Source organism: Lissotriton vulgaris, chromosome 8 (genome assembly GCF_964263255.1).
Source record: "Lissotriton vulgaris chromosome 8, aLisVul1.2, whole genome shotgun sequence".
Taxonomy (NCBI): Eukaryota; Metazoa; Chordata; class Amphibia; order Caudata; family Salamandridae; genus Lissotriton; species Lissotriton vulgaris.
Genome location: NC_141696.1, coordinates 1,530,004,716 through 1,530,220,038, shown reverse-complemented (window position 1 = coordinate 1,530,220,038; position 215,323 = coordinate 1,530,004,716). Strand labels below are relative to the sequence as shown.

General features: G+C 41.8%; 70 non-coding genes across 70 annotated transcripts; all 70 read left to right on the top strand.

Annotated features, from left to right (window-relative positions):
• The first annotated feature begins 8,036 nt into the window (after positions 1 to 8,036).
• TRNAF-GAA (transfer RNA phenylalanine (anticodon GAA)) lies at positions 8,037 to 8,109 on the top strand. Its single transcript has one exon. It is a non-coding gene; the product is annotated as a tRNA-Phe (tRNA).
• A 508-nt stretch (positions 8,110 to 8,617) lies between these two features.
• Positions 8,618 to 8,690, top strand: TRNAF-GAA (transfer RNA phenylalanine (anticodon GAA)). The gene has a single exon. It is a non-coding gene; the product is annotated as a tRNA-Phe (tRNA).
• A 1,095-nt stretch (positions 8,691 to 9,785) lies between these two features.
• Positions 9,786 to 9,858, top strand: TRNAV-GAC (transfer RNA valine (anticodon GAC)). Its single transcript has one exon. It is a non-coding gene; the product is annotated as a tRNA-Val (tRNA).
• Positions 9,859 to 15,024: 5,166 nt separating this feature from the next.
• Positions 15,025 to 15,097, top strand: TRNAF-GAA (transfer RNA phenylalanine (anticodon GAA)). The gene has a single exon. It is a non-coding gene; the product is annotated as a tRNA-Phe (tRNA).
• Positions 15,098 to 15,607: 510 nt separating this feature from the next.
• TRNAF-GAA (transfer RNA phenylalanine (anticodon GAA)) lies at positions 15,608 to 15,680 on the top strand. Its single transcript has one exon. It is a non-coding gene; the product is annotated as a tRNA-Phe (tRNA).
• Positions 15,681 to 17,499: 1,819 nt separating this feature from the next.
• On the top strand, positions 17,500 to 17,572 carry TRNAF-GAA (transfer RNA phenylalanine (anticodon GAA)). Its single transcript has one exon. It is a non-coding gene; the product is annotated as a tRNA-Phe (tRNA).
• A 33,987-nt stretch (positions 17,573 to 51,559) lies between these two features.
• On the top strand, positions 51,560 to 51,632 carry TRNAF-GAA (transfer RNA phenylalanine (anticodon GAA)). The gene has a single exon. It is a non-coding gene; the product is annotated as a tRNA-Phe (tRNA).
• Positions 51,633 to 61,254: 9,622 nt separating this feature from the next.
• On the top strand, positions 61,255 to 61,327 carry TRNAF-GAA (transfer RNA phenylalanine (anticodon GAA)). Its single transcript has one exon. It is a non-coding gene; the product is annotated as a tRNA-Phe (tRNA).
• A 508-nt stretch (positions 61,328 to 61,835) lies between these two features.
• TRNAF-GAA (transfer RNA phenylalanine (anticodon GAA)) lies at positions 61,836 to 61,908 on the top strand. The gene has a single exon. It is a non-coding gene; the product is annotated as a tRNA-Phe (tRNA).
• A 1,089-nt stretch (positions 61,909 to 62,997) lies between these two features.
• Positions 62,998 to 63,070, top strand: TRNAF-GAA (transfer RNA phenylalanine (anticodon GAA)). Its single transcript has one exon. It is a non-coding gene; the product is annotated as a tRNA-Phe (tRNA).
• Positions 63,071 to 63,578: 508 nt separating this feature from the next.
• TRNAF-GAA (transfer RNA phenylalanine (anticodon GAA)) lies at positions 63,579 to 63,651 on the top strand. Its single transcript has one exon. It is a non-coding gene; the product is annotated as a tRNA-Phe (tRNA).
• A 3,415-nt stretch (positions 63,652 to 67,066) lies between these two features.
• On the top strand, positions 67,067 to 67,139 carry TRNAF-GAA (transfer RNA phenylalanine (anticodon GAA)). Its single transcript has one exon. It is a non-coding gene; the product is annotated as a tRNA-Phe (tRNA).
• A 1,672-nt stretch (positions 67,140 to 68,811) lies between these two features.
• On the top strand, positions 68,812 to 68,884 carry TRNAF-GAA (transfer RNA phenylalanine (anticodon GAA)). The gene has a single exon. It is a non-coding gene; the product is annotated as a tRNA-Phe (tRNA).
• A 509-nt stretch (positions 68,885 to 69,393) lies between these two features.
• On the top strand, positions 69,394 to 69,466 carry TRNAF-GAA (transfer RNA phenylalanine (anticodon GAA)). The gene has a single exon. It is a non-coding gene; the product is annotated as a tRNA-Phe (tRNA).
• Positions 69,467 to 74,048: 4,582 nt separating this feature from the next.
• Positions 74,049 to 74,121, top strand: TRNAV-GAC (transfer RNA valine (anticodon GAC)). Its single transcript has one exon. It is a non-coding gene; the product is annotated as a tRNA-Val (tRNA).
• A 2,834-nt stretch (positions 74,122 to 76,955) lies between these two features.
• On the top strand, positions 76,956 to 77,028 carry TRNAF-GAA (transfer RNA phenylalanine (anticodon GAA)). Its single transcript has one exon. It is a non-coding gene; the product is annotated as a tRNA-Phe (tRNA).
• A 1,093-nt stretch (positions 77,029 to 78,121) lies between these two features.
• TRNAF-GAA (transfer RNA phenylalanine (anticodon GAA)) lies at positions 78,122 to 78,194 on the top strand. Its single transcript has one exon. It is a non-coding gene; the product is annotated as a tRNA-Phe (tRNA).
• Positions 78,195 to 78,702: 508 nt separating this feature from the next.
• Positions 78,703 to 78,775, top strand: TRNAV-GAC (transfer RNA valine (anticodon GAC)). The gene has a single exon. It is a non-coding gene; the product is annotated as a tRNA-Val (tRNA).
• Positions 78,776 to 80,448: 1,673 nt separating this feature from the next.
• TRNAF-GAA (transfer RNA phenylalanine (anticodon GAA)) lies at positions 80,449 to 80,521 on the top strand. Its single transcript has one exon. It is a non-coding gene; the product is annotated as a tRNA-Phe (tRNA).
• Positions 80,522 to 82,193: 1,672 nt separating this feature from the next.
• TRNAF-GAA (transfer RNA phenylalanine (anticodon GAA)) lies at positions 82,194 to 82,266 on the top strand. Its single transcript has one exon. It is a non-coding gene; the product is annotated as a tRNA-Phe (tRNA).
• Positions 82,267 to 83,356: 1,090 nt separating this feature from the next.
• On the top strand, positions 83,357 to 83,429 carry TRNAF-GAA (transfer RNA phenylalanine (anticodon GAA)). The gene has a single exon. It is a non-coding gene; the product is annotated as a tRNA-Phe (tRNA).
• Positions 83,430 to 86,846: 3,417 nt separating this feature from the next.
• Positions 86,847 to 86,919, top strand: TRNAF-GAA (transfer RNA phenylalanine (anticodon GAA)). Its single transcript has one exon. It is a non-coding gene; the product is annotated as a tRNA-Phe (tRNA).
• Positions 86,920 to 89,179: 2,260 nt separating this feature from the next.
• On the top strand, positions 89,180 to 89,252 carry TRNAF-GAA (transfer RNA phenylalanine (anticodon GAA)). The gene has a single exon. It is a non-coding gene; the product is annotated as a tRNA-Phe (tRNA).
• A 1,674-nt stretch (positions 89,253 to 90,926) lies between these two features.
• Positions 90,927 to 90,999, top strand: TRNAF-GAA (transfer RNA phenylalanine (anticodon GAA)). The gene has a single exon. It is a non-coding gene; the product is annotated as a tRNA-Phe (tRNA).
• A 1,165-nt stretch (positions 91,000 to 92,164) lies between these two features.
• On the top strand, positions 92,165 to 92,237 carry TRNAF-GAA (transfer RNA phenylalanine (anticodon GAA)). The gene has a single exon. It is a non-coding gene; the product is annotated as a tRNA-Phe (tRNA).
• A 1,675-nt stretch (positions 92,238 to 93,912) lies between these two features.
• TRNAF-GAA (transfer RNA phenylalanine (anticodon GAA)) lies at positions 93,913 to 93,985 on the top strand. Its single transcript has one exon. It is a non-coding gene; the product is annotated as a tRNA-Phe (tRNA).
• A 506-nt stretch (positions 93,986 to 94,491) lies between these two features.
• TRNAF-GAA (transfer RNA phenylalanine (anticodon GAA)) lies at positions 94,492 to 94,564 on the top strand. Its single transcript has one exon. It is a non-coding gene; the product is annotated as a tRNA-Phe (tRNA).
• Positions 94,565 to 96,823: 2,259 nt separating this feature from the next.
• Positions 96,824 to 96,896, top strand: TRNAF-GAA (transfer RNA phenylalanine (anticodon GAA)). The gene has a single exon. It is a non-coding gene; the product is annotated as a tRNA-Phe (tRNA).
• A 510-nt stretch (positions 96,897 to 97,406) lies between these two features.
• Positions 97,407 to 97,479, top strand: TRNAF-GAA (transfer RNA phenylalanine (anticodon GAA)). The gene has a single exon. It is a non-coding gene; the product is annotated as a tRNA-Phe (tRNA).
• Positions 97,480 to 101,480: 4,001 nt separating this feature from the next.
• TRNAF-GAA (transfer RNA phenylalanine (anticodon GAA)) lies at positions 101,481 to 101,553 on the top strand. Its single transcript has one exon. It is a non-coding gene; the product is annotated as a tRNA-Phe (tRNA).
• A 507-nt stretch (positions 101,554 to 102,060) lies between these two features.
• On the top strand, positions 102,061 to 102,133 carry TRNAF-GAA (transfer RNA phenylalanine (anticodon GAA)). Its single transcript has one exon. It is a non-coding gene; the product is annotated as a tRNA-Phe (tRNA).
• A 2,259-nt stretch (positions 102,134 to 104,392) lies between these two features.
• On the top strand, positions 104,393 to 104,465 carry TRNAF-GAA (transfer RNA phenylalanine (anticodon GAA)). Its single transcript has one exon. It is a non-coding gene; the product is annotated as a tRNA-Phe (tRNA).
• A 3,418-nt stretch (positions 104,466 to 107,883) lies between these two features.
• TRNAF-GAA (transfer RNA phenylalanine (anticodon GAA)) lies at positions 107,884 to 107,956 on the top strand. The gene has a single exon. It is a non-coding gene; the product is annotated as a tRNA-Phe (tRNA).
• Positions 107,957 to 108,463: 507 nt separating this feature from the next.
• TRNAF-GAA (transfer RNA phenylalanine (anticodon GAA)) lies at positions 108,464 to 108,536 on the top strand. Its single transcript has one exon. It is a non-coding gene; the product is annotated as a tRNA-Phe (tRNA).
• Positions 108,537 to 109,632: 1,096 nt separating this feature from the next.
• Positions 109,633 to 109,705, top strand: TRNAS-GGA (transfer RNA serine (anticodon GGA)). The gene has a single exon. It is a non-coding gene; the product is annotated as a tRNA-Ser (tRNA).
• Positions 109,706 to 112,541: 2,836 nt separating this feature from the next.
• TRNAF-GAA (transfer RNA phenylalanine (anticodon GAA)) lies at positions 112,542 to 112,614 on the top strand. The gene has a single exon. It is a non-coding gene; the product is annotated as a tRNA-Phe (tRNA).
• A 509-nt stretch (positions 112,615 to 113,123) lies between these two features.
• Positions 113,124 to 113,196, top strand: TRNAF-GAA (transfer RNA phenylalanine (anticodon GAA)). The gene has a single exon. It is a non-coding gene; the product is annotated as a tRNA-Phe (tRNA).
• A 507-nt stretch (positions 113,197 to 113,703) lies between these two features.
• On the top strand, positions 113,704 to 113,776 carry TRNAF-GAA (transfer RNA phenylalanine (anticodon GAA)). The gene has a single exon. It is a non-coding gene; the product is annotated as a tRNA-Phe (tRNA).
• A 2,260-nt stretch (positions 113,777 to 116,036) lies between these two features.
• TRNAF-GAA (transfer RNA phenylalanine (anticodon GAA)) lies at positions 116,037 to 116,109 on the top strand. Its single transcript has one exon. It is a non-coding gene; the product is annotated as a tRNA-Phe (tRNA).
• Positions 116,110 to 117,201: 1,092 nt separating this feature from the next.
• TRNAF-GAA (transfer RNA phenylalanine (anticodon GAA)) lies at positions 117,202 to 117,274 on the top strand. Its single transcript has one exon. It is a non-coding gene; the product is annotated as a tRNA-Phe (tRNA).
• Positions 117,275 to 117,783: 509 nt separating this feature from the next.
• On the top strand, positions 117,784 to 117,856 carry TRNAF-GAA (transfer RNA phenylalanine (anticodon GAA)). The gene has a single exon. It is a non-coding gene; the product is annotated as a tRNA-Phe (tRNA).
• Positions 117,857 to 119,529: 1,673 nt separating this feature from the next.
• Positions 119,530 to 119,602, top strand: TRNAF-GAA (transfer RNA phenylalanine (anticodon GAA)). The gene has a single exon. It is a non-coding gene; the product is annotated as a tRNA-Phe (tRNA).
• Positions 119,603 to 120,111: 509 nt separating this feature from the next.
• On the top strand, positions 120,112 to 120,184 carry TRNAF-GAA (transfer RNA phenylalanine (anticodon GAA)). The gene has a single exon. It is a non-coding gene; the product is annotated as a tRNA-Phe (tRNA).
• Positions 120,185 to 120,691: 507 nt separating this feature from the next.
• Positions 120,692 to 120,764, top strand: TRNAF-GAA (transfer RNA phenylalanine (anticodon GAA)). Its single transcript has one exon. It is a non-coding gene; the product is annotated as a tRNA-Phe (tRNA).
• A 2,260-nt stretch (positions 120,765 to 123,024) lies between these two features.
• Positions 123,025 to 123,097, top strand: TRNAF-GAA (transfer RNA phenylalanine (anticodon GAA)). Its single transcript has one exon. It is a non-coding gene; the product is annotated as a tRNA-Phe (tRNA).
• A 1,092-nt stretch (positions 123,098 to 124,189) lies between these two features.
• Positions 124,190 to 124,262, top strand: TRNAF-GAA (transfer RNA phenylalanine (anticodon GAA)). Its single transcript has one exon. It is a non-coding gene; the product is annotated as a tRNA-Phe (tRNA).
• A 509-nt stretch (positions 124,263 to 124,771) lies between these two features.
• Positions 124,772 to 124,844, top strand: TRNAF-GAA (transfer RNA phenylalanine (anticodon GAA)). The gene has a single exon. It is a non-coding gene; the product is annotated as a tRNA-Phe (tRNA).
• A 5,747-nt stretch (positions 124,845 to 130,591) lies between these two features.
• On the top strand, positions 130,592 to 130,665 carry TRNAV-GAC (transfer RNA valine (anticodon GAC)). Its single transcript has one exon. It is a non-coding gene; the product is annotated as a tRNA-Val (tRNA).
• Positions 130,666 to 131,756: 1,091 nt separating this feature from the next.
• Positions 131,757 to 131,829, top strand: TRNAF-GAA (transfer RNA phenylalanine (anticodon GAA)). Its single transcript has one exon. It is a non-coding gene; the product is annotated as a tRNA-Phe (tRNA).
• Positions 131,830 to 141,710: 9,881 nt separating this feature from the next.
• Positions 141,711 to 141,783, top strand: TRNAF-GAA (transfer RNA phenylalanine (anticodon GAA)). Its single transcript has one exon. It is a non-coding gene; the product is annotated as a tRNA-Phe (tRNA).
• Positions 141,784 to 143,459: 1,676 nt separating this feature from the next.
• On the top strand, positions 143,460 to 143,532 carry TRNAV-GAC (transfer RNA valine (anticodon GAC)). Its single transcript has one exon. It is a non-coding gene; the product is annotated as a tRNA-Val (tRNA).
• Positions 143,533 to 144,623: 1,091 nt separating this feature from the next.
• Positions 144,624 to 144,696, top strand: TRNAF-GAA (transfer RNA phenylalanine (anticodon GAA)). The gene has a single exon. It is a non-coding gene; the product is annotated as a tRNA-Phe (tRNA).
• A 2,834-nt stretch (positions 144,697 to 147,530) lies between these two features.
• TRNAF-GAA (transfer RNA phenylalanine (anticodon GAA)) lies at positions 147,531 to 147,603 on the top strand. Its single transcript has one exon. It is a non-coding gene; the product is annotated as a tRNA-Phe (tRNA).
• Positions 147,604 to 150,439: 2,836 nt separating this feature from the next.
• Positions 150,440 to 150,512, top strand: TRNAY-GUA (transfer RNA tyrosine (anticodon GUA)). The gene has a single exon. It is a non-coding gene; the product is annotated as a tRNA-Tyr (tRNA).
• Positions 150,513 to 151,020: 508 nt separating this feature from the next.
• TRNAV-GAC (transfer RNA valine (anticodon GAC)) lies at positions 151,021 to 151,093 on the top strand. The gene has a single exon. It is a non-coding gene; the product is annotated as a tRNA-Val (tRNA).
• Positions 151,094 to 152,183: 1,090 nt separating this feature from the next.
• Positions 152,184 to 152,256, top strand: TRNAF-GAA (transfer RNA phenylalanine (anticodon GAA)). Its single transcript has one exon. It is a non-coding gene; the product is annotated as a tRNA-Phe (tRNA).
• Positions 152,257 to 175,768: 23,512 nt separating this feature from the next.
• TRNAF-GAA (transfer RNA phenylalanine (anticodon GAA)) lies at positions 175,769 to 175,841 on the top strand. Its single transcript has one exon. It is a non-coding gene; the product is annotated as a tRNA-Phe (tRNA).
• Positions 175,842 to 176,351: 510 nt separating this feature from the next.
• On the top strand, positions 176,352 to 176,424 carry TRNAF-GAA (transfer RNA phenylalanine (anticodon GAA)). Its single transcript has one exon. It is a non-coding gene; the product is annotated as a tRNA-Phe (tRNA).
• Positions 176,425 to 176,932: 508 nt separating this feature from the next.
• TRNAV-GAC (transfer RNA valine (anticodon GAC)) lies at positions 176,933 to 177,005 on the top strand. Its single transcript has one exon. It is a non-coding gene; the product is annotated as a tRNA-Val (tRNA).
• A 1,679-nt stretch (positions 177,006 to 178,684) lies between these two features.
• Positions 178,685 to 178,757, top strand: TRNAF-GAA (transfer RNA phenylalanine (anticodon GAA)). Its single transcript has one exon. It is a non-coding gene; the product is annotated as a tRNA-Phe (tRNA).
• A 508-nt stretch (positions 178,758 to 179,265) lies between these two features.
• On the top strand, positions 179,266 to 179,338 carry TRNAV-GAC (transfer RNA valine (anticodon GAC)). Its single transcript has one exon. It is a non-coding gene; the product is annotated as a tRNA-Val (tRNA).
• A 510-nt stretch (positions 179,339 to 179,848) lies between these two features.
• TRNAF-GAA (transfer RNA phenylalanine (anticodon GAA)) lies at positions 179,849 to 179,921 on the top strand. Its single transcript has one exon. It is a non-coding gene; the product is annotated as a tRNA-Phe (tRNA).
• A 6,105-nt stretch (positions 179,922 to 186,026) lies between these two features.
• Positions 186,027 to 186,099, top strand: TRNAF-GAA (transfer RNA phenylalanine (anticodon GAA)). The gene has a single exon. It is a non-coding gene; the product is annotated as a tRNA-Phe (tRNA).
• Positions 186,100 to 186,609: 510 nt separating this feature from the next.
• TRNAF-GAA (transfer RNA phenylalanine (anticodon GAA)) lies at positions 186,610 to 186,682 on the top strand. Its single transcript has one exon. It is a non-coding gene; the product is annotated as a tRNA-Phe (tRNA).
• A 4,220-nt stretch (positions 186,683 to 190,902) lies between these two features.
• On the top strand, positions 190,903 to 190,975 carry TRNAV-GAC (transfer RNA valine (anticodon GAC)). Its single transcript has one exon. It is a non-coding gene; the product is annotated as a tRNA-Val (tRNA).
• A 2,841-nt stretch (positions 190,976 to 193,816) lies between these two features.
• Positions 193,817 to 193,889, top strand: TRNAF-GAA (transfer RNA phenylalanine (anticodon GAA)). Its single transcript has one exon. It is a non-coding gene; the product is annotated as a tRNA-Phe (tRNA).
• A 1,674-nt stretch (positions 193,890 to 195,563) lies between these two features.
• TRNAF-GAA (transfer RNA phenylalanine (anticodon GAA)) lies at positions 195,564 to 195,636 on the top strand. The gene has a single exon. It is a non-coding gene; the product is annotated as a tRNA-Phe (tRNA).
• A 508-nt stretch (positions 195,637 to 196,144) lies between these two features.
• TRNAV-GAC (transfer RNA valine (anticodon GAC)) lies at positions 196,145 to 196,217 on the top strand. The gene has a single exon. It is a non-coding gene; the product is annotated as a tRNA-Val (tRNA).
• Positions 196,218 to 208,368: 12,151 nt separating this feature from the next.
• TRNAF-GAA (transfer RNA phenylalanine (anticodon GAA)) lies at positions 208,369 to 208,441 on the top strand. Its single transcript has one exon. It is a non-coding gene; the product is annotated as a tRNA-Phe (tRNA).
• A 1,678-nt stretch (positions 208,442 to 210,119) lies between these two features.
• Positions 210,120 to 210,192, top strand: TRNAF-GAA (transfer RNA phenylalanine (anticodon GAA)). Its single transcript has one exon. It is a non-coding gene; the product is annotated as a tRNA-Phe (tRNA).
• The last annotated feature ends 5,131 nt before the right edge of the window (positions 210,193 to 215,323 follow it).

The following is a 215,323-nucleotide window of genomic DNA, read 5'->3' as shown; positions in this document are numbered from 1 at the left end:
TCATTTTAATCGCAAAACCTACACAACATACACCAGTCTTTATTATAATCAACATCAACATGATCCTATCACAACCTGTAAACGAAACAGAAACATAATTATCGATCAACTTTATTATAAACAACTGGCTGTCCTCAGGGGCTGGTGGGTGGGTCAAAATTGGCTCTTCGTTCTGTCCCGAGCTCACGTGTAGCGAGGAGGTGCAGCTTCAGAGCACAAGAACAAGAGGACGTCTTCCAGTCTTGCGTCCCTTTTTATCCGTCTTCAGGGCGGGCGAAAACCCGCCCCTGCCTGCCCTGAGGGCGTGGCTGGCTGCGTCAGTGTCTAGGCCAGCCCACTCTAGGGCGGGAAAAAGCGCGCCCCGGCTACGCCGCTTCGGGCATACCAGCCGAGACGCGCCTCCCGCCCAAAAATGGCTTCCCGGGGGGATCGAGGCACTCCGCCATACGTTCGGGGGGACCGAGTGGTCGCCCCTTTCCATATGGCTGAGATACCCGCCACCCCCTCTCAACACAATCCCCAAAAGGAGGGAAACCGGAAACAGTTCTTGAAGTTTTTGGAAGTGGGAGGGAGTGACCCTCCCGGCCGTATTTATTAAAACAAAATTAAAACATTAAACGTTTCATGTTATGTACAATTTCATTACCACATTGCGCTGTTTGGCTAACTTTAACATATTCTCTAATACAGAGGTTCTCCTAGCCGAACTAGCATCCTACAAAACATTCTCTAGAAATATTGAAATTGTACATCCTAACGTTTAAGGGCCAACGGCAAGGTCATAACCGGTGTCAAGATCCCTAACCAGACTTACCCCTCCCACTTGGGAGGGGCGACAGCACGGAGGCTTACCTCAAGTGCAACTACTACCAATTTCCCTTGACTTGACGGGGGCACTTAAGAACTCGACGCCAGTTAAAGGTCGTTCGAATACTCGTGTGAGGTATCTAGAAGGTATCGTAGACCTCCCCCCAACCCCACACAACTTACCGCATCTGCCGTCGCAGATGTCACTGGCCCCGGGAAATTCCCCCAGGAGGGGGCTGTAACCCCTCCTACACAGGAAGGGGCCTTGACCGCCTTTCCTTTACTTCCGGCGACCCATCCTTAGAAGGGACCGCCTCCCCATTGAGGGGCCAATGGCCACCTCACCCGAGCGCTCCCATCCGTGTTGGGTGACGCCCACTCATAGGGATCTTCTAATTAGTGCTCACCGATCATGACCTTACCGCCACAGGTCCGGATAGTTGACCGGCTATCCGGACCCCCCACAAAACTCCTACCTAAAGGTCATGTTTTAACGTCTTCAACCAAGCTAAGAAGTCTCCTATGAGTAACTCATTCCCCACCCGCGACAAATGCACACCATCCCCCAAATACATACTGTCATCATTAATACAACTATGCGAGATAGAATGCAATGTCTCGGAACGGAACAACCTACTCACTTTGTTATTAAGTTTTCTAACAGAATGGTTCAAAGCAGGAATCGAGATAGCCCCCCGCCACACTTTTCGTGGGATCATATGAGACCACGCAATTATGCACCCCGGAACTTTCCTCGCCAACCAACTTACAGTGGAAAGCATTGCCTCTAGGAGAAGTCGTCTACCGGTGGTGACCAAATCATTGCCCCCTAAATGTACTATGACTATAGACGGCGGTGACCTCGTCCGCCCTAACAAACCCTCAAAGAATGCTTGAAACTGGTCAATACAGAGACCGCCTCTTCCGTAGAAGGACACTCTGTACCCGTATTCCCCAGGTACGTGAATCATGTCACCTGCTTCGAATACGTCTGCGGCACGCCTCACGTATGAGTGGCCCACGACCCACACCTCCTTTCTCACAGCCGGTGATGTCTGACCGCTGGCCTGGTGTTGGGTCGACTGCATAGTCCGCCCTGCCTCGTAGGCTTGCGCAACTGAAAACCAAACAAAAGACAAGAAGCGTGAGTGCATTATTACAGCTTCACAACATGTGCAACCGCACATATCTCTTATAACAATTGGAGGACCAACGCCCCACTCGTTTTACTTGTTCAACATTAAGACCCCTGGCTGTAGCTTCAGTGGCAGCCCCTATTCGAAAGGAATGGGTCCCGAATTCGCCCGGGTCTAAGCCCGCTGCGGTAATAGACATCGCAAGCACCCGCTGAAACTGAAACTTCGTCAGTGGGGTGGCGTCCGCGTGTCTCAACAATGTCCCCCCCCATGATGCCACCCTTCGTGCTAGGTAATCTTCTAAACACTGTACCGGACACATGGAGGACCCGGGGATCCTGCGAATGATCGTGCAGTCCCCCATCCCATCTTGATCGGTCTTGGACCTGACAAAGGAGACAATCATCGCTTCACCCCTGATCTGAACGTGTTCCCGGCACAAACCCCCCACCACATCCTGTTTGTTCCTTGCAACCAGCTCACTTATCCTCATCGCCCCGTGAAATGCCAGCGTAAATGCAGCTCGGAACAAACATGCCTCGAACTGAGACGAGCATGTGGTGGGGAGTGTGGCCAGCAACTGGGACAACCTATCCAGACCTATCGGTCGCCTCTCATCTACTCTGCGACCCTCCAGGCGTTGCCACCCACGCAGCGCCTTCTGTACCACAAAAGACGCCGTCGGGTCCTGGATATTATGGGCCCTGGCAACAAAGGAAATGGCAGCACGATGCCTTTGGGCCGTAGCCACCGATTTCCCAGCCCTACGCAAAGACATCAGAAAATGTACCACCCATTCCTCCTGACTCCAAAGCCCATCTCTCTCAGTCCCCAAAAAAGGCTAAATAGGCCCGAAACGCCCCTTCATATGCCTTCCTCGTCCTTGGCGCTAGACTCTCTCCCACGAGGTGACGAAGTTCGGGGCACCGAGAGACCATAGAGCTTCGGGGAAGGGTGCCGGCTCTGGGTCCGCTGAGGGAAGGAAACCCGAGAAAGCCTGCATTTGAAAACGAGACAGTGCATCAGCCGCCTGATTCATCACCCCTGGGACATGTTTTGCTCTGAATATCACGTTCAGTTGCATACACAGTAAGACAATTTCTTTGAGCAGCCTTAAAATCAGTTTACAACGGGCTGCCTGACTATTGATGCATTCTACAACGGTCATATTGTCAGACCAAAACACGACAGAATGATCTTTGAACCCTTCGGGCCAGGTTCTGAGGGCAACCAGAATGGGAAACAGTTCAAGGAAAGCAATATTACTCGTCAGCCCCTCTTCATGCCACCATGGGGGCCACCTTTGTGCCGACCATTTCGTGCCGAAGATGGCGCCAAAGCCCATGCTCCCCGCTGAATCTGTCCATAGACCAAGCTCTTCAGAGGACACGGCTGGCTTGTTCCAGACGACTCGACCATTGAAGTCCGCCAAAAATGCTAACCAAATACGCATGTCCTGGCGGACCTCAGCCGACAGTCTCGTGCGATGATGACCCTCCTTTAGGCCAACCATCGCTTGGGCAATTGAACGGGAAAAGGGGCGAGCCATTGGGATCACCCTTAGGGCAAAATTCAACTTCCCCACCAATTGTTGCAACTGATTCAGCGTAACCTTAGATGCATTTAAACATACTTGCAGGGCTGCCCTGAATTTCGACACTTTGGTAGCTGGTAAACGAAAACAACCCTCACTAGAGTCCAACTCGATCCCCAAAAACTCGAGGCAAGTCGTGGGACCCACAGTTTTACCCGGTGCCAATGGCACGCCAAATTGACCCATTAACACACAAAAGTCAGCCAAGGCCTGGGCGCATTCGTGATTTCCGGCGGGCCCAAGGAACAGAAAGTCATCAAGGTAATGCATTACATTTCGGAAACCCGTCTTCTTTGTGAATACCCATTGCAGAAAAGTACTGAATTTCTCGAAATATGCACAGGATATAGAGCATCCCATCGGCATACACCTATCCAAATAATATGATCCCTGAAACATGAATCCCAGAAGACGCTGGTCGTCCGGGTGTACCGGGAGCAACCGGAACGCTGACTCGATATCTGATTTCGCCATCAACGTCCCGGGCCCCAGGCGATTCAAAATGGCCACTGCTTCATCAAATGATGCGTACCGCACCGAACATACCTCTGGATCAATTGCATCGTTCACCGAAAGACCATGTGGAGCTGACAGATTATGAATTAATCGAAACTCACCTGGGTCCTTCTTCGGGACCACCCCTAACGGAGAACAGACAAAATACGGTACCGGGGGTACACTAAACGGGCCGGCGACCCGACCCCGGTTAACCTCTTTCCGAATCTTATCTTGCACTACAGTTGTATGCTGCAAGACGGAAAGTTGATTTCTGCACGTCCCGACGCCCTGAAAGTCCCCTACCGGGATGCGGAAACCATATGAAAAACCGTTCCGCAGCACCCCAGCAGAAGTACGATCTGGGTATTCACTGAGCCAGGGAATCATCGCCAAGGTATCAATCGGGGTTGGTAAAGGCGCCCCTCGGACTATATTAGACCTGTTTGGCGCCTCCTCTACCCCCATTCTCACCCGTTCTGGCTCTGCACGAGGACTCAGGATGGGACGACCCACAATTACTACATTCGTGTTTGAACTTACAGGATCCCGGAGGCCTAGTACATTTACCTTTGTTGAAATTGAAGCAGAAACCCCTTTTCCCTGTATTGCCGGCAGGTCTCGAGTAATCGTCGGTACTCGTACCTGACCGAAAGGGCGTCCCTGCATTTTGGCGGGAGTATTCACCAACATTGCTCCCCACCAATGGCATTTTCAACATCCCTGACTCTTTCATTTTATCCCATGTCAAAGAATCATAACAGTCCCAAGTTAAACTTTTGTTATGCTCCTTCTCTTTCCTGAAAAGGTTGTCATAACAGAACCAATGGTTACCTTGATACGATGTCGAGTAAACCATAATTCGTGACTGATAAATTGGAAACTCAGGTAGCAACTCAGGCCTACGTTCCCCCAAAATCGATGTAAAAATACCCCAGGCATTGCCCCAGTTGCCAATATTCTCATTTACCTTAAAGGCGGCCATTTTTGCGCGCCAAACACTCGGATGCATTAGGTCCTTCTGACTCTTAACATGCTCCACTTCATAATGATCGACAAGCAAGGAGAAAATGTTCACGTATTCCCCCGCCCAAATCTTTTCCTTTATTGCCAAAGGAACATGTTGACCCAATTTCTCTCTACGAGAGGGTGCTGATTCATCCCTTGCGATCGGCAATGGCCGCTTACCTGCACCGGACGCTGCTTCCGTCACTTGTGGCTTGTCTATCACTGCCGCCGGTGCGGGCACCTTGGCTGCGTCTCTTTTTTCACGCAACTGTTTCATCAGCGCCTGTGCCTCGGCAGCCGTGGCGCCCTCACTACTATCGCCCAACCACGCTGCTAGCTGTGTCGCCAGCTCGGGGGGCATATCCTCGTTAGATGTCGGGGTGACGACGACGGGGATCGGATTCCCCTCCATCGGTACCGGGGTCGGCGCCTCGAGCGGGGCAGAGGGAACCGGAACGTCTCCCCCGGCCGGACCCCTTCTTGGCCTCTTGGGTTTCCCTCCAGCCGGTGGACGCCCCGATCCCTCCTCCCCGTCTCGCTCCGCCAGTCGCTTCTTTATCTCGGACATCTCCTTGACGAGGACCCGAACCATCTGATCAGTCGTCATTCTCTTCGCGCCTTTCTTGGGCATCTCTCCGACAAAGTATCTGGAAGACAAAAGAAAGGATCAAAACGCTCAAAATTGGCTCTTCGTTCTGTCCCGAGCTCACGTGTAGCGAGGAGGTGCAGCTTCAGAGCACAAGAACAAGAGGACGTCTTCCAGTCTTGCGTCCCTTTTTATCCGTCTTCAGGGCGGGCGAAAACCCGCCCCTGCCTGCCCTGAGGGCGTGGCTGGCTGCGTCAGTGTCTAGGCCAGCCCACTCTAGGGCGGGAAAAAGCGCGCCCCGGCTACGCCGCTTCGGGCATACCAGCCGAGACGCGCCTCCCGCCCAAAAATGGCTTCCCGGGGGGATCGAGGCACTCCGCCATACGTTCGGGGGGACCGAGTGGTCGCCCCTTTCCAGATGACATTGCTTACCTACTCATGCCAAATATATCTGGGTAATATATTGCTAGTCCATTCAGAGTTAAAAAAACAACTACCTAACCTGGATCCCAAAAATGCTATTTACCCATTGCACCAGTTAATTGCGGACTGATACAGGACTCCTTAAAACATATCTTTACCATATGAGGTTAAAAATCCAGGTCCTGCATCTATTTTGTTAAATGGTTTAAATTAAAGTATGAAGACCACAGCTATAAGCAGTTCGAATTAGCTCAGTTGGGAGAGCATTAGACTGAAGATCTGAAGGTGCCTGGTTCAATCCTGGGTTTCGGCACAGTTGAGAGGTTCCTTGCTTCTAACAAAATAGGTCTTGGAATCAGCTGTAGTACTTTTTCTCTATTCATCAAAGTTTTCCAACTGATCTACAACACAATCAATTTAACATAGACTTTGCTTTATGTCCTCCTTCTAAACTTGCTTCCACATCTCTTACCTTCAGGTTTGACAATGAATATTTCCCATTTCATGCTTTTTTGTAAAGTAAACTCTTGTCTGCATTACCTTCCACTTCCGCTTGAACACAGATGTCAGTAGTCAGATGACATTGCTTACCTACTCATGCCAAATACGTCTGGGTAATATAGTGCTAGTCCATTTGGAGTTTTAAAAAAAAATGACCTAACCTGGATCCTAAAAATATTATTTACCCATTGCACCAGTTAATTGCGGAATGATACAGGACTCCTTAAAACATATCTCTACCATATGAGTTTAAAAATCCAGGTCCTGCATCTATTTCGTTAAATGGTTTAAATTAAAGTATGAAGACCATAGCTATAAGCAGGCCGAAATAGCTCAGTTGGGAGAGCGTTAGACAGAAGATCTAAAGGTCCCTTGTTCAATCCTGGGTTTCGGCACAGTTGAGAGGTTCCTTGCTTCTAACAAAATAGGTCTTGGAATCAGCTGTAGTACTTTTTTCTCTATCAACATTTTTATCAACTGATCTACAAAATGATCAATTCAACATAGACGTTGCTTTCTGTCCTCCTTTTAAACTTTCTTCCACCTATCTTGCCTTCAGGTTTGACTATGAATGTTTCCCATTTCGTCCTTTTTTGTAAAGTAAACTCTTGTCTGCATCACATTCCACTTCCCCTTGAACACAGATGTCAGTAGTCAGATGACATTGCTTACCTACTCATGCCAAATATATCTGGGTAATATAGTGCTAGTCCATTCAGAGTTAAAAAAACAACTACCTAACCTGGATCCCAAAAATGCGATTTACCCATTGCACCAGTTAACTGGGGAATGATACAGGACTCCTTAAAACATATCTCTACCATATGAGTTTAAAAATCCAGTTCCTGCATCTATTTTGTTAAATGGTTCAAATTAAAGTATGAAGAGCCCATTTATCAGAAGGCCGAAATAGCTCAGTTCGGAGAGCGTTAGACTGAAGATCTAAAGGTCCCTGGTTCAATCCTGGGTTTCGGCACAGTTGAGAGGTTCCTTGCTTCTAACAAAATATGTCTTGTAATCAGCTGTAGTACTTTTTCTCTACTCATCAAATTTTTTCCAACTGATCTACAACACAATCAATTGAACATAGACTTTGCTTTATGTCCTCATTCTAAACTTGCTTCCACCTCTCTTACCTTCAGGTTTGACAATGAATATTTCCCATTTCATGCTTTTTTGTAAAGTAAACTCTTGTCTGCATTACCTTCCACTTCCCCTTGAACACAGATGTCAGTAGTCAGATGACATTGCTTACCTACTCATGCCAAATATATCTGGGTAATATAGTGCTAGTCCATTCAGAGTTAAAAAAACAACTACCTAACCTGGATCCCAAAAATGCTATTTACCCATTGCACCAGTTAATTACGGAATGATACAGGACTCCTTAAAACATATCTCTACCATATGAGGTTAAAAATCCAGGTCCTGCATCTATTTTGTTAAATGGTTTAAATTAAAGTATGAAGACCTCGGAAATAAGCAGGCCGAAATAGCTCAGTTGGGAGAGCATTAGACTGAAGATCTAAAGGTCCCTGGTTCAATCCCGGGTTTCGGCACAGTTGAGAGGTTCCTTGCTTCTAACAAAATAGGTCTTGGAATCAGCTGTAGTACTTTTTTCTCTATCAACATTTTTATCAACTGATCTACAAAATGATCAATTCAACATAGACTTTGCTTTCTGTCCTCCTTTTAAACTTTCTTCCACCTATCTTGCCTTCAGGTTTGACTATGAATGTTTCCCATTTCGTCCTTTTTTGTAAAGTAAACTCTTGTCTGCATCACATTCCACTTCCCCTTGAACACAGATGTCAGTAGTCAGATGACATTGCTTACCTACTCATGCCAAATATATCTGGGTAATATAGTGCTAGTCCATTCAGAGTTAAAAAAACAACTACCTAACCTGGATCCCAAAAAGGCTATTTACCCATTGCACCAGTTAACTGGGGAATGATACAGGACTCCTTAAAACATATCTCTACCATTTGAGTTTAAAAATCCAGGTCCTGCATCTATTTTGTTAAATGGTTCAAATTAAAGTATGAAGACCCCAGCTATCAGAAGGCCGAAATAGCTCAGTTGGGAGAGCGTTAGACTGAAGATCTAAAGGTCCCTGGTTCAATCCCGGGTTTCGGCACAGTTGAGAGGTTCCTTGCTTCTAACAGAATAGGTCTTGGAATCAGCTGTAGTACTTTTCCTCTATTCATCAAATTTTTTCCAACTGATCTACAACACAATCAATTTAACATAGACTTTGCTTTATGTCCTCCTTCTAAACTTGCTTCCACCTCTCTTACCTTCAGGTTTGACAATGAATATTTCCCATTTCAAGCTTTTTTGTAAAGTAAACTCTTGTCTGCATTACCTTCCACTTCCCCTTGAACACAGACGTCAGTAGTCAGATGACATTGCTTACCTACTCATGCCAAATACGTCTGGGTAATATAGTGCTAGTCCATTCGGAGTTAAAAAAAAAAAATGACCTAACCTGGATCCCAAAAATATTATTTACCCATTGCACCAGTTAATTGCGGAATGATACAGGACTCCTTAAAACATATCTCTACCATATGAGGTTAAAAATCCAGGTCCTGCATCTATTTCGTTAAATGGTTTAAATTAAAGTATGAAGACCACAGCTCTAAGCAGGCCGAAATAGCTCAGTTGGGCGAACGTTAGACTGAAGATGTAAAGGTTCCTGGTTCAATCCCGGGTTTCGGCACAGTTGAGAGGTTCCTTGCTTCTAACGAAATAGGTCTTGGAATCTGCTGTAGTACTTTTTCTCTATTCATCAAATTTTTTCCAACTGATCTACAACACAATCAATTTAACATAGACTTTGCTTTATGTCCTCCTTCTAAACTTGCTTCCACCTCTCTTACCTTCAGGTTTGACAATGAATATTTCCCATTTCATTCTTTTTTGTAAAGTAAACCCTTGTCTGCATTACCTTCCACTTCCCCTTGAACACAGATGTCAGTAGTCAGATGACATTGCTTACCTACTCATGCCAAATATATCTAGGTAATATAGTGCTAGTCCATTCAGAGTTAAAAAAACAACTGCCTAACCTGGATCCCAAAAATGCTATTTACCCATTGCACCAGTTAACTGGGGAATGATACAGGACTCCTTAAAACATATCTCTACCATATGAGTTTAAAAATCCAGGTCCTGCATCTATTTTGTTAAATGGTTCAAATTAAAGTATGAAGACCCCAGTTATCAGAAGGCCGAAATAGCTCAGTTGGGAGAGCGTTAATCTGACGATCTAAAGGTCCCTTGTTCAATCCCGGGTTTAGGCACAGTTGAGAGGTTCCTTGCTTCTAACAAAATAGGTCTTGGAATCAGCTGTAGTACTTTTTCTCTATTCATCAAATTTTTTGCAACTGATCTACAACACAATCAATTTAACATAGAATTTGCTTTATGTACTCCTTCTAAACTTGCTTCCACCTCTCTTACCTTCAGGTTTGACAATGAATATTTCCCATTTCATGCTTTTTTGTAAAGTAATCTCTTGTCTGCATTACCTTCCACTTCCCCTTGAACACAGATGTCAGTAGTCAGATGACATTGCTTACCTACTCATGCCAAATATATCTGGGTAATATATTGCTAGTCCATTCAGAGTTAAAAAAACAACTACCTAACCTGGATCCCAAAAATGCTATTTACCCATTGCACCAGTTAATTGCGGACTGATACAGGACTCCTTAAAACATATCTTTACCATATGAGGTTAAAAATCCAGGTCCTGCATCTATTTTGTTAAATGGTTTAAATTAAAGTATGAAGACCACAGCTATAAGCAGTTCGAATTAGCTCAGTTGGGAGAGCATTAGACTGAAGATCTGAAGGTGCCTGGTTCAATCCTGGGTTTCGGCACAGTTGAGAGGTTCCTTGCTTCTAACAAAATAGGTCTTGGAATCAGCTGTAGTACTTTTTCTCTATTCATCAAAGTTTTCCAACTGATCTACAACACAATCAATTTAACATAGACTTTGCTTTATGTCCTCCTTATAAACTTGCTTCCACATCTCTTACCTTCAGGTTTGACAATGAATATTTCCCATTTCATGCTTTTTTGTAAAGTAAACTCTTGTCTGCATTACCTTCCACTTCCGCTTGAACACAGATGTCAGTAGTCAGATGACATTGCTTACCTACTCATGCCAAATACGTCTGGGTAATATAGTGCTAGTCCATTTGGAGTTTTAAAAAAAAATGACATAACCTGGATCCTAAAAATATTATTTACCCATTGCACCAGTTAATTGCGGAATGATACAGGACTCCTTAATACATATCTCTACCATATGAGTTTAAAAATCCAGGTCCTGCATCTATTTCGTTAAATGGTTTAAATTAAAGTATGAAGACCATAGCTATAAGCAGGCCGAAATAGCTCAGTTGGGAGAGCGTTAGACAGAAGATCTAAAGGTCCCTTGTTCAATCCTGGGTTTCGGCACAGTTGAGAGGTTCCTTGCTTCTAACAAAATAGGTCTTGGAATCAGCTGTAGTACTTTTTTCTCTATCAACATTTTTATCAACTGATCTACAAAATGATCAATTCAACATAGACGTTGCTTTCTGTCCTCCTTTTAAACTTTCTTCCACCTATCTTGCCTTCAGGTTTGACTATGAATGTTTCCCATTTCGTCCTTTTTTGTAAAGTAAACTCTTGTCTGCATCACATTCCACTTCCCCTTGAACACAGATGTCAGTAGTCAGATGACATTGCTTACCTACTCATGCCAAATATATCTGGGTAATATAGTGCTAGTCCATTCAGAGTTAAAAAAACAACTACCTAACCTGGATCCCAAAAATGCTATTTACCCATTGCACCAGTTAACTGGGGAATGATACAGGACTCCTTAAAACATATCTCTACCATATGAGTTTAAAAATCCAGTTCCTGCATCTATTTTGTTAAATGGTTCAAATTAAAGTATGAAGAGCCCATTTATCAGAAGGCCGAAATAGCTCAGTTCGGAGAGCGTTAGACTGAAGATCTAAAGGTCCCTGGTTCAATCCTGGGTTTCGGCACAGTTGAGAGGTTCCTTGCTTCTAACAAAATATGTCTTGGAATCAGCTGTAGTACTTTTTCTCTACTCATCAAATTTTTTCCAACTGATCTACAACACAATCAATTGAACATAGACTTTGCTTTATGTCCTCCTTCTAAACTTGCTTCCACCTCTCTTACCTTCAGGTTTGACAATGAATATTTCCCATTTCATGCTTTTTTGTAAAGTAAACTCTTGTCTGCATTACCTTCCACTTCCCCTTGAACACAGATGTCAGTAGTCAGATGACATTGCTTACCTACTCATGCCAAATATATCTGGGTAATATAGTGCTAGTCCATTCAGAGTTAAAAAAACAACTACCTAACCTGGATCCCAAAAATGCTATTTACCCATTGCACCAGTTAATTGTGGAATGATACAGGACTCCTTAAAACATATCTCTACCATATGAGGTTAAAAATCCAGGTCCTGCATCTATTTTGTTACATGGTTCAAATTAAAGTATGAAGACCCCAGCTATCAGAAGGCTGAAATAGCTTAGTTGGGAGAGCGTTAGACTGAAGATCTAAAGGTCCCTCGTTCAATCCTGGGTTTCGGCACAGTTGAGAGGTTCCTTGCTTCTAACAAAATAGGTCTTGGAATCAGCTGTAGTACTTTTTCTCTATTCATCAAAGTTTTCCAACTGATCTACAACACAATCAATTTAACATAGACTTTGCTTTATGTCCTCCTTCTAAACTTGCTTCCACATCTCTTACCTTCAGGTTTGACAATGAATATTTCCCATTTCATGCTTTTTTGTAAAGTAAACTCTTGTCTGCATTACCTTCCACTTCCGCTTGAATACAGATGTCAGTAGTCAGATGACATTGCTTACCTACTCATGCCAAATACGTCTGGGTAATATAGTGCTAGTCCATTTGGAGTTTAAAAAAAAAACGACCTAACCTGGATCCCAAAAATATTATTTACCCATTGCACCAGTTAATTGCGGAATGATACAGGACTCCTTAAAACACACCTCTACCATATGAGGTTAAAAATCCAGGTCCTGCATCTATTTTGTTAAATGGTTTAAATTAAAGTATGAAGACCACAGCTATAATCAGGCTGAAATAGCTCAGTTGGGAGAGCGTTAGACTGAAGATCTAAAGGTTCCTGGTTCAATCCCGGGTTTCGGCACAGTTGAGAGGTTCCTTGCTTCTAACAAAATAGGTCTTGGAATCAGCTGTAGTACTTTTTTCTCTATCAACATTTTTATCAACTGATCTACAAAATGATCAATTCAACATAGACTTTGCTTTCTGTCCTCCTTTTAAACTTTCTTCCACCTATCTTGCCTTCAGGTTTGACTATGAATGTTTCCCATTTCGTCCTTTTTTGTAAAGTAAACTCTTGTCTGCATCACATTCCACTTCCCCTTGAACACAGATGTCAGTAGTCAGATGACATTGCTTACCTACTCATGCCAAATATATCTGGGTAATATAGTGCTAGTCCATTCAGAGTTAAAAAAACAACTACCTAACCTAGATCCCAAAAATGCTATTTACCCATTGCACCAGTTAACTGGGGAATGATACAGGACTCCTTAAAACATATCTCTACCATATGAGGTTAAAAATCCAGGTCCTGCATCTATTTTGTTAAATGGTTCAAATTAGAGTATGAAGACCACAGTTATCCGAAGGCCGAAATAGCTCAGTTTGGAGAGCGTTAGACTGAAGATCTAAAGGTCCCTGGTTCTATCCTGGTTTTCGGCACAGTCGAGAGGTTCCTTGCTTCTAACAAAATAGGTCTTGGAATCAGCTGTAGTACTTTTTCTCTATTCATCAAATTTTTTCCAACTGATTTACAACACAATCAATTTAACATAGACTTTGCTTTATGTCCTCCTTCTAAACTTGCTTCCACCTCTCTTACCTTCAGGTTTGACAATGAAAATTTCCCATTTCATGCTTTTTTGTAAAGTAAACTCTTGTCTGCATTACCTTCCACTTCCCCTTGAACACAGATGTCAGTAGTCAGATGACATTGCTTACCTACTCATGCCAAATATTTCTGGGTAATATAGTGCTAGTCCATTCAGAGTTAAAAAAACAACTACCTAACCTGGATCCCAAAAATGCTATTTACCCATTTCACCTGTTAATTGCGGAATGATACAGGACTCCTTAAAACATATCACTACCATATGAGGTTAAAAATCCAGGTCCTCCATCTATTTTGTTAAATGGTTCAAATCAAAGTATGAAGACTATAGCTAGCAGCAGGCCGAAATAGCTCAGTTGGGAGAGCGTTAGACTGAATATCTAAAGGTCCCTGGTTCAATCCCTGTTTTCGGCAATGTTGAGAGGTTTCTTGTTTCTCACAAAGTAAGTCTTGTAATCAGCTGTAGTACTTTTTTCTCTATCAACATTTTTATCAACTGATCTACAAAATGATCAATTCAACATAGACGTTGCTTTCTGTCCTCCTTTTAAACTTTCTTCCACCTATCTTGCCTTCAGGTTTGACTATGAATGTTTCCCATTTCGTCCTTTTTTGTAAAGTAAACTCTTGTCTGCATCACATTCCACTTCCCCTTGAACACAGATGTCAGTAGTCAGATGACATTGCTTACCTACTCATGCCAAATATATCTGGGTAATATAGTGCTAGTCCATTCAGAGTTAAAAAAACAACTACCTAACCTGGATCCCAAACATGCTATTTACCCATTGCACCAGTTAACTGAGGAATGATACAGGACTCCTTAAAACATATCTCTACCATATGAGGTTAAAAATCCAGGTCCTGCATCTATTTTGTTAAATGGTTCAAATTAAAGTATGAAGACCCCAGCTATCAGAAGGCTGAAATAGCTCAGTTGGGAGAGCATTAGACTGAAGATCTAAAGGTCCCTGGTTCAATCCCGGGTTTCGGCACAGTTGAGAGGTTCCTTGCTTCTAACAAAATAGGTCTTGGAATCAGCTGTAGTACTTTTTTCTCTATCAACATTTTTATCAACTGATCTACAAAATGATCAATTCAACATAGACTTTGCTTTCTGTCCTCCTTTTAAACTTTCTTCCACCTATCTTGCCTTCAGGTTTGACTATGAATGTTTCGACATTTCATCCTTTTTTGTAAAGTAAACTCTTGTCTGCATCACATTCCACTTCCCCTTGAACACAGATGTCAGTAGTCAGATGACATGCTTACCTACTCATGCCAAATATATCTGGGTAATATAGTGCTAGTCCATTCAGAGTTAAAAAAACAACTACCTAACCTGGATCCCAAAAATGCTATTTACCCATTGCACCAGTTAACTGGGGAATGATACAGGACTCCTTAAAACATATCACTACCATATGAGGTTAAAAATCCAGGTCCTGCATCTATTTTGTTAAATGGTTCAAATTAAAGTATGAAAACCCCAGTTATCAGAAGGCCGAAATAGCTCAGTTGGGAGAGCGTTAGACTGAAGATCTAAAGGTCCCTGGTTCAATCCCGGGTTTTGGCACAGTTGAGAGGTTCCTTGCTTCTAACAAAATAGGTCTTGGAATCAGCTGTAGTACTTTTTCTCTATTCATCAAATTTTTTCCAACTGATCTACAACACAATCAATTTAACATAGACTTTGCTTTATGTCCTCCTTCTAAACTTGCTTCCACCTCTCTTACCTTCAGGTTTGACAATGAATATTTCCCATTTCATGCTTTTTTGTAAAGTAAACTCTTGTCTGCATTACCTTCCACTTCCCCTTGAACACAGATGTCAGTAGTCAGATGACATTGCTTACCTACTCATGCCAAATATATCTGGGTAATATAGTGCTAGTCCATTCAGAGTTAAAAAAACAACTACCTAACCTGGATCCCAAAAATGCTATTTACCCATTGCACCAGTTAATTGCGGAATGATACAGGACTCCTTAAAACATATCTCTACCATATGAGGTTAAAAATCCAGGTCCTGCATCTATTTTGTTAAATGGTTTAAATTAAAGTATGAAGACCACAGATATAAGCAGGCCGAAATAGCTCAGTTGGGAGAGCATTAGACTGAAGATCTAAAGGTCCCTGGTTCAATCCCGGGTTTCGGCACAGTTGAGAGGTACCTTGCTTCTAACAAAATAGGTCTTGGAATCAGCTGTAGTACTTTTTTCTTTATCAACTGATCTACAAAATGATCAATTCAACATAGACGTTGCTTTCTGTCCTCCTTTTAAACTTTCTTCCACCTATCTTGCCTTCAGGTTTGACTATGAATGTTTCCCATTTCGTCCTTTTTTGTAAAGTAAACTCTTGTCTGCATCACATTCCACTTCCCCTTGAACACAGATGTCAGTAGTCAGATGACATTGCTTACCTACTCATGCCAAATATATCTGGGTAATATAGTGCTAGTCCATTCAGAGTTAAAAAAACAACTACCTAACCTGGATCCCAAAAATGCTATTTACCCATTGCACCAGTTAACTGGGGAATGATACAGGACTCCTTAAAACATATCTCTACCATATGAGGTTAAAAATCCAGGTCCTGCATCTATTTTGTTAAATGGTTCAAATTAGAGTATGAAGACCCCAGGTATCAGAAGGCCGAAATAGCTCAGTTGGGAGAGCGTTAGAGTGAAGATCTAAAGGTCCCTGGTTAAATCCTGGGTTTCGGCACAGTTGAGAGGTTCCTTGCTTCTAACAAAATAGGCCTTGGAATCAGCTGTAGTACTTTTTCTCTATTCATCAAATTTTTTCCAACTGATCTACAACACAATCAATTGAACATAGACTTTGCTTTATGTCCTCCTTCTAAACTTGCTTCCACCTCTCTTACCTTCAGGTTTGACAATGAATATTTCCCATTTCATGCTTTTTTGTAAAGTAAACTCTTGTCTGCATTACCTTCCACTTCCCCTTGAACACAGATGTCAGTAGTCAGATGACATTGCTTACCTACTCATGCCAAATATTTCTGGGTAATATAGTGCTAGTCCATTCAGAGTTAAAAAAACAACTACCTAACCTGGATCCCAAAAATGCTATTTACCCATTGCACCAGTTAATTGCGGAATGATACAGGACTCCTTAAAACATATCTCTACCATATGAGGTTAAAAAGTCTAGGTCCTGCATCTATTTTGTTAAATGGTTTAAATTAAATTATGAAGACCACAGATATAAGCAGGCCGAAATAGCTCAGTTGGGAGAGCGTTAGACAGAAGATCTAAAGGTCCCTTGTTCAATCCTGGGTTTCGGCACAGTTGAGAGGTTCCTTGCTTCTAACAAAATAGGTCTTGGAATCAGCTGTAGTACTTTTTTCTCTATCAACATTTTTATCAACTGATCTACAAAATGATCAATTCAACATAGACGTTGCTTTCTGTCCTCCTTTTAAACTTTCTTCCACCTATCTTGCCTTCAGGTTTGACTATGAATGTTTCCCATTTCGTCCTTTTTTGTAAAGTAAACTCTTGTCTGCATCACATTCCACTTCCCCTTGAACACAGATGTCAGTAGTCAGATGACATTGCTTACCTACTCATGCCAAATATATCTGGGTAATATAGTGCTAGTCCATTCAGAGTTAAAAAAACAACTACCTAATGTGATGCAGACAAGAGTTTACTTTACAAAAAAGGACGAAATGGGAAACATTCATAGTCAAACCTGAAGGCAAGATAGGTGGAAGAAAGTTTAAAAGGAGGACAGAAAGCAAATTCTATGTTGAATTGATCATTTTGTAGATCAGTTGATAAAAATGTTGATAGAGAAAAAAATGCTATTTACCCATTGCACCAGTTAATTGCGGAATGATACAGGACTCCTTAAAACATATCTCTACCATATGAGTTTAAAAATCCAGTTCCTGCATCTATTTTGTTAAATGGTTTAAATTAAAGTATGAAGACCACGGATATAAGCAGGCCGAAATAGCTCAGTTGGGAGAGCATTAGACTGAAGATCTAAAGGTCCCTGGTTCAATCCCGGGTTTCGGCACAGTTGAGAGGTTCCTTGCTTCTAACAAAATAGGTCTTGGAATCAGCTGTAGTACTTTTTTCTCTATCAACATTTTTATCAACTGATCTACAAAATGATCAATTCAACATAGAATTTGCTTTCTGTCCTCCTTTTAAACTTTCTTCCACCTATCTTGCCTTCAGGTTTGACTATGAATGTTTCCCATTTCGTCCTTTTTTGTAAAGTAAACTCTTGTCTGCATCACATTCCACTTCCCCTTGAACACAGATGTCAGTAGTCAGATGACATTGCTTACCTACTCATGCCAAATATATCTGGGTAATATAGTGCTAGTCCATTCAGAGTTAAAAAAACAACTACCTAACCTGGATCCCAAACATGCTATTTACCCATTGCACCAGTTAACTGAGGAATGATACAGGACTCCTTAAAACATATCTCTACCATATGAGGTTAAAAATCCAGGTCCTGCATCTATTTTGTTAAATGGTTCAAATTAAAGTATGAAGACCCCAGCTATAAGAAGGCTGAAATAGCTCAGTTGGGAGAGCATTAGACTGAAGATCTAAAGGTCCCTGGTTCAATCCACGGTTTCGGCACAGTTGAGAGGTTCCTTGCTTCTAACAAAATAGGTCTTGGAATCAGCTGTAGTACTTTTTTCTCTATCAACATTTTTATCAACTGATCTACAAAATGATCAATTCAACATAGACTTTGCTTTCTGTCCTCCTTTTAAACTTTCTTCCACCTATCTTGCCTTCAGGTTTGACTATGAATGTTTCGACATTTCATCCTTTTTTGTAAAGTAAACTCTTGTCTGCATCACATTCCACTTCACCTTGAACACAGATGTCAGTAGTCAGATGACATGCTTACCTACTCATGCCAAATATATCTGGGTAATATAGTGCTAGTCCATTCAGAGTTAAAAAAACAACTACCTAACCTGGATCCCAAAAATGCTATTTACCCATTGCACCAGTTAACTGCGGAATGATACAGGACTCCTTAAAACATATCTCTACCATATGAGGTTAAAAATCCAGGTCCTGCATCTATTTTGTTAAATGGTTCAAATTAGAGTATGAAGACCCCAGGTATCAGAAGGCCGAAATAGCTCAGTTGGGAGAGCGTTAGAGTGAAGATCTAAAGGTCCCTGGTTCAATCCTGGGTTTTGGCACAGTTGAGAGGTTCCTTGCTTCTAGCAAAATAGGCCTTGGAATCAGCTGTAGTACTTTTTCTCTATTCATCAAATTTTTTCCAACTGATCTACAACACAATCAATTGAACATAGACTTTGCTTTATGTCCTCCTTCTAAACTTGCTTCCACCTCTCTTACCTTCAGGTTTGACAATGAATATTTCCCATTTCATGCTTTTTTGTAAAGTAAACACTTGTCTGCATTACCTTCCACTTCCCCTTGAACACAGATGTCAGTAGTCAGATGACATTGCTTACCTACTCATGCCAAATATTTCTGGGTAATATAGTGCTAGTCCATTCAGAGTTAAAAAAACAACTACCTAACCTGGATCCCAAAAATGCTATTTACCCATTGCACCAGTTAATTGCGGAATGATACAGGACTCCTTAAAACATATCTCTACCATATGAGGTTAAAAATCCAGGTCCTGCATCTATTTTGTTAAATGGTTTAAATTAAAGTATGAAGACCACAGATATAAGCAGGCTGAAATAGCTCAGTTGGGAGAGCATTAGACAGAAGATCTAAAGGTCCCTTGTTCAATCCCGGGTTTCGGCACAGTTGAGAGGTTCCTTGCTTCTAACAAAATAGGTCTTGGAATCAGCTGTAGTACTTTTTTCTCTATCAACATTTTTATCAACTGATCTACAAAATGATCAATTCAACATAGACGTTGCTTTCTGTCCTCCTTTTAAACTTTCTTCCACCTATCTTGCCTTCAGGTTTGACTATGAATGTTTCCCATTTCGTCCTTTTTTGTAAAGTAAACTCTTGTCTGCATCACATTCCACTTCCCCTTGAACACAGATGTCAGTAGTCAGATGACATTGCTTACCTACTCATGCCAAATATATCTGGGTAATATAGTGCTAGTCCATTCAGAGTTAAAAAAACAACTACCTAACCTGGATCCCAAAAATGCTATTTACCCATTGCACCAGTTAACAGCGGAATGATACAGGACTCCTTAAAACATATCTCTACCATATGAGGTTAAAAATCCAGGTCCTGCATCTATTTTGTTACATGGTTCAAATTAAAGTATGAAGACCCCAGCTATCAGAAGGCTGAAATAGCTTAGTTGGGAGAGCGTTAGACTGAAGATCTAAAGGTCCCTGGTTCAATCCTGGGTTTCGGCACAGTTGAGAGGTTCCTTGCTTCTAACAAAATAGGTCTTGGAATCAGCTGTAGTACTTTTTCTCTATTCATCAAAGTTTTCCAACTGATCTACAACACAATCAATTTAACATAGACTTTGCTTTATGTCCTTCTTCTAAACTTGCTTCCACATCTCTTACCTTCAGGTTTGACAATGAATATTTCCCATTTCATGCTTTTTTGTAAAGTAAACTCTTGTCTGCATTACCTTCCACTTCCGCTTGAATACAGATGTCAGTAGTCAGATGACATTGCTTACCTACTCATGCCAAATACGTCTGGGTAATATAGTGCTAGTCCATTTGGAGTTTAAAAAAAAAATGACCTAACCTGGATCCCAAAAATATTATTTACCCATTGCACCAGTTAATTGCGGAATGATACAGGACTTCTTAAAACATAGCTCTACCATATGAGGTTAAAAATCAAGGTCCTGCATCTATTTTGTTAAATGGTTTAAATTAAAGTATGAAGACCACAGCTATAAGCAGGCTGAAATAGCTCAGTTGGGAGAGCGTTAGACTGAAGATCTAAAGGTTCCTGGTTCAATCCCGGGTTTCGGCACAGTTGAGAGGTTCCTTGCTTCTAACAAAATAGGTCTTGGAATCAGCTGTAGTACTTTTTTCTCTATCAACATTTTTATCAACTGATCTACAAAATGATCAATTCAACATAGACTTTGCTTTCTGTCCTCCTTTTAAACTTTCTTCCACCTATCTTGCCTTCAGGTTTGACTATGAATGTTTCCCATTTCGTCCTTTTTTGTAAAGTAAACTCTTGTCTGCATCACATTCCACTTCCCCTTGAACACAGATGTCAGTAGTCAGATGACATTGCTTACCTACTCATGCCAAATATATCTGGGTAATATAGTGCTAGTCCATTCAGAGTTAAAAAGACAACTTCCTAACCTAGATCCCAAAAATGCTATTTACCCATTGCACCAGTTAACTGGGGAATGATACAGGACTCCTTAAAACATATCTCTACCATATGAGGTTAAAAATCCAGGTCCTGCATCTATTTTGTTAAATGGTTCAAATTAGAGTATGAAGACCACAGTTATCAGAAGGCCGAAATAGCTCAGTTTGGAGAGCGTTAGACTGAAGATTTAAAGGTCCCTGGTTCAATCCTGGGTTTCGGCACAGTCGAGAGGTTCCTTGCTTCTAACAAAATAGGTCTTGGAATCAGCTGTAGTACTTTTTCTCTATTCATCAAATTTTTTCCAACTGATTTACAACACAATCAATTTAACATAGACTTTGCTTTATGTCCTCCTTCTAAACTTGCTTCCACCTCTCTTACCTTCAGGTTTGACAATGAATATTTCCCATTTCATGCTTTTTTGTAAAGTAAACTCTTGTCTGCATTACCTTCCACTTCCCCTTGAACACAGATGTCAGTAGTCAGATGACATTGCTTACCTACTCATGCCAAATATTTCTGGGTAATATAGTGCTAGTCCATTCAGAGTTAAAAAAACAACTACCTAACCTGGATCCCAAAAATGCTATTTACCCATTGCACCTGTTAATTGCGGAATGGAAAGGGGCGACCACTCGGTCCCCCCGAACGTATGGCAGAGTGCCTCGATCCCCCCGGGAAGCCATTTTTGGGCGGGAGGCGCGTCTCGGCTGGTATGCCCGAAGCGGCGTAGCCGGGGCGCGTTTTTTCCCGCCCTTGAGTGGGCTGGCCTAGACACGGACGCCGCCGGCCACGCCCTGGGGGCAGGCAGGGGCGGGTTTACGCCCGCCCTGAAGATGGATAAAAAGAGACGCAAGACCAGAAGACATCCTCTTGTTCCTATGCTCTGAAGCTGCACCTCCCCGCTGCACGTGAGCTCGAGACGGAACGAAGAGCCAATTTTGAGCGTTTTAATCGTTCTTGTTTGTTTTTCAGTTACTTTGTTGGAGAATGCCAAAGAAGGTTGAAAAGCGCATGAATACCGACCAGATGCTGCGTTTTATCATGAAAGAGATGTCCGAGCTAAAAAAGCGGGTGGACAAGAATGAGGAAAGGGGTCCAAAACGCCCTTTGGCGGGAGCAGCCCCGGGAGGGAAAAACAAGAGGCCCAGGAGGGGGGCAATGGGAGAGGAGATCCCCGGTCCCAGTGCTCCGCTCGAGGCTCCAACTCCCGTGCCAGAGGAGGGGAATCCGATCACCCCCGTGTCCGAGGATGATATGCCGCCCGAGTTGGCAGCACAATTGGCAGCGTGGTTGGGAAAAGGTAATGAGGGCGCCACGGCTGTCGAAGCGCAGGAGCTGATTAAGCAATTGCGTGAGAAACGGGAAGCAGCCAAGGTGCCCGTGCCGGCTGCAGTAGGGGACAAGACACCAGGGACGGTTGCGACCACAGAGGCAGCGTCAGGTGCAGGTAAGCTGAGGAAAATTAAATTTTGACCATGATGTGTTCCCTAGCGCGTACCCCACCGACTCCATGTATCAGCTTAAAGTGCATGTAACTTCCCTCCTGTGACAGCTATGAAGACGCAAATATATTTGCGTCCACCGTTAACTTGTCCTCTTTCAGATCCACCATGAATGGATTATATAGTCCACTCCTAAGTATGCTATGCCACCGTCTTTTTGTAGTACACTTTTTCATGTATTCCTGCTCTATCCAGAGTAGGCCCTGAATTCCTGCCATCTGAACCTCTTTTGTGGCTCCTGACTCTGCCCAGGCTACCTCTCTACTCGTGAACTCTGTCCTACTTTCAGCGCGGCCCCTCGCGCTCAGCTCAAGCCTGCTTTCTGCCAAGACTGACTATAACCTTCGAGTTATCTGTTCCGTTCCCCGAGAATACATTCCTGCCTACCAGATCCTGTAAACATCCTCTCCAGCTGCAGAGCCAAAAGGGCCGACCTGTCTCAATGCAAGTAATTCATAGCCTCCGTTACCATGCTTCCATGGAAGGCCCCGTGCCCCCACGCTCCACATGTAGACACTCAGGCGCTTATACACGCATCCACAGTTAGCATAGAATAGCCTCTGCCCTAGAGACCTTTCCGCCCAGATAGTATAGTTCCTAAACATCAGATATCAGATATGATAGAAGTACAAGTTGATCTGACATGCCAGACTTCTGTCTCTTTCCTGTCAGTGTAAATGTCAAGACCCCTGCACCCCGTCAATCACACGTCATGCAGCTGCGTGCGCATCCAAGCTTCCGATTTCTGCTGACATTGCAACATCCTGTTAGCACCACCCCTTGGTGCCACCCCCTTTCGTCACCTATCAGTGACGTTTCTAGCACACACCCCTAGTTCACGCCTAGTTTACGCCTCTTGATGATGTATTGGTACCACGTGTATACTGTTATCTTGTCTTCTCTCAGCTGTTACGCCTCTTACATTGAAACTTATGATGTAAATCAAGTATATAAGCTATGTATTGTCAATAAACGGCAGCGCGCTCATCTATCCCTTCTGACACCCCTGTGGTGGTCAGAACATGATATCCTGATTCCTTTATGAGGAATAAAACCCTTAGAAACTCTAACACCACGGACTCTGTTTTCTTTCCTTCTGATTGAGTTATTATTGATTAAGTACTTACCTGCATAGAAATTAAGAGAGTAAATTAATTATTTACGTCATTTTGGCGCCCGAATAGGGACCCCTCCCCCACCTCACGCGCCGGAAGGTGCGTTGCAATCCGTGTCCCCTGCCATCAGTTAGACGGACTACACGTGTACTGGCAGGATTTCCTGCATCCCCCTCTGACACACGGAGGTGACGAAGACTGCGATCAGTGCCCAGACGAGGCGGTGAGGAGTGCGGAGGATCCCGACCAGAGCCCAGCCGAAAGAAGCAAGGTCCGAGGTGTGAAGAGGCCCACCAGTTTTCCGAAGTTTTCCGAAGTTTTCCGAAAGTTCTCCGAAGTTTTCCGAAGTCCCGAGTCGAGTCCAGTCGAGTTTTCCGAGGCCTTCTGTTTCCGTGCTTCCCGGTGAGTACCATTGCTGGGTCGTATCTAGACGGGTTTGGGTACGCAAGTCCGGTCTGCACTGTTTTTAGGCAGTGTATCTGTACTGTTTAGCAGTATATAAAGTATTCCGAATTTTTGCACTGTTACACCAGTGTATCCGTACCGTTGAGCGGTACATTCAATGTAGGGGGTAGTTAGCTATGTCTCCAATGTTTTCATGTTTTCATGTGATTAATGTCGTGGTATGAATGTGACTGTTTTATTGTGTATTTCTTGTATCAACTAGCAACTCGTATCAAGGAATAAAGACTAGCGTTCAAGTAATAAGCAAACAAGATGCCGTTCCTCAGCAAGTTAAAACAGATAGGAACTAGGAAAGGGTTACTAGAGGAAGAAATTCCCATCCCCCCTAGGGACACTCCAGGCAATTTTATGTATCAGAAGCACGGCATAGATGCCATATTATATCTAGATTTATGGGCCGATTACACCAAGCACCTAGATGAGAGACACAGATGGCCTGTTACCGGAACGTGGGATGCCGAGTGCATCATGAGGGTAGAAGAAGCATTATGGAAAAAGAAAGCCAGGCAATCTCAGAAGGACGCCATAGAATTTTGGCGTAAGGAATCACGTAAGCGTGCTGACAAAGCACTCCGTAGAGAAGACAGACTTAAAGAATCAGATAAAGAGCGAGAAAACGAATTAGTTACTGAAGGGATCCGAGTAAAAACAGAACAAATAGACCGTGCCCGAAATAATCTTGTAAACGGTATGTACCTCGCAGCAGATGGCCCATCCGAAATTGAATCAGAAATACCGAAAAACTTACCGATACCATTAGTTCCAACTAAAGTAATGCACAAGACTACTAAAGACATATTCCTGAATTCGTATCTAGAGGATGTAGCGCCAGCTTACACCAATCTGCCTGTTCGTGCCCTGCCTACTGACAGGGATGGGGGTGGCACTGCGCCCCCAGATAATGTTCCGCCGGTACCGCGACAGACCTCCCCTGTTCCGCCACCTCCGCCACTTCCTCCACTCAAGACGGATCTACCGAAACCAGCACTACCCGATCTTACTAAAAGACAGACTCAAGTCCAGATACAGACTCCGCGGAGAGATAATGCCCAAGCATCCGCCCCAGGAGGTGCGACAGCGGGTCTACAGACCCCGCCACCGACACACAGATTACATTTAAAGGACACACAGAATCCTTCCCAGTCTCCCTATTCAGCCCGGCTAGACGCATTCAAAGATAGGATGTCATTCTGCAGATATGATCCAGTACCCGGAACGGACGATCTGATGGTCTTAGCATCACTACGCTTAAGATCTGCCACCGATAGCTTGTTATGCTATGTAGGAATGCAGGAAGCTCTCGACAGACTATACAAATTCATACAGACGGGGAAAGACCCCGACAGTGTTAAAGCTGCCATGTATAAACAGAAAGTTGACGTTCAAAAACAGATTTTAAGATTCTTCATAAATTGTGTGATAAGAGAACGAGACAGGCCCGGGACAGATCAGAGTGAGTTAGACGCATTAAACAAGTGGGGCCAAAATATAGCAGACGCGAAACATGACAAGGGGACTTGCATAGCCACTATGTCCCAGAAAATTAGAAAGGCAGTATTAACTGCACATCAGGAAGAAAATGATAAAACTTCCTCTGAGGAGGAAGATGAAGATGAAACATCAGAAAAATCTACAGATATAATAGCGTATGTAGGTAGGGGAAACTACCTTAGGAAAGGTGTCCGTCCGGAGAGCAAGAGAGTTCTTTTCTCCGCTTTAACAAATCCGAATTCTTCAGAACATCAGTTCCAGGAAACTGATAAAAGGCTTCGAGATCGAGTAGGGTATCATATACTCAATTCTATGGATGAACAGGAACTAGCCCGGTCCGCCGTGTTGTGGGCCGAAAACGCAGACATATATAATGATGACACGTTAGTGCAGACATTCTTGAACCTTTCCCCGGAAGAGCAGAAAATAGCAGGTGTATACATGATTCAGCACCTCCTCATCAAGTTCAGAAACCATCATTCTGATCCAGGTCCCTTACACGAAACATTAGAAGCACTAATTATGGATAGATGGAGAGGTTTTAGTACCAAACTAATACAAATAATTCTAGAACAACGACGCAAGTATAACACCTTTCTGAGCCCTGAATATGTTCCCGCCCCACCTCCAGAAAGAAAAATGTACCACATGCAATGCGGTAGTGGCATTGAAAGTCAGAATCCCTTACGAGAAGTACATCCAGTTATGGGTGCGGACCAACGTCTGAAACGTGTGTATGTTCACACACCACTGACTAAGTTAGAACTGTTAGAAATGAAGAAATTAGTTCCGTGCCATGATAAAGACCCTGCGGGTTTTCACAGAGAGCTTAAAGACATGTTACTGATGGGAGATTACACGTATGATGATATTATGAAAATGTTGAAAGTACTGTTGCCCACGGGCATTTACGAGAAATTAAAGGAGAAGGATTGGGAAGTGGGAGAGTCAAAGATAGCATGGGCGGAGATAGAAGACGAAGAAAAGAAACGAGTCCCAGGGTTAGGCCTTGGGGATCTGACTAAAGCATTACCAGGTTTAATAGTACAGGTTCTGCCAAGATTATTGACAACTAGAAAGGAAGATTGGGACGCAATCTCGTCCTGCAAACAGAAACAAGATGAAGATACTAGTGACTTTTATTCAAGATTCGAGAAATGTTTCATTATCAATAGTGGTCTAAAAACAAGTAGCGAGTCATATCCACACCTTTTTGTAACGAAATTAGTAGAGAACGCCCTACCACTGGTTAAAAATAGAGTGTACAAGGTTGAAAGTACTTGGCAGGCAAATACGCCATCACAGATGTTACAAATGTTACAATATCACCAGAATAGAATTAGGGAAGAACAAGAGCAGGAACAGAAACGTATGAAAGACACGAAAATGAAAATGTTAGTGGCTCAGACAATTCCAGCCGAGGGTCATAGAAAAGGTGGGGCCCAGACAAATCATTCTGCCGCTCCCGTTAAAGGGACATGTAATTATTGCAAGCAGCCAGGTCACTACGTACATGAATGTCCAGTCCTGAAACATAACATCGAGACAGGTAAAACTAAAGAAAGACCGCGTCCGCCTAGACATGAACAGGGTCAACAACAGACCTCACAGAACGAACAGCCAATGCAGAATACACAGCCTATGCATGATCAGTCCCATACAGTACAGACAGTAGCAGTACCGCAGCCACAGCATGCCCAGACACAGCCCGCTGCCGCAACACGACAAGTATCACAACAGATGTACCAGTATGCCCAGTCGGCATATCCAGATTATCAGCGTTATACATGAAACAGCCTAGGGAGGGAAAGTGATTTGCCTCTTATTGAAATTCCTGTAGATCAAGAAGGTCCTTATGTACATAGTCACGTATTAGGAAAAGACAGAAAGTTTTTAATTGACACAGGGGCAAGTCGCACTACTATAAGTCATAATGAAGTTCCAGGGGCACCCCTCTCAGGCTCACAGAATGTTTCCCTTGGTTTTTCAGGTCAGCCTATTGTAAATGAAGTATCAGAACCAGTACCACTAGCTGTGGGTCCATTATCTCGAGTTACAGACTTGTTACTTACGAAATCATGTCCCGAAAATCTGTTAGGAATTAAAACACTGAAGGCTCTAGGAGCTATAATTTGCTGTTCCCCGGAGGGAGTTAGACTCTTTCTACGAGATTTCAAGGGTCATTATGTTCTACGTGACTTTGATGTCAGATTGAAAAATGTACCAGATCACTTATGGGCAAAAGGCCCAGCTGATGTAGGTTGTATGCATATCACACCATATCGTGTTACACTCAAGACAGGTGTTGTTCTACCCAGAATCAGACAATACAAGTTACCACCCGATGCTGTAGTGGCTTTACTGAAAATCATTGAAGAGCTTATTGCCCAAGGAGTGGTCGTAGAGACCGACTCCAATATCTGTAATTCGCCTATCATTCCAATTCTTAAACGTACAGACCGCAATGCACCGCCAGTATATCGGCTGGTGATTGATCTTCGAGAACTGAACAAATGCATTGTACCACAGTATCCTGTGGTCCCCGATATCTCTTCCCTGTTGACTGCCATTGATTCAGAAGCAACGTTCTTTACTGTAATCGATCTCAAGAACGCTTTCTTCAGTGTACCCATTGACCCGGAGAGCCAATATCTCTTCGGATTCAGTTTAAATGGACGAAGTTTCAAATTTTCCCGCGCACCTCAAGGATTTACAGAAAGCCCCAGCATCTATAGTCAAGCACTGAAAAGACAACTAGATTGTATTCAAATGCCAGTTAATACCGCTTTACTACAGTACGTCGATGATCTACTGATCACCGCACGAAGTGAGCTCGAATGTGAACAAGCATCTCTGATAGTTTTGCATTTTCTGGCCGACAAGGGACACAAGGTGTCTCCTTCGAAGCTACAATTCTGTGTTCAGCAAGTTGTGTACTTGGGTCACTTGCTGTCCAAAGTGGGGAGACAGCTCACTCCCGATCGCATTCAGTTAATTGTAAACATGCCCCGACCCCAGACACAAAAAGAAGTGCGGGCCTTCATAGGCCTCACCTCGTACTGCAGACAATGGATTCCTCAATATGCATTTCTAGCTAAACCACTCATCCAGTTAACGACACAGGAGGCAGCGACTTCGACTGTCCTCCCTTGGACTCAGGAACACACACAAGCCTTTGAGGAATTAAAGAAAGCTTTATGCCAAGCACCAGTTTTAGCGACACCATGTTACAGCAAACCGTTTACACTTTTTGTTACAGAACGTGACGGTACAGCATTGTCTGTCCTCACTCAAGATCAAGCAGGTTCACATAAGCCTTGCGCTTATTTTTCAAGCACATTGGATTCAGTAGCACAGGCACTCCCTGCATGCTTAAAGTCAGTAGCAGCAACAGCGTTAGCAATAAGACAAAGCGATTCAATTGTTTTAGGTCATCAGTTAACAGTACAAGCTCCACATTCTGTAGAGGTTCTGTTAAACAGAACCCAGACTCAACACTTAACTATAGCACGACTGACAGGTTACGAATTGACATTATTCCAGCCACACATAGAAATCAGACGCTGCAGTATCTTGAATCCAGCAACATTGTTACCTACAGTTAAGACAGATCCAGCTCCACATGATTGTATAGAGATTATTAATGCAGTAACAAAGCCCAGACGAGATTTAACAGATGTTCCATTGACAAATCCAGACCTGACACTTTATGTGGATGGTTCATGCATGAGAACAAGTACAGGAGAGTTAGTGGCCGCGTATGCCGTGACCACTGAAACTGAAGTTAAAGAAACACATCGTATTGATACACTGTCTGCTCAAGCGGCAGAGCTCATCGCTCTGACCCAAGCCTGTATTCTAGCAAAGAACAGAAATGTTAACATATACACAGATTCCCGTTATGCGTTTGGAGTCGTACACGACTTCGGCATGCTCTGGCAGGAACGAGGTTTCCTGACCTCTCATGGTACCAAAATACAGCATGGTCCTCTCATTCAAGCACTGTTAGAAGCAATACATCTGCCTTCAGCCATATCAGTCATGAAGTGTAAAGCACATACTAAAGCCACAGATTCTGTTTCCCAGGGTAACGACCTGGCAGATCAAACTGCAAAACATACAGCGCTGACTCACACTCAGACAACTGACACGACAAAGATAACAGATCCGACAAACTGCATGACAGTCAGGGATCCCACACTAGATGTTATTGACATTCAGACACATGCTACTGCAGACGAAATAAAGAAATGGACCGAACTAGGAGGGATCCAGACAGATCAAGGTTGGATGACGGGAAAATCTACATGGTTTCTCCCTGACTCTATGGTTCAAGTCATGATAAATACAGCACATAGTCCTGCCCACCTGGGAGAGAAAGCCATGCTAGACAGTTTACAAAATCTCTGGTACAATAAACACTTACGAGCAGCCGCAAAACAGAAAGTGCGTACTTGCATGATCTGTTGTCAGTTCAATCCAGGTAAAAGCGTCCCTGTAGAACAAGGTGGATTTCATCCTCCCGATCACCCTTTTGAAGTCCTCCAGATGGATTATATCCAGATGGACCGTTGTCGAGGATTCAAATATGTTCTCGTAGTTGTCTGTGCTCTGTCCCGCTGGACCGAAGCATACCCAGTCCCCGATTACACTGCTCCGACCACTGCCAAACAGTTGGTTCGTGAATTTTTCCCACGGTACGGCTTGCCTCGTGTCGTGTACTCAGATAACGGTCAGCCATTCTCATCTGCCCTAATGAAAGAAGTTTCCTTGTTATTAGGATACCAGTGGAAGTTCCATTGTGTCCGACATCCAGAAGCCGCAGGCCTTGTTGAAAGGCATAATCAGACATTAAAGATTCGCCTTGCCAAAATATGTCAGGAAAAGGGGGTCGACTGGATAGTCGCCCTGCCGGTGGCACTATTCTATATAAGAATGGTCGCCCATTCGAGATCAGGGCTATCTCCGTACGAAGTGGTCTTTGGCAGACCACCGAATATGTGGGGGACGCCCATTCCTAAAAAGATAACCGATGTTGATTCTAATATGTTGACAGATTACCTTGCCTCCTTGATGTCTGCACTCCAATCATGTCGTTCACAGGTTGCCGCTGCCTTCCCTGACAACACCGATGTGAAGGAGCATGATGTCCGCCCCGGTGACGTTGTTTTAGTCCGGAACTTCGACAGGAAAAGTCCGTTGGAGCCCCGCTGGAAGTCTCCGAAAACCGTTCTACTAACAACAAGGACCGCCGTCAAGTTGGAAGGAAGAAAGGGGTGGGTCCACCTAAGCCATATCAAAACATTCCCAGGACTGAAACCAGAACAAGACACACCCACCCCCACCAAAGACTCTGATATCAAAGACTTTTCCGAACCCAAACGAGAAAAAACTCCTCAAGAACAATATCGTATGAAGTTGCGATCTAGCAAGTCAGACAGTTTAATTGTTTAAGTCCTCCCCTAGGTGAATCGGTTAAATAGTTTCTGACATGTATCCCCTAGATCGAGTTAGAGAGAGAGAGGAAAAGAAAAGAACATATTGCAAATCACTTCGTAGTCACTGCATAGTGACACTAATAACTATGTTTATTCTAAGTATATTAATAATTGTTGCTAGCATCTTATTACCCATATACTACCCTATCTTCAAGCGTGAACAATCTGCTTACAATGTCTCTGCTGAACACACTTTTAGTGAATTACCTCCTCATGAGCTTTCCTACAGACTTGCGCTGCGCAACAATACATTCATTAGTATGTTACATCATTCTCATCAAACTAACAATGCTACAAATTGCTGGATATGTGGCCGACTCCCTCCCTACCAGAATTACAAGGGAGCCCTGCCTCTCTTTCCGTACCCGTTCACTCACAATGGCTCCTGCGGAGCATGGTTTAAGATAATTAATTCATTAGATCCCGACATTGCTGTTTTCGATGGGGGTTGGGTTTGGGGAAACCTGAACTTGGTCCTACTAGACGTCTGTTACCCGGATAAGGAGGGACTCCCCATTAGAATAGGAACTGATCTAGAAAATGAAGTATATGGATTAGGTAATTACACAATTAGCCTTATGATTCTTACTGTCGAATCCAAAGCCGCACCAGTTCTACCTATTATGTCAGTACTGCCAGTCATTGGTGAATTATGTATCAAGAAGAAAGGTTCCGTACACTTAGGTCATAGTAAATGCACTACTGTGGTCGAATTCAGTGATGATGGAAAATCATCTTTCAAAGCTATCAGTCATTCTTACTTTGTGTGTGGTCATACCGCATACATCTGTCTACCTCCAGATTGGGATGGTACCTGTTACATTGCATTCCTTCTGCCACCTGTTTTTCTAGCTCCTTCTGATTACCATAGAAATAGCAATCTAGTAAAGAATAGACCCAGAAGAGATGCCCCCCTTGTCGACTACACAGAAACGGCATGGGAACAGTACGCTGACTTTAATAAAGGATTCTTTTTCTTCTTAGGTCCTGTCCAGAATAGTAAATTAATACGCAGATTAACTAGAACACTTGAAGCCGTAGTAAATGAAACTACCTCCGCCTTAGGTAACTTAACAGAGGAGCAGTCCGCTATGCGGGTTGTTGTCCTTCAGAATCGTCTCGTAATTGACGTCATCTTGGCAGATAGAGGTGGAGCCTGTAAGGTCATCGGGTCAAGCTGCTGTATTTTCATTCCACAGAATGCACCCTCTGTATATCAAGCTATCACCCGTCTTCATAAAATTGCAAATCAGATACATCAGACTCCAGGCACCTGGACTTGGTCCGGTTGGTTCTGGACAACGTTAACAGCTTGGGGATGGAAGATCCTATCCTTCCTAGGCATTGGCCTAGTCCTAGTATTCAGTTGCTGCCTATGCCTACAGTGTGGGCCAGCGATCTGTGGACTGTGTGCCACTTCTTGTATTGAACATTCCAGTTTACACTCAAAACGTAACCGAAAGAAAGAAGAACAAATGATGTTACAAGAACAGACTGATCGATTCATGAGGATCGATATTTCATGAAGGGTCCGTAGGGAACAAGGAGGGAATGAGGAAAATTAAATTTTGACCATGATGTGTTCCCTAGCGCGTACCCCACCGACTCCATGTATCAGCTTAAAGTGCATGTAACTTCCCTCCTGTGACAGCTATGAAGACGCAAATATATTTGCGTCCACCGTTAACTTGTCCTCTTTCAGATCCACCATGAATGGATTATATAGTCCACTCCTAAGTATGCTATGCCACCGTCTTTTTGTAGTACACTTTTTCATGTATTCCTGCTCTATCCAGAGTAGGCCCTGAATTCCTGCCATCTGAACCTCTTTTGTGGCTCCTGACTCTGCCCAGGCTACCTCTCTACTCGTGAACTCTGTCCTACTTTCAGCGCGGCCCCTCGCGCTCAGCTCAAGCCTGCTTTCTGCCAAGACTGACTATAACCTTCGAGTTATCTGTTCCGTTCCCCGAGAATACATTCCTGCCTACCAGATCCTGTAAACATCCTCTCCAGCTGCAGAGCCAAAAGGGCCGACCTGTCTCAATGCAAGTAATTCATAGCCTCCGTTACCATGCTTCCATGGAAGGCCCCGTGCCCCCACGCTCCACATGTAGACACTCAGGCGCTTATACACGCATCCACAGTTAGCATAGAATAGCCTCTGCCCTAGAGACCTTTCCGCCCAGATAGTATAGTTCCTAAACATCAGATATCAGATATGATAGAAGTACAAGTTGATCTGACATGCCAGACTTCTGTCTCTTTCCTGTCAGTGTAAATGTCAAGACCCCTGCACCCCGTCAATCACACGTCATGCAGCTGCGTGCGCATCCAAGCTTCCGATTTCTGCTGACATTGCAACATCCTGTTAGCACCACCCCTTGGTGCCACCCCCTTTCGTCACCTATCAGTGACGTTTCTAGCACACACCCCTAGTTCACGCCTAGTTTACGCCTCTTGATGATGTATTGGTACCACGTGTATACTGTTATCTTGTCTTCTCTCAGCTGTTACGCCTCTTACATTGAAACTTATGATGTAAATCAAGTATATAAGCTATGTATTGTCAATAAACGGCAGCGCGCTCATCTATCCCTTCTGACACCCCTGTGGTGGTCAGAACATGATATCCTGATTCCTTTATGAGGAATAAAACCCTTAGAAACTCTAACACCACGGACTCTGTTTTCTTTCCTTCTGATTGAGTTATTATTGATTAAGTACTTACCTGCATAGAAATTAAGAGAGTAAATTAATTATTTACGTCAAAGCGGCCATTGCCGATCGCGAGGGATGAGTCAACACCCTCTCGGAGAGAAAAGTTGGGGCAACATGTTCCTTTGGCAATTAAGGAGAAGATTTGGGCGGGGGAGTATGTGAACATTTTTTCGTTACTTGTTGATCATTATGAGGTGGAGCATGTAAAGAGTCAGAAGGACCTCATGCATCCGAGTGTTTGGCGCGCAAAGATGGCCGCCTTTAAAGTAAATGAGAATATCGCCAATTGGGGCAATGCCTGGGGAATCTTTACATCAATCCTGGGGGAATGTAGGCCTGAGTTGCTTTCCGAGTTCCCAATCTACCAATCACGAATCATGGGGTACTCGACATCGCACCAGGGTAATCATTGGTTTTGTTACGATAATATGTTCAGAAAGGAAAAGGAGCATAATAAAAGTTTAACCTGGGATTGTTATGATGCCTTGACCTGGGATAAAATGAAGGAGTCAGGGATGTTAAAAATGCCGTTGGTAGGAAGTAATGTGGGTGAATCCTCCCGACAATATGCGGGGACGCCCTTTCGATCAGGTTCGGGGGCCGATGATCACTCGAAACCTACCGGCAATACCGGAAGGAAGGGTTTCTGTTTTAATTACAACAGAGGAAAATGTACGAGACCGCAGGGATCGTGTAAATTCAAACATGAATGTAGTAATTGTGGGTCGTCCCATCCTGAGACCTCGTGCAGAGCCAGAACGGGTGATAACGGGGGGAGAGGAGGTGCCAAACAGGTCTAATATAGTCCGAGGGGCGCCTTTACCCACTCCCATTGATACCCTGGCAATGATCCCTTGGCTCAGTGATTACCCGGATCGTACTTCTGCTGGGGTGCTGCGAAACGGTTTTTCGTATGGTTTCCGCATCCCGGTAGGGGACTTTCAGGGTGTGGATAAGTGTAAAAACCAACTTTCCGTCTTGCAGCATACAACCGTAGTACGGGATAAGATCCGAAAAGAGGTGACTCGAGGTCGGGTCGCTGGCGCGTTTAGTCTACCCCCAGTCCAGAATTTTGTTTGTTCTCCTTTAGGGGTAGTCCCCAAGAAAGACCCTGGAGAGTTCCGACTAATTCATAATTTATCAGCCCCACGAGGTCTTTCCGTAAATGAGGCAATCGATCCAGAAGTGTGTTCGGTGCGGTACGCATCCTTCGATGAGGCCGTAGCCATTTTGAATCGCCTGGGGCCCGGGGCGCTGATGGCGAAATCAGATATCGAGTCAGCGTTCCGATTGCTCCCGGTACACCCAGACGACCAGCGTCTCCTAGGTTTCATGTTTCAGGGTTGTTATTACATGGATAGGTGTATGCCAATGGGGTGTTCGATATCCTGTGCTTATTTCGAGAAATTCAGTAGTTTTCTTCAATGGGTTTTCACAAAGAAAACGGGTTTCCAAGATGTAATGCACTACCTTGATGATTTCTTATTTCTTGGGGCAGCCGGGGGTCTGGAATGTGGCCGGGCCTTGGCCGAATTTTGTGTATTGATGAAACAGTTGGGTGTGCCATTGGCGCCGGGTAAAACAGTGGGTCCTACGACTTGCCTCGAGTTTCTGGGGATCGAGTTGGACTCCATTGAGGGGTGTTTCCGTTTGCCAGCCGAGAAAGTGTTGAAGTTCAGGGCTGCGCTGCAACTGTGTATAAATGCATCAAAAGTTACGCTGCAACAATTACAGCAAGTGGTGGGACAGTTGAATTTTGCCCTGAGGATAATACCAATGGCCCGCCCCTTTTCCCGTTCAATTGCCCAAGCGATGGTCGGCCTTAAAGAAGGCCATCATCGCACGAGACTATCGGCCGAGATCCGCCAGGACATGCGTATTTGGTTAGCATTCCTGGCGGATTTCAATGGTAGAATCGTCTGGAATAAACCAGCTGTGTCTTCTGAGGAGCTGGGGCTATGGACAGATTCTGCGGGAAGCATAGGTTTTGGCGCCATTTTCGGCACGAAATGGTCGGCACAAAGATGGCCGACTTGGTGGCATGAGAGGGGTCTGACCAGTAATATTGCTTTCCTCGAACTGTTTCCCATCTTGGTGGCCTTGAGAACATGGCCCGATGGGTTCAAAAATCACTCGGTCATATTTTGGTCGGACAATATGACCGTGGTCGAGTGCATCAATAGTCAGGCAGCACGTTGTAAACTGATCTTAAGACTGCTTAAAGAAATTGTGTTACTATGTATGCAATTGAACGTGCTATTCAGAGCAAAACATGTCCCAGGGGTGATGAATCAGGCAGCTGACGCACTGTCTCGTTTTCAAATGCAGGCCTGTGCGGGTTTCCTTCCCTCAGCGGACCCGGAGCCGGCACCCTTTACCGAAGCTCTCTGGTCTCTCGGTGCCCCGAACTTCGTCACCTCGTGGGAGAGAGTCTAGCACCAAGGACGAGGATGGCATATGAAGGGGCGTTTCGGGCTTATTTAGCCTTTTTGGGGAGTGATAGAGAGCAACTTTGGGGTCATGAGGAATGGGTGTTGAATTTCCTGATGTCCTTACGTAGGGCTGGGAAATCGGTGGCTACGGCCCAGAGGCATCGTGCTGCCATTTCCTTTATTGCCAGAGCACACGCTATCCAGGACCCAACAGCGTCTTTCGTTGTACAGAAAGCGCTGCGTGGGTGGCAACGCCTTGAGGGTCGCAGAGTAGATGTAAGGCGCCCGATAGGTTTGGATAGATTGTCCCAGTTGTTGACTACACTTCCTGCCACATGTTCATCTCAGTTTGAGGCAGTGCTGTTCCGAGCCGCGTTTACGCTAGCATTTCACGGAGCAATGCGAGTAAGCGAACTAGTTGCAAGGAACAAACTGGATGTGGCGGGGGGTTTGTGCCGGGAACATGTTCAGATTAGGGGAGAAACGATGACTGTCTCCTTTGTAAGGTCTAAGACTGACCAAGATGGGATGGGTGACTGCGTCGTCGTACGCAGGATTCCTGGGTCCTCCATATGTCCGGTAAAGTGTTTGGAGGATTACCTAGCACGAAGGATGGCATCATGGGGGGGGACGTTGTTAAGACACGCGGACGCCACCCCACTGACGAAATTTCAGTTTCAGCGGGTGCTTGCGATGTCAGTTGCCGCCGCGGGCTTGAACCCGGGCGAATTTGGGACCCATTCCTTTCGGATAGGGGCTGCTACGGAAGCTACAGCAAGGGGTCTTGATGTTGAGCAAGTGAAACGAATGGGGCGTTGGTCCTCCAATTGTTATAAAAGATATGTGCGGTTGCACATGTTGTGAAGCTGTAATTATGTACTTTGTACTCACGCTTCTTGTTTTTTGTTTGGTTTCAGTTACGCAAGCCTACGAGGCGGGGCGGACTATGCAGTCGACCCTACACCGGGCCAGCGGTCAGACATCACCGGCTGTGAAAAAGGAGGTGTGGGTCGTGGGCCACTCATACGTGAGGCGTGCCGCGGACGTATTCAAAGCAGGTGACATGATTCACGTAGCTGGGGAATACGGGTACAGGATGTCCTTCTACGGAAGGGGCGGTCTCTGTATTGACCAGTTTCAAACATTCTTTGAGGGTTTGTTAGGGCGGACAAGGTCACCGCCGTCTATAGTAATAATGCATGTTGGGGGCAATGATTTGGTCACCATCGGTAGACGACTACTCCTGGAGGCAATGCTTTCCACTGTAAGTTGGTTGGCGAGGAGAGTTCCGGGGTGCACAATTGCATGGTCCCAATTGATTCCACGAAAGGTGTGGCGGGGGGCTATCTCTATACCTGCTTTGAATCACTCTGTTAAAAAAACTTAACAATAAAGTGAGTAGGTTGTTCCGTTCCAGGACATTGCATTCTATTTCTCATAGCTGTATTAATGATGACAGGATGTATTCGGGGGATGGTGTGCATTTGTCTTGGGTGGGGAATGAGTTGTTCTTAGGGGACCTCTTAGCATGGTTGAAATCTTTGAAACATGACCTTTAGGTAGGAGTTTTTTGGGGGGTCCGGATAGCCGGTCAACTATCCGGCCTGTGGCGGTAAGGTCATGATCGGTGAGCACTAATTGGAAGATCCCTATGAGTGGGCGTCACCCAACACGGATGGGAGCGCTCGGGGGAGGTGGCCTTTGGCCCCTCAACGGGGAGGCGGTCCCTTCTAAGGATGGGTCGCCGGAAGAAGAGGAAAGGCGGTCAAGGCCCCTTCCTGTGTAGGAGGGGTTACAGCCCCCTCCTGGGGAATTTCCCGGGGCCAGTGACATCTGCGACGGCAGATGCGGTAAGTTGTGTGGGGTTGGGGGGAGGTCTACGATACCTTCTAGATACCTCACACGAGTCTTCGAACGACCTTTAACTGGCGTCGAGTTGATAAGTGCCCCCGTCAAGACAAGGGAAATTGTAGTAGTTGCACGTGAGTACGCCTCAGTGCTGTCGCCCCTCCCAAGTGGGCGGGGTATGTCTGGTTAGGGATCTTGACACCGGTTACGACCTTGCCGTTGGCCCTTAAACGTTAGGATGTACAATTTCAATATTTCAAGTAAATGTTTTGTAGGATGTTAGATCGGCTAGGAGAACCTCTGTATTAGAGAATCTGTTAAGGTTAGCCAAACATCGCAGTGTGGTATGAAATTGTACATTAATGTTTAAATGTTTTAATTTATTGTTTTAATAAATACGGCCGGGAGGGTCACTCCCTCCTACTTCCAAAAACTTCAAGAACTGTTTCCGGTTTCCCTCATTTGGGGATTGTGTTGAGAGGGGGTGGCGGGTATCTCAGCCATATGGAAAGGGGCGACCACTCGGTCCCCCCGAACGTATGGCAGAGTGCCTCGATCCCCCCGGGAAGCCATTTTTGGGCGGGAGGCGCGTCTCGGCTGGTATGCCCGAAGCGGCGTAGCCGGGGCGCGTTTTTTCCCGCCCTTGAGTGGGCTGGCCTAGACACGGACGCCGCCGGCCACGCCCTGGGGGCAGGCAGGGGCGGGTTTACGCCCGCCCTGAAGATGGATAAAAAGAGACGCAAGACCAGAAGACATCCTCTTGTTCCTATGCTCTGAAGCTGCACCTCCCCGCTGCACGTGAGCTCGAGACGGAACGAAGAGCCAATTTTGACCCACCCACCAGCCCCTGAGGACAGCTAGTTGTTTTAATAAAATTGATCAGTTAATCTATTTCGTTTTCAGGTTGTTTTGGTGTTATGTTGATATTTGATGTGTAATAAAGATTGGTATAATGTTACAAGTTGATGATTAAAGAATGTCGGATTTAAGGTCCATTTAGACACAGGTTTTTCGGTAAAAGTGGTCCAATGTAGTTTCGTTTAGTTAGCACTTGTCGTATTTATTTCAGTCGGTAGGCGGTAAGGTCATGATCGGTGAGCACTAATTGGAAGATCCCTATGAGTGGGCGTCACCCAACACGGATGGGAGCGCTCGGGGGAGGTGGCCTTTGGCCCCTCAACGGGGAGGCGGTCCCTTCTAAGGATGGGTCGCCGGAAGAAGAGGAAAGGCGGTCAAGGCCCCTTCCTGTGTAGGAGGGGTTACAGCCCCCTCCTGGGGAATTTCCCGGGGCCAGTGACATCTGCGACGGCAGATGCGGTAAGTTGTGTGGGGTTGGGGGGAGGTCTACGATACCTTCTAGATACCTCACACGAGTCTTCGAACGACCTTTAACTGGCGTCGAGTTGATAAGTGCCCCCGTCAAGACAAGGGAAATTGTAGTAGTTGCACGTGAGTACGCCTCAGTGCTGTCGCCCCTCCCAAGTGGGCGGGGTATGTCTGGTTAGGGATCTTGACACCGGTTACGACCTTGCCGTTGGCCCTTAAACGTTAGGATGTACAATTTCAATATTTCAAGTAAATGTTTTGTAGGATGTTAGATCGGCTAGGAGAACCTCTGTATTAGAGAATCTGTTAAGGTTAGCCAAACATCGCAGTGTGGTATGAAATTGTACATTAATGTTTAAATGTTTTAATTTATTGTTTTAATAAATACGGCCGGGAGGGTCACTCCCTCCTACTTCCAAAAACTTCAAGAACTGTTTCCGGTTTCCCTCATTTGGGGATTGTGTTGAGAGGGGGTGGCGGGTATCTCAGCCATATGATACAGGACTCCTTAAAACATATCTCTACCATATGAGGTTAAAAATCCAGGTCCTCCATCTATTTTGTTAAATGGTTTAAATTACAGTATGAAGACCACAGATATAAGCAGGCCAAAATAGCTCAGTTGGGAGAGCGTTAGACTGAAGATCTAAGGGTCCCTGGTTCAATCCCGGGTTTCGGCACAGTTGAGAGGTTCCTTGCTTCTAGCAAAATAGGTCTTGGAATCAGCTGTAGTACTTTTTCTCTATCGACATTTTTATCAACTGATCTACAAAATGATCAATTCAACATAGACATTGCTTTCTGTCCTCCTTTTAAACTTTCTTCCACCTATCTTGCCTTCAGGTTTGACTATGAATGTTTCCCATTTCGTCCTTTTTTGTAAAGTAAACTCTTGTCTGCATCACATTCCACTTCCCCTTGAACACAGATGTCAGTAGTCAGATGACATTGCTTACCTACTCATGCCAAATATATTTGCGTAATATAGTGCTAGTCCATTCAGAGTTAAAAAAACAACTACCTAACCTGGATCCCAAAAATGCTATTTACCCATTGCACCAGTTAACTGCGGAATGATACAGGACTCCTTAAAACATATCTCTACCATATGAGGTTAAAAATCCAGGTCCTGCATCTATTTTGTTAAATGGTTCAAATTAAAGTATGAAGACCCCAGCTATCAGAAGGCCGAAATAGCTCAGTTGGGAGAGAGTTAGACTGAAGATCTAAAGGTCCCTGGTTCAATCCCGGGTTTCGGCACAGTTGAGAGGTTCCTTGCTTCTAACAAAATAGGTCTTGGAATCAGCTGTAGTACTTTTTCTCTATTCATCAAAGTTTTCCAACTGATCTACAACACAATCAATTTAACATAGACTTTGCTTTATGTCCTCCTTCTAAACTTGCTTCCACCTCTCTTACCTTCAGGTTTGACAATGAATATTTCCCATTTCATGCTTTTTTGTAAAGTGAACTCTTGTCTGCAATACCTTCCACTACCCCTTGAACACAGATGTCAGTAGTCAGATCACATTGCTTACCTACTCATGCCAAATACGTCTGGGTAATATAGTGCTAGTCCATTCGGAGTTAAAAAAAAATGACCTAACCTGGATCCCAAAAATATTATTTACCCATTGCACCAGTTAATTGCAGAATGATACAGGACTCCTTAAAACATATCTCTACCATATGAGTTTAAAAATCCAGTTCCTGCATCTATTTTGTTAAATGGTTCAAATTAAAGTATGAAGACCCCAATTATCAGAAGGCTGAAATAGCTCAGTTGGGAGAGCGTTAGACTGAAGATCTAAAGGTCCCTAGTTCAATCCCGGGTTTCGGCACAGTTGAGAGGTTCCTTGCTTCTAACAAAATAGGTCTTGGAATCAGCTGTAGTACTTTTTCTCTATTCATCAAATTTTTTCTAAATGATCTACAACACAATCAATTTAACATAGACTTTGCTTTATGTCCTCCTTCTAAACTTGCTTCCACCTCTCTTACCTTCAGGTTTGACAATGAATATTTCCCATTTCATGCTTTTTTGTAAAGTAAACTCTTGTCTGCATTACCTTCCACTTCCCCTTGAACACAGATGTCAGTAGTCAGATGACATTGCTTACCTACTCATGCCAAATATATCTGGGTAATATAGTGCTAGTCCATTCAGAGTTAAAAAAACAACTACCTAACCTGGATCCCAAAAATGCTATTTACCCATTGCACCAGTTAATTGCGGAATGATACAGGACTCCTTAAAACATATCTCTAAAATATGAGGTTAAAAATCCAGGTCCTGCATCTATTTTGTTAAATGGTTTAAATTAAAGTATGAAGACCACAGACATAAGCAGGCTGAAATAGCTCAGTTGGGAGAGCATTAGACTGAAGATCTAAAGGTCCCTGGTTCAATCCCGGGTTTCGGCACAGTTGAGAGGTTCCTTGCTTCTAACAAAATAGGTATTGGAATCAGCTGTAGTACTTTTTTCTCTATCAACATTTTTATCAACTGATCTACAAAATGATCAATTCAACATAGACTTTGCTTTCTGTCCTCCTTTTAAACTTTCTTCCACCTATCTTGCCTTCAGGTTTGACTATGAATGTTTCCCATTTCGTCCTTTTTTGTAAAGTAAACTCTTGTCTGCATCACATTCCACTTCCCCTTGAACACAGATGTCAGTAGTCAGATGACATTGCTTACCTACTCATGCCAAATATATCTGGGTAATATAGTGCTAGTCCATTCAGAGTTAAAAAAACAACTACCTAACCTGGATCCCAAAAATGCTATTTACCCATTGCACCAGTTAACTGCGGAATGATACAGGACTCCTTAAAACATATCTCTACCATATGAGGTTAAAAATCCAGGTCCTGCATCTATTTTGTTACATGGTTCAAATTAAAGTATGAAGACCCCAGCTATCAGAAGGCTGAAATAGCTTAGTTGGGAGAGCGTTAGACTGAAGATCTAAAGGTCCCTGGTTCAATCCTTAGTTTCGGCACAATTGAGAGGTTCCTTGCTTCTAACAAAATAGGTCTTGGAATCAGCTGTAGTACTTTTTCTCTATTCATCAAAGTTTTCCAACTGATCTACAACACAATCAATTTAACATAGACTTTGCTTTATGTCCTCCTTCTAAACTTGCTTCCACATCTCTTACCTTCAGGTTTGACAATGAATATTTCCCATTTCATGCTTTTTTGTAAAGTAAACTCTTGTCTGCATTACCTTCCACTTCCGCTTGAACACAGATGTCAGTAGTCAGATGACATTGCTTACCTACTCATGCCAAATACGTCTGGGTAATATAGTGCTAGTCCATTTGGAGTTTTAAAAAAAAATGACCTAACCTGGATCCTAAAAATATTATTTACCCATTGCACCAGTTAATTGCGGAATGATACAGGACTCCTTAAAACATATCTCTACCATATGAGTTTAAAAATCCAGGTCCTGCATCTATTTCGTTAAATGGTTTAAATTAAAGTATGAAGACCATAGCTATAAGCAGGCCGAAATAGCTCAGTTGGGAGAGCATTAGACTGAAGATCTAAAGGTCCCTGGTTCAATCCCGGGTTTCGGAACAGTTGAGAGGTTCCTTGCTTCTAACAAAATAGGTCTTGGAATCAGCTCTAGTACTTTTTTCTCTATCAACATTTTTATCAACTGATCTACAAAATGATCAATTCAACATAGACTTTGCTTTCTGTCCTACTTTTAAACTTTCTTCCACCTATCTTGCCTTCAGGTTTGACTATGAATGTTTCCCATTTCGTCCTTTTTTGTAAAGTAAACTCTTGTCTGCATCACATTCCACTTCCCCTTGAAAACAGATGTCAGTAGTCAGATGACATTGCTTACCTACTCGTGCCAAATATATCTGGGTAATATAGTGCTAGTCCATTCAGAGTTAAAAAAACAACTACCTAACCTGGATCCCAAAAATGCTATTTACCCATTGCACCAGTTAACTGGGGAACGATACAGGACTCCTTAAAACATATCTCTACCATATGAGGTTAAAAATCCAGGTCCTGCATCTATTTTGTTAAATGGTTCAAATTAGAGTATGAAGACCCCAGGTATCATATGGCTGAGATACCCGCCACCCCCTCTCAACACAATCCCCAAAGGAGGGAAACCGGAAACAGTTCTTGAAGTTTTTGGAAGTGGGAGGGAGTGACCCTCCCGGCCGTATTTATTAAAACAAAAAATTAAAACATTAAACATTTTCATATTAATGTACAATTTCATTACCACATTGCGATGTTTGGCTAACCTTAACAGATTCTCTAATACAGAGGTTCTCCTAGCCGAACTAACATCCTACAAAACATTTTCTTGAAATATTGAAATTGTACATCCTAACGTTTAAGGGCCAACGGCAAGGTCGTAACCGGTGTCAAGATCCCTAACCAGACATACTCCCCCCACTTGGGAGGGGCGACAGCACTGAGGCGTACTCAAGTGCAACTACTAACAATTTCCCTTGACTTGACGGGGGCACCTATCAACTCGACGCCAGTTAAAGGTCGTTCGAAGACTCGTGTGAGGTATCTAGAAGGTATCTTAGACCTCCCCCCAACCCCACACAACTTACCGCATCTGCCGTCGCAGATGTCACTGGCCCCGGGAAATTCGCCAGGAGGGGGCTGTAACCCCTCCTACACAGGAAGGGGCCTTGACCGCCTTTCCTTTTCTTTCGGCGACCCATCCTTAGAAGGGACCGCCTCCCCGTTGAGGGGCCAAAGGCCACCTCCCCCGAGCGCTCCCATCCGTGTTGGGTGACGCCCACTCATAGGGATCTTCCAATTAGTGCTCACCGATCATGACCTTACCGCCCGACCAAAATAAATACGACAAATGCTAACTAAACTAAAATTACGTTGGCCACTATGACCGAAAAGCATGTTTATAAATGGACGTTAAATCCGAATTTCTTTAATCACCAAACTTATAAAATTCGACCAATCTTTATAACACATTCAACATCAACACGATACTAACACAACCTGTAAACGAAATAGAATTAGCGATCAATTTTATTAAAATAACTGGCTGTCTTCAGGGGCTGGTGGGTGGGTCAAAATTGGCTCTTCGTTCCGTCTCGAGCTCACGTGCAGCGAGGAGGTGCAGCTTCAGAGCACAGGAACAAGAGGATGTCTTCTGGTCTTGCGTCCCTTTTTATCCATCTTCAGGGCGGGCGTAAACCCGCCCCTGCCTGCCCCGAGGGCGTGGCCGGCCGCGTCAGTGTCTAGGCCAGCCCACTCTAGGGCGGGAAAAAACGCGCCCCGGCTACGCCGCTTCGGGCATACCAGCCGGGACGCGCCTCCCGCCCAAAATGGCTTCCCGGGGGGATCGAGGCACTCTGCCATACGTTCGGGGGGACCGAGTGGTCGCCCCTTTCCATATGGCTGAGATACCCGCCACCCCCTCTCAACACAATCCCCAAAGGAGGGAAACCGGAAACAGTTCTTGAAGTTTTTGGAAGTGGGAGGGAGTGACCCTCCCGGCCGTATTTATTAAAACAAAAAATTAAAACATTAAACATTTTCATATTAATGTACAATTTCATTACCACATTGCGATGTTTGGCTAACCTTAACAGATTCTCTAATACAGAGGTTCTCCTAGCCGAACTAACATCCTACAAAACATTTTCTTGAAATATTGAAATTGTACATCCTAACGTTTAAGGGCCAACGGCAAGGTCGTAACCGGTGTCAAGATCCCTAACCAGACATACCCCCCCCACTTGGGAGGGGCGACAGCACTGAGGCGTACTCAAGTGCAACTACTAACAATTTCCCTTGACTTGACGGGGGCACCTATCAACTCGACGCCAGTTAAAGGTCGTTCGAAGACTCGTGTGAGGTATCTAGAAGGTATCTTAGACCTCCCCCCAACCCCACACAACTTACCGCATCTGCCGTCGCAGATGTCACTGGCCCCGGGAAATTCCCCAGGAGGGGGCTGTAACCCCTCCTACACAGGAAGGGGCCTTGACCGCCTTTCCTTTTCTTTCGGCGACCCATCCTTAGAAGGGACCGCCTCCCCGTTGAGGGGCCAAAGGCCACCTCCCCCGAGCGCTCCCATCCGTGTTGGGTGACGCCCACTCATAGGGATCTTCCAATTAGTGCTCACCGATCATGACCTTACCGCCACAGGCCGGATAGTTGACCGGCTATCCGGACCCCCCACAAAACTCCTACCTAAAGGTCATGTTTCAACGATTTTAACCATGCTAAGAAATCTCCTAAGAGTAACTCATTCCCCACCCAAGACAAATGCACACCATCCCCCAAATACATACTGTCATCATTAATACAGTTATGAGAAATAGAATGCAATGTCCTGGAACGGAACAACCTACTCACTTTGTTGTTAAGCTTTCTAACAGAATGGTTCAAAGCAGGAATAGAGATAGCCCCCCGCCACACCTTTCGTGGAATCAAATGGGACCATGCAATTATGCACCCCGGAACTCTCCTCGCCAACCAACTTACAGTGGAAAGCATTGCTTCCAGGAGTAGTCGTCTACCGGTGGTGACCAAATCATTGCCCCCTACATGTACTATAACTATAGACGGCGGTGACCTTGTCCGCCCTAACAAACCCTCGAAAAATGTTTGAAACTGGTCAATACAGAGACCGCCTCTTCCGAAGAAGGACATCCTGTACCCGTATTCCCCAGCTACGTGAATCATGTCACCTGCTTTGAATACGTCTGCGGCACGCCTCACGTATGAGTGGCCCACGACCCACACCTCCTTTTTCACAGCTGGTGACGTCTGACCGCTGGCCCGGTGTAGGGTCGACTGCATAGTCCGCCCCGCCTCGTAGGCTTGCGTAACTGAAAACCAAACAAAACAAGAAGCGTGAGTACATTATTACAGCTGCACAACATGTGCAACCGCACGTATCTTTTATAACAATTGGAGGACCAACGCCCCACTCGTTTCACTTGCTCAACATTAAGACCCCTGGCTGTAGCTTCCGTAGCAGCCCCTATCCGAAAGGAATGGGTCCCAAATTCGCCCGGGTTCAAGCCCGCAGCGGCAATTGACATCGCAAGCACCCGCTGAAACTGAAATTTCGTCAGTGGGGTGGCGTCTGCGTGTCTTAACAAAGTCCCCCCCCATGATGCCACCCTTCGTGCTAGGTAATCTTCTAAACACTTTACCGGACACATGGAGGACCCAGGAATCCTGCGTATGATGACGCAGTCACCCATCCCATCTTGATCAGTCTTGGACCTTACAAAGGAGACAGTCATTGTTTCTCCCCTGATCTGAACGTGTTCCTGGCACAAACCCCCTGCCACATCTAGTTTGTTCCTTGCAACTAGTTCGCTTACCCGCATTGCCCCGTGAAATGCTAGCGTAAAAGCGGCTCGGAACAGCACCGCCTCAAACTGAGATGAACATGTGGCCGGGAGTGTGGCCAACAACTGGGACAATCTATCCAAACCTATCGGGCGCCTTTCATCTATTCTGCGACCCTCAAGGCGTTGCCACCCACGCAGCGCTTTCTGTACAACGAAAGACGCTGTCGGGTCCTGGATAGCGTGTGCTCTGGCAACAAAGGAAATGGCAGCACGATGCCTCTGGGCCGTAGCCACCGATTTCCCAGCCCTACGTAAGGACATCAGAAAATTTACTACCCATTCCTCGTGACCCCAAAGCCGCTCTCTATCAGTCCCCAAAAAGGCTAAATAGGCCCGAAACGCCCCTTCGTATGCCTTCCTCGTCCTTGGTGCTAGACTCTCTCCCACGAGGTGACGAAGTTCGGGGCACCGAGAGACCAGAGAGCTTCGGGAAAGGGTGCCGGCTCTGGGTCCGCTGAGGGGAGGAAACCCGAGAAAGCCTGCATTTGAAAACGAGACAGTGCGTCAGCCGCCTGATTCATCACCCCTGGAACATGTTTTGCTCTGAATAGCACGTTCAATTGCATACATAGTAAAACAATTTCCTTAAGCAGTCTTAAAATCAGTTTACAACGTGCTGCCTGACTATTGATACACTCGACCACGGTCATATTGTCAGACCAAAATATGACAGAGTGATCTTTGAACCCATCGGGCCATGTTCTCAAGGCCACCAAGATGGGAAACAATTCCAGGAAAGCAATATTACTCGTCAGACCATTCTCATGCCACCATGTCGGCCATTTTTGTGCCGACCATTTTGTGCCGAAGATGGCGCCAAAACCTATGCTTCCTGCTGAATCTGTCCATAGCCCCAGCTCTTCGGAGGACACAGCTGGTTTATTCCAGACGATTCGACCATTGAAGTCCGCCAGAAATGCTAACCAAATACGCATGTCCTGGCGGACCTCAGCCGATAGTCTCGTGCGATGATGGCCCGCTTTTAGGCCGACCATCGCTTGGGCAATTGAACGGGAAAAGGGGCGGGCCATCGGTATTACCCTCAGGGCAAAATTCAACTGTCCCACCAACTGCTGTAATTGTTGCAGCGTAACTTTCGATGCATTTATACACACTTGTAGCGCAGCCCTGAACTTCAACACTTTGTCAGCTGGCAAACGGAAACAACCTTCACTGGAGTCCAACTCGATCCCCAGAAACTCGAGGCAAGTCGTAGGACCCACTGTTTTTCCCGGCGCCAATGGCACACCAAACTGTTTCATTAACACACAAAATTCGGCCAAGGCCCGGCCACATTCAAGATCCCCGGCCGCCCCAAGAAACAAAAAATCATCAAGGTAGTGCATTACATATTGGAAACCCGTTTTCTTTGTGAAGACCCATTGTAGAAAACTACTGAATTTCTCGAAATAGGCACAGGATATAGAGCACCCCATTGGCATACACCTATCCATGTAATAACAACCCTGAAACATGAATCCCAGGAGACGCTGGTGGTCTGGGTGTACCGGGAGCAATCGGAACGCTGACTCGATATCCGACTTCGCCATCAGCGCCCCGGGCCCCAGGCGATTCAAAATGGCTACGGCCTCATCGAAGGATGCGTACCGCACCGAACACACTTCTGGATCGATTGCATCATTTACGGAAAGACCTCGTGGAGCTGACAAATTATGAATCAGTCGGAACTCACCTGGGTCTTTCTTGGGGACTACCCCTAAGGGAGAACAAACAAAATTCTGAACCGGGGGTACACTAAACGGCCCGGCAACCCGACCTCGAGTCACCTCTTTCCGGATCTTATCCTGTACTACGGTCGTATGCTGCAGGACGGAAAGTTGATTTTTGCACTTCCCCACACCCTGAAAGTCCCCTACCGGGATGCGGAAACCATACGAAAAACCGTTCCGCAGCACCCCAGCAGAAGTACGATCCGGATATTCACTGAGCCAGGGAATCATCGCCAGGGTATCAATCGGGGTAGGTAAAGGCGCCCCTCGGCCTATATTAGACCTGTTTGGCGCCTCCTCTCCCCCCATTATCACCCGTTCTGGCTCTACACGAGGAATCAGGATGGGACGACCCGCAACCACTACATTCATGTTTGAATTTACACGATCCCTGGGGTCTAGTACATTTACCTCTGTTGTAATTAAAGCAGAAACCCCTTTTTCCAGTATTGCCGGCAGGTTTTGAGTAATCGTCGGCACCCGTACCTGATCGAAAGGGCGTCCCCGCATATTGCCGGGAGGATTCGCCAACATTACTTCCTACCAACGGCATTTTCAACATTCCTGTCTCCTTCATTTTATCCCAAGTCAAGGAATCATAACAATCCCAGGTTAAACTTTTATTATGCTCCTTTGCTTTCCTGAAAAGATTATCGTAACAGAACCAATGGTTACCCTGGTGCGATGTCGAGTACCCCATGATTCGTGATTGATAGATTGGAAACTCGGAAAGCAACTCAGGCCTACGTTCCCCCAAGATTGACGTAAAAATTCCCCAAGCATTGCCCCAATTGCCAATATTCTCATTCACTTTAAAGGCGGCCATTTTTGCGCGCCAAACACTCGGATGCATGAGATCCTTCTGACTCTTAACATGCTCTACCTCATAATGATCAACAAGCAATGAGAAAATGTTCACATACTCCCCCGCCCAAATCTTTTCCTTAATTGCTAAAGGAACATGTTGACCCAACTTTTCTCTCCGAGAGGGTGTTGACTCATCCCTCGCAATCGGCAATGGCCGCTTACCTGCACCTGACGCTGCCTCTGTGGTCGCAATCGTCCCTGGTGTCTTGTCCACTACTGCAGCCGGCGCGGACACCTTGGCTGCTTCCCGTTTCTCACGCAATTGCTTTATCAGCGCCTGCGCGTCAACAGCCGTGGCACCCTCGTTACCTTTACCCAACCACGCTGCCAATTGTGCTGCCAGCTCGGGCGGCATATCATCCTCGGACACGGGGGTGACCACAACGGGAATCGGATTCCCCTCCTCCGGCACGGGAGTTGGTGCCTCGAGCGGGGCACTGGGACCCGGGATGTCTTCTCCCGCTGCTCCCCTCCTGGGCCTCTTGTTCTTCCCTCCCGGGGCTGCTCCCGCCAAAGGACGTTTTGGTCCCCCTTCCTCGTTCTTATCCACCCGCTTCTTTAGTTCGGACATCTCCTTCATGAGAACACGCAGCATCTGTTCAGTAGTCATGCGTTTTCCCACCTTTTTCGGCATTCTCCAACAAAGTAACTGTAAAACAAACAAGAACGATTAAAACGCTCAAAATTGGCTCTTCGTTCCGTCTCGAGCTCACGTGCAGCGAGGAGGTGCAGCTTCAGAGCACAGGAACAAGAGGATGTCTTCTGGTCTTGCGTCCCTTTTTATCCATCTTCAGGGCGGGCGTAAACCCGCCCCTGCCTGCCCCGAGGGCGTGGCCGGCCGCGTCAGTGTCTAGGCCAGCCCACTCTAGGGCGGGAAAAAACGCGCCCCGGCTACGCCGCTTCGGGCATACCAGCCGGGACGCGCCTCCCGCCCAAAATGGCTTCCCGGGGGGATCGAGGCACTCTGCCATACGTTCGGGGGGACCGAGTGGTCGCCCCTTTCCAGAAGGCCGAAATAGCTCAGTTGGGAGAGCGTTAGAGTGAAGATCTAAAGGTCCCTGGTTAAATCCTGGGTTTCGGCACAGTTGAGAGGTTCCTTGCTTCTAACAAAATAGGCCTTGGAATCAGCTGTAGTACTTTTTCTCTATTCATCAAATTTTTTCCAACTGATCTACAACACAATCAATTGAACATAGACTTTGCTTTATGTCCTCCTTCTAAACTTGCTTCCACCTCTCTTACCTTCAGGTTTGACAATGAATATTTCCCATTTCATGCTTTTTTGTAAAGTAAACTCTTGTCTGCATTACCTTCCACTTCCCCTTGAACACAGATGTCAGTAGTCAGATGACATTGCTTACCTACTCATGCCAAATATTTCTGGGTAATATAGTGCTAGTCCATTCAGAGTTAAAAAAACAACTACCTAACCTGGATCCCAAAAATGCTATTTACCCATTGCACCAGTTAATTGCGGAATGATACAGGACTCCTTAAAACATATCTCTACCATATGAGGTTAAAAAGTCTAGGTCCTGCATCTATTTTGTTAAATGGTTTAAATTAAATTATGAAGACCACAGATATAAGCAGGCCGAAATAGCTCAGTTGGGAGAGCGTTAGACAGAAGATCTAAAGGTCCCTTGTTCAATCCTGGGTTTCGGCACAGTTGAGAGGTTCCTTGCTTCTAACAAAATAGGTCTTGGAATCAGCTGTAGTACTTTTTTCTCTATCAACATTTTTATCAACTGATCTACAAAATGATCAATTCAACATAGACGTTGCTTTCTGTCCTCCTTTTAAACTTTCTTCCACCTATCTTGCCTTCAGGTTTGACTATGAATGTTTCCCATTTCGTCCTTTTTTGTAAAGTAAACTCTTGTCTGCATCACATTCCACTTCCCCTTGAACACAGATGTCAGTAGTCAGATGACATTGCTTACCTACTCATGCCAAATATATCTGGGTAATATAGTGCTAGTCCATTCAGAGTTAAAAAAACAACTACCTAATGTGATGCAGACAAGAGTTTACTTTACAAAAAAGGACGAAATGGGAAACATTCATAGTCAAACCTGAAGGCAAGATAGGTGGAAGAAAGTTTAAAAGGAGGACAGAAAGCAAATTCTATGTTGAATTGATCATTTTGTAGATCAGTTGATAAAAATGTTGATAGAGAAAAAAATGCTATTTACCCATTGCACCAGTTAATTGCGGAATGATACAGGACTCCTTAAAACATATCTCTACCATATGAGTTTAAAAATCCAGTTCCTGCATCTATTTTGTTAAATGGTTTAAATTAAAGTATGAAGACCACGGATATAAGCAGGCCGAAATAGCTCAGTTGGGAGAGCATTAGACTGAAGATCTAAAGGTCCCTGGTTCAATCCCGGGTTTCGGCACAGTTGAGAGGTTCCTTGCTTCTAACAAAATAGGTCTTGGAATCAGCTGTAGTACTTTTTTCTCTATCAACATTTTTATCAACTGATCTACAAAATGATCAATTCAACATAGAATTTGCTTTCTGTCCTCCTTTTAAACTTTCTACCACCTATCTTGCCTTCAGGTTTGACTATGAATGTTTCCCATTTCGTCCTTTTTTGTAAAGTAAACTCTTGTCTGCATCACATTCCACTTCCCCTTGAACACAGATGTCAGTAGTCAGATGACATTGCTTACCTACTCATGCCAAATATATCTGGGTAATATAGTGCTAGTCCATTCAGAGTTAAAAAAACAACTACCTAACCTGGATCCCAAAAATGCTATTTACCCATTGCACCAGTTAACTGCGGAATGATACAGGACTCCTTAAAACATATCTCTACCATATGAGGTTAAAAATCCAGGTCCTGCATCTATTTTGTTAAATGGTTCAAATTAGAGTATGAAGACCCCAGGTATCAGAAGGCCGAAATAGCTCAGTTAGGAGAGCGTTAGAGTGAAGATCTAAAGGTCCCTGGTTCAATCCTGGGTTTTGGCACAGTTGAGAGGTTCCTTGCTTCTAGCAAAATAGGCCTTGGAATCAGCTGTAGTACTTTTTCTCTATTCATCAAATTTTTTCCAACTGATCTACAACACAATCAATTGAACATAGACTTTGCTTTATGTCCTCCTTCTAAACTTGCTTCCACCTCTCTTACCTTCAGGTTTGACAATGAATATTTTCCATTTCATGCTTTTTTGTAAAGTAAACACTTGTCTGCATTACCTTCCACTTCCCCTTGAACACAGATGTCAGTAGTCAGATGACATTGCTTACCTACTCATGCCAAATATTTCTGGGTAATATAGTGCTAGTCCATTCAGAGTTAAAAAAACAACTACCTAACCTGGATCCCAAAAATGCTTTTTACCCATTGCACCAGTTAATTGCGGAATGATACAGGACTCCTTAAAACATATCTCTACCATATGAGGTTAAAAATCCAGGTCCTGCATCTATTTTGTTAAATGGTTTAAATTAAAGTATGAAGACCACAGATATAAGCAGGCCGAAATAGCTCAGTTGGGAGAGCGTTAGACAGAAGATCTAAAGGTCCCTTGTTCAATCCCGGGTTTCGGCACAGTTGAGAGGTTCCTTGCTTCTAACAAAATAGGTCTTGGAATCAGCTGTAGTACTTTTTTCTCTATCAACATTTTTATCAACTGATTTACAAAATGATCAATTCAACATAGACGTTGCTTTCTGTCCTCCTTTTAAACTTTCTTCCACCTATCTTGCCTTCAGGTTTGACTATGAATGTTTCCCATTTCGTCCTTTTTTGTAAAGTAAACTCTTGTCTGCATCACATTCCACTTCCCCTTGAACACAGATGTCAGTAGTCAGATGACATTGCTTACCTACTCATGCCAAATATATCTGGGTAATATAGTGCTAGTCCATTCAGAGTTAAAAAAACAACTACCTAACCTGGATCCCAAAAATGCTATTTACCCATTGCACCAGTTAACAGCGGAATGATACAGGACTCCTTAAAACATATCTCTACCATATGAGGTTAAAAATCCAGGTCCTGCATCTATTTTGTTACATGGTTCAAATTAAAGTATGAAGACCCCAGCTATCAGAAGGCTGAAATAGCTTAGTTGGGAGAGCGTTAGACTGAAGATCTAAAGGTCCCTGGTTCAATCCTGGGTTTCGGCACAGTTGAGAGGTTCCTTGCTTCTAACAAAATAGGTCTTGGAATCAGCTGTAGTACTTTTTCTCTATTCATCAAAGTTTTCCAACTGATCTACAACACAATCAATTTAACATAGACTTTGCTTTATGTCCTCCTTCTAAACTTGCTTCCACATCTCTTACCTTCAGGTTTGACAATGAATATTTCCCATTTCATGCTTTTTTGTAAAGTAAACTCTTGTCTGCATTACCTTCCACTTCCGCTTGAATACAGATGTCAGTAGTCAGATGACATTGCTTACCTACTCATGCCAAATACGTCTGGGTAATATAGTGCTAGTCCATTTGGAGTTTAAAAATAAAATTACCTAACCTGCATCCCAAAAATATTATTTACCCATTGCACCAGTTAATTGCGGAATGATACAGGACTCCTTAAAACATAGCTCTACCATATGAGGTTAAAAATCCAGGTCCTGCATCTATTTTGTTAAATGGTTTAAATTAAAGTATGAAGACCACAGCTATAAGCAGGCTGAAATAGCTCAGTTGGGAGAGCGTTAGACTGAAGATTTAAAGGTTCCTGGTTCAATCCCGGGTTTCGGCACAGTTGAGAGGTTCCTTGCTTCTAACAAAATAGGTCTTGGAATCAGCTGTAGGACTTTTTTCTCTATCAACATTTTTATCAACTGATCTACAAAATGATCAATTCAACATAGACTTTGCTTTCTGTCCTCCTTTTAAACTTTCTTCCACCTATCTTGCCTTCAGGTTTGACTATGAATGTTTCCCATTTCGTCCTTTTTTGTAAAGTAAACTCTTGTCTGCATCACATTCCACTTCCCCTTGAACACAGATGTCAGTAGTCAGATGACATTGCTTACCTACTCATGCCAAATATATCAATCAGTGACACTTATAAAGCGCGCTACATACCCGTGGGGTCTCAAGGCGCTGGGGGGGGGGGGGAGCCGCTACTGCTCGAACAGCCAGGTCTTCAGCTTCTTCCTGAAGGAGAGGTGGTCTTGGGTCAGGCGCAGGTCGGTCGGGAGGGAGTTCCAGGTCTTGGCGGCCAGGTGGGAGAAGGACCTTCCTCCTGTAGTCGCTCTTCGGATGCGGGGGACGGCGGCGAGGGCGTGGTTGGCTGATCGGAGGTGGCGTTTGGGAGCGTAGAAGTTGACTCGGCTGTTGAGGTAGCACGGGCCTTGGTCGTGTAGGGCTTTGTGTGCGTGGGTGAGGAGGCGGAAGGTGATTCTTTTGTTGACGGGGAGCCAGTGAAGGTCTTGCAGATGTCCGGAGATGTGGCTGGTTCGTGGGATGTCGAGGATGAGTCTGGCTGAGGCGTTCTGGATCCGCTGGAGTCTCTTCTGGAGCTTGGCGGTGGTCCCGGCGTAGAGGGCGTTGCCGTAGTCCAGTCGGCTGGTGACGAGGGCCTGGGTGACGGTCTTCCTGGTCTCGGTGGGGATCCACCAGAAGATCTTCCGTAGCATGCGTAGGATGTTGAAGCATGCCAAGGAGACGTTGTTGACTTGCCTGGTCATGGAGAGGGAGGAGTCCAGGATGAAGCCCAGGTTGCGTGCATGGTCTGTCGGTTTGGGTGCGGTGCCCAGGGCGGGAGGCCACCAGGAGTCGTCCCAGGCGGAGGGAGAGGAGCCCAGGATGAGGACCTCCGTCTTGTCCGAGTTCAGTTTCAGGCGGCTGGTCGTCATCCACTCGGCTACCTCTTTCATCCCTTCGTGCAGGTTGGCTCTGGCGGCGGCGGGGTCGTTGGTCAGGGAGAGGATCAGCTGGGTGTCGTCGGCGTAGGAGATTATGCTGAGGTTGTGTTTGCGTACGATGGCCGCGAGGGGGCTCATGTAGACGTTGAAGAGGGTGGGGCTCAGAGATGATCCTTGGGGGACGCCGCAGATGACTTCGGTGGCCTCTGACTTGTACGGTGGTAGGCGGACTCTCTGTGTTCTCCCGTCGAGGAAGGAGGTGATCCACTCCAGCGCCTTGTCCTGGATTCCGACGTTGCTGAGGCGCCGTACTAGGGTGCGGTGGCAGACCGTGTCGAATGCCGCGGAGAGGTCTAGGAGGATGAGGGCCGCTGTTTCTCCATTGTCCATCAGGGCTCGGATGTCGTCGGTGGCGGCGATGAGGGCGGTCTCGGTGCTGTGGTTGGCTCGGAAGCCGGACTGTGAGGGGTCGAGGGATCCGTTCGTCTCGAGGAAAGCGGCCATCTGCTTGTTGACGGTCTTCTCGATGACTTTGGCTGGAAACGGGAGGAGCGAGATGGGGCGGTAATTCTTGAGGTCGGTGGGGTCCGCTGTTGGTTTCTTGAGTAGGGCGCTGAGTTCGGCGTGTTTCCAGCTCTCGGGGAAGATGGTGGTGTCGAGGGATGTGTTGATGATGTCTCGCAGGTGGGGTGCGATGACAGCGTCGGCTTTGTTGAAGACGTGGTGAGGGCAGGGGTCGGTCGGTGATCCGGAGTGGATGGAGTTCATCGTGCGGATGGTGTCTTCGGTGCTGATCGGGGTCCAGGCGCGGAGGGTGGTGGTGGGGGGTGGTTGTTCGGTCATGGTGTGCGTTGGTTGGTTGTTGAAGCTGTTGTGTATGTCCGCGATCTTGTTGTGGAAGTATGAAGCCAGGGAGTTGCAGAGGTCTTGCGATGGGGTGATGTCGTTGTTTCCTGCGCTGGGGTTGGAAAGCTCTTTGACGATGTTGAAGAGTTCCTTGCAGTTGTGTGCGTTGTTGTCCAACCGGTCCTTGAATGCTGTTTTCTTGGCGGCGCGGATCAGCTGGTGGTGTTTCCGGGTGGCAAGTTTGAAGGAGGTCCTGTTGTCCGGTGTCGGTTCCCTTCTCCAGACTTTCTCGAGGGCTCGGCAGTTCTTCTTGGAGCTCTTGAGTTCGTCGGTGAACCATGGGGCTTTCTTGCTGCCGGGTCTGCTGGGCGGGGTCCTCAGTGGGGCGAGTTCGTCCGCGCAGTTGCTGATCCACTTCGTGAGGTTGTCGGCGGCCTGGCTGGGGTTCGCTGAGCTGGCAGGAGGGTGCTGGCTCAGGGAGGTGGCGAGCTGGTCTGCTGTGATCTTGTTCCAGCTTCTGCGGGCGGTCTGTTGCTGGTGGTGGTGGGTCGTTGTTTTCTTGAAGGTGAAGTGGACGCAGCTGTGGTCCGTCCATTGAAGCTCTGTGGTGTGGCTGAAGTTGATGTCCTTGCTGGATGAGAAGACAGCGTCGAGTGTGTGTCCGGCGAGGTGGGTGGGGGTGGACACCAGTTGCTTGAGTCCCAGGTTGGTGAGGTTGTCGAGCAGGGTGCTGGTGTTGCGGTCGTTGTTGTTCTCCAGATGGAAGTTGAGGTCTCCCAGGAGGATGTAGTCAGCGGAGGGGAGGGCATGTGGGCTGACGAAGTCGGCGATGTCCTCGCTGAATTGTGTGCGTGGTCCAGGGGGTCGGTAGATCAGGGTGCCTCTGAGGGTGGTGTTCGGGTTGGTGTGGATCTGGAAATGCAGGTGTTCGGCGGTGGTCAGGGAGTTGTCGGTGCTGGTCGTGAGACGGATGGTGCTCCTGTGGATGATGGCGATGCCTCCTCCCATCTGGTTGGCGTTTCGGTCCCTCCGGACGATCTTGTAGCCCTCTGGGATGGCGATGGCGATGTCGGGAGCTGAAGAGGCGTTCATCCAGGTCTCCGTGAGGAAGGCAACGTCTGGAGCTGTGGTGTCGAGGAGGTTCCAGAGTTCGATGGCATGTCTGTGGATGGAGCGGGTGTTGAGCAGGATGCACTTGAGGTGGGTACTGCTGGTGTTCGGCTTGGTGGGTGCTGGTGCGAGGCAGGTCCGGATGCAGGTGAACTTGCAGGCGTGGCAGCTGAAGGGTCCGTGGGTACGTCGTGGAGAGGCTTGATGGCATTCTGGGAGTCGGCCGGTGTTGAGAGCGGTGAGGGTGGCGGCGGAGTACGTCAGGCGGGTCGGTCGGGGTCTTCGTGGGCCAGGGGTCCTGGCGCTGGTCGTGATCCGGTCGCGGACGGGCGTAGACGGGCTTACCTTTGGCGCGCCTTCGGCGCACAATCGGCGTGCCCGCTGCGCGTCCGCACGGTCGCCATTTAAGGCGAAGTGCGCGGGTGGGCGGAGCAGCTGGGAGGCGGGAGCGGGGAGGGAACAGAAGAGAAAAAGGGGCGGGGCCAATGTCGGTGGCGGGAAGCGAGAGCGGAGGGCGGCGAGGTAGGCGGCCAATCAGGAAGGAAACTGGACACGGCACAGGGGATACAAAGAAATTAACAGGCACAAATTTAGGGCAAAACAAATAAAAACGGCAAAATACGCGAGCAGACGGCAGAAACAGACAAGCACAAATTTAGGGCAAAACAAATAAAAACAGCAAAATACGCGAGCAGACGGCAGAAACAGACAAGCACAAATTACGGGCAAAACGAGGAAAAACAGCAAAATACGCGAGCAGACGGCAGAAACAGACAAGCACAAATTACGGGCAAAACGAGGAAAAACAGCAAAATACGCGAGCAGACGGCAGAAACAGACAAGCACAAATTACGGGCAAAACAAGGAAAAACAGCAAAATACGCGAGCAGACGGCAGAAACAGACAAGCACAAATTTAGGGCAAAACAAGGAAAAACAGCAAAATACGCGAGCAGACGGCAGAAACAGACAAGCACAAATTTAGGGCAAAACAACTGGGAAACCAGAGGGGAGCGACCACGGCGTCAGCGAGGCAGAAGGCAGGCAGAGGGGAACACACGCAGCAGCTGGTGGCCGTGCGGCGCGGGGGTGTCCCACAATATATCTGGGTAATATAGTGCTAGTCCATTCAGAGTTAAAAAAACAACTTCCTAACCTAGATCCCAAAAATGCTATTTACCCATTGCACCAGTTAACTGGGGAATGATACAGGACTCCTTAAAACATATCTCTACCATATGAGGTTAAAAATCCAGGTCCTGCATCTATTTTGTTAAATGGTTCAAATTAGAGTATGAAGACCCCAGGTATCAGAAGGCCGAAATAGCTCATTTGGGAGAGCGTTAGAGTGAAGATCTAAAGGTCCCTGGTTAAATCCTGGGTTTCGGCACAGTTGAGAGGTTCCTTGCTTCTAACAAAATAGGCCTTGGAATCAGCTGTAGTACTTTTTCTCTATTCATCAAATTTTTTCCAACTGATCTACAACACAATCAATTGAACATAGACTTTGCTTTATGTCCTCCTTCTAAACTTGCTTCCACCTCTCTTACCTTCAGGTTTGACAATGAATATTTCCCATTTCATGCTTTTTTGTAAAGTAAACTCTTGTCTGCATTACCTTCCACTTCCCCTTGAACACAGATGTCAGTAGTCAGATGACATTGCTTACCTACTCATGCCAAATATTTCTGGGTAATATAGTGCTAGTCCATTCAGAGTTAAAAAAACAACTACCTAACCTGGATCCCAAAAATGCTATTTACCCATTGCACCAGTTAATTGCGGAATGATACAGGACTCCTTAAAACATATCTCTACCATATGAGGTTAAAAAGTCTAGGTCCTGCATCTATTTTGTTAAATGGTTTAAATTAAATTATGAAGACCACAGATATAAGCAGGCCGAAATAGCTCAGTTGGGAGAGCGTTAGACAGAAGATCTAAAGGTCCCTTGTTCAATCCTGGGTTTCGGCACAGTTGAGAGGTTCCTTGCTTCTAACAAAACATGTCTTGGAATCAGTTGTAGTACTTTTTCTCTATTCATCAAAGTTTTTCCAACTGATCTACAACACAATCAATTTAACATAGACTTTGCTTTATGTCCTCCTTCTAAACTTGCTTCCACCTCTCTTACCTTCAGGTTTGACAATGAATATTTCCCATTTCATGCTTTTTTGTAAAGTAAACTCTTGTCTGCATTACCTTCCACTTCCCCTTGAACACAGATGTCAGTAGTCAGATGACATTGCTTACCTACTCATGCCAAATACGTCTGGGTAATATAGTGCTAGTCCATTCGGAGTTAAAAAAAAATGACCTAACCTGGATCCCAAAAATATTATTTACGCATTGCACCAGTTAATTGCAGAATGATACAGGACTCCTTAAAACATATCTCTACCATATGAGGTTAAAAATCCAGGTCCTGCATCTATTTTGTTAAATGGTTTAAATTAAAGTATGAAGACCACAGCTATAAGCAGGCTGAAATAGCTCAGTTGGGAGAGCGTTAGACTGAAGATCTAAAGGTTCCTGGTTCAATCCCGGGTTTCGGCACAGTCGAGAGGTTCCTTGCTTCTAACAAAATAGGTCTTGGAATCAGCTGTAGTACTTTTTTCTCTATCAACATTTTTATCAACTGATCTACAAAATGATCAATTCAACATAGACTTTGCTTTCTGTCCTCCGTTTAAACTTTCTTCCACCTATCTTGCCTTCAGGTTTGACTATGAATGTTTCCCATTTCGTCCTTTTTTGTAAATTAAACTCTTGTCTGCATCACATTCCACTTCCCCTTGAACACAGATGTCAGTAGTCAGATGACATTGCTTACCTACTCATGCCAAATATATCTGGGTAATATAGTGCTAGTCCATTCAGAGTTAAAAAAACAACTACCTAACCTGGATCCCAAAAATGCTATTTACCCATTGCACCAGTTAACTGGGGAATGATACAGGACTCCTTAAAACATATCTCTACCATATAAGGTTAAAAATCCAGGTCCTGCATCTATTTTGTTAAATGGTTCAAATTAGAGTATGAAGACCCCAGCTATCAGAAGGCCGAAATAGCTCAGTTGGGAGAGCGTTAGACTGAAGATCTAAAGGTCCCTGGTTCAATACCGGGTTTCGGCACAGTTGAGAGGTTCCTTGCTTCTAACAGAATAGGTCTTGGAATCAGCTGTAGTACTTTTCCTCTATTCATCAAATTTTTTCCAACTGATCTTCATCACAATCAATTTAACATAGACTTTGCTTTATGTCCTCCTTCTAAACTTGCTTCCCCCTTTCTTACCTTCAGGTTTGACAATGAATATTTCCCATTTCATGCTTTTTTGTAAAGTAAACTCTTGTCTCCATTACCTTCCACTTCCCCTTGAACACAGATGTCAGTAGTCAGATGACATTGCTTACCTACTCATGCCAAATATATCTGGGTAATATAGTGCTAGTCCATTCAAAGTTAAAAAAACAACTACCTAACCTGGATCCCAAAAATGCTATTTACCCATTGCACCAGTTAATTGCGGAATGATACAGGACTCCTTAAAACATATCTCTACCATATGAGGTTAAAAATCCAGGTCCTGCATCTATTTTGTTAAATGGTTTAAATTAAAGTATGAAGACCATGGATATAAGCAAGCGGAAATAGCTCAGTTGGGAGAGCGTTAGACTGAAGATCTAAAGGTCCCTGGTTCAATCCCGGGTTTCGGCACAGTTGAGAGGTTCCTTGCTTCTAACAAAATAGGTCTTGGAATCAGCTGTAGTACTTTTTTCTCTATCAACATTTTTATCAACTGATCTACAAAATGATCAATTCAACATAGACTTTGCTTTCTGTCCTCCTTTTAAACTTTCTTCCACCTATCTTGCCTTCAGGTTTGACTATGAATGTTTCCCATTTCGTCCTTTTTTGTAAAGTAAACTCTTGCCTGCATCACATTCCACTTCCCCTTGAACACAGATGTCAGTAGTCAGATGACATTGCTTACCTACTCATGCCAAATATTTCTGGGTAATATAGTGCTAGTCCATTCAGAGTTAAAAAAACAACTACCTAACCTGGATCCCAAAAATGCTATTTACCCATTGCACCAGTTAATTGCGGAATGATACAGGACTCCTTAAAACATATCTCTACCATATGAGGTTAAAAATCCAGGTCCTGCATCTATTTTGGTAAATGGTTTAAATTAAAGTATGAAGACCACAGATATAAGCAGGCCGAAATAGCTCAGTTGGGAGAGCGTTAGACTGAAGATCTAAAGGTTCCTGGTTCAATCCCGGGTTTCGGCACAGTTGAGAGGTTCCTTGCTTCTAACAAAATAGGTCTTGGAATCAGCTGTAGTACTTTTTTCTCTATCAACATTTTTATCAACTGATCTACAAAATGATCAATTCAACATAGACTTTGCTTTCTGTCCTCCTTTTAAACTTTCTTCCACCTATCTTGCCTTCAGGTTTGACTATGAATGTTTCCCATTTCGTCCTTTTTTGTAAAGTAAACTCTTGTCTGCATCACATTCCACTTCCCCTTGAACACAGATGTCAGTAGTCAGATGACATTGCTTACCTACTCATGCCAAATATATCTGGGTAATATAGTGCTAGTCCATTCAGAGTTAAAAAAACAACTACCTAACCTGGATCCCAAAAATGCTATTTACCCATTGCACCAGTTAACTGCGGAATGATACAGGACTCCTTAAAACATATCTCTACCATATGAGGTTAAAAATCCAGGTCCTGCATCTATTTTGTTAAATGGTTCAAATTAAAGTATGAAGACCCCAGCTATCAGAAGGCCGAAATAGCTCAGTTGGGAGAGCGTTAGACTGAAGATCTAAAGGTCCCTGGTTCAATCCCGGGTTTCGGCACAGTTGAGAGGTTCCTTGCTTCTAACAAAATAGGTCTTGGAATCAGCTGTAGTACTTTTTCTCTATTCATCAAAATGTTCCAACTGATCTACAACACAATCAATTTAACATAGACTTTGCTTTATGTCCTCCTTCTAAACTTGCTTCCACCTCTCTTACCTTCAGGTTTGACAATGAATATTTCCCATTTCATGCTTTTTTGTAAAGTAAACTCTTGTCTGCATTACCTTCCACTACCCCTTGAACACAGATGTCAGTAGTCAGATGACATTGCTTACCTACTCATGCCAAATACGTCTGGGTAATATAGTGCTAGTCCATTCGGAGTTAAAAAAAAATGACCTAACCTGGATACCAAAAATATTATTTACCCATTGCACCAGTTAATTGCGGAATGATACAGGACTCCTTAAAACATATCTCTACCATATGAGGTTAAAAATCCAGGTCCTGCATCTATTTTGTTAAATGGTTTAAATTAAAGTATTAAGACCATGGATATAAGCAAGCGGAAATAGCTCAGTTGGGAGAGCGTTAGACTGAAGATCTAAAGGTCCCTGGTTCAATCCCGGGTTTCGGCACAGTTGAGAGGTTCCTTGCTTCTAACAAAATAGGTCTTGGAATCAGCTGTAGTACTTTTTTCTCTATCAACATTTTTATCAACTGATCTACAAAATGATCAATTCAACATAGACTTTGCTTTCTGTCCTCCTTTTAAACTTTCTTCCACCTATCTTGCCTTCAGGTTTGACTATGAATGTTTCCCATTTCGTCCTTTTTTGTAAAGTAAACTCTTGCCTGCATCACATTCCACTTCCCCTTGAACACAGATGTCAGTAGTCAGATGACATTGCTTACCTACTCATGCCAAATATTTCTGGGTAATATAGTGCTAGTCCATTCAGAGTTAAAAAAACAACTACCTAACCTGGATCCCAAAAATGCTATTTACCCATTGCACCAGTTAATTGCGGAATGATACAGGACTCCTTAAAACATATCTCTACCATATGAGGTTAAAAATCCAGGTCCTGCATCTATTTTGGTAAATGGTTTAAATTAAAGTATGAAGACCACAGATATAAGCAGGCCGAAATAGCTCAGTTGGGAGAGCGTTAGACTGAAGATCTAAAGGTTCCTGGTTCAATCCCGGGTTTCGGCACAGTTGAGAGGTTCCTTGCTTCTAACAAAATAGGTCTTGGAATCAGCTGTAGTACTTTTTTCTCTATCAACATTTTTATCAACTGATCTACAAAATGATCAATTCAACATAGACTTTGCTTTCTGTCCTCCTTTTAAACTTTCTTCCACCTATCTTGCCTTCAGGTTTGACTATGAATGTTTCCCATTTCGTCCTTTTTTGTAAAGTAAACTCTTGTCTGCATCACATTCCACTTCCCCTTGAACACAGATGTCAGTAGTCAGATGACATTGCTTACCTACTCATGCCAAATATATCTGGGTAATATAGTGCTAGTCCATTCAGAGTTAAAAAAACAACTACCTAACCTGGATCCCAAAAATGCTATTTACCCATTGCACCAGTTAACTGCGGAATGATACAGGACTCCTTAAAACATATCTCTACCATATGAGGTTAAAAATCCAGGTCCTGCATCTATTTTGTTAAATGGTTCAAATTAAAGTATGAAGACCCCAGCTATCAGAAGGCCGAAATAGCTCAGTTGGGAGAGCGTTAGACTGAAGATCTAAAGGTCCCTGGTTCAATCCCGGGTTTCGGCACAGTTGAGAGGTTCCTTGCTTCTAACAAAATAGGTCTTGGAATCAGCTGTAGTACTTTTTCTCTATTCATCAAAATGTTCCAACTGATCTACAACACAATCAATTTAACATAGACTTTGCTTTATGTCCTCCTTCTAAACTTGCTTCCACCTCTCTTACCTTCAGGTTTGACAATGAATATTTCCCATTTCATGCTTTTTTGTAAAGTAAACTCTTGTCTGCATTACCTTCCACTACCCCTTGAACACAGATGTCAGTAGTCAGATGACATTGCTTACCTACTCATGCCAAATACGTCTGGGTAATATAGTGCTAGTCCATTCGGAGTAAAAAAAAAATGACCTAACCTGGATACCAAAAATATTATTTACCCATTGCACCAGTTAATTGCGGAATGATACAGGACTCCTTAAAACATATCTCTACCATATGAGGTTAAAAATCCAGGTCCTGCATCTATTTCGTTAAATGGTTTAAATTAAAGTATGAAGACCACAGCTATAAGCAGGCCGAAATAGCTCAGTTGGGAGAGTGTTAGACTGAAGATCGAAAGGTCCCTGGTTCAATCCCGGGTTTAGGCCCAGTTGAGAGGTTCCTTGCTTCTAACAAAATAGGTCTTGGAATCAGCTGTAGTACTTTTTTCTCTATCAACATTTTTATCAACTGATCTACAAAATGATCAATTCAACGTAGACTTTGCTTTCTGTCCTCCTTTTAAACTTTCTTCCACCTATCTTGCCTTCAGGTTTGACTATGAATGTTTCCCATTTCGTTTTTTTTTGTAAAGTAAACTCTTGTCTGCATCACATTCCACTTCCCCTTGAACACAGATGTCAGTAGTCAGGTGACATTGCTTACCTACTCATGCCAAATATATCTGGGTAATATAGTGCTAGTCCATTCAGAGTTAAAAAAACAACTACCTAACCTGGATCCCAAAAATGCTATTTACCCATTGCACCAGTTAACTGCGGAATGATACAGGACTCATTAAAACATATCTCTACCATATGAGGTTAAAAATCCAGGTGCTGCATCTATTTTGTTAAATGGTTCAAATTAAAGTATGAAGACCCTAGCTATCAGAAGGCCGAAATAGCTCAGTTGGGAGAGCGTTAGACTGAAGATCTAAAGGTCCCTCGTTCAATCCCGGGTTTCGGCACGGTTGAGAGGTTCCTTGCTTCTAACAAAACATGTCTTGGAATCAGTTGTAGTACTTTTTCTCTATTCATCAAAGTTTTTCCAACTGATCTACAACACAATCAATTTAACATAGACTTTGCTTTATGTCCTCCTTCTAAACTTGCTTCCACCTCTCTTACCTTCAGGTTTGACAGTGAATATTTCCCATTTCATGCTTTTTTGTAAAGTAAACTCTTGTCTGCATTACCTTCCACTTCCCCTTGAACACAGATGTCAGTAGTCAGATGACATTGCTTACCTACTCATGCCAAATACGTCTGGGTAATATAGTGCTAGTCCATTCGGAGTTAAAAAAAAAGGACCTAACCTGGATCCCAAAAATATTATTTACCCATTGCACCAGTTAATTGCGGAATGATACAGGACTCCTTAATACATATCTCTACCATATGAGGTTAAAAATCCAGGTCCTGCATCTATTTCGTTAAATGGTTTAAATTAAAGTATGAAGACCACAGCTATAAGCAGGCCGAAATAGCTCAGTTGGGATTGCGTTAGACTGAAGATCTAAAGGTCCATGGTTCAATCCCGGGTTTCGGCACAGTTGAGAGGTTCCTTGCTTCTAACAAAATAGGTCTTGGAATCAGCTGTAGTACTTTTTTCTCTATCAACATTTTTATCAACTGATCTACAAAATGATCAATTCAACGTAGACTTTGCTTTCTGTCCTCCTTTTAAACTTTCTTCCACCTATCTTGCCTTCAGGTTTGACTATGAATGTTTCCCATTTCGTCCTTTTTTGTAAAGTAAACTCTTGTCTGCATCACATTCCACTTCCCCTTGAACACAGATGTCAGTAGTCAGATGACATTGCTTACCTACTCATGCCAAATATATCTGGGTAATATAGTGCTAGTCCATTCAGAGTTAAAAAAACAACTACCTAACCTGGATCCCAAAAATGCTATTTACCCATTGCACCAGTTAACTGCGGAATGATACAGGACTCCTTAAAACATATCTCTACCATATGAGGTTAAAAATCCAGGTGCTGCATCTATTTTGTTAAATGGTTCAAATTCAAGTATGAAGACCCCAGCTATCAGAAGGCTGAAATAGCTCAGTTGGGAGAGCGTTAGACTGAAGATCTAAAGGTCCCTCGTTCAATCCCGGGTTTCGGCACGGTTGAGAGGTTCCTTGCTTCTAACAAAACATGTCTTGGAATCAGTTGTAGTACTTTTTCTCTATTCATCAAAGTTTTTCCAACTGATCTACAACACAATCAATTTAACATAGACTTTACTTTATGTCCTCCTTCTAAACTTGCTTCCACCTCTCTTACCTTCAGGTTTGACAGTGAATATTTCCCATGTCATGCTTTTTTGTAAAGTAACTTGTCTGCATTACCTTCCACTTCCCCTTGAACACAGATGTCAGTAGTCAGATGACATTGCTTACCTACTCATGCCAAATACGTCTGGGTAATATAGTGCTAGTCCATTGGGAGTTAAAAAAAAAAAATGACCTAACCTGGATCCCAAAAATATTATTTACCCATTGCACCAGTTAATTGCGGAATGATACAGGGCTCCTTAAAACATATCTCTACCATATGAGGTTAAAAATCCAGGTCCTGCATCTATTTTGTTAAATGGTTTAAATTAAAGTATGAAGACCACAGCTATAAGCAGGCTGAAATAGCTCAGTTGGGAGAGCGTTAGACTGAAGATCTAAAGGTTCCTGGTTCAATCCCGGGTTTCGGCACAGTTGAGAGGTTCCTTGCTTCTAACAAAATAGGTCTTGGAATCAGCTGTAGCACTTTTTTCTCTATCAACATTTTTATCAACTGATCTACAAAATGATCAATTCAACATAGACTTTGCTTTCTGTCCTCCTTTTAAACTTTCTTCCACCTATCTTGCCTTCAGGTTTGACTATGAATGTTTCCCATTTCGTCCTTTTTTGTAAAGTAAACTCTTGTCTGCATCACATTCCACTTCCCCTTGAACACAGATGTCAGTAGTCAGATGACATTGCTTACCTACTCATGCCAAATATATCTGGGTAATATAGTGCTAGTCCATTCAGAGTTAAAAAAACAACTACCTAACCTGGATCCCAAAAATGCTATTTACCCATTGCACCAGTTAACTGCGGAATGATACAGGACTCCTTAAAACATATCTCTACCATATGAGGTTAAAAATCCAGGTCCTGCATCTATGTTGTTAAATGGTTCAAATTAAAGTAGGAAGACCCCAGCTATCAGAAGGCCGAAATAGCTCAGTTGGGAGAGCGTTAGACTGAAGATCTAAAGGTCCCTGGTTCAATCCCGGGTTTCGGCACAGTTGGGAGGTTCCTTGCTTCTAACAAAATAGGTCTTGGAATCAGCTGTAGTACTTTTTCTCTATTCATCAAAATTTTCCAACTGATCTACAACACAATCAATTTAACATAGACTTTGCTTTATGTCCTCCTTCTAAACTTGCTTTCACCTCTCTTACCTTCAGGTTTGACAATGAATATTTCCCATTTCATGCTTTTTTGTAAAGTAAACCCTTGTCTGCATTACCTTCCACTTCCCCTTGAACACAGATGTCAGTAGTCAGATGACATTGCTTACCTACTCATGCCAAATACGTCTGGGTAATATAGTGCTAGTCCATTCGGAGTTAAAAAAGAAATGACCTAACCTGGATCCCAAAAATGCTATTTACCCATTGCACCAGTTAATTGCGGAATGATACAGGACTCCTTAAAACATATCTCTACCATATGAGGTTAAAAATCCAGGTCCTGCATCTATTTTGTTAAATGGTTTAAATTAAAGTATGAAGACCACAGATGTAAGCAGGCCAAAATAGCTCAGTTGGGAGAGCATTAGACTGAAGATCTAAAGGTCCCTGTTTCAATCCCGGGTTTCGGCACAGTTGAGAGGTTCCTTGCTTCTAACAAAATAGGTCTTGGAATCAGCTGTAGTACTTTTTTCTCTATCAACATTTTTATCAACTGATCTACAAAATGATCAATTCAACATAGACTTTGCTTTCTGTCCTCCTTTTAAACTTTCTTCCACCTATCTTGCCTTCAGGTTTGACTATGAATGTTTCCCATTTCGTCCTTTTTTGTAAAGTAAACTCTTGTCTGCATCACATTCCACTTCCCCTTGAACACAGATGTCAGTAGTCAGATGACATTGCTTACCTACTCATGCTAAATATATCTGGGTAATATAGTGCTAGTCCATTCAGAGTTAAAAAACAACTACCTAACCTGGATCCCAAAAATGTTATTTACCCATTGCACCAGTTAACTGCGGAATGATACAGGACTCCTTAAAACATATCTCTACCATATGAGGTTAAAAATCCAGGTCCTGCATCTATTTTGTTAAATGGTTCAAATTAAAGTATGAAGACCTCAGCTATCAGAAGGCTGAAATAGCTCAGTTGGGAGAGCGTTAGACTGAAGATCTAAAGGTCCCTCGTTCAATCCCGGGTTTCGGCACAGTTGAGAGGTTCCTTGCTTCTAACAAAATAGGTCTTGGAATCAGCTGTAGTACTTTTTCTCTATTCATCAAAGTTTTCCAACTGATCTACAACACAATCAATTTAACATATACTTTGCTTTATGTCCTCCTTCTAAACTTGCTTCCACCTCTCTTACCTTCAGGTTTGACAATGAATATTTCCCATTTCATGCTTTTTTGTAAAGTAAACTCTTGTCTGCATTACCTTCCACTTCCCCTTGAACACAGATGTCAGTAGTCAGATGACATTGCTTACCTACTCATGCCAAATACGTCTGGGTAATATAGTGCTAGTCCATTCGGAGTAAAAAAAAAAATTGACCTAACCTGGATCCCAAAAATATTATTTACCAATTGCACCAGTTAATTGCGGAATGATACAGGACTCCTTAAAACATATCTCTACCACATGAGGTTAAAAATCCAGGTCCTGCATCTATTTCAATAAATGGTTTAAATTAAAGTATGAAGACCACAGCTATAAGCAGGCCGAAATAGCTCAGTTGGGAGAGCGTTAGACTGAAGATCTAAAGGTCCCTGGTTCAATCCCGGGTTTCGGCACAGTTGAGAGGTTCCTTGCTTCTAACAAAATAGGTCTTGGAATCAGCTGTAGTACTTTTTTCTCTATCAACATTTTTATCAACTGATCTACAAAATGATCAATTCAACATAGACTTTGCTTTCTGTCCTCCTTTTAAACTTTCTTCCACCTATCTTGCCTTCAGGTTTGACTATGAATGTTTTGACATTTCATCCTTTTTTGTAAAGTAAACTCTTGTCTGCATCACATTCCACTTCCCCTTGAACACAGATGTCAGTAGTCAGATGACATTGCTTACCTACTCATGCCAAATATATCTGGGTAATATAGTGCTAGTCCATTCAGAGTTAAAAAAACAACTACCTAACCTGGATCCCAAAAATGCTATTTACCCATTGCACCAGTTAACTGCGGAATGATACAGGACTCCTTAAAACATATCTCTACCATATGAGGTTAAAAATCCAGGTCCTGCATCTATTTTGTTAAATGGTTCAAATTAAAGTATGAAGACCCCAGCTATCAGAAGGCCGAAATAGCTCAGTTGGGAGAGCGTTAGACTGAAGATCTAAAGGTCCCTGGTTCAATCCCGGGTTTCGGCACAGTTGAGAGGTTCCTTGCTTCTAACAAAATAGGTCTTGGAATCAGCTGTAGTACTTTTTCTCTATTCATCAAAATTTTCCAACTGATCTACAACACAATCAATTTAACATAGACTTTGCTTTATGTCCTCCTTCTAAACTTGCTTCCACCTCTCTTACCTTCAGGTTTGACAATGAATATTTCCCATTTCATGCTTTTTTGTAAAGTAAACTCTTGTCTACATTACCTTCCACTACCCCTTGAACACAGATGTCAGTAGTCAGATGACATTGCTTACCTACTCATGCCAAATACGTCTGGGTAATATAGTGCTAGTCCATTCGGAGTAAAAAAAAAAATGACCTAACCTGGATCCCAAAAATATTATTTACCCATTGCACCAGTTAATTGCGGAATGATACAAGACTCCTTAAAACATATCTCTACCACATGAGGTTAAAAATCCAGGTCCTGCATCTATTTCGTTAAATGGTTTAAATTAAAGTATGAAGACCACAGCTATAAGCAGGCTGAAATAGCTCAGTTGGGAGAGTGTTAGACTGAAGATCTAAAGGTCCCTGGTTCAATCCCGGGTTTCGGCACAGTTGAGAGGTTCCTTGCATCTAACAAAATAGGTCTTGGAATCAGCTGTAGTACTTTTTTCTCTATCAACATTTTTATCAACTGATCTACAAAATGATCAATTCAACATAGACTTTGCTTTCTGTCCTCCTTTTAAACTTTCTTCCACCTATCTTGCCTTCAGGTTTGACTATGAATGTTTCGACATTTCATCCTTTTTTGTAAAGTAAACTCTTGTCTGCATCACATTCCACTTCCCCTTGAACACAGATGTCAGTAGTCAGATGACATTGCTTACCTACTCATGGCAAATATATCTGGGTAATATAGTGCTAGTCCATTCAGAGTTAAAAAAACAACTACCTAACCTGGATCCCAAAAATGCTATTTACCCATTGCACCAGTTAACTGGGGAATGATACAGGACTCCTTAAAACACATCACTACCATATGAGGTTAAAAATCCAGGTCCTGCATCTACTTTGTTAAATGGTTCAAATTAAAGTATGAAGACCGCAGTGATCAGAAGGCCGAAATAGCTCAGTTGGGAGAGCGTTAGACTGAAGATCTAAAGGTCCCTGGTTCAATTCCGGGTTTCAGCACAGTTGAGAGGTTCCTTGCTTCTAACAAAATAGGTCTTGGAATCAGCTGTAGTACTTTTTCTCTATTCATCAAATTTTTTCCAACTGATCTACAACACAATCAATTTAACATAGACTTTGCATTATGTCCTCCTTCTAAACTTGCTTCCACCTCTCTTACCTTCAGGTTTGACGATGAATATTTCCCATTTCATGCTTTTTTGTAAAGTAAACTCTTGTCTGCATTACCTTCCACTTCCCCTTGAACACAGATGTCAGTAGTCAGATGACATTGCTTACCTACTCATGCCAAATATATCTGGGTAATATAGTGCTAGTCCATTCAGAGTTAAAAAAACAACTACCTAACCTGGATCCCAAAAATGCTATTTACCCATTGCACCAGTTAATTGCGGAATGATACAGGACTCCTTAAAACATATCTCTACCATATGAGGTTAAAAATCCAGGTCCTGCATCTATTTTGTTAAATGGTTTAAATTAAAGTATGAAGACCACAGATATAAGCAGGCCGAAATAGCTCAGTTGGGAGAGCATTAGACTGAAGATCAAAAGGTCCCTGGTTCAATACCGGGTTTCAGCACAGTTGAGAGGTTCCTTGCTTCTAACAAAATAGGTCTTGGAATCAGCTGTAGTACTTTTTTCTCTATCAACATTTTTATCAACTGATCTACAAAATGATCAATTCAACATAGACTTTGCTTTCTGTCCTCCTTTTTAACTTTCTTCCACCTATCTTGCCTTCAGGTTTGACTATGAGTGTTTCCCATTTCGTCCTTTTTTGTAAAGTAAACTCTTGTCTGCATCACATTCCACTTCCCCTTGAACACAGATGTCAGTAGTCAGATGACATTGCTTACCTACTCATGCCAAATATTTCTGGGTAATATAGTGCTAGTCCATTCAGAGTTAAAAAAACAACTACCTAACCTGGATCCCAAAAATGCTATTTACCCATTGCACCAGTTAATTGCGGAATGATACAGGACTCCTTAAAACATATCTCTACCATATGAGGTTAAAAATCCAGGTCCTGCATCTATTTTGTTAAATGGTTTAAATTAAAGTATGAAGACCACAAATATAAGCAGGCAGAAATAGCTCAGTTGGGAGAGCGTTAGACTGAAGATCTAAAGGTCCCTGGTTCAATCCCGGGTTTCGGCACAGTTGAGAGGTTCCTTGCTTCTAACAAAATAGGTCTTGAATCAGCTGTAGTACTTTTTTCTCTATCAACATTTTTATCAACTGATCTACAAAATGATCAATTCAACATATACGTTGCTTTCTGTCCTCCTTTTAAACTTTCTTCCACCTATCTTGCCTTCAGGTTTGACTATGAATGTTTCCCATTTCGTCCTTTTTTGTAAAGTAAACTCTTGTCTGCATCACATTCCACTTCCCCTTGAACACAGACGTCAGTAGTCAGATGACATTGCTTACCTACTCATGCCAAATATATCTGGGTAATATAGTGCTAGTCCATTCAGAGTTAAAAAAACAACTACCTAACCTGGATCCCAAAAATGCTATTTACCCATTGCACCAGTTAACTGCGGAATGATACAGGACTCCTTAAAACATATCTCTACCATATGAGGTTAAAAATTCAGGTCCTGCATCTATTTTGTTAAATGGTTCAAATTAAAGTATGAAGACCCCAGCTATCAGAAGGCCGAAATAGCTCAGTTGGGACAGCGTTAGACTGAAGATCTAAAGGTCCCTGGTTCAATCCCGGGTTTCGGCACAGTTGAGAGGTTCCTTGCTTCTAACAAAATAGGTCTTGGAATCAGCTGTAGTACTTTTTCTCTATTCATCAAAGTTTTCCAACTGATCTACAACACAATCAATTTAACATAGACTTTGCTTTATGTCCTCCTTCTAAACTTGCTTCCACCTCTCTTACCTTCAGGTTTGACAATGAATATTTCCCATTTCATGCTTTTTTGTAAAGTAAACTCTTGTCTGCATTACCTTCCACTTCCCCTTGAACACAGATGTCAGTAGTCAGATGACATTGCTTACCTACTCATACCAAATACGTCTAGGTAATATAGTGCTAGTCCATTCGGAGTTAAAAAAAAAAATGACCTAACCTGGATCCCAAAAATATTATTTACCCATTGCACCAGTTAATTGCGGAATGATACAGGACTCCTTAAAACATATCCCTACCATATGAGGTTAAAAATCCAGGTCCTGCATCTATTTCGTTAAATGGTTTAAATTAAAGTATGAAGACCACAGCTCTAAGCAGGCCGAAATAGCTCAGTTGGGCGAACGTTAGACTGAAGATGTATAGGTTCCTGTTTCAATCCCGGGTTTCGGCACAGTTGAGAGGTTCCTTGCTTCTAACGAAATAGGTCTTGGAATCTGCTGTAGTACTTTTTCTCTATTCATCAAATTTTTTCCAACTGATCTACAACACAATCAATTTAACATAGACTTTGCTTTATGTCCTCCTTCTAAACTTGCTTCCACCTCTCTTACCTTCAGGTTTGACAATGAATATTTCCCATTTCATTCTTTTTTGTAAAGTAAACCCTTGTCTGCATCACATTCCACTTCCCCTTGAACACAGATGTCAGTAGTCAGATGACATTGCTTACCTACTCATGCCAAATATATCTGGGTAATATAGTGCTAGTCCATTCAGAGTTAAAAAAACAACTACCTAACCTGGATCCCAAAAATGCTATTTACCCATTGCACCAGTTAACTTGGGAATGATACAGGACTCCTTAAAACATATCTCTACCATATGAGGTTAAAAATCCAGGTCCTGCATCTATTTTGTTAAATGGTTCAAATTAAAGTATGAAGACCCCAGCTATCAGAAGGCGGAAATAGCTCAGTTTTGAGAGCGTTGGACTGAAGATCTAAAGGTCCCTGGTTCAATCCCGGGTTTCGGCACAGTTGAGAGGTTCCTTGCTTCTAACAAAATAGGTCTTGGAATCAGCTGTAGTACTTTTTTCTCTATCAAAATTTTTATCAACTGATCTACAAAATGATCAATTCAACATAGACTTTGCTTTCTGTCCTCCTTTTAAACTTTCTTCCACCTATCTTGCCTTCAGGTTTGACTATGAATGTTTCCCATTTCGTCCTTTTTTGTAAAGTAAACTCTTGTCTGCATCACATTCCACTTCCCCTTGAACACAGATGTCAGTAGTCAGATGACATTGCTTACCTACTCATGCCAAATATATCTAGGTAATATAGTGCTAATCCATTCAGAGTTAAAAAAACAACTGCCTAACCTGGATCCCAAAAATGCTATTTACCCATTGCACCAGTTAACTGGGGAATGATACAGGACTCCTTAAAACATATCTCTACCATATGAGTTTAAAAATCCAGGTCCTGCATCTATTTTGTTAAATGGTTCAAATTAAAGTATGAAGACCCCAGTTATCAGAAGGCCGAAATAGCTCAGTTGGGAGAGCGTTAGACTGACGATCTAAAGGTCCCTGGTTCAATCCTGGGTTTAGGCACAGTTGAGAGGTTCCTTGCTTCTAACAAAATAGGTCTTGGAATCAGCTGTAGTACTTTTTCTCTATTCATCAAATTTTTTCCAACTGATCTACAACACAATCAATTTAACATAGACTTTGCTTTATGTCCTCCTTCTAAACTTGCTTCCACCTCTCTTACCTTCAGGTTTGACAATGAATATTTCCCATTTCATGCTTTTTTGTAAAGTAATCTCTTGTCTGCATTACCTTCAACTTCCCCTTGAACACAGATGTCAGTAGTCAGATGACATTGCTTACCTACTCATGCCAAATACGTCTGGGTAATATAGTGCTAGTCCATTCGGAGTTAAAAAAAAATGACCTAACCTGGATCCCAAAAATATTATTTACCCATTGCACCAGTTAACTGCTGAATGATACAGGACTCCTTAAAACATATCTCTAACATATAAGGTCAAATATCCAGGTCCTGCATCTATTTTGTTAAATGGTTCAAATTAAAGTATGAAGACCCCAGCTATCAGAAGGCCGAAATAGCTCAGTTGGGAGAGCATTAGACTGAAGATCTAAAGGTCCCTGGTTCAATCCTGGGTTTCGGCACAGTTGAGAGGTTCCTTGCTTCTAACAAAATAGGTCTTGGAATCAGCTGTAGTACTTTTTTCTCTATCAACATTTTTATCAACTGATCTACAAAATGATCAATTCAACATAGACTTTGCTTTCTGTCCTCCTTTTAAACTTTCTTCCACCTATCTTGCCTTCAGGTTTGACTATGAATGTTTCGACATTTCATCCTTTTTTGTAAAGTAAACTCTTGTCTGCATCACATTCCACTTCCCCTTGAACACAGATGTCAGTAGTCAGATGACATTGCTTACCTACTCATGCCAAATATATCTGGGTAATATAGTGCTAGTCCATTCAGAGTTAAAAAAACAACTACCTAACCTGGATCCCAAAAATGCTATTTACCCATTTCACCAGTTAACTGCGGAATGATACAGGACTCCTTAAAACATATCTCTACCATATGAGGTTAAAAATCCGGGTCCTGCATCTATTTTGTTAAATGGTTCAAATTAAAGTATGAAGACCCCAGCTATCAGAAGGCCGAAATAGCTCAGTTGGGAGAGTGTTAGACTGAAGATCTAAAGGTCCCTGGTTCAATCCCGGGTTTCGGCACAGTTGAGAGGTTCCTTGCTTCTAACAAAATAGGTCTTGGAATCAGATGTAGTACTTTTTTCTCTATCAACATTTTTATCAACTGATCTACAAAATGATCAATTCAACGTAGACTTTGCTTTCTGTCCTCCTTTTAAACTTTCTTCCACCTATCTTGCCTTCAGGTTTGACTATGAATGTTTCCCATTTCGTCCTTTTTTGTAAAGTAAACTCTTGTCTGCATCACATTCCACTTCCCCTTGAACACAGATGTCAGTAGTCAGATGACATTGCTTACCTACTCATGCTAAATATATCTGGGTAATATAGTGCTAGTCCATTCAGAGTTAAAAAAACAACTACCTAACCTGGATCCCAAAAATGTTATTTACCCATTGCACCAGTTAACTGCGGAAGGATACAGGACTCCTTAAAACATATCTCTACCATATGAGGTTAAAAATCCAGGTCCTGCATCTATTTTGTTAAATGGTTCAAATTAAAGTATGAAGACCTCAGCTATCAGAAGGCTGAAATAGCTCAGTTGGGAGAGCGTTAGACTGAAGATCTAAAGGTCCCTCGTTCAATCCCGGGTTTCGGCACAGTTGAGAGGTTCCTTGCTTCTAACAAAATAGGTCTTGGAATCAGCTGTAGTACTTTTTCTCTATTCATCAAAATTTTCCAACTGATCTACAACACAATCAATTTAACATAGACTTTGCTTTATGTCCTCCTTCTAAACTTGCTTCCACCTCTCTTACCTTCAGGTTTGACAATGAATATTTCCCATTTCATGCTTTTTTGTAAAGTAAACTCTTGTCTACATTACCTTCCACTACCCCTTTAACACAGATGTCAGTAGTCAGATGACATTGCTTACCTACTCATGCCAAATACGTCTGGGTAATATAGTGCTAGTCCATTCGGAGTTAAAAAAAAAAGACCTAACCTGGATCCCAAAAATATTATTTACCCATTGCACCAGTTAATTGCGGAATGATACAGGACTCCTTAAAACATATCTCTACCATATGAGGTTAAAAATCCAGGTCCTGAATCTATTTCGTTAAATGGTTTAAATTAAAGTATGAAGACCACAGCTATAAGCAGGCTGAAATAGCTCAGTTGGGAGAGCGTTAGACTGAAGATCTAAAGGTCCCTGGTTCAATTCCGGGTTTCGGCACAGTTGAGAGGTTCCTTGCTTCTAACAAAATAGGTCTTGGAATCAGCTGTAGTACTTTTTTCTCTATCAACATTTTTATCAACTGATCTACAAAATGATCAATTCAACGTAGACTTTGCTTTCTGTCCTCCTTTTAAACTTTCTTCCACCTATCTTGCCTTCAGGTTTGACTATGAATGTTTCCCATTTCGTCCTTTTTTGTAAAGTAAACTCTTGTCTGCATCACATTCCACTTCCCCTTGAACACAGATGTCAGTAGTCAGATGACATTGCTTACCTACTCATGCCAAATATATCTGGGTAATATAGTGCTAGTCCATTCAGAGTTAAAAAAACAACTACCTAACCTGGATCCCAAACATGCTATTTACCCATTGCACCAGTTAACTGTGGAATGATACAGGACTCCTTAAAACATATCTCTACCATATGAGGTTAAAAATCCAGGTCCTGCATCTATTTTGTTAAATGGTTCAAATTAAAGTATGAAGACCCCAGCTATCAGAAGGCCGAAATAGCTCAGTTGGGAGAGCATTAGACTGAAGATCTAAAGGTCCCTGGTTCAATCCCGGGTTTCGGCACAGTTGAGAGGTTCCTTGCTTCTAACAAAATAGGTCTTGGAATCAGCTGTAGTACTTTTTCTCTATTCATCAAAGTTTTCCAACTGATCTACAACACAATCAATTTAACATAGACTTTGCTTTATGTCCTCCTTCTAAACTTGCTTCCACCTCTCTTACCTTCAGGTTTGACAATGAATATTTCCCATTTCATGCTTTTTTGTAAAGTAAACTCTTGTCTGCATTACCTTCCACTTCCACTTGAACACAGATGTCAGTAGTCAGATGACATTGCTTACCTACTCATACCAAATACGTCTGGGTAATATAGTGCTAGTCCATTCGGAGTTAAAAAAAAAAATGACCTAACCTGGATCCCAAAAATATTATTTACCCATTGCACCAGTTAATTGCGGAATGATACAGGACTCCTTAAAACATATCTCTACCATATGAGGTTAAAAATCCAGGTCCTGCATCTATTTCGTTAAATGGTTTAAATTAAAGTATGAAGACCACAGCTCTAAGCAGGCTGAAATAGCTCAGTTGGGCGAACGTTAGACTGAAGATGTAAAGGTTCCTGTTTCAATCCCGGGTTTCGGCACAGTTGAGAGGTTCCTTGCTTCTAACGAAATAGGTCTTGGAATCTGCTGTAGTACTTTTTCTCTATTCATCAAATTTTTTCCAACTGATCTACAACACAATCAATTTAACATAGACTTTGCTTTATGTCCTCCTTCTAAACTTGCTTCCACCTCTCTTACCTTCAGGTTTGACAATGAATATTTCCCATTTCATTCTTTTTTGTAAAGTAAACCCTTGTCTGCATTACCTTCCACTTCCCCTTGAACACAGATGTCAGTAGTCAGATGACATTGCTTACCTACTCATGCCAAATACGTCTGGGTAATATAGTGCTAGTCCATTCGGAGTTAAAAAAAAAATGACCTAACCTGGATCCCAAAAATATTATTTACCCATTGCACCAGTTAATTGCGGAATGATACAGGACTCCTTAAAACATATCTCTACCATATGAGGTTAAAAATCCAGGTCCTGCATCTATTTCGTTAAATGGTTTAAATTAAAGTATGAAGACCACAGCTTTAAGCAGGCCAAAATAGCTCAGTTGGGAGAGCGTTAGACTGAAGATCTAAAGGTCCCTGGTTCAATCCCGGGTTTTGGCACAGTTGAGAGGTTCCTTGCTTCTAACAAAATAGGTCTTGGAATCAGCTGTAGTACTTTTTTCTCTATCAACATTTTCATCAACTGATCTACAAAATGATCAATTCAACATAGACTTTGCTTTCTGTCCTCCTTTTAAACTTTCTTCCACCTATCTTGCCTTCAGGTTTGACTATGAATGTTTCCCATTTCGTCCTTTTTTGTAAAGTAAACTCTTGTCTGCATCACATTCCACTTCCCCTTGAACACAGATGTCAGTAGTCAGATGACATTGCTTACCTACTCATGCCAAATATATCTAGGTAATATAGTGCTAATCCATTCAGAGTTAAAAAAACAACTGCCTAACCTGGATCCCAAAAATGCTATTTACCCATTGCACCAGTTAACTGGGGAATGATACAGGACTCCTTAAAACATATCTCTACCATATGAGTTTAAAAATCCAGGTCCTGCATCTATTTTGTTAAATGGTTCAAATTAAAGTATGAAGACCCCAGTTATCAGAAGGCCGAAATAGCTCAGTTGGGAGAGCGTTAGACTGACGATCTAAAGGTCCCTGGTTCAATCCTGGGTTTAGGCACAGTTGAGAGGTTCCTTGCTTCTAACAAAATAGGTCTTGGAATCAGCTGTAGTACTTTTTCTCTATTCATCAAATTTTTTCCAACTGATCTACAACACAATCAATTTAACATAGACTTTGCTTTATGTCCTCCTTCTAAACTTGCTTCCACCTCTCTTACCTTCAGGTTTGACAATGAATATTTCCCATTTCATGCTTTTTTGTAAAGTAATCTCTTGTCTGCATTACCTTCCACTTCCCCTTGAACACAGATGTCAGTAGTCAGATGACATTGCTTACCTACTCATGCCAAATACGTCTGGGTAATATAGTGCTAGTCCATTCGGAGTTAAAAAAAAAATGACCTAACCTGGATGCCAAAAATATTATTTACCCATTGCACCAGTTAACTGCTGAATGATACAGGACTCCTTAAAACATATCTCTAACATATAAGGTCAAATATCCAGGTCATGCATCTATTTAGTTAAATGGTTCAAATCAAAGTATGAAGACTATAGCTAGCAGCGGGCCGAAATAGCTCAGTTGGGAGAGCGTTAGACTGAATATCTAAAGGTCCCTGGTTCAATACTGGTTTTCAGCAATGTTGAGAGGTTTCTTGTTTCTCACAAAGTAAGTCTTGTAATCAGCTGTAGTACTTTTTTCTCTATAAACATTTTTATCAACTGATCTACAAAATGATCAATTCAACATAGACGTTGCTTTCTGTCCTCCTTTTAAACTTTCTTCCACCTATCTTGCCTTCAGGTTTGACTATGAATGTTTCCCATTTCGTCCTTTTTTGTAAAGTAAACTCTTGTCTGCATCACATTCCACTTCCCCTTGAACACAGATGTCAGTAGTCAGATGACATTGCTTACCTACTCATGCCAAATATATCTGGGTAATATAGTGCTAGTCCATTCAGAGTTAAAAAAACAACTACCTAACCTGGATCCCAAACATGCTATTTACCCATTGCACCAGTTAACTGCGGAATGATACAGGACTCCTTAAAACATATCTCTACCATATGAGGTTAAAAATCCAGGTCCTGCATCTATTTTGTTAAATGGTTCAAATTAAAGTATGAAGACCCCAGCTATCAGAAGGCCGAAATAGCTCAGTTGGGAGAGCATTAGACTGAAGATCTAAAGGTCCCTGGTTCAATCCTGGGTTTCGGCACAGTTGAGAGGTTCCTTGCTTCTAACAAAATAGGTCTTGGAATCAGCTGTAGTACTTTTTTCTCTATCAACATTTTTATCAACTGATCTACAAAATGATCAATTCAACATAGACTTTGCTTTCTGTCCTCCTTTTAAACTTTCTTCCACCTATCTTGCCTTCAGGTTTGACTATGAATGTTTCGACATTTCATCCTTTTTTGTAAAGTAAACTCTTGTCTGCATCACATTCCACTTCCCCTTGAACACAGATGTCAGTAGTCAGATGACATTGCTTACCTACTCATGCCAAATATATCTGGGTAATATAGTGCTAGTCCATTCAGAGTTAAAAAAACAACTACCTAACCTGGATCCCAAAAATGCTATTTACCCATTTAACCAGTTAACTGCGGAATGATACAGGACTCCTTAAAACATATCTCTACCATATGAGGTTAAAAATCCAGGTCCTGCATCTATTTTGTTAAATGGTTCAAATTAAAGTATGAAGACCCCAGCTACCAGAAGGCCGAAATAGCTCAGTTGGGAGAGCGTTAGACTGAAGATCTAAAGGTCCCTGGTTCAATCCCGGGTTTCGGCACAGTTGAGAGGTTCCTTGCTTCTAACAAAATAGGTCTTGGAATCAGCTGTAGTACTTTTTCTCTATTCATCAACATTTTCCAACTGATCTACAACACAATCAATTTAACATAGACTTTGCTTTATGTCCTCCTTCTAAACTTGCTTCCACCTCTCTTACCTTCAGGTTTGACAATGAATATTTCCCATTTCATGCTTTTTGTAAAGTAAACTCTTGTCTGCATCACATTCCACTTCCCCTTGAACACAGATGTCAGTAGTCAGATGACATTGCTTACCTACTCATGCCAAATATATCTGGGTAATATAGTGCTAGTCCATTCAGAGTTAAAAAAACAACTACCTAACCTGGATCCCAAACATGCTATTTACCCATTGCACCAGTTAACTGTGGAATGATACAGGACTCCTTAAAACATATCTCTACCATATGAGGTTAAAAATCCAGGTCCTGCATCTATTTTGTTAAATGGTTCAAATTAAAGTATGAAGACCGCAGCTATCAGAAGGCCGAAATAGCTCAGTTGGGAGAGCATTAGACTGAAGATATAAAGGTCCCTGGTTCAATCCTGGGTTTCGGCACAGTTGAGAGGTTCCTTGCTTCTAACAAAATAGGTCTTGGAATCAGCTGTAGTACTTTTTTCTCTATCAACATTTTTATCAACTGATCTACAAAATGATCAATTCAACATAGACTTTGCTTTCTGTCCTCCTTTTAAACTTTCTTCCACCTATCTTGCCTTCAGGTTTGACTATGAATGTTTCGACATTTCATCCTTTTTTGTAAAGTAAACTCTTGTCTGCATCACATTCCACTTCCCCTTGAACACAGATGTCAGTAGTCAGATGACATTGCTTACCTACTCATGCCAAATATATCTGGGTAATATAGTGCTAGTCTATTCAGAGTTAAAAAAACAACTACCTAACCTGGATCCCAAAAATGCTATTTACCCATTGCACCAGTTAACTGGGGAATGATACAGGACTCCTTAAAACATATCACTACCATATGAGGTTAAAAATCCAGGTCCTGCATCTATTTTGTTAAATGGTTCAAATTAAAGTATGAAGACCCCAGTTATCAGAAGGCTGAAATAGCTCAGTTGGGAGAGCGTTAGACTGAAGATCTAAAGGTCCCTGGTTCAATCCCGGGTTTCGGCACAGTTGAGAGGTTCCTTGCCTCTAACAAAATAGGTCTTGGAATCAGCTGTAGTACTTTTTCTCTATTCATCAAATTTTTTCTAACTGATCTACAACACAATCAATTTAACATAGACTTTGCTTTATGTCCTCCTTCTAAACTTGCTTCCACCTCTCTTACCTTCAGGTTTGACAATGAATATTTCCCATTTCATGCTTTTTTGTAAAGTAAACTCTTGTCTGCATTACCTTCCACTTCCCCTTGAACACAGATGTCAGTAGTCAGATGACATTGCTTACCTACTCATGCCAAATACGTCTGGGTAATATAGTGCTAGTCCATTCGGAGTAAAAAAAAAATGACCTAACCTGGATCCCAAAAATATTATTTACCCATTGCACCAGTTAATTGCGGAATGATACAGGACTCCTTAAAACATATCTCTACCACATGAGGTTAAAAATCCAGGTCCTGCATCTATTTCGTTAAATGGTTTAAATTAAAGTATGAAGACCACAGCTATAAGCAGGCCGAAATAGCTCAGTTGGGAGAGCGTTAGACTGAAGATCTAAAGGTCCCTGGTTCAATCCCGGGTTTCGGCACAGTTGAGAGGTTCCTTGCTTCTAACAAAATAGGTCTTGGAATCAGCTGTAGTACTTTTTTCTCTATCAACATTTTTATCAACTGATCTACAAAATGATCAATTCAACATAGACTTTGCTTTCTGTCCTCCTTTTAAACTTTCTTCCACCTATCTTGCCTTCAGGTTTGACTATGAATGTTTCCCATTTCGTCCTTTTTTGTAAAGTAAACTCTTGTCTGCATCACATTCCACTTCCCCTTGAACACAGATGTCAGTAGTCAGATGACATTGCTTACCTACTCATGCTAAATATATCTGGGTAATATAGTGCTAGTCCATTCAGAGTTAAAAAAACAACTACCTAACCTGGATCCCAAAAATGTTATTTACCCATTGCACCAGTTAACTGCGGAAGGATACAGGACTCCTTAAAACATATCTCTACCATATGAGGTTAAAAATCCAGGTACTGCATCTATTTTGTTAAATGGTTCAAATTAAAGTATGAAGACCTCAGCTATCAGAAGGCTGAAATAGCTCAGTTGGGAGAGCGTTAGACTGAAGATCTAAAGGTCCCTCGTTCAATCCCGGGTTTCGGCACAGTTGAGAGGTTCCTTGCTTCTAACAAAATAGGTCTTGGAATCAGCTGTAGTACTTTTTCTCTATTCATCAAAGTTTTCCAACTGATCTACAACACAATCAATTTAACATTGACTTTGCTTTATGTCCTCCTTCTAAACTTGCTTCCACCTCTCTTACCTTCAGGTTTGACAATGAATATTTCCCATTTCATGCTTTTTTGTAAAGTAAACTCTTGTCTGCATTACCTTCCACTTCCCCTTGAACACAGATGTCAGTAGTCAGATGACATTGCTTACCTACTCATGCCAAATACGTCTGGGTAATATAGTGCTAGTCCATTCGGAGTAAAAAAAAAAATGACCTAACCTGGATCCCAAAAATATTATTTACCCATTGCACCAGTTAATTGCGGAATGATACAGGACTCCTTAAAACATATCTCTACCACATGAGGTTAAAAATCCAGGTCCTGTATCTATTTCGTTAAATGGTTTAAATTAAAGTATGAAGACCACAGCTATAAGCAGGCCGAAATAGCTCAGTTGGGAGAGCGTTAGACTGAAGATCTAAAGGTCCCTGGTTCAATCCCGGGTTTCGGCACAGTTGAGAGGTTCCTTGCTTCTAACAAAATAGGTCTTGGAATCAGCTGTAGTACTTTTTTCTCTATCAACATTTTTATCAACTGATCTACAAAATGATCAATTCAACATAGACTTTGCTTTCTGTCCTCCTTTTAAACTTTCTTCCACCTATCTTGCCTTCAGGTTTGACTATGAATGTTTCGACATTTCATCCTTTTTTGTAAAGTAAACTCTTGTCTGCATCACATTCCACTTCCCCTTGAACACAGATGTCAGTAGTCAGATGACATTGCTTACCTACTCATGCCAAATATATCTGGGTAATATAGTGCTAGTCCATTCAGAGTTAAAAAAACAACTACCTAACCTGGATCCCAAAAATGCTATTTACCCATTGCACCAGTTAACTGGGGAATGATACAGGACTCCTTAAAACATATCACTACCATATGAGGTTAAAAATCCAGGTCCTGCATCTAGTTTGTTAAATGGTTCAAATTAAAGTATGAAGACCCCAGTTATCAGAAGGCCGAAATAGCTCAGTTGGGAGCGCGTTAGACTGAAGATCTAAAGGTCCCTGGTTCCATCCTGGGTTTCGGCACAGTTGAGAGGTACCTTGCTTCTAACAAAATAGGTCTTGGAATCAGCTGTAGTACTTTTTCTCTATTTATCAAATTTTTTCCAACTGATCTACAACACAATCAATTTAACATAGACTTTGCATTATGTCCTCCTTCTAAACTTGCTTCCACCTCTCTTACCTTCGGGTTTGACAATGAATATTTCCCATTTCATGCTTTTTTGTAAAGTAAACTCTTGTCTGCATTACCTTACACTTCCCCTTGAACACAGATGTCAGTAGTCAGATGACATTGCTTACCTACTCATGCCAAATATATCTGGGTAATATAGTGCTAGTCCATTCAGAGTTAAAAAAACAACTACCTAACCTGGATCCCAAAAATGCTATTTACCCATTGCACCAGTTAATTGCGGAATGATACAGGACTCCTTAAAACATATCTCTACCATATGAGGTTAAAAATCCAGGTCCTGCATCTATTTTGTTAAATGGTTTAAATTAAAGTATGAAGACCACAGATATAAGCAGGCCGAAAGAGCGCAGTTGGGAGAGCATTAGACTGAAGAACAAAAGGTCCCTGGTTCAATACCGGGTTTCGGCACAGTTGAGAGGTTCCTTGCTTCTAACAAAATATGTCTTGGAATCAGCTGTAGTACTTTTTTCTCTATCAACATTTTTATCAACTGATCTACAAAATGATCAATTCAACATAGACTTTGCTTTCTGTCCTCCTTTTAAACTTTCTTCCACCTATCTTGCCTTCAGGTTTGACTATGAATGTTTCCCATTTCGTCCTTTTTTGTAAAGTAAACTCTTGTCTGCATCACATTCCACTTCCCCTTGAACACAGATGTCAGTAGTCAGATGACATTGCTTACCTACTCATGCTAAATATATCTGGGTAATATAGTGCTAGTCCATTCAGAGTTAAAAAAATAACTACCTAACCTGGATCCCAAAAATGTTATTTACCCATTGCACCAGTTAACTGCGGAATGATACAGGACTCCTTAAAACATATCTCTACCATATGAGGTTAAAAATCCAGGTCCTGCATCTATTTTGTTAAATGGTTCAAATTAAAGTATGAAGACCTAAGCTATCAGAAGGCTGAAATAGCTCAGTTGGGAGAGCGTTAGACTGAAGATCTAAAGGTCCCTAGTTCAATCCCGGGTTTCGTCACAGATGAGAGGTTCCTTGCTTCTAACAAAATAGGTCTTGGAATCAGCTGTAGTACTTTTTCTCTATTCATCAAATTTTTTCCAACTGATCTACAACACAATCAATTTAACATAGACTTTGCTTTGTGTCCTCCTTCTAAACTTGCTTCCACCTCTCTTACCTTCAGGTTTGACAATGAATATTTCCCATTTCATGCTTTTTTGTAAAGTAAACTCTTGTCTGCATTACCTTCCACTTCCTCTTGAACACAGATGTCAGTAGTCAGATGACATTGCTTACCTACTCATGCCAAATATATCTGGGTAATATAGTGCTAGTCCATTCAGAGTTAAAAAAACAACTACCTAACCTGGATCCCAAAAATGCTATTTACCCATTGCACCAGTTAATTGCGGAATGATACAGGACTCCTTAAAACATATCTCTACCATATGAGGTTAAAAATCCAGGTCCTGCATCTATTTTGTTAAATGGTTTAAATTAAAGTATGAAGACCACAGATATAAGCAGGCCAAAATAGCTCAGTTGGGAGAGCATTAGACTGAAGATCTAAAGGTCCCTGGTTCAATCCCGGGTTTCGGCACAGTTGAGAGGTTCCTTGCTTCTAATAAAATAGGTCTTGGAATCAGCTGTAGTACTTTTTTCTCTATCAACATTTTTATCAACTGATCTACAAAATGATCAATTCAACGTAGACTTTGCTTTCTGTCCTCCTTTTAAACTTTCTTCCACCTATCTTGCCTTCAGGTTTGACTATGAATGTTTCCCATTTCGTCCTTTTTTGTAAAGTAAACTCTTGTCTGCATCACATTCCACTTCCCCTTGAACACAGATGTCAGTAGTCAGATGACATTGCTTACCTACTCATGCCAAATATTTCTGGGTAATATAGTGCTAGTCCATTCAGAGTTAAAAAAACAACTACCTAACCTGGATCCCAAAAATGCTATTTACCCATTGCACCAGTTAATTGCGGAATGATACAGGACTCCTTAAAACATATCTCTACCATATGAGGTTAAAAATCCAGGTCCTGCATCTATTTTGTTAAATGGTTTAAATTAAAGTATGAAGACCACAGATATAAGCAGGCCGAAATAGCTCAGTTGGGAGAGCGTTAGACTGAAGATCTAAAGGTCCTTGGTTCAATCCCGGGTTTCGGCACAGTTGAGAGGTTCCTTGCTTCTAACAAAATAGGTCTTGAATCAGCTGTAGTACTTTTTTCTCTATCAACATTTTTATCAACTGATCTACAAAATGATCAATTCAACATAGACGTTGCTTTCTGTCCTCCTTTTAAACTTTCTTCCACCTATCTTGCCTTCAGGTTTGACTATGAATGTTTCCCATTTCGTCCTTTTTTGTAAAGTAAACTCTTGTCTGCATCACATTCCACTTCCCCTTGAACAAAGACGTCAGTAGTCAGATGACATTGCTTACCTACTCATGCCAAATATATCTGGGTAATATAGTGCTAGTCCATTCGGAGTTAAAAAAACAACTACCTAACCTGGATCCCAAAAATGCTATTTACCCATTGCACCAGTTAACTGCGGAAAGATACAGGACTCCTTAAAACATATCTCTACCATATTAGGTTAAAAATTCAGGTCCTGCATCTATTTTGTTAAATGGTTCAAATTAAAGTATGAAGACCCCAGCTATCAGAAGGCCGAAATAGCTCAGTTGGGAGAGCGTTAGACTGAAGATCTAAAGGTCCCTGGTTCAATCCCGGGTTTCGGCACAATTGAGAGGTTCCTTGCTTCTAACAAAATAGGTCTTGGAATCGGCTGTAGTACTTTTTCTCTATTCATCAAAGTTTTCCAACTGATCTACAAGACAATCAATTTAACATAGACTTTGCTTTATGTCCTCCTTCTAAACTTGCGTCCACCTCTCTTACCTTCAGGTTTGACAATGAATATTTCCCATTTCATGCTTTTTTGTACAGTAAACTCTTGTCTGCATTACCTTCCACTTCCCCTTGAACACAGATGTCAGTAGTCAGATGACATTGCTTACCTACTCATACCAAATACATCTGGGTAATATAGTGCTAGTCCATTCGGAGTTAAAAAAAAAAATGACCTAACCTGGATCCCAAAAATATTATTTACCCATTGCACCAGTTAATTGCGGAATGATACAGGACTCCTTAAAACATATCTCTACCATATGAGGTTAAAAATCCAGGTCCTGCATCTATTTCGTTAAATGGTTTAAATTAAAGTATGAAGACCACAGCTCTAAGCAGGCCGAAATAGCTCAGTTGGGCGAACGTTAGACTGAAGATGTAAAGGTTCCTGTTTCAATCCCGGGTTTCGGCACAGTTGAGAGGTTCCTTGCTTCTAACGAAATAGGTCTTGGAATCTGCTGTAGTACTTTTTCTCTATTCATCAAATTTTTTCCAACTGATCTACAACACAATCAATTTAACATAGACTTTGCTTTATGTCCTCCTTCTAAACTTGCTTCCACCTCTCTTACCTTCAGGTTTGACAATGAATATTTCCCATTTCATTCTTTTTTGTAAAGTAAACCCTTGTCTGCATTACCTTCCACTTCCCCTTGAACACAGATGTCAGTAGTCAGATGACATTGCTTACCTACTTATGCCAAATACGTCTGGGTAATATAGTGCTAGTCCATTCGGAGTTAAAAAAAAAAAAATGACCTAACCTGGATCCCAAAAATATTATTTACCCATTGCACCAGTTAATTGCGGAATGATACAGGACTCCTTAAAACATATCTCTAACATATGAGGTTAAAAAATCCAGGTCCTGCATCTATTTCGTTAAATGGTTTAAATTAAAGTATGAAGACCACAGCTATAAGCAGGCCAAAATAGCTAAGTTGGGAGAGCGTTAGACTGAAGATCTAAAGGTCCCTGGTTCAATCCTGGGTTTTGGCACAGTTGAGAGGTTCCTTGCTTCTAACAAAATAGGTCTTGTAATCAGCTGTAGTACTTTTTTCTCTATCAACATTTTTATCAACTGATCTACAAAATGATCAATTCAACATAGACTTTGCTTTCTGTCCTCCTTTTAAACTTTCTTCCACCTATCTTGCCTTCAGGTTTGACTATGAATGTTTCCCATTTCGTCCTTTTTTGTAAAGTAAACTCTTGTCTGCATCACATTCCACTTCCCCTTGAACACAGATGTCAGTAGTCAGATGACATTGCTTACCTACTCATGCCAAATATATCTGGGTAATATAGTGCTAGTCCATTCAGAGTTAAAAAAACAACTACCTAACCTGGATCCCAAACATGCTATTTACCCATTGCACCAGTTAACTGCGGAATGATACAGGACTCCTTAAAACATATCTCTACCATATGAGGTTAAAAATCCAGGTCCTGCATCTATTTTGTTAAATGGTTCAAATTAAAGTATGAAGACCCCAGCTATCAGAAGGCCAAAATAGCTCAGTTGGGAGAGCGTTAGACTGAAGATCTAAAGGTCCCTGGTTCAATCCCGGGTTTCGGCACAGTTGAGAGGTTCCTTGCTTCTAACAAAAAAGGTCTTGGAATCAGCTGTAGTACTTTTTTCTCTATCAACATTTTTATCAACTGATCTACAAAATGATCAATTCAACATAGACTTTTCTTTCTGTCCTCCTTTTAAACTTTCTTCCACCTATCTTGCCTTCAGGTTTGACTATGAATGTTTCGACATTTCATCCTTTTTTGTAAAGTAAACTCTTGTCTGCATCACATTCCACTTCCCCTTGAACACAGATGTCAGTAGTCAGATGACATTGCTTACCTACTCATGCCAAATATATCTGGGTAATATAGTGCTAGTCCATTCAGAGTTAAAAAAACAACTACCTAACCTGGATCCCAAAAATGCTATTTACCCATTGCACCAGTTAACTGGGGAATGATACAGGACTCCTTAAAACATATCACTACCATATGAGGTTAAAAATCCAGGTCCTGCATCTATTTTGTTAAATGGTTCAAATTAAAGTATGAAGACCCCAGTTATCAGAAGGCCGAAATAGCTCAGTTGGGAGAGCATTAGACTGAAGATCTAAAGGTCCCTGGTTCAATCCCGGGTTTCGGCACAGTTGAGAGGTTCCTTGCTTCTAACAAAATAGGTCTTGGAATCAGCTGTAGTACTTTTTCTCTATTCATCACATTTTTTCCAACTGATCTACAACACAATCAATTTAACATAGACTTTGCATTATGTCCTCCTTCTAAACTTGCTTCCACCTCTCTTACCTTCAGGTTTGACAATGAATATTTCCCATTTCATGCTTTTTTGTAAAGTAAACTCTTGTCTGCATTACCTTCCACTTCCCCTTGAACACAGATGTCAGTAGTCAGATGACATTGCTTACCTACTCATGCCAAATATATCTGGGTAATATAGTGCTAGTCCATTCAGAGTTAAAAAAACAACTACCTAACCTGGATCCCAAAAATGCTATTTACCCATTGCACCAGTTAATTGCGGAATGATACAGGACTCCTTAAAACATATCTCTACCATATGAGGTTAAAAATCCAGGTCCTGCATCTATTTTGTTAAATGGTTTAAATTAAAGTATGAAGACCACAGATATAAGCAGGCCGAAATAGCTCAGTTGGGAGAGCATTAGACTGAAGATCAAAAGGTCCCTGGTTCAATACCGGGTTTCGGCACAGTTGAGAGGTTCCTTGCTTCTAACAAAATAGGTCTTGGAATCAGCTGTAGTACTTTTCTCTCTATCAACATTTTTATCAACTGATCTACAAAATGATCAATTCAACATAGACTTTGCTTTCTGTCCTCCTTTTAAACTTTCTTCCACCTATCTTGCCTTCAGGTTTGACTATGAATGTTTCCCATTTCGTCCTTTTTTGTAAAGTAAACTCTTGTCTGCATCACATTCCACTTCCCCTTGAACACAGATGTCAGTAGTCAGATGACATTGCTTACCTACTCATGGCAAATATATCTGGGTAATATAGTGCTAGTCCATTCAGAGTTAAAAGAACAACTACCTAACCTGGATCCCAAAAATGCTATTTACCCATTGCACCAGTTAACTGGGGAATGATACAGGACTCCTTAAAACACATCACTACCATATGAGGTTAAAAATCCAGGTCCTGCATCTACTTTGTTAAATGGTTCAAATTAAAGTATGAAGACCGCAGTGATCAGAAGGCCGAAATAGCTCAGTTGGGAGAGCGTTAGACTGAAGATCTAAAGGTCCCTGGTTCAATCCCGGGTTTCAGCACAGTTGAGAGGTTCCTTGCTTCTAACAAAATAGGTCTTGGAATCAGCTGTAGTACTTTTTCTCTATTCATCAAATTTTTTCCAACTGATCTACAACACAATCAATTTAACATAGACTTTGCATTATGTCCTCCTTCTAAACTTGCTTCCACCTCTCTTACCTTCAGGTTTGACAATGAATATTTCCCATTTCATGCTTTTTTGTAAAGTAAACTCTTGTCTGCATTACCTTCCACTTCCCCTTGAACACAGATGTCAGTAGTCAGATGACATTGCTTACCTACTCATGCCAAATATATCTGGGTAATATAGTGCTAGTCCATTCAGAGTTAAAAAAACAACTACCTAACCTGGATCCCAAAAATGCTATTTACCCATTGCACCAGTTAATTGCGGAATGATACAGGACTCCTTAAAACATATCTCTACCATATGAGGTTAAAAATCCAGGTCCTGCATCTATTTTGTTAAATGGTTTAAATTAAAGTATGAAGACCACAGATATAAGCAGGCCGAAATAGCTCAGTTGGGAGAGCGTTAGACTGAAGATCTAAAGGTCCCTGGTTCAATCCCGGGTTTCGGCACAGTTGAGAGGTTCCTTGCTTCTAACAAAATAGGTCTTGAATCAGCTGTAGTACTTTTTTCTCTATCAACATTTTTATCAACTGATCTACAAAATGATCAATTCAACATAGACGTTGCTTTCTGTCCTCCTTTTAAACTTTCTTCCACCTATCTTGCCTTCAGGTTTGACTATGAATGTTTCCCATTTCGTCCTTTTTTGTAAAGTAAACTCTTGTCTGCATCACATTCCACTTCCCCTTGAACAAAGACGTCAGTAGTCAGATGACATTGCTTACCTACTCATGCCAAATATATCTGGGTAATATAGTGCTAGTCCATTCGGAGTTAAAAAACAACTACCTAACCTGGATCCCAAAAATGCTATTTACCCATTGCACCAGTTAACTGCGGAAAGATACAGGACTCCTTAAAACATATCTCTACCATATGAGGTTAAAAATTCAGGTCCTGTATCTATTTTGTTAAATGGTTCAAATTAAAGTATGAAGACCCCAGCTACCATATGAGGTTAAAAATCCAGGTCCTGCATCTAGTTTGTAAATTGGTTCAAATTAAAGTATGAAGACCCCCGTTATCGGAAGGCCGAAATAGCTCAGTTGGGAGAGTGTTAGACTGAAGATCTAAAGGTCCCTGGTTCAATCCCGGGTTTCGGCACAGTTGAGAGGTTCCTTGCTTCTAACAAAAAAGGTCTTGGAATCAGCTGTAGTACTTTTTTCTCTATCAACATTTTTATCAACTGATCTACAAAATGATCAATTCAACATAGACTTTTCTTTCTGTCCTCCTTTTAAACTTTCTTCCACCTATCTTGCCTTCAGGTTTGACTATGAATGTTTCGACATTTCATCCTTTTTTGTAAAGTAAACTCTTGTCTGCATCACATTCCACTTCCCCTTGAACACAGATGTCAGTAGTCAGATGACATTGCTTACCTACTCATGCCAAATATATCTGGGTAATATAGTGCTAGTCCATTCAGAGTTAAAAAAACAACATTCCTAACCTGGATCCCAAAAATGCTATTTACCCATTGCACCAGTTAACTGGGGAATGATACAGGACTCCTTAAAACATATCACTACCATATGAGGTTAAAAATCCAGGTCCTGCATCTATTTTGTTAAATGGTTCAAATTAAAGTATGAAGATCCCAGTTATCAGAAGGCCGAAATAGCTCAGTTGGGAGAGCATTAGACTGAAGATCTAAAGGTCCCTGGTTCAATCCCGGGTTTCGGCACAGTTGAGAGGTTCCTTGCTTCTAACAAAATAGTTCTTGGAATCAGCTGTAGTACTTTTTCTCTATTCATCACATTTTTTCCAACTGATCTACAACACAATCAATTTAACATAGACTTTGCATTATGTCCTCCTTCTAAACTTGCTTCCACCTCTCTTACCTTCAGGTTTGACAATGAATATTTCCCATTTCATGCTTTTTTGTAAAGTAAACTCTTGTCTGCATTACCTTCCACTTCCCCTTGAACACAGATGTCAGTAGTCAGATGACATTGCTTACCTACTCATGCCAAATATATCTGGGTAATATAGTGCTAGTCCATTCAGAGTTAAAAAAAACAACTACCTAACCTGGATCCCAAAAATGCTATTTACCCATTGCACCAGTTAATTGCGGAATGATACAGGACTCCTTAAAACATATCTCCACCATATGAGGTTAAAAATCCAGGTCCTGCATCTATTTTGTTAAATGGTTTAAATTAAAGTATGAAGACCACAGATATAAGCAGGCCGAAATAGATCAGTTGGGAGAGCAATAGACTGAAGATCAAAAGGTCCCTGGTTCAATACCGGGTTTCGGCACAGTTGAGAGGTTCCTTGCTTCTAACAAAATAGGTCTTGGAATCAGCTGTAGTACTTTTCTCTCTATCAACATTTTTATCAACTGATCTACAAAATTATCAATTCAACATAGACTTTGCTTTCTGTCCTCCTTTTAAACTTTCTTCCACCTATCTTGCCTTCAGGTTTGACTATGAATGTTTCCCATTTCGTCCTTTTTTGTAAAGTAAACTCTTGTCTGCATCACATTCCACTTCCCCTTGAACACAGATGTCAGTAGTCAGATGACATTGCTTACCTACTCATGGCAAATATATCTGGGTAATATAGTGCTAGTCCATTCAGAGTTAAAAAAACAACTACCTAACCTGGATCCCAAAAATGCTATTTACCCATTGCACCAGTTAACTGGGGAATGATACAGGACTCCTTAAAACACATCACTACCATATGAGGTTAAAAATCCAGGTCCTGCATCTACTTTGTTAAATGGTTCAAATTAAAGTATGAAGACCGCAGTGATCAGAAGGCCGAAATAGCTCAGTTGGGAGAGCGTTAGACTGAAGATCTAAAGGTCCCTGGTTCAATCCCGGGTTTCAGCACAGTTGAGAGGTTCCTTGCTTCTAACAAAATAGGTCTTGGAATCAGCTGTAGTACTTTTTCTCTATTCATCAAATTTTTTCCAACTGATCTACAACACAATCAATTTAACATAGACTTTGCATTATGTCCTCCTTCTAAACTTGCTTCCACCTCTCTTACCTTCAGGTTTGACAATGAATATTTCCCATTTCATGCTTTTTTGTAAAGTAAACTCTTGTCTGCATTACCTTCCACTTCCCCTTGAACACAGATGTCAGTAGTCAGATGACATTGCTTACCTACTCATGCCAAATATATCTGGGTAATATAGTGCTAGTCCATTCAGAGTTAAAAAAACAACTACCTAACCTGGATCCCAAAAATGCTATTTACCCATTGCACCAGTTAATTGCGGAATGATACAGGACTCCTTAAAACATATCTCTACCATCTGAGGTTAAAAATCCAGGTCCTGCATCTATTTTGTTAAATGGTTTAAATTAAAGTATGAAGACCACAGATATAAGCAGGCCGAAATAGCTCAGTTGGGAGAGCGTTAGACTGAAGATCTAAAGGTCCCTGGTTCAATCCCGGGTTTCGGCACAGTTGAGAGGTTCCTTGCTTCTAACAAAATAGGTCTTGAATCAGCTGTAGTACTTTTTTCTCTATCAACATTTTTATCAACTGATCTACAAAATGATCAATTCAACATAGACGTTGCTTTCTGTCCTCCTTTTAAACTTTCTTCCACCTATCTTGCCTTCAGGTTTGACTATGAATGTTTCCCATTTCGTCCTTTTTTGTAAAGTAAACTCTTGTCTGCATCACATTCCACTTCCCCTTGAACAAAGACGTCAGTAGTCAGATGACATTGCTTACCTACTCATGCCAAATATATCTGGGTAATATAGTGCTAGTCCATTCGGAGTTAAAAAACAACTACCTAACCTGGATCCCAAAAATGCTATTTACCCATTGCACCAGTTAACTGCGGAAAGATACAGGACTCCTTAAAACATATCTCTACCATATGAGGTTAAAAATTCAGGTCCTGCATCTATTTTGTTAAATGGTTCAAATTAAAGTATGAAGACCCCAGCTATCAGAAGGCCGAAATAGCTCAGTTGGGAGAGCGTTAGACTGAAGATCTAAAGGTCCCTGGTTCAATCCCGGGTTTCGGCACAGTTGAGAGGTTCCTTGCTTCTAACAAAATAGGTCTTGGAATCGGCTGTAGTACTTTTTCTCTATTCATCAAAGTTTTCCAACTGATCTACAACACAATCAATTTAACATAGACTTTGCTTTATGTCCTCCTTCTAAACTTGCGTCCACCTCTCTTACCTTCAGGTTTGACAATGAATATTTCCCATTTCATGCTTTTTTGTAAAGTAAACTCTTGTCTGCATTACCTTCCACTTCCCCTTGAACACAGATGTCAGTAGTCAGATGACATTGCTTACCTACTCATACCAAATACGTCTGGGTAATATAGTGCTAGTCCATTCGGAGTTAAAAAAAAAAATGACCTAACCTGGATCCCAAAAATATTATTTACCCATTGCACCAGTTAATTGCGGAATGATACAGGACTCCTTAAAACATATCTCTACCATATGAGGTTAAAAATCCAGGTCCTGCATCTATTTCGTTAAATGGTTTAAATTAAAGTATGAAGACCACAGCTCTAAGCAGGCCGAAATAGCTCAGTTGGGCAAACGTTAGACTGAAGATGTAAAGGTTCCTGTTTCAATCCCGGGTTTCGGCACAGTTGAGAGGTTCCTTGCTTCTAACGAAATAGGTCTTGGAATCTGCTGTAGTACTTTTTCTCTATTCATCAAATTTTTTCCAACTGATCTACAGCACAATCAATTTAACATAGACTTTGCTTTATGTCCTCCTTCTAAACTTGCTTCCACCTCTCTTACCTTCAGGTTTGACAATGAATATTTCCCATTTCATTCTTTTTTGTAAAGTAAACCCTTGTCTGCATTACCTTCCACTTCCCCTTGAACACAGATAGCAGTAGTCAGATGACATTGCTTACCTACTCATGCCAAATACGTCTGGGTAATATAGTGCTAGTCCATTCGGAGTTAAAAAAAAAAAATGACCTAACCTGGATCCCAAAAATATTATTTACCCATTGCACCAGTTAATTGCGGAATGATACAGGACTCCTTAAAACATATCTCTAACATATGAGGTTAAAAAATCCAGGTCCTGCATCTATTTCGTTAAATGGTTTAAATTAAAGTATGAAGACCACAGCTATAAGCAGGCCAAAATAGCTAAGTTGGGAGAGCGTTAGACTGAAGATCTAAAGGTCCCTGGTTCAATCCCGGGTTTTGGCACAGTTGAGAGGTTCCTTGCTTCTAACAAAATAGGTCTTGTAATCAGCTGTAGTACTTTTTTCTCTATCAACATTTTTATCAACTGATCTACAAAATGATCAATTCAACATAGACTTTGCTTTCTGTCCTCCTTTTAAACTTTCTTCCACCTATCTTGCCTTCAGGTTTGACTATGAATGTTTCCCATTTCGTCCTTTTTTGTAAAGTAAACTCTTGTCTGCATCACATTCCACTTCCCCTTGAACACAGATGTCAGTAGTCAGATGACATTGCTTACCTACTCATGCCAAATATATCTGGGTAATATAGTGCTAGTCCATTCAGAGTTAAAAAAACAACTACCTAACCTGGATCCCAAACATGCTATTTACCCATTGCACCAGTTAACTGCGGAATGATACAGGACTCCTTAAAACATATCTCTACCATATGAGGTTAAAAATCCAGGTCCTGCATCTATTTTGTTAAATGGTTCAAATTAAAGTATGAAGACCCCAGCTATCAGAAGGCCGAAATAGCTCAGTTGGGAAAGCATTAGACTGAAGATCTAAAGGTCCCTGGTTCAATCCTGGGTTTCGGCACAGTTGAGAGGTTCCTTGCTTCTAACAAAATAGGTCTTGGAATCAGCTGTAGTACTTTTTTCTCTATCAACATTTTTATCAACTGATCTACAAAATGATCAATTCAACATAGACTTTGCTTTCTGTCCTCCTTTTAAACTTTCTTCCACCTATCTTGCCTTCAGGTTTGACTATGAATGTTTCGACATTTCATCCTTTTTTGTAAAGTAAACTCTTGTCTGCATCACATTCCACTTCCCCTTGAACACAGATGTCAGTAGTCAGATGACATTGCTTACCTACTCATGCCAAATATATCTGGGTAATATAGTGCTAGTCCATTCAGAGTTAAAAAAACAACTACCTAACCTGGATCCCAAAAATGCTATTTACCCATTGCACCAGTTAACTGGGGAATGATACAGGACTCCTTAAAACATATCACTACCATATGAGGTTAAAAATCCAGGTCCTGCATCTATTTTGTTAAATGGTTCAAATTAAAGTATGAAGACCCCAGTTATCAGAAGGCCGAAATAGCTCAGTTGGGAGAGCGTTAGACTGAAGATCTAAAGGTCCCTGGTTCAATCCCGGGTTTCGGCACAGTTGAGAGGTTCCTTGCTTCTAACAAAATAGGTCTTGGAATCAGCTGTAGTACTTTTTCTCTATTCATCAAATGTTTTCTAACTGATCTACAACACAATCAATTTAACATAGACTTTGCTTTATGTCCTCCTTCTAAACTTGTTTCCACCTCTCTTACCTTCAGGTTTGACAATGAATATTTCCCATTTCATGCTTTTTTGTAAAGTAAACTCTTGTCTGCATTACCTTCCACTTCCCCTTGAACACAGATGTCAGTAGTCAGATGACATTGCTTACCTACTCATGCCAAATACGTCTGGGTAATATAGTGCTAGTCCATTCGGAGTAAAAAAAAAAATGACCTAACCTGGATCCCAAAAATATTATTTACCCATTGCACCAGTTAATTGCGGAATGATACAGGACTCCTTAAAACATATCTCTACCACATGAGGTTAAAAATCCAGGTCCTGTATCTATTTCGTTAAATGGTTTAAATTAAAGTATGAAGACCACAGCTATAAGCAGGCCGAAATAGCTCAGTTGGGAGAGCGTTAGACTGAAGATCTAAAGGTCCCTGGTTCAATCCCGGGTTTCGGCACAGTTGAGAGGTTCCTTGCTTCTAACAAAATAGGTCTTGAAATCAGCTGTAGTACTTTTTTCTCTATCAACATTTTTATCAACTGATCTACAAAATGATCAATTCAACATAGACTTTGCTTTCTGTCCTCCTTTTAAACTTTCTTCCACCTATCTTGCCTTCAGGTTTGACTATGAATGTTTCGACATTTCATCCTTTTTTGTAAAGTAAACTCTTGTCTGCATCACATTCCACTTTCCCTTGAACACAGATGTCAGTAGTCAGATGACATTGCTTACCTACTCATGCCAAATATATCTGGGTAATATAGTGCTAGTCCATTCAGAGTTAAAAAAACAACTACCTAACCTGGATCCCAAAAATGCTATTTACCCATTGCACCAGTTAACTGGGGAATGATACAGGACTCCTTAAAACATATCACTACCATATGAGGTTAAAAATCCAGGTCCTGCATCTAGTTTGTAAATTGGTTCAAATTAAAGTATGAAGACCCCAGTTATCGGAAGGCCGAAATAGCTCAGTTGGGAGAGTGTTAGACTGAAGATCTAAAGGTCCCTGGTTCAATCCCGGGTTTCGGCACAGTTGAGAGGTTCCTTGCTTCTAACAAAATAGGTCTTGGAATCAGCTGTAGTACTTTTTCTCTATTTATCAAATTTTTTCCAACTGATCTACAACACAATCAATTTAACATAGACTTTGCATTATGTCCTCCTTCTAAACTTGCTTCCACCTCTCTTACCTTCGGGTTTGACAATGAATATTTCCCATTTCATGCTTTTTTGTAAAGTAAACTCTTGTCTGCATTACCTTCCACTTCCCCTTGAACACAGATGTCAGTAGTCAGATGACATTGCTTACCTACTCATGCCAAATATATCTGGGTAATATAGTGCTAGTCCATTCAGAGTTAAAAAAACAACTACCTAACCTGGATCCCAAAAATGCTATTTACCCATTGCACCAGTTAATTGCGGAATGATACAGGACTCCTTAAAACATATCTCTACCATATGAGGTTAAAAATCCAGGTCATGCATCTATTTTGTTAAATGGTTTAAATTAAAGTATGAAGACCACAGATATAAGCAGGCCGAAAGAGCGCAGTTGGGAGAGCATTAGACTGAAGATCAAAAGGTCCCTGGTTCAATACCGGGTTTCGGCACAGTTGAGAGGTTCCTTGCTTCTAACAAAATAGGTCTTGGAATCAGCTGTAGTACTTTTTTCTCTATCAACATTTTTATCAACTGATCTACAAAATGATCAATTCAACATAGACTTTGCTTTCTGTCCTCCTTTTAAACTTTCTTCCACCTATCTTGCCTTCAGGTTTGACTATGAATGTTTCCCATTTCGTCCTTTTTTGTAAAGTAAACTCTTGTCTGCATCACATTCCACTTCCCCTTGAACACAGATGTCAGTAGTCAGATGACATTGCTTACCTACTCATGCTAAATATATCTGGGTAATATAGTGCTAGTCCATTCAGAGTTAAAAAAATAACTACCTAACCTGGATCCCAAAAATGTTATTTACCCATTGCACCAGTTAACTGCGGAATGATACAGGACTCCTTAAAACATATCTCTACCATATGAGGTTAAAAATCCAGGTCCTGCATCTATTTTGTTAAATGGTTCATATTAAAGTATGAAGACCTCAGCTATCAGAAGGCTGAAATAGCTCAGTTGGGAGAGCGTTAGACTGAAGATCTAAAGGTCCCTGGTTCAATCCCGGGTTTCGTCACAGATGAGAGGTTCCTTGCTTCTAACAAAATAGTTCTTGGAATCAGCTGTAGTACTTTTTCTCTATTCATCAAATTTTTTCCAACTGATCTACAACACAATCAATTTAACATAGACTTTGCTTTGTGTCCTCCTTCTAAACTTGCTTCCACCTCTCTTACCTTCAGGTTTGACAATGAATATTTCCCATTTCATGCTTTTTTGTAAAGTAAACTCTTGTCTGCATTACCTTCCACTTCCTCTTGAACACAGATGTCAGTAGTCAGATGACATTGCTTACCTACTCATGCCAAATATATCTGGGTAATATAGTGCTAGTCCATTCAGAGTTAAAAAAACAACTACCTAACCTGGATCCCAAAAATGCTATTTACCCATTGCACCAGTTAATTGCGGAATGATACAGGACTCCTTAAAACATATCTCTACCATATGAGGTTAAAAATCCAGGTCCTGCATCTATTTTGTTAAATGGTTTAAATTAAAGTATGAAGACCACAGATATAAGCAGGCCAAAATAGCTCAGTTGGGAGAGCATTAGACTGAAGATCTAAAGGTCCCTGGTTCAATCCCGGGTTTCGGCACATTTGAGAGGTTCCTTGCTTCTAATAAAATAGGTCTTGGAATCAGCTGTAGTACTTTTTTCTCTATCAACATTTTTATCAACTGATCTACAAAATGATCAATTCAACGTAGACTTTGCTTTCTGTCCTCCTTTTAAACTTTCTTCCACCTATCTTGCCTTCAGGTTTGACTATGAATGTTTCCCATTTCGTCCTTTTTTGTAAAGTAAACTCTTGTCTGCATCACATTCCACTTCCCCTTGAACACAGATGTCAGTAGTCAGATGACATTGCTTACCTACTCATGCCAAATATATCTGGGTAATATAGTGCTAGTCCATTCAGAGTTAAAAAAAACAACTACCTAACCTGGATCCCAAAAATGCTATTTACCCATTGCACCAGTTAACTGGGGAATGATACAGGACTCCTTAAAACATATCTCTACCATTTGAGTTTAAAAATCCAGGTCCTGCATCTATTTTGTTAAATGGTTCAAATTAAAGTATGAAGACCCCAGCTATCAGAAGGCTGAAATACCTCAGTTGGGAGAGCGTTAGACTGAAGATCTAAAGGTCCCTGGTTCAATCCCGGGTTTCGGCACAGTTGAGAGGTTCCTTGCTTCTAACAAAATAGGTCTTGGAATCAGCTGTAGTACTTTTTCTCTATTCATCAAATTTTTTCCAACTGATCTACAACACAATCAATTTAACATAGACTTTGCTTTATGTCCTCCTTCTAAACTTGCTTCCACCTCTCTTACCTTCAGGTTTGACAATGAATATTTCCCATTTCATGCTTTTTTGTAAAGTAAACTCTTGTCTGCATTACCTTCCACTTCCCCTTGAACACAGATGTCAGTAGTCAGATGACATTGCTTACCTACTCATGCCAAATATATCCGGGTAATATAGTGCTAGTCCATTCAGAGTTAAAAAACAACTACCTGACCTGGATCCCAAAAATGCTATTTACCCATTGCACCAGTTAATTGCGGAATGATACAGGACTCCTTAAAACATATCTCTACCATATGAGGATAAAAATCCAGGTCCTGCATCTATTTTGTTAAATGGTTTAAATTAAAGTATGAAGACCATGGATATAAGCAAGCCGAGATAGCTCAGTTGGGAGAGCATTAGACTGAAGATCTAAAGGTCCCTGGTTCAATCCCTGGTTTAGACACAGTTGAGAGGTTCCTTGCATCTAACAAAATAGGTCTTGGAATCAGCTGTAGTACTTTTTTCTCTATCAACATTTTTATCAACTGATCTACAAAATGATCAATTCAACATAGACTTTGCTTTCTGTCCTCCTTTTAAACTTTCTTCCACCTATCTTGCCTTCAGGTTTGACTATGAATGTTTCCCATTTCGTCCTTTTTTGTAAAGTAAACTCTTGTCTGCATCACATTCCACTTCCCCTTGAACACAGATGTCAGTAGTCAGATGACATTGCTTACCTACTCATGCCAAATATTTCTGGGTAATATAGTGCTAGTCCATTCAGAGTTAAAAAAACAACTACCTAACCTGGATCCCAAAAATGCTATTTACCCATTGCACCAGTTAATTGCGGAATGATACAGGACTCCTTAAAACATATCTCTACCATATGAGGTTAAAAATCCAGGTCCTGCATCTATTTTGTTAAATGGTTTAAATTAAAGTATGAAGACCACAGACATAAGCAGGCCGAAATAGCTCAGTTGGGAGAGCGTTAGACTGAAGATCTAAAGGTCCCTGGTTCAATCCCGGGTTTCGGCACAGTTGAGAGGTTCCTTGCTTCTAACAAAATAGGTCTTGAATCAGCTGTAGTACTTTTTTCTCTATCAACATTTTTATCAACTGATCTACAAAATGATCAATTCAACATAGACGTTGCTTTCTGTCCTCCTTTTAAACTTTCTTCCACCTATCTTGCCTTCAGGTTTGACTATGAATGTTTCCCATTTCGTCCTTTTTTGTAAAGTAAACTCTTGTCTGCATCACATTCCACTTCCCCTTGAACAAAGACGTCAGTAGTCAGATGACATTGCTTACCTACTCATGCCAAATATATCTGGGTAATATAGTGCTAGTCCATTCGGAGTTAAAAAAACAACTACCTAACCTGGATCCCAAAAATGCTATTTACCCATTGCACCAGTTAACTGCGGAAAGATACAGGACTCCTTAAAACATATCTCTACCATATGAGGTTAAAAATTCCGGTCCTGCATCTATTTTGTTAAATGGTTCAAATTAAAGTATGAAGACCCCAGCTATCAGAAGGCCGAAATAGCTCAGTTGGGAGAGCGTTAGACTGAAGATCTAAAGGTCCCTGGTTCAATCCCGGGTTTCGGCACAGTTGAGAGGTTCCTTGCTTCTAACAAAATAGGTCTTGGAATCGGATGTAGTACTTTTTCTCTATTCATCAAAGTTTTCCAACTGATCTACAACACAATCAATTTAACATAGACTTTGCTTTATGTCCTCCTTCTAAACTTGCGTCCACCTCTCTTACCTTCAGGTTTGACAATGAATATTTCCCATTTCATGCTTTTTTGTAAAGTAAACTCTTGTCTGCATTACCTTCCACTTCCCCTTGAACACAGATGTCAGTAGTCAGATGACATTGCTTACCTACTCATACCAAATACGTCTGGGTAATATAGTGCTAGTCCATTCGGAGTTAAAAAAAAAAATGACCTAACCTGGATCCCAAAAATATTATTTACCCATTGCACCAGTTAATTGCGGAATGATACAGGACTCCTTAAAACATATCTCTACAATATGAGGTTAAAAATCCAGGTCCTGCATCTATTTCGTTAAATGGTTTAAATTAAAGTATGAAGACCACAGCTCTAAGCAGGCCGAAATAGCTCAGTTGGGCGAACGTTAGACTGAAGATGTAAAGGTTCCTGTTTCAATCCCGGGTTTCGGCACAGTTGAGAGGTTCCTTGCTTCTAACGAAATAGGTCTTGGAATCTGCTGTAGTACTTTTTCTCTATTCATCAAATTTTTTCCAACTGATCTACAACACAATCAATTTAACATAGACTTTGCTTTATGTCCTCCTTCTAAACTTGCTTCCACCTCTCTTACCTTCAGGTTTGACAATGAATATTTCCCATTTCATTCTTTTTTGAAAAGTAAACCCTTGTCTGCATTACCTTCCACTTCCCCTTGAACACAGATGTCAGTAGTCAGATGACATTGCTTACCTACTCATGCCAAATACGTCTGGGTAATATAGTGCTAGTCCATTCGGAGTTAAAAAAAAAAAATGACCTAACCTGGATCCCAAAAATATTATTTACCCATTGCACCAGTTAATTGCGGAATGATACAGGACTCCTTAAAACATATCTCTAACATATGAGGTTAAAAAATCCAGGTCCTGCATCTATTTCGTTAAATGGTTTAAATTAAAGTATGAAGACCACAGCTATAAGCAGGCCAAAATAGCTAAGTTGGGAGAGCGTTAGACTGAAGATCTAAAGGTCCCTGGTTCAATCCCGGGTTTTGGCACAGTTGAGAGGTTCCTTGCTTCTAACAAAATAGGTCTTGTAATCAGCTGTAGTACTTTTTTCTCTATCAACATTTTTATCAACTGATCTACAAAATGATCAATTCAACATAGACTTTGCTTTCTGTCCTCCTTTTAAACTTTCTTCCACCTATCTTGCCTTCAGGTTTGACTATGAATGTTTCCCATTTCGTCCTTTTTTGTAAAGTAAACTCTTGTCTGCATCACATTCCACTTCCCCTTGAACACAGATGTCAGTAGTCAGATGACATTGCTTACCTACTCATGCCAAATATATCTGGGTAATATAGTGCTAGTCCATTCAGAGTTAAAAAAACAACTACCTAACCTGGATCCCAAACATGCTATTTACCCATTGCACCAGTTAACTGCGGAATGATACAGGACTCCTTAAAACATATCTCTACCATATGAGGTTAAAAATCCAGGTCCTGCATCTATTTTGTTAAATGGTTCAAATTAAAGTATGAAGACCCCAGCAATCAGAAGGCCGAAATAGCTCAGTTGGGAGAGCATTAGACTGAAGATCTAAAGGTCCCTGGTTCAATCCTGGGTTTCGGCACAGTTGAGAGGTTCCTTGCTTCTAACAAAATAGGTCTTGGAATCAGCTGTAGTACTTTTTTCTCTATCAACATTTTTATCAACTGATCTACAAAATGATCAATTCAACATAGACTTTGCTTTCTGTCCTCCTTTTAAACTTTCTTCCACCTATCTTGCCTTCAGGTTTGACTATGAATGTTTCGACATTTCATCCTTTTTTGTAAAGTAAACTCTTGTCTGCATCACATTCCACTTCCCCTTGAACACAGATGTCAGTAGTCAGATGACATTGCTTACCTACTCATGCTAAATATATCTGGGTAATATAGTGCTAGTCCATTCAGAGTTAAAAAAACAACTACCTAACCTGGATCCCAAAAATGCTATTTACCCATTGCACCAGTTAACTGGGGAATGATACAGGACTCCTTAAAACATATCACTACCATATGAGGTTAAAAATCCAGGTCCTGCATCTATTTTGTTAAATGGTTCAAATTAAAGTATGAAGACCCCAGTTATCAGAAGGCCGAAATAGCTCAGTTGGGAGAGCGTTAGACTGAAGATCTAAAGGTCCCTGGTTCAATCCCGGGTTTCGGCACAGTTGAGAGGTTCCTTGCTTCTAACAAAATAGGTCTTGGAATCAGCTGTAGTACTTTTTCTCTATTCATCAAATTTTTTCTAACTGATCTACAACACAATCAATTTAACATAGACTTTGCTTTATGTCCTCCTTCTAAACTTGCTTCCACTTCTCTTACCTTCAGGTTTGACAATGAATATTTCCCATTTCATGCTTTTTTGTAAAGTAAACTCTTGTCTGCATTACCTTCCACTTCCCCTTGAACACAGATGTCAGTAGTCAGATGACATTGCTTACCTACTCATGCCAAATATATCTGGGTAATATAGTGCTAGTCCATTCAGAGTTAAAAAAACAACTACCTAACCTGGATCCCAAAAATGCTATTTACCCATTGCACCAGTTAATTGCGGAATGATACAGGACTCCTTAAAACATATCTCTACCATATGAGGTTAAAAATCCAGGTCCTGCATCTATTTTGTTAAATGGTTTAAATTAAAGTATGAAGACCACAGATATAAGCAGGCCAAAATAGCTCAGTTGGGAGAGCAGTAGACTGAAGATTTAAAGGTCCCTGGTTCAATCCCGGGTTTCGGCACTGTTGAGAGGTTCCTTGCTTCTAACAAAATAGGTCTTGGAATCAGCTGTAGTACTTTTTTCTCTATCAACATTTTTATCAACTGATCTACAAAATGATCAATTCAACACAGACTTTGCTTTCTGTCCTCCTTTTAAACTTTCTTCCACCTATCTTGCCTTCAGGTTTGACTATGAATGTTTCCCATTTCGTCCTTTTTTGTAAAGTAAACTCTTGTCTGCATCACATTCCACTTCCCCTTGAACACAGATGTCAGTAGTCAGATGACATTGCTTACCTACTCATGCTAAATATATCTGGGTAATATAGTGCTAGTCCATTCAGAGTTAAAAAAACAACTACCTAACCTGGATCCCAAAAATGTTATTTACCCATTGCACCAGTTAACTGCGGAATGATACAGGACTCCTTAAAACATATCTCTACCATATGAGGTTAAAAATCCAGGTCCTGCATCTATTTTGTTAAATGGTTCAAATTAAAGTATGAAGACCTCAGCTATCAGAAGGCTGAAATAGCTCAGTTGGGAGAGCGTTAGACTGAAGATCTAAAGGTCCCTCGTTCAATCCCGGGTTTCGGCACAGTTGAGAGGTTCCTTGCTTCTAACAAAATAGGTCTTGGAATCAGCTGTAGTACTTTTTCTCTATTCATCAAAGTTTTCCAACTGATCTACAACACAATCAATTTAACATAGACTTTGCTTTATGTCCTCCTTCTAAACTTGCTTCCACCTCTCTTACCTTCAGGTTTGACAATGAATATTTCCCATTTCATGCTTTTTTGTAAAGTAAACTCTTGTCTGCATTACCTTCCACTTCCCCTTGAACACAGATGTCAGTAGTCAGATGACATTGCTTACCTACTCATGCCAAATACGTCTGGGTAATATAGTGCTAGTCCATTCGGAGTAAAAAAAAAAATGACCTAACCTGGATCCCAAAAATATTATTTACCCATTGCACCAGTTAATTGCGGAATGATACAGGACTCCTTAAAACATATCTCTACCACATGAGGTTAAAAATCCTGGTCCTGCATCTATTTCGTTAAATGGTTTAAATTAAAGTATGAAGACCACAGCTATAAGCAGGCCGAAATAGCTCAGTTGGGAGAGCGTTAGACTGAAGATCCAAAGGTCCCTGGTTCAATCCCGGGTTTCGGCACAGTTGAGAGGTTCCTTGCTTCCAACAAAATAGGTCTTGGAATCAGCTGTAGTACTTGTTTCTCTATCAACATTTTTATCAACTGATCTACAAAATGATCAATTCAACATAGACTTTGCTTTCTGTCCTCCTTTTAAACTTTCTTCCACCTATCTTGCCTTCAGGTTTGACTATGAATGTTTCGACATTTCATCCTTTTTTGTAAAGTAAACTCTTGTCTGCATCACATTCCACTTCCCCTTGAACACAGATGTCAGTAGTCAGATGACATTGCTTACCTACTCATGCCAAATACGTCTGGGTAATATAGTGCTAGTCCATTCGGAGTAAAAAAAAAAATGACCTAACCTGGATCCCAAAAATATTATTTACCCATTGCACCAGTTAATTGCGGAATGATACAGGACTCCTTAAAACATATCTCTACCACATGAGGTTAAAAATCCTGGTCCTGCATCTATTTCGTTAAATGGTTCAAATTAAAGTATGAAGACCCCAGTTATCAGAAGGCCGAAATAGCTCAGTTGGGAGAGCATTAGACTGAAGATCTAAAGGTCCCTGGTTCAATCCCGGGTTTCGACACAGTTGAGAGGTTCCTTGCTTCTAACAAAATAGGTCTTGGAATCAGCTGTAGTACTTTTTCTCTATTCATCACATTTTTTCCAACTGATCTACAACACAATCAATTTAACACAGACTTTGCATTATGTCCTCCTTCTAAACTTGCTTCCACCTCTCTTACCTTCAGGTTTGACAATGAATATTTCCCATTTCATGCTTTTTTGTAAAGTAAACTCTTGTCTGCATTACCTTCCACTTCCCCTTGAACACAGATGTCAGTAGTCAGATGACATTGCTTACCTACTCATGCCAAATATATCTGGGTAATATAGTGCTAGTCCATTCAGAGTTAAAAAAACAACTACCTAACCTGGATCCCAAAAATGCTATTTACCCATTGCACCAGTTAATTGCGGAATGATACAGGACTCCTTAAAACATATCTCTACCATATGAGGTTAAAAATCCAGGTCCTGCATCTATTTTGTTAAATGGTTTAAATTAAAGTATGAAGACCACAGATATAAGCAGGCCGAAATAGCTCAGTTGGGAGAGCATTAGACTGAAGATCAAAAGGTCCCTGGTTCAATACCGGGTTTCGGCACAGTTGAGAGGTTCCTTGCTTCTAACAAAATACGTCTTGGAATCAGCTGTAGTACTTTTCTCTCTATCAACATTTTTATCAACTGATCTACAAAATGATCAATTCAACATAGACTTTGCTTTCTGTCCTCCTTTTAAACTTTCTTCCACCTATCTTGCCTTCAGGTTTGACTATGAATGTTTCCCATTTCGTCCTTTTTTGTAAAGTAAACTCTTGTCTGCATCACATTCCACTTCCCCTTGAACACAGATGTCAGTAGTCAGATGACATTGCTTACCTACTCATGCCAAATATTTCTGGGTAATATAGTGCTAGTCCATTCAGAGTTAAAAAACAACTACCTAACCTGGATCCCAAAAATGCTATTTACCCATTGCACCAGTTAATTGCGGAATGATACAGGACTCCTTAAAACATATCTCTACCATATGAGGTTAAAAATCCAGGTCCTGCATCTATTTTGTTAAATGGTTTAAATTAAAGTATGAAGACCACAGATATAAGCAGGCCGAAATAGCTCAGTTGGGAGAGCGTTAGACTGAAGATCTAAAGGTCCCTGGTTCAATCCCGGGTTTCGGCACAGTTGAGAGGTTCCTTGCTTCTAACAAAATAGGTCTTGAATCAGCTGTAGTACTTTTTTCTCTATCAACATTTTTATCAACTGATCTACAAAATGATCAATTCAACATAGACGTTGCTTTCTGTCCTCCTTTTAAACTTTCTTCCACCTATCTTGCCTTCAGGTTTGACTATGAATGTTTCCCATTTCGTCCTTTTTTGTAAAGTAAACTCTTGTCTGCATCACATTCCACTTCCCCTTGAACAAAGACGTCAGTAGTCAGATGACATTGCTTACCTACTCATGCCAAATATATCTGGGTAATATAGTGCTAGTCCATTCGGAGTTAAAAAAACAACTACCTAACCTGGATCCCAAAAATGCTATTTACCCATTGCACCAGTTAACTGCGGAAAGATACAGGACTCCTTAAAACATATCTCTACCATATGAGGTTAAAAATGTAGGTCCTGCATCTATTTTGTTAAATGGTTCAAATTAAAGTATGAAGACCCCAGCTATCAGAAGGCCGAAATAGCTCAGTTGGGAGAGCGTTAGACTGAAGATCTAAAGGTCCCTGGTTCAATCCCGGGTTTCGGCACAGTTGAGAGGTTCCTTGCTTCTAACAAAATAGGTCTTGGAATCGGCTGTAGTACTTTTTCTCTGTTCATCAAAGTTTTCCAACTGATCTACAACACAATCAATTTAACATAGACTTTGCTTTATGTCCTCCTTCTAAACTTGCGTCCACCTCTCTTACCTTCAGGTTTGACAATGAATATTTCCCATTTCATGCTTTTTTGTAAAGTAAACTCTTGTCTGCATTACCTTCCACTTCCCCTTGAACACAGATGTCAGTAGTCAGATGACATTGCTTACCTACTCATACCAAATACGTCTGGGTAATATAGTGCTAGTCCATTCGGAGTTAAAAAAAAAAATGACCTAACCTGGATCCCAAAAATATTATTTACCCATTGCACCAGTTAATTGCGGAATGATACAGGACTCCTTAAAACATATCTCTACAATATGAGGTTAAAAATCCAGGTCCTGCATCTATTTCGTTAAATGGTTTAAATTAAAGTATGAAGACCACAGCTCTAAGCAGGCCGAAATAGCTCAGTTGGGCGAACGTTAGACTGAAGATGTAAAGGTTCCTGTTTCAATCCCGGGTTTCGGCACAGTTGAGAGGTTCCTTGCTTCTAACGAAATAGGTCTTGGAATCTGCTGTAGTACTTTTTCTCTATTCATCAAATTTTTTCCAACTGATCTACAACACAATCAATTTAACATAGACTTTGCTTTATGTCCTCCTTCTAAACTTGCTTCCACCTCTCTTACCTTCAGGTTTGACAATGAATATTTCCCATTTCATTCTTTTTTGTAAAGTAAACCCTTGTCTGCATTACCTTCCACTTCCCCTTGAACACAGATGTCAGTAGTCAGATGACATTGCTTACCTACTCATGCCAAATACGTCTGGGTAATATAGTGCTAGTCCATTCGGAGTTAAAAAAAAAAAATGACCTAACCTGGATCCCAAAAATATTATTTACCCATTGCACCAGTTAATTGCGGAATGATACAGGACTCCTTAAAACATATCTCTAACATATGAGGTTAAAAAATCCAGGTCCTGCATCTATTTCGTTAAATGGTTTAAATTAAAGTATGAAGACCACAGTTATAAGCAGGCCAAAATAGCTAAGTTGGGAGAGCATTAGACTGGAGATCTAAAGGTCCCTGGTTCAATCCTGGGTTTTGGCACAGTTGAGAGGTTCCTTGCTTCTAACAAAATAGGTCTTGTAATCAGCTGTAGTACTTTTTTCTCTATCAACATTTTTATCAACTGATCTACAAAATGATCAATTCAACATAGACTTTGCTTTCTGTCCTCCTTTTAAACTTTCTTCCACCTATCTTGCCTTCAGGTTTGACTATGAATGTTTCCCATTTCGTCCTTTTTTGTAAAGTAAACTCTTGTCTGCATCACATTCCACTTCCCCTTGAACACAGATGTCAGTAGTCAGATGACATTGCTTACCTACTCATGCCAAATATATCTGGGTAATATAGTGCTGGTCCATTCAGAGTTAAAAAAACAACTACCTAACCTGGATCCCAAACATGCTATTTACCCATTGCACCAGTTAACTGCGGAATGATACAGGACTCCTTAAAACATATCTCTACCATATGAGGTTAAAAATCCAGGTCCTGCATCTATTTTGTTAAATGGTTCAAATTAAAGTATGAAGACGCCAGCTATCAGAAGGCCGAAATAGCTCAGTTGGGAGAGCATTAGACTGAAGATCTAAAGGTCCCTGGTTCAATCCTGGGTTTCGGCACAGTTGAGAGGTTCCTTGCTTCTGACAAAATAGGTCTTGGAATCAGCTGTAGTACTTTTTTCTCTATCAACATTTTTATCAACTGATCTACAAAATGATCAATTCAACATAGACTTTGCTTTCTGTCCTCCTATTAAACTTTCTTCCACCTATCTTGCCTTCAGGTTTGACTATGAATGTTTCGACATTTCATCCTTTTTTGTAAAGTAAACTCTTGTCTGCATCACATTCCACTTCCCCTTGAACACAGATGTCAGTAGTCAGATGACATTGCTTACCTACTCATGCCAAATATATCTGGGTAATATAGTGCTAGTCCATTCAGAGTTAAAAAAACAACTACCTAACCTGGATCCCAAAAATGCTATTTACCCATTGCACCAGTTAACTGGGGAATGATACAGGACTCCTTAAAACATATCACTACCATATGAGGTTAAAAATCCAGGTCCTGCATCTATTTTGTTAAATGGTTCAAATTAAAGTATGAAGACCCCAGTTATAAGAAGGCAGAAATAGCTCAGTTGGGAGAGCGTTAGACTGAAGATCTAAAGGTCCCTGGTTCAATCCCGGGTTTCGGCACAGTTGAGAGGTTCTTTGCTTCTAACAAAATAGGTCTTGGAATCAGCTGTAGTACTTTTTCTCTATTCATCAAATTTTTTCTAACTGATCTACAACACAATCAATTTAACATAGACTTTGCTTTATGTCCTCCTTCTAAACTTGCTTCCACCTCTCTTACCTTCAGGTTTGACAATGAATATTTCCCATTTCATGCTTTTTTGTAAAGTAAACTCTTGTCTGCATTACCTTCCACTTCCCCTTGAACACAGATGTCAGTAGTCAGATGACATTGCTTACCTACTCATGCCAAATATATCTGGGTAATATAGTGCTAGTCCATTCAGAGTTAAAAAAACAACTACCTAACCTGGATCCCAAAAATGCTATTTACCCATTGCACCAGTTAATTGCGGAATGATACAGGACTCCTTAAAACATATCTCTACCATATGAGGTTAAAAATCCAGGTCCTGCATCTATTTTGTTAAATGGTTTAAATTAAAGTATGAAGACCACAGATATAAGCAGGCCAAAATAGCTCAGTTGGGAGAGCATTAGACTGAAGATTTAAAGGTCCCTGGTTCAATCCCGGGTTTCGGCACAGTTGAGAGGTTCCTTGCTTCTAACAAAATAGGTCTTGGAATCAGCTGTAGTACTTTTTTCTCTATCAACATTTTTATCAACTGATCTACAAAATGATCAATTCAACATAGACTTTGCTTTCTGTCCTCCTTTTAAACTTTCTTCCACCTATCTTGCTTTCAGGTTTGACTATGAATGTTTCCCATTTCGTCCTTTTTTGTAAAGTAAACTCTTGTCTGCATCACATTCCACTTCCCCTTGAACACAGATGTCAGTAGTCAGATGACATTGCTTACCTACTCATGCTAAATATATCTGGGTAATATAGTGCTAGTCCATTCAGAGTTAAAAAAACAACTACCTAACCTGGATCCCAAAAATGTTATTTACCCATTGCACCAGTTAACTGCGGAATGATACAGGACTCCTTAAAACATATCTCTACCATATGAGGTTAAAAATCCAGGTCCTGCATCTATTTTGTTAAATGGTTCAAATTAAAGTATGAAGACCTCAGCTATCAGAAGGCTGAAATAGCTCAGTTGGGAGAGCGTTAGACTGAAGATCTAAAGGTCCCTCGTTCAATCCCGGGTTTCGGCACAGTTGAGAGGTTCCTTGCTTCTAACAAAATAGGTCTTGGAATCAGCTGTAGTACTTTTTCTCTATTCATCAAAGTTTTCCAACTGATCTACAACACAATCAATTTAACATAGACTTTGCTTTATGTCCTCCTTCTAAACTTGCTTCCACCTCTCTTACCTTCAGGTTTGACAATGAATATTTCCCATTTCATGCTTTTTTGTAAAGTAAACTCTTGTCTGCATTACCTTCCACTTCCCCTTGAACACAGATGTCAGTAGTCAGATGACATTGCTTACCTACTCATGCCAAATACGTCTGGGTAATATAGTGCTAGTCCATTCGGAGTAAAAAAAAAAATGACCTAACCTGGATCCCAAAAATATTATTTACCCATTGCACCAGTTAATTGCGGAATGATACAGGACTCCTTAAAACATATCTCTACCACATGAGGTTAAAAATCCAGGTCCTGCATCTATTTCGTTAAATGGTTTAAATTAAAGTATGAAGACCACAGCTATAAGCAGGCCGAAATAGCTCAGTTGGGAGAGCGTTAGACTGAAGATCTAAAGGTCCCTGGTTCAATCCCGGGTTTCGGCACAGTTGAGAGGTTCCTTGCTTCTAACAAAATAGGTCTTGGAATCAGCTGTAGTACTTTTTTCTCTATCAACATTTTTATCAACTGATCTACAAAATGATCAATTCAACATAGACTTTGCTTTCTGTCCTCCTTTTAAACTTTCTTCCACCTATCTTGCCTTCAGGTTTGACTATGAATGTTTCGACATTTCATCCTTTTTTGTAAAGTAAACTCTTGTCTGCATCACATTCCACTTCCCCTTGAACACAGATGTCAGTAGTCAGATGACATTGCTTACCTACTCATGCCAAATATATCTGGGTAATATAGTGCTAGTCCATTCAGAGTTAAAAAAACAACTACCTAACCTGGATCCCAAAAATGCTATTTACCCATTGCACCAGTTAATTGCGGAATGATACAGGACTCCTTAAAACATATCTCTACCATATGAGGTTAAAAATCCAGGTCCTGCATCTATTTTGTTAAATGGTTTAAATTAAAGTATGAAGACCACAGATATAAGCAGGCCGAAATAGCTCAGTTGGGAGAGCGTTAGACTGAAGATCTAAAGGTCCCTGGTTCAATCCCGGGTTTCGGCACAGTTGAGAGGTTCCTTGCTTCTAACAAAATAGGTCTTGAATCAGCTGTAGTACTTTTTTCTCTATCAACATTTTTATCAACTGATCTACAAAATGATCAATTCAACATAGACGTTGCTTTCTGTCCTCCTTTTAAACTTTCTTCCACCTATCTTGCCTTCAGGTTTGACTATGAATGTTTCCCATTTCGTCCTTTTTTGTAAAGTAAACTCTTGTCTGCATCACATTCCACTTCCCCTTGAACAAAGACGTCAGTAGTCAGATGACATTGCTTACCTACTCATGCCAAATATATCTGGGTAATATAGTGCTAGTCCATTCGGAGTTAAAAAAACAACTACCTAACCTGGATCCCAAAAATGCTATTTACCCATTGCACCAGTTAACTGCGGAAAGATACAGGACTCCTTAAAACATATCTCTACCATATGAGGTTAAAAATGTAGGTCCTGCATCTATTTTGTTAAATGGTTCAAATTAAAGTATGAAGACCCCAGCTATCAGAAGGCCGAAATAGCTCAGTTGGGAGAGCGTTAGACTGAAGATCTAAAGGTCCCTGGTTCAATCCCGGGTTTCGGCACAGTTGAGAGGTTCCTTGCTTCTAACAAAATAGGTCTTGGAATCGGCTGTAGTACTTTTTCTCTGTTCATCAAAGTTTTCCAACTGATCTACAACACAATCAATTTAACATAGACTTTGCTTTATGTCCTCCTTCTAAACTTGCGTCCACCTCTCTTACCTTCAGGTTTGACAATGAATATTTCCCATTTCATGCTTTTTTGTAAAGTAAACTCTTGTCTGCATTACCTTCCACTTCCCCTTGAACACAGATGTCAGTAGTCAGATGACATTGCTTACCTACTCATACCAAATACGTCTGGGTAATATAGTGCTAGTCCATTCGGAGTTAAAAAAAAAAATGACCTAACCTGGATCCCAAAAATATTATTTACCCATTGCACCAGTTAATTGCGGAATGATACAGGACTCCTTAAAACATATCTCTACAATATGAGGTTAAAAATCCAGGTCCTGCATCTATTTCGTTAAATGGTTTAAATTAAAGTATGAAGACCACAGCTCTAAGCAGGCCGAAATAGCTCAGTTGGGCGAACGTTAGACTGAAGATGTAAAGGTTCCTGTTTCAATCCCGGGTTTCGGCACAGTTGAGAGGTTCCTTGCTTCTAACGAAATAGGTCTTGGAATCTGCTGTAGTACTTTTTCTCTATTCATCAAATTTTTTCCAACTGATCTACAACACAATCAATTTAACATAGACTTTGCTTTATGTCCTCCTTCTAAACTTGCTTCCACCTCTCTTACCTTCAGGTTTGACAATGAATATTTCCCATTTCATTCTTTTTTGTAAAGTAAACCCTTGTCTGCATTACCTTCCACTTCCCCTTGAACACAGATGTCAGTAGTCAGATGACATTGCTTACCTACTCATGCCAAATACGTCTGGGTAATATAGTGCTAGTCCATTCGGAGTTAAAAAAAAAAAATGACCTAACCTGGATCCCAAAAATATTATTTACCCATTGCACCAGTTAATTGCGGAATGATACAGGACTCCTTAAAACATATCTCTAACATATGAGGTTAAAAAATCCAGGTCCTGCATCTATTTCGTTAAATGGTTTAAATTAAAGTATGAAGACCACAGCTATAAGCAGGCCAAAATAGCTAAGTTGGGAGAGCATTAGACTGAAGATCTAAAGGTCCCTGGTTCAATCCTGGGTTTTGGCACAGTTGAGAGGTTCCTTGCTTCTAACAAAATAGGTCTTGTAATCAGCTGTAGTACTTTTTTCTCTATCAACATTTTTATCAACTGATCTACAAAATGATCAATTCAACATAGACTTTGCTTTCTGTCCTCCTTTTAAACTTTCTTCCACCTATCTTGCCTTCAGGTTTGACTATGAATGTTTCCCATTTCGTCCTTTTTTGTAAAGTAAACTCTTGTCTGCATCACATTCCACTTCCCCTTGAACACAGATGTCAGTAGTCAGATGACATTGCTTACCTACTCATGCCAAATATATCTGGGTAATATAGTGCTAGTCCATTCAGAGTTAAAAAAAACAACTACCTAACCTGGATCCCAAACATGCTATTTACCCATTGCACCAGTTAACTGCGGAATGATACAGGACTCCTTAAAACATATCTCTACCATATGAGGTTAAAAATCCAGGTCCTGCATCTATTTTGTTAAATGGTTCAAATTAAAGTATGAAGACGCCAGCTATCAGAAGGCTGAAATAGCTCAGTTGGGAGAGCATTAGACTGAAGATCTAAAGGTCCCTGGTTCAATCCTGGGTTTCGGCACAGTTGAGAGGTTCCTTGCTTCTGACAAAATAGGTCTTGGAATCAGCTGTAGTACTTTTTTCTCTATCAACATTTTTATCAACTGATCTACAAAATGATCAATTCAACATAGACTTTGCTTTCTGTCCTCCTATTAAACTTTCTTCCACCTATCTTGCCTTCAGGTTTGACTATGAATGTTTCGACATTTCATCCTTTTTTGTAAAGTAAACTCTTGTCTGCATCACATTCCACTTCCCCTTGAACACAGATGTCAGTAGTCAGATGACATTGCTTACCTACTCATGCCAAATATATCTGGGTAATATAGTGCTAGTCCATTCAGAGTTAAAAAAACAACTACCTAACCTGGATCCCAAAAATGCTATTTACCCATTGCACCAGTTAACTGGGGAATGATACAGGACTCCTTAAAACATATCACTACCATATGAGGTTAAAAATCCAGGTCCTGCATCTATTTTGTTAAATGGTTCAAATTAAAGTATGAAGACCCCAGTTATAAGAAGGCCGAAATAGCTCAGTTGGGAGAGCGTTAGACTGAAGATCTAAAGGTCCCTGGTTCAATCCCGGGTTTCGGCACAGTTGAGAGGTTCTTTGCTTCTAACAAAATAGGTCTTGGAATCAGCTGTAGTACTTTTTCTCTATTCATCAAATTTTTTCTAACTGATCTACAACACAATCAATTTAACATAGACTTTGCTTTATGTCCTCCTTCTAAACTTGCTTCCACCTCTCTTACCTTCAGGTTTGACAATGAATATTTCCCATTTCATGCTTTTTTGTAAAGTAAACTCTTGTCTGCATTACCTTCCACTTCCCCTTGAACACAGATGTCAGTAGTCAGATGACATTGCTTACCTACTCATGCCAAATATATCTGGGTAATATAGTGCTAGTCCATTCAGAGTTAAAAAAACAACTACCTAACCTGGATCCCAAAAATGCTATTTACCCATTGCACCAGTTAATTGCGGAATGATACAGGACTCCTTAAAACATATCTCTACCATATGAGGTTAAAAATCCAGGTCCTGCATCTATTTTGTTAAATGGTTTAAATTAAAGTATGAAGACCACAGATATAAGCAGGCCAAAATAGCTCAGTTGGGAGAGCATTAGACTGAAGATTTAAAGGTCCCTGGTTCAATCCCGGGTTTCGGCACAGTTGAGAGGTTCCTTGCTTCTAACAAAATAGGTCTTGGAATCAGCTGTAGTACTTTTTCTCTATTCATCAAAGTTTTCCAACTGATCTACAACACAATCAATTTAACATAGACTTTGCTTTATGTCCTCCTTCTAAACTTGCTTCCACCTCTCTTACCTTCAGGTTTGACAATGAATATTTCCCATTTCATGCTTTTTTGTAAAGTAAACTCTTGTCTGCATTACCTTCCACTTCCCCTTGAACACAGATGTCAGTAGTCAGATGACATTGCTTACCTACTCATGCCAAATACGTCTGGGTAATATAGTGCTAGTCCATTCGGAGTAAAAAAAAAAATGACCTAACCTGGATCCCAAAAATATTATTTACCCATTGCACCAGTTAATTGCGGAATGATACAGGACTCCTTAAAACATATCTCTACCACATGAGGTTAAAAATCCAGGTCCTGCATCTATTTCGTTAAATGGTTTAAATTAAAGTATGAAGACCACAGCTATAAGCAGGCCGAAATAGCTCAGTTGGGAGAGCGTTAGACTGAAGATCTAAAGGTCCCTGGTTCAATCCCGGGTTTCGGCACAGTTGAGAGGTTCCTTGCTTCTAACAAAATAGGTCTTGGAATCAGCTGTAGTACTTTTTTCTCTATCAACATTTTTATCAACTGATCTACAAAATGATCAATTCAACATAGACTTTGCTTTCTGTCCTCCTTTTAAACTTTCTTCCACCTATCTTGCCTTCAGGTTTGACTATGAATGTTTCGACATTTCATCCTTTTTTGTAAAGTAAACTCTTGTCTGCATCAAATTCCACTTCCCCTTGAACACAGATGTCAGTAGTCAGATGACATTGCTTACCTACTCATGCCAAATATATCTGGGTAATATAGTGCTAGTCCATTCAGAGTTAAAAAAACAACTACCTAACCTGGATCCCAAAAATGCTATTTACCCATTGCACCAGTTAACTGGGGAATGATACAGGACTCCTTAAAACATATCACTACCATATGAGGTTAAAAATCCAGGTCCTGCATCTATTTTGTTAAATGGTTCAAATTAAAGTATGAAGACCCCAGTTATCAGAAGGCCGAAATAGCTCAGTTGGGAGAGCGTTAGACTGAAGATCTAAAGGTCCCTGGTTCAATCCCGGGTTTCGGCACAGTTGAGAGGTTCCTTGCTTCTAACAAAATAGGTCTTGGAATCAGCTGTAGTACTTTTTCTCTATTCATCACATTTTTTCCAACTGATCTACAACACAATCAATTTAACATAGACTTTGCATTATGTCCTCCTTCTAAACTTGCTTCCACCTCTCTTACCTTCAGGTTTGACAATGAATATTTCCCATTTCATGCTTTTTTGTAAAGTAAACTCTTGTCTGCATTACCTTCCACGTCCCCTTGAACACAGATGTCAGTAGTCAGATGACATTGCTTACCTACTCATGCCAAATATATCTGGGTAATATAGTGCTAGTCCATTCAGAGTTAAAAAAACAACTACCTAACCTGGATCCCAAAAATGCTATTTACCCATTGCACCAGTTAATTGCGGAATGATACAGGACTCCTTAAAACATATCTCTACCATATGAGGTTAAAAATCCAGGTCCTGCATCTATTTTGTTAAATGGTTTAAATTAAAGTATGAAGACCACAGATATAAGCAGGCCGAAATAGCTCAGTTGGGAGAGCATTAGACTGAAGATCAAAAGGTCCCTGGTTCAATACTGGGTTTCGGCACAGTTGAGAGGTTCCTTGCTTCTAACAAAATAGGTCTTGGAATCAGCTGTAGTACTTTTCTCTCTATCAACATTTTTATCAACTGATCTACAAAATGATCAATTCAACATAGACTTTGCTTTCTGTCCTCCTTTTAAACTTTCTTCCACCTATCTTGCCTTCAGGTTTGACTATGAATGTTTCCCATTTCGTCCTTTTTTGTAAAGTAAACTCTTGTCTGCATCACATTCCACTTCCCCTTGAACACAGATGTCAGTAGTCAGATGACATTGCTTACCTACTCATGCTAAATATATCTGGGTAATAAAGTGCTAGTCCATTCAGAGTTAAAAAAATAACTACCTAACCTGGATCCCAAAAATGTTATTTACCCATTGCACCAGTTAACTGCGGAATGATACAGGACTCCTTAAAACATATCTCTACCATATGAGGTTAAAAATCCAGGTCCTGCATCTATTTTGTTAAATGGTTCAAATTAAAGTATGAAGACCTCAGCTATCAGAAGGCTGAAATAGCTCAGTTGGGAGAGCGTTAGACTGAAGATCTAAAGGTCCCTCGTTCAATCCCGGGTTTCGGCACAGTTGAGAGGTTCCTTGCTTCTAACAAAATAGGTCTTGGAATCAGCTGTAGTACTTTTTCTCTATTCATCAAAGTTTTCCAACTGATCTACAACACAATCAATTTAACATAGACTTTGCTTTATGTCCTCCTTCTAAACTTGCTTCCACCTCTCTTACCTTCAGGTTTGACAATGAATATTTCCCATTTCATGCTTTTTTGTAAAGTAAACTCTTGTCTGCATTACCTTCCACTTCCCCTTGAACACAGATGTCAGTAGTCAGATGACATTGCTTACCTACTCATGCCAAATACGTCTGGGTAATATAGTGCTAGTCCATTCGGAGTAAAAAAAAAAATGACCTAACCTGGATCCCAAAAATATTATTTACCCATTGCACCAGTTAATTGCGGAATGATACAGGACTCCTTAAAACATATCTCTACCACATGAGGTTAAAAATCCAGGTCCTGCATCTATTTCGTTAAATGGTTTAAATTAAAGTATGAAGACCACAGCTATAAGCAGGCCGAAATAGCTCAGTTGGGAGAGCGTTAGACTGAAGATCTAAAGGTCCCTGGTTCAATCCCGGGTTTCGGCACAGTTGAGAGGTTCCTTGCTTCTAACAAAATAGGTCTTGGAATCAGCTGTAGTACTTTTTTCTCTATCAACATTTTTATCAACTGATCTACAAAATGATCAATTCAACATAGACTTTGCTTTCTGTCCTCCTTTTAAACTTTCTTCCACCTATCTTGCCTTCAGGTTTGACTATGAATGTTTCGACATTTCATCCTTTTTTGTAAAGTAAACTCTTGTCTGCATCACATTCCACTTCCCCTTGAACACAGATGTCAGTAGTCAGATGACATTGCTTACCTACTCATGCCAAATATATCTGGGTAATATAGTGCTAGTCCATTCAGAGTTAAAAAAACAACTACCTAACCTGGATCCCAAAAATGCTATTTACCCATTGCACCAGTTAATTGCGGAATGATACAGGACTCCTTAAAACATATCTCTACCATATGAGGTTAAAAATCCAGGTCCTGCATCTATTTTGTTAAATGGTTTAAATTAAAGTATGAAGACCACAGATATAAGCAGGCCGAAATAGCTCAGTTGGGAGAGCGTTAGACTGAAGATCTAAAGGTCCCTGGTTCAATCCCGGGTTTCGGCACAGTTGAGAGGTTCCTTGCTTCTAACAAAATAGGTCTTGAATCAGCTGTAGTACTTTTTTCTCTATCAACATTTTTATCAACTGATCTACAAAATGATCAATTCAACATAGACGTTGCTTTCTGTCCTCCTTTTAAACTTTCTTCCACCTATCTTGCCTTCAGGTTTGACTATGAATGTTTCCCATTTCGTCCTTTTTTGTAAAGTAAACTCTTGTCTGCATCACATTCCACTTCCCCTTGAACAAAGACGTCAGTAGTCAGATGACATTGCTTACCTACTCATGCCAAATATATCTGGGTAATATAGTGCTAGTCCATTCGGAGTTAAAAAAACAACTACCTAACCTGGATCCCAAAAATGCTATTTACCCATTGCACCAGTTAACTGCGGAAAGATACAGGACTCCTTAAAACATATCTCTACCATATGAGGTTAAAAATGTAGGTCCTGCATCTATTTTGTTAAATGGTTCAAATTAAAGTATGAAGACCCCAGCTATCAGAAGGCCGAAATAGCTCAGTTGGGAGAGCGTTAGACTGAAGATCTAAAGGTCCCTGGTTCAATCCCGGGTTTCGGCACAGTTGAGAGGTTCCTTGCTTCTAACAAAATAGGTCTTGGAATCGGCTGTAGTACTTTTTCTCTGTTCATCAAAGTTTTCCAACTGATCTACAACACAATCAATTTAACATAGACTTTGCTTTATGTCCTCCTTCTAAACTTGCGTCCACCTCTCTTACCTTCAGGTTTGACAATGAATATTTCCCATTTCATGCTTTTTTGTAAAGTAAACTCTTGTCTGCATTACCTTCCACTTCCCCTTGAACACAGATGTCAGTAGTCAGATGACATTGCTTACCTACTCATACCAAATACGTCTGGGTAATATAGTGCTAGTCCATTCGGAGTTAAAAAAAAAAATGACCTAACCTGGATCCCAAAAATATTATTTACCCATTGCACCAGTTAATTGCGGAATGATACAGGACTCCTTAAAACATATCTCTACAATATGAGGTTAAAAATCCAGGTCCTGCATCTATTTCGTTAAATGGTTTAAATTAAAGTATGAAGACCACAGCTCTAAGCAGGCCGAAATAGCTCAGTTGGGCGAACGTTAGACTGAAGATGTAAAGGTTCCTGTTTCAATCCCGGGTTTCGGCACAGTTGAGAGGTTCCTTGCTTCTAACGAAATAGGTCTTGGAATCTGCTGTAGTACTTTTTCTCTATTCATCAAATTTTTTCCAACTGATCTACAACACAATCAATTTAACATAGACTTTGCTTTATGTCCTCCTTCTAAACTTGCTTCCACCTCTCTTACCTTCAGGTTTGACAATGAATATTTCCCATTTCATTCTTTTTTGTAAAGTAAACCCTTGTCTGCATTACCTTCCACTTCCCCTTGAACACAGATGTCAGTAGTCAGATGACATTGCTTACCTACTCATGCCAAATACGTCTGGGTAATATAGTGCTAGTCCATTCGGAGTTAAAAAAAAAAAATGACCTAACCTGGATCCCAAAAATATTATTTACCCATTGCACCAGTTAATTGCGGAATGATACAGGACTCCTTAAAACATATCTCTAACATATGAGGTTAAAAAATCCAGGTCCTGCATCTATTTCGTTAAATGGTTTAAATTAAAGTATGAAGACCACAGCTATAAGCAGGCCAAAATAGCTAAGTTGGGAGAGCATTAGACTGAAGATCTAAAGGTCCCTGGTTCAATCCTGGGTTTTGGCACAGTTGAGAGGTTCCTTGCTTCTAACAAAATAGGTCTTGTAATCAGCTGTAGTACTTTTTTCTCTATCAACATTTTTATCAACTGATCTACAAAATGATCAATTCAACATAGACTTTGCTTTCTGTCCTCCTTTTAAACTTTCTTCCACCTATCTTGCCTTCAGGTTTGACTATGAATGTTTCCCATTTCGTCCTTTTTTGTAAAGTAAACTCTTGTCTGCATCACATTCCACTTCCCCTTGAACACAGATGTCAGTAGTCAGATGACATTGCTTACCTACTCATGCCAAATATATCTGGGTAATATAGTGCTAGTCCATTCAGAGTTAAAAAAAACAACTACCTAACCTGGATCCCAAACATGCTATTTACCCATTGCACCAGTTAACTGCGGAATGATACAGGACTCCTTAAAACATATCTCTACCATATGAGGTTAAAAATCCAGGTCCTGCATCTATTTTGTTAAATGGTTCAAATTAAAGTATGAAGACGCCAGCTATCAGAAGGCTGAAATAGCTCAGTTGGGAGAGCATTAGACTGAAGATCTAAAGGTCCCTGGTTCAATCCTGGGTTTCGGCACAGTTGAGAGGTTCCTTGCTTCTGACAAAATAGGTCTTGGAATCAGCTGTAGTACTTTTTTCTCTATCAACATTTTTATCAACTGATCTACAAAATGATCAATTCAACATAGACTTTGCTTTCTGTCCTCCTATTAAACTTTCTTCCACCTATCTTGCCTTCAGGTTTGACTATGAATGTTTCGACATTTCATCCTTTTTTGTAAAGTAAACTCTTGTCTGCATCACATTCCACTTCCCCTTGAACACAGATGTCAGTAGTCAGATGACATTGCTTACCTACTCATGCCAAATATATCTGGGTAATATAGTGCTAGTCCATTCAGAGTTAAAAAAACAACTACCTAACCTGGATCCCAAAAATGCTATTTACCCATTGCACCAGTTAACTGGGGAATGATACAGGACTCCTTAAAACATATCACTACCATATGAGGTTAAAAATCCAGGTCCTGCATCTATTTTGTTAAATGGTTCAAATTAAAGTATGAAGACCCCAGTTATAAGAAGGCCGAAATAGCTCAGTTGGGAGAGCGTTAGACTGAAGATCTAAAGGTCCCTGGTTCAATCCCGGGTTTCGGCACAGTTGAGAGGTTCTTTGCTTCTAACAAAATAGGTCTTGGAATCAGCTGTAGTACTTTTTCTCTATTCATCAAATTTTTTCTAACTGATCTACAACACAATCAATTTAACATAGACTTTGCTTTATGTCCTCCTTCTAAACTTGCTTCCACCTCTCTTACCTTCAGGTTTGACAATGAATATTTCCCATTTCATGCTTTTTTGTAAAGTAAACTCTTGTCTGCATTACCTTCCACTTCCCCTTGAACACAGATGTCAGTAGTCAGATGACATTGCTTACCTACTCATGCCAAATATATCTGGGTAATATAGTGCTAGTCCATTCAGAGTTAAAAAAACAACTACCTAACCTGGATCCCAAAAATGCTATTTACCCATTGCACCAGTTAATTGCGGAATGATACAGGACTCCTTAAAACATATCTCTACCATATGAGGTTAAAAATCCAGGTCCTGCATCTATTTTGTTAAATGGTTTAAATTAAAGTATGAAGACCACAGATATAAGCAGGCCAAAATAGCTCAGTTGGGAGAGCATTAGACTGAAGATTTAAAGGTCCCTGGTTCAATCCCGGGTTTCGGCACAGTTGAGAGGTTCCTTGCTTCTAACAAAATAGGTCTTGGAATCAGCTGTAGTACTTTTTCTCTATTCATCAAAGTTTTCCAACTGATCTACAACACAATCAATTTAACATAGACTTTGCTTTATGTCCTCCTTCTAAACTTGCTTCCACCTCTCTTACCTTCAGGTTTGACAATGAATATTTCCCATTTCATGCTTTTTTGTAAAGTAAACTCTTGTCTGCATTACCTTCCACTTCCCCTTGAACACAGATGTCAGTAGTCAGATGACATTGCTTACCTACTCATGCCAAATACGTCTGGGTAATATAGTGCTAGTCCATTCGGAGTAAAAAAAAAAATGACCTAACCTGGATCCCAAAAATATTATTTACCCATTGCACCAGTTAATTGCGGAATGATACAGGACTCCTTAAAACATATCTCTACCACATGAGGTTAAAAATCCAGGTCCTGCATCTATTTCGTTAAATGGTTTAAATTAAAGTATGAAGACCACAGCTATAAGCAGGCCGAAATAGCTCAGTTGGGAGAGCGTTAGACTGAAGATCTAAAGGTCCCTGGTTCAATCCCGGGTTTCGGCACAGTTGAGAGGTTCCTTGCTTCTAACAAAATAGGTCTTGGAATCAGCTGTAGTACTTTTTTCTCTATCAACATTTTTATCAACTGATCTACAAAATGATCAATTCAACATAGACTTTGCTTTCTGTCCTCCTTTTAAACTTTCTTCCACCTATCTTGCCTTCAGGTTTGACTATGAATGTTTCGACATTTCATCCTTTTTTGTAAAGTAAACTCTTGTCTGCATCAAATTCCACTTCCCCTTGAACACAGATGTCAGTAGTCAGATGACATTGCTTACCTACTCATGCCAAATATATCTGGGTAATATAGTGCTAGTCCATTCAGAGTTAAAAAAACAACTACCTAACCTGGATCCCAAAAATGCTATTTACCCATTGCACCAGTTAACTGGGGAATGATACAGGACTCCTTAAAACATATCACTACCATATGAGGTTAAAAATCCAGGTCCTGCATCTATTTTGTTAAATGGTTCAAATTAAAGTATGAAGACCCCAGTTATCAGAAGGCCGAAATAGCTCAGTTGGGAGAGCGTTAGACTGAAGATCTAAAGGTCCCTGGTTCAATCCCGGGTTTCGGCACAGTTGAGAGGTTCCTTGCTTCTAACAAAATAGGTCTTGGAATCAGCTGTAGTACTTTTTCTCTATTCATCACATTTTTTCCAACTGATCTACAACACAATCAATTTAACATAGACTTTGCATTATGTCCTCCTTCTAAACTTGCTTCCACCTCTCTTACCTTCAGGTTTGACAATGAATATTTCCCATTTCATGCTTTTTTGTAAAGTAAACTCTTGTCTGCATTACCTTCCACGTCCCCTTGAACACAGATGTCAGTAGTCAGATGACATTGCTTACCTACTCATGCCAAATATATCTGGGTAATATAGTGCTAGTCCATTCAGAGTTAAAAAAACAACTACCTAACCTGGATCCCAAAAATGCTATTTACCCATTGCACCAGTTAATTGCGGAATGATACAGGACTCCTTAAAACATATCTCTACCATATGAGGTTAAAAATCCAGGTCCTGCATCTATTTTGTTAAATGGTTTAAATTAAAGTATGAAGACCACAGATATAAGCAGGCCGAAATAGCTCAGTTGGGAGAGCATTAGACTGAAGATCAAAAGGTCCCTGGTTCAATACTGGGTTTCGGCACAGTTGAGAGGTTCCTTGCTTCTAACAAAATAGGTCTTGGAATCAGCTGTAGTACTTTTCTCTCTATCAACATTTTTATCAACTGATCTACAAAATGATCAATTCAACATAGACTTTGCTTTCTGTCCTCCTTTTAAACTTTCTTCCACCTATCTTGCCTTCAGGTTTGACTATGAATGTTTCCCATTTCGTCCTTTTTTGTAAAGTAAACTCTTGTCTGCATCACATTCCACTTCCCCTTGAACACAGATGTCAGTAGTCAGATGACATTGCTTACCTACTCATGCTAAATATATCTGGGTAATAAAGTGCTAGTCCATTCAGAGTTAAAAAAATAACTACCTAACCTGGATCCCAAAAATGTTATTTACCCATTGCACCAGTTAACTGCGGAATGATACAGGACTCCTTAAAACATATCTCTACCATATGAGGTTAAAAATCCAGGTCCTGCATCTATTTTGTTAAATGGTTCAAATTAAAGTATGAAGACCTCAGCTATCAGAAGGCTGAAATAGCTCAGTTGGGAGAGCGTTAGACTGAAGATCTAAAGGACCCTGGTTCAATCCCAGGTTTCGTCACAGATGAGAGGTTCCTTGCTTCTAACAAAATAGGTCTTGGACTCAGCTGTAGTACTTTTTCTCTATTCATCAAATTTTTTCCAACTGATCTACAACACAATCAATTTAACATTGACTTTGCTTTATGTCCTCCTTCTAAACTTGCTTCCACCTCTCTTACCTTCAGGTTTGACAATGAATATTTCCCATTTCATGCTTTTTTGTAAAGTAAACTCTTGTCTGCATTACCTTCCACTTCCCCTTGAACACAGATGTCAGTAGTCAGATGACATTGCTTACCTACTCATGCCAAATATATCTGGGTAATATAGTGCTAGTCCATTCAGAGTTAAAAAAACAACTACCTAACCTGGATCCCAAAAATGCTATTTACCCATTGCACCAGTTAATTGCGGAATGATACAGGACTCCTTAAAACATATCTCTACCATATGAGGTTAAAAATCCAGGTCCTGCATCTATTTTGTTAAATGGTTTAAATTAAAGTATGAAGACCACAGATATAAGCAGGCCGAAATAGCTCAGTTGGGAGAGCATTAGACTGAAGATCTACAGGTCCCTGGTTCAATACCGGGTTCCGGCACAGTTGAGAGGTTCCTTGCTTCTAACAAAATAGGTCTTGGAATCAGCTGTAGTACTTTTCTCTCTATCAACATTTTTATCAACTGATCTACAAAATGATCAATTCAACATAGACTTTGCTTTCTGTCCTCCTTTTAAACTTTCTTCCACCTATCTTGCCTTCAGGTTTGACTATGAATGTTTCCCATTTCATCCTTTTTGTAAAGTAAACTCTTGTCTGCATCACATTCCTCTTCCCCTTGAACACAGATGTCAGTAGTCAGATGACATTGCTTACCTACTCATGCTAAATATATCTGGGTAATATAGTGCTAGTCCATTCAGAGTTAAAAAAATAACTACCTAACCTGGATCCCAAAAATGTTATTTACCCATTGCACCAGTTAACTGCGGAATGATACAGGACTCCTCAAAACATATCTCTGCCATATGAGGTTAAAAATCCAGGTCCTGCATCTATTTTGTTAAATGGTTCAAATTAAAGTATGAAGACCTCAGCTATCAGAAGGCTGAAATAGCCCAGTTGGGAGAGCGTTAGACTGAAGATCTAAAGGTCCCTGGTTCAATCCCGGGTTTCTTCACAGATGAGAGGTTCCTTGCTTCTAACAAAATAGGTCTTGGAATCAGCTGTAGTACTTTTTCTCTATTCATCAAATTTTTTCCAACTGATCTACAACACAATCAATTTAACATAGACTTTGCTTTATGTCCTCCTTCTAAACTTGCTTCCACCTCTCTTACCTTCAGGTTTGACAATGAATATTTCCCATTTCATGCTTTTTTGTAAAGTAAACTCTTGTCTGCATTACCTTCCACTTCCTCTTGAACACAGATGTCAGTAGTCAGATGACATTGCTTACCTACTCATGCCAAATATATCTGGGTAATATAGTGCTAGTCCATTCAGAGTTAAAAAAACAACTACCTAACCTGGATCCCAAAAATGCTATTTACCCATTGCACCAGTTAATTGCGGAATGATACAGGACTCCTTAAAACATATCTCTACCATATGAGGTTAAAAATCCAGGTCCTGCATTTATTTTGTTAAATGGTTTAAATTAAAGTATGAAGACCACAGATGTAAGCAGGCCAAAATAGCTCAGTTGGGAGAGCATTAGACTGAAGATCTAACGGTCCCTGGTTCAATCCTGGGTTTCGGCACAGTTGAGAGGTTCCTTGCTTCTAATAAAACAGGTCTTGGAATCAGCTGTAGTACTTTTTTCTCTATCAACATTTTTATCAACTGATCTACAAAATGATCAATTCAACGTAGACTTTGCTTTCTGTCCTCCTTTTAAACTTTCTTCCACCTATCTTGCCTTCAGGTTTGACTATGAATGTTTCCCATTTCGTCCTTTTTTGTAAAGTAAACTCTTGTCTGCATCACATTCCACTTCCCCTTGAACACAGATGTCAGTAGTCAGATGACATTGCTTACCTACTCATGCCAAATATATCTGGGTAATATAGTGCTAGTCCATTCAGAGTTAAAAAAAACAACTACCTAACCTGGATCCCAAAAATGCTATTTACCCATTGCACCAGTTAACTGGGGAATGATACAGGACTCCTTAAAACATATCTCTACCATTTGAGTTTAAAAATCCAGGTCCTGCATCTATTTTGTTAAATGGTTCAAATTAAAGTATGAAGACCCCAGCTATCAGAAGGCTGAAATACCTCAGTTGGGAGAGCGGTAGACTGAAGATCTAAAGGTCCCTGGTTCAATCCCGGGTTTCGGCACAGTTGAGAGGTTCCTTGCTTCTAACAAAATAGGTCTTGGAATCAGCTGTAGTACTTTTTCTCTATTCATCAAATTTTTTCCAACTGATCTACAACACAATCAATTTAACATAGACTTTGCTTTATGTCCTCCTTCTAAACTTGCTTCCACCTCTCTTACCTTCAGGTTTGACAATGAATATTTCCCATTTCATGCTTTTTTGTAAAGTAAACTCTTGTCTGCATTACCTTCCACTTCCCCTTGAACACAGATGTCAGTAGTCAGATGACATTGCTTACCTACTCATGCCAAATATATCTGGGTAATATAGTGCTAGTCCATTCAGAGTTAAAAAACAACTACCTAACCTGGATCCCAAAAATGCTATTTACCCATTGCACCAGTTAATTGCGAAATGATACAGGACTCCTTAAAACATATCTCTACCATATGAGGATAAAAATCCAGGTCCTGCATCTATTTTGTTAAATGGTTTACATTAAAGTATGAAGACCATGGATATAAGCAAGCCGAAATAGCTCAGTTGGGAGAGCATTAGACTGAAGATCTAAAGGTCCCTGGTTCAATCCCGGGTTTAGACACAGTTGAGAGGTTCCTTGCATCTAACAAAATAGGTCTTGGAATCAGCTGTAGTACTTTTTTCTCTATCAACATTTTTATCAACTGATCTACAAAATGATCAATTCAACATAGACTTTGCTTTCTGTCCTCCTTTTAAACTTTCTTCCACCTATCTTGCCTTCAGGTTTGACTATGAATGTTTCCCATTTCGTCCTTTTTTGTAAAGTAAACTCTTGTCTGCATCACATTCCACTTCCCCTTGAACACAGATGTCAGTAGTCAGATGACATTGCTTACCTACTCATGCCAAATATTTCTGGGTAATATAGTGCTAGTCCATTCAGAGTTAAAAAAACAACTACCTAACCTGGATCCCAAAAATGCTATTTACCCATTGCACCAGTTAATTGCGGAATGATACAGGACTCCTTAAAACATATCTCTACCATATGAGGTTAAAAATCCAGGTCCTGCATCTAGTTTGTTAAATGGTTTAAATTAAAGTATGAAGACCACAGCTCTAAGCAGGCCGAAATAGCTCAGTTGGGCGAACGTTAGACTGAAGATGTAAAGGTTCCTGTTTCAATCCCGGGTTTCTGCACAGTTGAGAGGTTCCTTGCTTCTAACGAAATAGGTCTTGGAATCTGCTGTAGTACGTTTTCTCTATTCATCAAATTTTTTCCAACTGATCTACAACACAATCAATTTAACATAGACTTTGCTTTATGTCCTCCTTCTAAACTTGCTTCCACCTCTCTTACCTTCAGGTTTGACAATGAATATTTCCCATTTCATTCTTTTTTGTAAAGTAAACCCTTGTCTGCATTACCTTCCACTTCCCCTTGAACACAGATGTCAGTAGTTAGATGACATTGCTTACCTACTCATGCCAAATACGTCTGGGTAATATAGTGCTAGTCCATTCGGAGTTAAGAAAAAAAAATGACCTAACCTGGATCCCAAAAATATTATTTACCCATTGCACCAGTTAATTGCGGAATGATACAGGACTCCTTAAAACATATCTCTACCATATGAGGTTAAGAATCCAGGTCCTGCATCTATTTCGTTAAATGGTTTAAATTAAAGTATGAAGACCACAGCTATAACCAGGCCGAAATAGCTCAGTTGGGAGAGTGTTAGACTGAAGATCTAAAGGTCCCTGGTTCAATCCCGGGTTTTGGCACAGTTGAGAGGTTCCTTGCTTCTAACAAAGTAGGTCTTGTAATCAGCTGTAGTACTTTTTTCTCTATCAACATTTTTATCAACTGATCTACAAAATGATCAATTCATCATAGACTTTGCTTTCTGTCCTCCTTTTAAACATTCTTCCACCTATCTTGCCTTCAGGTTTGACTATGAATGTTTCCCATTTCGTCCTTTTTTGTAAAGTAAACTCTTGTCTGCATCACATTCCACTTCCCCTTGAACACAGATGTCAGTAGTCAGATGACATTGCTTACCTACTCATGCCAAATATATCTAGGTAATATAGTGCTAGTCCATTCAGAGTTAAAAAAACAACTGCCTAACCTGGATCCCAAAAATGCTATTTACCCATTGCACCAGTTAACTGGGGAATGATACAGGACTCCTTAAAACATATCTCTACCATATGAGTTTAAAAATCCAGGTCCTGCATCTATTTTGTTAAATGGTTCAAATTAAAGTATGAAGACCCCAGTTATCAGAAGGCCGAAATAGCTCAGTTGGGAGAGCGTTAGACTGACGATCTAAAGGTCCCTGGTTCAATCCCGGGTTTAGTCACAGTTGAGAGGTTCCTTGCTTCTAACAAAATAGGTCTTGGAATCAGCTGTAGTACTTTTTCTCTATTCATCAAATTTTTTCCAACTGATCTACAACACAATCAATTTAACATAGACTTTGCTTTATGTCCTCCTTCTAAACTTGCTTCCACCTCTCTTACCTTCAGGTTTGACAATGAATATTTCCCATTTCATGCTTTTTTGTAAAGTAATCTCTTGTCTGCATTACCTTCCACTTCCCCTTGAACACAGATGTCAGTCGTCAGATGACATTGCTTACCTACTCATGCCAAATATATCTGGGTAATATATTGCTAGTCCATTCAGAGTTAAAAAAACAACTACCTAACCTGGATCCCAAAAATGCTATTTACCCATTGCACCAGTTAATTGCCGAATGATACAGGACTCCTTAAAACATATCTCTACCATATGAGGTTAAAAATCCAGGTCCTGCATCTATTTTGTTAAATGGTTTAAATTAAAGTATGAAGTCCACAGCTATAAGCAGGTCAAAATAGCTCAGTTGGGAGAGCATTAGACTGAAGATCTAAAGGTCCCTGGTTCAATCCCGGGTTTCGGCACAGTTGAGAGGTTCCTTGCTTCTAACAAAATAGGTCTTGGAATCAGCTGTAGTACTTTTTTATCTATCAACATTTTTATCAACTGATCTACAAAATGATCAATTTAACATAGACTTTGCTTTATGTCCTCCTTCTAAACTTGCTTCCACCTCTCTTACCTTCAGGTTTGACAATGAATATTTCCCATTTCATGCTTTTTTGTAAAGTAATCTCTTGTCTGCATTACCTTCCACTTCCCCTTGAACACAGATGTCAGTCGTCAGATGACATTGCTTACCTACTCATGCCAAATATATCTGGGTAATATATTGCTAGTCCATTCAGAGTAAAAAAAAAAACTACCTAACCTGGATCCCAAAAATGCTATTTACCCATTGCACCAGTTAACTGCGGAATGATACAGGACTCCTTAAAACATATCTCTACCATATGAGGTTAAAAATCCAGGTCCTGCATCTATTTTGTTAAATGGTTCAAATTAAAGTATAAAGACCTCAGCTATTAGAAGGCCGAAATAGCTCAGTTGGGAGAGCGTTAGACTGAAGATCTAAAGGTCCCTGGTTCAATCCCGGGTTTCGGCACAGATGAGAGGTTCCTTGCTTCTAACAAAATAGGTATTGGAATCAGCAGTAGTACTGCTTCTCTATTCATCAAATTTTTTCCAACTGATCTACAACACAATCAATTTAACATAGACTTTGCTTTATGTCCTCCTTCTATTTTTTTTTTAAATTATATTTTTATTGCAGAGTTATAAACCACAGGATAACAGTGAACAGCCAGCACACTCGTGGCCCCCCCCGTCCAATGACAATTCACAGTGGTACACAGCCATTCAGCCCGCATCCCGGAGGCCGGGCGGCATATCACTTCGCTCGAAAGGAACACAACACAGTGTACGTCCCGTTGGGACCCTGGCGATAGATCGTTTTGCGTATCTGCTTTTACCCCCCCACCCTCAACAACATTCCCGTCAGCCATCTCCGTGCAAGTAATGTGATCGCCCCTGTCGGGGCCTACTCTAGGCTATGCGGCCTACTTACCAGGCCGTTCCACCCATTCAGTCGATCCACCACTCAATACCCCCTGTCCCAGTAGGTCCTAGGTCTCAGCCCGCAACCCTCCAATGGCTTCCGGCCCTCCCCAACCCCCCCACAACTAACCCCCCCAACTCCCCCCCCCCCCCGGGCAACTGCTAAGGTGCGCGTTTCGCTCCGCTGAACTGGATGGGTCCAATACAGTGCGTGGTTCCGTATTCTTGTATACGCCCCGTGGTGTCCAGCGGGTCAGTTCTCGCCGTCTTCATCCTCAACCAAAGCATCACGCAAAGCCTGTACCACTAACTCCCATGCACGCGCCGCATCCAATACCTTCTCATTCCCCAACTTTACCGCTTGCTTCATCCGGAGCACGCTCTCGCAGTCAGACCACCGCAGCAACTCATTCTTCCATCTACGCAGTGAGGGACCGCCCCTAGACTTCCAGTGCCATGATATTTCCCTCTGTGCCAATATCAGAGCCAGATCTATGAATTTGCTTGTCACCTTGGTGCGCTTAGTATGCGGGAACCAAAGCAACAGGCACGCTGCCATGTCGAATTCTACCTCCCTGTCGGTGACTTCATTCAGAAGTTCCCCTACCTCTGCCCAATAGGTTCCCAGTTGTGGACACCCCCAAAACAAGTGGTCCATATCCGCCCCTCGGGACGAGCACCGGGGGCAACAGGCATCCGGCACCCGAAAGTACCGTTGTAATTTCTCTGGGGTCAAGTAGGCCCTATGAAGCACATAGAAATGGACCTGCTGAAAGCGGGCGTTCCTGGTGCCCTTCCACGTGCGTCGCAGGATGTGGCCCCATGCCGTATCCGGTATGGGCCGACCAACACTCGCCTCCCATTTAGCTCTGAGCCCATGGAGCGGTTCCAGCCCTTCTGTCAGCATCCTATTATGGAGGCATGTCACAGCTTTGAATGTGCCAGCCGCCATCACCACATACTGGCACGCCATGGTTGTCGTGGGCTCCAGGAGCCCCTCTCTCCAATGCTTTTGTATGGCTGCCACCACCGCTGCGTGCAGGAGGAAGCCCCCCTCAGGCAGGCCAAACTGGTCCCGGAGCACGTCAAACGGCGCCAGAGCCCCATCTATGTACAGATCGCCCACCACCTGCAACCCCGCCTCTTCCCAACCCAACAACGGGGACCAATCTCCTCCGTGCGGCAAAGCCGTCAACATCCCGATCGGAATCTCCGGGGCGTAAGGCCTTGATGCCCGCGCTCTCCGAAGGCTCCTTTGCCAGCACAGCCGGAGCGTCCGTTCCTCCATGGAGAGGGCCCGCAGCTCGAGCCGTTGCTGCATAACGATGTACGACAGCACGTGGCGCTGTATCCCCCGATCCCGGTCGTCCTCCGGCCCCCGGAACACCCTGGCTACGTTCTGTGTAAGGACCTGCAGCTGCGCCGCTAGGTAGTACAGTTCTAGGTCAGGCACAGCCATGCCCCCTTCCATCTTGGGGCGAAGTAACGTGCTCAAGGCTATTCTGCGACGGCCATGCCCCCAGAGAAAGCCAGTAATCATAGACCGCAATTCCCTAAACACCCCCTGAGGGATCCAGACAGGTAGCGTTCGGAAATAGTAGAGGAAGCGGGGGAGCGCCACCATTTTCAGCAGTGCTATCCTGCCCAGGACTGTCAGCGGGAGGGTCGACCAGAAAGACAGGCTGCCCCGCAGTGATCGAACACAACGGCCAATGTTACCCTCCAAAAGGTCAGCAGCCGAGTGGTAAATGCGGACACCCAAGTAGGTGATGCAAGAGGGTTCCCATGCCACACCCAAGTCGCTGTCGGGGGCTGGCGATCCCGCCCTCAGCGGGAACACGCAGGTCTTCGCCCAGTTGACGTTAAGGCCCGATAGCCGGCCGAATTCGGACAGCAGAGCCATCGCTCCAACCAGGGCCCCCGAGGTATCAGCCAGGTACAGGAGCAGGTCATCCGCATAAAGCGAAATATGATGCCACTGTCCATCACCCTCTATACCCGAGTATCGGTCGCCCGACCTCGCATGGACCGCCAAGGGTTCCATCGCCAGGGCAAACAACAGAGGGGAGAGAGAGCACCCCTGTCGCGTTCCCCTGCTCACCGGGTACGCCGCTGAGACCAGACCGCCCAAACGAACTCTCGCCGTCGCTGAATTATACAAGACCCTCGTCCACCTTCGAAACCCGTCACCCATGCCAAACCTCTCCAGCACTCCATCCAAGAAGGGCCATTCCAAGCTATCGAAGGCCTTCTCGATATCCACGGACAGAACCGCCGGCGCTCCTTCCCCACCCAAGATGGCGTCCATTATTCCCACCAGGCGGCGAATATTCATCGCCGTGCTCCTCGTGGGTATAAACCCGGCCTGATCCCTGTGTACCAGGCCCGTCATGTGCGGAGCCAGTCTAGTGGCGAGGATGCGACTCAGGATCTTATAGTCCACCGTCAACATGGACAGCGGGCGATAAGACCTCACGTCCGCGGCATCCCGGCCAGGCTTGAGGAGCGGCACTATCAAGGCCTCCCGCATGGAGCCAGGCAAGGCCCCCTTCTCGAAGGCTTCCGTGTACACCACCAGCAGCCTGGGCACCAGAACGTCCACATAGTGCTGATAGAACTCGATCGGCAATCCGTCCACCCCGGGCGTCTTGTTACGGGCCATATGTTTGATAGCCACTCGGATTTCCGTAAGCGTGATGGGGCTACCCAGGTCCCTCGCGTCCTCCTCATCAAGGACCGGAAGCGGCCTCTCCCCCAGGTACTCCACGATGTCCTGCATCCCCACTTCCAACTGACTCCGGTACAAGTCCTCATAATAACCCCTGAAGCGGTCCAGTACAGCCGCCTGGGAGTACACCAACTCACCTTGCGCATTAGTGATGCTGAGGATCGGGCAACCCCTAAGCTCCGGGTTCGCTAGTCTGGCCAAAAGGGTTCCCACCTTGTCCCTTTCCGCGTGTGCCCTGATAATGTACTGCCTATAATCATAACATCTCAAGCGTTCTGTCCCAGCAGCCACCATTTCCTTCGCCTCCAATAACTGGGCCTGTAAGCCAGGCCTGGTCGGCCTGCGGCGCTCCAGGTCCCTCAAGGTGTCTTCTGCTTTCATTAGATCATTCAGCACAGTCGTTCGAGCATTCGAAAACCTGCCCAGGCACACCCCTCTCACCACCACTTTCATTGCATCCCATTCAATAGACCTACTCGCTGCCGTGCCCTCATTCACACCAAAATAACTAACAATGCCCTGCCGGACCGCATCCTCAAACACAGAATCCTCCAGCGTCTCTGGCCGAAGCCGCCATGTTGGTATCACTGAGCGCTCCCTCTGCCACTGAATGTGCACCAATAGGGGGTTATGATCGGATATAGTCCTAGCTAGGTATTCCGCATGGGTAATCAATGGGGATAGAGCGCTCCCGCAAAGCACCGAATCAATCCTGACATGCAGATCATGGAGAGCGGAATAAAAGGAGTAATCCCTGGTTCCCCTGTGCCTCTCCCTCCAGACATCCAGCAACCCCCACCGTTCTTGCCAGTCCTTCCTGTGCGCGGCCAGCCTGCGCACAGGAGAGTCCACTAGGGGGGGATGGGACCTAACCAGAGCCACATCCGTAATCGAGTTGAAATCCCCTCCTAGCACTATCGGACCTGCCAGGAAAGAGGCCAAGGACCCCGAGAGGTTATCAAAGTACCGGCCTTGGTCAGTGTTCGGTGCATAAACACAACAGAATACCACATCGCGTCCATATAACCTCCCCTCCACCGCTACAAACCTGCCCTCCGGATCCACCACCTGGTGCAGCACTTGAAAGGGTATCCCCGCCCTCACCCAGATCAAAACCCCCCTGGCGTACGCCGAATAGGTGGTGCCAAAGACCTGGCCCCGCCATCTTTTTTGCAGGGCAGCGCACTCTTTTTTGGTGAGATGGGTTTCCTGGAGCATAGCTATCTGAACCCCCCTGCGTACCAGGAATGCATGCACTTTGTGACGTTTTACCATAGTCCGCAACCCCCGGACATTCCACGTTAGGCACTTCAGATTAGGTAATGTCCCCATTCCAGTCCCGTGCAGTCCGAATCAAAAGACAACGGTCAATGCCCCCCCCAATGCAGTTGCCCCCCCCAAACAGCCCCAAAACTGAAACATACCCCAAACCCCACACCCCAGGACAGAGCACACGAACCCGATGGCCGCCCCCATCCAAACCTCAACCCAACTTCTCGCACACTTATCCTGTGGTCTCCACCACAGTCGACCTTAAGGGCCTAGGGGGGTGAGTCGCCGCCGACCCCAGCAAGCGGAGCCCGCGTCCCACTCATCATCCCCACCAAGTCACTCAGCTCCCCCACCCGGCAACCCGCCTTCCAGCGACAGGATATCATCCTACCATGAAGTCCCGATCTAATCCCAAGTCTATCTCAGCCGCAGATGATATCATCCGAAGTCTGTGGGGTAACATCTGGCCCCTTCTGGCTCTCCGCCTCCGAAAGTTCCCCTCCTGTTCTGCTGCCTTCCCCACCCGAGTCCGTTTCGGTCCGTACACTGTTCTGCTGTGACCCTGTTATGGCCGCCGTCGCTGCAAGGGCATCCCTCTTCTCCGCCGCCATTTGAGCCTCCCGTTTCTCCCGCTGGCGCCTGTTGCGGGACCTGATGCGTTGCGATTGCCGCACCCGGGGCTGCTTGGGCTGGTCCCGCCGACTTTGGTGCGTTCTGTCCGTCCCCGCTCTGTACAACTCTAGCCATTGCCAGACCTCATCCGGAGTCTGGAAAAAGTGTGTGGTGCCATCCATGATAATCCGCAGCTTGGCCGGGTAAAGCAAGGAGTACTGGATGCCTTCCTCCCTGAGCTCCTTCTTTACAGCGAGGAACGAGGCCCTGTCCTTCTGGACCGCCTGTGTATAGTCCGGAAAAATCGTCACCTTGCTGTTCTCCACCTCATAAGGGCCCGACATCCTGGCCCGCTGGATGAGGAGGTCTCGGTCCTTGTAGTGGAGGAGCCGTACCACCATCGGCCGGGGGGGGCGGCCAAGCCCCGGAGGGCGAGCGGGCACCCGGTGAGCTCGCTCCAAAGTGAAAAATGGAGTAAGCCCCTCCGGCGCCACCACAGTACGGAACCAGTTCTCCATGTAGGCCACCGCGTCCTCCCCCTCAATCCGTTCCGGCAGGCCTACTACCCGCACGTTGTTCCGCCTATTACGGCCTTCGGCATCCTCCGCCCTCCGCTGCAGAGTGTCCAGTCGAGCCAGTATGTCTGTGATCCTGTGCTCTGCGGTCACCACCGAAGGCTTCAGGTCCAGCAACAGTTGATCATGGTCCTTGACCCGATCCGCCAGCTTCGCGTGATCCGCGCGTAGCAGCCCCAGGCCCGTGGCCACTTGGGCAATGTCATTGTGTAGCGCCTCCTTCGTGGAGGTGATCGCCTCAAGGATGGCATCCAAGCGCCGGTTCAGCCGCTGTTCCTGGTCAGGCTCCGGGGAGGGACTTCCATTCAGTTGGGTAGACGGTGCCGAGTCCCCCTCGCGGCTCCCGGGCATCGATCCTCCGATCGCCGCCATGTTAGGGCACTGCGTCACAGATCCAGTCGTCCGTCCTGCTGGCACGGCCGTGGGTCCGCCCCGGTCTCCAGTCACCAGACAGTACTACGTCCCCACCGACGGTCTCAGGAGCAATGGCCAGGTGGATGGGCTCCGTTCCGTCACCCCCCTGCAGCCTGCTGTGGGGAGGATGAGTCTTAGGGCGGTGGCCAGCGAGGGTCCCCGAGCTCCTGGGTGGATCGGGTCAGCGTCCCCTGATCTCAGTGCACAGCACCGCCAATTCTAGTGCTTCGGGCAGCCGAGTGCTGGATCTCTTGCCACTCGGTGACAACTTGGCTCAGGGCTGGAGATCGGGACCGTCCGACCTCCTCGCCGCCATTTTCTTCTCACCCTCGGCAACACCTCGGCCGCCTCTTCTCTCGATCTTCTCAGGGCCCGCAGTCCCCCAGCGATTCTCCGATTATGCCCAGCTGTCCCCTTACACTTCAGAGGGCAGGAACGTCGTTTTCGGGTCGCCTAGGGTCCCAAAAACAGGAGAATTAGCGGGGTTCCGAGCGGAGCTGCGAGCTCACGCCGCCATCCCGATCGGCGTCCAAGCCACGCCCATTATGTCCTCCTTCTAAACTTGCTTCCACCTCTCTTACCTTCAGGTTTGACAATGAATATTTCCCATTTCATGCTTTTTTGTAAAGTAAACTCTTGTCTGCATTACCTTCCACTTCCCCTTGAACACAGATGTCAGTAGTCAGATGACATTGCTTACCTACTCATGCCAAATACGTCTGGGCAATATAGTGCTAGTCCATTCGGAGTTAAAAAAAAAATGACCTAACCTGGATCCCAAAAATATTATTTACCCATTGCACCAGTTAACTGCTGAATGATACAGGACTCCTTAAAACATATCTCTAACATATAAGGGCAAATATCCAGGTCATGCATCTATTTAGTTAAATGGTTCAAATCAAAGTATGAAGACTATAGCTAGCAGCAGGCCGAAATAGCTCAGTTGGGAGAGCGTTAGACTGAATATCTAAAGGTCCCTGGTTCAATCCCGGTTTTCAGCAATGTTGAGAGGTTTCTTGTTTCTCACAAAGTAAGTCTTGTAATCAGCTGTAGTACTTTTTTCTCTATCAACATTTTTATCAACTGATCTACAAAATGATCAATTCAACATAGACGTTGCTTTCTGTCCTCCTTTTAAACTTTCTTCCACCTATCTTGCCTTCAGGTTTGACTATGAATGTTTCCCATTTCGTCCTTTTTTGTAAAGTAAACTCTTGTCTGCATCACATTCCACTTCCCCTTGAACACAGATGTCAGTAGTCAGATGACATTGCTTACCTACTCATGCCAAATATATCTGGGTAATATAGTGCTAGTCCATTCAGAGTTAAAAAAACAACTACCTAACCTGGATCCCAAACATGCTATTTACCCATTGCACCAGTTAACTGCGGAATGATACAGGACTCCTTAAAACATATCTCTACCATATGAAGTTAAAAATCCAGGTCCTGCATCTATTTTGTTAAATGGTTCAAATTAAAGTATGAAGACCCCAGCTATCAGAAGGCCGAAATAGCTCAGTTGGGAGAGCATTAGACTGAAGATCTAAAGGTCCCTGGTTCAATCCTGGGTTTCGGCACAGTTGAGAGGTTCCTTGCTTCTAACTAAATAGGTCTTGGAATCAGCTGTAGTACTTTTTTCTCTATCAACATTTTTATCAACTGATCTACAAAATGATCAATTCAACATAGACTTTGCTTTCTGTCCTCCTTTTAAACTTTCTTCCACCTATCTTGCCTTCAGGTTTGACTATGAATGTTTCCCATTTCATCCTTTTTTGTAAAGTAAACTCTTGTCTGCATCACATTCCACTTCCCCTTGAACACAGATGTCAGTAGTCAGATGACATTGCTTACCTACTCATGCTAAACATATCTGGGTAATATAGTGCTAGTCAATTCAGAGTTAAACAAATAACTACCTAACCTGGATCCCAAAAATGTTATTTACCCATTGCACCAGTTAACTGCGGAATGATACAGGACTCCTTAAAACATATCTCTACCATATGAGGTTAAAAATCCAGGTCCTGCATCTATTTTGTTAAATGGTTCAAATTAAAGTATGAAGACCTCAGCTATCAGAAGGCTGAAATAGCTCAGTTGGGAGAGCGTTAGACTGAAGATCTAAAGGTCCCGGGTTTCGTCACAGATGAGAGGTTCCTTGCTTCTAACAAAATAGGTCTTGGAATCAGCTGTAGTACTTTTTCTCTATTCATCAAATTTTTTCCAACTGATCTACAACACAATCAATTTAACATAGACTTTGCTTTATGTCCTCCTTCTAAACTTGCTTCCACCTCTCTTACCTTCAGGTTTGACAATGAATATTTCCCATTTCATGCTTTTTTGTAAAGTAAACTCTTGTCTGCATTACCTTCCACTTCCTCTTGAACACAGATGTCAGTAGTCAGATGACATTGCTTACCTACTCATGCCAAATATATCTGGGTAATATAGTGCTAGTCCATTCAGAGTTAAAAAAACAACTACCTAACCTGGATCCCAAAAATGCTATTTACCCATTGCACCAGTTAATTGCGGAATGATACAGGACTCCTTAAAACATATCTCTACCATATGAGGTTAAAAATCCAGGTCCTGCATCTATTTTGTTAAATGGTTTAAATTAAAGTATGAAGACCACAGATATAAGCAGGCCAAAATAGCTCAGTTGGGAGAGCATTAGACTGAAGATCTAATGGTCCCTTGTTCAATCCCGGGTTTCGGCACAGTTGAGAGGTTCCTTGCTTCTAATAAAACAGGTCTTGGAATCAGCTGTAGTACTTTTTTCTCTATCAACATTTTTATCAACTGATCTACAAAATGATCAATTCAACGTAGACTTTGCTTTCTGTCCTCCTTTTAAACTTTCTTCCACCTATCTTGCCTTCAGGTTTGACTATGAATGTTTCCCATTTCGTCCTTTTTTGTAAAGTAAACTCTTGTCTGCATCACATTCCACTTCCCCTTGAACACAGATGTCAGTAGTCAGATGACATTGCTTACCTACTCATGCCAAATATATCTGGGTAATATAGTGCTAGTCCATTCAGAGTTAAAAAAAACAACTACCTAACCTGGATCCCAAAAATGCTATTTACCCATTGCACCAGTTAACTGGGGAATGATACAGGACTCCTTAAAACATATCTCTACCATTTGAGTTTAAAAATCCAGGTCCTGCATCTATTTTGTTAAATGGTTCAAATTAAAGTATGAAGACCCCAGCTATCAGAAGGCTGAAATACCTCAGTTGGGAGAGCGTTAGACTGAAGATCTAAAGGTCCCTGGTTCAATCCCGGGTTTCGGCACAGTTGAGAGGTTCCTTGCTTCTAACAAAATAGGTATTGGAATCAGCTGTAGTACTTTTTCTCTATTCATCAAATTTTTTCCAACTGATCTACAACACAATCAATTTAACATAGACTTTGCTTTATGTCCTCCTTCTAAACTTGCTTCCACCTCTCTTACCTTCAGGTTTGACAATGAATATTTCCCATTTCATGCTTTTTTGTAAAGTAAACTCTTGTCTGCATTACCTTCCACTTCCCCTTGAACACAGATGTCAGTAGTCAGATGACAATGCTTACCTACTCATGCCAAATATATCTGGGTAATATAGTGCTAGTCCATTCAGAGTTAAAAAACAACTACCTAACCTGGATCCCAAAAATGCTATTTACCCATTGCACCAGTTAATTGCGGAATGATACAGGACTCCTTAAAACATATCTCTACCATATGAGGATAAAAATCCAGGTCCTGCATCTATTTTGTTAAATGGTTTACATTAAAGTATGAAGACCATGGATATAAGCAAGCCGAAATAGCTCAGTTGGGAGAGCATTAGACTGAAGATCTAAAGGTCCCTGGTTCAATCCCGGGTTTCGGCACAGTTGAGAGGTTCCTTGCTTCTAACAAAATAGGTCTTGGAATCAGCTGTAGTACTTTTTCTCTATTCATCAAAGTTTTCCAACTGATCTACAACACAATCAATTTAACATAGACTTTGCTTTATGTCCTCCTTCTAAACTTGTTTCCACCTCTCTTACCTTCAGGTTTGACAATGAATATTTCCCATTTCATGCTTTTTTGTAAAGTAAACTCTTGTCTGCATTACCTTCCACTTCCCCTTGAACACAGATGTCAGTAGTCAGATGACATTGCTTACCTACTCATACCAAATACGTCTGGGTAATATAGTGGTAGTCCATTCGGAGTTAAAAAAAAAAATGACCTAACCTGGATCCCAAAAATATTATTTACCCATTGCACCAGTTAATTGCGGAATGATACAGGACTCCTTAAAACATATCTCTACCATATGAGGTTAAAAATCCAGGTCCTGCATCTATTTTGTTAAATGGTTTAAATTAAAGTATGAAGACCACAGCTCTAAGCAGGCCGAAATAGCTCAGTTGGGCGAACGTTAGACTGAAGATGTAAAGGTTCCTGTTTCAATCCCGGGTTTCGGCACAGTTGAGAGGTTCCTTGCTTCTAACGAAATAGGTCTTGGAATCTGCTGTAGGACTTTTTCTCTATTCATCAAATTTTTTCCAACTGATCTACAACACAATCAATTTAACATAGACTTTGCTTTATGTCCTCCTTCTAAACTTGCTTCCACCTCTCTTACCTTCAGGTTTGACAATGAATATTTCCCATTTCATTCTTTTTTGTAAAGTAAACCCTTGTCTGCATTACCTTCCACTTCCCCTTGAACACAGATGTCAGTAGTCAGATGACATTGCTTACCTACTCATGCCAAATACGTCTGGGTAATATAGTGCTAGTCCATTCGGAGTTAAGAAAAAAAAATGACCTAACCTGGATCCCAAAAATAATATTTACCCATTGCACCAGTTAATTGCGGAATGATACAGGACTCCTTAAAACATATCTCTACCATATGAGGTTAAAAATCCAGGTCCTGCATCTATTTCGTTAAATGGTTTAAATTAAAGTATGAAGACCACAGCTATAAGCAGGCCAAAATAGCTCAGTTGGGAGAGCGTTAGACTGAAGATCTAAAGGTCCCTGGTTCAATCCTGGGTTTTGGCACAGTTGAGAGGTTCCTTGCTTCTAACAAAGTAGGTCTTGGAATCAGCTGTAGTACTTTTTTCTCTATCAACATTTTTATCAACTGATCTACAAAATGATCAATTCATCATAGACTTTGCTTTCTGTCCTCCTTTTAAACTTTCTTCCACCTATCTTGCCTTCAGGTTTGACTATGAATGTTTCCCATTTCGTCCTTTTTTGTAAAGTAAACTCTTGTCTGCATCACATTCCACTTCCCCTTGAACACAGATGTCAGTAGTCAGATGACATTGCTTACCTACTCATGCCAAATATATCTAGGTAATATAGTGCTAGTCCATTCAGAGTTAAAAAAACAACTGCCTAACCTGGATCCCAAAAATGCTATTTACCCATTGCACCAGTTAACTGGGGAATGATACAGGACTCCTTAAAACATATCTCTACCATATGAGTTTAAAAATCCAGGTCCTGCATCTATTTTGTTAAATGGTTCAAATTAAAGTATGAAGACCCCAGTTATCAGAAGGCCGAAATAGCTCAGTTGGGAGAGCGTTAGACTGACGATCTAAAGGTCCCTGGTTCAATCCCGGGTTTAGGCACAGTTGAGAGGTTCCTTGCTTCTAACAAAATAGGTCTTGGAATCAGCTGTAGTACTTTTTCTCTATTCATCAAATGTTTTCCAACTGATCTACAACACAATCAATTTAACATAGACTTTGCTTTATGTCCTCCTTCTAAACTGGCTTCCACCTCTCTTACCTTCAGGTTTGACAATGAATATTTCCCATTTCATGCTTTTTTGTAAAGTAATATCTTGTCTGCATTACCTTCCACTTCCCCTTGAACACAGATGTCAGTAGTCAGATGACATTGCTTACCTACTCATGCCAAATATATCTGGGTAATATATTGCTAGTCCATTCAGAGTTAAAAAAACAACTACCTAACCTGGATCCCAAAAGTGCTATTTACCCATTGCACCAGTTAATTGCGGAATGATACAGGACTCCTTAAAACATATCTCTGCCATATGAGGTTAAAAATCCAGGTCCTGCATCTATTTTGTTAAATGGTTTAAATTAAAGTATGAAGTCCACAGCTATAAGCAGGTCAAAATAGCTCAGTTAAGAGAGCATTAGACCGAAGATCTAAAGGTCCCTGGTTCAATCCCGGGTTTCGGCACAGTTGAGAGGTTCCTTGCTTCTAACAAAATAGGTCTTGGAATCAGCTGTAGTACTTTTTTCTCTATCAACATTTTTATCAACTGATCTACAAAATGATCAATTCAACATAGACTTTGCTTTCTGTCCTCCTTTTAAACTTTCTTCCACCTATCTTGCCTTCAGGTTTGACTATGAATGTTTCCCATTACGTCCTTTTTTGTAAAGTAAACTCTTGTCTGCATCACATTCCACTTCCCCTTGAACACAGATGTCAGTAGTCAGATGACATTGCTTACCTACTCATGCCAAATATATCTGGGTAATATAGTGCTAGTCCATTCAGAGTTAAAAAAAAAACTACCTAACCTGGATCCCAAAAATGCTATTTACCCATTGCACCAGTTAACTGCGGAATGATACAGGACTCCCTAAAACATATCTCTACCATATGAGGTTAAAAATCCAGGTCCTGCATCTATTTTGTTAAATGGTTCAAATTAAAGTATGAAGACCTCAGCTATTAGAAGGCCGAAATAGCTCAGTTGGGAGAGCGTTAGACTGAAGATCTAAAGGTCCCTGGTTCAATCCCGGGTTTCGGCACAGATGAGAGGTTCCTTGCTTCTAACAAAATAGGTCTTGGAATCAGCAGTAGTACTGCTTCTCTATTCATCAAATTTTTTCCAACTGATCTACAACACAATCAATTTAACATAGACTTTGCTTTATGTCCTCCTTCTAAACTTGCTTCCACCTCTCTTACCTTCAGGTTTGACAATGAATATTTCCCATTTCATGCTTTTTTGTAAAGTAAACTCTTGTCTGCATTACCTTCCACTTCCCCTTGAACACAGATGTCAGTAGTCAGATGACATTGCTTACCTACTCATGCCAAATACGTCTGGGTAATATAGTGCTAGTCCATTCGGAGTTAAAAAAAAAATGACCTAACCTGGATCCCAATAATATTATTTACCCATTGCACCAGTTAACTGCTGAATTATACAGGACTCCTTAAAACATATCTCTAACATATAAGGTCAAATATCTAGGTCATGCATCTATGTAGTTAAATGGTTCAAATCAAAGTATGAAGACTATAGCTAGCAGCAGGCCGAAATAGCTCAGTTGGGAGAGCGTTAGACTGAATATCTAAAGGTCCCTGGTTCAATCCCGGTTTTCAGCAATGTTGAGAGGTTTCTTGTTTCTCACAAAGTAAGTCTTGTAATCAGCTGTAGTACTTTTTTCTCTATCAACATTTTTATCAACTGATCTACAAAATGATCAATTCAACATAGACGTTGCTTTCTGTCCTCCTTTTAAACTTTCTTCCACCTATCTTGCCTTCAGGTTTGACTATGAATGTTTCCCATTTCATCCTTTTTTGTAAAGTAAACTCTTGTCTGCATCACATTCCACTTCCCCTTGAACACAGATGTCAGTAGTCAGATGACATTGCTTACCTACTCATGCCAAATATATCTGGGTAATATAGTGCTAGTCCATTCAGAGTTAAAAAAACAACTACCTAACCTGGATCCCAAAAAGGCTATTTACCCATTGCACCAGTTAACTGGGGAATGATACAGGACTCCTTAAAACATATCTCTACCATTTGAGTTTAAAAATCCAGGTCCTGCATCTATTTTGTTAAATGGTTCAAATTAAAGTATGAAGACCCCAGCTATCAGAAGGCCGAAATAGCTCAGTTGGGAGAGCGTTAGACTGAAGATCTAAAGGTCCCTGGTTCAATCCTGGGTTTCGGCACAGTTGAGAGGTTCCTTGCTTCTAACAAAATAGGTCTTGGAATCACCTGCAGTACTTTTTTCTCTATCAACATTTTTATCAACTGATCTACAAAATGATCAATTCAACATAGACTTTGCTTTCTGTCCTCCTTTTAAACTTTCTTCCACCTATCTTGCCTTCAGGTTTGACTATGAATGTTTCCCATTTCGTCCTTTTTTGTAAAGTAAACTCTTGTCTGCATCACATTCTACTTCCCCTTGAACACAGATGTCAGTAGTCAGATGACATTGCTTACCTACTCATGCCAAATATATCTGGGTAATATAGTGCTAGTCCATTCAGAGTTAAAAAAACAACTACCTAACCTGGATCCCAAAAATGCTATTTACCCATTGCACCAGTTAATTGCGGAATGATACAGGACTCCTTAAAACATATCTCTACCATATGAGGTTAAAAATCCAGGTCCTGCATCTATTTTGTTAAATGGTTTAAATTAAAGTATGAAGACCACAGATATAAGCAGGCCAAAATAGCTCAGTTGGGAGAGCATTAGACTGAAGATCTAAAGGTCCCTGGTTCAATCCCGGGTTTCGGCACAGTTGAGAGGTTCCTTGCTTCTAACAAAATAGGTCTTGGAATCAGCTGTAGTACTTTTTTCTCTATCAACATTTTTATCAACTGATCTACAAAATGATCAATTCAACATAGACTTTGCTTTCTGTCCTCCTTTTAAACTTTCTTCCACCTATCTTGCCTTCAGGTTTGACTATGAATGTTTCCCATTTCGTCCTTTTTTGTAAAGTAAACTCTTGTCTGCATCACATTCCACTTCCCCTTGAACACAGATGTCAGTAGTCAGATGACATTGCTTACCTACTCATGCTAAATATATCTGGGTAATATAGTGCTAGTCCATTCAGAGTTAAAAAAACAACTACCTAACCTGGATCCCAAAAATGTTATTTACCCATTGCACCAGTTAACTGCGGAATGATACAGGACTCCTTAAAACATGTCTCTACCATATGAGGTTAAAAATCCAGGTCCTGCATCTATTTTGTTAAATGGTTCAAATTAAAGTATGAAGACCTCAGCTATCAGAAGGCAGAAATAGCTCAGTTGGGAGAGCGTTAGACTGAAGATCTAAAGGTCCCTCGTTCAATCCCGGGTTTCGGCACAGTTGAGAGGTTCCTTGCTTCTAACAAAATAGGTCTTGGAATCAGCTGTAGTACTTTTTCTCTATTCATCAAAGTTTTCCAACTGATCTACAACACAATCAATTTAACATAGACTTTGCTTTATGTCCTCCTTCTAAACTTGCTTCCACCTCTCTTACCTTCAGGTTTGACAATGAATATTTCCCATTTCATGCTTTTTTGTAAAGTAAACTCTTGTCTGCATTACCTTCCACTTCCCCTTGAACACAGATGTCAGTAGTCAGATGACATTGCTTACCTACTCATGCCAAATACGTCTGGGTAATATAGTGCTAGTCCATTCGGAGTAAAAAAAAAATGACCTAACCTGGATCCCAAAAATATTATTTACCCACTGCACCAGTTAATTGCGGAATGATACAGGACTCCTTAAAACATATCTCTACCACATGAGGTTAAAAATCCAGGTCCTGCATCTATTTCGTTAAATGGTTTAAATTAAAGTATGAAGACCACAGCTATAAGCACGCCGAAATAGCTCAGTTGGGAGAGCATTAGACTGAAGATCTAAAGGTCCCTGGTTCAATCCCGGGTTTCGGCACAGTTGAGAGGTTCCTTGCTTCTAACAAAATAGGTCTTGGAATCAGCTGTAGTACTTTTTTCTCTATCAACATTTTTATCAACTGATCTACAAAATGATCAATTCAACATAGACTTTGCTTTCTGTCCTCCTTTTAAACTTTCTTCCACCTATCTTGCCTTCAGGTTTGACTATGAATGTTTCGACATTTCATCTTTTTTGTAAAGTAAACTCTTGTCTGCATCACATTCCACTTCCCCTTGAACACAGATGTCAGTAGTCAGATGACATTGCTTACCTACTCATGCCAAATATATCTGGGTAATATAGTGCTAGTCCATTCAGAGTTAAAAAAACAACTACCTAACCTGGATCCCAAAAATGCTATTTACCCATTGCACCAGTTAACTGGGGAATGATACAGGACTCCTTAAAACATATCACTACCATATGAGGTTAAAAATCCAGGTCCTGCATCTGTTTTGTTAAATGGTTTAAATTAAAGTATGAAGACCACAGATTTAAGCAGGCCGAAATAGCTCAGTTGGGAGAGCATTAGACTGAAGATCAAAAGGTCCCTGGTTCAATACCGGGTTTCGGCACAGTTGAGAGGTTCCTTGCTTCTAATAAAATAGGTCTTGGAATCAGCTGTAGTACTTTTTTCTCTATCAAGATTTTTATCAACTGATCTACAAAATGATCAATTCAACGTAGACTTTGCTTTCTGTCCTCCTTTTAAACTTTCTTCCACCTATCTTGCCTTCAGGTTTGACTATGAATGTTTCCCATTTCGTCCTTTTTTGTAAAGTAAACTCTTGTCTGCATCACATTCCACTTCCCCTTGAACACAGATGTCAGTAGTCAGATGACATTGCTTACCTACTCATGCCAAATATATCTGGGTAATATAGTGCTAGTCCATTCAGAGTTAGAAAAAACAACTACCTAACCTGAATCCCAAAAATGCTATTTACCCATTGCACCAGTTAACTGGGGAATGATACAGGACTCCTTAAAACATATCTCTACCATTTGAGTTTAAAAATCCAGGTCCTGCATCTATTTTGTTAAATGGTTCAAATTAAAGTATGAAGACCCCAGCTATCAGAAGGCTGAAATACCTCAGTTGGGAGAGCGTTAGACTGAAGATCTAAAGGTCCCTGGTTCAATCCCGGGTTTCGGCACAGTTGAGAGCTTCCTTGCTTCTAACAAAATAGGTCTTGGAATCAGCTGTAGTACTTTTTCTCTATTCATCAAATTTTTTCCAACTGATCTACAACACAATCAATTTAACATAGACTTTGCTTTATGTCCTCCTTCTAAACTTGCTTCCACCTCTCTTACCTTCAGGTTTGACAATGAATATTTCCCATTTCATGCTTTTTTGTAAAGTAAACTCTTGTCTTCATTACCTTCCACTTCCCCTTGAACACAGATGTCAGTAGTCAGATGACATTGCTTACCTACTCATGCCAAATATATCTGGGTAATATAGTGCTAGTCCATTCAGAGTTAAAAAACAACTACCTAACCTGGATCCCAAAAATGCTATTTACCCATTGCACCAGTTAATTCCGGAATGATACAGGACTCCTTAAAACATATCTATACCATATGAGGATAAAAATCCAGGTCCTGCATCTATTTTGTTAAATGGTTCAAATTAAAGTATGAAGACCATGGATATAAGCAAGCCGAAATAGCTCAGTTGGGAGAGCATTAGACTGAAGATCTAAAGGTCCCTGGTTCAATCCCGGGTTTAGACACAGTTGAGAGGTTCCTTGCATCTAACAAAATAGGTCTTGGAATCAGCTGTAGTACTTTTTTCTCTATCAACATTTTTATCAACTGATCTACAAAATGATCAATTCAACATAGACTTTGCTTTCTGTCCTCCTTTTAAACTTTCTTCCACCTATCTTGCCTTCAGGTTTGACTATGAATGTTTCCCATTTCGTCCTTTTTTGTAAAGTAAACTCTTGTCTGCATCACATTCCACTTCCCCTTGAACACAGATGTCAGTAGTCAGATGACATTGCTTACCTACTCATGCCAAATATTTCTGGGTAATATAGTGCTAGTCCATTCAGAGTTAAAAAAACAACTACCTAACCTGGATCCCAAAAATGCTATTTACCCATTGCACCAGTTAATTGCGGAATGATACAGGACTCCTTAAAACATAACTCTACCATATGAGGTTAAAAATCCAGGTCCTGCATCTATTTCGTTAAATGGTTTAAATTAAAGTATGAAGACCACAGCTATAAGCAGGCCGAAATAGCTCAGTTGGGCTAACGTTAGACTGAAGATGTAAAGGTTCCTGTTTCAATCCCGGGTTTCGGCACAGTAGAGAGGTTCCTTGCTTCTAACGAAATAGGTCTTGGAATCTGCTGTAGTACTTTTTCTCTATTCATCAAATTTTTTCCAACTGATCTACAACACAATCAATTTAACATAGACTTTGCTTTATGTCCTCCTTCTAAACTTGCTTCCACCTCTCTTACCTTCAGGTTTGACAATGAATATTTCCCATTTCATTCTTTTTTGTAAAGTAAACCCTTGTCTGCATTACCTTCCACTTCCCCTTGAACACAGATGTCAGTAGTCAGATGATATTGCTTACCTACTCATGCCAAATACGTCTGGGTAATATAGTGCTAGTCCATTCGGAGTTAAAAAAAAAATGACCTAACCTGGATCCCAAAAATATTATTTACCCATTGCACCGGTTATTTGCGGAATGATACAGGACTCCTTAAAACATATCTCTACCATATGAGGTTAAAAATCCAGGTCCTGCATCTATTTCGTTAAATGGTTTAAATTAAAGTATGAAGACCACAGCTATAAGCAGGCCAAAATAGCTCAGTTGGGAGAGCGTTAGACTGTAGAGCTAAAGGTCCCTGGTTCAATCCCGGGTTTTGGCACAGTTGAGAGGTTCCTTGCTTCTAACAAAATAGGTCTTGGAATCAGCTGTAGTACTTTTTTCTCTATCAACATTTTTATCAACTGATCTACAAAATGATCAATTCAACATAGACTTTGCTTTCTGTCCTCCTTTTAAACTTTCTTCCACCTATCTTGCCTTCAGGTTTGACTATGAATGTTTCCCATTTCGTCCTTTTTTGTAAAGTAAACTCTTGTCTGCATCACATTCCACTTCCCCTTGAACACAGATGTCAGTAGTCAGATGACATTGCTTACCTACTCATGCCAAATATATCTAGGTAATATAGTGCTAGTCCATTCAGAGTTAAAAAAACAACTGCCTAACCTGGATCCCAAAAATGCTATTTACCCATTGCACCAGTTAACTGGGGAATGATACAGGACTCCTTAAAACATATCTCTACCATATGAGTTTAAAAATCCAGGTCCTGCATCTATTTTGTTAAATGGTTCAAATTAAAGTATGAAGACCCCAGTTATCAGAAGGCCGAAATAGCTCAGTTGGGAGAGCGTTAGACTGACGATCTAAATGTCCCTGGTTCAATCCTGGGTTTAGGCACAGTTGAGAGGTTCCTTGCTTCTAACAAAATAGGTCTTGGAATCAGCTGTAGTACTTTTTCTCTATTCATCAAAGTTTTTCCAACTGATCTACAACACAATCAATTTAACATAGACTTTGCTTTATGTCCTCCTTCTAAACTTGCTTCCACCTCTCTTACCTTCAGGTTTGACAATGAATATTTCCCATTTCATGCTTTTTTGTAAAGTAATCTCTTGTCTGCATTACCTTCCACTTCCCCTTGAACACAGATGTCAGTAGTCAGATGACATTGCTTACCTACTCATGCCAAATATATCTGGGTAATATATTGCTAGTCCATTCAGAGTTAAAAAAACAACTACCTAACCTGGATCCCAAAAATGCTATTTACCCATTGCACCAGTTAATTGCGGAATGATACAGGCCTCCTTAAAACATATCTCTACCATATGAGGTTAAAAATCCAGGGCCTGCATCTATTTTGTTAAATGGTTAAAATAAAGTATGAAGTCCACAGCTATAAACAGGTCGAAATAGCTCAGTTGGGAGAGCATTAGACTGAAGATCTAAAGGTCCCTGGTTCAATCCTGGGTTTCGGCACAGTTGACAGGTTCCTTGCTTCTAACAAAATAGGTCTTGGAATCAGCTGTAGTACTTTTTTCTCTATCAACATTTTTATCAACTGATCTACAAAATGATCAATTCAACATAGACTTTGCTTTCTGTCCTCCTTTTAAACTTTCTTCCACCTATCTTGCCTTCAGGTTTGACTATGAATGTTTCCCATTTCGTTCTTTTTTGTAAAGTAAACTCTTGTCTGCATCACATTCCACTTCCCCTTGAACACAGATGTCAGTAGTCAGATGACATTGCTTACCTACTCATGCCAAATATATCTGGGTAATATAGTGCTAGTCCATTCAGAGTTAAAAAAAAAACTACCTAACCGGGATCCCAAAAATGCTATTTACCTATTGCACCAGTTAACTGCGGAATGATACAGGACTCCTTAAAACATATCTCTACCATATGAGGTTAAAAATCCAGGTCCTGCATCTATTTTGTTAAATGGTTCAAATTAAAGTATGAAGACCTCAGCTATTAGAAGGCCGAAATAGCTCAGTTGGGAGAGCGTTAGACTGAAGATCTAAAGGTCCCTGGTTCAATCCCGGGTTTCGGCACAGATGAGAGGTTCCTTGCTTCTAACAAAATAGGTCTTGGAATCAGCAGTAGTACTGCTTCTCTATTCATCAAATTTTTTCCAACTGATCTACAACACAATCAATTTAACATAGACTTTGCTTTATGTCCTCCTTCTAAACTTGCTTCCACCTCTCTTACCTTCAGGTTTGACAATGAATATTTCCCATTTCATGCTTTTTTGTAAAGTAAACTCTTGTCTGCATTACCTTCCACTTCCCCTTGAACACAGATGTCAGTAGTCAGATGACATTGCTTACCTACTCATGCCAAATACGTCTGGGTAATATAGTGCTAGTCCATTCGGAGTTAAAAAAAAAAATGACCTAACCTGGATCCCAAAAATATTATTTACCCATTGCACCAGTTAAGTGCTGAATGATACAGGACTCCTTACAACATATCTCTAACATATAAGGTCAAATATCCAGGTCATGCATCTATTTAGTTAAATGGTTCAAATCAAAGTATGAAGACTATAGCTAGTAGCAGGCCGATATAGCTCAGTTGGGAGAGCGTTAGACTGAATATCTAAAGGTCCCTGGTTCAATCCCGGTTTTCAGCAATGTTGAGAGGTTTCTTGTTTCTCACAAAGTAAGTCTTGTAATCAGCCGTAGTACTTTTTTCTCTATCAACATTTTTATCAACTGATCTACAAAATGATCAATTCAACATAGACGTTGCTTTCTGTCCTCCTTTTAAACTTTCTTCCACCTATCTTGCCTTCAGGTTTGACTATGAATGTTTCCCATTTCGTCCTTTTTTGTAAAGTAAACTCTTGTCTGCATCACATTCCACTTCCCCTTGAACACAGATGTCAGTAGTCAGATGACATTGCTTACCTACTCATACCAAATATATCTGGGTAATATAGTGCTAGTCCATTCAGAGTTAAAAAAACAACTACCTAACCTGGATCCCAAACATGCTATTTACCCATTGCACCAGTTAACTGCGGAATGATACAGGACTCCTTAAAACATATCTCTACCATATGAGGTTAAAAATCCAGGTCCTGCATCTATTTTGTTAAATGGTTCAAATTAAAGTATGAAGACCCCAGCTATCAGAAGGCAGAAATAGCTCAGTTGGGAGAGCATTAGACTGAAGATCTAAAGGTCCCTGGTTCAATCCTGGGTTTCGGCACAGTTGAGAGGTTCCTTGCTTCTAACAAAATAGGTCTTGGAATCAGCTGTAGTACTTTTTTCTCTATCAACATTTTTATCAACTGATCTACAAAATGATCAATTCAACATAGACTTTGCTTTCTGTCCTCCTTTTAAACTTTCTTCCACCTATTTTGCCTTCAGGTTTGACTATGAATGTTTCGACATTTCATCCTTTTTTGTAAAGTAAACTCTTGTCTGCATCACATTCCACTTCCCCTTGAACACAGATGTCAGTAGTCAGATGACATTGCTTACCTACTCATGCCAAATATATCTGGGTAATATAGTGCTAGTCTATTCAGAGTTAAAAAAACAACTACCTAACCTGGATCCCAAAAATGCTATTTACCCATTGCACCAGTTAACTGGGGAATGATACAGGACTCCTTAAAACATATCACTACCATATGAGGTTAAAAATCCAGGTCCTGCATCTATTTTGTTAAATGGTTCAAATTAAAGTATGAAGACCCCAGTTATCAGAAGGCCGAAATAGCTCAGTTGGGAGAGCGTTAGACTGAAGATCTATTGGTCCCTGGTTCAATCCCGGGTTTCGGCACAGTTGAGAGGTTCCTTGCTTCTAACAAAATAGGTCTTGGAATCAGCTGTAGTACTTTTTCTCTATTCATCATTTTTTTTCTAACTGATCTACAACACAATCAATTAAACATATACTTTGCTTTATGTCCTCCTTCTAAACTTGCTTCCACCTCTCTTACCTTCAGGTTTGACAATTAATATTTCCCATTTCATGCTTTTTTGTAAAGTAAACTCTTGTCTGCATTACCTTCCACTTCCCCTTGAACACAGATGTCAGTAGTCAGATGACATTGCTTACCTACTCATGCCAAATACGTCTGGGTAATATAGTGCTAGTCCATTCGGAGTAAAAAAAAAAATGACCTAACCTGGATCCCGAAAATATTATTTACCCATTGCACAGGTTAATTGCGGAATGACACAGGACTCCTTAAAACATATCTCTACCATATGAGGTTAAAAATCCAGGTCCTGCATCTATTTCGTTAAATGGTTTAAATTAAAGTATGAAGACCACATGTATAAGCAGGCCGAAATAGCTCAGTTGGGAGAGCGTTAGACTGAAGATCTAAAGGTCCCTGGTTCAATCCTGGGTTTCGGCACAGTTGAGAGGTTCCTTGCTTCTAACAAAATAGGTCTTGGAATCAGCTGTAGTACTTTTTTCTCTATCAACATTTTTATCAACTGATCGACAAAATGATCAATTCAACATAGACTTTGCTTTCTGTCCTCCTTTTAAACTTTCTTCCACCTATCTTGCCTTCAGGTTTGACTATGAATGTTTCCCATTTCGTCCTTTTTTGTAAAGTAAACTCTTGTCTGCATCACTTTCCACTTCCCCTTGAACACAGATGTCAGTAGTCAGATGACATTGCTTACCTACTCATGCTAAATATATCTGGGTAATATAGTGCTAGTCCATTCAGAGTTAAAAAAACAACTACCTAACCTGGATCCCAAAAATGTTATTTACCCATTGCACCAGTTAACTGCGGAATGATACAGGACTCCTTAAAACATATCTCTACCATATGAGGTTAAAAATCCAGGTCCTGCATCTATTTTGTTAAATGGTTCAAATTAAAGTATGAAGACCTCAGCTATCAGAAGGCTGAAATAGCTCAGTTGGGAGAGCGTTAGACTGAAGATCTAAAGGTCCCTCGTTCAATCCCGGGTTTCGGCACAGGTGAGAGGTTCCTTGCTTCTAACAAAATAGGTCTTGGAATCAGCTGTAGTACTTTTTCTCTATTCATCAAAGTTTTCCAACTGATCTACAACACAATCAATTTAACATAGACTTTGCTTTATGTCCTCCTTCTAAACTTGCTTCCACCTCTCTTACCTTCAGGTTTGACAATGAATATTTCCCATTTCATGCTTTTTTGTAAAGTAAACTCTTGTCTGCATTACCTTCCACTTCCCCTTGAACACAGATGTCAGTAGTCAGATGACATTGCTTACCTACTCATGCCAAATACGTCTGGGTAATATAGTGCTAGTCCATTCGGAGTAAAAAAAAAAAATGACCTAACCTGGATCCCGAAAATATTATTTACCCATTGCACCAGTTAATTGCGGAATGACACAGGACTCCTTAAAACATATCTCTACCATATGAGGTTAAAAATCCAGGTCCTGCATCTATTTCGTTAAATGGTTTAAATTAAAGTATGAAGACCACATGTATAAGCAGGCTGAAATAGCTCAGTTGGGAGAGCGTTAGACTGAAGATCTAAAGGTCCCTGGTTCAATCCTGGGTTTCGGCACAGTTGAGAGGTTCCTTGCTTCTAACAAAATAGGTCTTGGAATCAGCTGTAGTACTTTTTCTCTATTCATCAACTTTTTTCCAACTGATCTACAACACAATCAATTTAACATAGACTTTGCTTTATGTCCTCCTTCTAAACTTGCTTCCACCTCTCTTACCTTCAGGTTTGACAATGAATATTTCCCATTTCATGCTTTTTTGTAAAGTAAATTCTTGTCTGCATTACCTTCCACTTCCCCTTGAACACAGATGTCAGTAGTCAGATGACATTGCTTACCTACTCATGCCAAATATATCTGGGTAATATAGTGCTAGTCCATTCAGAGTTAAAAAAACAACTACCTAACCTGGATCCCAAAAATGCTATTTACCCATTGCACCAGTTAATTGCGGAATGATACAGGACTCCTTAAAACATATCTCTACCATATGAGGTTAAAAATCCAGGTCCTGCATCTATTTTGTTAAATGGTTTAAATTAAAGTATGAAGACCACAGATATAAGCAGGCCGAAATAGCTCAGTTGGGAGAGCATTAGACTGAAGATCAAAAGGTCCCTGGTTCAATCCTGGGTTTCGGCACAGTTGAGAGGTTCCTTGCTTCTAACAAAATAGGTCTTGGAATCAGCTGTAGTACTTTTTTCTCTATCAACATTTTTATCAACTGATCTACAAAATGATCAATTCAACATAGACTTTGCTTTCTGTCCTCCTTTTAAACTTTCTTCCACCTATCTTGCCTTCAGGTTTGACTATGAATGTTTCCCATTTCGTCCTTTTTTGTAAAGTAAACTCTTGTCTGCATCACATTCCACTTCCCCTTACACAGATGTCAGTAGTCAGATGACATTGCTTACCTACTCATGCTAAATATATCTGGGTAATATAGTGCTAGTCCATTCAGAGTTAAAAAAATAACTACCTAACCTGGATCCCAAAAATTTTATTTACCCATTGCACCAGTTAACTGCGGAATGATACAGGACTCCTTAAAACATATCTCTACCATATGAGGTTAAAAATCCAGGTCCTGCATCTATTTTGTTAAATGGTTCAAATTAAAGTATGAAGACCTCAGCTATCAGAAGGCTGAAATAGCTCAGTTGGGAGAGCGTTAGACTGAAGATCTAAAGGTCCCTGGTTCAATCCCGGGTTTCGGCACAGATGAGAGGTTCCTTGCTTCTAACAAAATAGGTCTTGGAATCAGCTGTAGTACTTTTTCTCTATTCATCAAATTTTTTCCAACTGATCTACAACACAATCAATTTAACATAGACTTTGCTTTATGTCCTCCTTCTAAACTTGCTTCCACCTCTCTTACCTTCAGGTTTGACAATGAATATTTCCCATTTCATGCTTTTTTGTAAAGTAAACTCTTGTCTGCATTACCTTCCACTTCCTCTTGAACACAGATGTCAGTAGTCAGATGACATTGCTTACCTACTCATGCCAAATATATCTGGGTAATATAGTGCTAGTCCATTCAGAGTTAAAAAAAACAACTACCTAACCTGGATCCCAAAAATGCTATTTACCCATTGCACCAGTTAATTGCTGAATGGAAAGGGGCGACCATTCGGTCCCCCCGAACGTATGGTGGAGTACCACGATCCCCCCGGGAAGCCATCTTGGGCGGGAGGCGAGTCTCGGCTGGTATGCCCAAAGCGGCGTAGCCGGGGCGCGCCTTTTCCCGCCCTGGAGTGGTTTGTCCTAGACACTGACGCGGCCGGCCACGCCCTCGGAGGCAGGCGGGGGCGGGTTTACGCCCGCCCGAAGACGGATAAAAGGAGCAACAAGCCAAGAAAGCATCCTCTTGTTCCTGTGCTCTGAAGCTGCACCTCCCCGCTGCACGTGAGCTCGAGACGGAACGAAGAGCCAATTTTGAGCGTTGTAATCTTTCTTTTGTCTTACAGATATTCCGTTTGAGAATGCCCAAGAAAGTCGGAAAGCGGGTCGGTACCGATCAGATGCTCCGCATGCTCATGAAGGAGATAGCCGATTTGAAGAAGCAGATGGCGGCTAAGAACGGGGAGGGAGGACCGAAACGGCCTTTGCCAGGAGTAGTACCTGGTGGGAGAGGCAAGAGGTCCAGAAGGGGGGCACTTGGGGGGGAAACCCCGGTTCCCGATACCCCACGTGAGGAGCCAACCCCGGTGCCGAAGGAGGGGAATCCGATCCCCGTGGTGGTCACCCCCGTGACCGGGGAAGATATGCCTCCCGAGTTAGCGGCACAATTGGCAGCGTGGTTGGGAACAGATAGCGAGGGCTCCATGGCTGACGACGCCCGGGCAGTAATGAGACAACTGCGGGAATCTAGAGAGGCTGCGAAGGCACCATCTTCTGTTACCCCGCTGGTTCCGGCGGCGGAAGATGCAACAGGCCCAGGTTCGGCGGCAAATGCAGCTTCTGGTTCAGGTAAGCGGCCATTGCCGATTGCGGGGGAGGGGTCTGTACCTTCACGAAGGGAGAAGGTGGCTCAGCATGTTCCACTGGAAATTAAGGAAAAGATTTGGGCGAATAAGTATGTGAACATTTTTTCTTTGCTTACCGATCATTACGAGATGGAGCATGTTAAGAGCCAAAAGGAGCTCATGCATCCGAGTGTTTGGCGCGCAAAAATGGCCGCCTTTAAGGTTGACGAAAACATTGGTACTTGGGGCAGAGCGTGGGGCATTTTTACCTCCATCATGGGCGAGCGCAGGCCCGAGTTGCTGACCGAGTTGCCTATTTATCAATCACGTATCATGGAGTATTCCGTATCGTACGGGGGCAATCAGTGGTTCTGCTATGACAATATTTTTAGAAAAGCTAAGGAACACGACCCAGTTCTGACTTGGGATTGTTTCGACTCCGTTTCATGGCAAAAAATGGAGAGTTCAGGAATGTTAAAAGTGCCATTGTCAGGGAGTAACGGGGGTGAATCTTCCCGCCAATACTCTGGGACACCCTTTCGGATGGGTGCAGGTAACGAGTACCACTCGAAGCCGAGTGGCAACGCAGGTAAAAGGGGAATTTGTTGGAATTTTAACAGAGGTAAATGTACGAGGCCCCAGGGGTCATGCAAGTTCAGACATGAATGTGGGGGGTGTGGGCAGCCATCCCATCCTGAGTCCATGTGCAGAGCCAAAACGGGTGAAAACGGTGGTAAGGGAAGCGCCAAACAGGTCTGAAATAGTCCGAGGGGCGCCTTTACCTACTCCGATTGATACCATGGCAATGATTCCTTGGCTCAACGAATACCCGGATCATGCTTCTGCTGGGGTGTTGCGAAACGGGTTTTCATATGGTTTCCGCATCCCAGTGGGGGATTTTCAGGGTGTAGCAAACTGTAAGAATCAACTGTCGGTCTTGCAGCATACGGCGGTGGTACAGGTAAAGATTGGGAAGGAGGTGACTCGAGGTCGTGTCGCCGGTCCATTTGATTTGCCACCGGTTGCTAACTTTGTTTGTTCCCCTCTAGGGGTGGTCCCCAAGAAGGACCCGGGTGAGTTTCGGCTGATACATAACTTGTCAGCCCCACGTGGTCTTTCTGTGAATGACGCGATAGACCCGGAAGTGTGTTCGGTGTGGTACGCATCCTTCGATGAGGCCGTGGCCATGTTGAATCGCCTGGGGCCCGGGGCGCTGATGGCAAAATCAGACATCGAGTCAGCGTTCCGGTTGCTCCCGGTGCACCCAGACGATCAGCGCCTCCTTGGTTTTATGTTTCAGGGTCGCTATTACATGGATAGATGTATGCCAATGGGGTGCTCGATATCCTGTGCCTATTTCGAAAAGTTCAGTTGTTTTCTGCAATGGGTATTCACAAGGAAGACAGGTTTTCAGCATGTTATGCATTATCTCGATGACTTTCTGTTTTTGGGGGCAGCCGGGGATTCTGAGTGTGGACAGGCTTTACATGAATTTTGTGTCTTAATGAATCAATTCGGTGTGCCATTGGCGCCAGGTAAGACTGTGGGTCCCTCGACTTTGCTCGAGTTTCTGGGGATCGAGCTCGACTCGGAAGAAGGTTGTTTTAGATTACCCAAGGAAAAAGTGTTAAAATTCAGGTTATCCCTTGAAACATGTATTCGTGCAACGAAAGTAAACCTGCATCAATTGCAACAGGTGGTGGGTCAGTTGAATTTTGCCCTGAAAGTGATGCCAATGGCGCGCCCCTTTTCCCGCTCGATTGCACAAGCCATGGTCGGCCTGAAGGAAGGTCATCATCGCACGAGGCTCTCGGCAGAGGTTCACCAGGACATGCGCATTTGGTTGGCATTTCTGGCGGATTTCAATGGTCGAATCGTCTGGAACAAACCAGCGGTGTCCTCCGAGGAGCTGGGGCTTTTGACAGACTCGGCGGGTGTGAGAAGTTGGCCTGGTATATAATGCTCACTAATTCTAGTGATCACTTTGTACCATGCCAAGCAACCCTTATGATGATGGTTGTAATTCAACCTTGTAGACCAGTTATCCTAGTGGTAACGTGGACAAAGCAGTCTTAGGCTAAACTCTGAAAGGCATGTGAAGCCAGCTGTTATACCATACACAACCCCCTTGAATACCAAATGAAAGGGACACCACACAGATATATATTGAAAATATATATTGATTTATTAACTATTAAAATCCCCTGGACTCTTTATGAGCACAGAAGCACAAGCGTTAAATCACAAGACAGTTTAAAATACACAAAAGTTGCACAATATGGATGAGCCCTAGGGGCCACCTAAACCATATACTAAGAAAGTGGTATAAGAGATACCTAAAGGAAAGTGAAGAGGCCTAGGGCCTTGGGAATCGCTGGAGCTATTCGAGACTGGAGTTAACTAAGTCGGGAAAGGCCCACGGGACTCGGGTGCAGTGTTCAAAGTGCACGCACTTCTCAATACAAAGTCTATGGTGCGTAAAAAGCACAAAGTTAGAAAGTTAGGAACCTTCCGAGTGACCTACGGAGCTGAAACTTAAAACACAGGCCCTTGGGATGTGTACCAGTGCAGGAGCACCGGCGGAGCTGAGTTACCTCACCCACAGGAAGCGGGTGCACAGGGTCGAAGATGTGTCGGGTTTCGTCACGCTGGTCGATGGTGCTTGGAGCTGAAGATGCTGCAGGCGGCTCGATGCGAAGAGTTCCGGTGGATCCAAGGGTGGATCAGAAGAGTTGAAGACCTGAAAGCAGAGGGGACAGTGTTCAAAGTCACTAGCCAGTGACTACCGTGGAACCAGATTGGAACCAGGCGATGTCGGGTGCAAACAGGCGTTGTCGGGTAGCTTCTTTCTGCAGCCACGTGGATACCCGGGGTCGAGGACGTCCAGGAGTCGGTCACGAGCTGTCCCACGTAGGCTTCTCGCTGTTGGCGGTGTCGGCGACCTGATCGGAGCAAACAGGCCTTGGCAAATGCAAGCCACGCAGGAGTTGAAAGTTGCTGTTCACTCGGACCAGCAAGGTCAGAGCGGGTGCTCCTTTTCACAGGAGCTTGGGTAGGTCTGGAGCAACCAGACCTGCTGTTTAAATCTTCGGGTTCGTCGCCAAGATGGCCGCTGACCACGTGGCTAGTGGCCGGGATGGCGCGTCGAGTGGCACAGTGCAAAAGGGCCCCACGCAGATCGTGGAGATGCTGGGGGGCTGATCTTCGGTGCAAGGGCTGCTCGGTGGTGGGGGTTCTCAATCCCCAAAGCACAACGTCGAGGATGCCTCAGAAGCTGCGCAGTCAGCTTTACGAGTGTCTTCCAAGAGGTCCGGTCCCACGTCACTCGGTGCCTCCACGGGTCCCTTCTTCGCAGGGACTGTGGATCGGGCTTTGAGAGGTCTGGGAGTCTGGTTCTTGTCGGGCTCTGGGCTCGGTCTCCGGCGGGAGGCGGCGGCAAAGCAGACGTCGAGTCGCTGGTTGGTACCTGTGTTCACAGGGTGGTCACTCCTTGGCCACAAGGGAGATTCTTCTTCAGTCTTCTGTGCAGCAGAATGTCGAAGTCCAGTCTTCTTCTTAGTTTTAAGTTGATTTCGGGATGATCTGCTGTGCAATGGCACTGCTCCCCCTCTTATTCCCAAACTGGGGGTGGATCACCTACTAGGTCCCTCCTCTGGGTGGAACCAGGAAGGGGGGCGGTTACACCCCCTTTCCTTTGTCCAGCTCCGCGCCAGGACTGGGGCTGGAAGGCCCCAGAACCGGTTTGGACTGGCCTATGCACGGGGACACCTTGTGTGCCCCGGGCATGTCTGATTCTTTTCAGCCCTGTCCTACCTAATACACAAAATCCTGTCTGGGGTGGTGCTCGCACCTCCCAAGGCAGGAAACCCTTTGTCCAGGCCACCATCTGCCGAGTTTTGGTCAGCAGCAGGAGGCCAGACTTGTGTCTGTGGTGGCAGCGTCCATTTTGTGAAGCTGAGGCTCTGTTTAACTTTAACCGGGGTTAAGGCTACACACATGTCGTGTCCCTCTAGAAGGGTGGAATGCTATCCCCGTCGCCAGAATTGGCGAGGGGATAGTATTCCAATTCGTATGACACCTTACTCGACATGTTTTGATAAAGCCAAACCAAAGATAGCATTTAACCGCGAGGATTATAATGCACTTAAGAGTATATGGTATGGCAATATCCCGGAACAGCTTAGGGAGTTGTTCCCGACAGCTGCAGACAGGCTCAGCTCATGCCAGAGCACCATCTCACATATTTCCAAGCACTCTGCCTCCAGGATTGATGAGGCCTTCCATAGGAGTGGCTGATAGGAACATATGTGTCCAGTTTAGGGTTAGGCACAGACATACTGTACCTAAGTAAGAGGTGGTTACACCGACTTACCCCAGCTGAGTGATCAGCCAGTTGTGTCAAATATGGAGGCCAGGCCAGGGGTGGCACAATACATGCTGCAGCCCCTGGCAGGCCTTGGCTACACCTATGCCCTGGGCACCTAGGGTGCACTCTTACAGGGGCTCATAAGGTGAACCAGTTCCAATTCGTAATGCACCTAAAGTGCATTGGCATCAATTTAGAGAGAGAACAGCAGGCTGTGGGTCTGATTAGCAGGCCCACAGCCACATTAAGTCAGAAACCAGTGAAGCAAAAAGCAAAAATTTGGGGTGACCATAGGATAGCAGACCCTACTCTCCTACATAACCCCCCCCCAAACGCAGGGACATTAGACTAACCTTGACCAGTTGTGTCTTCATGTTCTAAGTGGAAGTACCTGGAGAGACCATCTGCGTTGCCATGGTCAGTCCCTGGGCGGTGCTCCACTGTAAAGTCCATCCCCTGTAGGGAAATGGACCACCTGAGTAGTTTGGGGTTTTCACCCTTCATCTGATTAAGCCATAGGAGGGGCTTATGGTCGGTCTGAATCTTGAAGTGAGTGCCAAATAAGTATGGTCTCAGCTTCTTCAGGGCCCACACCACAGCAAAGGCCTCCCTCTCTATAGCTGACCAACGTTTCTCTCTGGGGGTCAGCCTTCTGCTAATGAAAGCAATGGGCTGGTCCTGGCCATCTACATTAAGCTGTGAAAGCACTGCTCCCACTCCCAACTCAGAAGCATCTGTTTGGACAATGAACTCTCTTGAGTAGTCAGGACTCTTCAGGATAGGTGCAGAGCACATGGCCTTCTTCAGGTCATCAAATGCCTTTTGACAGATTTCTGTCCACTGAACCTTTTTGGGCATCTTCTTGGATGTCAGATCATTAAGAGGAGTCACAATGGACCCATAGTTCTTAACAAACTTCCTGTAGTACCCAGTCAGGCCCAAGAAAGCTCTGACCTGAGTCTGGGTAGTTGGAGGGGACCAGTCCTTGATGGTCTGGATCTTACTCTCCAGTGGTTGAACTTGGCCTCCACCTACAAGGTGGCCCAGGTATACAACCTTGCTCTGCCCTATCTGGCACTTGGTTGCCTTGATAGTGAGGCCTGCCTTCTGCAGAGCCTCAAGCACTTCCTTCAGGTGGATCAGGTGATCCTCCCAGGTGGAGCTAAAGACAGCAATATCGTCCAGATAAGCTGCACAAAAGTCATCCAACCCAGTGAGGACTTGGTTCACCAACCTTTGGAAGGTGGCAGGTGCATTTTTCAAACCAAAGGGCATCACCACAAACTGATAATGCCCACTAGGGGTAGAAAATGCTGTCTTGGCTTTAGACTCCTCAGCTAACCTGATTTGCCAGTAGCCAGCTGTCAAGTCAAATGTGCTCAAATATTTGGCAGAAGCCAACTTGTCAATGAGCTCATCTGCCCTTGGAATAGGGTGTGCATCTGTCCTGGTGACAGCATTGAGTCCTCTGTAATCCACACAGAACCTCATCTCTCTCTTGCCATCTTTGGTGTGAGGTTTGGGGACCAGAACCACTGGGCTAGCCCAGGGGCTCTCTGAAGGCTCAATGACACCTAATTCCAGCATCTTTTGCACCTCAGTCTTTATACAGTCCCTGACGTGGTCAGGTTGCCTGTAAATTTTGCTCTTTACAGGAAGACTGTCACCAGTGTCCACCACATGTGTACACCAGTTAGTCTGACTGGGTGTCAATGAGAACATATGCCCGTATGCCTGTAGAACTTGTCTGCAGTCATGTTGCTGATGCTCAGTGAGGCTGCCACCTAAGGCCACACCATCAACTGAGCCATCCTCAGGGTTCTGAGTGAGCAGGTCTGGGAGAGGGTCACTCTCTTCCTCCTGTCCCTCATCTGTAGCCATGAGCAAGCCCATGTCTGCCCTGCTGACATATGCCTTCAATCTGTTCACATGGAGCACCCTGTGGGGGCTCCTGGGAGTTCCTAGGTCCACCAAGTAGGTAACCTCTCCCTTCTTTTCCAGAATTGTATGGGGTCCAGACCATTTGTCTTGGAGTGCTGCTGGGGCCACTGGCTCCAACACCCATACCTTCTGTCCAGGCTGAAACTCAACAAGGACAGCCTTTTGGTCATGCCAAGCTTTCTGTAATTCTTGGCTAGCCTCAAGGTTTTTGGATGCCTTTTCCATGTACTCTGCCATCCTGGAGCGGAGACCAAGTACATAGTCCACTATGTCCTGTTTAGGCTTTTTGAGAGGTAACTCCCATCCTTCCTTCACAAGACACAGGGGTCCTCTTACAGGGTGCCCAAACAACAATTCAAAGGGGCTGAAGCCAACCCCCTTTTGAGGGACCTCTCTGTAAGCGAATAAAAGGCAGGGCAGAAGGATGTCCCATCTTCGCCTGAGCTTTTCAGGTAATCCTTTAATCATGCCCTTTAGGGTCTTGTTAAACCTTTCAACAAGCCCATTGCATTGTGGGTGATAAGGAGTGGTGAACTTGTAGTTTACACCACATTCCTTCCACATAGCTGTCAAATATCCAGACATGAAGTTGGTACCTCTATCTGATATTACCTCCTTAGGAAACCCCACTCTGGAGAAAACTCCAAGTAAGGCCCTGGCCACAACAGGAGCTGTTGTGGTCCTAAGGGGAATTGCCTCTGGGTACCTGGTGGCATGATCCACTACCACCAGTATGAATCTGTGCCCAGATGCTGTAGGGGGATCCATTGGACCAACAATATCAATCCCCACTCTCTCAAAGGGAACCCCCACCACAGGTAGTGGTATCAGGGGGGCCTTTGTTGTTCCACCTGCTTTACCACTGGCTTGGCAGGTTTCACAGGAGCGACAAAACTCCTTGGTGTCTTCAGACATGTGAGGCCAGTGAAAGTGAGGGACAAGCCTGTCCCAAGTCTTGTTCTGGCCTAGGTGTCCTGCTAAAGGAATATCATGGGCCAAGGTGAGTAGGAAGCCCCTAAATTGCAGAGGTATAACCAACCTCCTGGTAGCACCAGGCTTGGGGTCTCTAGCCTCTGAATAAAGGAGTCCATCGTCCCAATATACTTTATGGGCACCTTGTGCATTCCCAGCAGCCTCAGCAGCAGCCTGCTGTCTGAGGGGTTCAAGAGAAGGACAGGTTAACTGAGCCTGCCCCAAGTCTGCCCTAGAAGGTCCCCCTGTCCCCAGAAACTCAACCTGATCAGGTTCAAGCTCTTCAGGGACAGTTCCTTCAGGGGTCTCAAGATCAGTTTCCTGTGAAACCTGATCCTCACTTGTAGGCAGTTGGGAAGGCGCAGCCTTAACCCTCCTGTTCTTCTTCTTGGGAGGTACTTGGTCCATTGTTCCAGGATCCAAGACCTGAGGTTCAGAGAGGCACTTTTTGGCCTGTGACCTGGTCACAGCAAGGACATGTGATGATATCCCTAACATCTCTGCATGAGTCCTGTACTCAACTTCTGACCATAGAGAGTTCTCCAGGTCATTGCCCAACAAACATTCTACTGGGAGATCAGCACTAACCACAACTTTCTTTAGGCCAGTTACCCCTCCCCAGGAAAAGTTAACAAGTGCCACACTATGTGTAGTAGTGACATTGCTGGCATTGGTCACCAGGTAATCATCGCCTGGCATGTATTGTCCAGGGTCCACAAAGTTAGGTGTCACCATAGTGACACTGGCACATGTGTCCCTGTAAGCTTGAGCCACTTTGTTGTTAATCAAAGGTGTCTGTCTGTATTTGCCCAGGTTACTGGGACTTATGTCAGGGGTCAAATCTATGTCCCCTTCACAAACCAGAACAGCCTGTGTAAGGGTTCTGACTAGGTCAGAATCTCCTTCAGTTCCCAAAGTGATTCCCACTAAACCCTTGGCTTGAGGACCAACACTGCTAACTGTACTAGTGGGTGCAGGTGCCTTAGGGGCTGCAGTGCTGGGGGCTCCACCCTTTTTACACTCACTTGTCCAGTGAGAGGTGTTCTTACAAGTTTTACACCAGGGTTTCTTCTGACCTTCTTTCTTCTTCTTCTTGGAAGTTTGGGACCCACCCTCTGTCTCAGTTTGGGGCCCTGTTGAAGACTTCTGGTCTTTAGCTTTCTGCTCCCCACCCTTCTGGTCTGTTTTCTTCTGGTCACCACCCTGGTTCTGGTTCTGGTTCTTTTGCTTAACTCTCGTTCTTACCCACTTATCTGCCCTCTTTCCCAATTCTTGGGGAGAGGTCAAATCTGAGTCAACCAAATGTTGATGCAACTGCTGGTTCTGACAATTATTTAAAATTTGTTCTCTCATCAGCAAATTGTACAATCCTTCATAGTCTGTAACCTTGCTTCCCAGCAACCATCCCTCCAGAGCCTTAGTGGCACACTCAACAAATTCAGACCAGTCCTGAGTCTGTGTCTTCTGGGTATCTCTGAACATTAACCTGTACTGTTCAGTGGTTAAGCCTAACCCATCAATCAGAGCACTCTTCAGGACCAGGTAGTTTCTAGAATCCCCATCACTAACTGTGAGGAGTCTGTCTCGGCCTCTACCTTCAAAGGAGAGCCACAAGATTGCTGCCCACTGCTCCTGAGGGATCTGCTGTACTCTGCAGGCTCTCTCCATTGCAGTAATCCATTTATGGATATCATCCCCAGCTTTGTAGGGGGGCACAATCTTACTCAGGTTTCTATTATCAAAAGACCTGTCTTTATCCTTGTGGATATTGCTGCCACCAGTGGGTTCTATTACCCCACTCTCTCTAGGCTGTCTTGCTCTAGCAAGTTTCTCCTTAGCCAGGGCAACCTCTAACTCTTGCCTCTGGATCCTAAGCTCAGCCTCTCTCATCTTGGCCTCATGTTCCCTTCTCTGAGGGCTAGTCATCTCCTTTCTGGAGTGACCATGAGAGCCTCTAGAGACATGGGAGGTATTGGATTCACCTGAGTGATGCCTTCTCCTCCTATGGCCCTGGTTAAGTCCACCTGGGGGTCTGAATGGGTTGTTACCTGATTCCTTCCCAAGTTGACTTAAGTTAGCCTGGTTCAGTCTACTGACCAGCACCTGACTATCTCTGTCATCATCTGACTCACTGCTTTCCACCTCCTCCTCTTCTTCTTCCTCTTCCTCTTCATCTACCTGAGGAGCTCCAGTGGTGGAGGCTTCCTCATCTACTAGGACGATAGGGGTAGGGGTGTCTACAGTGTCATCCTCTGAAGGATGGCCTCCTTCAGCATTCCCTGTGGGGTTTGCTTTAGAGGTCTTTAGAGCTTCAGACTGATCCAAGAGCTCTCTTAGGTGGTCTGCAGTAGGGGAAGGCCCTGTCTTCAGACCCCTTAAGACACAAAGCTGTCTTAATTCCTTAAAGGGAAATATAGCAAACTGGGATGGTGCCCTTGGAGGGTCACTCTCAACAGGAGTAAGTCCACTGGACCCCTCTGTTCCAGACATTGCTCTAGTGTGGGTGGATGTGTTGCGATCTACCTACACTGGTGTTTACCTACTAAACCTATCTAGTAGTTGTAGCTAGGGTGTGCTACTCCCTTTGCTCTACAACAACTAAGTTCAGTAGAACTTATGTATACTAGTCTTGTTTTATATGTACCTAGCAGGTACCTGTATGATCTTTCAAATGATAATCTCAAAGATTGTAATGGTAAAACAACAGCAAGCTCAGATCCCAATCCGCTGCTCACCAATGTGAGAAGTTGGCCTGGTATATAATGCTCACTAATTCTAGTGATCACTTTGTACCATGCCAAGCAACCCTTATGATGATGGTTGTAATTCAACCTTGTAGACCAGTTATCCTAGTGGTAACGTGGACAAAGCAGTCTTAGGCTAAACTCTGAAAGGCATGTGAAGCCAGCTGTTATACCATACACAACCCCCTTGAATACCAAATGAAAGGGACACCACACAGATATATATTGAAAATATATATTGATTTATTAACTATTAAAATCCCCTGGACTCTTTATGAGCACAGAAGCACAAGCGTTAAATCACAAGACAGTTTAAAATACACAAAAGTTGCACAATATGGATGAGCCCTAGGGGCCACCTAAACCATATACTAAGAAAGTGGTATAAGAGATACCTAAAGGAAAGTGAAGAGGCCTAGGGCCTTGGGAATCGCTGGAGCTATTCGAGACTGGAGTTAACTAAGTCGGGAAAGGCCCACGGGACTCGGGTGCAGTGTTCAAAGTGCACGCACTTCTCAATACAAAGTCTATGGTGCGTAAAAAGCACAAAGTTAGAAAGTTAGGAACCTTCCGAGTGACCTACGGAGCTGAAACTTAAAACACAGGCCCTTGGGATGTGTACCAGTGCAGGAGCACCGGCGGAGCTGAGTTACCTCACCCACAGGAAGCGGGTGCACAGGGTCGAAGATGTGTCGGGTTTCGTCACGCTGGTCGATGGTGCTTGGAGCTGAAGATGCTGCAGGCGGCTCGATGCGAAGAGTTCCGGTGGATCCAAGGGTGGATCAGAAGAGTTGAAGACCTGAAAGCAGAGGGGACAGTGTTCAAAGTCACTAGCCAGTGACTACCGTGGAACCAGATTGGAACCAGGCGATGTCGGGTGCAAACAGGCGTTGTCGGGTAGCTTCTTTCTGCAGCCACGTGGATACCCGGGGTCGAGGACGTCCAGGAGTCGGTCACGAGCTGTCCCACGTAGGCTTCTCGCTGTTGGCGGTGTCGGCGACCTGATCGGAGCAAACAGGCCTTGGCAAATGCAAGCCACGCAGGAGTTGAAAGTTGCTGTTCACTCGGACCAGCAAGGTCAGAGCGGGTGCTCCTTTTCACAGGAGCTTGGGTAGGTCTGGAGCAACCAGACCTGCTGTTTAAATCTTCGGGTTCGTCGCCAAGATGGCCGCTGACCACGTGGCTAGTGGCCGGGATGGCGCATCGAGTGGCACAGTGCAAAAGGGCCCCACGCAGATCGTGGAGATGCTGGGGGGCTGATCTTCGGTGCAAGGGCTGCTCGGTGGTGGGGGTTCTCAATCCCCAAAGCACAACGTCGAGGATGCCTCAGAAGCTGCGCAGTCAGCTTTACGAGTGTCTTCCAAGAGGTCCGGTCCCACGTCACTCGGTGCCTCCACGGGTCCCTTCTTCGCAGGGACTGTGGATCGGGCTTTGAGAGGTCTGGGAGTCTGGTTCTTGTCGGGCTCTGGGCTCGGTCTCCGGCGGGAGGCGGCGGCAAAGCAGACGTCGAGTCGCTGGTTGGTACCTGTGTTCACAGGGTGGTCACTCCTTGGCCACAAGGGAGATTCTTCTTCAGTCTTCTGTGCAGCAGAATGTCGAAGTCCAGTCTTCTTCTTAGTTTTAAGTTGATTTCGGGATGATCTGCTGTGCAATGGCACTGCTCCCCCTCTTATTCCCAAACTGGGGGTGGATCACCTACTAGGTCCCTCCTCTGGGTGGAACCAGGAAGGGGGGCGGTTACACCCCCTTTCCTTTGTCCAGCTCCGCGCCAGGACTGGGGCTGGAAGGCCCCAGAACCGGTTTGGACTGGCCTATGCACGGGGACACCTTGTGTGCCCCGGGCATGTCTGATTCTTTTCAGCCCTGTCCTACCTAATACACAAAATCCTGTCTGGGGTGGTGCTCGCACCTCCCAAGGCAGGAAACCCTTTGTCCAGGCCACCATCTGCCGAGTTTCGGTCAGCAGCAGGAGGCCAGACTTGTGTCTGTGGTGGCAGCGTCCATTTTGTGAAGCTGAGGCTCTGTTTAACTTTAACCGGGGTTAAGGCTACACACATGTCGTGTCCCTCTAGAAGGGTGGAATGCTATCCCCGTCGCCAGAATTGGCGAGGGGATAGTATTCCAATTCGTATGACACCTTACTCGACATGTTTTGATAAAGCCAAACCAAAGATAGCATTTAACCGCGAGGATTATAATGCACTTAAGAGTATATGGTATGGCAATATCCCGGAACAGCTTAGGGAGTTGTTCCCGACAGCTGCAGACAGGCTCAGCTCATGCCAGAGCACCATCTCACATATTTCCAAGCACTCTGCCTCCAGGATTGATGAGGCCTTCCATAGGAGTGGCTGATAGGAACATATGTGTCCAGTTTAGGGTTAGGCACAGACATACTGTACCTAAGTAAGAGGTGGTTACACCGACTTACCCCAGCTGAGTGATCAGCCAGTTGTGTCAAATATGGAGGCCAGGCCAGGGGTGGCACAATACATGCTGCAGCCCCTGGCAGGCCTTGGCTACACCTATGCCCTGGGCACCTAGGGTGCACTCTTACAGGGGCTCATAAGGTGAACCAGTTCCAATTCGTAATGCACCTAAAGTGCATTGGCATCAATTTAGAGAGAGAACAGCAGGCTGTGGGTCTGATTAGCAGGCCCACAGCCACATTAAGTCAGAAACCAGTGAAGCAAAAAGCAAAAATTTGGGGTGACCATAGGATAGCAGACCCTACTCTCCTACAGCGGGGAGTATAGGTTTTGGTGCCATATTTGGTACACAATGGTCGGCTCAAAAATGGCCGTCATGGTGGCACGAGTGCGGGCTGACGAGTAACATTGCTTTTCTCGAACTTTTCCCTATTTTGGTGGCCCTGAAAACTTGGCCTGAGGGGTTCCGGGATCACTCTGTGGTGTTCTGGTCTGATAACATGACCGTGGTTGAGTGTATCAATAGTCAGGCAGCACGATGCAAATGGATTCTGAGGCTGCTCAAAGAAATTGTGTTATTGTGTATGCAATTGAATGTGCTATTTCGGGCAAAGCATGTGCCGGGGGTACTGAACCAAGCGGCTGATGCGCTTTCTCGTTTCCGTATGCAGGCCTTCTGGGGTTTTCTGCCCACAGCGGACCCGGTGGCGGCACCCTTTCCCGAAGCTCTCTGGTCTCTCGGTGCCCCGAACTACAAAACCTCGTGGGAGAGAGTTTAGCACCCAGGACGAGGAAGGCATATGAAGGGGCGTTCCGTTCTTATTGGTCCTTTTTGGGTGCTGGTAGGGGGGAGCTTTGGGGCCAGGAAGAGTTTGTAGTCAAATTCTTGCTGTCTTTACATCAGGCAGGCAAATCAGTAGCTACGGCCCAGAGGCATCGGGCCGCCATTTCCTTTATGGCAAGGGCTCATGGGATCCAGGACCCGACAGCGTCTTTCGTTGTGCAGAAAGCGCTACGTGGGTGGCAACGCCTTGAGGGTCGCAGAGTCGATGAGAGGCACCCGATAGGTCTGGATAGGCTGACCCTGTTATTGTCCGTACTCCCGGCAACGTGTTCATCCCAGTACGAAGCAGTGTTATTCCGAGCTGCATTTGCGCTAGCATTCCATGGGGCTATGCGGGTAAGCGAATTAGTGGCGAAGAACAAGCAGGATATGATGGGGGGACTGTGCCGGGAGCACATTCAGGTCAGGGAGGAGACGATGACGGTCTCATTTGTTAGGTCCAAAACCGATCAGGGTGTAATTGGGGACTGCATAATCATTCAGAGGATCCCCGGGTCTTCCATGTGCCCTGTGGTGTGCGTAGAGGAATATTTAGCACAGAGGGTGACAGCATGGGGGGGGACCTTGTTGAGACACGCTGACGCCACCCCACTGACGAGGATTCAGTTCCAGCGGGTGCTTGCGATGTCAATTTCGGCCGCGGGCTTGAACCCCGGCGTGTTCGGGACCCATTCCTTTCGGATAGGGGCTGCTACTGAGGCTACAGCCAGGGGTCTGAGTGTAGAAAAAGTAAAACGTTTGGGGCGTTGGTCCTCGAACTGTTATAAAAGGTATGTGCGGTTGCACATGTTGTGAAGCTGTAATAATGTACTCACGCTTCTTGTTTTTGTTTGGTTTTCAGTTGCGCAAGCTTACGAGGCGGGGCGGACTGTGCAGTCGACCCGACACCTGGGGAACAGCGGTCAGACATCACCGGCTGTGAGAAAGGAGGTGTGGGTCGTGGGCCACTCATACGTGAGGCGTGCCGCGGACGTATTTAAAGCAGGTGACATGATTCACGTGGCTGGGGAATACGGGTACAGGGTGTCCTTCTATGGAAGGGGCGGGCTCTGTATCGACCAGTTTCAAAACTTTTTCGAGGGTTTGTTAGGGCGGACAAGGTCACCGCCGTCTATAATCATAGTCCATCTTGGGGGCAACGATTTGGTGGCCACTGGTAGACGACTTCTTCTTGAGGCAATGCTTTCCACAGTAAGTTGGTTGGCAAGAAGAGTTCCAGGGTGCACAATTGCATGGTCCCATATGATCCCACGGAAAGTGTGGCGGGGGGCTATTTCGGTTTCTGCTCTGAATCATTCAGTGAAGAAAATAAATAACAAGTTGAGCAGATTGTTTCGTTCAAATACACTGCATTCTGTTTCGCATGGTTGTATCAAAGGGGACAGTATGTATTTGGGGGATGGGGTTCATTTGTCCCGGGTGGGGAATGAGTTACTCATAGGAGACCTCATAGCTTGGCTAAAGAGTTTAAAACATGACCTTTAGGCAGGAGTTGTTGTGGGGGGTCCGGATAGCCGGTCAACTATCCGGCCTGTGGCGGTAAGGTCATGATCGGTGAGCAGTAATTGGAAGATCCCTATGAGGGGGCGTCACCCATTACGGATGGGAGCGCTCGGGGGAGGTGGCCATTGGCCCCTCAACGGGGAGGCGGTCCCTTCTAAGGATAGGCCGCCGGAAGGAAAGGAAAGGTGGTCAAGGCCCCTTCCTGGATAGGAGGGGCTACGGGCCCTCCTGGGGAATTTCCCGGGGCCAGGACATCTGCGACGGCAGATGGGGTAAGTTGTGTGGGGTTCGGGAGGGGGTTTACGCTACCTTTTAGACACCTCACACGAGTCCTCGGACGACCGTTAAATGGCGTCGAGTTCATTGGGGCCCCCGTCAAGTCCAAGGGAAATTGGTAGATGCACTTGAGGTACGCCTCTGTGCGGTCGCTCCCCTCACAAGTGAGGGGGGTATTTCTGGTTTAGGGATCTGACACCGGTTACGACCTTGCCGTTGGCCCTTAACGTTAGGATGTACAATTTCAAGTCAAATGCTTTGTAGGATGATAGTTCGGCTAGGAGAACCTTTGTATTAGAGATCTGTTAAGGTTAGCCAAACATCGTAATGTGAAAATGAAATTGTACATAATATGAAACTGTTATTTTAATGTTTTGATTTTGTTTCATATTTTAATAAATACGGCCGGGAGGGTCACTCCCTCCCGCCTTCCAAAAGTTCAGAACTGTTTCCGGTTTCCCATCCTTGGGGATTGTGTTGAGAGGGGGTGGCGGGTATCACAGCCATATGGAAAGGGGCGACCATTCGGTCCCCCCGAACGTATGGTGGAGTACCACGATCCCCCCGGGAAGCCATCTTGGGCGGGAGGCGAGTCTCGGCTGGTATGCCCGAAGCGGCGTAGCCGGGGCGCGCCTTTTCCCGCCCTGGAGTGGGTTGTCCTAGACACTGACGCGGCCGGCCACGCCCTCGGAGGCAGGCGGGGGCGGGTTTACGCCCGCCCGAAGACGGATAAAAGGAGCAACAAGCCAAGAAAGCATCCTCTTGTACCTGTGCTCTGAAGCTGCACCTCCCCGCTGCACGTGAGCTCGAGACGGAACGAAGAGCCAATTTTGACCCACCCACCAGCCCCTGAGGACAGCTAGTTGTTTTAATAAAGTTTTGATGTGGTAACTCTATTTCTTGCAGGTTGTGATGATTATCGTGATATTTTGAGTGTGCAATAAAGAATGGTCATTTTCAGTATACTTTTTTCTTTTGCAAATAAAGTAATTCTGCACTAGTGTTGATCAGTAATCATGCTTGTAATAGTTATGGTTGTTTTATAATTCAGTAATTTAGGTAAATTGTCGTATTTATTTTGGTCGGGCGGTAAGGTCATGATCGGTGAGCAGTAATTGGAAGATCCCTATGAGGGGGCGTCACCCATTACGGATGGGAGCGCTCGGGGGAGGTGGCCATTGGCCCCTCAACGGGGAGGCGGTCCCTTCTAAGGATAGGCCGCCGGAAGGAAAGGAAAGGTGGTCAAGGCCCCTTCCTGGATAGGAGGGGCTACGGGCCCTCCTGGGGAATTTCCCGGGGCCAGGACATCTGCGACGGCAGATGGGGTAAGTTGTGTGGGGTTCGGGAGGGGGTTTACGCTACCTTTTAGACACCTCACACGAGTCCTCGGACGACCGTTAAATGGCGTCGAGTTCATTGGGGCCCCCGTCAAGTCCAAGGGAAATTGGTAGATGCACTTGAGGTACGCCTCTGTGCGGTCGCTCCCCTCACAAGTGAGGGGGGTATTTCTGGTTTAGGGATCTGACACCGGTTACGACCTTGCCGTTGGCCCTTAACGTTAGGATGTACAATTTCAAGTCAAATGTTTTGTAGGATGATAGTTCGGCTAGGAGAACCTTTGTATTAGAGATCTGTTAAGGTTAGCCAAACATCGTAATGTGAAAATTAAATTGTACATAATATGAAACTGTTATTTTAATGTTTTGATTTTGTTTCATATTTTAATAAATGCGGCCGGGAGGGTCACTCCCTCCCGCCTTCCAAAAGTTCTGAACTGTTTCCGGTTTCCCATCCTTGGGGATTGTGTTGAGAGGGGGTGGCGGGTATCTCAGCCATATGATACAGGACTCCTTAAAACATATCTCTACAATATGAGGTTAAAAATCCAGGTCCTGCATCTATTTTGTTAAATGGTTTAAATTAAAGTATGAAGAGCACAGATATAAGCAGGCCAAAATAGCTCAGTTGGGAGAGCATTAGACTGAAGATCTAAAGGTCCCTGGTTCAATCCCGGGTTTCGGCACAGTTGAGAGGTTCCTTGCTTCTAACAAAATAGGTCTTGGAATCAGCTGTAGTACTTTTTTCTCTATCAACATTTTTATCAACTGATCTACAAAATGATCAATTCAACATAGACTTTGCTTTCTGTCCTCCTTTTAAACTTTCTTCCACCTATCTTGCCTTCAGGTTTGACTATGAATGTTTCCCATTTCGTCCTTTTTTGTAAAGTAAACTCTTGTCTGAATCACATTCCACTTCCCCTTGAACACAGATGTCAGTAGTCAGATGACATTGCTTACCTACTCATGCTAAATATATCTGGGTAATATAGTGCTAGTCCATTCAGAGTTAAAAAAACAACTACCTAACCTGGATCCCAAAAATGTTATTTACCCATTGCACCAGTTAACTGCGGAATGATACAGGACTCCTTAAAACATATATCTACCATATGAGGTTAAAAATCCAGGTCCTGCATCTATTTTGTTAAATGGTTCAAATTAAAGTATGAAGACCCCAGCTATCAGAAGGCCGAAATAGCTCAGTTGGGAGAGCGTTAGACTGAAGATCTAAAGGTCCCTGGTTCAATCCCGGGTTTCGGCACAGTTGAGAGGTTCCTTGCTTCTAACAAAATAGGTCTTGGAATCAGCTGTAGTACTTTTTCTCTATTCATCAAAGTTTTCCAACTGATCTACAACACAATCAATTTAACATAGACTTTGCTTTCTGTCCTCCTTTTAAACTTTCTTCCACCTATCTTGCCTTCAGGTTTGACTATGAATGTTTCCCATTTCGTCCTTTTTTGTAAAGTAAACTCTTGTCTGCATCACATTCCACTTCCCCTTGAACACAGATGTCAGTAGTCAGATGACATTGCTTACCTACTCATGCCAAATACGTCTGGGTAATATAGTGCTAGTCCATTCGGAGTTAAAAAAAAAAATGACCTAACCTGGATCCCAAAAATATTATTTACCCATTGCACCAGTTAATTGCTGAATGATACAGGACTCCTTAAAACATATCTCTACCATATGAGGTTAAAAATCCAGGTCCTGCATCTATTTCGTTAAATGGTTTAAATTAAAGTATGAAGACCACAGCTATAAGCAGGCCGAAATAGCTCAGTTGGGAGAGCGTTAGACTGAAGATCTAAAGGTCCCTGGTTCAATCCCGGGTTTCGGCACAGTTGAGAGGTTCCTTGTTTCTACCAAAATAGGTCTTGGAATCAGCTGTAGTACTTTTTTCTCTATCAACATTTTTATCAACTGATCTACAAAATGATCAATTCAACATAGACTTTGCTTTCTGTCCTCCTTTTAAACTTTCTTCCACCTATCTTGCCTTCAGGTTTGACTATGAATGTTTCCCATTTCGTCCTTTTTTGTAAAGTAAACTCTTGTCTCCATCACATTCCACTTCCCCTTGAACACAGATGTCAGTAGTCAGATGACATTGCGTACCTACTCATGCCAAATATATCTGGGTAATATAGTGCTAGTCCATTCAGAGTTAAAAAAACAACTGCCTAACCTGGATCCCAAAAATGCTATTTACCCATTGCACCAGTTAACTGGGGAATGATACAGGACTCCTTAAAAAATATCTCTACCATATGAGTTTAAAAATCCAGGTCCTGCATCTATTTTGTTAAATGGTTCAAATTAAAGTATGAAGACCCCAGTTATCAGAAAGCAGAAATAGCTCAGTTGGGAGAGCGTTAGACTGACGATCTAAAGGTCCCTGGTTCAATCCCGGGTTTAGGCACAGTTGAGAGGTTCCTTGCTTCTAACAAAATAGGTCTTGGAATCAGCTGTAGTACTTTTTCTCTATTCATCAAATTTTTTCCAACTGATCTACAACACAATCAATTTAACATAGACTTTGCTTTATGTCCTCCTTCTAAACTTGCTTCCACCTCTCTTACCTTCAGGTTTGACAATGAATATTTCCCATTTCATGCTTTTTTGTAAAGTAATCTCTTTTCTGCATTACCTTCCACTTCCCCTTGAACACAGATGTCAGTAGTCAGATGACATTGCTTACCTACTCATGCCAAATATATCTGGGTAATATATTGTTAGTCCATTCAGAGTTAAAAAAACAACTACCTAACCTGGATCCCAAAAATGCTATTTACCCATTGCACCAGTTAATTGCGGAATGATACAGGACTCCTTAAAACATATCTCTACCATATGAGGTTAAAAATCCAGGTCCTGCATCTATTTTGTTAAATGGTTCAAATTCAAGTATGAAGACCCTAGCTATCAGAAGGCTGAAATAGCTCAGCTGGGAGAGTGTTAGACTGAAGATCTAAAGGTCCCTGGTTCAATCCCGGGTTTCGGCACAGTTGAGAGGTTCCTTGCTTCTAACAAAATAGGTCTTGGAATCAGCTGTAGTACTTTTTCTCTATTCATCAAAGTTTTCCAACTGATCTACAACACAATCAATTTAACATAGACTTTGCTTTATGTCCTCCTTCTAAACTTGCTTCCACCTCTCTTACCTTCAGGTTTGACAATGAATATTTCCCATTTCATGCTTTTTTGTAAAGTAATCTCTTGTCTGCATTACCTTCCACTTCCCCTTGAACACAGATGTCAGTAGTCAGATGACATTGCTTACCTACTCATGCCAAATACGTCTGGGTAATATAGTGCTAGTCCATTCGGAGTTAAAAAAAAAAAAAATGACCTAACCTGGATCCCAAAAATATTATTTACCCATTGCACCAGTTAATTGCGGAATGATACAGGACTCCTTAAAACATATCTCTACCATATGAGGTTAAAAATCCATGTCCTGCATCTATTTCGTTAAATGGTTTAAATTAAAGTATGAAGACCACAGCTATAAGCAGGCCGAAATAGCTCAGTTGGGCGAGCAAGAGACTGAAGATGTAAAGGTTCCTGGTTCAATCCCGGATTTTGGCACAGTTGAGAGGTTTCTTGCTTCTAACGAAATAGGTCTTGGAATCTGCTGTAGTACTTTTTCTCTATTCATCAAATTCTTTCCAACTGATCTACAACACAATCAATTTAACATAGACATTGCTTTATGTCCTCCTTCTAAACTTGCTTCCACCTCTCTTACCTTCAGGTTTGACAATGAATATTTCCCATTTCATTCTTTTTTGTAAAGTAAACCCTTGTCTGCATTACCTTCCACTTCCCCTTGAACACAGATGTCAGTAGTCAGATGACATTGCTTACCTACTCATGCCAAATACGTCTGGGTAATATAGTGCTAGTCCATTCGGAGTTAAAAAAAAAATGACCTAACCTGGATCCCAAAAATATTATTTACCCTTTGCACCAGTTAATTGCGGAATGATACAGGACTCCTTAAAACATATCTCTACCATATGAGGTTAAAAATCCAGGTCCTGCATCTATTTCGTTAAATGGTTTAAATTAAAGTATGAAGACCACAGCTATAAGCAGGCCGAAATAGCTCAGTTGGGAGAGCGTTAGACTGAAGATCTAAAGGTCCCTGGTTCAATCCCGGGTTTCGGCACAGTTGAGAGGTTCCTTGCTTCTAACAAAAAAGGTCTTGGAATCAGCTGTAGTACTTTTTTCTCTATCAACATTTTTATCAACTGATCTACAAAATGATCAATTCAACATAGACTTTGATTTCTGTCCTCCTTTTAAACTTTCTTCCACCTATCTTGCCTTCAGGTTTGACTATGAATGTTTCCCATTTCGTCCTTTTTTGTAAAGTAAACTCTTGTCTCCATCACATTCCACTTCCCCTTGAACACAGATGTCAGTAGTCAGATGACATTGCTTACCTACTCATGCCAAATATATCTGGGTAATATAGTGCTAGTCCATTCAGAGTTAAAAAAACAACTGCCTAACCTGGATCCCAAAACTGCTATTTACCCATTGCACCAGTTAACTGGGGAATGATACAGGACTCCTTAAAAAATATCTCTACCATATGAGTTTAAAAATCCAGGTCCTGCATCTATTTTGTTAAATGGTTCAAATTAAAGTATGAAGACCCCAGTTATCAGAAGGCCAAAATAGCTCAGTTGGGAGAGCGTTAGACTGACGGTCTAAAGGTCCCTGGTTCAATCCCGGATTTAGGCACAGTTGAGAGGTTCCTTGCTTCTAACAAAATAGGTCTTGGAATCAGCTGTAGTACTTTTTCTCTATTCATCAAATTTTTTCCAACTGATCTACAACACAATCAATTTAACATAGACTTTGCTTTATGTCCTCCTTCTAAACTTGCTTCCACCTCTCTTACCTTCAGGTTTGACAATGAATGTTTCCCATTTCGTCCTTTTTTGTAAAGTAATCTCTTGTCTGCATTACCTTCCACTTCCCCTTGAACACAGATGTCAGTAGTCAGATGACATTGCTTACCTACTCATGCCAAATATATCTGGGTAATATATAGCTAGTCCATTCAGAGTTAAAAAAACAACTACCTAACCTGGATCCCAAAAATGCTATTTACCCATTGCACCAGTTAATTGCGGAATGATACAGGACTCCTTAAAACATATCTCTACCATATGAGGTTAAAAATCCAGGTCCTGCATCTATTTTGTTAAATGGTTTAAATTAAAGTATGAAGACCACAGCTATAAGCAGGCCGAAATAGCTCAGTTGGGAGAGCATTAGACTGAAGATCTAAAGGTCCCTGGTTCAATCCCGGGTTTCGGCACAGTTGAGAGGTTCCTTGCTTCTAACGAAATAGTTCTTGGAATCAGCTGTAGTACTTTTTTCTCTATCAACATTTTTATCAACTGATCTACAAAATGATCAATTCAACATAGACTTTGCTTTCTGTCCTCCTTGTAAACTTTCTTCCACCTATCTTGCTTTCAGGTTTGACAATGAATATTTCCCATTTCATGCTTTTTTGTAAAGTAATCTCTTTTCTGCATTACCTTCCACTTCCCCTTGAACACAGATGTCAGTAGTCAGATGACATTGCTTACCTACTCATGCCAAATATATCTGGGTAATATATTGTTAGTCCATTCAGAGTTAAAAAAACAACTACCTAACCTGGATCCCAAAAATGCTATTTACCCATTGCACCAGTTAATTGCGGAATGATACAGGACTCCTTAAAACATATCTCTACCATATGAGGTTAAAAATCCAGGTCCTGCATCTATTTTGTTAAATGGTTCAAATTAAAGTATGAAGACCCTAGCTATCAGAAGGCTGAAATAGCTCAGCTGGGAGAGTGTTAGACTGAAGATCTAAAGGTCCCTGGTTCTATCCCGGGTTTCGGCACAGTTGAGAGGTTCCTTGTTTCTAACAAAATAGGTCTTGGAATCAGCTGTAGTACTTTTTCTCTATTCATCAAAGTTTTCCAACTGATCTACAACACAATCAATTTAACATAGACTTTGCTTTATGTCCTCCTTCTAAACTTGCTTCCACCTCTCTTACCTTCAGGTTTGACAATGAATATTTCCCATTTCATGCTTTTTTGTAAAGTAATCTCTTGTCTGCATTACCTTCCACTTCCCCTTGAACACAGATGTCAGTAGTCAGATGACATTGCTTACCTACTCATGCCAAATACGTCTTTGTAATATAGTGCTAGTCCATTCGGAGTTAAAAAAAAAAAAATGACCTAACCTGGATCCCAAAAATATTATTTACCCATTGCACCAGTTAATTGCGGAATGATACAGGACTCCTTAAAACATATCTCTACCATATGAGGTTAAAAATCCAGGTCCTGCATCTATTTTGTTAAATGGTTTAAATTAAAGTATGAAGACCACAGCTATAAGCTGGCCGAAATAGCTCAGTTGGGAGAGCATTAGACTGAAGATCTAAAGGTCCATGGTTCAATCCCGGGATTTGGCACAGTTGAGAGGTTCCTTGCTTCTAACACAATAGGTCTTGGAATCAGCTGTAGTACTTTTTTCTCTATCAACATTTTATCAACTGATCTACAAAATGATCAATTCAACATAGACTTTGCTTTCTGTCCTCCTTTTAAACTTTCTTCCACCTATCTTGCCTTCAGGTTTGACTATGAATGTTTCCCATTTCGTCCTTTTTTGTAAAGTAAACTCTTGTCTGCATCACATTCCACTTCCCCTTGAACACAGATGTCAGTAGTCAGATGACATTGCTTACCTACTCATGCCAAATATATCTGGGTAATATAGTGCTAGTCCATTCAGAGTTAAAAAAACAACTACCTAACCTGGATCCCAAAAATGCTATTTACCCATTGCACCAGTTAACTGGGGAATGATACAGGACTCCTTAAAACATATCTCTACCATATGAGTTTAAAAATCCAGGTCCTGCATCTATTTTGTTAAATGGTTCAAATTAAAGTATGAAGACCCCAATTATCGGAAGGCCGAAATAGCTCCGTTGGGAGAGCGTTAGACTGAAGATCTAAAGGTCCCTGGTTCAATCCCGGGTTTCGGCACAGTTGAGAGGTTCCTTGCTTCTAACAAAATAGGTCTTGGAATCAGCTGTAGTACTTTTTCTCTATTCATCAAATTTTTTCCAACTGATCTACAACACAATCAATTTAACATAGACTTTGCTTTATGTCCTCCTTCTAAACTTGCTTCCACCTCTCTTACCTTCAGGTTTGACAATGAATATTTCCCATTTCATGCTTTTTTGTAAAGTAAACTCTTGTCTGCATTACCTTCCACTTCCCCTTGAACACAGATGTCAGTAGTCAGATGACATTGCTTACCTACTCATGCCAAATATATCTGGGTAATATAGTGCTAGTCCATTCAGAGTTAAAAAAACAACTACCTAACCTGGATCCCAAAAATGCTATTTACCCATTGCACCAGTTAATTGCGGAATAATACAGGACTCCTTAAAACATATCTCTACCATATGAGGTTAAAAATCCAGGTCCTGCATCTATTTTGTTAAATGGTTTAAATTAAAGTATGAAGACCACAGCTATAAGCAGGCTGAAATATCTCAGTTGGGAGAGCGTTAGACTGAAGATCTAAGGGTTCATGGTTCAATCCCGGGTTTCGGCACAGTTGAGAGGTTCCTTGCTTCTAACAAAATAGGTCTTGGAATCAGCTGTAGTACTTTTTTCTCTATCAACATTTTTATCAACTGATCTACAAAATGATCAATTCAACATAGACTTTGCTTTCTGTCCTCCTTTTAAACTTTCTTCCACCTATCTTGCCTTCAGGTTTGACTATGAATGTTTCCCATTTCGTCCTTTTTTGTAAAGTAAACTCTTGTCTGCATCACATTCCACTTCCCCTTGAACACAGATGTCAGTAGTCAGATGACATTGCTTACCTACTCATGCCAAATATATCTGGGTAATATAGTGCTAGTCCATTCAGAGTTAAAAAAACAACTACCTAACCTGGATCCCAAAAATGCTATTTACCCATTGCACCAGTTAACTGGGGAATGATACAGGACTCCTTAAAACATATCAACTCAACTAGTGGTCTCATTGACCGCTAGCAACAACAGGCAATGCCCGGCAGATCTGCTAAAATGCTTAGAGGATGTCAAGGGATGGATGACCTCCTCCTCCCTAAAACTGAATGGGGACAAGACGGAGCTAATGCTCCTAGGCCCTACCCCCCCAGTACCTTTCACCTCTCTATGGCCCTGTACTCTGGGTCCCCCCCCCATCCCCAAGGAAAGTGTGAAGAGCCTAGGAGTGTGGCTGGATAACAAACTCTCGTTTACCACCCAGGCCATGAAGTTGTCCGCCACATGCTTTGGCCTACTAAGAATTCTTAGAAAGATCCTTCCACTTCTACCGTTAGAAGCTAGAAAGGTGGCGGTACAAGGCCTCATTCAGTCTCGTCTGGACTCGAATAACGCCCTGTATGTTGGGGCTCCCGAAATGACCCTCCGGAAATTACAGATCGTGCAAAACTGTGCAGCACGCACTCTGCTACAGATTCCACGATCCCAGTCAGCTAGACCCGCTCTGAAGAGTCTCCACTGGCTGCCAGTGAGGCAGAGAGTAGCATTCAAGGCGTTATGCATGGCACATCACGCCTTTTGGAAAACAGGCCCACCCATTAACAACGACCTTGTTATCCCCTATCACCCAAACAGGAATCTTAGGTCGATGGAAGCCTTCCTTGCTGTTGTTCCCAGAGTGAAGAGAGCCAGGTCGGGTGGCAGGCTGTTCTCTCTAAACACTGCCAAACTCTGGAACGCCCTTCCCCTCTCACTCCGATCTAACCCAAATCTGCTTTCATTCCGAAAAAACTTGAAGACACTACTGTTTGCTAAATCTTTCGTGTCCTAATTCTTCCGTTCCTGGTAACTCCGCCTCAGCACAACTCAGCGCTTGGACGCCCCTGGGCAGCAATCGCGCTCAATAAATTTATTTTCATTTCATTTCATTTCATATCTCTACCATATGAGTTTAAAAATCCAGGTCCTGCATCTATTTTGTTAAATGGTTCAAATTAAAGTATGAAGACCCCAATTATCGGAAGGCCGAAATAGCTCCGTTGGGAGAGCGTTAGACTGAAGATCTAAAGGTCCCTGGTTCAATCCCGGGTTTCGGCACAGTTGAGAGGTTCCTTGCTTCTAACAAAATAGGTCTTGGAATCAGCTGTAGTACTTTTTCTCTATTCATCAAATTTTTTCCAACTGATCTACAACACAATCAATTTAACATAGACTTTGCTTTATGTCCTCCTTCTAAACTTGCTTCCACCTCTCTTACCTTCAGGTTTGACAATGAATATTTCCCATTTCATGCTTTTTTGTAAAGTAAACTCTTGTCTGCATTACCTTCCACTTCCCCTTGAACACAGATGTCAGTAGTCAGATGACATTGCTTACCTACTCATGCCAAATATATCTGGGTAATATAGTGCTAGTCCATTCAGAGTTAAAAAAACAACTACCTAACCTGGATCCCAAAAATGCTATTTACCCATTGCACCAGTTAATTGCGGAATAATACAGGACTCCTTAAAACATATCTCTACCATATGAGGTTAAAAATCCAGGTCCTGCATCTATTTTGTTAAATGGTTTAAATTAAAGTATGAAGACCACAGCTATAAGCAGGCTGAAATATCTCAGTTGGGAGAGCGTTAGACTGAAGATCTAAGGGTTCATGGTTCAATCCCGGGTTTCGGCACAGTTGAGAGGTTCCTTGCTTCTAACAAAATAGGTCTTGGAATCAGCTGTAGTACTTTTTTCTCTATCAACATTTTTATCAACTGATCTACAAAATGATCAATTCAACATAGACTTTGCTTTCTGTCCTCCTTTTAAACTTTCTTCCACCTATCTTGCCTTCAGGTTTGACTATAAATGTTTCCCATTTCGTCCTTTTTTGTAAAGTAAACTCTTGTCTGCATCACATTCCACTTCCCCTTGAACACAGATGTCAGTAGTCAGATGACATTGCTTACCTACTCATGCCAAATATATCTGGGTAATATAGTGCTAGTCCATTCAGAGTTAAAAAAACAACTACCTAACCTAGATCCCAAAAATGCTATTTACCCATTGCACCAGTTAACTGGGGAATGATACAGGACTCCTTAAAACATATCTCTACCATATGAGGTTAAAAATCCAGGTCCTGCATCGATTTTGTTAAATGGTTCAAATTAGAGTATGAAGACCCCAGTTAACAGAAGGCTGAAATAGCTCAGTTGGGAGAGCGTTAGACTGAAGATCTAAAGGTCCCTGGTTCAATCCTGGGTTTCGGCACAGTTGAGAGGTTCCTTGCTTCTAACAAAATAGGTCTTGGAATCAGCTGTAGTACTTTTTCTCTATTCATCAAATTTTTTCCAACTGATTTACAACACAATCAATTTAACATAGACTTTGCTTTATGTCCTCCTTCTAAACTTGCTTCCACCTCTCTTACCTTCAGGTTTGACAATGAATATTTCCCATTTCATGCTTTTTTGTAAAGTAAACTCTTGTCTGCATTACCTTCCACTTCCCCTTGAACACAGATGTCAGTAGTCAGATGACATTGCTTACCTACTCATGCCAAATATTTCTGGGTAATATAGTGCTAGTCCATTCAGAGTTAAAAAAACAACTACCTAACCTGGATCCCAAAAATGCTATTTACCCATTGCACCTGTTAATTGCGGAATGATACAGGACTCCTTAAAACATATCTCTACCATATGAGGTTAAAAATCCAGGTCCTGCATCTATTTTGTTAAATGGTTTAAATTAAAGTATGAAGACCACAGGTATAAGCAGGCCGAAATAGCTCAGTTGGGAGAGCGTTAGACTGAATATCTAAAGGTCCCTGGTTCAATCCTGGGTTTCGGCACAGTTGAGAGGTTCCTTGCTTCTAGCAAAATAGGTCTTGGTATCAGCTGTAGTACTTTTTCTCTATCAACATTTTTATCAACTGATCTACAAAATTATCAATTCAACATAGACGTTGCTTTCTGTCCTCCTTTTAAACTTTCTTCCACCTATCTTGCCTTCAGGTTTGACTATGAATGTTTCCCATTTCGTCCTTTTTTGTAAAGTAAACTCTTGTCTGCATCACATTCCACTTCCCCTTGAACACAGATGTCAGTAGTCAGATGACATTGCTTACCTACTCATGCCAAATATATCTGGGTAATATAGTGCTAGTCCATTCAGAGTTAAAAAAACAACTACCTAACCTGGATCCCAAAAATGCTATTTACCCATTGCACCAGTTAACTGCGGAATGATACAGGACTCCTTAAAACATATCTCTACCATATGAGGTTAAACATCCAGGTCCTGCATCTATTTTGTTAAATGGTTCAAATTAAAGTATGAAGACCCCAGCTATTAGAAGGCCGAAATAGCTCAGTTGGGAGAGCGTTAGACTGAAGATCTAAAGGTCCCTGGTTCAATCCCAGGTTTCGGCACAGTTGAGAGGTTCCTTGCTTCTAACAAAATAGGTCTTAGAATCAGCTGTAGTACTTTTTCTCTATTCATCAAATTTTTTCCAACTGATCTACAACACAATCAATTTAACATAGACTTTACTTTATGTCCTCCTTCTAAACTTGCTTCCACCTCTCTTACCTTCAGGTTTGACAATGAATATTTCCCATTTCATGCTTTTTTGTAAAGTAAACTCTTGTCTGCATTACCTTCCACTTCCCCTTGAACACAGATGTCAGTAGTCAGATGACATTGCTTACCTACTCATGCCAAATATATCTGGGTCATATAGTGCTAGTCCATTCAGAGTTAAAAAAACAACTACCTAACCTGGATCCCAAAAATGCTATTTACTCATTGCACCAGTTAATTGCGGAATGATACAGGACTCCTTAAAACATATCTCTACCATATGAGGTTAAAAATCCAGGTCCTGCATCTATTTTGTTAAATGGTTTAAATTAAAGTATGAAGACCACGGATTTAAGCAGGCCGAAATAGCTCAGTTGGGAGAGCATTAGACTGAAGATCTAAAGGTCCCTGGTTCAATCCCGGGTTTCGGCACAGATGAGAGGTTCCTTGCTTCTAACAAAATAGCTCTTGGAATCAGCTGTAGTACTTTTTTCTCTATCAACATTTTTATCAACTGATCTACAAAATGATCAATTCAACATAGACTTTGCTTTCTGTCCTCCTTTTAAACTTTCTTCCACCTATCTTGCCTTCAGGTTTGACTATGAATGTTTCCCATTTCGTCCTTTTTTGTAAAGTAAACTCTTGTCTGCATCACATTCCACTTCCCCTTGAACACAGATGTCAGTAGTCAGATGACATTGCTTACCTACTCATGCCAAATATATCTGGGCAATATAGTGCTTGTCCATTCAGAGTTAAAAAAACAACTACCTAACCTGGATCCCAAAAATGCTATTTACCCATTGCACCAGTTAACTGCGGAATGATACAGGACTCCTTAAAACATATCTCTACCATATGAGGTTAAAAATCCAGGTCCTGCATCTATTTTGTTAAATGGTTCAAATTAAAGTATGAAGACCGCAGCTATCAGGAGGCCGAAATAGCTCAGTTGGGAGAGCGTTAGACTGAAGATCTAAAGGTCCCAGGTTCAATCCCGGGTTTTGGCACGGTTGAGAGGTTCCTTGCTTCTAACAAAACAGGTCTTGGAATCAGTTGTAGTACTTTTTCTCTATTCATCAAAGTTTTTCCAACTGATCTACAACACAATCAATTTAACATAGACTTTGCTTTATGTCCTCCTTCTAAACTTGCTTCCACCTCTCTTACCTTCAGGCTTGACAATGAATATTTCCCATTTCATGCTTTTTTGTAAAGTAAACTCTTGTCTGCATTACCTTCCACTTCCCCTTGAACACAGATGTCAGTAGTCAGATGACATTGCTTACCTACTCATGCCAAATACGTCTGGCATGAGTAGGTAAGCAATTTAACATAGACTTTGCTTTATGTCCTCCTTCTAAACTTGCTTCCACCTCTCTTACCTTCAGGTTTGACAATGAATATTTCCCATTTTATGCTTTTTTGTAAAGTAAACTCTTGTCTGCATTACCTTCCACTTCCCCTTGAACACAGATGTCAGTAGTCAGATGACATTGCTTACCTACTCATGCCAAATACGTCTGGGTAATATAGTGCTAGTCCATTCGGAGTTAAAAAAAAAAAATGACCTAACCTGGATCCCAAAAATATTATTTACCCATTGCACCAGTTAATTGCGGAATGATACAGGACTCCTTAAAACATATCTCTACCATATGAGGTTAAAAATCCAGGTCCTGCATCTATTTTGTTAAATGGTTTAAATTAAAGTATGAAGACCACAGCTATAAGCAGGCTGAAATAGCTCAGTTGGGAGAGCGTTAGACTGAAGATCTAAAGGTTCCTGGTTCAATCCCGGGTTTCGGCACAGTTGAGAGGTTCCTTGCTTCTAACAAAATAGGTCTTGGAATCTGCTATAGTACTTTTTTCTCTATCAACATTTTTATCAACTGATCTACAAAATGATCAATTCAACATAGACTTTGCTTTCTGTCCTCGTTTTAAACTTTCTTCCACCTATCTTGCCTTCAGGTTTGACTATGAATGTTTCCCATTTCGTCCTTTTTTGTAAAGTAAACTCTTGTCTGCATCACATTCCACTTCCCCTTGAACACAGATGTCAGTAGTCAGATGACATTGCTTACCTACTCATGCCAAATATATCTGGGTAATATATTGTTAGTCCATTCAGAGTTAAAAAAACAACTACCTAACCTGGATCCCAAAAATGCTATTTACCCATTGCACCAGTTAATTGCGGAATGATACAGGACTCCTTAAAACATATCTCTACCATATGAGGTTAAAAATCCAGGTCCTGCATCTATTTTGTTAAATGGTTCAAATTAAAGTATGAAGACCCTAGCTATCAGAAGGCCGAAATAGCTCAGCTGGGAGAGTGTTAGACTGAAGATCTAAAGGTCCCTGGTTCAATCCCGGGTTTCGGCACAGTTGAGAGGTTCCTTGCTTCTAACAAAATAGGTCTTGGAATCAGCTGTAGTACTTTTTCTCTATTCATCAAAGTTTTCCAACTGATCTACAACACAATCAATTTAACATAGACTTTGCTTTATGTCCTCCTTCTAAACTTGCTTCCACCTCTCTTACCTTCAGGTTTGACAATGAATATTTCCCATTTCATGCTTTCTTGTAAAGTAATCTCTTGTCTGCATTACCTTCCACTTCCCCTTGAACACAGATGTCAGTAGTCAGATGACATTGCTTACCTACTCATGCCAAATACGTCTGGGTAATATAGTGCTAGTCCATTCGGAGTTAAAAAAAAAAAATGACCTAACCTGGATCCCAAAAATATTATTTACCCATTGCACCAGTTAATTGCGGAATGATACAGGACTCCTTAAAACATATCTCTACCATATGAGGTTAAAAATCCAGGTCCTGCATCTATTTTGTTAAATGGTTTAAATTAAAGTATGAAGACCACAGCTATAAGCAGGCCGAAATAGCTCAGTTGGGAGAGCATTAGACTGAAGATCTAAAGGTCCATGGTTCAATCCCGGGATTTGGCACAGTTGAGAGGTTCCTTGCTTCTAACAAAATAGGTCTTGGAATCAGCTGTAGTACTTTTTTCTCTATCAACATTTTTATCAACTGATCTACAAAATGATCAATTCAACATAGACTTTGCTTTCTGTCCTCCTTTTAAACTTTCTTCCACCTATCTTGCCTTCAGGTTTGACTATGAATGTTTCCCATTTCGTCCTTTTTTGTAAAGTAAACTCTTGTCTGCATCACATTCCACTTCCCCTTGAACACAGATGTCAGTAGTCAGATGACATTGCTTACCTACTCATGCCAAATATATCTGGGTAATATAGTGCTAGTCCATTCAGAGTTAAAAAAACAACTACCTAACCTGGATCCCAAAAATGCTATTTACCCATTGCACCAGTTAACTGCGGAATGATACAGGACTCCTTAAAACATATCTCTACCATATGAGGCTAAAAATCCAGGTCCTGCATCTATTTTGTTAAATGGTTCAAATTAAAGTATGAAGACCCTAGCTATCAGAAGGCCGAAATAGCTCAGCTGGGAGAGTGTTAGACTGAAGATCTAAAGGTCCCTGGTTCAATCCCGGGTTTCGGCACAGTTGAGAGGTTCCTTGCTTCTAACAAAATAGGTCTTGGAATCAGCTGTAGTACTTTTTCTCTATTCATCAAAGTTTTCCAACTGATCTACAACACAATCAATTTAACATAGACTTTGCTTTATGTCCTCCTTCTAAACTTGCTTCCACCTCTCTTACCTTCAGGTTTGACAATGAATATTTCCCATTTCATGCTTATTTGTAAAGTAAACTCTTGTCTGCATTACCTTCCACTTCCCCTTGAACACAGATGTCAGTAGTCAGATGACATTGCTTACCTATTCATGCCAAATACGTCTGGGTAATATAGTGCTAGTCCATTCGGAGTTAAAAAAAAAAATGACCTAACCTGGATCCCAAAAATATTATTTACCCATTGCACCAGTTAATTGCGGAATGATACAGGACTCCTTAAAACATATCTCTACCATATGAGGTTAAAAATCCATGTCCTGCATCTATTTCGTTAAATGGTTTAAATTAAAGTATGAAGACCACAGCTATAAGCAGGCCGAAATAGCTCAGTTGGGCGAGCGTTAGACTGAAGATGTAAAGGTTCCTGGTTCAATCCCGGGTTTCGGCACAGTTGAGAGGTTCCTTGCTTCTAACGAAATAGGTCTTGGAATCTGCTGTAGTACTTTTTCTCTATTCATCAAATTCTTTCCAACTGATCTACAACACAATCAATTTAACATAGACATTGCTTTATGTCCTCCTTCTAAACTTGCTTCCACCTCTCTTACCTTCAGGTTTGACAATGAATATTTCCCATTTCATGCTTTTTTGTAAAGTAAACTCTTGTCTGCATTACCTTCCACTTCCCCTTGAACACAGATGTCAGTAGTCAGATGACATTGCTTACCTATTCATGCCAAATATATCTGGGTAATATAGTGCTAGTCCATTCAGAGTTAAAAAAACAACTGCCTAACCTGGATCCCAAAAATGCTATTTACCCATTGCTCCAGTTAACTGGGGAATGATACAGGACTCCTTAAAAAATATCTCTACCATATGAGTTTAAAAATCCAGGTCCTGCATCTATTTTGTTAAATGGTTCAAATTAAAGTATGAAGACCCCAGTTATCAGAAAGCCGAAATAGCTCAGTTGGGAGAGCGTTAGACTGACGATCTAAAGGTCCCTGGTTCAATCCCGGGTTTAGGCACAGTGGAGAGGTTCCTTGCTTCTAACAAAATAGGTCTTGGAATCAGCTGTAGTACTTTTTCTCTATTCATCAAATTTTTTCCAACTGATCTACAACACAATCAATTTAACATAGACTTTGCTTTATGTCCTCCTTCTAAACTTGCTTCCACCTCTCTTACCTTCAGGTTTGACAATGAATATTTCCCATTTCATGCTTTTTTGTAAAGTAATCTCTTTTCTGCATTACCTTCCACTTCCCCTTGAACACAGATGTCAGTAGTCAGATGACATTGCTTACCTACTCATGCCAAATATATCTGGGTGATATATTGTTAGTCCATTCAGAGTTAAAAAAACAACTACCTAACCTGGATCCCAAAAATGCTATTTACCCATTGCACCAGTTAATTGCGGAATGATACAGGACTCCTTAAAACATATCTCTACCATATGAGGTTAAAAATCCAGGTCCTGCATCTATTTTGTTAAATGGTTCAAATTAAAGTATGAAGACCCTAGCTATCAGAAGGCCGAAATAGCTCAGCTGGGAGAGTGTTAGACTGAAGATCTAAAGGTCCCTGGTTCTATCCTGGGTTTCGGCACAATTGAGAGGTTCCTTGCTTCTAACAAAATAGGTCTTGGAATCAGCTGTAGTACTTTTTCTCTATTCATCAAAGTTTTCCAACTGATCTACAACACAATCAATTTAACATAGACTTTGCTTTATGTCCTCCTTCTAAACTTGCTTCCACCTCTCTTACCTTCAGGTTTGACAATGAATATTTCCCATTTCATGCTTTTTTGTAAAGTAATCTCTTGTCTGCATTACCTTCCACTTCCCCTTGAACACAGATGTCAGTAGTCAGATGACATTGCTTACCTACTCATGCCAAATACGTCTGGGTAATATAGTGCTAGTCCATTCGGAGTTAAAAAAAAAAATGACCTAACCTGGATCCCAAAAATATTATTTACCCATTGCACCAGTTAATTGCGGAATGATACAGGACTCCTTAAAACATATCTCTACCATATGAGGTTAAAAATCCAGGTCCTGCATCTATTTTGTTAAATGGTTTAAATTAAAGTATGAAGACCACAGCTATAAGCAGGCCGAAATAGCTCAGTTGGGAGAGCATTAGACTGAAGATCTAAAGGTCCATGGTTCAATCCCGGGATTTGGCACAGTTGAGAGGTTCCTTGCTTCTAACAAAATAGGTCTTGGAATCAGCTGTAGTACTTTTTTCTCTATCAACATTTTTATCAACTGATCTACAAAATGATCAATTCAACATAGACTTTGCTTTCTGTCCTCCTTTTAAACTTTCTTCCACCTATCTTGCCTTCAGGTTTGACTATGAATGTTTCCCATTTCGTCCTTTTTTGTAAAGTAAACTCTTGTCTGCATCACATTCCACTTCCCCTTGAACACAGATGTCAGTAGTCAGATGACATTGCTTACCTACTCATGCCAAATATATCTGGGTAATATAGTGCTAGTCCATTCAGAGTTAAAAAAACAACTACCTAACCTGGATCCCAAAAATGCTATTTACCCATTGCACCAGTTAACTGCGGAATGATACAGGACTCCTTAAAACATATCTCTACCATATGAGGCTAAAAATCCAGGTCCTGCATCTATTTTGTTAAATGGTTCAAATTAAAGTATGAAGACCCTAGCTATCAGAAGGCCGAAATAGCTCAGCTGGGAGAGTGTTAGACTGAAGATCTAAAGGTCCCTGGTTCAATCCCGGGTTTTGGCACAGTTGAGAGGGTCCTTGCTTCAAACAAAATAGGTCTTGGAATCAGCTGTAGTACTTTTTCTCTATTCATCAAAGTTTTCCAACTGATCTACAACACAATCAATTTAACATAGACTTTGCTTTATGTCCTCCTTCTAAACTTGCTTCCACCTCTCTTACCTTCAGGTTTGACAATGAATATTTCCCATTTCATGCTTATTTGTAAAGTAAACTCTTGTCTGCATTACCTTCCACTTCCCCTTGAACACAGACGTCAGTAGTCAGATGACATTGCTTACCTATTCATGCCAAATACGTCTGGGTAATATAGTGCTAGTCCATTCGGAGTTAAAAAAAAAAATGACCTAACCTGGATCCCAAAAATATTATTTACCCATTGCACCAGTTAATTGCAGAATGATACAGGACTCCTTAAAACATATCTCTACCATATGAGGTTAAAAATCCATGTCCTGCATCTATTTCGTTAAATGGTTTAAATTAAAGTATGAAGACCACAGCTATAAGCAGGCCGAAATAGCTCAGTTGGGCGAGCAAGAGACTGAAGATGTAAAGGTTCCTGGTTCAATCCCGGATTTTGGCACAGTTGAGAGGTTTCTTGCTTCTAACGAAATAGGTCTTGGAATCTGCTGTAGTACTTTTTCTCTATTCATCAAATTCTTTCCAACTGATCTACAACACAATCAATTTAACATAGACATTGCTTTATGTCCTCCTTCTAAACTTGCTTCCACCTCTCTTACCTTCAGGTTTGACAATGAATATTTCCCATTTCATTCTTTTTTGTAAAGTAAACCCTTGTCTGCATTACCTTCCACTTCCCCTTGAACACAGATGTCAGTAGTCAGATGACATTGCTTACCTACTCATGCCAAATACGTCTGGGTAATATAGTGCTAGTCCATTCGGAGTTAAAAAAAAAAATGACCTAACCTGGATCCCAAAAATATTATTTACCCATTGCACCAGTTAATTGCGGAATGATACAGGACTCCTTAAAACATATCTCTACCATATGAGGTTAAAAATCCAGGTCCTGCATCTATTTCGTTAAATGGTTTAAATTAAAGTATGAAGACCACAGCTATAAGCAGGCCGAAATAGCTCAGTTGGGAGAGCGTTAGACTGAAGATCTAAAGGTCCCTGGTTCAATCCCGGGTTTCGGCACAGTTGAGAGGTTCCTTGCTTCTAACAAAATAGGTCTTGGAATCAGCTGTAGTACTTTTTTCTCTATCAACATTTTTATCAACTGATCTACAAAATGATCAATTCAACATAGACTTTGATTTCTGTCCTCCTTTTAAACTTTCTTCCACCTATCTTGCCTTCAGGTTTGACTATGAATGTTTCCCATTTTGTCCTTTTTTGTAAAGTAAACTCTTGTCTCCATCACATTCCACTTCCCCTTGAACACAGACGTCAGTAGTGAGATGACATTGCTTACCTACTCATGCCAAATATATCTGGGTAATATAGTGCTAGTCCATTCAGAGTTAAAAAATACAACTACCTAACCTGGATCCCAAAAATGCTATTTACCCATTGCACCAGTTAACTCGGAATGATACAGGACTCCTTAAAACATATCTCTACCATATGAGGTTAAAAATCCAGGTCCTGCATCTATTTTGTTAATTGGTTCAAATTAAAGTATGAAGACCCCAGCTATCAGAAGGCCGAAATAGCTCAGTTGGGAGAGCGTTAGACTGAAGATCTAAAGGTCCCTGGTTCAATCCCGGATTTCGGCACAGTTGAGAGGTTCCTTGCTTCTAACAAAATAGGTCTTGGAATCAGCTGTAGTACTTTTTCTCTATTCATCAAAGTTTTCCAACTGATCTACAACACAATCAATTTAACATAGACTTTGCTTTATGTCCTCCTTCTAAACTTGCTTCCACCTCTCTTACCTTCAGGTTTGACAATGAATATTTCCCATTTCATGCTTTTTTGTAAAGTAAACTCTTGTCTGCATTACCTTCCACTTCCCCTTGAACACAGATGTCAGTAGTCAGATGACATTGCTTACCTACTCATGCCAAATACGTCTGGGTAATATAGTGCTAGTCCATTCGGAGTTAAAAAAAAAAATGACCTAACCTGGATCCCAAAAATATTATTTACCCATTGCACCAGTTAATTGCGGAATGATACAGGACTCCTTAAAACATATCTCTACCATATGAGGTTAAAAATCCATGTCCTGCATCTATTTCGTTAAATGGTTTAAATTAAAGTATGAAGACCACAGCTATAAGCATGCCGAAATAGCTCAGTTGGGCGAGCGTTAGACTGAAGATGTAAAGGTTCCTGGTTCAATCCCGGGTTTCGGCACAGTTGAGAGGTTCCTTGCTTCTAACGAAATAGGTCTTGGAATCTGCTGTAGTACTTTTTCTCTATTCATCAAATTTTTTCCAACTTATCTACAACACAATCAATTTAACATAGACTTTGCTTTATGTCCTCCTTCTAAACTTGCTTCCACCTCTCTTACCTTCAGGTTTGACAATGAATATTTCCCATTTCATTCTTTTTTGTAAAGTAAACCCTTGTCTGCATTACCTTCCACTTCCCCTTGAACACAGATGTCAGTAGTCAGATGACATTGCTTACCTACTCATGCCAAATGCGTCTGGGTAATATAGTGCTAGTCCATTCGGAGTTAAAAAAAAAATGACCTAACCTGGATCCCAAAAATATTATTTACCCATTGCACCAGTTAATTGCGGAATGATACAGGACTCCTTAAAACATATCTCTACCATATGAGGTTAAAAATCCAGGTCCTGCATCTATTTCGTTAAATGGTTTAAATTAAAGTATGAAGACCACAGCTATAAGCAGGCCGAAATAGCTCAGTTGGGAGAGCGTTAGACTGAAGATCTAAAGGTCCCTGGTTCAATCCCAGGTTTCGGCACAGTTGAGAGGTTCCTTGTTTCTAACAAAATAGGTCTTGGAATCAGCTGTAGTACTTTTTTCTCTATCAACATTTTTATCAACTGATCTACAAAATGATCAATTCAACATAGACTTTGCTTTCTGTCCTCCTTTTACACTTTCTTCCACCTATCTTGCCTTCAGGTTTGACTATGAATGTTTCCCATTTCGTCCTTTTTTGTAAAGTAAACTCTTGTCTCCATCACATTCCACTTCCCCTTGAACACAGATGTCAGTAGTCAGATGACATTGCTTACCTACTCATGCCAAATATATATGGGTAATATAGTGCTAGTCCATTCAGAGTTAAAAAAACAACTACCTAACCTGGATCCCAAAAATGCTATTTACCCATTGCACCAGTTAACTGGGGAATGATACGGGACTCCTAAAAAAATATCTCTACCATGTGAGTTTAAAAATCCAGGTCCTGCATCTATTTTGTTAAATGGTTCAAATTAAAGTATGAAGACCCCAGTTATCAGAAAGCCGAAATAGCTCAGTTGGGAGAGCGTTAGACTGACGATCTAAAGGTCCCTGGTTCAATCCCGGGTTTAGGCACAGTTGAGAGGTTCCTTGCTTCTAACTAAATAGGTCTTTGAATCAGCTGTAGTACTTTTTCTCTATTCATCAAATTTTTTCCAACTGATCTACAACACAATCAATTTAACATAGACTTTGCTTTATGTCCTCCTTCTAAACTTGCTTCCACCTCTCTTACCTTCAGGTTTGACAATGAATATTTCCCATTTCATGCTTTTTTGTAAAGTAATCTCTTGTCTGCATTACCTTCCACTTCCCCTTGAACACAGATGTCAGTAGTCAGATGACATTGCTTACCTACTCATGCCAAATATATCTGGGTAATATATTGCTAGTCCATTCAGAGTTAAAAAAACAACTACCTAACCTGGATCCCAAAAATGCTATTTACCCATTGCACCAGTTAATTGCGGAATGATACAGGACTCCTTAAAACATATCTCTACCATATGAGGTTAAAAATCCAGGTCCTGCATCTATTTTGTTAAATGGTTTAAATTAAAGTATGAAGACCACAGCTATAAGCAGGCCAAAATAGCTCAGTTGGGAGAGCATTAGACTGAAGATCTAAAGGTCCATGGTTCAATCCCGGGTTTTGGCACAGTTGAGAGGTTCCTTGCTTCTAACAAAATAGGTCTTGGAATCAGCTGTAGTACTTTTTTCTCTATCAACATTTTTATCAACTGATCTACAAAATGATCAATTCAACATAGACTTTGCTTTCTGTCCTCCTTTTAAACTTTCTTCCACCTATCTTGCCTTCAGGTTTGACGATGAATGTTTCCCTTTTCGTCCTTTTTTGTAAAGTAAACTCTTGTCTGCATCACATTCCACTTCCCCTTGAACACAGATGTCAGTAGTCAGATGACTTTGCTTACCTACTCATGCCAAATATATCTGGGTAATATAGTGCTAGTCCATTCAGAGTTAAAAAAACAACTACCTAACCTGGATCCCAAAAATGCTATTTACCCATTGCACCAGTTAACTGCGGAATGATACAGGACTCCTTAAAACATATCTCTACCATATGAGGTTAAAAATCCAGGTCCTGCATCTATTTTGTTAAATGGTTCAAATTAAAGTATGAAGACCCGAGCTATAAGCAGGCCGAAATAGCTCAGTTGGGAGAGCGTTAGACTGAAGATCTAAAGGTCCCTTGTTCAATCCCGGGTTTTGGCACAGTTGAGAGGTTCCTTGCTTCTAACAAAATAGGTCTTGGAATCAGCTGTAGTACTTTTTTCTCTATCAACATTTTTATCAACTGATCTACAAAATGATCAATTCAACATAGACTTTGCTTTCTGTCCTCCTTTTAAACTTTCTTCCACCTATCTTGCCTTCAGGTTTGACTATGAATGTTTCCCATTTGGTCCTTTTTTGTAAAGTAAACTCTTGTCTGCATCACATTCCACTTCCCCTTGAACACAGATGTCAGTAGTCAGATGACATTGCTTACCTACTCATGCCAAATATATCTGGGTAATATAGTGCTAGTCCATTCAGAGTTAAAAAAACAACTACCTAACCTGGATCCCAAAAATGCTATTTACCCATTGCACCAGTTAATTGCGGAATGATACAGGACTCCTTAAAACATATCTCTACCATATGAGGTTAAAAATCCAGGTCCTGCATCTATTTTATTAAATGGTTTAAATTAAAGTATGAAGACCACAGTTATAAGCAGGCTGAAATAGCTCAGTTGGGAGAGCGTTAGACTGAAGATCTAAAGGTCCCTGGTTCAATCCCGGGTATCGGCACATTTGAGAGGTTTCTTGCTTCTAACAAAATAGGTCTTGGAATCAGCTGTAGTACTTTTTCTCTATTCATCAAATTTTTTCCAACTGATCTACAACACAATCAATTTAACATAGACTTTGCTTTATGTCCTCCTTCTAAACTTGTTTCCACCTCTCTTACCTTCAGGTTTGACAATGAATATTTCCCATTTCATGCTTTTTTGTAAAGTAAACTCTTGTCTGCATTACCTTCCACTTCCCCTTGAACACAGATGTCAGTAGTCAGATGACATTGCTTACCTACTCATGCCAAATACGTCTGGGTAATATAGTGCTAGTCCATTCGGAGTTAAAAAAAAAAATGACCTAACCTGGATCCCAAAAATATTATTTACCCATTGCACCAGTTAACTGCTGAATGATACAGGACTCCTTAAAACATATCTCTAACATATAAGGTCAAATATCCAGGTCATGCATCCATTTATTTAAATGGTTCAAATCAAAGTATGAAGACTACAGCTAGCAGCAGGCTGAAATAGCTCAGTTGGGAGAGTGTTAGACTGAAGATCTAAAGGTCCCTGGTTAAATCCCAGGTTTCGGCACTGTTGAGAGGTTCCTTATTTCTCACAAAGTAAGTCTTGGAATCAGCTGTAGTACTTTTTTCTCTATCAACATTTTTATCAACTGATCTACAAAATGATCAATTCAACATAGACGTTGCTTTCTGTCCTCCTTTTAAACTTTCTTCCACCTATCTTGCCTTCAGGTTTGACTATGAATGTTTCCCATTTCGTCCTTTTTTGTAAAGTAAACTCTTGTCTGCATCACATTCCACTTCCCCTTGAACACAGATGTCAGTGGTCAGATGACATTGCTTACCTACTCATGCCAAATCTATCTGGGTAATATAGTGCTAGTCCATTCAGAGTTTAAAAAAAAACTACCTAACCTGGATCCCAAAAATGCTATTTACCCATTGCACCAGTTAACTGCAGAATGATACAGGACTCCTTAAAACATATCTCTACCATATGAGGTTAAAAATCCAGGTCCTGCATCTATTTTGTTACATGGTTCAAATGAAAGTATGAAGACCCCTACTATTAGAAGGCCGAAATAGCTCAGTTGGGAGAGCATTAGACTGAAGATCTAAAGGTCCCTGGTTCAATCCCCGGTTTCGGCACAATTGAGAGGTTCCTTGCTTCTAACAAAATAGGTCTTGGAATCAGCCGTAGTACTTTTTCTCTATTCATCACATTTTTTCCAACTGATCTACAACACAATCAATTTAACATAGACTTTGCTTTATGTCCTCCTTCTAAACTTGCTTCCACCTCTCTTACCTTCAGGTTTGACAATGAATATTTCCCATTTCATTGTTTTTTTGTAAAGTAAACTCTTGTCTGCATTACCTTCCACTGCCCCTTGAACACAGATGTCAGTAGTCAGATGACATTGCTTACCTACTCATGCCAAATACGTCTGGGTAATATAGTGCTAGTCCATTCGGAGTTAAAAAAAAAAAAAGACCTAACCTGGATCCCAAAAATATTATTTACCCATTGCACCAGTTAACTGCTGAATGATACAGGACTCCTTAAAACATATCTCTACCATATGAGGTTAAAAATCCAGGTCCTGCATCTATTTTGTTAAATGGTTCAAATTAAAGTATGAAGACCCCAGCTTTCAGAAGGCCGAAATAGCTCAGTTGGGAGAGCGTTAGACTGAAGATCTAAAGGTCCCTGGTTCAATCCCGGGCTTCGGCACAGTTGAGAGGTTCCTTGCTTCTAACAAAATAGGTCTTGGAATCAGCTGTTGTACTTTTTCTCTATTCATCAAATTTTTTCCAACTGATCTACAACACAATCAATTTAACATAGACTTTGCTTTATGTCCTCCTTCTAAACTTGCTTCCACCTCTCTTACCTTCAGGTTTGACAATGAATATTTCCCATTTCATGCTTTTTTGTAAAGTAAACTCTTGTCTGCATTACTTTCCACTTCCCCTTGAACACAGATGTCAGTAGTCAGATGACATTGCTTACCTACTCATGCCAAATACGTCTGGGTAATATAGTGCTAGTCCATTCGGAGTTAAAAAAAAAAATGACCAAACCTGGATCCCAAAAATAATATTTACCCATTGCACCAGTTAACTGCTGAATGATACAGGACTCCTTAAAACATATCTCTAACATATAAGGTCAAATATCCAGGTCATGCATCCATTTAGTTAAATGGTTCAAATCAAAGTATGAAGACTACAGCTAGCAGCAGGCTGAAATAGCTCAGTTGGGAGAGTGTTAGACTGAAGATCTAAAGGTCCCTGGTTAAATCCCAGGTTTCGGCACTGTTGAGAGGTTCCTTATTTCTCACAAAGTAAGTCTTGGAATCAGCTGTAGTACTTTTTTCTCTATCAACATTTTTATCAACTGATCTACAAAATGATCAATTCAACATAGACGTTGCTTTCTGTCCTCCTTTTAAACTTTCTTCCACCTATCTTGCCTTCAGGTTTGACTATGAATGTTTCCCATTTCGTCCTTTTTTGTAAAGTAAACTCTTGTCTGCATCACATTCCACTTCCCCTTGAACACAGATGTCAGTGGTCAGATGACATTGCTTACCTACTCATGCCAAATCTATCTGGGTAATATAGTGCTAGTCCATTCAGAGTTTAAAAAACAACTACCTAACCTGGATCCCAAAAATGCTATTTACCCATTGCACCAGTTAACTGCAGAATGATACAGGACTCCTTAAAACATATCTCTACCATATGAGGTTAAAAATCCAGGTCCTGCATCTATTTTGTTACATGGTTCAAATGAAAGTATGAAGACCCCTACTATTAGAAGGCCGAAATAGCTCAGTTGGGAGAGCATTAGACTGAAGATCTAAAGGTCCCTGGTTCAATCCCCGGTTTCGGCACAATTGAGAGGTTCCTTGCTTCTAACAAAATAGGTCTTGGAATCAGCCGTAGTACTTTTTCTCTATTCATCACATTTTTTCCAACTGATCTACAACACAATCAATTTAACATAGACTTTGCTTTATGTCCTCCTTCTAAACTTGCTTCCACCTCTCTTACCTTCAGGTTTGACAATGAATATTTCCCATTTCATTGTTTTTTTGTAAAGTAAACTCTTGTCTGCATTACCTTCCACTGCCCCTTGAACACAGATGTCAGTAGTCAGATGACATTGCTTACCTACTCCTGCCAAATACGTCTGGGTAATATAGTGCTAGTCCATTCGGAGTTAAAAAAAAAAAAAGACCTAACCTGGATCCCAAAAATATTATTTACCCATTGCACCAGTTAACTGCTGAATGATACAGGACTCCTTAAAACATATCTCTACCATATGAGGTTAAAAATCCAGGTCCTGCATCTATTTTGTTAAATGGTTCAAATTAAAGTATGAAGACCCCAGCTTTCAGAAGGCCGAAATAGCTCAGTTGGGAGAGCGTTAGACTGAAGATCTAAAGGTCCCTGGTTCAATCCCGGGCTTCGGCACAGTTGAGAGGTTCCTTGCTTCTAACAAAATAGGTCTTGGAATCAGCTGTTGTACTTTTTCTCTATTCATCAAATTTTTTCCAACTGATCTACAACACAATCAATTTAACATAGACGTTGCTTTCTGTCCTCCTTTTAAACTTTCTTCCATCTATCTTGCCTTCAGGTTTGACTATGAATGTTTCCCATTTCGTCCTTTTTTGTAAAGTAAACTCTTGTCTGCATCACATTCCACTTCCCCTTGAACACAGATGTCCGTAGTCAGATGACATTGCTTACCTACTCATGCTAAATATATCTGGGTAATATAGTGCTAGTCCATTCAGAGTTAAAAAAATAACTACCTAACCTGGATCCCAAAAATAATATTTACCCATTGCACCAGTTAACTGCTGAATGATACAGGACTCCTTAAAACATATCTCTAACATATAAGGTCAAATATCCAGGTCATGCATCCATTTAGTTAAATGGTTCAAATCAAAGTATGAAGACTACAGCTAGCAGCAGGCCGAAATAGCTCAGTTGGGAGAGCGTTAGACTGAAGATTTAAAGGTCCCTGGTTAAATTCCGGGTTTCGGCACTGTTGAGAGGTTCCTTGTTTCTCACAAAGTAAGTCTTGGAATCAGCTGTAGTACTTTTTTCTCTATCAACATTTTTATCAACTGATCTACAAAATGATCAATTCAACATAGACGTTGCTTTCTGTCCTCCTTTTAAACTTTCTTCCACCTATCTTGCCTTCAGGTTTGACTATGAATGTTTCCCATTTCGTCCTTTTTTGTAAAGTAAACTCTTGTCTGCATCACATTCCACTTCCCCTTGAACACAGATGTCAGTAGTCAGATGACATTGCTTACCTACTCATGCCAAATACGTCTGGGTAATATAGTGCTAGTCCATTCGGAGTTAAAAAAAAAAATGACCTAACCTGGATCCCAAAAATATTATTTACCCATTGCACCAGTTAACTGCTGAATGATACAGGACTCCTTAAAACATATCTCTAACATATAAGTTCAAATATCCAGGTCATGCATCTATTTAGTTAAATGGTTCAAATCAAAGTATGAAGACTATAGCTAGCAGCAGGCCGAAATAGCTCAGTTGGGAGAGCGTTAGACTGAATATCTAAAGGTCCCTGGTTCAATCCCGGTTTTCGGCAATGTTGAGAGGTTTCTTGTTTCTCACAAAGTAAGTCTTGTAATCAGCTGTAGTACTTTTTTCTCTATCAACATTTTTATCAACTGATCTACAAAATGATCAATTCAACATAGACGTTGCTTTCTGTCCTCCTTTTAAACTTTCTTCCATCTATCTTGCCTTCAGGTTTGACTATGAATGTTTCCCATTTCGTCCTTTTTTGTAAAGTAAACTCTTGTCAGCATCACATTCCACTTCCCCTTGAACACAGATGTCCGTAGTCAGATGACATTGCTTACCTACTCATGCTAAATATATCTGGGTAATATAGTGCTAGTCCATTCAGAGTTAAAAAAATAACTACCTAACCTGGATCCCAAAAATATTATTCACCCATTGCACCAGTTAACTGGGGAATGATACAGGACTCTTTAAAACAAATCTCTACCATATGAGGTTAAAAATCCAGGTCCTGCATCTATTTTGTTAAATGGTTCAAATTAAAGTATGAAGACCTCAGCTGTCAGAAGGCCGAAATAGCTCAGTTGGGAGAGAGTTAGACTGAAGATCTAAAGGTCCCTGGGTTTCGGCATAGTTGAGAGGTTCCTTGCTTCTAACAAAATAGGTCTTGGAATCAGCTGTAGTACTTTTTCTCTATTCATCAAATTGTTTCCAACTGATCTACAACACAATCAATTTAACATAGACTTTGCTTTATGTCTTCCTTCTAAACTTGCTTCCACCTCTCTTACTTTCAGGTTTGACAATGAATATTTCCCATTTCATGCTTTTTTGTAAAGTAAACTCTTGTCTGCATTACCTTCCACTTCCCCTTGAACACAGATGTCAGTAGTCAGATGACATTGCTTACCTACTCATGCCAAATATATCTGGGTAATATAGTGCTAGTCCATTCAGAGTTAAAAAAACAACTACCTAACCTGGATCCCAAAAATGCTATTTACCCATTGCACCAGTTATTTGCGGAATGATACAGGACTCCTTAAAACATATCTCTACCATATGAGGGTAAAAATCCAGGTCCTGCATCTATTTTGTTAAATGGATCAAATTAAAGTATGAAGACCCAAGCTATGAGAAGGCCGAAATAGATCAGTTGGAAGAAAGCTAGACTGAAGATCTAAAGGTCCCTGGTTCAATCCTGGGTTTTGGCACAGTTGAGAGGTTCCTTGCTTCTAACAAAATAGGTCTTGGAATCAGCTGTAGTACTTTTTCTCTATTCATCAAATTTTTTCCAACTGATCTACAACACAATCAATTTAACATAGACTTTACTTTATGTCCTCCTTCTAAACTTGCTTCCACCTCTCTTACCTTCAGGTTTGAAAATGAATATTTCCCATTTCATGCTTTTTTGTAAAGTAAACTCTTGTCTGCATTACCTTCCACTTCCCCTTGAACACAGATGTCAGTAGTCAGATGACATTGCTTACCTACTCATGCCAAATACGTCTGGGTAATATAGTGCTAGTCCATTCGGAGTTAAAAAAAAATGACTTAACCTGGATCCCAAAAATATTATTTACCCATTGCACCAGTTAACTTCTGAATGATACAGGACTCCTTAAAACATATCTCTAACATATAAGGTCAAATATCCAGGTCATGCATCCATTTAGTTAAATGGTTCAAATCAAAGTATGAAGACTACATCTAGCAGCAGGCTGAAATAGCTCAGTTGGGAGAGCGCTAGACTGAAGATCTAACGGTCCCTGGTTCAATCCCTGTTTTCGGCACTGTTGAGAGGTTCCTTGTTTCTCATAAAGTAAGTCTTGGAATCAGCTGCAGTACTTTTTTCTCTATCAACATTTTTATCAACTGATCTACAAAATGATCCATTCAACATAGACGTTTCTTTCTGTCCTCCTTTTAAACTTTCTTCCACCTACCTTGCCGTTAAGGTTTGACTATGAATGTTTCCCATTTCGTCCTTTTTTGTAAAGTAAACTCTTGTCTGCATCACATTCCACTTCCCCTTGAACACAGATGTCAGTAGTCAGATGACATTGCTTACCTACTCATGCCAAATATATCTGGGTAATATAGTGCTAGTCCATTCAGAGTTAAAAAAACAACTACCTAACCTGGATCCCAAAAATGCTATTTACCCATTGCACCAGTTAACTGGGGAATGATACAGGACTCCTTAAAACATATCTCTACCATATGAGGTTAAAAATCCAGGTCCTGCATCTATTTTGTTAAATGGTTCAAATTAAAGTATGAAGACCCTAGCTATCAGAAGGCCGAAATAGCTCAGCTGGGAGAGTGTTAGACTGAAGATCTAAAGGTCCCTGGTTCAATCCCGGGTTTCGGCACAGTTGAGAGGTTCCTTGCTTCTAACAAAATAGGTCTTGGAATCAGCTGTAGTACTTTTTCTCTATTCATCAAAGTTTTCCAACTGATCTACAACACAATCAATTTAACATAGACTTTGCTTTATGTCTTCCTTCTAAACTTGCTTCCACCTCTCTTACCTTCAGGTTTGACAATGAATATTTCCCATTTCATGCTTTTTTGTAAAGTAAACTCTTGTCTGCATTACCTTCCACTTCCCCTTGAAGACAGATGTCAGTAGTCAGATGACATTGCTTACCTACTCATGCCAAATATATCTGGGTAATATAGTGCTAGTCCATTCAGAGTTAAAAAAACAACTACCTAACCTGGATCCCAAAAATGCTATTTACCCATTGCACCAGATAATTGCGGAATGATACAGGACTCCTTAAAACATATCTCTACCATATGAGGTTAAAAATCCAGGTCCTGCATCTATTTTGTCAAATGGTTTAAATTAAAGTATGAAGACCACAGCTATAAGCAGGCCGCAATAGCTCATTGTGGAGAGCATTAGACTGAAGATCTAAATGTCCTTAGTTCAATCCCGGGTTTTGGCACAGTTGAGAGGTTCCTTGCTTCTAACAAAATAGGTCTTGGAATCAGCTGTAGTACTTTTTTCTCTACCAACATTTTTATCAACTGATCTACAAAATGATCATCTCAACATAGACTTTGCTTTCTGTCCTCCTTTTAAACTTTCTTCCACCTATCTTGCCTTCAGGTTTAAATATGAATGTTTCCCATTTCGTCCTTTTTTGTAAAGTAAACTCTTGTCTGCATCACATTCCACTTCCCCTTGAACACAGATGTCAGTAGTCAGATGACATTGCTTACCTACTCATGCCAAATATATCTGGGTAATATAGTGCTAGTCCATTCAGAGTTAAAAAAACAACTACCTAACCTGGATCCCAAAAATGCTATTTACCCAATTCACCAGTTAATTGCGGAATGATACAGGACTCCTTAAAACATATCTCTACCATATGAGGTTAAAAATCCAGGTCCTGCATCTATTTTGTTAAATGGTTTAAATTAAAGTATGAAGACCACAGATATAAGCAGGCCGAAATAGCTCAGTTGGGAGAGCATTAGACTGAAGATCTAAAAGTCCCTGGTTCAATCCCGGGTTTCGGCACAGTTGAGTGGTTCCTTGCTTCTAACAAAATAGGTCTTGGAATCAGCTGTAGTACTTTTTTCTCTATCATCATTTTTATCAACTGATCTACAAAATGATCAATTCAACATAGACTTTGCTTTCTGTCCTCCTTTTAAACTTTCTTCCACCTATCTTGCCTTCAGGTTTGACTATGAATGTTTCCCATTTCGTCCTTTTTTGTAAAGTAAACTCTTGTCTGCATCACATTCCACTTCCCCTTGAACACAGATGTCAGTAGTCAGATGACATTGCTTACCTACTCATGCCAAATACGTCTGGGTAATATAGTGTTAGTCCATTCGGAGTTAAAAAAAAAATGACCTAACCTGGATCCCAAAAATATTATTTACCCATTGCACCAGTTAACTGCTGAATGATACAGGACTCTTTAAAACATATCTCTAACATATAGGGTCAAATATCCAGGTCAAGCAGCTATTTAGTTAAATGTTTCAAATCAAAGTATGAAGACTACAGCTAGCAGCCGGCTGAAATATTTCAGTTGGGAGAGCGTTAGACTGAAGATCTAAAGGTCCGTGGTTCAATCCCGGGTTTCGGCATTGTTGAGAGGTTCCTTGTTTCTCACAAAGTAAGTTTTGTAATCAGCTGTAGTACTTTTTTCTCTATCAACATTTTTATCAACTGATCTACAAAATGATCCATTCAACATAGACGTTGCTTTCTGTCCTCCTTTTAATCTTTCTTCCACCTATCTTGCCTTCAGGTTTGACTATGAATGTTTCCCATTTCGTCCTTTTTTGTAAAGTAAACTCTTGTCTGCATCACATTCCACTTCCCCTTGAACACAGATGTCAGTAGTCAGATGACATTGCTTACCTACTTATGCCAAATATATCTGGGTAATATAGTGCTAGTCCATTCAGAGTTAAAAAAACAACTACCTAACCTGGATCCCAAAAATGCTATTTACCCATTGCACCAGTTAACTGCGGAATGATACAGGACTCCTTAAAACATATCTCTACCATATGAGGTTAAAAATCCAGGTCCTGCATCTATTTTGTTAAATGGTTTAAATTAAAGTATGAAGACCACAGCTATAAGCAGGCCGAAATAGCTCAGTTGGGAGAGCGTTAGACTGAAGATCTAAAGGTCCCTGGTTCAATCCTGGGTTTCGGCACAGTTGAGAGGTTCCTTGTTTCTAACAAAAGAGGTCTTGGAATCAGCTGTAGGACTTTTTCTCTATTCATCAAAGTTTTTCCAACTGATCTACAACACAATCAATTTAACATAGACTTTGCTTTATGTCCTCCTTCTAAACTTGCTTCCACCTCTCTTACCTTCAGGTTTGACAATTAATATTTCCCATTTCATGCTTTTATGTAAAGTAAACTCTTGTCTGCATTGCCTTCCACTTCCCCTTGAACACAGATGTCAGTAGTCAGATGACATTGCTTACCTACTCATGCAAAATACGTCTGGGTAATATAGTGCTAGTCCATTCGGAGTTAAAAAAAAAAGAAAATGACCTAACCTGGATCCCAAAAATATTATTTACCCATTGCACCACTTAATTGCGGAATGATACAGGACTCCTTAAAACATATCTTTACCATATGAGATTAAAAATCCAGGTCCTGCATCTATTTCGTTAAATGGTTTAAATTAAAGTATGAAGACCACAGCTATAAGCAGGCCGAAATAGCTCAGTTGGGAGAGCGTTAGACTGAAGATCTAAAGGTTCCTTGAGTCAATCCCGGGTTTCGGCACAGTTGAGAGGTTCCTTGCTTCTAACAAAATACGTCTTGGATTCAGCTGTAGTACTTTTTTCTCTATCAACATTTTTATCAACTGATCTACAAAATGATCAATTCAACATAGACTTTGCTTTCTGTCCTCCTTTTAAACTTTCTTCCACCTATCTTACCTTCAGGTTTGACTATGAATGTTTCCCATTTTGTCCTTATTTGTAAAGTAAACTCTTGTCTGCATCACATTCCACTTCCCCTTGAACACAGATGTCAGTAGTCAGATGACATTGCTTACCTACTCATGCCAAATATATCTGGGTAATATAGTGCTAGTCCATTCAGAGTTAAAAAAACAACTACCTAACCTGGATCCCAAAAATGCTATTTACCCATTGCACCAGTTAACTGGGGAATGATACAGGACTCCTTAAAACATATCACTACCATTTGAGGTTAAAAATCCAGGTCCTGCATCTATTTTGTTAAATGGTTCAAATTAAAGTATGAAGACCCCAGTTATCAGAAGGCCGAAATAGCTCAGTTGGGAGAGCGTTAGACTGAAGATCTAAAGGTCCCTGGTTCAATCCCGGGTTTCGGCACAGTTGAGAGGTTCCTTGCTTCTAACAAAATAGGTCTTGGAATCAGCTGTAGTACTTTTTCTCTATACATCAAATTTTTTCCAACTGATCTACAGCACAATCAATTTAACATAGACTTTGCTTTATGTCCTCCTTCTAAACTTGCTTCCACCTCTCTTACCTTCAGGTTTGACAATGAATATTTCCCATTTCATGCTTTTTTGTAAAGTAAACTCTTGTCTGCATTACCTTCCACTTCCCCTTGAACACAGATGTCAGTAGTCAGATGACATTGCTTACCTACTCATGCCAAATACGTCTGGGTAATAAAGTGCTAGTCCATTCGGAGTTAAAAAAAAAATGACCTAACCTGGATCCCAAAAATATTATTTACCCATTGCACCAGTTAACTGCTGAATGATACAGGACTCCTTAAAACATATCTCTAACATATAAGGTCAAATATCCAGGTCATGCATCTATTTAGTTAAATGGTTCAAATCAAAGTATGAAGACTACAGCTAGCAGCAGGCCAAAATAGCTCAGTTGGGAGAGCGTTAGACTGAATATCTAAAGGTCCCTGGTTCAATCCTGGTTTTCGGCACTGTTGAGAGGTTCCTTGTTTCTCACAAAGTAAGTCTTGTAATCAGCTGTAGTACTTTTTTCTCTATCAACATTTTTATCAACTGATCTACAAAATGATCAATTCAACATAGACTTTGCTTTATGTCCTCCTTCTAAACTTGCTTCCACCTCTCTTACCTTCAGGTTTGACAATTAATATTTCCCATTTCATGCTTTTATGTAAAGTAAACTCTTGTCTGCATTGCCTTCCACTTCCCCTTGAACACAGATGTCAGTAGTCAGATGACATTGCTTACCTACTCATGCAAAATACGTCTGGGTAATATAGTGCTAGTCCATTCGGAGTTAAAAAAAAAAGAAAATGACCTAACCTGGATCCCAAAAATATTATTTACCCATTGCACCACTTAATTGCGGAATGATACAGGACTCCTTAAAACATATCTTTACCATATGAGATTAAAAATCCAGGTCCTGCATCTATTTCGTTAAATGGTTTAAATTAAAGTATGAAGACCACAGCTATAAGCAGGCCGAAATAGCTCAGTTGGGAGAGCGTTAGACTGAAGATCTAAAGGTTCCTTGAGTCAATCCCGGGTTTCGGCACAGTTGAGAGGTTCCTTGCTTCTAACAAAATACGTCTTGGATTCAGCTGTAGTACTTTTTTCTCTATCAACATTTTTATCAACTGATCTACAAAATGATCAATTCAACATAGACTTTGCTTTCTGTCCTCCTTTTAAACTTTCTTCCACCTATCTTACCTTCAGGTTTGACTATGAATGTTTCCCATTTTGTCCTTATTTGTAAAGTAAACTCTTGTCTGCATCACATTCCACTTCCCCTTGAACACAGATGTCAGTAGTCAGATGACATTGCTTACCTACTCATGCCAAATATATCTGGGTAATATAGTGCTAGTCCATTCAGAGTTAAAAAAACAACTACCTAACCTGGATCCCAAAAATGCTATTTACCCATTGCACCAGTTAACTGGGGAATGATACAGGACTCCTTAAAACATATCACTACCATTTGAGGTTAAAAATCCAGGTCCTGCATCTATTTTGTTAAATGGTTCAAATTAAAGTATGAAGACCCCAGTTATCAGAAGGCCGAAATAGCTCAGTTGGGAGAGCGTTAGACTGAAGATCTAAAGGTCCCTGGTTCAATCCCGGGTTTCGGCACAGTTGAGAGGTTCCTTGCTTCTAACAAAATAGGTCTTGGAATCAGCTGTAGTACTTTTTCTCTATACATCAAATTTTTTCCAACTGATCTACAGCACAATCAATTTAACATAGACTTTGCTTTATGTCCTCCTTCTAAACTTGCTTCCACCTCTCTTACCTTCAGGTTTGACAATGAATATTTCCCATTTCATGCTTTTTTGTAAAGTAAACTCTTGTCTGCATTACCTTCCACTTCCCCTTGAACACAGATGTCAGTAGTCAGATGACATTGCTTACCTACTCATGCCAAATACGTCTGGGTAATAAAGTGCTAGTCCATTCGGAGTTAAAAAAAAAATGACCTAACCTGGATCCCAAAAATATTATTTACCCATTGCACCAGTTAACTGCTGAATGATACAGGACTCCTTAAAACATATCTCTAACATATAAGGTCAAATATCCAGGTCATGCATCTATTTAGTTAAATGGTTCAAATCAAAGTATGAAGACTACAGCTAGCAGCAGGCCAAAATAGCTCAGTTGGGAGAGCGTTAGACTGAATATCTAAAGGTCCCTGGTTCAATCCTGGTTTTCGGCACTGTTGAGAGGTTCCTTGTTTCTCACAAAGTAAGTCTTGTAATCAGCTGTAGTACTTTTTTCTCTATCAACATTTTTATCAACTGATCTACAAAATGATCAATTCAACATAGACGTTGCTTTCTGTCCTCCTTTTAATCTTTCTTCCACCTATCTTGCCTTCAGGTTTGACTATGAATGTTTCCCATTTCGTCCTTTTTTGTAAAGTAAACTCTTGTCTGCATCGCATTCCACTTCCCCTTGAACACAGATGTCAGTAGTCAGATGACACTGCTTACCTACTTATGCCAAATATATCTGGGTAATATAGTGCTAGTCCATTCAGAGTTAAAAAAACAACTACCTAACCTGGATCCCAAAAATGCTATTTACCCATTGCACCAGTTAACTGCGGAATGATACAGGACTCCTTAAAACATATCTCTACCATATGAGGTTAAAAATCCAGGTCCTGCATCTATTTTGTTAAATGGTTTAAATTAAAGTATGAAGACCACAGCTATAAGCAGGCCGAAATAGCTCAGTTGGGAGAGCGTTAGACTGAAGATCTAAAGGTCCCTGGTTCAATCCTGGGTTTCGGCACAGTTGAGAGGTCTCTTGCTTCTAACAAAAGAGGTCTTGGAATCAGCTGTAGGACTTTTTCTCTATTCATCAAAGTTTTTCCAACTGATCTACAACACAATCAATTTAACATAGACTTTGCTTTATGTCCTCCTTCTAAACTTGCTTCCACCTCTCTTACCTTCAGGTTTGACAATTAATATTTCCCATTTCATGCTTTTATGTAAAGTAAACTCTTGTCTGCATTGCCTTCCACTTCCCCTTGAACACAGATGTCAGTAGTCAGATGACATTGCTTACCTACTCATGCCAAATACGTCTGGGTAATATAGTGCTAGTCCATTCGGAGTTAAAAAAAAAAGAAAATGACCTAACCTGGATCCCAAAAATATTATTTACCCATTGCACCACTTAATTGCGGAATGATACAGGACTCCTTAAAACATATCTTTACCATATGAGATTAAAAATCCAGGTCCTGCATCTATTTCGTTAAATGGTTTAAATTAAAGTATGAAGACCACAGCTATAAGCAGGTCGAAATAGCTCAGTTGGGAGAGCGTTAGACTGAAGATCTAAAGGTTCCTTGAGTCCATCCCGGGTTTCGGCACAGTTGAGAGGTTCCTTGCTTCTAACAAAATACGTCTTGGATTCAGCTGTAGTACTTTTTTCTCTATCAACATTTTTATCAACTGATCTACAAAATGATCAATTCAACAAAGACTTTGCTTTCTGTCCTCCTTTTAAACTTTCTTCCACCTATCTTACCTTCAGGTTTGACTATGAATGTTTCCCATTTTGTCCTTATTTGTAAAGTAAACTCTTGTCTGCATCACATTCCACTTCCCCTTGAACACAGATGTCAGTAGTCACATGACATTGCTTACCTACTCATGCCAAATATATCTGGGTAATATAGTGCTAGTCCATTCAGAGTTAAAAAAACAACTACCTAACCTGGATCCCAAAAATGCTATTTACCCATTGCACCAGTTAACTGCGGAATGATACAGGACTCCTTAAAACATATCTCTACCATATGAGGTTAAAAATCCAGGTCCTGCATCTATTTTGTTAAATGGTTTAAATTAAAGTATGAAGACCACAGACATAAGCAGGCCGAAATAGCTCAGTTGGGAGAGCGTTAGACTGAAGATCTAAAGGTCCCTGGTTCAATCCTGGGTTTCGGCACAGTTGAGAGGTTCCTTGCTTCTTACAAAATAGGTCTTGGAATCAGCTGTAGTACTTTTTTCTCTATCATCATTTTTATCAACTGATCTACAAAATGATCAATTCAACATAGACTTTGCTTTCTGTCCTCCTTTTAAACTTTCTTTCACCTATCTTGCCTTCAGGTTTGACTATGAATGTTTCCCATTTCTTCCTTTTTTGTAAAGTAAACTCTTGTCTGCATCACATTCCACTTCCCCTTGAACACAGATGTCAGTAGTCAGATGACATTGCTTACCTACTCATGCCAAATACGTCTGGGTAATATAGTGTTAGTCCATTCGGAGTAAAAAAAAAAAAATGACCTAACCTGGATCCCAAAAATATTATTTACCCATTGCACCAGTTAACTGCTGAATGATACAGGACTCCTTAAAACATATCTCTAACATATAAGGTCAAATATCCAGGTCAAGCAGCTATTTAGTTAAATGTTTCAAATCAAAGTATGTAGACTACAGCTAGCAGCCGGCCAAAATAGCTCAGTTGGGAGAGCGTTAGACTGAAGATCTAAAGGTCCCTGGTTCAATCCCGGGTTTCTGCAGTGTTGAGAGGTTCCTTGTTTCTCACAAAGTAAGTCTTGTAATCAGCTGTAGTACTTTTTTCTCTATCAACATTTTTATCAACTGATCTACAAAATGATCAATTCAACATAGACGTTGCTTTCTGTCCTCCTTTTAATCTTACTTCCACGTATCTTGCCTTCAGGTTTGACTATGAATGTTTCCCATTTCGTCCTTTTTTGTAAAGTAAACTCTTGTCTGCATCACATTCCACTTCCCCTTGAACACAGATGTCAGTAGTCAGATGACATTGCTTACCTACTCATGCCAAATATATCTGGGTAATATAGTGCTAGTCCATTCAGAGTTAAAAAAAACAACTACCTAACCTGGATCCCAAAAATGCTATTTACCCATTGCACCAGTTAACTGCGGAATGATACAGGACTCCTTAAAACTTATCTCTACCATATGAGGTTAAAAATCCAGGCCCTGCATCTATTTTGTTAAATGGTTTAAATTAAAGTATGAAGACCACAGCTATAAGCAGGCCGAAATAGCTCAGTTGAGAGAGCGTTAGACTGAAGATCTAAAGGTCCCTGGTTCAATCCTGGGTTTCGGCACAGTTGAGAGGTTCCTTGCTTCTAACAAAAGAGCTCTTGGAATCAGCTGTAGTACTTTTTCTCTATTCATCAAATTTTTTCCAACTGATCTACAACACAATCAATTTAACATAGACTTTGCTTTATGTCCTCCTTCTAAACTTGCTTCCACCTCTCTTACCTTCAGGTTTGACAATGAATATTTCCCATTTCATGCTTTTTTGTAAAGTAAACTCTTGTCTGCATTACCTTCCACTTCCCCTTGAACACAGATGTCAGTAGTCAGATGACATTGCTTACCTACTCATGCCAAATACGTCTGGGTAATATAGTGCTAGTCCATTCGGAGTTAAAAAAAAAAGAAATGACCTAAACTGGATCCCAAAAATATTATTTACCCATTGCACCAGTTAATTGCGGAATGATACAGGACTCCTTAAAACATATCTCTACCATATGAGGTTAAAAATCCAGGTCCTGCATCTATTTTGTTAAATGGTTTAAATTAAAGTATGAAGACCACAGCGATAAGCAGGCCGAAATAGCTCAGTTGGGAGAGAGTTAGACTGAAGATCTAAAGGTCCCTGGTTCAATCGCGGGTTTCGGCACAGTTGAGAGGTTCCTTGCTTCTAGCAAAATAGGTCTTGGAATCAGCTGTAGTACTTTTTTCTCTATCAACATTTTTATCAACTGATCTACAAAATGATCAATTCAACATAGACTTTGCTTTCTGTCCTCCTTTTAAACTTTCTTCCACCTATCTCGCCTTCAGGTTTGACTATGAATGTTTCCCATTTCATCCTTTTTTGTAAAGTAAACTCTTGTCTGCATCACATTCCACTTCCCCTTGAACACAGATGTCAGTAGTCAGATGACATTGTTTACCTACTCATGCCAAATATATCTGGGTAAAATAGTGCTAGTCCATTCAGAGTTAAAAAAACAACTACCTAACCTGGATCCCAAAAATGCTATTTACCCATTGCACCAGTTAACTGGGGAATGATACAGGACTCCTTAAAACATATCTCTACCATATGAGGTTAAAAATCAAGGTCCTGCATCTATTTTGTTAAATGGTTCAAATTAAAGTCTGAAGACCTCAGTTATCAGAAGGCCGAAATAGCTCAGTTGTGAGAGCGTTATACTGAAGATCTAAAGGTCCCTGGTTCTATCCTGGGTTTTGGCACAGTTGAGAGGTTCCTTGGTTCTAACAAAATAGGTCTTGGAATCAGCTGTAGTACTTTTTCTCTATTCATCAAATTTTTTCGAACTGATCTACAACACAATCAATTTAACATAGACTTTGCTTTATGTCCTCCTTCTAAACTTGCTTCCACCTCTCTTACCTTCAGGTTTGACAATGAATATTTCCCATTTCATGCTTTTTTGTAAAGTAAATTCTCGTCTGCATTACCTTGCACTTCCCCTTGAACACAGATGTCAGTAGTCAGATGACATTGCTTACCTACTCATGCCAAATATATCTGGGTAATATAGTGCTAGTCCATTCAGAGTTAAAAAAAACAACTACCTAACCTGGATCCCAAAAATGCTATTTACCCATTGCACCAGTTAATTGCGGAATGATACAGGACTCCTTAAAACATATCTCTACCATATAAGGTTAAAAATGCAGGTCCTGCATCTATT